Here is a 282,298-nt window from a genome sequence, read left to right as displayed (position 1 = left end):
CCCCATTTACATATTTGTCCATTGAATGCTGAACAACTAAATTCAACCAACACATAATTGACATTCTGCTCACATGTAAACATCTCCACCCGTCCTCCGTAATATTGTTGGTTGTGAAACAGTCGATCTCGGCACTCACATTCCCGCTGTAAACAATCACACCACCACTTACAATGTATAACTATGGTAGAATCGAATTTGTGGATTACTGGGTTGACGTGAGAATAATTTGAGTGTTCGCTTTGTAAATGCGCGTTTGGCCATCGAGCGTTTTCTGCGTTTCCAGCTGCTCGGGTTTACGCAGGTCGTTCTGTGCACTCGTAATGTTCAGGTTTCGTGTAAGCAAAAAAAACATTATGTTATCGTGTAAATAATGTATGTTAACGTACAATATAAAATAATATGTTTATAGGTTATATTTTTGATTAAATTTAAGTTGACAAAGGAGGTAGCAAGGTAAGGAAAGATAAAGCGACGATGAAAATACATTGTTAGACGTTTCTTTGGACTAGCCCTGAAAAAAACGTGTTACAACCTACATTGAAAACTTTCCGCAACCTGTTGGTTGTTTGGTCTCACAAAGACACTCATCACTCATATCAGGACAATCGATGACGTCATTGCACACACTTGACCTTGTAATCATCATGGGGTCATTTATGCATTGGAAGCACAAAGAGTGATTAAAGGAGTCAGATCGCAAGCGGCGGATGTTCCTGCAGGGGAAATATTGAATTTGAAAACTACGGTTGAAACATCAGGCATTGTGAGCGCTCATACCTGGGATCCGACTTTATCATTTCATCAACCGATGTGAAGCAGAGATCAGCGGAATCGTCGCAGTCTTGTATGGCGTCCCACAGCAACTGCTGGGGCAACGTGCAAGTTTTACCGTTTCTGATGCACTTGAAGCCGTGTCCGTTCGGTCGGGGCAGCGCAGGGCAGTTGTTGCAGGGATCGCCATCACACACTGATGAACGCTTCGAGCAAACCGATTCCGAACACCAGAAGTGGGAAGGGCAGAGATGTTCGCACGGGGAATTTCCATCACAAGGCGCATATGATTTGCAGACCTCATCTTTTGTTTTTGGACAGGAAGCGTTGGTTGGATCGATTATATTGCGACAAACTCCATGAATGTCGAAACAATCGCATCGTCCCGCTGAGCTGGGTTTAAAATAGTTACGCAATAATTGCCACAAAAACAATGGTTCCTAGAATGAACACCGGTGTCCCTTGACAAATCAAACAAGGCAAATTTGGTAATATCTGCACACGAGAGTACTGAGTAAATGTTTTTATAATTTAACATGAATTGCGATGTTACACTGTTGTCAGTTTGTCCACTCTTAACCATTATTGAGATTTGGCCATATTAAGGATCGCGTTTTTTAACCGTCAAGCTGTTAAAGCAGTAGAACAAAAGGTTTCAGAAACGCTTGTTTAAAAAATTACTTTGTTGCCACGATCGTTTATTCACAAAACAAAATCAAATAAACCTACCGACGATAACGTTTGGATTTGTCACACATTTCGGTCACTTTCCCAGTACAATTACATTCGTCGCTCATATCAGGACAATCGATGATGTCATCACGCACACTTGACCTTGAAACGATCATGGAGTCGTTTCTGCACTGGAAGCACAACTGATTGTTGAACGAGGCTTTGAAGGAACGACGGGTGTCCCTGAAAACGAAATAAAGGTCATTACGAAACTTATTACATCACCCATAGGCGCCGAGTTTTAACATAAACGCAAGGTGGCGAACGTAAAGTATGACGTCACTAATGCGTTCAACCAAAGTAGCTCAAACTCGAAGCCCGACAAACTTCTCACAGAATACAACATTAGTCAAAATTTCGAAAAAAAAACGAAATGTATGAAATAATATTTATTTTGGAACACGTCACTGTAACGTTTATTAAGGGTTTAGCAACGTTTAAAAAATGCTTCGTCAAGTTGTTGCTGCTTTGTATCACCTGAGATAATCATTTATTACACACATTCGCATTGTACACAATAAAGACCAAACATGCATTGGCAAACATTTATGTGTTTGACGTCAAAACAAGGCACTAACCGAAACATGTTGCAGTTTTTAGGAACGTTTTGCTGCCGTTTCGCCAGCACGCTAGTTTTAAAACATTTTTCCCTGAGTTTTTTTCAGATTTTGCGATGTTTCGTACGATACCGCTACAAATAAAATATCCACGGTGGCCGCCACCGTGCTTAAAAAACCGAAAGTGGCCCGCCACCGCCTATTCCACCCCGCCACCGCTTATTCGGCGCCTATGACCTCACCACAAATTAAGCAAAAATAACGCGTAAAATGATTTTAGCTTGTTGCGTTGTGAAAACGTTGCACGCCGAAAAACACTAATAATAGTTATACATTTTAGGCATAACCAAAGTGTGTACGCTTGCATTAGTGTTGCCATAACTTTTTTGTCGCCACGTTATCACTTTTTTCCACATTATATAGTCGCCTGTGTCTTGCAGTCCTTGTACTGTCTTTTATTTACAAGGTTAGTTTATCGTAAGTTGTTTTGTGTGCTTATTTGCCCGAAACGGGTTTATCTTAATTTCACGATGTGTCTTGAATATTTTTTACGTTAATTCCTCTTCACATCTTTTCGTTACGTTCACGTTTAGCTTTTTAACTGTTTGATTACTTCTTGATACATTGTTTTCCGCCTTACGGAAAAGTATCCCCCGGCTTTCTTTATGCTCACTGCACCTTTTTTAACTCCTCCCCTGTCGTTGCCTTTTGCAGCATTTTAGCTACAATATCAGGTGTAACCAACTAAAGAAAGCCGTTAGGGCAAAATTATTGGCCGGTTGGTTTTGGCCACGTGACTTGTGAGTTTACTTTATTCTTTATCAGTTACGTCGCGAACCTTTTTCGAGTATTTCAAACATTTTTGCGGGTCACGTGCTGTTGGGAGGAGTTCTTCCCCGGCTGTCATTGTCAACTTGTTTTCAATTTTGTGCTGCGCAGTGACCTTGCCACTATGGTTGAGTTTCATCCAGTGTTTTTAAATAAAGACAGCAGTGCTCGAACGCCTCTTAAGTTCTTTTCTTGGCTAGCCGTTAGGGTATTTTTCGAAGGCTTTTGACAACCATTAAAATGGGCGACACATTAGTATTCAAAACTCAGCTGATGTATGAAGCACAACCGACGTAAAAACATATACATACCTCACATCGCCATTTTCGGGCGTGTAGCATAAGTCAGAGCCATTATCGCAATCTTGTATGCCGTCCCACAGGAACATTTGCGGGAGTAAGCACGCCTGGTTGTTCTTGACACATTTGAAGCCGTAACCGTTACTCCAGTGTTGAAAGGCAGGACAGTCATTACAGGGATCGCCATCACACACAGTTGAACGCTTCCAACAAGTCGAATTCGGACACCGAAAGTGGGAGAGGCAACCGCCGTCACAAGGAGTTTTATCCCGACAAGTGATGTCTTCCTTGCAATATTCTCGTCTCCGTAGCGCACACACTTTTTTTGTTAAGGTAAAGTCTTGTGTGTTGTCGCAGCTGTGAAAGTGGAATCATTATAATTTTACATTTATAAACACAGATTTCTTTGTGTTCAACAACCAACATTCCGACGTTTGGCTGCGCTGGCATTTATCCAGACCCATCAGGGTATTTCCCAGGCTAAACGACCAAATTTAAGATGTTTGTACTATTAGGTTATAAAAGAAAATGTTTTACCAGTCAAGTAACAAACGACAAATCAACACAGAGCGTTAAATAAATAAGTCATGTGTGAAGAAAAATGTTAATTGTTGCGATGAAAAAGTGGTATTAGTTTCTCCCTTGTTTTTTTACGGTTTAGGCATGCTGTGGAATTTTGAGGCCAGATGCTGGTTCACAACAGCAATGACAATTTTCAATTTTGTCCACTATTAAATATTTAAAGCGGTAAAATATAGTAAATACAAACATAAAGATCATCAAACAACCTACAAAGTTTACCTGATATAGCTCGATGATGGGTTAGCAGGGTAGGTGAGAAATGTGACCCGTTTCTCGTCGCTTCCGTCTTTGCAGTCAGGATCATCATCGCAAAAGTAACTTGAGCCAACTATTCTCCCATCATCGCAAGTAAACTCTGCAATCAACAATCACAAACATATAATTGTGGGTCGTTTTTATTTGGGTCACAGTGACAGTTGACCATGCGCTACAATTGAACTACTTAAAAACACAGCAGAATTAAAAAGTATTAAAACCTTTAAATAATATAACTTATTTGTGTCACTAAATACACGTAGCTTCAAACAAACCGTTAGTTTGTTGTTTAATAATCAAACATTTAAACTTACTCCCTGCTTGGCATGGAGCCGGTGCGATGAACCAAATCAAGGTTGCAGCGAAAATCATCACGATGAGATTTCTGAAGAAACACAACAGCGGCGTTGTTACGTGAGTGACAAACTCGAACCTTCGTCTTCCCTGAGCGTGTTATCATAATATACTTTATGTGAAAGATAATTTGGTAGCTTACCCTTTCACGAAGTGGTGCATTATTCTTCCAAAATTTTATAGGCGAAGTTTTCTCAATGAACAACTAAAGTTTACAATGTTTCTAAATTGTGAATTATCTGAAAGAAGTAAAAAGGATCAACCAGGCTGTTTACTATAAATACTGAATTTCTACCTCTGCGGTCAGAAAGGTTTCCAAACGTATTTTCCGCTTTCAGCAAACCAGGCAGATGATTGTCACTTCCCAAGCCCCGCACATCAGCAAGACTTCCTGTTACGAATAAACAAACTGATTAAAATATTTGTTCCGCTGTTTGCATTATCGTGCGAAATTGTTACACAAATTTGTTTCTGTGCATAAAATATTTACGTAAAATGTCACAGAAGTGATGGCTAGTAGTTTTTGCTGCAAAAAAATATTTTATGGGGGGCGACTAGACTTAAAACTCAAAGCACAGCTTGCAAACCAATTGTTAATTGCAGTAAAAATGTTCGGAGCTTGAACTGACGTTGATCACAATAATAAATTCTCAGAAATTTCGCTAGTGGTGATTGACGTTTTCTTAGCAGTATTTGCACAACGAAAATTCTCAATCTTTTATTGGTGGTTTAATTTAAACGCATGTGGTAATAATAAAACATTGATCTAAAATTGCTGCAAAATACTATCTTTAAAATACGACCAGAATTCGACAATTTAAACGCAAATCATAAGATTTTTTTAGTTTAATGTAGACAATTTTAACAGCTTGTTATCTTATTTGGAACAGGTTCTCAATTTTGAACCGGTTACAACATTTGAAAACAATGTTTTGTTGCGCAATGCGAACACTTGTGACATCACAAATAGGTTTATGGAAACACGGCTTCGCTATTACCTGTTCAATGCTTTTGTCATCCCCACCCAAAAAATGCGGGAAAAGTATTTTTGTGGTGGTTCGTATAGCACAAATGTTTTTATAAAATGGCCCCGTTGCTTTGAAAGGTTGGGAACCATCGATCTAAAAACTGCTTCGCTCAAGGCAAAGGGTTTAAGCTCAGGGGCGAACTCGAGTGGCCCAGTATGGCATGTTCCTCTTATTAATTGCAGAATTTGCATAAACCGTGAAGCGGCTTTTACCATCGAAATCGAGCCACAAAATTACCAGAGTTTCTTTCGACTATGCCACCTTTTCATTACTTCTATACCCAACCATGTCCATGTAGATTAGAGACCCAATCATTCGTTATCGCGCTGTGTTTTGGTTGCGTTGTGACGTGCGTGCGTTTAATTCTTTTTCCTTTTGCTATTGTGCACTGTACTACGCACATCTACAGTGCCGTTTATTTATGGGGACCGCCGAAGCGTTTCTGCAAACATATTTTACAACACAGTAATGATTATTTAGGTGGAAATTAATGTGTGTGTTTTTTGTGGTTAAGTGTGGTAAATTGTTTAGGTGAAAAGAAGGTCTATTGTGCCGCGCAAAACTCAACCCTTGGCTAAATAAATTCCCAAACTGCAGGGTTGGGTAACGAGTCTCATCAGTCGAGTCTCAAGTCAAGTCAAGTCAGTAGGGGTTCGAGTCCCAAGTCAAGTCGAGTCAGAAGGGATTCGAGTCTCAAGTCGAGTCGAGTCATTAGCGGTTCGAGTCTCAAGTCGAGTCAAGTCATTAGCAGTTCGAGTCAAGGCAAGTCACAAAAAGTTTTTGAAAAAAGATAGTTAATCTATTTGAATGGTTCATCGCGCCCTTTTTAACTTAAAACGGACACCGCTTCATTACAATCAACAAATCCTATTAAGGTCCCTTTCTTAGAGTAGGGTTAACTTTAATAAAACCTGTTAATTGACACTTATTAAACAGTGTGGAAAAGAACGTTAACCTGTTCATAGGAGTTTTTGAAAACCGAAAATTCATATTTTACTGCATGCACTAGAGCGTTTGTTCAGTAATATAAGCGCTTAAAAGCGAATACTTGGCCTTGGCATGTACTGCATTCGATTACCCTAAAACCCAAGCAATTAGTACAACGCTTAATGTCAGCGTAAGAAAGTTTAGCAAAATGTAGCAGCGTCTTCGTACGTTAAAATTAAGCAAAAATAACTGCGCATCGCACAGTAAATTGCTGCTGTTGTTTGGTTGAAGCCAACTGAACAGGTTATCTATTAAGTTGTAAGAAATTTCCGTTTTGTTGATGAAATAACGAGTCCGAGTCGAGTCTCTACTAAGACGAGTCCAAGTCAAGTCGAGTCTTTTCACAACTAAGACTCGAGTCAAGTCGAGTCTTTTGAAAAGGTGACTCGAGTCTCCCCATCACTGCCAAACTGACGCCCCACTGTTTTAACAACAGCCCATGTAAATAAGTAGGAGAGACAGGGTCGAGTTTTGCCAACAACATTATTTTTACGTGAAATTCATTGTCAAAGTTGTATTTGCACGTGTGTTATGTGTTGAAAAGCGAGTGTAAAAAGATAACTTGCCTCCTCAAAATGTTTACGAGTACCAAAAACACGCATTAAGCAGACATGTGGGTTTTCTGAAATGTAAATAAGTCAAAACTATGTCTTAAATCCCGCTTATGTCGAACATATTATTTAACCTTCTCTGATTCGATTTTGTTGCTCAGGCAACCGCTTGGTTACGCATTGCTGAACATAGTACGCATGACTAACACCTGACGTCACGTTAACGTGTTATTTACAAAACAGCAAGTATCCGTTTTGCACTTTTTGTTTCGAGCAATTTTGTAGAATGCCGTATTTTGGAGGAATAGAAGGGTATGTTGATGCGAATGATGTCACTTATTGCGACTTCAATTTGTTATTTTTTGTCAAACAGAGGCGGGTCCCATTCAAAACTTGCAATAGTGAATGAACAGGGAAAAGTCGTGGCTTGGATTGATGGACCCGACACTAATGCTTGGGTAAAAGTTTGTTTTTAATAAATTTACAAATCCATGTTCGGTTACATGTGATTGAGGTTAACTCACAATGATACATTGACAAAGTTATTTTTCGACATGCTGCATTTATGCCATATATCTGGTGTCCATGACTTATTTACTAATAGTAAGTGAATGTGATAGTAACAGCGTAGCTACATGGATGAAGCAACTGAACGGATAGTGGTGTATCCACAATAAAATAACAGAAAGTTTCCAATTGTATACCAACTTATGGGTGCATCTCAATTTTGCAGGATAACTTGGTGCACCTTTAAATTGCTTGAGATACTTTGATTTAAATGCCTGTTACTACAACACTGTGTATATATAATGGTGCACAAAGCAGTATAAACATATATTAAGTGACATAAAGGTGTACAAAGTGCTTTTATTGTGTACCGAATAGTGTAAAGGTGCACTAAGCAATCCTGTATATTTTGTACTGCCAACTTTTAGCTACCTGCCTGTGCCCTTTTGTTTCACTGCTTGGTACACACATTTATGTTACCTGACTTTATTATTATGCTTTTGGCGCTGAAACAGATAAATTAACTTGATTGATTGATTTTTATACTGCATACAACTACTGATCTAACGGTATTGTATCCACAATTTAACAACCGAAGGTTTCCAATTACATTATTTATGCTGTTTTTTCATAATTTACTGCATTAATATTTGCAGCAAATTGGAGTTGAGGAAGTCTGCAAAAGAATCAATTCAATGGTTGTTGAGGGGAAGAAACTTGCTGGGATGAAACCTGAGGAAAAACTCAAAACATTGGTGACCGGGTTTTTATGACTTTACAAACTCACAAACACAATGTACTTGTTTCCGAGCACTAAAACTGTCTGCAGGAACAGTCTTTGTTTCCAAATCTTTCAACATAAACTTATGATGTTTTTTATATAACCAACAATTTTCACTGTAAGAAATGTTTACCTCACTTCTTAAATGTGTTTCAGGGCTTATGTTTAAGTGGCGGTGAACAAAAAGCACAAAATCAAAAAATGGTGGATTACTTTGCAAAAGAATTTACCGACATGTCTGAAAAAGTGACGATTCAAACCGACACATTTGGTTCCATATCAACTGCTTGCTCAAATGGTAACAATAGTTTAAGCATTTTTTATGTAAAACCTCTAGACAATATACAACAACCTATTGGTAACTGTTAAGTACGAGGGCAAAAACCCAACAAACTCCCAACAGTGCTGCTGGATGGGTACACTAGCCAATACAGCCGATATCTTGTCACCAGCTGCACTGATGATACTTTATAGGCCGAAACAGTGTGCACTGTCTGCAGCTTACTTGTCATTTTTTTGCTCGGTGCTTTTACTGTTGGTAACGATTTGTGAAAATGAGCCTTACCGAAAATCTTTATACAATGGAATGCCCAGATATAAATTATACCATGGATAGATTTGAAAACTTACTGAAAACTATGCAGGTGGCGTAGTTCTTATTGCTGGAACCGGTAGCAACTGCCAACTGGTGAACCCCGATGGTACTACGCACAGATGTGGAGGCTGGGGTCATATGCTCGGAGATGAAGCGTCGGCATTCTGGATCGCCAAACGAGCTGTTAAATATGTTTTTGATGAAGAAGACAATATGGAGAAAGCACCGTTTGATGTAACATTTGTCAAGAACGAAATGTACAAGTACTTCAAAGTAAGTAATAACAAAAATATTGTTGAACTTTCACATAAACTGTTGAAAATTATTTATTTTTTGTTTTTAGATTAATAACCAGTATGACCTTCTGGATCATTTGTACACCAACTTCAAAAAGTCTTTTTTTGCTGGATTTTGCAAAGTAATTGCCGTGGAAGGTATGGTGATTTTAACTTGTATGTAAAACAAAACATGGTTGAATTGTCTCTTTCAAAGTCACATAAGAAATTTCAGACTTGGTTACTCACACACAAATGTTTTCCCCATTAAAGTGTGCACTGTCAGCAGCCAACATTTTTTGGTCATTTTGAACCATGTTTAAACCGTGCATATAATATCAGGTGGGATCGTTCACAAGGACAAACTCTGTCTTCATTTGTTCGAAGAAGCCGGGATTGCTTTGGCAAAACATATCATAGCTGTGGCTCCATTCATACATAAGGTGACCCCGGTTTTCCCTCAGTAACCCAGCAACATTGATGTGTCTATTACAATTATATATAACACCAGCTCATGGGGCAGACTTTGTTTAAAGGTGGAGCAAGTTATTTTAGCGCTGAGGCTTTCCTGCATTTCATTTATAAGGAACCAATAAAAAACAGTTAAACACAAAATATATGAATCTGACTCTAAACATCAAAGCACAAAAGATATAAATCTAATTCTCATTAACTTAGGGAAATTTTTAAATACTATGTTTGTGTTGTCAAAAACGTGATGTTGTAATACTTTTTATTCCGAAAGTTTAAAATGTTTTAATCGGTTTTGTTTCAGTCATTACAAGACGGAGGTTTGCAGATTGTCTGTGTCGGGTCAGTATTTAAGAGTTGGAGTCTACTGAAAAATGGTAAGTTTACTTTTTCACAACAAATTTAACTGTTATGCTATTATAAAGGACATTATATGTTGAAAAGCACAAATCAAAAAAATCAGCGGACCTCCCAAAACATAAAACAAACTTTTTACTGATCTTCTGACTTACATGTTTAGGTTTCATCAAAACAATTCGGGCTTCGGACACACACCTCAAATCGTTGACTTTGGTTGAACTGAAGGAAAGCAGCGCTATTGGATCAGTGTTGATCGGTGCAAAAACTTTTCAGTTGCCGATTGACTTGACTAAAAATTACAAAGTACTCGAAAAAATTGATGTGTAAACATCTGTTGAAAACTTTCACGCTTTGGTTCCCCTGTTGATTTAAGCTGACTTCTTTTCAGATTGAGTAATTGGGTGTTTCATGTAATCAACCACTTGAATTAACCATGAACCCCAGTTAAAACCAGATTCTGTTAATCCAGATCTCTCGAACAAAACTTAAGGTACAAATGATTTGAAAAGTGGTAAGGCTTTAACTAATCCACATCGGTTAATCCAGATCTTTGCCAAGTCTCAAACAAGTTCAGATTTGCAAGGTTTACTGTATGTTTATCCTGATACCAATCATCGTGAATCAGCTCATATGTATCATTTTTACCCAATCCAAATCATTATTACAAACATATTGCTGTGTACAAAGTTTGTGCAATTTTTCATGCCACTTGCAATCAAGCTTATTTATCCGTCTGAGGGCGCCAAATAGCTTTACCCTTGCTGAGTTTCTAAATGAAAATGTTTTATCTACTGTCTTGGTCCCAGGCTCAATTGGTTGGTTAAGTTACCAACACAGGAACTCACACCACGGTTTGGGAATTTCCGGTAGGTGGCGCAACGGAGCGTATGCCTTTGCAATGGCAATAATTGATGAGTCAGCATGTTGCAATTTGCTGATTCAGCGTTTATTGTGATCGTATTCGCCTATGTTTCGTTACGCCATCTACCGGAAATTCCCAAACCTCTGGTGTGAGTTCCTGTGTTAGAAGCTCTACCGATTTGTTATTGAAACTGATTGCGAACCTGTGCTGGTCATATAAAGTTCTCTTTAGTGCAATTACTGTGCCAAGTTTGTTTTCTATTGTTTTGTTGAAATTTTGCGAATTTACTGCGAAAATAGTATTGAGATTCGCTTCCATGGACTGATTGAATTGAGCTTTAAGCCTAATGTGAGCCCGACTTGGGCGTTTCATAATAAATTGCTCGCCACTTGAAAACCCACCGTCATTGTGTGTCGGCTCCTGTTTGTCAAGTCTGGGCTGCAAATTGGCTCTAAGTTACAGTAAAATCAGTGATCCATGAACAATTGTCGGCAGTTTTCTGCTCCGCCAAACACAGGATTTGTGTCAAACCCCAACAGCCGTTAGATACGAGGGGGGATTGCGGGTATTTCAGTCCCCTATCATTTGTGTGAACCAAGATAGATCCCTGGTTCTGTTATCACTGAGCTGGCTGCTCGGGTCGGTAAAACTAAAGTTAGAACGCAAAAGGTCACTTCACCTGAAATATGAAAACTACAGCCGAGTCATCTGACGCAAAGGTCATTTTAAAACGGGCAAAAATTCCCCAAAACACGAAAAACGTTATGTTTTCAACAAAAAGTCAAATCCAGAACGTTGCAGATTGGAAAAATATATTTATCTTATGTTTGTTGTAACAGAAATGATAAGGTCACGTTTCGGGGGCGCCATACCACACATACGGTCCCACAAACCATTATTGGAACCAATGACACAGCTCTGCGGTTAATTGGGGGCGCAGGGAGACAAGAAACGACCTTGTTTCCAAAACATCCCAAAAACTGTTGCCCGTCACGGTTCATCGCCTTTTCATCTCCAACAAACCGAAATCAAAGCCGGATGAAGTAAAGCGTGACATGATGTAATCTGTGCGTGAAACGTGTAAGGGGTGAAGATTGTTGCCACAAGCAACATCGAATTTTCCGGCCTTTGTTTTGCAAACGACATCATGGCTGAATTCGATGCTTATGTCGTGCGAAGTGCGAAATGTCAGGGGAAGAAGTGGAGATCTGTTTTCCTATTTCAGCCGGTGCACATTTGTCGTTTCGAACAAAAGTGTTTGGATGTTGCACATTTTAGGTCGCAGGACATCGATGCAGTTTGCCGCGAAACCTCAGCGCGATATTTTATTGGAACATATCCAATAATACGTTTGACGTAAGGTTTATGATGCTTATAATAGCGAAATGCATTTGTTTCGCAAAACAAATAAATTACAGCGATCGATTTAGTGGTTTTCGCGCTGAATTTTCTCGTAACGTTTATGGTTGCAAATTTTGTAGCGATTTTATCATATTTCCCCTGCAGGTCGATGGTGTTTAATCGGTGAATAATAAGATAAAAAATGAAGGTTTTAGTTGCTTTTGTCAGTCTTTGCTTGTTCGGTCAAGTTTCGTCTCAGGAACTGCTTGGAATGGTGGACATTGCACCGTTCATTGACACAATCGTTAACCTGCACAACTCGTACAGAAGTTTCGAAAACGCGTCTGACATGCGGCACATCTCATGGAACCAAGGACTCGCCGATTTCGCCCAAAATCATGTTTCGTGAGTACAAACTCGGTGACAACCTAATATTGGGAAAGTAACGTCTGGTTGTTAAACTAATAATAATGGGTGGAAACTAATGCACCGAATCGGTCTAATTTGGATTCGGCCGAAAACGAATGTTCCAAAGTTTTGCCGGGTTTATGAAATCGTACGCTATGCGTTTGATATGAAAGTTTTTCTACCTGGAAAACAGAGGTGCTAGATAACAGGATAGTTGTGTTTCAATACAAGTATGTGCATTATAAGATTGGATTACCGACTTTTTGGCAGGAGTAGATAATGATTAAAACATCATAATAGTTGTCGCGATTTTAGTCATTGCGCAGTTCGAAAGATTGTGCATTTTTAAGCAGAAAAAGTCCGTCTTAAGCTTTAAATTTAAGTTCGTAAAAGATTTGGTTTCGGCCGAATAATTGGTTGCAAATCTTTGTAAACATGGCCGAATCGACCGAATAAATTCATCAAACCAAATATTCGGTAAACCACCAGTGGAAACGCAGCCAGTGTTTTGTGAAGCGATTAGATGAAGTACGACAAAGTGGTTTGAGGTTCAGAAACTTAACCCATCGAACACCTGACAACCTATCGACGTGTGACGTGAAAATAGCGGGTCCATTAGCTTTGTAACTTTGTGCAGTTTAACTGAACCATGTAAATACGCACGCTATCATTTTTATGACCATTTGTTTAAACCCGCGACGATAACAAAGTCGAAGCACAGATTTTTTTTTGTTAATAGTAACTTTTTTGTTTTTCACCAATCCAAACATCATCATTTGATTTCTGCACAGGAACTGTTTATTCGAGCACAGCCCTATCCTGCAGACGGAGGAATTCCCGCAAATTGGCGAAAATCTTGGATTCGCTGGTTTGCGAGAGGGCAGCAGAGAGACTACAGGCATACTTCTTACACTGAACCTGTGGCGAGGAGAGGTGGGAAAAAGTAGAAAGTGTTAGTTCAAATCGTTTTTAAACTTTTGCTAATTACAGCGCTCGTTGTACAACTACGAGGATTCGACTTGTAGCGGAGTGTGCGGGCATTATACCCAGCTAGTGTGGGCTCGAACTCACAAGGTCGGATGCGCTGCCGGCTTCTGCCGAGAGTAAGTCTTCACCAACCGGTGTGAAGTTTTTAGCTGATTGCGACAAGTTAATCACTATACTTCTTATCTTTAGTTCAACTAATAAACCAACTTAAATCCACGCAAACTGGCGTTAATGTTTAACAGGATTATTTAGAAGTATTTATGTATACCTCCCACATATGTACATGTATATGTGTGTACATGTGGGTCATACTATCCGAGACACTTTTTATGTTTGTTTACAGTCCTGCACTTGGTAGTGATTTTCTCCTGTTCACCTGCAACTACGGCCCCGCTGGGAAGTAAGTGAACGTTGTTTCCATATATGGACATACATGTGTGTGTGGTTTTGTGATGTACTTTTCTCTTTACCAGCTTTATCGACGCCGAACTGGGAAGAGTCGGCCAACCGTTCCAAAGAGCTGGTGGAGTTTGTTCCACCTGTGAGACGCTCGATGGTGACACTTGCGTTAATAATCTCTGCCTAAATGCTAATAGAGATGACGTGATACCAACCACAACCACCATGCCAACCACAACCACCATGCCAACCACAACCACCATGCCAACCACAACCACCATGCCAACCACAACCACCATGCCAACCACAACCACCATGCCAACCACAACTACCATGTCATCTACGACTCCGACCCAATCCACAACCACCATGTCATCTACGACTCCGACCCAATCCACAACCACCATGCCAACCACAACCACCATATCATCGACGACTCCGACCCAATCCACAACTACCATGTCATCTATGACTCCGACCCAATCCACAACCACCATGTCATCTACGACTCCGACCCAATCTACGACTACCATGTCATCTACGACTCCGACCCAATCCACAACCACCATGTCATCTACGACTCCGACCCAATCCACAACTACCATGTCATCTATGACTCCGACCCAATCCACAACCACCATGTCATCTACGACTCCGACCCAATCTACGACTACCATGTCATCTACGACTCCGACCCAATCCACAACCACCATGTCATCTACAACCCCAGCTTCGACCCCAACCCCAGGTTCAACCCCAACCCAAAGGACAACATCACCCAACAGCTCCAGTATGCCCCCGTTTTCAACATCAACACAAGGTACTGCAATTAAATTCACAGGTCCGGTAAAAAATTTGCCGGTAATTGGCGCTACTAACCAAAATATCAACCTCCCAGCAAACAATATTACGTTGTAATGTTAGAAAAACGAAACAAGGCAAAATGGTTTCTAGTCACCGCTTGTCTTAAAACCAAATATGGAGATAACCTAAAAACAATATGATGTAATAAACAAGCCAGTTGTTTAGACAAAGCTGTTTTTTAACAGAGCCAATATTCTCAACAACCGGCCCAACCAATCCCGAATGCCCAACAAACGCAGACTTGCAGTAAGAAAATGAATTTCAAATGTTTGATTTTTTTGCTTATCATGTTGCTTGTTTCCAGGAATTGGAGAAATTACTTTTACGAATGGGAATCCGAATATAAAAAGTGGAAGAATGCTGCACGCAACTGCCTGTGAACCTTTCCATAGACGCAACTTGTATTTAGCGAGCTTGCCTTATATAAACGCGTATTCCAATTTATATTCATTGCTTAACCAACCCTATATGTTATGCACCGAGCTTACCTACTAGATTAGTTTTTTTTTCACAAAGCACTTAGTTTATTTCACTATTTGGTCAGGAATGGCTGTTTTGCACTTCTTTCTAAATTTCCCCCACTTTTGCTGTCTCGGTATTTTTTCCCCAACTTTTGACTATTTGCAAATACCGTATTTACTCGATTGTAAGCCGCGGCTTATATTGTTTTTTAGCTGCCGTTTGTGCGGCTTATAATCGAGGGCGGCTTACAATCGAGGGCGGCTAATATTTTAATTTTATACCGAAATTATTTCATACACTCCAGCGTTTTAAATTATTTGGGGTTCAAAACATGTATGCGTGTACAGATTATACGTCGATATGCGTTCTGTCGGGTACAGTTATCAACGTAGCTAACAGATATGGGCAAATAGTCATACCATATAACAACAGAAAGATGTATTAAGAAACAAACGTATCTAAATTTCCAGCGTGCGGCTTACAATCGAGGACGGCTTACATTATTTTTTTAACACCTCAACATGCGGCTTACAATCGAGGGCGGCTTACAATCGGGTAAATACGGTATTCAATTTTTCCCGAGAATCTCACACACAAATTTTTCCCTGTTGCTTAATTTTAACCCCAGATAAACGGACTCTATTGTCTACAAATTAATTACCACAAAATAAAACTAATATAATTCTTGTATTAAAGCAGCCTACGCTTATAAGCATAGAGTTTATAAACACAAATATTGTGTTGCTGTCAAAATAAAATACCAAAATCCAATTGGGTGAATCGTTTAGTGTTTTGTGGTAATTTGTTTGTGTCTTTTGTTAAATCTCTTGCACCTGCCACAAGTTTATGTTTTCCACGTATTAGCAACGAACCGTAAATTACACCGAAAAACTGTTTTTGTTTAAATTCGCCTGAACCGCAACGAACCAAGCGAAACGTCAACATGAACCGAGGAGAAGTTAGCTAACAGTGGAAACAGTCGGATGTTATGACTTGCTAATTCCATTTCGTTGCTGTCGTGTGTTCACTGAGCGTGATATAAATTTCGTCGAAACATTTGAAAATAAAATGTCGATGCCTAAGCACAATTTTATTGAACAAAAAAAAAAGTTAGGTCAGAAAGTTGGCACAAATCAAACACGTTTTGCTAAAGTTTAATCCCGAAAATGGGCCGAAATCGTTAAAACTACAAATTTGTTTGCCATACTTGGCAAATATGTGACAACAAATGCCACATTGCAAACGTTCTTATTTCGATATTCTGGCTCAAAACAGTTCGTGTTCGGCTTATAATTATCTGCCCTTCATCGCCACCTACCAGATAAAGTTTTTTTCGCCACCCAGCGGTTGACTTACAAATCAAGCACACAAAATATAAAACGGAATAAGAATTACTCAAAACAATCTGGGGTGGTTTTATTTTGTTGTTGAAAGTTTTAAACCAATGTGATTGAATTGTGAGGTTTAAAGTTGATTGAATTGTGAGGGCTCGGGTTCAAAGAGGTGGAATCGCGAGGGTTAGACTTGAACAACATTAGAAATCCTTGTTTATCAGGGTTAGGTGTTTGTTTTTCGACATTCACGGTCTCCCCGAGACTTAATGCGGACATTCCAACATCGGGTGACGAGCGCTCCTAGTGTCTGACTTGGCACATTTAGTGCAGAAATGCAAGTAGAGGCAATTCACCCCCTGTGTGCAGACGCCCCTCTCGTTCCAAGTTTTGCAAAACAAAACGTCACATGTGACGTAATCAAAGTCTACGTCACTCTCGCAGACCAGTTTGGCGACTTCGTTTTCGCATTTGATCTTCGTTGAACTTGAAGCAAGGGACGGAGCTGCCTGAAAACGAAAAGTGAAAAAAGTTTTAGGAATTCTTTACATATATAGGCTGTTGCTGCCAAGCATAAATATCAACTTTATAAAGCTCTTCTAGCAATTGTATTTTTATTCCGACGTTTCGACGTCCTATACAGGTCGCATTCTTTAGGGTAAATAACACTGAATGTCTTGATGAAGACGACCTGTATAGGACGTCGAAACATCGGAATAAAAATACATTAGCCAAAAAAGCTCTATAAACTTAAGAATTCTTTACTTGACTACATTTTCAGTAAGGAGGCTTGATACCAGCTGTGAGCGAACAAGTCGTACAATTTACCAAACAAATTATGTTGAAAACTCCAGTAATGCAAAGCACTTACACAGCGCGTCATACAAGTATTACGAAGCCAACATACCGTAGATGGAGGCAAAACTTCGTTCACCATCATCTCCAACAATCTGGACGCCTGGCTCTCCTTCGCTGTAGCGGAATTACGACTACGTAATATCACGTCATACTTCGATGTGGCTGTTTCGTAAAACTGCAGGACATCGTTCCAATGCATAATAGGCGTGAGCTTCTGCAATCGCTGCATGACGTCACAACGAAACTTGTGATCTCTGTGCGAGAGTTGGGATTGGCGAAGCTCGCGAGAAAATTGGACAAGAAATTGACCATAAGTTGGTTGCTGGTTTCGTTGGCTTGGTGTTTGACCATAAGTTGGTTCGCGATTATGCTGGGATGGTGTTTGGTCATACGCTGGTCCACGGTTTCTTTGGGATGGTGTTTGACCATAAGCTGGTTCGCGGTTATGCTGGGATGGTGTTTGACCATAAGCTGGTCCACGGTTATCCTGACTTGGTGTTTGACCATAGGCTGGTCCACGGTTTCGAAGGGGTGGGATTTGACCATAAGCTGGTCCACGGTTATCCTGACTTGGTGTTTGACCATAAGCTGGTCCACGGTTATCCTGACTTGGTGTTTGACCATAGGCTGGTCCACGGTTTCGAAGGGGTGAAATTTGACCATAAGCTGGTTCGCGATTATGCTGGGATGGGGTTTGGCCATAAGCTGGTACATGGTTTCTCTGGGATGGTGTTTGACCATAAGCTGGTTCGCGATTATGCTGGAATGGTGTTTGACCATAAGCTGGTTCGCGATTTCGCTGGGGTAGTGTTTGGTCATAAGCTGGTTCGCGATTTCGCTGGGGTAGTGTTTGGTCATAAGCTGGTTCGCGAGTTTGCTGGAATGGTCTGTAACCATTTGGCTGGAGCGACGACTGGCTAAATACGGATTGGCGATTTCCATCAAATGGTGCATGGTTATGAGATGATGGAGCAGTTTGTTGTGAAGCACGTCGAACTCTTCGTTCGGTTTCATGGAAGTCTTGTGCAAATTCGTGGTGCGATGAAGTCTGTTCACGCAAAGGAACAGAAAATGACCGCTCGCTTCTGCGAAACGACGAGTATCCATTGTCACGGCGTGATTCGTTCATATGATGCTTTTCATTTCGTGATGAAAAGGTGTCCATGGTATGAAAATCGTCGACCAATGAACGTCCTCCATATCCGGGTCCTCTCTGGTCACGTGAGTCGGATTCGTCAGAATAATCATCGTAATCGTCGGAAGATGAATAACTATCATCAGCACTATCATAATCGTCATAGCAACCGCGATCACGAACAGACATATCACGATAATCCCACTCATGATCACGCAACATCCGGTTCGGCGGGGGTCGAGGGGAGAAAGAAAGGGGCTGGTATCGGGGGTAGATCGGGTACTGTTGGGGAAAAACACCGCCTTGGTGAAACGGGGAAAACCCGGGGGGAATCATATGACGCTGCGGGGGTAACATATGTCCACGCGGGGGCGCAAAACGTGGTGGTATCATTACTTGAACACCAGGGGGCACCATAGATCCGTTCGGGAATGATCCGTGAGGTGGGAAACCCCCCAATGCACCACGTTGTTGGGAAGCAAATTCGCGATCCAGCTTCTGAGAACATCGTGGTCGTGACGTAATTACTACGTCATCGTGACATGCACCACTGCTTTGGGTTGCATGTTGTTTATCGGTTTGTAATGTTCGGGGATTCGCCATACAATCACTAACTTCGGGTTTCGGTTTTTCAGGTGTCATTTTGTTCAATGTTGAATCGTCTTTGTTCGTATTTTGGTTCTTTTCACCTTGGCACATATTCTGCAGCGATTTGTGGTAAAGTTCAGCAGCTTCGTTCATTTCTTCGCTGTTTTTCTGTAGTCGTTTCATGTTATTTTCAACCAAAGCTTGGATGTCCATCGTCAGAATCTCATTCAAGGATTTCGGATCAAACTTGTTTGAAACTGGATTTTCACTTTCAAGTGGACTTTTGTGGTTATCTTCAGCAACTTTTAGTTCACTTACTTCTCCATTGTTGTCGCACTTCGAATTTTCCGATTCAACTTCAGACGCTCCGCTCTCGTTTGATTCACTTTCCGATTCGAATCCAGTGTCGCGCGCTGTTTCCTTTGTGACGTCATCACTTCCGTTCGAAGGTGACGTTGACCTCAAGTTGTTTTCGTCGCAGTTGAAATCATAAAAATAGCCGTTGGACTTGTGAGTTTGTAAAATGTCTTTGGGACTAGACGCGTCATTCATTATGACGTGATCAGTTGTTACGTCACAGTGATCAGTGTGATGTGTGAGGTCAGGTGAGCTTGTTTGAGTTTGAGATTCCCTGATTTGTGACGAATCAATGACGCGACGGAGTTTGAAGCGACGAAACGATTCCTTCTTACTTCGGTCAAAATGTTGGATCAGCGACGTAACTGTTTGCAGGAATTGCTCTCGTCCGCCACCTTCTGGTGATTTACAGTCGTCCGACAAACTGGACAAACTGGACAATGGCAAAGGGCTGACCGCGGACAAATCTTCGGCTTGGAGGGTTTGTCCTTTCAATAGAACTTTTAATATTTCATGTTCATCTACATGAAATGAAGTAGGATTAAAATCGTCGGCAATCGAAGCTGCCAGGAATGTTACAGCGTCCTCTGGTGGCAGAATGCGGCATGACGCCGTTGTCAGGGGAAACGCTTCGTCTTCGCTCGAACAATACAAATCGTCTCCACTTTCTGAGGACAAATCTTCACTCTCGTTAAAAAAAGTTACGTTAGAAGTGAAGTCACTGTTGTCTGCTTCTGTGACGTCACTTGTAGTTGTTTTAGTTACGTCACTGTTGTCTGCTTCTGTGACGTCACTTGTAGTTGTTTTAGTTACGTCACTGTTGTCTGCTTCTGTGACGTCACTTGTAGTTGTTTCAGTTACGTCACTGTTGTCTGCTTCTGTGACGTCACTTGTAGTTGTTTCAGTTACGTCACTGTTGTCTGCTTCTGTGATGTCACTTTCAGTTGTTTCAGTTACGTCACTGTTGTCTGCTTCTGTGACGTCAATTGTAGTTGTTTCAGTTACGTCACTGTTGTCTGCTTCTGTGATGTCACTTTCAGTTGTTTCAGTTACGTCACTGTTGTCTGCTTCTGTGACGTCAATTGTAGTTGTTTCAGTTACGTCACTGTTGTCTGCTTCTGTGATGTCACTTTCAGTTGTTTCAGTTACGTCACTGTTGTCTGCTTCTGTGATGTCACTTTCAGTTGTTTCAGTTACGTCACTGTTGTCTGCTTCTGTGATGTCACTTTCAGTTGTTTCAGTTACGTCATTGTTGTTTGTTTCAGTGACGTCTAATTTTGTGGCTTTTTTATTTCTTTCAGGAGTAATTTCATTCGAAATTCTGAAATAATAAAAAAGCTGAATGAAAATTTTACCTTGAAACCAAACCGGTTTGGTAACATTACATCATAAACAGTATCTTAAACCGTCTTTTGTTACATCATACAAGAGATGTGTTGCGCCGCAGAATTGTTTACATAGAACCACGGTATAATGTTAAGTAAATATAACAACCTAAAATTACACTAATGGCCGCCTTTCACAAAACTTTCAACAATTAAACGAGAGATGGCAGTTAAACTTGTAAGAATTTGTATTTTGAATCATATCCTATTCGCCCTAATCAGAAATCGATGCATAGTTGCGGCTAACATTTTGAAAAAGTTTTTCCACAACCATGTTAACAGCACAACAATACAAAAAAGTCTTTTTAAAACAACATTTTTTTTAAACGAAATATTGCACTTTTTTCACTACAACCGACCAACTAACAAAAATCTGTCCCAAGTACAAACAATTTCAGTGTTGAACTCAAGCCACTAAACATGAAAGTGTGCCTTGAATGCTCCGCGTTTTCATCGCAACATTGCCCCGGGCTGTAATGATACAATCTGTCAATTTATGGTGGTTACATCGCAATCCGGAAAAACAGCTTCCTATACTTAACTCAAGTTCGTTGATTTTTTCGATCAAAGTCAGTTCGATGCAACCACATTCATATTGCCGAAATATTTTACATTGCCTGAAGAATTACTGTAAAAATTCCTAGAAAATAGCAGACAATGTCGCTCATTGGATACAACGCTACATAAAAATCTTATCAAAGTCACGTGACATCCGCACAGTGATACGCTTCACTGAGTATACCAAACCTATGTGCCAGGTAGAGCTACTAACACGATACGTTTCTCCTGATCCAAAAGTGCTTAATTTTCGACAGGTGGCGCAAAGAGCACTTTTTTCATTTAAAACGGTATATCTCAAAAAATGCTAACGGTTAGGGCTATTAGGGTTGGGGTAAGGTATTAGCACTTAAAATTCAATAAAACTAACCCAAAAAATTAGTTACTAATGTAAAAATTTTATGTAAATATTTCCCAACCCAGCCCATTTATAGCCGCTAAATAAATAATTCAGCTTTTTACGCCACCTATCGAAAATTAAGCACTTTTGGATCAGGAGAAACGTATCGTGTTAGTAGCTCTACCTATGTGCCAAGCGTGAGTCGGCACTCGACACAAACAGCACTTTGCTTTCCAATTCCCTATTATAAGAGGGTTGAACCAAAATTTCCCGCAAAAGCTGAAGATCACTGATCTATACGGCGATCAGAAACGTTTGATGGCCCAAACTCCAGTCCGGATCAAAGTTAAAAATATTTCAAAACGTTAAGGAGACACAATCCATGTTTCTTCCCAAAATATTGCGACCTTAAAAGTTGAAATTATAAAACGTCTTCATACTCATAAGCAGTATAGCACTTTCAATAATTCACCCATAACAGTTTTTCGTACAGCCTAGGTGTTGTTTTCAGTGATTTGCTCAGGTCGAAAACTGACGACGACTCATGTTGGAAATTATTATTTCTGTTTGTTAATAAATTATACACTTACGTTGATCGACTGCCGTTATTTTTGAGTAATTTGCGTAATATACCTTTTAAATTCGTGCAGCCATTTGCTACGTGGTAGGTATTTTGAGCACCAATGCGCTAACAAACTTAAATCACCACAGGAATACATGCAAAACTCGTACTTACATTGGATTGCTGGGAATTAAATCCATTTCGTTTTCAGAAGACATACTTTGTTCAATAGGCCTACAGTTTTACATAATTCCTAATGACGTTCTGCACAATTGAAACACGTTGAACATTTACCCGACACCTGTAAGATTTTCCCGAGCAGCAGTTGGCTACAAGCGGCAGTTGGTGACATAATTATCAGTTGTGTCGACTTGACATCAGAACAACCACAGGCCCTTAGCCAGAGTGAAGGTTAAACCGGTTTATGTCAGCGATACACCAAAGTTTCAGTAGCCCTAAGTACTTGGCCCGAATACGTTATTTCTAAAATGTTTTGTTACGGCCAGGTTTTTTTTAAAGGTTTGGTTTGGGTGACCGCTAAGTAGTTTTAAGAGACCGCAAGTGTTTCATTTAAATACCAAAAAATAGCCATATTTGCTTAAACGAATTATTTATTAGGCTACTGGCAAATTTTGGGAAACCGCTGGAGAAATTTGGGGGACCGTTTCTGACACCTTAAAAAACTCTGGTTACGGAACTTTCTTATTCAAAATTTACGTCTAAAGTTAATTTAGCCATTAGCTAAAATAGGTGGTAAATGAACAGCTTATCGTCAACGGTTTCAAATGTTTTTTTGTTTTATTCTTACACACAAATACATTTCGTGCCAGAAAACTCACATGCATCGGTTTATCAACTTGGTTATCCCAAACTAAAACTTAACAAATCGAAGTTTCTACAACTCTACAAAAACTAGTCCCGTTAACTTGTGTTGAAACCTGCTGAACCAAGTAAACCCATTTTCTTCGGCTGCCACATCAGCATGTAAAGTTTGCACTTGAAACAAACCACAATTTAGGAGTAACATTTTTGTTTTCTTTTCAATAACAGCAAGATGTCGACTTTCCGCGGTCAAAACCTGAGTGGAAGTTTTCAAGCAGAAACTAAATCTCCGTCATCGCTAATTACAGCTATCATTTGACGTCAAGTCCAAACCGTTGATGTGTCTGACCGCACGACGAACGAAACGTTCTTGTTGTCAATTTGATTCTGTATGACGTAACAATTGCTTTTTGGGCACCGCCCAAATTAACGAGTGCCCCCAGCAACTTATTACGCGACAATCAGCTATTATTGCGTAGTTTACACGTCTCGTGTTGACTTGAATATCACGAGAGTTTGTTGGGGTAAATTGGTCAAAATTATTGTTGGAAAACATTGATGAAAGCGGATATTCAGCAAATATTTCGCCAAAGTAACCGAATCGCATGTTACGCAAACCCGTACGCAGCGCCTTTAACACAAAACATAACTGTTGCTTCCATTTACTGTAAAGGCTTTTAGTGTAGTACCGCAAGATTCGGTTTCAGGGGAACAATTTGTTGCGATTCGGTCGAAACTGAATCTTTTACTAACACAATTCAAAACGTGTCTTTTTCCTCAATGAAGTACCACACAATCTTTCACTAAACTCCACAGCTAAAGTCGCGTGAACTATTATGATTTTGAAAACATTACCGTTTTTTACCCACTTCAGACAAAAGTCAGTAATTAATTGGCAGGATAACAGCCGTGGCCGAGACGACCTTAAACTCACAGAAACAAACAGAATATACAATACATTACCAAAAATGTAAAATGTATATTTCGGTTTTGAAAGTTTACATTCGTCGACATTAGAAGTACAAATAAACAAGGACTTTTTTGGCTAAAACACAAGTGGCCACATTTGCTGTTCCTTGGATTATAGGAACCTGGGAGTTGGATCGTCACCAGAAATCCACCATTGAACTGAAGAGTTTGACCAATGCTCATTGCTCCACAAACAAACTGCAAAAAAATAGTTTGTCAACCATTGTAAAAATAGCTTTCAACAGTGGTGGAAAAACTGATTACCCAGTAATTAGCAATTCCTTAACACCAGGACTGACACCTTCAAAAATGACCATTAACAATAAATTCAATTGCTGGCTTTCATCAGTATTGTCCAAATATTCCCGAAAGTAAAATACTACTACAATAATTAATGCAGTGTGGGTGTGTAGTAAATTTGTCGTCAACAAAATTGTTCACCTGATGTTAGTCATTGTCCAATAGTTGTATGAAAACACGATTTATTTTTTATGCAATTCTGTTTGTTGCAGGCATGACATTCAGCAAGCTCAACAAACCTGAAATTCAACCGAACATGGTCAATTTTTCCCCGAGTATATTCGAAGATACATCAGGATTTTGAAAATCAACAGAAGGCTGGAAATTATTCCCTATTATTGTTTGTCAAAACCTTTTAAAACAAAATGAATTAAAACACTTTAACAAATACAAAAAGAAAATCAGCAAGTAAAACATGGTTTAAAAGGGTTCAAAAAGTTCTTTAAAAATAAGGCAGTAAAAAATGTGAAATAGCATTAAAATGCTAAATTGGTTGTTTGTGCTGAGAATTGTGCAATCTAAAAATGTCACATATTTTTGTAGATCAACAGCAGGTTACTGTCTGCAGCTGCCACAATATAATTTCCATCTGAGTTCACACTGACATCATTGTAGATTGTACCATTGCGTAATTCAGGTATTTTGATGCCATTTAATGTACAAGAAGGAAAAGGTATCACATTTACTGGGTCAGTAACCGACTCTGGCACAGGACAGCGGGCAATTTTATTTTGTAGCTGATTCTCAACCTTATACAACCAGATATTCCCCTTTTCATCGCCGGCCACAACTTGACTTTGTTTTTCACAGAAAGCCAAATTAAGATAACATTGTTTCGTGACTGACCACTTTAATTCAGCAAGGATTTTGACAGAAACTTTGGCTTTTCTGCTCTGAATTGCTTTCGAAATGTCATTTTTCAAAGACAGTAAATCCCACAGGAATATTACACCTTGTTGTGCACATTTTGAAACAATTACACCTGAGGAAATTTTTGCCAGTGCATCAACAACTCGAATATCGGGACTTACAAATGGAAAACTTATTTCACAAACAGATTTAATTACTTTCCCATAGTTTTTCATGAAACCATTTGTTTTCCAAACGTACAAACCGAATTCAGTTGCACAAAGTAAATGAAAACCTGAATCTGGCACCAGCAGTTTTAATGGAGTGGCTTGAATTCCTTCGAAGCTGATTAATTTCCTCCATGAAATTTTATAATCTGGAACAGTTGGTGTGTCAATATCCAAAAGATATATTTTACTTTTCCGATCAGCAGACAATAAATGTGTTGGACCCGTTGGTGCAAAAACCATCGTCTGAATTGGTGATGAATGGATTTTAATTCGGCCATAGCAAATATCTTGGTCAGGGTGAATGAGATGAATGAAGCCGAGACAACCGCCAGCTGCTAAAATATTACTTGAATGTCTGCCAAGTATCATTGTGGTCCAAGCAAGAGTAAAGAACTCCTCGTTGGGTTGATGGAACTTAGCTTGGACCTTAGTAGTATCGCAGTCAATTAGACATACATTTTCACCCCCACAAGTGGCAACAATGTTTGTCGTTGCAGTTGGGTTGTCTTTGTTTGGTTCAAATTCACAACACCAAACTTGTGTCGAAAAATCTTGACTCCCAGACTCTCCACTGTGGCATTGTAAGATGGCTGAAACATTATATGAAACATCTGGGGTCGGTGCAGACAGTTTTTGCAATTTGGGACTTGTTGTTACGTCGTTGCTACCAATTTTACGCTTCATGTTCTCACATTCAGAAGATTTTACATAAAAATCCAAAAAATTTTGCACAGGGCATTTAAGTTTGAATAAAACAAATTCTGGAGCAAGTTGATCAATTCTCCAGAGACGATAACCTTTCAATGAGTTTGGTCCATGTTTCACTTTTTCTTTTGCTTTTAATGTAAATTCTTTTACCAAGAGCTCTTTGTTTAAAGTTTCATGTAATTCCGCAAAGTTAAGGGATTGCCACAGACTTTCCATTTGAAGAACAAGGCCCTGAGTGTACTGATTTCCAAATTTTTCTCGATTGTCAATTCGTTTGCCATCAATAAACTGAAGGTCTTTGAGGAGATATGTAAGTTTGTAATTATCATCGATTGTAAGTGATGTGTTTCCCTCAATATCAAGTTCAATTAACTTTGGAAAGCGCTGAACCCAGTCAATGTCTTGAATGCAGTTTTGAGAAATATCCAAATACTGGAGATTAGGAATATTTATGTTTTGTGGCACGACTGTAAGTTTATTGTGTGATAAATCCAGTTCAATCAATGCAGTCAGCTTATTAAAAATGTCCTCATGCAAATCTGATTCTTCAAAACTTAAATGGCTCAGATCTAATTCCTCAATATCTCCAAGGTTTTCTTTTCCGCTTATTGCCAGAATATATTTTTCATCCAAATTTCCATTCCAGTGTTCAAGCTTAGACATGTTGAGCTACAGAGATTTTCCCTATGCCTAAAAAGAAGATTACCTTTTACATTTAAAAAAGTTTGTTTACTCAAGATTTGTCACTAAATGGAATTGTACAGATTAAGTTTGGTTTTAGTTATATTACATGTCATTTATTGTAAAGCTCGCAAAAAATTCTAATAAAAATAGCGGAATGAGCGTTTTTGCGCAGTTCTTTCATAAATTAAAAAATGCCTCCTAAAGTACCAACTAACACATTGCAAAAAAAATCACGACAAAAACGCTTCTTGTAATTGCATTTTTACAAAAACTCAAAACGTCACAAAATACAATAACAAGCCAAACTTCTATGACGTCACAATCACAACTCGCTCCCGCTTTTTCTTCGCATCATGATCACTCATGCGTGATAACGAAGTGCATGAGATGTCTATGACCAAAGTTTCCAAAAATATTATGAATGTAAAATTACTTATCATTAATTTTTTCTTATTTGCGAGGGTTGTCTTGTTTGAGAATTTGTTTGTTACCCTATTGGGCTTTTACCAACGTGTTTTACCGCTACAAGGCAACAGTTTTCAAGCCGGTGTCCGCAAAGTAGTATTTGAGAGGCAGCAAGTTTTCTTACTATCCTGATATTTCGAGCGACCGCTCAAACTTTTGTGGAATGAATGCAGCCCTTTACTGAACAATGCCCCTTTATTCCATCACAAAAGCTAAGATTGTGAGCACTTTTTAAGTTTGCACTGCGAATGCTGGAGAAAATTACAAAGAGACCAAAATAAACAAAAAATTCAGGAACCAGAACGCGGTCTATATGTCGAATGAGAAATGCTGTGGTACCGTGGTTTCATCTACAAAATAGTTTTCAACTTTTCACCCGTAGTATAGAGCATAAATCGGCCAAGACACACGATTGGACGACAAAAGCCGAAAACAGCAACTAATATAGGCTACTACAAGAAACAAGCGAGACAAGTTTTAACATAAGTGGACAATTGGACAATTATTAACATAAATGTGATATCGTTTGCGAGCAACGCAAACAACGATGATTTTGATAAAAAGCGCCCAAACCAAATCTCAAACAAGAGATTATCAGTTGCAGGTTGCAGAATTTTTACAGCAGGTTAGCTGTTTCAGGTTCAGGATATAAATGTCAAATTGCTAAACATTTCAAAAAATCAGAGCCAGTATATTTGTGTATAACATAACGACGTTTCGACAAGTGCTATTGTTATCATCAGGTCGTCAGAATTAAAGCGAACGTAGTCACACTAATATACTGGCTCTGATTTTTTGGCTCAGATTATTCAAAACCGTGAATAGTGTACCTAAAATTATTCTGTAACTTTTCAAGCTTGTAATTTCATGTTATTGCATTAACAAAACAAATATTTGTTGAAGACTTTTATTTATTTGTTTTGTGGTTTCAACCGAGCAATGTGGGAAGCAGCTTTAATATTGATGCTAGCTTTAAACTCGGTGTCAGGCGGCCGAGTCGAACATGTTTTACTCGATCTCCATCGGGAGAGTCGAGCTACTCTGACGTCGCTTCGTGCGAGTGGACCTGGACCGAGAGTTAACACGAGTAGTGGACTCGTCCAAGGAGTAACTCTGTCCGAATCTCACGCATTTTATAACATTCCCTACGGAGAAATAACCTCAAGGTAAACAACTTGCTTGTATTTTAGTTGTAAGCTAATGGAAGATTATAGTTCACAGCAGCCACTTAACAGTTTTGTCGCAAGGCGTGTGTATCTGCAGGTATATGTCGTCTATAGGCTACCTTCATAATATTTTTGCTACAATGTGTTTCTGCAGGTATATGTCGTCCATACCTTCATCATATCAGGGAGAGATCGACGCCAGCGCTCCGGATTACATCGCTTGTTACCAGCCTGCCATGTGGTGTCCCGGATGCAGACTTACTGTAAGATATTTTGCCGCAATGTCGACCAAAGTTAAACAAATCCCACTTTGAGGTTGAAAGGCATTTCACGCAACTCCAGTTTAAAATGTTTGGTTCGCAACACGTTCTGTCAAATTTGTCGCTTTTGAAAATTTCCCATTTTACTACAACAGTGGTTCTCAAACTGCGGTACGCGTACGGCGGAACTTTTCAGGTGGTACGCGAGTAGCTTTCCGTAGTACCTAAACCTTGGGTTTCCGGACTCCAAAGGGGTCGTTCAGGGGGTTCATGTAGGCAAATATGTTTAGTATCAAAGACCTGCGATAAATTCGAGGCCAGAAACCTACACAATTTATAAAAGGGGTCCGTGACTACAAAATGGCTGTAAGCCACTGGTTTAGGTGGAATGCGCAGCGATAGAAAAAGTTGTCAGGTGGTACGCGATCCGTACAAGTTTGAGAATCATTGTACTAAGAGAAAATACCTGGCGCGTAAATTTGATTCACAAATACCCACACAATTTCGCTATTCACGAAATACACTCGGGCCCTGCAGTTCTGGTGGGCGAAACGTCAGTAAAATACAAGTTTTTGAAAAAACAACTAGTATTTTGTTTAGCATTACACCAGTTGAACGACAAATGTGTTAAACATAAAACATCCACATTCACTTAGGAGGATTGCTTGATTCTGAATATCAACGTCCCTTCGCAAGTTAAACTGGATGAGCCCGATAAATTGCTCCCGGTTATGGTTTATATCCACGGAGGAAGCTTTCTTGGTGGATCCGCGAACAATCCCGAGCTGGAAGGAAGATGGTTCGCGAATTCCACCAACACGATTCTCGTTACTATCAACTACAGACTGGGTGAGTGCAGAAGCAAAAATCAAGGGGGAACGGAGGACAAAAGCACCCCTGAAAACCCACTAGCTGGAAATACAAAAATCTTTGCAAACAAACGAGGAGTTTAAAAATATACTTCGTTTGATCTCGTAGCACTATTTGTCCTTTTTTGTTTAGAAATGTCAACTTGTGCTGTCTTGACAAACGCGTTGGGCAAAAGATAATGTTATTCCACATGTCATCACTTATTTGTTTTATGTAAGCTATTGCTGCCAGGCATAATATCAAGTTTATAGAGCTCTTCTGGCAAATGTATTTTTATTCAGGGCCTGATGAAAGCGACCTGTATGGGACGTCGGAATAAAAATACAATTTCCAGAAAAGCTCTATAAACTTGACTTATTTTATGTGATAAAAGTTTTCATGTTTATCATCAATTCGCAGGTCCGTTAGGATTTTTGGTTTTTGAAGAATCCGGACAAAAATTTGAAGGAAATCAGGGATTCAAAGATCAACAACTTGCGATGAATTGGGTTTATGACAACATAATTGGATTCGGAGGGGACAACAATCAGGTCAATTCCACTTTCGTTGTTTAGTCATTATTGTCATTTTGACCTCTAAGTGGGGGGGTTTTGTTAAAAAAACAGCAATATCTACAACACACATAATATTCAAGATCCTACTAATGTTTTTATTTAGACGTTTTTTTTTTAATATTATGTGGAAATATTTTAGAAGACAAATTAACAGTTTGATACGTTTTTTTCAGGTGACACTATTTGGCGAAAGCGCCGGCGCTCAATCCGTGGTCCAACATTTAGTTTCAGCCAACAGCGCTCCACTGTTTAAGCGGGCAATAATACTCAGTACACCAGCCGCGATTCGTTTGCAAACTCGCAAGGAAGCAATGTCAGCTGCGCAACAACTTCTTGATCTGTTAAACTGCACAGCTCACAAAACTAAGCTTGACTGCCTGTTGTAAGTACTGATCGTTAAATTTTGACTTTAAAAACCAAGTAATTGTTTAAAAACTTGTTGAAATGTAATTTAAATTTGGGTGTTAAAGCCTGTTTGTAGCTTATAACTTATGCGGTTTAATAAAAAAACGAATACCAAGTGTGTAAAGTCAGACCCAAATCAATAGCGTTGCGTTTGAAGATAAAAACTCTCGCCAACTCACAAAAAACGCGTTTGAATCTAGCACTTCGGGCAACTATGTAAACGAGTGATTTTTTTCCAGGAATGAAAATGCAAGCAACATCGTGGATCCGATCCCAGTCATAACAGCTGATGCTTTCTTGAACGGAGATATGTTGACGTACGCTGAACCATTCCGTCCGGTCTTGGATGGGGTTGAGTTCCAGCAAAATTATCTTGATATGTTTCAAAGCGGGGAGTGGCAAAACGACAAAGAAGTTATGATTGGCAATATGTTAAAAGAAATGGGCCACATCACTGTAACTTATCAGGGTTATTTGAACGAAAGCAGCTTTAAGGTAATTTACATCAGCTATTGCTGCCAGGAATAATATCAAGTTTATATAAAGCTCTTCTGGCAATTGTAATTTTATTCCGACGTTTCGACGTCCTATACAGGTCGCCTTCATCAGGATAAATAACACTGAATGCGCGTAGTCATTTTGTATGGTTATATACCCTGATGAAGGCGACCTGTATAGGACGTCGAAACGTCGAAATAAAAATACATTTGCCAGAAGAGCTCTATAATCTTAAGATAATTTGTCTACAAGTAAATTCCATTCGTACAAGCTTAAGGCGCAACTGATTGAAACTTTTAGGCGGTCAACAATTTCGTCCTCGGTGAAAACTTCGGGCCTCCAAGTGCCGCTGAATATATCGAGTATTCTAAGGAACCGACAGGGGCACAGGTGAATTATACGGAGGTGCTGGAGGACGAAATGGCTGATGTTTTGTTTTATTGCCCTTCTCGAGCGCTAGCCAGGTAATACAGCTCATAATATTCATATTGGCATTCAAACCAGCTTTGTGTAACAAACAGTGAAAAAAATGCTTAACTGAAACAATAAGGTCAACTATAACACGCACTGGGATCAGCCCTGAAGCATTCATAGACCAGCCAGGCTAATTGAAAGCGTTACGCCGAATCGAGCAGGTCTACCAAGTATTCCCATAGCTTGAAGAAAAATGCTTAGCTCATGCTGTTGGTAGAGCGCGAATTCCGTAAAGATTCCAGTCGTGGGCTCGAAGTTAGGTTTTTCTAGCCTACGCCTTGCCATATGCTGGTGAATGCTTGGTGACCGACTGATTCGGTATAATGCCGTCAATAGGCGTACTGTGATTGAAACAATAATTAACATACGAACATTTCTTGGTTTTTGAAGGAGACGATAAAAATGTCATTATTATATTATCAGATTTATATCGGAGACGAGCAAGGTACAATCTCCGGTATATTTCTATATGAACGCGCACGCCCCCAGCGGTGAAACTTGCAGTGCGATCCAATCTCCTGAGTTTTGCGAAATTCCAATCCATGCTTCGGAGTTGCCTTTTGTCTTCAGAACAGCTGCTTCAATGGGGTTCGGAATTCAATGACAATAAACTACTTCGTGATACAAACACATAAACACACTTTCCACAGGTATGACCTCACCAGTGATGACGTCATGGTGATGAACATGTTCAGTTTGTGGTGGAGCAGTTTTGCTTATAATGGAATTCCATCAGATGGTGATGAATGGCCGCCATATGTTGCCCATCAACAGGTAAGCTACGTTTCAATTCCCGGGCTGAACCAGCTTCGCTCATATAGAAACCTTGACACTATTTTTGAATCTATTTGAATCTACGCTCTGGTCAAAATTACAGTTAGAAGTTTAAAAGTCGGCTCGGGTTCGGTTTTAGTAGAAGACGTTTTGATTCGGGTTTGACCTTACACTCGCCCCAATTTGTATCGAGATTGCAATTAGGTAAATCCAACTTATAGTAAAAATTCGGGCTTTATTTAGCTGTACGTCAGCGGTGGTTCTGAGCCTTTTTTGCCTTTGCGGACCCTTTTCGATACTATAATCTAATTGTGGAACGCTAGTTGAATCGCGATTTATCAATCTCGTCGTGCGCGAACTAGGAAGTTGTCGTGGACCCCCTGGAAACGCTTTTCGGACCCCCGGATCAGAACCACTGGTCTACAGAGTTATTTTTGTACTTTGTCTGGTTGGCCAAGGAGAATAGTCAGCATTAAAAAGCTCCAACAAGTCGAAAATAAAAAATATCTGCCAGACGTTTAAGATGAGTTGGGCACTTACTTAGCTTTAAGAAATATCAAAAAAGTTTAGCAACTGCACCTTCAAAACCGTTAAAGAACATTTATTTTATGATGCAAATCGCAAACAATAACTTTTCACGCAGACCTCAGCTGAACCGTGGACAAATATTCGGATCCAATCACCTAATCCAGTACTTGAATCCAGCTACAGAAGTGGTTTGTGTGACTACTGGGATTCCAGCGGCATTTACGTCAATATGATGTCACAGACCACGACAACAATGCCTTCTACTACGTCACAGGCACATCAATTGGTGGCTTCGTCAAAGGAGATTTTTACAATTGCTTTGTTGTGTTGGTGGCAGATTTGATGAATAATGGTCTTTGAATTTTATGGTTTTCTAGTTTGATCATCCCGTTTTTGTTTCATTTTGTAATCCGGGTTAAGTTTAAAATGGCAAGGGGGTGCATCACAGTCAAATATCGAAAAAAACATGGACAACTATATTTTAAACAGAGCAACCATTTTGTATTTGTCGTATTTCATTGAAACTTGTCAGATACAAGCAGAGCAGTTGTATGGTTTGTTTAAGGGATTCAGTCGGTTCGCGACTGACAAAAATTTGAATCCCACCACTGGACAGACCGTAATAAAATGCGTTTATTTGAGATGATCCTTATAGTGCAACGGGATTTTCCACGCGCCATTAAAATGTTGGTTGTTTTAGATGTGCAATCTTGGGGAAAAAGTTGAAGAAACATTGTTGTAGCCCGAGGCCGGGAACCTTTTAAGCGATGCGCGCCAGTTTTCTTGTTATTTTTTCCATGTAGTTTTTTGAGTGATAGTGGTTTGTACCAGCTGATATCAATAATAACCAAAAAGCAGAAAGATTTGTGCGTAGGCGGGATTTTAAGACTATTGAATGCCAAACAAGTGAAAACAAAGACGCTATACCACCAGGAGTATACTGACCATCTCACAAAGACGCACGCCGTGTCGGGTGTCCAGAGGCAAGAGGTTCGCAAATATTAGACAACGACGGCGCACCCCGGAGTGGAAAGGCAAGGTCAATCGCACGTCATTGCGTGAAGCCAACGTAAATATTTGGCGTGTCAGAGGATGCCGACCCCTGCTGTAAACAGGTAAACAAACCCAACACATACATAAAAACACATGTAGCGACGGTTTGCAAAATATAAACTTTTGGCGTTAGTACAGAAAAAGTTTAGTTTCCCTTTCTATAAATCGAAGGAAAAATGTGATTGTATTTTGAGAAAAAATCGATTTGAGTTCGAATCGGACGCATCCGATGCTGTTTGTTGTAAGTGTGACGTCACAATCAATAACCTTTCTTCGCTGCGCAAATAGTTTAACTATTCAAAAAAATAAAGCTTAGTAATATGTAGGAAAATATGTATTTTGGGGAAAGTAATTTCACAGTGAAATATGCGGTTGCTCTGGTTTGCATCAAATCAACGGAGGCACATCAGGATCGTCCACGAAGTCTGGAGAATTGGAAACTTCCACCTTTTTCACAGGTTTCCTTGCTGAATTAACTTTGTCACATTTTCTTGTAATGTTTGCAAGTTCGTTGAAAAAGGTTCGACCTTGTTTGACCTCCAAAGTTTCCCGCTCATATTTTGAATTTCGTTCAGTCGAAGTTTTTTCCGTAGCTTTCCCCAAAGTGTTTTCGCTGAAAAAATGAAGACAAATAAAAATGTAAGAAATGATAGCGCCGAGCTCGTGTAGTTCAGTTGACGTTACTCCTGCAGTCGTGGGTTCGAATCCCACCGCAGACTACTTTTTCGAATCCAGTTTATATGGCAGGAAACGACTTTAACTGTGGTTCCCAAATGGAGAGGAATTTAAAACTTGAGGGGAGAATTTTTTGTGGTTTAAAAATAGACATTTAAGCTCTCGTGTATAACTTGCGACCCAATTTTAAATGATCTTTGAATGGCTTAGCATCTACTATGTAGTTTATTGGGGAAGAATGAAAATGTTTCAAATTTGTAAGTGAGGAATTCGTCGTTTAAGATTGGAAACCATAGGGCTAAAACGAACCTATAGTTAACATAAGTCGCAATTATTCATAAGAGTAAATGCCTAAGCGAAGTAGCTGTGCTCTCAATTCATAATCAAACATCACAAAACAATAAAATTACTTGGGTTTCTTTGCTGGTACCGGGGGTGGGTACAGTTTTGGCATCGTAATAATCAAATGGCCGGTGGTCTGCGATCTCTGTGCGGTGGAACTGTCCGGTTTCACTTCATCCATCAGCACTAACTGGAGGATCGCCCCTTTCATGGTCACTCTCACGTACCAGGGTTGAACATCAGCATCTAAAACAAAAGTCCTTACTCTATTATGGGAACAGTGTTTGATGAGTAAAATAACGGTCTAAATATACGTAAAACGCGACATGGTTTATTAATCAAACGTTTCATCAAATGCTCATGCCATCATATGAAGGGCCACATCAGGTACAGCCCTTTATGTCCACTTGACACCCGTTATTTTCCCCATTAAAGTGACACCCAATACTTCTCCCATTAAACTTATGAACAGATCGATGTATAGTGTTTGGAAGAGTGTTTGGTTTCATGCAACAATAAACAGCAGCAGAAAGTTAGATGACATTTTTACAATATTTTCAAAACAAAAAAATTGTAAACAGTAAAAACATTTTTGAGTCTCTTTCTTTAATTAGGAAGATTGGAAAACTGATGTATGTTTTCCTCCTTTAAATCAAAAGATAACCTCAAGAAGTTAGGAATCACATTACTAAAAATCAAAGTCACATAAATAAAAGTAGCCACAGTATTTCTGACACTGCCACAGCATGAACTAATCTTTTGTAACTCATCCCAGAATCATATTATCAAATGTGTTTAGTTTTACCGATCAATGAAGTATCCAAGTATTTCCAACAAGCAACATCGAGTATTAACGAACAATCATCCTCAGTTTCAGTCAAAGTAAAATCAACTTTTGCTTCATTCACATTCATCGGATTTCCTTCGTCATTAAATAAGCGATGGCGTCGTCTAGTGGAGAAAATGTTTACATATATTTTGTTCCACAGTAAATCATCACATGTGCTTAAATCTGCTTTGCATAACTTTGACAAATTAGACAAAGTTATTATGTAAGTTTTACAGAAAGTAATCACATTAAGTTTAATGAGGATAATAACGGCTCAAATAGATAAAAAGCGACATGCTTCAGCAAATGCTCACGCCATCATCAGTGATATGAAGAGCCACATTTCCCTCATTAAACTTATGAACAGATCCGTGTTTAGTGTTTCTAACCAAATTAAGTTTTACTAAAAGTTCATATTTCAGAGAGGTTATTTCCAGTAACATACTTTTCGTTCGTCGGTTCCTTAAATTTTGTTTCTGCGGTTTTCTCTCGATTTTCCTGCAACTTATTTTGTATCAAAGTTCTACTCTCCGGGGTGTAGTCGACTTTTTCACTCCAAAATTCTTCTTCTTTTTTCTGTTTTGCATCTTCATCCAGTTCACCTGGTTTTAGTAAAAATGTAAATGTTATCAAACTATAAAACATTTTTCATCTATTTTCAAAAATTTATAGAACTTTGAAAACAAAAATATATTATTTTTGAAACATAAACAGTATTTTATAATATTGTCAATTGGTTTTAACTTGGAAATAAACATTTCCTAACTTGTGAAATATATAATGAAAAATGGGAATCGTTTGGTAAAAGAACAGGGAATGATTCCCAGAATCTATTTACCAGAATTTCTGTGAGTTTCACTTACTTTTGTCAGAATCTGAAATTTGATTTTTTTCTTTAGTTTCTTTTTCAAAATCCTCTTTCTGTTCCAACCGTTTTTGCAAATAACTTTGTTGTTGAGTTAAAATGGATTTTCTAAAAAAGTAATAGCCCTACATTATCCTAAAGATTAATACAAGCTTCTGTCTGATTTCAATGGGGATAATTATCCTATATAATAATTAGTACCTTTTTAAAGCATCTTATGTCAATATTATTTGTTCACACAACATCGAACTTCTCCTGCAAATTATGGCTTCAATATAACTAACAGAAAATTCTTCGTGTTTGGGATTATGGCGCACCTATTCATGTGATCAAATCCCTGTCTAGTTTTGCAATAATATAGCTATGTTGGTCAGTGAAAATAAGAATTTGATAAAACCGATCAAAACCACAACCTATTACCCGAACGTCTGTGTGTTAATAACTTGACATGCTTGATGCTTTGCAAAACAGAGTATTAGCAGATTTTTTTGTTCAAAATATGGCACTGATGCTTCTACATTACAACAATGCAAATGTGTTACACTTTTTCTTGTGATTAACCCAAATACAAAGTTAAAATGTCACGTTAAAGGTTTAGTACGCAATAAAGCAGAATTTGCTGTGAAAAGTATAAGAGTAATAAACCACAATTATCTCTATTTCCTCACCATTCCGAAAACAATGGATGTGCACACATTGCCATAAAATGTGAGGATTTAATACTGAGGATATTATTCAAAATAAAAAACAAAACTTCAATACCGAATTTCTTCAATTTCTTGCATTGCTTTAATTCTTTCTGATTTTTCAATTTCATGACCATCGATCCACTTCAACTGTGGCAGAGTCGCAATAACATATTCTTGATAGCCTGAGAGAAATAGAAACAAACTTTATGAAAGTAACAGGTCATACAATAGCTTGGAACGAAAGGTCACAGTGCTAAAATTTTTACCAACGTTTATGTGTGGCAGTAATAAATGCGGCATGTTATCACAAAATAGGAAGTTGTAAAGAAAGTAAATATGCTCTTGCAAAATTTAAATTTTGCGGACTTTTGAAAGCACTGACGGTTAGAGCTATGAGGGTTTAAAAACACTAGAATAAGGATTAATTTATCTGTTGGGGCTTGTATTGTCACATTTCACACACCATGTATTCTAAGCAGTATACCATGCAGTATCATATGGTAACATGGGGGATTGGGTATCACCCTGTTTATATGTCACATGTCGCCTACAGCTATCTCTGCCCCAAGAAGACTGAATTTATTACAAATTAATTTTTTACCATATAATTGCAGAAGTTGGAGGTACAAGTTTTTGTTTCATCTCTTTATAAGTTACATGGATTCATATCCAATTTCCATGTTATTCTTACCCCCAAATGTTACTAGCACAAAACACGCAACCCATACTCACCTTCAAACTGAGTACATGGATTTCCAGTGAGATATAAATCCTCAAGAAAAATATTTTTCTTTAAACTCTCAATACTTGTAAGTTCCCCGACAAAATTCACGGTCAAATCCAATTTCTTCAAAGACTCACAGTTCTAACAAAAATCAAAACTTGTAATTGACCACGATTTACAGAATCAGTGGAAACACAGTAAAAGCATAAAGCCAATAAATGATAAGCTGCAGAAAATGTACACTGTTTCACCAGCTGCACTGATGAGACCTTATAGTTTGAAACAGTGTGCGCTCTCTGCAGCTTAGTATAAACACAGTTATCATACAAATAAGATTTTACACAGGACGCTGGTTTGTCACACATCTACATTGCCAAGATTTTGTGTAATTATCCACAATATGTGAAAACAGGTTTCAGTATTAAACATTTCCATGCAACCATTGACAACAAGTTATATTCACCTGAAGATTTTCAACTTTTTCAATGTTGTTCAAGGCCAAATTAAGGTATTCCAATTTCTTCAACCTGCCAACATTTTCAATTCGACCTAATAAAAAAATGTGTGAAATAAAGTTTTGATGACAAAAGCAAGAGTGAAAACCACAAACTTAAACTATTGGTGTCAACCAATATTATGACAACAATTTCTTTCTTGCCAACTTTTCTTTGGACAATCTGTCACTTGCATTATGGTGAAAAACAAAATTCAAAAAAATAAATTAAAAGTTATTTATTTTACTTCACTTAGTGGTAGGATTGTATGAATATGCAAATGGACAAAACAGTTAAGATTGAAGCTACATGCAAAAGGACCTACCTATCAGGTTGTTTTGCAAATACAATATTTTAAGTTCCCTGCACCATTTTTCAATGTGTTCAATTTTCTCTATGTCTTGTTGATGAAGCGATAATTCTTCCAACGAAAATATTTCGCAGTTGTTATGTTCTGCTCGTTTCCGAATAACATTTTCAGTGATTTGGACCATTATATCATATAAAATAATCTTTAAATGAAAATGACAACTAATGTAGTTTTAAATTTACAGCACACACAGATTTTTCAACCTATAATAGGATTCTTGAAACAAGGGCTATGTTACAAATCTGCTTGATTGTCCTATAATCAACAACTCATAAAAAATAACGATGCCTAAATCTCATTTTTTTGGAAAACAACAGTTTTTGAAGTCATGATGAACAACATTAAATTTAGCTATCATCTCTTCACTTAAAACACGTTCGTTTTGACAGCAAACTGATTACTTGGATTTAGTCCAGTTGGGTACATATGGCTCGTTTTGTCTTTACGTTTATATGGTTACGAAAAATGAGTGGCCGTTGAGCGTGAGCTTTCAAAGTTACGTGAATACGTGGTGAGATTTTGTGCTGCAAATACCCGACCACAATGCTGTACTACTATTTATCTACACCGTTAGTAAGACGCACTCGTAAAGCTCGTTTATATTGACAATAACTAACTAACTAGTAATAACTCCGAAAAAATTGGCAAATATTGTTTTCATCAAAATTTCGGTTGCAACAATATGCGTCACACATCACTGAACACGTCGGTAGATATCAATTTTTGCGTTCGTAAAAAACTGTATAGAATGTCGTTTTCCACATTTAGTTTCCTTTTTTACGACGAAAAGTCATGCAGTGTAATATTTAATTTAGTATTGTTTACACAAAACATGCCTACAGAAAAACAGTGTTCGCATTCCAAAACCTTGTGTTCTGTGCATTATTATTTGAGAAATAAAAAACCTTCTGGAATTTTGGGTGCAAAGACAATTTGCTACGAGTTTTCTTCTTCTATTTTTACGACGAAAAGATATTCAGTATAATATTTATTTAGGGATCCTTTACTCAAATTCTGCAATAACTACCAGTGCGTGTATTTGTTAGTTAGGAATAAAGACCTCTGGGATTTTGCAATCACAAAAGATAAATTTCCAGTTACAAGTAAATCATGAGTGAGTCACTGTTCATTTTTAATTTCGCAAGCAATGCACATGGATGGTGGAAAGTTCTGTCTCTGTAACCATAACAAGATATGGAAGCACCAGGCCGGCTGCATATATAACAAGTTCTCCTTGCTGATTCACGTACAGATTGAAACAAACCAAACAGTTGCTCTCCAATGGCGTAAACGCCGGGTGTCCAAACCGCGCACATGGAATGGACCCAGATTTGGCTGGTGTCAAACTGGTGTCGGATTTGAATGGATGAACTATCACTGCACTGTGTTGAATAATTATTGTGTTCTATATCCACTGTTGGTTCAACAAACACCATTGTGTTAATTTTAGGTACATGTGGCTTATTGGAAACATTGTCTGCTTGTGATTTAAACCTAATGTCTCGGGTTACTCCAGGAATGTGGAACTTTTTTACACATGTTGAAGAGTGTCGCTTTTTATCGGATTCAAGTAAGATGTTATCAACAGTTTGCAACATGTGAAGACGCGGAGACAAGTTCTGGATGGATTGTGTGGCATTCTGAACTGTAGCAACATCTGAATTGCATAACATAAATCAGGTTTAAATGCTTTTAAAAGAAACCAAGCAATATTTACCTGACATGTGTGCGGGGTGATTAGATGATGGGTGCCTCGCTGTTATGTAACAAGTATTGTTGTCAAAGCAAACCTGTAAAACAGTAATTACGATGGAAATAAACAAACAATACCCACAACCTAAACAAAAAGCAATTGCTTATTTTAGAAGAAAATAAAAATGTTGATAATGTACCTCACAACCAGAATTTTTGTAATCTTTTTTCTTCCTGTTCAAATTTCCACCACAACCATCAAATAATTTAGCGGCTGCATCATATCTATCCATTACATCGTGGTAAGTGGGCCTGTATGGCCCATACAAGTCTCCAATTTGTGGAAACAAATTTCCCGGTAACCCACACAGTGCACATAACACTACATCAGATGGAAAAGTTTGCTTGAGTGTTTCCAAAAAGTTTTGTGCCCGACCTGTCTGCTTTGACCCTTTATTCTCCAAGCAAGAAATGTGATGTGGCATTGAAATTTGGTTACCATCACAACTTGAGTGGGATGAGATGTTCTGGGTGGATTTCTGCTTATTCATTTGTTTTGATTTTACTCGATGTGTTTCAATGCATTGTTTTGTTTTTTCTAGATTCTTTTTTTGAGAAGAATTTTGCTTGGACACTTTTCCAAAGTCTGATCCATTGTTGCTTTTCAGTTTTGATGCTGACTTTCTGTTTTTTTGCCTTGATCTTTTTTTGGTACATTTTTCTGATTTCTTTTCATTCCCACAGTTTGCTAACGAGGAAAAGGGTGTTACCACCGCAAGTTTTGCAGTGTCACCATCAGCATTTGCTATCTCAGTGTTGCTAGCTTCATCGGAACTTTGCATCATGCCTGAAAGCTGCAACTAAAAAATTAGTCTTTGTTACAAAAAGGTATTTACACAGAAAAAATATAGAGTATATGCATTTGTTATGTAGGCTGTTATATTTGCATCTCTCTCTACAACAAATTGAACAATACAATACATTCCCATTTACAGTTCACTTTACACTCAAGTATGTAAAGCTAGAACCAAACCATTCAACCGCGACCTGTTCATTGGTGCGGAACCATCCTTAAACAAACAACTTTATCCCTCATTTTATTGCTTTTGCCCTTGTTTGCGACAGTTTATAAAGTAGGTTCAGCTTGATAGATCTTTAATTCGTCGTGGAACGTATGAAACAAAAGTGGTGAAAACAATCTTCGCGACGTAACTAGGGTGGCCAGACCTCCAAAAATGTAGTATCCTAGCCGACAGTAGTTTTCGGAATTCTTTTCCTGGAGACTCGAAAGTTTACCTTGACCTGTTTTCTGTGCTGCTCTTGGTGCATGATGTAGCCTTAACTGATCAGGTCGACATGAAAGGTAGCTTTAAAAGCAAAACCCCTGTTAAATGACAGGATCGCCCCAAAACTATACATGTTCATCAGCTTTGGTGACCTGCCAAACTTCGTCATGTAACAAACTGCACTTTTTTAATCTGTGACAGTTATGCAATTAAAAAAAATGGGTCTATTTCAGTTGGTAACATGTTACAAAATGCTAAACAAATTATAAACCAAGGTTGGTGTCGTCAAAGATATTTATTGACGCCGTCAGGAAAGCTGATGATAACCGCTCGACATTTAATTTATAAAACAGGCTCAAGTTCAAAATTGTATTTACAAAATATCTCTTTGGAGGTAAAAATTTTGCACGATTTGATAAAACGTTCATTTGATTGATAGTAATAAGTTTAACAAAGCGTATCAAATTCGATTAAAATGTGAAAATGATAAAGTTTGAACAGAAAGAACCTGTAGTGAGATTCAAATTTTTATCAGCCGGTTCTGTTACAAAACATCCATTGACAGTAACCAGTAATGCTAACCGATTCGTTGATCTCATTAAATTTCGTGGGACGGTTCTATCGAACCGGTGCGAACCGGCTGAATCCCACCACTAGAAAGAACTGATTTCAAATTGACGACAAACAGCTTCAATCATCTCAAAGGCCGTCGAATGTTCATAGGAGGGCCCGGGGGTAAATCATGGCGAATTATGGGACCAGGGGGAATCCTGGGTCCCAACATGGGGGCTCTGTCATCGTGGGGGTATGGGAATCTCCCCATTTGCCCCCTAGGTGGGGAAAACCCTCTTCGGTTTGGAGGGGGTGAATGTGGGGGTCGCACGGGGTCAAATCCTGGACGCATCGGGGGGCGGTAAAAATCAAAAGTGGGGCTGAACCGGCGCAATGGGGGGCTATGTCCGTGGTACGGGGGTCTTGTAGAGTAGGGGGGTGAATAACGGGGGTGTTGTGGGAAATGTTGGCCCATGTATGGGTGCGGGGGTGAATATCGGGGTCGGTGAAATCCACGGTCGGGAGGGTTGTCGGTTTCACGCGGGCCTAGCGCGTACGGATCCCTAAACAAACAAAACGACGTCAACACAACAGGTTTATTGCAACAAAACAACAACATAACACAGTGGAACTTCAACGCTGGCTGTAAATCATATGAAATGTCTGTTATCCAAATGTTTTATGACCTGTATCTCGGCGGCATCTGCGGCATAAAAACCGGTTCAACTTTCACATTCCGCTTTTCAGGTCCGTCCACCTACAAAACAACGCACATGAAACCCGCAACAAACTTCAGCCAGCTTCAATCACTCACCCGTAACGAGTCTGGGGACGGCATAAAAGGTCTGCGCTGCGATTGATTCGGCGACAAACTCGTCCTGGAAGGAAAAAGTTACAAATCCTGGTAAAATGATTCTGGTAATCATTCCCTGCTCTATTGCCATTCTTGTAACGGTTTGTAAATCACAACTTTGGGAAATGTTCATTTTCAGATTTTCAGGGGAAATGTTCACCAGTTGACAATCTTATAAAGAGCTTACAAGAACTATATTTCGCTGAAAAGCATCTTCAGTGCGTGTAATGAATATGTCAAATCATATTGACAGTTTATTCCCAACCTGAAATAATCTGATGACGTCATTTGCCGCAGGTCACGTGACTCGGATGGAGAACCGTCGCGAAGTTTCGATTTTTGGCGTTTGTGTTTTTTGCTTCGTTTCTTTTTTCGCTTTTTACGGGATCTGAAACGGGATTAGCAAAGCTCGTTACAATTTCTCATCTACGATCTACAGAAGGGGTGGGCAAACTTTTCAGCGCAAGGGCCGCATTCAAAAGTTCTTAATCTTATGGGGCCGCATTGTATTTCACCAACGGCCCCCCAATTGCTTGCTTGTTTTTTTTTTAATAACTGGTGTAAAGAATTAGGTTTATATCATGTATATACGATTCAAAGTTGCTTAAAATGCTCATATTAATAATTTCTGACTTGGTGCATAAGTTTAACTGAACGGAGCTAACTGTTTATGACGTCATAATCGGTATTGTGACGATTGCGGTGCATGTTTATTCGCATTGTTTGCAGACAATAAGCGGATAAAAAGCCTGGCGCATGTGCTTCTTAGGATGGTAATCTTTTTTTCAGTCTCACGAAATCTGTTTTTAGCAGTTTGAAAATCAAAATATTTGGCAAAATAGTTTTAGTTACGTCACGGCAGCCAGTACATGTATTTTAACATACATGGTCACGGCCGCACAAACTCGTCTACGCGGCCGCATGTGGCTGTACGGCCGCAGGTTGTGTACCCCTGATTTAGCTCAAAATATTAACATAGTACATTTTCAGCTATGTGCAAATACGTTTGTTGTCACTTTGTTTGTACAAACATTGGTTGAAACGCTACAATTAAATAAAAAAAATAAAGCATTTGTTGTAAACAAACATTTGTTGCAACATAGGCTGCACCACGTTTTTTTGTTAATAAATTCCTTGCGCCAACATTAAACAAAGCGAGCCGCTTTTAGTATCCATCTTAAGTGTCGTGGTCTGTGTTAATGATTCTAAACCCGCGTTTAATGTCCGTTTGCAATGTACTGCAACAACCTAAACTTGATCCAAAGTGACCAAAGTTTTGGCGTCAACAGTACAAAGTGGGCTGTATTTGAAAACGTGAATGGCTTTTACTTTTATCGAACGAAGAAATTGTTTCAAGTGAATATTTGCATAATAACGTGGCAGAAACAGCAGACCAATTCACGTAAACACCCCCGGTATTTTTCAAAACTACGCCTGTGGTTATAATACTACTCAGCGTTGCTCGGAAACTTTCTCTTTAAAATTTCCCAACATTTGGCGGGCCGCATGAACTCCTTTGCCGGGCCGTAGTTTGCCCACCCCTGCTCTACAGCTTGTCAATCTGGGCGCGCTCAATATAGAGGTGGGGTTGTCCGTTAGGTGGGGTTGGTGAGCATTCCAACATCTGAACGATTACTTGCGCGCCTGAACCATATACAAATCTAAAAAAAAACTAAACGGGATTCGTCCCTTAGAGTGTCCTGGGTTCGAACCCCGTGAAAAAAGTTCAATTTATCCTCAACACCACAGTAAACCTGGAGCGGTGAACTTCTTCCTCGTCACTCTCGACCTCACGTTGCGATTCCACGCTTGACTGCACCTGACCACTGTCGTCACTGCTGTCCTCGCTACTGCTCCTGTGGCGCCTCTTGTGGTGACGTTTGTGGCGTTTTCTCCGCTCTGATGTAACTGTTACTTCCTGTGACACAAAGTTAGCTCACATGACACAAAGTTACCTCTAGTGGCACAAGGTTACCTCTCATGACACAAAGTTACTTCTAATGACACAAAGTTACCTCTAGTGACACAAAGTTACCACAGTGACACAAAGTTACCTCTAATGACACAAAGTTACCTCTTATGACACAAAGTTACCTTCGCATGACACTTAGTTACCTCTAATGACATAAGGTTACTTATCATGACACAAAGTCACCTTTTATTACACAAAGTTATCTATTTGCCTTTTAGGATTCCAGGTTACCTTTCATGTCACAGAGTTACCCCAACTATAAGTGCGTAGTTACTTTTGCAACTGAAAACCGGCAAATCAAGTTCACAGTGCAGTTTTCCAAAACAAAACATGAGCTACAAATTTCAGACTCAAGTTTCGAAAAGCTTGTCAGAAAAACTTTCCAACCTGGTTCAAGTTTTCATCCGGCTCTTCCCTCACTTCGTCCACGACAACAACTTCTTCGTATTCTTCCTCTTCTCCGCAAACCACAAAATAAAATTAGTTTTTCGTCCATTACCCCCCAACACACAATAATTTTTTACCCTGTTCTTGATTTTCAACGATGCATTCTTCAACAACAATACTCTCCTCTTCAACTTCGATGAATTCGACTTCGTGAATCTGTCAATACATAAGACCGCATAAGCGACGTGAAGCATCTTTGTAAAAACGAATTTTACGAACATAAATTAAAAAAAAAAAGTTATTTTACGAACATAAATTTAAAAGCCATCTGTTAAACTGCGCCATAACTAACAATACCATCTGTTAAACTGCGCCATAACTAAACCGCATCAACTATTAAATGTTTTTAGCATTACCGAGTACTCGGTACCGAGCATCGCTGTTTTTGATGCTCGGTGCTCGGCCAAGCAGTTGCACAAACTGACCCGAGCGTTAAATTTACATATTCATGCCCTGCTAACATACAAAACTAGTGTCCGAAAAGGCATCCAAGAACAAAAACGACTGTGTTTAAATGCGTTAGATCGTCGAAAACGTGTCCTGTGACATAAGGGACTTTGGAAAACTAAAAAACTAGCGTGGAATTGGGAATGTTTGTGATGTCACAATACACCGAGCACCGAGAAATTTTGCTAAAATGGGTCGCGATATGAAAACCACTTATTTAGCAGATTCGGTGCATCGCTATATATGTGTTTATTTTTAAATCCCAGTAATTATTATTTTGTTGTAATTACTAACATTTACTCACACTTTCATCGAAATCTTTGTTGACGTCGATGATCTGAGCGACTTCCTCCTCAAAATTGTTGCCGGATTCAATTTCAGATTCCAGCTTACCAGCGCCACTAGTGTCGGAACTGATATATTCAAGCTTTTCACTCCTGAACACAACAATTATTAAAATATTTTATTTGAAATAATTTCTTTATGTTCTCCTCTATTTAACCTTCGTTGACAATAATATTTGCGGTTTTTAGGAACGATGCTTGCAAAGGCGAAATATACATCTTTTTTTAACAACTGTGTGTTTACTGATTTTGAGTCAGAAGCATTTTCTTCTTTATTTTTTTATTACCAATTTCTTCATGATTAAGCAATGAAGCTACAAAATATCGACAACATTATTATTTTTATATTTGATGAAACTAAAACTTACTCAGCATTACTTTCAGCCGAACCTTCATCAGAATGACGAGCAATGTTTTCGGGATCGGACTCAAAACTCGAATCCTAAACCATAAAAAAGATTGGTGCAAGTTTAATGAGGAAAATAACAGCCCGTGATGTGGCCTTCATATCACTGATGATTGCATGAGGATTTGCGGTACGTTTTTAACAATAGAATGCCACTTTTTCTATCTATTTAAACGGCCCAAATAGACACAAAAAGCGAAATGACATAAAAAATAGACATATAAAAAGTATAGACATAAAAAGTTGCTTGCTATATTGTTCAAACGTTTTGGCAAACGCTCATGCAATCATCAGTGATTTGGGCCGTTATATTTGTCATTGAACTTATGAACATATTGGTGTATAATGTCCCAGATCAGTACAAGTTATAAGAAGTGTAAAACAATTTTACCCGTTTTATTAAACAGAGTTTAAACAGAATTTCTGACATTTCTAAAATGGCACTTATAACAGAAAATCTTAACAGGTAAAAAAATATTTCAGAAAGAACATTTCTCCAAATTTACCCTCATCACGACAAAACGTACAACAATACCCAACAATGTCCATTAACAGCCGGGATTTATTTGTTCCAATGTCAGTTTGTCATCACAGTTTTGCTGAAACTTACGTTTTTATCGGACTTGCAAATACTTTCTGAAGCCTCCGATTCTCCGCTCACGGCCACATTTTCACTTTTTTCTGGAGGAGTTCTAACACTGGATTCTTCATCAGGAGTTTTCGGACCTAATTCATCAATTTGCAACATTATGTTTGTCATGTATATTGAAAGCAAAGGTATAGCAACTAAATGGTTGATATGCTGATATAAAATGGAATTACTTTGATTAATATACAGTTGGGCAAAATATTTAGTTGAGTTGAGTTGACTTCACTTGGTAGAAGAGAAATAGTGACACAATTGCACTGAACAATCACCCAGCCAGAAATAGCTGGCAAAGTTAAAACACTATGGAGCGCAAAACAGTGAAGGGCACAATTGGTGGATGATGGCTGAACGTGCTGCAGCTACACCATGTTATAATGCGTTATGTGACTAGAGCTCACAAGAAAGTGAGGTTAGGGCATCACGGGTAAACTAAGCTGAGAGGGGGGTGTGTGTTAACAATGACAGTTGCAAGAACTTTTACTAGATTGGAAAATTTCATTTAAGATATATTAGTTTATCAACACGAAAACTTCCATTCCCCCAACCCACCTGCTTGTGTGTCGTTTTCATGGTCTGAATTTTCACTTTCCTTGTCAGAATTTTCACTTTCATCAGTGAAGGCTTCAATGTGTGCTGGGTCTATCGATGGGGATGTACCTGTCGTTAAATAAAAATGTTGTAATTCAGGTGTTTGAAATTCAGACAATATTTTCAGCTTATATAGTAATAATGTACTAGTAAGTTTAAAGATAAGGAAATTGTTACCTAACGTTAAAATGAATTGCCTCCAAAACACACACCTTAATTTTATCGGGAAAAGTTTAATTTTCTCTGATAATAAACAATATTAAAAATATGTTTTAAAGAATAAAAGTCTTGGTTGTTTGGTGATAATTATATTTTTTGTAATGTTTACATGAAAGTATATAAGCTATTTGACTTGAAAAAAAAATCGAAGTAAAAATGGCACAGAAGTTATTTGACCTGCATGGGGACTAGAATTGATTTCTTCTTCTTCTTCCTCTTCCTCTTTTTCTTCTGCTTCATGTTCTTCAACTTTTGTTTCACTGTCAGAAGCAAAAGTTACAACAAAAACGCACAGAATTATTTTTAAAGCAAGACATTAGGTCAAAATTATCAAAACTAAAAACAACCAAGAACATACGAAAGCAAGTTTGTGATGTTCGAACCCATCAAGGATTGGATCAAATTGCGAAGAGTGTTGGCTGCGCTCTCTGGTATAACTGGGGCCTGAGAAACATGAGAAACATGTAAAAAAATGAGGATTCTTGTGACGTTTATTGCAAATGAAACAATATACAAGCAGAATAACTTAAATTACTTTTCAAAACATTGAAACAACACACTACATGGTGCATTTTCAAATCAATCAAAAAACATTAAAAAATAAGTGAGGATTTTTGTAATGTTAATTCTGTTACATTTATTGTAAATGAAACAGTACATGCGATAACAAACAGAATCACTTCAAAAATTACTTTCCGAAACTCAAATTTATCAAACAACAAAAATTCCAACCTCTCCTTCTGTTGTTTCATCCTGATTCATCCCCATTAAATCGTTGCCACTCATTCCAGCAGTTTCTTCAGCCAGTTTTTCATCGTTCAAAACTTCCGGTATTTCTTCATCTTGGACCAGTGGCAGAGGGGGTGTAGGGGGTACGGGGGAATTCCCTTCCTCATTCTGAATTGTCTGAAAGATTTTACAAGAATCAACAAATGGCTTCTGACGACATTTACCACCTTTACCTCATCCATGTCTTCTGTATCTTGGTTTTCATCAACTTCTGGTAAGTATTCCTGGATTCAAGAAAACTTTTATTATCTCATAAAAAAAACGAGAATCACTGTCTTTTTCAAGTATAACTCTAAATATGGATCAGGTTTCTAAAGAAGCAGAACCAGTATTCTTAAGCATTATCGACTGATTCGGTTTCGTTGGAAACCTGTTTCCATATTTAGAGAAGAACTTATTATTGAGGTACACAAGACACAGACTTAACTAGAAGGGTGGCTTAGCACATATTGCCCTTGCATATACACTATAACACATATTTTCTACACTTATTTTATATTAGGTCCCATATCATCCATTGTCTTTTATAACCTTGGCTGTTTCTGCAAGCAAAAACTCATGGGTCCCCCACACATGCAAAGTTGTAAATAATACATTTCAAGAGATAACCATGAGAAAGTCGGGTGTTGTAAGGTAAAACACAGTGATTGGTACTGTGCACAAATAAATATGCTTTATGGAGTACAAACTATTTAAATTCAGTGCATTTATACATTTTTGAAGGTTTTTCTATTTTATGGTCTGTCTGAGAAAAACGTGTTAAACAGTGAGAAAAGAGGCTAAAACACAATAATCAGCTCCTATAACACAAATCAGCGCGAATTGCACATGACTGTTGGGGGCTAGTGGGGTAAATGTTGGGGCTACAGGGTTGAACACAAGAATCAACACCTATAAATGCACACTCTACAAGCTGTCCAAATTTCACTCAATTCTGACATTGTTAAAAAATTGACCGATTTTGGGGGGCTAGTGGGGTAAATGTTGGGGGCGACAAAGTTGAACATAACAAACAATAACTATAAGTAGCACATTCTATAAGCTGTCCAAATTTTATCCAATTCGGACAATGTTTAACAAATTCAGTCTTTAGGGGGCTAGAGGGGTAAATATTGGGGCTACAGGGTTAAACACAACAATTGAAACCTAAAAATGACAAATTATACAAGCTATCAAAATTTCATCTAATTCCGACACCGTTTAAAAAACTCACCCATTTTAGGGGTTAGTGGGGTAACTGATGGGGTTTAACACCCAAAAGTATAAAATATGAAATCACAATGACCCAATTAACAGTCATGTAAAATTTTATCCACTTCTGACAATGTTTAAAATTTTGACCACTAGAGGTGCTATGAGCAACATTCGTCAACGCTTCTGACGTCATAAGGCTGTCACCACCCCTCTAACTGTCAACTGCAAAAACATCCACCAAGCAACCCACAAACATAAGTAACATATGTCTGGTTGCCTTTATAACATCACACAAAACTAATGTTTGTGGTGCGCACCAACAACATTTTACATTTTGGGGGCTAGCGGGGTAAATACTGGGGTTGTCATGACAAACGAAGCAGATGGCACATCTACATAACTATATCTACCATCTGTGAAAGTTTCAGCCAAATCCAACAAACATTTCATGGCAAAAGAGGGTGGACAAACTTCAGGGAGGAAAGAAAAAAAAGAAAAAACAAACAAACAAATCGAGCAAAATCAAGATGTGTCCCCTTCAGGGAAGGGGACCCATAAATAGTAGCTTTACTAGAAAACAAATTACCAGCGTCTGATTAATAAAATGAATACGTTTTATTCTACTTCGCTGGCAATTTGTTTTCTAGTAAAACTTATTATTGTTTGGTGATTATTGTCTGTACCTTTTTCAAATCTTCCTGATTTTCAGCAATGAAGTCTGAAATTTTAGGCAGGAACTGTGTGTACATTTTTGCATCCACAACTTGATGAAGGATGTGTTCAATTCCAGTGTTTAACATTCCTGATCTGCCATAATAAAGTATTTTTGTTTTACACTAAACTGCAACAAATTCAACAGACAGAAGACAAGTGTGAGTTTAATGATTTGATTAACAAGATTTATTTTTTATATTTATATTACTTTGAATACTTGAATTTAAATGACCTTCAATATATGTTTTAAGAAGGTCTGATTTTAATCGTATTTGTGTGATAGCAAACTTACTGCATGACTGAGGCTCGAACTTTCGCCCTTAGTTGGTTTTTGTTTAGTGACGGAGTCCATACTTCCGTTGAAAGAAGAGCGTTCACATAATTTTCAACCCTTTGTTTCAGGTTTTGAAATGCAGGCTAAGGAAAAAAACATAAAATCGTAATTAACTAACAATTGATTGGGACATGGGCAGTGGCGTAGCCAGGGAGGGGCCAAAGGGGCCATGGCCCCTCCCAAATTTTCAAAGTTGTACATTGATAAACTTTTATTTAGTGTAGTTTCGTCCCTCATCATTGTGGTTTCGTCTCTCAACTATCAAAGGAATATATAAATTACCAAAAATGACTTTTGTCACCAAGTTGTAAGCCGAAATCCATGCTTTTTTAGTTTATGCATACATGGAATAAATCAATAAAGCGTTTGGCTGTCCCGTCGAATCACAGTTTGGCAAGTCATGTTTTTGGTAACAGCACGCCAAACGTTAGCAAAAAGTTATATTAGACAACAAATTATTTGGCCCCTCCCAAAATTTTTGGCTGCCTACGCCACTGGACATGGGACTTATGCTGAGCGGCACACTACAGAGAATAACACAACCTCCAAAACTAGATTAAAAGCTACTGAAACCTAAATCGAAAATCTAGTATATATGTTAAACAGAATAACCTGAAACGTTTCCGAGATTATTGTTAGGTTTTTTAAAACATCACAAAATGAAACACAGCAAAAACAGGATTATTTTTGACAGGATTTAAAAACAATAATTGCACGAAAAGTGTCACAGAATCAAGAATATTATAAGCATTACAGGACAGAACATCATACACACTAATTTGTACTCGAACAACTTTTTACAAAAAACAAATCACAATAATTGATTTTGTGTTAAATTTGTTAGTGATTTGGAATACCAATAAACACAACTTTATGATAAGGTGCACCTTGGTTACCTTAGTGTCAATGTCAGCCAAACAATCCCGCCTCATTTCATCAAACATTCCATTAGTTTTGATTTTTTGTACAATTCCTTCCACCAATTCAGGACTTGCGTCAATCATATTTAGTGTGTTTCGATCTCAATTTTGATTTGTATAAACTGGAAACATTTCCAACTTCTGCATACCAGGGCACTGGTATGTTTTATCAAATTTTTGCAAATATGAGATTTTTCTGCAAATATTCTACAAAAGTTACTTTTCATAAACGTTCCTTTTATAAATCTTAAAACTGTGTGTTTGAAGTTTCAATTACCCAAATATAATTTAATGCTTCGAAATTTCTGTGAAAACAGGGACGGCCCCTTACAATAAAACATTTTTCAAACGCGAAAATCTTCTCCACTGCATTGTCCAGTGTTTCTCCACATTTTTTCAACTAAATCTCTAAAAAGAGCAAAATTTCGACATAAACATGACTTTATTGTGATTTTCCTGTGTTTTGTGTACGATTTTGCATTGTTGTAAAATTCCCAGTGATTAAACGTGATTCCGAGAAAAATGGGCTGCAATATGACGAAGATTTGCAACATAAGCAAGGCTTGGAAATTCGGTAAAATATTCTGTTCAATACATATCAAACGCAATACATTAGGTCCATAGTTTTACATACAACTATGCTAGGTCTAATACGCGGCAAACGTCACCATGCAAAGATGAATATAAATTCTTAACTGGGATCAGTCCTGAGAAGCGTTTATATTTTTATCACCAAGTGAAGTTACATCGTAAACCTGCAAATTGAAATGTTAAACTGTTGCGCGTAATTGTTTTACATGTTTTTCTTATTTCAGGAAACCAATTGCTTTGCTGTGAACAGAGCAATCCTCAAGATGGACGAGTGGTAAGCGCATCCGCCTTGTGTTCGCAAGGTTGCGAGTTCTAATCTCGTCTCAACTATGCAAGTATACTTGTGTTCGCCGACGTTGCTCCCATCCCAGTGGAATCTAACAGATTAAAGATTGCTTAGCAGCTGACTTTTATCTGAGCATAATTAATACATTCAGGCATTGACCCTCGAACCGAAAGTAATATCCAAGTCACACTGAAACTGTCCGGCGGTAAACCGTTCCAACAAACGTCCTACCTTAAAACATAAATTAGAGGTTTTATCACGAAATAAACAAACTTATTTGCGAACTCATTGGACTCGATGCGTTGCTCGGTATTGAGTGTGGACAATAATAAACAATTTACATAGGGTTAAAAACTTGGTTAAATTTGTCACTGGATTTTGATAAAATATGTTTTTGAAACACTGCGCATGTTTTCTTCTCATCGATTGAACGTAAAAGCGACATGTGGTTCTGCAATTTCGATCCATTCAGTTCGTTCTACTGTTCTAGTCGTTCAGTTTGGCTTTGGCCTGTTAAGTGTTGAAGCTATGTGAGTTGAGTTGAGTTAAGCAAATCTATTAAATGGCTGAGCTAAGTTTGTTGGGCGTTATCTAGTTGATAAACAAGCCTTGACTTTTTTCTGTCTTAACTTTCAGATAAAAAAAGAAAACAAAAAAATGTGTCGGTATAACACAAATGTGTTGTGTTGAGAAAAGAAATATGAAAACATAAAAAAAAGATTGAGAAGCCACAAAAAACAGCTTGGTGTCTGCGTTGCAGGAAAGTCCTTTATAAGGTGCATGTTTTTAACTAAATATTTCAATTTTGAATTCATGTGTGAGAGAATTTAATTTTTAATGCATTTTATGTTTCAGAATGCTTCACTTGGCGAAATCCCCTGTTTTGTCTCAGGCTTCAAAAAGTTGGAAGCTTATGTTTAGCGAGGTAAAACATATCTACAAAACTGTTTTATGTTTAGCGAGGTAAAACATATCTACAAAACTGTTTTTATTGCAATTGTTACTTCTTTTTGTTGACAAATTTTGTTTTTTTATTTGTTTTGTCACCAACTTAGAAAATGTATTCTGTATATTTGACTTTCAGGTATTTTGTTGCCAAGTTCGACCTGACCCACTATTTGCTGCATCGCACAATCAAGGTTACCAAACTTTCGGAGCTAAACAACCGGACGAAACTCAAGGTTTTTGCATAATATTTTCTTGTGATGTGTGTTGTGTTGTGAACTCATTGTTTTGTAGGAAACGACAATGAATCTGTGATTGACAATCGGAAAGATAGCAGTGAGAGAGCTGTTGTCACGTCTCCGTCACGGCCCACTACGTTAGTGGGGATTTCATGTCACAGTCCAGCAACGCCACTCGCACAAGCAAAGCGTATGTATCTGCAACTAAGACTCAAATTTTTTGTCAGCCGGTTCTGTTACAAATATAGTTTATTGACAGTAACCGGTAATGCTAACCGGTTCGCTGATCTCATAAAATTTCGTGAGATGATTCTATAGAACTGGTGCGAACCGGCTGAATCCCACCACTGCAACTAATTATGCCTTAGCTATTTTTTTCAGAATTTTAAAGTTTTTGAACATCTTTTTCAGAAACAATTTTAAGCCAACCTTCAGCAGTTGATATCAGGTCACCGCTTCTTACTTCAAAATCACCACTAAAGACAACGGTTTGCAATTTGTCAAATTCACCAGTAAAGGAATCAACCAAATCAAAATCTCCGGAGGTTGAGGAAAAGACTAAAGTTGAAGATGATGCAATTACACCACCTAGTGAGCTGTTATCTCAGTGTTCAACAAGCGGAATATCGAGTGGAATTATGTCGGCACCATCATCGATGGAATTTAGTGAAGGTAACCGACTTGCGGCAACTTATGCATTTCCATAGAAATAAGTTTTTCTCTGCTTAGATACACTTGATGGCAAACAAGAGGAAAGTTACAAAAAAGATGACGTCGAGGTTGGAAAGGAAACTGAGGGTGGGTGAAATAATGTTAATTTCATAAAATGTGTGTGAACCAACCTTTTTCAGCATTAACAAAACTTTGTACTTTTCTTGTCACAGTTGAAACAAAGAAAATTGTAGAAGAACCCCCCAAACTCAAAAGGCCATCAGTATTGGGTAAAACTTGCAAAAAATGTAACAAAAAATGAAAAATACACTTTAAAAGTTTAAACTTAGGTCTTGACGTAAGTTTGTGAAATAACATTCAAAATATCAGTTAACAATAAAAAAATAAGACAACCTTTGCATGTATTTAAATATATTTGCACACTTGTTTGTAGGTCCCCTTAAAGTTGAGACTTACACTGAAGAAGAGCTCTTAAAGTCGGTGGTTGAGTGCGTCGAACCCACAGATGTGATGGTCCATATAAGTCTGTACCAAAACAGAGTGACCCCTCTACTTGCAGTTGCCTGCATTCACCAAATACTTTTAAAAGCTCTGGCAAAATTTCCTCGAAACTCTCCACAATACAACTCCGTGAGTTCCACTGACACAAAATATGCTGGCATGTTGTAATATTCAGGATAACAATTTTCTTACATAATAAACTGAAGCTTTCAGTACACTTAAATCAATCTGTGTTTTTCGTGTTGCAATGTATTGTAAATAATATTGATTTCGCCGATTTTATGGCATCCTTAGTTCTAAGCAAGAAATAAAAATAAAATTAAGTTATTTAGGCAATAAAAGATGTAAAATAATAATATAAGACTAACACAACAACAACACACTTTTCAATAACTAAATTAAACGTAAAAACCAAAAAATTTCTTACATGTGATACAGCTTTGTGGAGAGGTCTTAACGAACAGAATTTTCCGTGAACTAATCAGCCTAATCGAAGACAATGCAAAAACACTCAACAACTTTTCACTTCTAACAATTTCATCCGATCTGTTATACCTGAGACTAACTTTAAAGAAACCAACAATTTCCACACTTCTTTCTTATGTCGACTTTGAAAGCATGAACTTGGACGGTGAGGTTTTGTCATCATTTTGTTTTATTCCACTAAACCTTCTTTGTGTTAGAACTCCGTCTACTTGCGATGTGTCTCCACACACCAAACATCCCGCTTATCAACTCGGAGTATATGTACAACGTCTCCGCTTCAGTTGCAACGCGATATATTGACCACATTACCGACCTGTACACACTTCTAAACATCATGAAATGTTTTGGAAGGTATTTTACAGGTTTTATTTGAATGAAAAAGATACTGAAATTGTATTAATAAAGAAATATATTTGTTCTACATAATAAAGATAACTGACTTTAACGTGGAAAAAGTGAAAATTGTTACAAGAATGATAACATAATATAGTTGTGTCAGAGCAGCTGAAAAATAAATTACTGCTATATGTAACTTATATGATCATTTGGTTCTTAGCTAAAAGTACTCATTAAGATTTTAACATAAATATGAAATGTAACAAGTGTTTGCTGGATTTATCCAGTTTGCTCAAAATGGTGAAGATTATTATCCCTCTAATTATGTGTACGATGTTTAGATATTTCACGAAAGCAACCAAACGTCAGTGTGAGAGTAGGGTTGCCTGTTTCTGTGGAGATTTAAAGGAGAGATACCCTGATGGTCGTATAATGGCTGCCCACATGTTTGATGCGTTTTATCGGATGGAGCACGCCCCAATGAGACAACTGCTTCAACAGGGAAGCAATGCCATCGTGCACGGCGACATCCCTCTGCAACCACAGGTGTGAATTGCAAATAGAAAATATTGTGACACAAGTTTGCACGCTATATATTGCTCTTCCAGCAGTTTATATTATATCAGAGTTTATTTACGATAAAAACTGCTGGATGAGCTACATATGCCTGTTTATTAACCATTGTTATGTCACAAACAAAAAAGTTGCCAAAGAAACACACAATTCCAGTTTGTTCCAGACAACATAACAGGAAATTAGAGAGTGACACAGTTTAGGGAATTATTGATTGGGAAAGTCTGGTGCATGATTAAAATATTGATTGCCAAATGTCATGAAGAAATAAAAGGCTTGTTTGTTTCTTGTTGTTGTCATTATGTTTGTTTGTCATTTAAAATTACAGAAATATATAACATTTATATCAAAAACTTCAAATAATCCCAATTTCTTTGTTAAATGTTTTTAACATTTTTGGAAATCCCATATGATATAATAAAAAGAACGGAAAAAACTTTTGTTTAAAGTAGGTTGTTGTGTATATATTTTTTAACTGCAACTGTACTAGGGAATTTTGAGCCAGTGTTGTTTCCCATGCACACCAGATGTTGGGTGGTATGTTATGAATAATTTAGCGGACACAAGTCGATGCGATGACGTCAGCTTGCTTGCTTCTCTTAAGCTGTATTTTCCCCTTTTTTCTTTGTCTCATTTTATTGCAGAGAAGAATTGAATAATTTATTGCTAATGGTGACTCTTTCCTTAAAGTAAATTCCAAGCACTTTATTCTGTCCTAACATCAACTAAAATCAAAACATTTTGAAACTAAAAGTAACTTTACAACACTATGTACAGATCTGTTCATAAGTTTAATGACCGATGATGACATGAGTATTTGCCGAAATATTTGAAGAATAAAGCATGTCACTTTTTACGTTAAATAGACGTAATAAATAAAGACCCAAATACGTAATAAGCGACATGCTTAATTTTTACCATTAAAATTAACTTGTACTACAAAAATTATGAAATAATGGCTGAACTGAATATTTCTCTGGTTCCAATCGATATCTTACCGAACAAGTTTGAAACATTAAGTTTGTTTAAAAATAAACTTTAAAATATTTTATCAGGATGTTTCGGCAATTTTGCGCTACTTTGTCAAGTTTGGTTACACCATTGATGGGAATGAACTACTGGACAAACTCAGCAACGCAATATTTGAACGACTTCCACACGAACTCGCTTCACAATTCACAACAAACATCAAATGGCTGACCGTGTTTTATTATTACAATGAAGAACTTCTTGATGTTTTCGTGGACAAAGTTATGAAACATATTTCAGTTTTGGATTTTGTTGCACTGAGCGATGTACTCGATGCTTTGGCTCAGGTGAGGTTGACTGTTGAAAAATATCTGTCAGTTTATTCAAGGATTATTGCACATTTTGTTGGGGGTCATCTTGGGCTTGTGTGCTCAACAGCAAATTGTACAATAATGTACGCCCTACATTTTTACAGATTTTTTTTGCCTATTGGTTTTACATTACAAATGTTTAATACTAATGAGACCAAATGATTTGTCGAATGTAATTGGAAGTTGATCAAAAGGACGTTTTATGAATCATGCCTGGCAACATCACTGTATTCATTACAAATGCATTTTTCCAAAAAGTAAATAATTTTTTTATGTTCAAACTAAAAATAAACGATGTATATGGTAAAGTGGCATTGTGACATCACAATAGTTTGATCATGCCTGGCTGAAGTTTTTTTGCAAAGAAAACAAACTTATTTTAGCTTTTGTTTTTAGGTATATTATGTTCCTAAGAACGGCGATGAATTTTTTGATTGTATCTACTCGAATATGTTGGACAAATTGCCGACATTAAACACAAGCCATGTCCACAACGCTGGGAGGAAACTTGTTTTAACTGCGTACCACTTTGCCGTGTTTGGAAGATATCCCAAAGAACTACTGGAAATAGCTTTGAACAAGCAGGTAACTTGGCTGCCGCATTAAATATAATGATCAACATTGTTTGTTGGAAAGTGATCATTTTGGATGTTTATTTGTCAAAGCTTCTGTTTTTTCATTTACTAGCATCATTAAGTTTCTGGAGCTCTTCTGGCAAATATTTTGAAACCAACGTTTCTATGTCCTATACAGGTCGCCTTTGAAATGTCAGAATAAAATACATTTGCCAGAAGAGCTCTATAAACTTGATATTATGCCTGGCAGCAATAGCTTATATATTAGAATCATTAGCATAAAACTTCTGAGAATTTAATTTGTTCCAGTTTACCAACCCCAGAAGTGGCTCACGTTTTTTTATGCGAGATTTGTGTAAAGCCGTCAGCATCGAACGACCCGACTTATTGCCATCGTGGATACCAGAAGACTTTATAATGGACCTCACTGCACCAAAGACATATGCGTTTGAAAAGGTGGTGAACCAGGCAGAGTTTTTGTTTGTCATTTAGCATTGTGCAACATAGGGGGTTGCCCTTTTGGATGAAAGCTTTTAATGTTGACTAGACGAGGGGTGTCGAACTGGAGCAACTATTAAAACGTGGCATATATACCACTAATAGAGAATGATTGTATCACGTAAACTCACTGGTCTGACAGGATATTCTGCCTGAGTAAAATACATAGCTTTTAAAAGTTATTTCACAGACCGCAGAAAAACTCTTGAAGGGCCACATGTTTGACATCACCGATCTAGGCCTACCAGGATATTAAAATAAATATGGAATTTGTATTTACCAGCTGATATCATATAGGTTATCTATGTACAGCAGGGGCAGGCAACCTTTGTTACTGTGGGGCCAATTATAAATGTCAAAAGTGGATCGCGGGCTGCACCTGTGTATAACACAAAGTGATTTTGGTTTGTTTCTTGCCAAATATGCTTAACTACAAGCATAATTCGTATTTGATTCTAGCTTCATAATACCAGGTCGCAGAAAAATAGCATCGGGCGCATTAATCAGCTCAAAAATATTTAATAGTTGGACTCTTTGTCACTACTTTTGAAATCCAAGCGTCTCTGCTGGCCGCAGGTTGCCCACCCCTGATGTACAGCATTCCTTTATTTTTTATTCTAATAAACAGTAAACCACAGCTAATCTAGACCCATTTGGACTTGGATTAACTGATGTAGATTAGTAAAACATTGCCACAGCCCACATAACATAACAATAAGTTTTGTCTGAATTAGGTAAAGATCCGGTTTAACCGAGGCTTACTGTGTTCTCTTTCTAAACTTTAAATTATTTTGATTTGTATTCATATTCACAATTGCCATGCCTCACCTTTTTAATTTATACATGAAGAGCGTCCAAAATGTTCTGGAGACCGTGGCTGGTGGAAAACAATATTTTTCCTTCATTGCTTCACCACTTCGAAGTTTTCCTTTGTTTCTGCTGAGAGCAAGACTTGATGGCTCACTGCTTCCCACTCAACCTCACCCAACATTCATCCCACCACATATGCACCAGCAGGTAAAATAACTTAACCACCTTAAGCTATGTTTTTATTCTTAACATAAAAAAGTGGAAACCCACGGACCGAGTCAAATTTATATGTCGTGACACCATGAGTTGTGTGCCAACAATATGTATAAGCTATTGCTGCCAGGCATAATATCAAGTTTGTAGAGCTCTTCTGGCAATTTTTTTTTCTGATGTCCTATACAGGTCGCCTTTATCAGGGTTAATAACACTGAATTCGCGTAGTACAGTGCACAATATGTATTAACTATAAATAACAGTAATATCACTGATGAAAGCAAAAGCATTTGCCGAAACGTTTAAAAAATAAAGTTACTTTTTCCATCTATGTGAGCTGTTATTTTCACCATTACACTTGTTAATAGATATAGTGATTACTGTATTTTTGGGGAATAATTACACATATATTTTATTTTGTGGAATTAAGCGATTATTGCGTACCAGCCTAGTGATTGTACTGACAAGTGTTCATGTACCAATAACAGTTAGGTAGTTGTTTGTAACCATGAACTTTTGTTTTGAAAGGTGCAAAATATTGCTGTGGTTCCGCTGCCCCGTTCGAGGTTCTGTATCGGATCCCAACATGCTACGGGGAAAACAAGATTGGTTCTACGATTGCTCAGAGCCCAGGGAGCGCGGGTTGTCACAATTCCACATTTTAACTGGGACGGTCTCCCTAATAATAAACAAGCGAAAATTCTAAAATCTAAAATTTTTGACCAAAAAACTGATGATGTCATACAATAAAACTTGTTTCCGTGGTAACTAGTTGGTGCTGTTCGTGTTTCTTGCACAAAATTTGGTTGAAACTGAAACTTATATTAATGTCACAAATATTGCATGTTTGTGTTGTAATAAATCTATAAAAGGCAAAACTGGCCTCTGAGTTAAACTATCAAAGTTCAAACAAATGTTTCTCCTTGAAATTGTTGAATATGCACTAAACAGTGTTGTTACTGTGACCTTATAAATTGTGGAACTATTTAACTTATTCTTGATCTATTTGCGTGGTTGTTGTGTTTCGTTGTGATAGATGTCACATCTCTAATAAACCTTGTTGCAGCATGAAACGTCAGTCAGGTTACATTTGTCGATTTTATTCAAATAAGAAACCTTAATTTTTTGCAAAATAATGTGCTTTAATGGGAACAAACACTTTTTCACATGCAAATGTAACAACAGAAATACTCATGAGGTAAACCACCATGCATTTTACATGCGAAGTGTCAACAAAAATCTGGAAGCAATACTTGCAACACTGAACAGTATGATAGCAGGCCCACAGACCACACCCCTCTTGGTGCGGTGTCATATTTTGATGTTGCATATATTGCACAGGGGATGAAAGAATGAACCTTATGGTTTCAGGGTTATTCACGGGAGAATTTGCTTTAAATAAGTCTTTTGTTCTGATGTTAAATATTCAGGAAACATAATATCAAAGTTCACAATAAGGTCCCCACGTCTATGGGGTTGTTTGGGCAATGGCAGACCTTCTCCTTTTATTCTCTTTGATGAACCCGGTTTAATAATATCTGTCGACGGCAGAGACATTAGATGATTTTCCTCTATGTTTGGTATCATGGCTGTGAAACCTGTTAAGGCTTCCTTCAGCGTAATTTTTTTGGTGTAAATAACATTACTTCCATCTCTTTTGAATGAACTATGTGGGGCATCTTTGATGGTGAATATAATGTCCGCTGGTATTGCGTTCGGTCTCTCGTCACCTTCTTTGGGAAATGTTATTTTCGTTCCCTCTTTCCAACCCTTCTTGACATCAATTGTTAATATTTTATCTTCATTTCTCATTGAACCATCAGGATTTAGTCTTTTTCTTGTTATTTTAAGTCGCTTTGTTACACCATTTTTGATTTCTTGAAGTGTCACTTTAAGATCTCTATGGATTGGTGGGTCGTGGTGCATCTGGCGACCAGAATTCATGAAGTTCATCTGGTTGGTTTGACCCCGGAACGGTTGTTGAGAAAAGAAAGAATTTTGTCCAGAGTTGAACAGGTTGCTTCCCCCGGGATGAAATGAGTCGGAGTCCACAAACATCGCATCATCATCATCCATTCCACCACCAAAAAAGCTTGAAAATGGATTTGAGTTTCCAAAAAATGCCTCAAACGTTGCTTTTGGGTCGCCGTGGAAAGTGTAACTGAAGTTTCCATCTCCTCCATTGGTGGAACCTCCTCGTAAACCGGCTTCACCATGGACATCATATATCTTCCTCTTTTCAGGATCGCTTAAAATCTCATAAGCTTCAGCAACTTCTTTAAACTTTTCCTCTGCACCGGCGCTCTTGTTCTTATCAGGATGATATTTTAAAGCCATCTTACGATAAGCTTTCTTGATATCATCTTCACTGGCTGACTTGGTAAGTCCTAGAACTTTGTAATAATCCTTTCCCATCATTTGTACAGTTGGTGTGCAACAACAGACGTCGTTTTACAAACAAATTTGTTTCAAATCTGTATGAAAACAAAAATTAGGTTAAAAACCTTTCACCAATACGCACAAGTATTAACAATTATTTAAGATTGTAAAGATTTAAAGCACAGCGCTTACCTAATGTTCTTTAACTTAACGTCGAATCGAGCACAATAAGTTTAAAGCGCGTTCGAATGTTCGAGCTCTTTCAGCAAATTCGTCGAACCTTCGAGAAGCATCAATACGTCATCGAATAACATCTGTTCAACGTCATACCTGATACGGTTCGTTGCACGCAATTGTAAACAGCCGAACCATAGACAACTTGTTAGAAAATACTGAACAAGCGTTTCGTCCACCAGGTTGCATATTTAACACATTTGTCGTTCAACTGATGTAACGTTAAACAAAATACTAGTTGATTTTTCAAGAACTTGTATTTTTGCTATTTTTGCATGCAAGTTCTTGAAAAACCAACTAGTATTTTGTTTAGCATTACATCAGTTGAACGACAAATTTGTTAAAAAAGACAACTTATTACCAGCGAATATTTCGTCTAGTTGTATTAAAGAAGTTTTTCCCACAAATCTAGTTACGGTTTGGGTAGATTGTGTATTTTAGAGTATCCTATGTTAAGTGCGAACAATCCTACAGTTAAACAACGACGTCTAAAAGAAAACGATCATCATTAATTGTCGATGCCGACAGAAAACTTAAGTGACTTTTGCGCATGACAATTGTAAATCCTACAAATCGTTTAGTAACGTAGTTCATCATGTTTTGCGTTTTTAACCCTGCCTTACGAAACACATACGAACGTTTAGCAAGATTGCAGTTTAAAACAACATGTTCACGTGAGGAAAAGAAAATATTTTAAAAAAGCACAAAATTATTCTGTGCGACATGATTTTGCATGCTGTAGCAGACCCTGGTTATACCTACCAGTACCATTAATGTCATGTCACCAGCTGTTCTGATAAGACACGCAGAAACATGGTACACCTTCTGCACTTAACATATCATGTTATCCATGTACTTGGCTTATTAACTACAGTAAACTCGGTTAAATCTGATTCGGTTAATCCAGATCTTCACACAATCTGGACAAAATTTTGGTCCAAACCGGTCCTGATAATTGACCGAGGTTTTCCTGTATTTACAGTTAACATACCCTTGTATCCACACATTGGTTTGTAAAATATCAGAACTTCTACAATAAGCTGTAAATCTACCAGAACAATTTAACGTATATGTTAAATACACATTTTATTGCGAAATTAAAATGTGTAGGATGAAAAATAAAACTTAAAAACTCATCACAGATTTATCATTTATCAAACAAAAACAACATCATGTAGTTTGCAGAAGTTTTCAATTTTTGAAACAGTGGGATTTGTCACAATTTGGTAATAGTTCCTCGGTGGCAGACCTTGCATCAAACAAATCAATACGTTAACGAATTTGGGGGGTTGCTCACTGATGAGGGAATGAAAACAAGTGCGATGAAAATACAGGGAATGTTCTAGGGCTGATCATAACATGATGTTCAACAATTGTTATAAATGAAGTTCGACCAGGCCTATCTTGTACTTAAATTTATAAAATATGCCCAGAAACAAAACTATATTTATGTTTTAAATTATTAAACAGCACAAAACTTTTGAAATTAAACCGAAAGGAACACAGTGCTGCTTGGTCATTGTAAAAATTAAAATTGCGTTTCAAACCCACCAACTACTAAATGAAAAACCAACTAATCACTAAAACATGTAACTATTAAATGGATTTATACCCAATAACTTGTACATGTACACCCAGCACCAGAAAATAAAGAAACAATTATAAAAATAATACTTAAAAGGAAATTGGCTAAACAAATGTATTAATGAAGTAATTGCATTCTGATTTGCTGTTGCAACTAGCACTGTTATTTTGAGGCAGATAAGAAAATGTTAAACTCAGGTATTAAAATCATACAGGGTGTGAGTTAAATGTTGTTAATCAATGTCGAGATTCCTTGATGCCATTGCTAAAATGTCCATTTAACAAAATAGTTAACTCTGCCCAAAATGCAATAGAAGCACTGGTGGGATTCAGCCGGCTCCAAAGAACCTGTTATCACGAAATTTTATGAGATCAGCGAACCAGTTAGCATTACTGGTTACTATCAATGGACATTTTGTAATAGAACCGGCTGAAAAATATAACTTTTGTGATAGAACAAAAGATTTGAATCCCACCACTTAATAAAAGTTGATAGCTCTGATTAGTTGCCGAATCACATAAGTGCTAATTCACTAATTTAGCTGACAAATCGTGCAATCAATTCAAACAGCTGAAGTTTCAATGCATAGATTGTTGAAGTTTCGACGCACACTCTTGCAACCGAAGTTGTGCGGCTTGCATACGAAAGTGAAGTCTCGATTCCATTGAATAGTGAGTGTAGGTTTTCCTGCAACATTCAAACAACAACTCACTTTCTTTACAAACTAAAACACAACATATAGAGCTCTTCTGGCAATTGTATTTTGCACACTAGAAAACCAGTCTACTTTTACAACCCCAGTGTTTTTTTATCATAATGTAGTAATTTTAAAACACCCATTAGTTTTTATACTTATTAAATTTAATACAAACTTAGTAAATTTGAGTAGTTCTGCTGCTTCTCCAGTTTTTCCTTGTTCTATCCACATCCACACGAGGTCAGACAAACCAGCTGGAGCGAGGTAATGATCTTTTGCTATTCCCTTGAAACTAACAAGAGTTTTGTTATGTTAACTTCAAACTTGATTCAAACATTGTACAACATCTCCTGTTTTGAGGTTTCTTGCAAAAACCACATTCTATAATTTACAAGCATTTTTTATTGCAGCTAAATTGGTTGATCTGTAACAGCGTCTTGTCTCCTTCTTTTTCTGTTGTGCCAATTTTGTTGGTTTCGTTTTATGATGGCAACATTTAATATCAAAATTTTACAAAGTTCAAATATTACCTTGTATTTTCTTGATGGAAAATTTACCCCAACAACAAGAACTGCAACTAATTTTTGCTTTGTTTGCACAAGGCCTATGCAAATAGATTTTGGTTCAGTGGTGCGATTCAGCCGGTTTGCACCAGTTCTATAGAACCGTCTCACGAAGTTTTATGAGATCAGCGAACCCGTTAGCATTACTGGTTACTGTCAATGGACTTTTTGTAACAGAACCGGCTGAAAAATGTGACTTTTGTGATAGGACAGGCTGACAAAAAATTTGAATCCCACCACTGCATGCAGTTTTCGTCACAATAAACTGTCACTTACTTCTCCCTGATGTCGGTGTAGCAGAGTTCAGCTTGTAGAAACTGATTCCCGTATCGTAAACAAGCTCCCTTCAGAAGTTGTAAGAGACAATAGTCATCAAAATAATTCCCATTCATTTTTCCATCCTTGCTTTTCTTGGTTTTGTTCACATCGCTTGATGAGCCTGCCAAGTGTTTGTGGTTGAGTTAACATGGGTTAAAGTGAAATGAAAGTTTTGTTCAAACCACAAGGAAATGGCCTACTCTGCTTAAATAAAAATTAAGACATTTGAAAAAAATCAGTCAAGGACTTAAGTCAAATCCTTGACTTGAGGTTTTTGAAGGTCATGCGGTCAATTCGAAGGTCAAATCCACCATCATGCATCAACAGAAAACTTCAAGTTACAGTTTATTCAACTCTCGAAAAAGCACATTTAAAAAAAAAACTGTTTCAACCTTTTTCAGGAGACAAAGCCTTTCTCTTCTCCAGTGAATTTTGCTCTTGTTGGATGAGCTGAAGGAGTTTGTTCCGAAGTTCGCTGTTTTGTTTCAACATAACGAGACCATTCCATGCATAAGCCATTTCCTGTGCAACACACATTTTTGTGTTTGGCAAAAATCCTTCTCGGACCATTTTTGTTTTAGACCAAAGTTAGGTTTAACTGATTGTTTTACAAACAACTCAAACGAAACATGCAGGTATCTCCCCATTTAGGGATGGGCTGAGCTGAGCCAGAACCCGAGTACTCGGTACCGAGCATCGCTGTTTTTAATGCTTGATGCTCAGCCGAGCAGTTGCACAAACTGACCTGAGCATTAAATTTGCATGTACATGCCAAAATGACTGTTTTCTGTGTTAGATGATGGAAAAAAACATGTACTTCTGGGTCCTGCTCAATACACCACTGGCTACATCAGAAACCTTGGAAAGTTACAATACTAGTGTAAAATCGGAAACGTTTGTGTTGTCACAATACACTGAGCATGCTTGTCTGAGCACCGAGCATTAACATGAGATGATTGATGTTCGATGTAACAAAACATTTTCAGTTTAGTCCTGTCCCTTCGCTCCTGCCAAGAGTGATTTGATTTGGTGCAACTTACATGAACTGGCATAACTAAATGCTCTCCTTGTTCCAAAAACTTGCGGGCCTTCCGTGTAATGAACTTTTCCATCGGAATACTTTTCCCAGCAAACCTCTGTTTAAGCTCGGGGACTTCCCTGAAACAACAACAACTTTTCATGTTAAGAAAACATAAAGCCCAACATTAACGTGATGTATTACATCTATCATATGTCCTCTTGTAAATATTTGGTAAAAAGTTGCTTGCAATCTCTTTGGTACATAAACATATATGATAGGAATTAGGAATTTATGCCCGGCTAACATACGAAAAGTTTTCTAAAGGTCAACAAAGAACAAAAGTATCTGTCTTTTATATGCGCTAGATGGTGGAAAACACATACTTCTGAGGCCTGTAGAGTATAATACAGTTTTGGCCCATCCCTAATACATGGTAGACCGGTGTAAATCTAAACTAGTGGAAATGTATTTTGTGTCTCAGTGTTACATGCTGCAGTGGAATATTTCAGCTTGATAATAAAAACACAGATGGAAAAATGGTATAAAATCCCCTTAAATCTGTGCCTGTATAATATGTGCACACATATCATAATATCTAAAGTTATGGATCTCTATACACTGCAGCCTAAATATACCGATAAGTTTACATGAACTTTTAATGACCCCAACAAAATACCTCATAAGTTTCCGTATTTCCTCAGCATTTCCATCCTTGTCATCAACATAGAGGAAAACTGCACGTAGATATGAATAAACACATTTCGACCAGTTGCTCTCAGTCCTGAGTGTTAAGGAAAGTTCAATGAGTTCAACCATGATAAAATTGTTGGAAACAGAGCCATAAGTTGCAACAAGATTATTTAAATGTTTCATGAAAAATCTTTTACTTGACTCAAGTTAATATAAACGGGTGTAACTAATGTGCCCTTCATATCACTGATGTTGGCATGAGCATTTGCCGAAACATTAATAAAGCATGTCGTTTTTTACATCTATTTGGGCCGTTACATTTCGCATTAAACTTATGTATATGATGTCACAATAAATTATGTATGCACAGTCAGCCATTGATGTTAGAAACACTAGACAATGGATGCTTGTAGTTCTTTTTCAGCTTTTGAAACAAAATTTACAACAGAATATTTGGTATCAATACAAACGAACATTTTACCTCAATATTTCGGCATATTTTGCAGCCGACTTCCAGTTCATAGTGAAGGTATGACACCACATAATCTCCCAGTAACAAATGTGCGAGAACTGTTTCCACTCTGTCTGAATCTCAGCTGCTTGAATCAAATGATCGATTGCCTGAAACAGTGTGAAAAAATTACCGACAAATTTCTGTTGTTTATCAACCAAAATATGTTAAACTTGATAATGGGTCAAATTACATTTACTCAACTTTTTTATTTCTTGACACAAAACATGGACTTGAAGAAAAATTTAATCTGAAGTTTTTGATTTCATTTTAAAGCAACTATTGTAGAAAATTTAAACTATATCTGTTGGAAGATAAATATTCAGTGTTCCAGAAATTTCACAGCCAGTACAATGTTTTCAAAACTATGGAATTACACAAAAACATTTTGAACATCTCTATTTATTGCATTACCATAGTAACAGCCTAATTCCTCACCTCGGTAAAATTTCCCTGAAGTTGTTTGAGTCGGCCGGCAAATAAATGAAAGTAAACCCCCTTTGGATATTTTTGCAGCATTTCAGATAAAACTTTTTCGGTGTAAACGAGATCAGCATCGTGTGTTCCTGTAAATTATACTAAACACAATCAAACACAGCCTTTTCAACAACCCTTACCCATAAGCATTGCATGTAATTTACAACATACAATATTCAGCACAAACTTCTCTAGCATCAAAACATTTGCGGTAAATTGTTCAACAAACTCCAAGAATACAAGTCAAGCAAACCCCAATTTTACCCCAAGAGAAACTTTTATTGTGAGTCGGCAAAATTATTTTTATTTTGTGTCCCGACTTTGATATGGGTCAAACTCAACATGCCAAACAGCATTCAAATCTGTTGCAGCAAAGCTTCACAAAGTTGCAACACTGGGGCAGCAAAGAAGGCAACTAAAACATAATGTTTAATACAACTGCCCAACATAACATTTATGTACAAACTATCGCTGCCAGGCATAATATCAAGTTTATAGAGCTCTTCTGTTAAATGTATTTTTATTCCGACGTTTCGACGTCCTATACAACATTTATATACAAACATAAAATGGATTACATGTGTAAAATAAATGTTGTGGTAGCTCACCAAGATGCACAGAGACAAAAAGGTTGTAACCCAGGATAAAGAGAGATATTAACGAGCTTCGAAGATTCGGGCTCGTGTACCCGGTTTTAAGTTGATCCAATCCCGTTTGCTTGTCGGACGAGAATCCGATCCACTCGAGCAATGAGAGGATTCGTGGGGGAAGCAGAGACAAACCCTGAACAAAAAGTTGAAAGGTTGAAAAGAAACTGAATCACAGTTCCAGAAAAGTTGTTGTCAGAAAAAACACTGCATATTCGACTACCGCGTTTTGTGTGTGTGTTACTGCCCATGTTGGTTTATACTTTGTGTTTTCAATTTACGTCATTACCCTGATGAAGGTGTCTCGTATGGGACATCAAAACATTAGCATATTATTATAAAGACTGTTGGAAGAGCTAAAAAATTTTTGATACAAAACAGCAAGATTGAAAAGTACGAAGAAATTAAATGACAGGAGTTTTTAAAAAGTTGTTGGCAGAAAAAATCGTGTTAGCTTGGTACATTTTTCAAACTATTTGAAACACTTATTAAGGAAACCGTTTTTGTACTGAACGTTCACATTTCACACACTGATAATGCACAAGTGTTTGTTTGTCGTATGAACTACAAGTTTTAACATGTTGTGGTGAACAAACATAATGAACATGTCCCTAAACACACAACTGGTTATTGACACACAGTGCATGATTAGCTATGTCTGTTAATGCAAAGATATTCATTGCCAAAAACATAAGCCCTGCCATTCTGTTGGGCAAAACGTCATCAAAAATACAACCTGGTGGATGAAATGCTTGTTCAGTATTTTCTATTAGTGTGGGAAGTTGTATTGCATAAAGTTTACCTCTGCCGGTCTGTGGCAACACTTTGTCCAGATTGACAAAATATGTTATGAAGAAATAAGATATAAAAATCACACAACTTACAATGTTAAAAGCGCCGCATCCAAGCATTACACCACCATGAAAATGGTGACAGTTCTGTTTCAAGTTAAAACCCTCTGCTGCAACAATCTTGTAACAGTAGTTGTACGTCTGATAGCACAGACGAACTTTTAACGCTCCTCGGATAAAACTTAAAAGGTTTTCATCCTAAAAACAAATTAATAATAATACGTTTTTCAGTTGGCAAAGTTTGTCTTGACAATTTTCACTGGGAAAAGTGCACTTTACAAAAATTATCTACTAAAAATTTTACCACTACTACAAAAATGTAAACAAGGTTTCAAATATAAACTGGATTTCTGTGGCACAATTTAAGTAACTCAGGATTACCTGAATAAATGTGAGAGCTGAACGGTAAAGATTTAACTCGGCAAAAATCAATTCTGCATGAAGTTCACCTAAACAAGGTGGTTGAATAAAAAATTTACAATGTTTTTCACCCTAAAGTATTATTGCCGCAGCATTTTTCTTAAGTTTTTCCTACTGCAATTAAGTCACTGCCCAACCAGTTATTGTTACAAGATTAGGTTCACAATTTTCCAAGTCACTGACAGTTGTTGTTTGAATATCATGAAATCGGAAATGCTTACTGTCAGTAAGTTCCGTTGTTTCTGAAAGTCCCAACATTTTCTGAAATGAGGTCGTCAGGTTTTGCTTACGTCGATGTCTAAAAATCACAAACTAACATAAACATCTAATTATCAAAGATTTTCAAGCCTTCGAAATGTTACTGTGGCAATACTATGCTTTTTCACAAGAAGATATTTTTAAGTAGGTTTAATCGGCTCATGACAAATTGTTTTGAAACAAACATTTAAGGTGACCTGTTGCAAATCTGGATCGCAGATTTAATGCATGTCATCGCTTCGTTGATGTCTTTCTGTAACAAACATACATTAAAAAAATATTTCTATTACAAACACAAAAATTTAAAGTGATTAGGTTAACAATCTGAATTTAAGTTACTACCTACTCTAAACAAGCTTTTTGCAGCTTGCCATTAAAACACACCTTGTACAACAACATTAACTGAAAAGGATTTAGGTCACATCATCACCTCACAAATAAGTCACATTACAAAAACATGCTCTAGTCTTGATCAAGTCGAAACTGTTTGTGGTAATTAGTTGACATCCAAAAAAGTCTAAGAGTTTAATAAACATAGGATAGTTGCATGGGGTGTATAGACCAGTATGAATGAGGTAAGTAGGTTTTCACACAACATAAATATCAGTTAACAACAATTGATGAAATGCTACTTACGTTTTCAAATGTCATAACCGACTCCATAAATCGAAGGGTTGACACGCCGATTGCATGATACATGCTCGTTGATGACCTGCATATGAGTAACAGTTGTATTACATTGGAAAAATAACTTGCTTGTAAGGTATTCAACAACTCTTCTAAATGAAAAAAAACAAACAATACTTTCAAAGCAGAACACTTTTTGCACTGACCTTTTTACAAAAAGCCAACAAGGTTAGGAATTTGAAACGAATGTGCAAGATACTAGTTTCGCCCGAAACCAGGGGATTCATGCATTTGGGTCAGTTGAGTTGCATTTCATAATCTGGCTTGAATTAAGTATGACAGAAAACTATTCGCTTACCACCTTAAAATCTCTTGTATACCACTAGTGGTTCCTCTACACTAGATTGAGAACCACCAGTGTAAATTCAAATAAACATTAAATCATTTCAAAAGTTTAATTTAAAATTTTTAATTTGCTTTTTAATTTAAAACTTACTTTTCTGCCATTAATTTCCGTGCTTCATTGAATTCATTGTTGAAGAACAAACTAATTGCGATATTGACTTCGGCCATCGCGGAATCAAGATCAAGAATTTCATCTTTGGAAATCTGGCCGGAGGCGTCCTCAAACTAAAGCAGAAAAAAGTAATAAAACAAACCGCACACGATAAATTTTACTGATTAAAATTAAAGACACTGCAGCACATTCAGCCACCATCCACCAACTGTGCCCTTTACTAGTTTGCACTCCATAACAGTTTTACGTTGTGCAGCTATTTCCGGCTTGGTGATTGTTTCAGTGCAATTGTGGCGCTATGTTCACCGAGCGAAATAAGATCAACACCAAATAGAAACAACAGACACCTATGTTTATTTACCAGTTTTGTTAATCCTGACATTGTACGTTGCTTAGTTTAAGTCTTCAATACAATCATGACCACAAAACGGCTTAAACAATGGACAACGGCCATCAGTATTTGGACATCGTGATACATTGAACTAAACAGGCCTGTGCTACTAAACATTGATGGATGGTAAAACTTACACAAACGTGATCTATTGAACACTCAACATTAATCAGTGAAAGGAAGTTGTCAAAACCGACATTACTGGTTCTTGTGTTCTGTAATCAATTTATCAAAACCAAGGTTGGGGTAATTTACCACTTTCAATATTTTAAACCTGTTATGTTGGTCAAGAGACGTTCTCACATTAAATTTAATGTCAAATGCCAACAATATGTCTCTGTCTGTTTTCTGTATCTATCTCTGCCCATACCACTTGCAACAAAACATGTCCTTGAGAATGAGCTTTTCACCAGTACAAAGTCACAACGGATTATAGAGCAAACGTTGAAACACAAAATCAGTCCCCAGAGGTTTTTTGCTTTTACTTGGCAAAACATTCGTGGATCGATCAAATCAATACAGTAATTAGAAAACTTTACAGCCACCGTTTCCGGTCTTACCTCTTCGTCCGAGTCTTCCAGTGATTCTTGCGTCGACATTTTCGCACCAAACCACGTTTAAATCATCGACCTTCAATCGATCATTGATTGCGACAAAATTCTTCCACTTGCAAAAATGTAAACAATCAATCGCTCCGGTGCCTTCGAAAACTGCAGGTGCGCTAGGTGCGCTTGGTCCGCTAGGTACTTCGCTTGGTAAACTACAGGTAACTCGTTTTAATTCAACAAAGCCTGTAAATAGTGCAGGTAACCTTTTTTGAAACGAGTAAACTCGTAGTTACTGCGACGTAACGTAATAATGCTGTATGTACTGTTTTTAAGGTTGGGTTAGGGTTGAGGTTAGGGTTAGGGTTAGGGTTAGGGTTAGGGTTAGGGATCAGAGTTTAGGGTTTAGGGTTCAGAGTTTAGCGTTAAGAGTTTAGGGTTTTGGTTGTGTGTTGGGACTATCGTAACACTTTTCCAGCATTATTTGCGTGTTATAACGTTAACTACAGTATTTACGATTTGTCGCATAAAAACAGGACAGCTGTAGTATTTTCGAGTTACGTCGTACCTATTCTGAGTTTAATCGCACCAAAGAGAGTTACCTGCACTATTTTTAAGTTACGTTGCACGAAAAAAGGTTACCAAGCGAGGTACCAAGCGCACCTAGCGCACCTGTGGTATTCGAAGGCACCCCAATCGCTCTGGTTTTTGTGCGGATGAGCAAGCGTGTCACGATAGAAAACATAAATCACCAAAAAAAATGAACTTGAGTTGAGTTTATTTCGCTTGGTGAAAGACAACATAGCGACACGATTGCACTAAAACAATCACTAAGCTGGAAATAGCGGCGCAACGTTGAAACTTTATGGGGCGCAAAACTGTGGAGAGGTGTAGAGGGAGCCACAAACAAACGACACCTCAGAAAATCATCAAAGATTATTTCCTTGAAACCTAAAATAGCAATCTTTGGTGGTTTTCTGAGGTCTGGTGCGAGCCGCAAAATAAGGAGTTGGGAGCCGCATGCGGCCCTGAGAGCCGCGTTTAAGAATCACTGATCTAAACAGTATTAAAAAGCGTTATGTGGTGAAAACTTATAACTCGACTGGGGAAACGCGCTGGTGTAACGTTTGAGGGGTGCTAATTAAAACTAACCACCTGTGTTACGGAATGGGGGGTGCGACAGAAAAACAAACAAACAAGGGAAAGAAACCCTGTCGGATACTTTTATGCGCCGGAACGAAGAACAGAAATCCTTACGTCTGAGTGCGGTCACGTGATAAATTTTGCACATGCTGCTCGCGCGTCAACGCATTGAACGTGAAAACTGATGTTCTAGTGCTGATCAGCTATCGGTCGCTTTTACTAAACTAGTTTTTATCAAAGTTTCTGCCCTAATCTCTTTTTCATATGCACCTTTTCGGTGCCGTAAGGACGACTGTGTTTTGGGGCTGGCATTGCCCTGATGAAGACGGGATGTTTATATTATTTTCTGGGACTTGGCCGAATGGTCCGGCGCGCCTGACCCATATACAGACATAAAAAAACCCTGATCGGGATTCGTCCCCGGGAGTGTTCTGGGTCGAGCCTCGTGAAAAAAATATTTTCCGGTTAAACAAAATGGAAAGTTTATGAAATGCCATGTTTGTTTGCAACACGTAACAACGATTTAGATTCTTTTTTATTATTTCTCAACAAGGCAAATAATTTATGTTCCAAATTTCTTTTGGTACAAAGTCGGAGGCAGTAAATTCCAGATTTCTTGTAATGGCCGCTCAACAATCACAATTGTTTCGTCATTGATGACTTCACAAAACATAATTGGCTGCAAAAAAAACAAACACAAAACATTCAAGCTTTTTTTCTAAACCCACTTACTGTACAGCTCTAACATTTGTACTTACACTAAATTTGTGGAAAAATCGTTCTTTTCCTTTTATATGTTCCCCGTCCAGGGTCTGAAATAAAAAGCCTGAGTATTATGGCAACGATTATGTTATAATGAGCAGCTAATATTTAATCTGCAGGGCATTTTGTAACCAGCAAACATATTAACTTTGTTAAGGCATCCAAAATCAGCCTTTAAAATAAAGACAAAAAAACATTGCACCTCTACTTTTAGACCTAAACAATCAAATCCATAAGATTAGAAAGTAAGACAAAAATGAACAATAACCATTTAGCTTTAAATCAGAATGGAAAACACACTTCTGGGCAGTTTATTGTAGTTTATGCCCGGTTGTGGCATCGAACAGAATAGGTGAGGTATGGGTTCCCAACAAACTGGAGTGCTGTTGGATGGCTACGCAAGCCAACTCGGCCTATCACTTGTCACCAGCTGCACTGATAAAATGTTTTCGGTCAAAACAGTGTGGCTTGTTTGCAGCTTACTTTAAAAGCACTTTGTTTTCGTAAACCTGGTCACATATTTTTTGCTAGTGTGAAAACATTACTATTCAGGAGCTTGTTGTTTGTGTGCAACATGTTTAGCTTAGTTAATATATAAACAGATCTGTTTATGACATTCTAAATATTTACCCTTTCAAGAACATAAATTCCTGATCTGGAAACAAAATGTAATTCTTCCGATTCATCAGTTTGAATGCAGTTAATTTTGTTGATAATAGCTCTGTTTGAATGACCTCTCGACACAGGATGGATGGATTCAAGCAAAGGCAGCCGCTTCAACATGTGGATGTGTTTCGTCCAATTGCTGTAACCTTTCTTGGTTAAACAAAATTCAAAAACCTGAAAATTAAGAAATTTAAAAAGTCATTGTTGAGAACACTATACACGGACTTGAAAAGTAATTTAATCATAAACATAACTGCCAAAGTGTATGTAGAATACATCATGCAGGCATTTCAACAATCTCTGTTGTCATCATCAGTGCAGGTTGATGTATTCTATATACACCAGTTCTTTGGCAGTAATGTTTATGATTAAATAGTAGAGCTTATTACATTTTTGGCTATTTAAAAAATGTAGATAAATTGAAAACTCAAAACACATTTTATATATTTTTTAACAGTTACCGTAATTCCTGCATAAACGTTAGTAGTGAGTCTGGGCTGAGTTGAGTTCATTTAGCCGGGTGAAACAAATCGTAGCAGCACAAATTACACTCCAATACTCACCAGGCCAGGAATAACTGGTCATGTAACAAACCTGCATATCGTGGTATGTGACAAGTAACGTGTTAAGTGTTGGATGAAACATCATCGCTGTAGGAATGCACGTAGCTCGGGGAAGAGTACAGAATTCCTGGGAAATAAAAAAATACTTGTTAAGACTGTTAGTGACGTGTTGGTCATTCATACTAGTTGAACACCGGACAATCTAGAGTTTTTTATATCATTGTCAAAGTTATCGATACATGACTTCTATTTTATTCATTGGTTTTATCCCGTTTATATCTTGTTTTCAGACACTGATTATAAAAGCGAAATGCATTTGTTTTACAGAAAACAAATAAAATACAGCGACAGATTTAGTGGTTTTCACGCTGAATTTTCTTAACATGACTTCCTACTAATATTTAATAAGTGAAGACAGATCCATTGGTTACCACAAAGTCACACAGGCTGACTCCTGTAGTTTGTCATCACATTGCACTTTTAATTTATGATTTCTACCATCAATACTTGACCAAAATGCACAATTTGTTTTATGCTGTCAGCTATTTTGATTCATGAACAGGCAAACTGAAATTTAAACTGGAGAAAAATAAGTAAAATTTATTTCAAGGTCAACTGACTGTCATGTTTGTGAGGTCATAGACACATATTTCACTTTCAAGATTTCCAACAGCCAGAAACCGGGAGTCGATTGACGTGGCGAGTAAATGAGACAGACAAGTGTGTGCTGCAAAACAACAGAGAGTTATGAGCAAAACTGCCAAGAAATGGGCCGAGTCGAGACGAGCCAGAACCCAAGTACTCGGTACCGAGCATCGCTGTTTTAAATGCTCGGTACTCGGCCGAGCAGTTGCACAAACTGACCCGAGCGTTAAAATTGCATATTCATGCCCTGCTAAGATACGAAACTAGAACAAAAATGATTGATTTTTACAGCATTGGATGGTGGAAAAACGCATACTTCATGGGATGTACTGCTTAATGCACAGCTGGTGACATAAGGGGCCTTGAAATGCTACAAACTAGCGTAGAATTGGGAATATTATGTCACAATGCACCTAGAATTAACGTGAGATGCTCGTTGCTCGACTAAACAAAACATTTGCAGGTTTTGAACATCCCCATAAACTGTTATTACCAATTGTGATACTTACATTTTGTTGGTAATATCTGAACAAGTCTTGCTGCATCAGTTTCGCTATCAAGTTGAACTATCAGTAATTTGTGGGTGTTTGTGGAAATTATCAGCCGATTTGAATCACGAGTGAATAAAAGTGAATGAGCTGGCGTCAAACCAACACATTTGACCTAAACAACATAATATGGTGACATATTTATTTAACCAAACTGAGTTATATTGTAAATATTTTCAGCTCAATTGGTGGCAAAACCTTACTTTAAACCAGGATCTCAAAATTTTTTAAGCTTATAGCACACTAACCAATTTTGTTGTGCACTTTGCAGGATAAAACACAAAAATGATCTGAGATTGCTTTTTTATTTTTATATTCAACTGAAACCCTGAGGCATGGCGGGAAAAAGTGGGGAAATGGGGATGCCCCATCCCGGGAAATCGGTCACACTCGCGGGAAATTTTTAGCTCTTTGTGTAAAAGCGAACACAAAAGTCAAAAATAAGTTTTGCGGTGAAATAACGCAACAGCGCCAGTTTTTATTACTGGTTACATCCGGCGATGCAACGAAACGTGACGTAACTAAAACGCTGCGACACATAGGTCAACACACAGGGTGCTGAGTGTCTTTGTTCGCATTGCGTGTGTGTGCGCACGAGCACAACAATACACATTTGTTTCACAACAAGTATAGCAATGGCGCGATAAGCTGCGTTAGTTTAGTATTCCTGTTGCGTATAACAACTTGGGGGATTTACCGAAAAATGGCGGGAAATTTTGGTGGCTTCCCGGGAAATTTGCATTTTTTCTAGCCCTGCCCTGAGGTTACTTTTGCCAATGAATCAGATCAAAATGAGGTCTTAGCATTTTTAACCCTCTGCGACAGGGTTGGGCAACCTGCAGCCCATTGATTAAAGGTTGTGCGTCCCGCAGAGACACTTGGACTTCAAATGTACTAGTAAACGAGTACAATTATTATATATTTTTAAGCAGATTAGTGCGCCTGGTGCTAGTTTTCTGCGACCTGACAATATGCTATCAAATGCGAATTTTACTTGTAGTAAGGCATATTTGATATGCAACAAAGTAAATTCACCGTGTGTTATATAAAGGTGCGGCCTGCGATCTAATTATTGCAATTGTATTTGTCCCCACAGTGACAAAGGTTGCCCACCCATGCCCTACATTGCCTACAACATTAAATGAATGGTGAAAATTTGATAAATAAAGATGTACATTATACTTGGGAAACTTTCATGATACACAGTTTCACTATTTTGGTAAGTATTTCAATATTTGTATCAAACATTGAACACACCCTTTGAAGATTAATTGTGACATCATCATTGCTGATTGTGACATGATAAAATCTAATTGTCTTTGTGGTGGAATAAGCAATCCATCTCCCACATTTGGAAACACTGCTGCAAACTATTTGATCCAAATCCTAAATAAAGAAAAAAGGTTATTATGCCACAATTAACATAAAGTATAAACAGTACAGTTCAATATGTCTGTAAAATATTTTCTATTCTATCTATGTGCTGTCATCTTAAGGCATGTTGAAAATATGTGGAAAATTATAAAAGCAGCTAACATTTGCAATAAAGGGAAATAAATATGAAGACAAGATTTTAGCAGGGTTTGTGAAGCCAGAGTTGTAGAAATGAGAACCTTTAATAGAAATTCTAAACAAGTTATAACGCCATGTTAATGCTGAGTCTACTGTGACATCACAAAGTACTTGGAATGTTTGTGATGTCACAAGCATTAAAGTGAGATGCTCGGTGCTCCACCAAACAGAACATTTTCAGTTTTGGTCCATTTCTATCATAAATACATGAAAATTGTTACTACTTACAGATTTAGGTTTCCGTATCTCCAGAAGTTTTACTGGTTCTTCATCAATTTCAAAAGATCTGTTAAGATCTGTAAGCAACAAATTAGTTAACGTAAGTATGCAAGAAAATATTTCACATTAAAATTTTGCTCAGTATGTAACAGGCAAAACTTAGCAATTGCAAGCAAAACAATTGTCTCAACTATATGGTAATAAATCTGATATTTATTCAGACTTAAGAGCGACAACACAATTGAAACGCAAGATAATTTAGTTATGGTGCATTGGAATTTTTATGTTTCAATCCACATTATATTTTCACAAACCTTTACAATATGCAGAAGTTGCCAGACTCCATAATTCAAGTTTGTCCGAATACTGGAACAAAATCCCCCTTTTATCTGCAGCAAACGACACCAAAGATTTCTGTGGAAACATGCACAGTTGCCAGAAGAGCTTTATAAAGTTGATATTATGCCTGGCAGCAACAGCTTGTATTTAAAAACATTTACAACTTTGTCACAAAATGTCCGAAGCATCAAATTCAATTTTGAACTTACCGATGGAAAACTGTAAATTCGCTGAAACTTTCCATTTTGCTTGTCAAGGAAATTTGTCATTATGTTAGTGTCGACTCCTAAACATAAAGATCTTATATTAGCCATCTTCGACCAACCCAAGCACAAAAATTATAAGTGGCTGGTCATTTTGTTATGTTAAATATCTTAATCATGGAAGGCTACATTTTTTATATTAAGAATAAACCAATTACAAAAGTGTGAGGGAATAAGCTGTTATCTCAAAAACAAAGAATTTCTAAAATTAAACACTAATTGATAGAGATGGGCCAAGCCGAGCCAGAACCCGAGTACTCGGTACTGAGCATCGCTCTTTTTGAATCGGCCGATCAGTTGCATAAACCGACCCGAGCTTTGAAATTCAATTATTCATGCTGTGCAAACATACGAAAATAGTATTCGGGTGCCCAAGAACAAAATTGACAAACAAGCATGGAATAGGAAATGTTTCTGATGTCAAAATGCACCAGGCGTGCTCTACTGAGCATTAACATGAGATGCGTGTACGACCAAACAGAACATTCACAGTTTTGGCCCATCCCTAATAATTGGGTTATCTGTCAAATATAAGCAACAAATAAAACTTACCTCCAGAAACTAGTTTATCTCGAACGACTGCAAGCGCTCGGACATCGTGGGTGTGTTTCAGTTTCATGTTACCTTTCACCCAGCTCATCCTATCTTCATCTGGCACTAAACTAAACTGGATGACTCGAGGGTCTACTCCCGAAGCGTAAACAGAACGCTCATCCGGATGCGAACACAAACTTAGCACGTCGGCTCGGTGGACTTGAAATGACTAAACAGAAGATAAACCAACTACATTCCAACTAATATCAAATACACACCGTATGGAAACGGACATAAAGTGTTTAAACATCAGCAAAACCAAAGTTAGGTTTTTACGTAATTACAGTTACTAATAGCTGGTTACAACAGAATGAGGTAGATCAAAAAAAAAGTGATTATCTTATAATGAAGAACAAATGTTACTTGTAATTGTGAAGCATTTTTTCCGTCCCAGAACTGAACTCGTCCTGATGAATCGCCGCTGACGATCGTGAAATTGCTGAATGTATCGAGACAATGTGAGGAGTGAGTCGTGATTGGTCAAATACAAACTCACCTTAACACAAGAAGACACCAAACAATTGTTTCCACATTCTTCATTTGACGGTCGATTGTGATGCGTTGAATGGCACGACCTGTAGTTTGTTTCATATATTTGGTATCAATGTCAACTAGAAAGGTGCCTTTCTGATATACTACCATTTTATATATTCTATACGATATTTACCAATTTACTATACACATCATTTGATCTACACATATGATTGTTTTTGTAAACAAAAACTGATGGGTCCCCACACGCGTGTTTGTGCGGATTTACAGTAAACAAATGTTGCGGTGATTTTTAGATTTTTAAGAACAAATTTTTAGAATGCATTAACCCAACAATAAAAAAATTGTCTATTATTATCATATAATTACAAAAACTTTAAAAAAGAACAAAAAAATAATTTCAATTGATTCTTTTGATTTGGTCAGGTTTCAAACACATTATTTTTCTAGAAAGCTGTAACAGATGTGTTACAGGCACTTTAAATTAAAAAGCAATTTGCTACAAGTGTATACATAACAAATTGTTTTTTATTTAATTTTGTTTCGCAAAACGAGTACCATTGACCTGTAGTAACCTCACAGGGTGCACATGCCAAACGACTGTTTGACCTTTCGACACCGTTTTCAATAGCATGCAGTCCTTGGTGTTCAACAACACCGTTCAACCTAAATTATACATGCCTCTAGTATTGATTCATAAATCGACTGCAAAAAAACGTTATGTTATGACGAAAGAAAGTTCTGAACTGTGCTAGTGATACCTAGGCTACTAATTGACCTTAAGTAACCAGTGGTCATGCAGCGGCCTCACAACGAGCATTTAAAAAAACATTTATCTTGCAAAAATGTCAAGTTTATTTTTTCATCTTTATTTTTATAACAAAGTTTTGCTTGACATATACGAAACCGAAGCACGCTTAATAGGTTTAAATCACGTCATGGGTGTGAAACCTTTGCCAAAACTAAAAAAGTGAGTGATAACTTAATAAAACGAAATAGCATTGCAGTGCAAAACAGCTGATTTCTAATCACCGAAACGACAAGTCGTAAAACGTCTGTCCGACGTCAAGCTGAGCCCTCCTGCTATCTTAAACCAATGAGTTACTCTCTTGAGACTTCTGTCTACAGCGTCTTTCTTGACCAAACGAGCGTTAGACACATTTATGTTTCGGGGGCCTGTGGGTGAACCGCTGGGTAATTTGGGGTCAAACTTCTGGAGGATCAAGTTTGCACCAAGGGTGTTTGGCAGAGCACTGAGCATTACCGTGAGATGCTCAGTGCTCGCCCAAACAGAACACTTGCAGTTTGGGCTCATATGATTTAACTTTAAAAAGAAAGCAATAAACAAAATAATCACAATGAACATTAGACACAAGGTATTCCCCCAATAGCTAAGGCTGTGTTGGGTATCATTGCTATCCAAGCTACTATTACAAGCATATTATATCGTACCAGTTATGGTGCTCCACATTCTTATCACATCAACAGAACCTGTGACAAGAATGTCCCCTCCTGCGTGCCAAGCAATCGACAATATCCGACCTACAACATTATTTTACTTAAAACAAATACATTGTAACTAAAAACTTGAACTGCAATGACAAACCTTCTTGTTTGTCAAATGTTCTTTCGTATGAAACCGATTTGTCAGTAACATCAAAGATTTTGACACTTCCATCCTCGCAGCCAATCTGTGACAGTGTATTGTTAACATTAGGAAATCGATGAGCCAAATTGCTGGCAATGTGTCAGATGTTCAGTGCATGTGATATTGAGTCAACGCATAACTAATACATCAGTTCATGTGTAAAAACAAAGTCCAAGAATCAACAAATGGGTCTTTATTTGGCAAAGTAAAAGATCATTCATCCCATTCTAGTTCATTGATAGTTACAACCAGTGGTAGAATTCAGCCATTTTGCACCGGTTGTATAGAACCGTCTCAGGAAATTTTATGAGATCGGCAAACCGGTTAGCTTTACTGGTTACTGTCAATATATTTACTGTCAATGAGCCGACAGACAAAAAATTCAATCCCACCACTGGTTACAATACCTGGCATTTGTCACAGCATACAACAGGGATTTGGGATAAAAGTTTAAATGAGAAAACAAAGGATGTGGTAAAGTGAAATACAATCCAATACTTGTACATTGTTATAGTTTGTGCACTGCAACAAATCTTAAAATAAACTCACGGCAATTTGGTTTTCATCAGGTGATAGAGCCATGCACCACACAGCTCCTCCATAGCTATCCACTGAATTCTAAAACAATAATTCTCACAGAGTTATTGAAACAGGGTTGTGGAGTCATTGAAAAATCTCTTACTGAAACTAAACTTAAAATTTAGTGACTTGTACTCAAAGGCATTTGATAATTTTAGGGAACTTTTGATGTTTGCTTCCTGATCATTAAAGTAAAGCCTTTGTGTTACCTTTGCACAAACTAACTCTAACAAAGTTAGATGAAAGTCAGAGTCAATCAAAAATGTCATTACTCAGACTGTATAATATGTATAATATCTTCTTCAGAGTCTGATACAGCCTTGGTTTAAAGAAGTGCATTGAATCATATTGAGTTTTGAGTTAAATTATTCTTTTGTCCACATATTAATGATGGACTTTGTGTTATGGCCCAACCAAAATAAGTCATAGAAAATCATGTTTGACCTCAAACCAAAACAAGTCACAATTTTTGTGTTAAGGGGATGACCCACTGACCTTCGCAGATGCCGATGAAAGGTCATACTCTGATATATCGCCATGGAGACCACCAGAAATCAGTCGGTTACCGATCCAAACTAAACATTCAACCGATCTATCCTTCATCCCAGGGATAACCTTAAAATTCAACAACCTCATCTAGGGTTCCTCTATTTCTCGACTTTTTCGTTTCTCGAGAAACGAGAAATTAAAAATCCATTTCTCGAGAATCTCGAGAGTCTCGAAATTTTTATTTAAGCCGAGTTTCTAACAAAAACAAACAAAAAATTTCCGATTGTACGTTTTTTCGCTTCTAGTTGCGATCGCAAGTAGTGATTCGCTAAGCAAATCAGCCAAAAACGAAGCGACTGTTATAGATCTTACGCAACCAGGCGTGACTTCTGCCTGGGAAAGGTGAAAGTTTAGCGGCAACGCACGTTAAAAATCGCTATTTCGGAAGCAAAATAAGAAAGTTATGTGCCCAGTCCGCTCTAGAGGCGAGTTGAAACGAAAATTACACGTAATAAGAGGTGTCGCATTTACTTTTTGTATAAGATACGTGACGTAATTTTTCTCGAGAAATTTTTATTTATTTCTCGAGAATCGAGACTCGATTTTTTCGAGATTTCTCAAGAATTTCTCGAGAGGGAACTCTAACCTCATCTTCCACATAAAACTACGGTGAATGTCATTGTGGAGTGAAAATTTTACACAACAGAAAAACTAACATCGAACAACAGAAATCTACTTCATGTTTCTATTTATTCCCCGTTTAGGACTGCGGATGCCATATATTTGGGCAAAATCGAGACCAGTGTTTTGCAATAAGATATTCACGTCTGATTTAAGTGTGTGCTGAATTTGTCAGCTTAGTAATCAAATGACAGTTGGTTTAACTTAACGAACAATAATTGAAGGCGACCTGTATAGGATGTCGAAACACCGGGAAAAAAACACAGTTGCCAGAAGAGCTCTATAAGGTTGTTATTATGCCTGGCAGCAACAGCTGAATGAACAATTCTTACCATTTTTATAAACCAGTTTCCACAAGTGTTCCATATTTCAATACTTCCATCGGATCGAGCCACAGCTAAATCATGTGACAACTTGGAAACTGCCATACATTGCACAGCAGATGGGGTGAAGTCAAACAATCGACATCGATGCACAATTCGACTACTCATGCTTAAATCAAGTTCACAGCAAAAATTATCTGTGGAACATTTGCTGTCATTATGCAAGATGTAATTTATTTGGTGATGACAATTCCACACAAAAATATCTTGTTCTGTTTTAAAACTTTGCAAACATATTTTTGCAAAGCAGCCCTGTCTGATTTTTTGCCATGTGTAAAACCTGTCAAGCAAGTGATCCAAGCAGTCAGCATATAATCTAGATTCTACACTAACCGACAGCGACAATTTGAAACTTTCAAAACAAGATTTCAATTCTCCCGAAGTTTTATCTGTAAATTTTCTTACGCCTCTGCGAAAAATCAATTATTAAACTTGCAATACGAATTACGTAAACAGTATAAAGCGAAATTTCACTAAGCTTAACTATGCTTTTTCGCAAAATTACAAATTGGAAACTCAAAACCGAGTTATTGCGTTTGTGACTTTGTGGCATCTTTGTTGTCAAAAGACATTTGAGGGGCATGTGTTTTCCGGACAAATAATTTTCTGTCATACTTTGTCGTGGAAATAGCGTTACATTCTGTTGTGGGTACAAAGGTGTAGTAAATGGCCTTCGTAACCTGCTTAGCAACACCGTGCTTTCAGCACACGTTGTGCCAAGGTCTTCCTTGTAATTGCAACGTAAACCTAGCATGACCATAGGTAAATAGAAAAACCATCGGTCATCATGTAAATAGGTTTTTTTTCGCGTGGTTTGTCTGCATTAAATGCATCAACAATTGCTTTGTGGTCTGTATGCACGGTGAACTTTCCAAACCCTCAATGGTACACTTGGGGCAAAAAATTGGCACATGCCGATGAACCGTCTTAGTTGTCTGGTCGTGGCCGGTTGGGAGAATTTTTTGATTGCCACAATTTTATCTGGGTTTGGTTGTACACCCTCTGGCGTCACCAAGTGGCCTAAGAATTTGACTTGTTTGCGGCCAAAGCGGCACTTGTCAATGTTCAAATGTAACCCATATTCATTAAGTTTTTGGAAGACTTTGTTTAAATGCTCCATATGCTCAGTTTCGTTGCGACTGTATACGATTATGTCATCTAAATACGCATAGCAGAATTGCAATGAACCTAGGGCAAGGTCAATAAGGCGTTGAAACACCTGTGCGGAAGTTGATAATCCGAAAGGGGACCGTGTGTAACAAAAAGTGCCAAGAGGTGTTCGAATGGCAGTTTTCTTTTGGTCCTCTGGGCGAATTGGGACATGATGAAAAGCAGATTTAAGGTCAAGGGTCGAAAAAATGGTAGAGCCATGTAATAATTCATAGGCCGTTCGTAGTGACGGAAGTGCGTAATTATTTTTCTTTAATTGTTTATTGAGATCCCTAAAATCGCCGCAGAGCCTTAGGTCATTTCAATTTGGCTTCTTAACTATTTGTAATGGACTCGCGTATTCGGAATTATATCTTTTAATCAAACCTGAATTCAACATTTCTTGAATTTGTGTTTTCATTTGTTTGTAAAGCTCAGGATGAACTCTGCGTGCCCTACAGGTTGGGGGACGACCTGTTGTCGGTAAATGTTGTTCTACCGGATGTCGTACAGGTGCACGATAATCAGACGTTTTAGTCAATTCAGGATAATTAGCCAAAAGTTGTAAGTACTTTTGTTCGTTTAAAATAGGCATTTGTGACCCGCTGTCAGGTTTTATGATTAGGTCAACTTTTATGCCGGTTTTGCTACATTGCAGGGTTTTGGAATGTGGTTGAAGGTTAAGTTGTTTTTCTTGCAGGAAATCAAATCCTAAAAGCGGAAAGTCTATGTTGCAAATGTAAAACAGAGTTTTCATAGGGCCGAAATCGATATTAATTTCGATTTCTTTTGTTCCATAACATTTTACAGGGGTGCCACTGGCAGTTGCGAAAAGCTGTTGTGACTCATTATTCTTTTCATTTGGAGGAACAGGCATAAAACTTTTTGTGGCTCCTGAATCTATTAAAAACGTTTGATTGTTTATCGTGTCATAAACGTGAGGTAAATTTTCATTTCCTTGACTTATGTTTGACAAATTGGACATGTGGGTATGCATGTCTATTCCAACCGACTTAATTGCATTTATATTTTGGGTTTCTTCAAATTTGCAGGGTTGTGTGCATTTGTATGCATCTTTCCCATATCTATCATGATAGTAACAAAAATTAGGGTTTTTGTGACGGTATCCATAGAAGTTTGCACGGTTTTGAAACCGTGGAGGGAAGCGTTGGCTATTTTGAGGTTGGAAGTATCAGGGATGGGAATAAGAATTGGCGGGCGCTCGATGCCTGAATTGCCGCGGACCGTTAGCAAAACCTCTTGGGAAATTGCCGTTCTGTGAAATATTGTAATTTTTTTTTGGCGATTGCGCGATTTGTGATTGTAATTTTTGAATTGGTTATTTCGCTTTATTTGGGGTTGAAATTGCGCAGCCTGAGGTCGGGCATACATTTGTGACTGGTTTTGTTTGTATTGAGATATAGAAGTTAACACTTCAACCATTTTAGCGGTTAGCATTGCTATTTGTTCATTGTTCGAATCCCTGGGTGAGTTTACTTTATCAGGGTCAAAATATTTGTCTGAAAATTTTCCCAAATCTTTTAGGGTTTCAAAATTTTTAATGATATTTTGGACATCTGTTGGCATTAGCGAGGTGAAATGTTCTTCCAACAAATCACGCGTAACTGCGACACTTTTGAGATTGTATTTGCACGCTGCAATTAAACGTTGCATTAAAGCAGAAGGTCTTTCATCAGGCGACATGAACGAAATAAATTTTAATTGTTTTAACCAGTTTAGTTTCGACCCCCCATGTACTGAATCAATTATTTCTTGTTTAAGCGTACTGTAGGGTTCTGTTAATGAAGCGGTTGCTTCAGTTAAAGCATTTCTGTAATTGGCTGATTGCGTTGGGGATAAGTTAAAAACAAGCAATTGAAATTTAGTTCCTTTCAAACACAACCTTTTATTTGAAATGAGACATAGTTGCCTTCATTGAAAATAAGTTGTTAACCAATCAGGCTACTTCCGCCTGTCGAATATGCGTTGACTGCATGGCCTTAACCGACAAGGGGTAGTAAGTTCCCGGTCTTGCTAAACTAAATCGTCTAATGGATTTACTCACATACCGCCAAAAAGAATAATCAGGATATGTATGCACAAAAATCGACACAAAAAGTTCCACAGTTAAGTGATAAACATGGAAAATAGAATAATTAAACAAAAGCAAAAAAAAAACATTTGCACAATGACTGTATTGAGAAAGTGATTAACATAGATAGCTGTCTACGTTTCCATAGTTCATAGCCTCTCTTATATGTTTTTGAAATGAATCTCTACTTCAAGCGTCCCTATCCTCTCCTAACTAATACATTCGTTTGTGTCAGCATTGCATAAAAGCCTGTTACAAATTAATTGATTATAACGTATTTGTCTTATTTGTTTTGGTACATTGCAGCACAATATGACAACCATGGAAGCGAGAATTTTTGACGTTCAAGGTAAAACAAAGACGCAATTTACATTTTTACTTGACCACTTTTCCAAAAGTGTAATTCTATTCCTAATTTTAAGTTTTTATCTGGTTTCGGGCTTGTACTTTCAGATTCGGTCATGTAACAAACAAAATTGTCAGTGATGTGAGAGATAAAATATCGGTTCCTAATCTTAATTAAACACTTGTCGTGTATCCATATTATAACATTTTTTTCACCCAGCAATGAGTGCAAATTATTCGAGTCGTCTCATCGCAACAAACAACAGCATTGAATCTCTTCAAACAACATTGGCAGCTTTGGAAGGTAAAACGGGTTATACAACTGCCTGTTATTATGGTAGTGTTATTATGGTAGTGTATTAGTGTATTATATTTGTTGAATATAAGTGAAGACAAATGGTTTGGCAAACTAAAAGCCGCTATAAACACCGCCAAAAGGATTTTACCGCATTTTAAGTAGTCCACGAGGCACATTTCGCAAAGAGTAACTGATTTGTGTTGTTTTGTTTCCATTGCGTCCCTTTGCGAGTCCGATAGTAACGCTCTTATCATCTTTGCGTGGCTAAGTGTACTCTCTGCAAGCAAAACTACGTTGGCCAAACGTAAAACAAACAAAACGAATCTTTATAGGAAGGAATGCACGCAAGTCTATATATTAAAAGAAAAAAGAAAACGGGAATCGAAGAATGCTTTGAAGTGACGTTCTGTAAATAAACCCAAAATGTATTTCTAATGCCCCAACCTAATCCGTGTTATCTAAAATATTCTCCGACACTTCTCAGCGACAGAGAACCAAAATCACAAAACTCTCGGCCGATAAAGCAGAATGCGGAGTAACTAAGTCGGAATCGATGATTTATTTTGACATAGTCAGGCGTTGATAGGTACTGCGAGGTATTTTGTTTCAAAGGAAGCTTTGCACCCAGCTGCCCGAGATTTACAATGACACGCCTGGAATTTCGTTTTTTCCAAAACGGTAAGTAGCAGTTTTTTAATTCAATTTGCATGGAAGAGTAAATAACCTAGAAATGCCAGTCAAACCTCTTTGCATATTGCGAACTTTTCTTCGTTAATTTATCTGAAACGAATTTATACAATTTTAACTTGACTTAAATCAAATCATACACAAAAAATTAAAAATTGCGTCACAAAACTGAAAATTTATGGTGCTCGAAACAGCTTCCAAACAACTGGCTTTCCTTTGAACTATATTTGTTAGGGTCTTAAGTATTACTAAAAACGATAAAAAACGAGACCAATTGGTTTGCACAAACAAGTCTGCCGGATCACAGTTGTAACGCCCTCTCGTTATGGAGCCAGAAGGAAAAAAGCCACCAGTTATGCCACAAGGTAACTAACAAATATTCCAAAAGGAAAAGGTGAAAGTGTGTATAATTAGGGCAACGAGCTTGAATGCCAAGTGGGCGCGGTGGTTGCGTTTGAAACGGAGCAGATCGGGAATCCCAGTTAAAAACAATATAACAAAGATAAACAAACAGGGAGTAAATAACATAAAATGACGAAACAACATGCAGAAGCAGTGACGGAAAAGTTAATAAATAAAAAAGAAATATTATTCGCAGCAAAAAGAAAACGAATAATGTATAGTGACAAAGCAACAAACAAAAGCATTGATCGAACAGTGGAATGGCGGGCAGTGTTGAGTTTGGAATTAAATTTGAGCTGAACGGGTTAGATTTGGGCCCGAAGTTACAGTGAGGATTTTTTCACCGAGTTCAGGTTTGATGAGTATTCGGGCTTTTTCTTTTGGGTTTGGGCCGTGGTTTCAGACATTCCTACAACTTTGTGTACAACACCTACAACAATTAATTTTTCTGAACCACTTATAATAAGTTTAGTATTTTCTCAAAAATACTAAAAAAATATTAAAACTGAAATTTTAAACCCACATAAGCGCCGGAAGGAAGTGAAAACTTCTCATTTTTTGACTTCTCAACTAAGTACTCTCCTGGATTTTTGCATATTCTTATCTCCATGTGTCCGCGTTTAATTTAACAAAGAGTATTTCTGCTAAACAATTTCTAGAGCTCCTATTTTGAAATACTGACACCAGAGAGCAATAAAGAGTCATTGTCATTAAAAAGTAAGACAGCGTCATTCCATACGGCAGTGGGAAATCCCCTCCGGTGTAAAATAAAATGCTGACTAAGCATTTCTACGCGGAAGAAGAAAGACTCGTTAAGACACTGCCCGTATAGAAAGCAGAACGCGCTGTAACTATTCCAGGCCCAATTAAAGCATATAAAAGCACTGCTGAGTATCAAGAGTTATACGCTGTCTAAGTGATAAGCTTTACAAGTAACTGCGTAAGACAATGAGTACACAGAACCGTGACCAGCCTGGAATGGAAATGATTGAAAATGAATATGGTACGTAGGGTTGGTTTTGTTTAAGTTGCGGAAAGTTTGAGTTAAGTCTTAAATTTCAGTTAAAACTTTTTATTTTTGCGAAGCTAACTTTTGTTTTTGGTTGCCTTGACATAATGTTTTGCCGACCTAAATCATATCGAGGCCAGAATTATAAGCGATTAGGTAAACGAGTCAATTTTCGTAAAGAACTGCGAGTCGGACTGGGCATTTTGTCGGTTGTGGGTCAGTTTCTCGCTTATCTTTTGAAAAATCATAAAAATAAATGAATCAATGGCTAAATGATAATTGTGTGCACGCACATGGTGTATATTTAATTTTTTGTTGTGTATGTAATAAAATCTGCATATCTTTCGTGTAGGCTTATTGGCAAATTGGTTAACTTGATGGTAAACTATATATTCGGTCCTAATTTGGACTTTAAAAGCATCTTCGCATTAGGACTGAGTTTAAAATGTGGGACCGCATACAAATTTGAATCACTATAAAGGCCCTGTTCGGCGCCCATCATAGTTTTTATTTAAAGCTATTTTACGTTCAATTATATTTAGTAGGTTGAGAGCCACACTATTGGAACTTTTATGGACAAAAGTATTGCATAAATAGAAATATTGTGCATTCGCACCATTATCCACATAAAAATTCTGTAAATGTCGTAAATAACATAAAGATACAAAGGGCAGTGTAGTGAAAATACCAGCGGTGCTATATCAGTATGATTGAAAACAACGGCATACAAAGACACTACAATGGAAAAATTTGACGCAATAATCGCATTTTCCGATTATTAAGACTGTTTTGGTTTTTTTTTTGTTAAATAGTTTTACGAAAAACTTTCTCTACCCCTTCTCAAATCTTATAACAAAGCTAATTATATAGATACAGCAGTGTAATTGCAATATGTCTTTGTTTTTGTTGACTAGTTATATTGAAGTCGGTAGCGTAACGCATTTGCGCTGTATTGACCATGCTGAAAAGAACATAATTAGTTCGGGTTTTATAAGCTTTTAAACGTTACTTGTCGCATAAACTTCTTTGGTCATTCAAGTTACATATGCCGTGTGTAATATTCCTGCTGTCTTGTGCTTGTAGCAAATTGTCCACCACCGGAGCAAAGCACCTCCAGAGTGAGAAACAACGAAAAACTTGAAACCATGATAAGGGAGACGAAGAAAAGCGTCCAAAAACTGATGTGGTTGAGTCTAATCTTTCTACTGCTGAGTTTCATTGTCGGATTTGTCGCTCTTTATTTCTCGGTACGACTGTGCAAAAGTTGATTTGTTCAGCAATCAAAGTTCAGAAATGTAATTTTCCATTAGAAAACTTTTAGGCAAAATATCCCCAAAGACTCTTTTTTTAGCGATATATATATTGTTTATGAAACATTTTTAAAAACAGGAAGAATTGTCGACACATAAAAATTACATTTGTTTTTCACCAGATTTCTGCAAAAGTGGAAATGGAAACAAGACGTGGTAAGACTGGACCATTTCATTCATATACTGTGTTAGCGTCCGACATTTCTAAACTTTGTAAAAGTTGTTTGCTTCGAACTGAGAGGCACAAACGACCCAAAGGTCAACTTACAATGATAAAAAATAACAAGTCTTTAAAGTTATGCCTACTCAAAGTATGCCGATGTTTTGCTGTAGATAGTTTAGTTTAGTTTATTTGCACTTAAATCAAACAAAATAGATGACGGTAACACAAAGTTGTGCGTGCGAGGCAGCGAATAACCTCGTGGTCATTCTGTCAGTCAACCCTGTGAATCACCAGCATTTTAAACTACACGAAAAATTAGGGTCGTAAGTTAATGAAAAACTGTGTTTTGTAAGGATTTAACAAAATCCCCTCGTCTCACTTTTACACGATGGTTTTCGCAAAATGAATGATCTAAAGCTGTAACAGTATGAAAAGGTTGCGTAGAATGAATGATCCCGAAATAGCGACATGAAAAATTGCTATTGCACAAAACGAAACTAAAACTACAATGGTTCCTCGACGCAGATTGATTTGTTGAGTTTCGAATGGTGATAAAACTGTCATGAAGCGAATAATTGATTTAATGCTATACTTTTTTGTTGCAAAATTTGACAATATAGAAAGTCTTTGGAATGAATAAAAGTTTGAAACGTTCGACTACACTGTACATCTACCAAAGCAAATACGTAGTTTGCAAAAGCTGGTATTGCATGAAAATTCAACAGTGTTAAAGCATGAGACACGCGAATCAGTGTCACTGAGTCACTGCAAAACTGTTTCAAAATGACAATCAGCTTAATTTATACTTACGTATTTTTTCAGCTTTGCAAACAACCTTGTTGAAACAAATCAAAAGTTCAACTGAAGCAATTCAATCTGCTGAGAAAAGTTTAACTATGTGGAAAAGTAAGATTAAGGAAGCACGTCACCGAAAATGTCCCTTAAAATTTTCAAAATTAAATCGATCATAATCTATTTGGTACGTGGCCTTTAATATGACACATTATCAATAGCCTGTACTGAACACAGAACTTACCTCATATCTTGCAAACACTTTTATTGCGCACTCGTAACGGCGTGTACCAGACATTCAACTCGTAAGAAACCTTAGTTCCGTGTCAAGCGATTTGGAAACAATTAAACAGCAACATACAAACTATCAACATTAGCGAGCCCAACATTTGCTAGATGTCAAGATTTTCAACCCGGAAACATGCAATGCAATGTGTTTGTATTCTATACAAATATGCAATGGTGTCATTGCAAATCTTGAGCCAATAATGTATTTCAAGTGTTGCTCGGTGAGAATGTGTCTTCAAAAGCGGTGGTTTTTTTAAACATAGATAACCCTTTTTGCTAGTTGTTAGATAAAAAGTAATTCGATCATGTAATCGAATAAACTGCCTTCGTGGTTCGCCACAAATGACTGCAAACAATTTGTTTCAATTACAAAATTCAAAGCAGAGCTGGAGCGAAGCCAAAACATCTTGAACATCACGTGACCCCTGCACCAAATAAACTGCTTTACACAAAAACTTCCTCAAAATGATTGATCCCCATAATAACGACAAGATAGTTTTTGTGAAAAGAATGATTTTTAAATAGGGTTGAAATAACGACACGAAAAGTTTTAATTAGCGTTTCTTGTCAAAACAACCACATGAAAAATTGTACATTGTATTTAAGATACTTCCTTGAAGCAGGTTGCTGGTTACGTTTCGACTCCTAAATAAAGTACTAATAAGCGAATGGTCGGTTTAATATCACAATTTTGGCTTGTAATCTTGAACAAGTGTTGAACTCAAACAATCAAAGTTTTTTTCATGGTCCTGCATTGAGAACGTGATTAATATAGATACCTGTCTACGTTTCCATAGTTCATAGCCTCTCTTATAGGTCTTTGAAATAAATCTTAACTTCAAGCGCCCCTATAGAGATATATTTGTTGTTTTAATGGCTTTAGTTTAATTTAGCAAATATGTTTAAAGCAATGTACTTTAACTTTGTTGTTGTTGTTTTCTTGAAGGGAATAAAAAAAAATCTTGTTTTTCTAAAAATATCACAACGTAAACAGCTATGCGAGGGAAGCTTTTGGCTTTGCTCCTTACAAATATTTCCCGAAAATAATTAGGACCCCGAAAATATTTCTTGCGCAAGTTTATTATGGTGAAGACTCTGCAATGCACATTTCCGTGTTTGCTACACAATACTGTTTCACTTCTTACTTTCGATTTCTTTCAATCTATTAGAGTGAGTCACTACCCGATAGTTTTTTCATGGTCCTGCATTGAGAACGTGATTAATATAGAGAGCTGTCTACGTTTCCATAGTTCATAGCCTCTCTAATAGGTCTTTGAAATAAATCTTAACTTCAAGCGTCCCTATCCTCTCCTAACTAACACATTCGTTTGTGTCAGCATTGCATAAAAGCCTGTTACAAATTAATTGATTATAACGTATTTGTCTTATTTGTTTAGGTACATTGCAGCACAATATGACAACCATGGAAGCGAGAATTTTCGACGTTCAAGGTAAAACAAAGACGCAGTTTACGTTTTCACTTGACCACTTTTCGAAAAGTGTAATTTTATTCTTAATTTTAAGTTTTTATTAGGTTTCAGGCTTGTACTTTCAGATTGGGTCATGTAACAAACAAAATTGTCAGTGATGTGAGAGATAAAATATCGGTTTCTAATTATAATTAAACACTTGTCGTGTATCCACATTAAAACATTTTTTTCACCCAGCAATAAGTGCAAATTATTCGAGTCGTCTCATCGCAACAAACAACAGCATTGAATCTATTCAAACAACATTGGCAGCTTTGGAAGGTATAAAACTTTGTTATACAACTGCCTTATATTGTGGTAGTGTATTAGGCTCTGGTGTGCTACATGCAATCCTACGAATGCATAAGTTTATCTTGCTAAAACATTTATTGCACTTTCGTAACCACCTTTTTGAACCAAAATGCAGTTCAACTCGGGAGAAATCTGAGTTCCGTGTCAAGCGGTTTGGAAACACTTAAACAGGAACATATAAATTATGAAAGTTATTGACATATGCTTTAATTTAATCCATGCATGGTGGGAATGTGGTTAGAAAAACGGTCTTTTTCTAATCAAAACTAACCCTTATGGTTTTGATAATTGTTGGACAACAACAGTCGAATCATGCAGTCGAATGAATACCTGCATTCGTGGTTCGCTAAAAGTGGCTTCAAACTAGAGATGTACCGAATATTCGGTTTGTAAAAATTATTACTTTTGTGCTCCTTTGGGCTTATAGCCGGCCAAACTTTTGTGCTCCTTTGGGCTTATTAATAGTCCTAATGCTGCATGTATACTTGTATAAACAAACTCCCAAGCATTCCCATATGGCAAGGCAATTGGGCTTGTGATTTGAGCGCGAGTCCCGGAAAGACTCCTGTCGTGGGTTCGAATCCCACAGCAGGCTAGATTTTTCTAGCCTACGCCTTGCCATACGGTGGTGAATGCTTAGTGACCTGCTGATTCGGTATAGCGCCTTCAATGGGCCTGGCGTACTGTGATTTATATATGAGTGTGTCGTAATCGCTGGTCTGTATAGACGCTTCAGGGCTGATCCGAGTTATGAATTTATGTTCATCTTAACTGATACTGGTCCATCTGGCGATCCCCTAATACGAAGCTGACATGTGCAGCATACGAGGCAGGCAACGGTGCTTGTGATTCGAGTTTCGGCGGATTCTCCACTGAGCTTGTGTAGCTCAGGTGGTAGAGCGCGAGTCCCGGAAAAACTCCTGTCGTGGGTTCGAATCCCATTTTTTCTAGTCTATGCCTTGCCATATATGGGAATGCTTGGGAGACCAGCTGATTCGTTACAACGCCTTTAATAGGCCTGCCGTACAGTGATTTTGATAAAAAAAATTTACAAAACTAAATGACGCCAATTTATTAAAAAATGCAATAATCCTGTACTATTATACATTTAATATACATCGCTATAGTGATGTAATTTTCACGTTTGCACCAAAACCAAATTCCGTATTTATTGAATTGTAAGCCGCGCTTTACAAGAATTTTTACCCCTACAGTTTTTGCAAAATATAATCAAGGGCACCTATATATATGTTTTCATACGAATATTATTTCCACACCCATGGACAAAACACAGAAACTTTTTACGTGCACAAAGATACTTTAGCCTGTTGTTTCCTCCACGGTATTTTGCAAATAGTCACTTGACACAATTTCTTTGTTCTGTTTGGGACGTTTGCTGTGGGTCTTCAAGAACCCATGAACATAATTAATAGATGGACAATTTTAACGACGATTTAGTTTTTGGATAATTTGTTACAGCGAAGAAAAAAAGTAAGAGCGATTCACGTTATCAAATACAGCCCAACTTTGCACTGTTGACGCCAAAACTTGCAGTACTTTGCAGTACAGTACAGTACTTTGCAAACGGACATTACACATCGTTAGCACAGACCCGCACAACACTAAAAGTCGGATACTAATAGCGGCTAGTAGGGCTGCCACTTTTGTTCGATGGAAATATAAATATATCTAAACTTAAAATAATCTCATTTAATGCAATATATTAGCAAAAAAACAACACATATGAAGGTTTTTAGTATAAACTGCAGACTTGTACTATTCCTATATTGTAGACTTGTACTATTCCTATGGTCTTCACAAACGTTAAAAAACTATCTACATTTTAAAGCCATCATCTAGATTCCAATTTTTCCATCTAGCCTTAACCAAAACTATCTAGATCTAGCAACAAAATATCTGGAGTGGCAGCCCTGGCGGCGCGCATTGTTTAATCTTGGTGCAAAGAATTTATTAACAAAAATACGTAGTGTAGTCCATAGGCCCCGAGTTTTACAAATCCAAAATGGCGGTGCCATCTCGCTACCGCCCACTAGCGTATGTTGCGACAAATGCCAGTTTATTTTGAAACAATTACAATTGTTGCGTTTCAACCGTATGTACAACGTATGTACGATTAATGAAGTGACAACAAACGTATTTGTGTTTAGCTGGAAATACACTATGTTAATATTTTGAGTTAGATATACTGTGCCGTCATAACATTGAAAACATTTGAATGCGGCCCTTGCACTGAAAAGTTTGCCCATCCCTGACTTAAAGCATTTAAAAGCCATTGTAACATAATCGTATTGTGCGTAACAGTAAAAAGCATTCACTGAATAATAATTACATATGACGTCATAAACTATTAACAGTTGAAGTTAGTAACCAACATTGATCGTTTGGCGCAATATCGTGCGAATAAACTTCCTCTGAATCTCAAATTACCTCAAATTTAGCGCAGTTGCAACAACATTGACACAAACAGACCAATAAGTTCGCCATTCTAACAAAATAATTCTTTGTAAATGTGAAATTTCTTTCTATTGGCAGAACAAAGAATATGTGCGGGAGTCGTGTACAGAGATCATTGCTACTGGCTACCGTGGATTGTAGCAACATACGGTGGTCACGGTGGAAAGTCGGCAGCTGCAAATGTTTGTAGTTTGTACGGAACCACATTGGTTGACATAGAGACTGAAGAACAATACGACGTGTTATACAAATACATACAGAAAGCTTGGGTGAAATACGTTGATCGACCGACAACCGATTTTGTTGAAGTGTGGTTGGCATCAAGTTACACGGTGAGCGGCAATTTATTGTGAAGGATACAATGTTAATAAAAACAAACAAACAAATTTAAATTATTAAAATACTTAAAATCAGAGCAGCGTGAATGCGATAATTGTTTAACTTTGATAATCGTATAATTAGATGTTTAGTATCAACAAATTATTTAATTAAGCGTGTCGTGTATACATGGATTAGCTGGTTTCATGTTGTGGCTAATCAACGTTTATTTGTTTAGAATGGAAATGTTGTGAGCTCCACAGGTGGGAGTGTTTACACACGATGGTATAGCGGCTATCCTAACAACAGCCCTGGTATCGTGTGGGTTGTGGGGACCAAACCTACACGGACTGCGTCATACACCGGGATGTTCACATGGACCGAGAGTAATTCACACCCTGTGCCGTTCTGTCGCCTGTAAATCAACTTTCAAGTTGTTTTCTAGAAACAATCAAATAGTTACACGCTTTTATCTGTAAGAAATTGATTAAAACTGACATCATTGTTAAACTTATATGTGCTTGAAAGGATTGTTGCTTTCAGGCAAACCAAGATAAATAATCGCACCGAAATTATCAAAATCTAATTTTTTTGCCGGCTTATTGTTTATCTAATCCGAATGTTTATATGTTTGTTGATATTATACCTGTATAACCTTGTCACAAACACTATTTTGTAAATCTAAAAAAAAATCTTTTTGAAAATGTATAATCGCACCAAAAATATCACAATTTGTCTTTGTTCATTGAGTTTTCGTTTTAACCGACCTGAATGTACATAAGTTTGTTGACATGATAAAGGTATAACTTTGTCACAACTAAATTCATTTTCACAATGTATTGAAACCTGCGCTGTGTCGAATTTGGCGCTGGAGTAGAAAAATAGCGAGTTTGGGATGTGAGGAGAAATAATAGAGTTACGACCACCTTCTATCTAAATTACAATTCTCATTTATTTTGTGTGTTTGTTTAATTATTCTTCCACAGCGCGTTGTACAAAACTTGTTGTTATTTCATTGTTAATAAATTCATGTCATTGTTGCAAATATGTGTTTTATGCGGTTTAAAGTAAAACCAGTAGGATATTGGTTTGACAGCCACCAGAGCATGAAGGCCAACATCTTACGTTGAATGTGAACAAAAGTAGATCAATGTTTCAATTCTACATTAAATGCTGCGTTCAATTTCATCATCAAAAATACCAAACCGCTTGACCATTTATACGCCTTAAAAATGTTTACTAATATCACACCGGAATAAAACTCTAAATTTCACACTCTTTTTTTTTACACTCGATGGTATAAGAGCCCCTTTGATCGTGTTGTTAATTCTCACGAAAAATGTACTTAAAGCTTATTTGACAAATCACCAATTGTGTTATAGAAACCTTAGGTGTAATAAGCAAGTACAGGTAAACTGCTTTTTAAAATCACTGCTCTGAACCAAGTCTTCCACTGAGAATTTTAAGATCCCAAGGTTCACTCACCAAAAATCCTAAGGTTTGTCAAAAAATCCCAAGATAACCAAAAATTGGAAAATACACAGTTTAAATCCTAGCTGGCGCAAGCCACATAATCTTTATAGTTACAGCAGGTCCCAGCCATCATGTACCTTTGAAAAGACGCTAAGAAATACCAGAAAAATACAAAAACATTTTTTTACTGGCACATGATATATCGTATTACTGGCCTGACTCACTAGTTTTGACAGGGAATTTCAATCAATTTACACGGCTTCGAACACAAAATTGATGAACCACTGTAATGCAAATCGTTACAAAACAGATGATTTTTGCAAAATGATAACTTTTGTTCGCAACAACTATTAATTGAACCTTTAACGGATAATTTCGAAAAAACCCAAAGTTTAAATAGTTTTTCCCAAGACCCCAAGCTCAGCACTGAAATCCCAAGATCTTGTGAAAAAAGGAGTGGCAGCCTTGTTCATAAGGGTAATGACATGAATTGAAAACACAAAGTTATTATAAGGCAACAAGGGCGGTGAAAAAAAAACTTCTGTTTTCAATTTATGCCATTGCCCTGATAAAGGTGTCTCGTATGGGTCATCGAAACGTTGGCATATTATAATAAAAACTGCTGGAAGAACTAAACAAATTGGTTGATACATTATGCCTGGCAGCAACAGTTCATTCAAACTAAATCAAGCACTATTTAAAAACTCCATAGCAGAATTCCAGTGCCCGATTATTTATGTAAAAATTGAGGCAAAAAAAATGTCTTGCACGATTTGTACTTTATGAAAAAAAAGTTGTAAACTGCTTTGCAACTTCTCTTTGAGGTGGAAAATAACAAAATCAAAATGCGAATTTTTGAACAATGATCCAATTGTGGACTCATAAAGAGCGTTCTTTATTCAGGCGTAAAACATGGACAAAACGAACGAATAAACGAAATATTATAAATGTGCAATTATAAAACAAAAAAGATCATTACTGCGAACGGAAAAACGATAGAAACGTGACGTTTTGCATCTGGTTGTTGCCACAAATCGATCAATAAAATAAAAATACTTTGCTAACATAATAGCAACCCCTTATATTTTCATTCGACCAAAGATTCGTTCATCGTTATTTTTCAGCCGGTTCTGTTACAAAAGGTCCATTGACAGTAACCAGTAACGCTAACCGGTTCGGTGATCGCCATAAATTTGTGAGACAGTTCTATAGAACTGGTGCGAACCGGCTGAATCCCACCACTGGTTTTGTCTCTCGCACAAATAGATCAGGCTCGATTCGACCCAACAAAATCTACGGGAGAGGTATTGAAAGTCACAGAGTCTTATTTCAAATAATTTGTGTTGTGATGTATTGAGAAATGGTTTGGGTTTGAAATTACTAAATGTATGTTAAGGTCCCAATGTACATCACAGTAATAAACAGACTCGAAATCTCATCAGCTACTACTTGTGGTGGACGCGAATTCGTCATTCTCGTAATTGTCGTCAGCTTTCTCGTTTGTTACGTCACAGTTCTCTTTGTCTGTCGCGGTTCGGATGAATTCATCGAGGCGGTGACGTAATTGTTTGATTTCTTCCCGATATTCGTCTCTTTCAGCCAAAACAGATAGGTTTGTGACGTCTACAAAAGATGAAATACCTTATCACAATGTGTCTTTGTTGCTTCATAATATGGAACATTTATATAATCAGAGTTGCCATTCCGTCCCTATTTTAAAGGGCAATGTCTAAGAAAAATTTATCGTCCTTATTTTATTTATTTGAGTCCTTATTTTGTCTATTTTCTCAATAATTAGAAATCAAATCTCTGCAACAAGTAAAAGTAAACCTATAGACCTGAGCTGTTGTGAGATGCACAAAATATTTTCTACGAACGAGGAGTTGCTGAAACAAATTGTTCCTTGGCAAAAAAATATGGCACGTGATATGACGTGGTTCGTATAAATACAAAAGACTTGTTTGAAATGTTTTGGTTCGAAAAAAAATTAAAATTTTCGGTTGTCCTTATTATTGAGTCCATGTCGATGGCAACTCTGCTGATAATATATATCTATATTTAAGATGAACGCGTTGAGCAAAACCGTGACGTACTTGCACCAAATGACGTCATATCCTGGTTTACAGTGGATGAGAGGAGAGGTAATGTTTCGGATAATCCGATCGCGCGACGAAATTCATTGTGACGTTGTCGGTGTTCGCGCATGCGCCGTCGCATCTTGTTGTATTCTTCCATCGAAACTCCATGTCTGCAACACAATGTGACCTTGGTAGGACCTTCAAGGTCATTCAACTCGAGATTTGCTTTCTATAAGGTTGATTTGTTTTACTCAAAGCTGTAAGTTCACAAATCGGTAAAACTACTAAAACAGGAACTCACAACACGCAAGGTTTGGGAATTTCCGGTAAGTGGCGCAACGGAGCATAGGCGTTTATGCTGACAGTAATACAGCAATTTGCAACATGCTGACTCAGTTATTGTCGCCGTAAACGCCTATGCTCTGTTGCGCCACCTACCGGAAATTCCTAAACCGGGCGTCTTGTGAGTTCCTGCGTCAAGAGTTCTACCCACAAATCTAACAAAGCATCGATCAAATAAAAGTTTTGTGTTAAGCCGGTTTAAGTCAGCAATAATTCAAAAGTCAAGTACAGGACTATTGGAGTAGAGTTCGAAGGCTGGTCCACAAACAGACAACGCAGCCAGTTTCGCTCATAAAAGCAACATAGAAAACAGACTGCACTTTAGCCCCACCTGCCGGTCTTGAGCTGGATTTCAAACTGTTCCTTCTCAGCTTCCAACAATTCAACTTTGCTTCTTAAACCTCGAACTTTATCGATCAATGCGTGTTTGATTCTGGAAATTCAACAAGATTTAAAACATTACAGATTAGTTAATTAATAAACTTAACTATCTGTGTCAACTCCTTTAATAACAGCACTAACTACAGGCTTTAATTACGTCACAAACACGCATTATGACGCAACATACTTGCGTTGTTGTTTGCTGCTCCTCTCACTCTCCTCTCTGCTCCTCCTCACTTTATGTTCGAGTTGATCCAATTTACTTTGCATTCGATGTTTTTCCTCCATCCAAACAAGTTTATCATTTTCTTGCGACCTTTGTACAATGTTACATTTAATCATAGTCCTTTAAGGTATTTACCTTTTTGGAATATTTCTAATGACATTCTGCAGTGGGATGGGTCCACCATACAAGTTGGCATTGGGATGCACAATACAGTTTTAATATATAGTGGTTTCAATCGGGGATGAATTTTGAAATTTCGGGAGAGAAGTTGATAAAAGATCAAATTTTAAATGATCTTTGCATGGTTTCTTTGTATGGAACCAACAAGAGTAAACAACAGAAAAGAAAGTTTATGGTGGCCTGCTGAAACTGACTATGCAATCTATTAGGGAAGGAATGAAAATGTTTTGAGTTGTTAAGTGAGGAATTCGTCGATAAAGTTTAGGAACCACTTTAACTAGTGTCGCGTATTAACTCCCCCACAACAACATCGTAATAACGCACCTCTCAGCTTCAAGTTGAACCTAAAATCCTCAAATTTCTCCACACAATTATTTGCACTAGGAGTGAGCCAGCTTCCCCCCCGGTTAAGAACCACTGGTTTAGTTTCTACTATGTGGTCTATTGGGGAGGAATTAGAATGTTTTGAATTATTAAGTGAGGAATTCGTCGATAAAATTTGGGTAGCACTATTTTATCGTGTCGCATATTAACCCTGCAAATCTCCCACAACACCATGATAACAACTCGCCTCTCAGCTTCAAGTTGAATCCTCCCAGCTTGCTCCCGCGCATTCTCAACCTCTGCTCGCGCAACTCGAAGTGCGTCACGTGATCGTTCTGCTTCACTCAACACCTGCTGCTTCGATGACGTCACAGCTTGAAGTTGTTTCTCACAATCGGATAGTTTCTGACGTAACAATGCGCATTCTTCGCGGTCACGCTCGAGTTGTTGACGAGTTTCCTTTTCATGTTCGAGTCGAATTCTGCAAAAAAAAAATAAGTGGCGCAATAAAACCTGGTTGTAAGAATCGGGCAAAACTGAATCTATAATACATTAGGGATGTGTTGGAACGTCTGAAGCAAGTTGAACAAGTTTAACATCGTCCACAATAAATAAGTTGCACAAAATATTTTGCGAAACACTGGAACAATGCTTGGGAAAGAATCCTGTTTAATATATTTTCCAAACAAGGTTTATGTTTGTGAATTATTAAAGCCGGGTTTGTCCAGAATCCGTGAACATTCCTAAAAGTTTTCTTCAACGAATAAAATGTAAACAAGAAGCGGAAATATGAGGCAATATTATGTTTAGGAATCTTCTTACTGTAGTTTTGAGATTTCCGATTTCATCGCAGATTCGGTTGCATCGAACTGTTTTTGTCTTTCTTCGATTTCTTGTCTCTCAGCATCACGTGATTCACGGTCCGCTTGGAGGCGCTGTTCAAGTTCGCGACATTTTTCCTCCATTTGAACTCTTTTTATCAGAAGAATAAATAAAAATCATAAATTTGCTAGAAAACATTTTTCACAAAACAATAAAGATTTCCGACAAACTATTACTATGAAAACTTTCAATGACATGTGCCAAATAGTAGAAACAGGCTGAGGTTAAAATTAGTCAGCATACTTTGTATTGATGATAATATTAAGGCAAAATGTAAATGTAAAATATACTGTCTATGTACATGCTGGTCAAATATTTCATCTATGACAGTCTTACCATTACTTTCATTAACATCAATTGGCACAGTCATTAGGCAAAAGAAAGTCATTTACTGAAAGAGTTGCTGCCTAAAATGCTAGAAATACCTGAAACCTTTCCAATGTTATGCTAAACACATGAAAGATTTCATTGCAATTGTTTCATATTTACTTGTCATTTTGCATTTGGTTATTTTTCGTCCATTCCGCTTCTCTTGTTTCCTGCAACCTTCGAGAAAAATCTCTTTCCATTTCCTCTACCTCCCTCTGGTGGTTGTTAATCGATATTTTTGCGACGTCGAGTTCAGCTTCCAATCCTGCACACAGAAAAGTTTTGGCTGCAAATTTTGTACTTTGCCAATATTTTTGCACAACTCTCATTAATCCTGTGTTATTTACCCTGATGAAGGCAGCCTGTATAGGACGTCGAAACGTCGAAAGAAAATTACATTTGCCGGAATAGCTGTATAAACTTAATATTACGCCTGCAACAGCTTATATACTTTGCATTAAACGTTGTTCGGAAATGTTTTGCAAAATAATAATTAAAATCTTAACATTTATGTTTTAAACAAAATTTAAACAAAAGTTTTAACAAAAATTTTCCAAAAACGTGTTTCAATTGTTTGGTAGTCAAATTTACCCATTGATGGTAATATACATTTTTGAACAGACTTAAATGCAAGCAGTAAATGCTGCTAACATATATCATACCCTGCATTTTGTTTGAGAGAGATTCTTTTTCCCGTTCCAGTTCACCTCTACTTTGCAAAAACTCAAGTTTCTGATTCGTCAACGCAACTTTATGACGGTGGCTTTCCTCATCTGCTATATTTCTAAAAATATATTGTTTAAATCAGAAAGACCAGCTAATAAAAACGTTTTACACTTGATTTATAATTTATGTTTTTCACTTAAAAATATGACAATATTGAACAAAAAGCACAGACATTTAAATCACAGCAAATATGGTGATTTTTTGGGAATGCTACATTTTTTTACATTGAGTTACATGATTTCAGCAGTAGAAAACATTTTCACATTTAGCTGAATTAAATTCCTAATATGGCTACAGGTTTTCTATCCCTAATAAACAGTATTCCTTAAAAAAAGTTTGTTGTTGCCATAACAACATGAGCAAAACTATGTAGTTTGGTTTAATGCAATGGTTCTCAGGGTCGCAAACCACCTGATAACTTTCTCTATTGCTGCATACCACCTAGCCTAAACCCTGTTTGAACAGACCAAGAAATAGGCCCAATTTCTCAACCTGGCTAGCATATTTAGCAATTTCAAAGAATGTCAAAAACACGAGTTTCGCTTAAACCAGTGCTAATCAGTTGGGTCAGTTGAATTGCAATTTTAGATTGGACTTAAATTAGGGAACACAAAAGCTCCGCGTACAACCAGAAAAGTTCAGGCGTACCACAGTTTGAGAACCACTGGTTTAATGTGACTAAATAGTTTGTTTGTTGTTTGAGTGGGAAACCATATTTCCTGCCAACCCAGTCTTACTTCAATGAAGCAGCTTCTTTGCTCAAATCTTGGATCTGTTGGTTCAGCCTCAAGTTTTGTTCACTTTTATCTCTCAGTTCTTTGCTGAGTCGTTCACATTGCATCGCCGTGGAACGCTTCTCGCTCTGAACAAAGTTTCCACAAATTAATTATATTTCATAAACATCATAAAAGATCTGCCAATTATTATTGAATTTGCACAATTTGATTAAAATTCGCAAACATCATAAAAAGTAATCTGAACCTTTAAAATTAAACTTGGCCTGAAATTCAATAAAAGTTGGTTCGCAAAAAACAAGATATGTGGTGATCAGTGACATGTATTCCATCTAGGGATGTTCAAAGTAGAATAACGAATCCTTTGGATTCGAATCCAGTTAGATTCGAATCCATTTTTGCCGTTTATATCGGGTAATTGGAACCGATATAAATGTGTGCTCTCGTCGTTGGCAAAAATGTAAACACATGTGTTACGTTTTTACGTTGACGCCCGGTTATTGTACCAGTTGCAAAACGGCAAGTGTATCGTCGCCGTCAAATCAGTGAGCGCTATACAACGTTATAACGCCAAGCACGAGTCGCTATAACAACGCCATAGCGACGGTTGTGCGTTAGAGGCATATATAACGATTAGCGCACTTGTTACGCATCTGATCACGTGATTATGCTTATGCCATTAAATGACATACCGGCGACTTTTTGCAACGTCTTACTAGCATCGTTTTTCCGACACAACAAAAATTTAACGGTCATGGCGTTAGACAGCGATTGGAAGTGTTGGATTGTCTGTTAATATCGCAAAAACATTGACATAATCCCATAACATATGACGTTTGCATCATTTTTTAACCCCATACAAACATAAGAATGCAGTCAGTACACGCGCAAAGTTCACATTTTGTGTTGCAAGATCGCTGGGAGAATTTAAAATCACCCAATGTCCCAGCTTTACATCACCAAATGTTTTAACTTTGCTAGGGTGCCTGTTTTTGCAGTTGTTTTAGGTTAACAAACGTTATATATTAGTACACTAGGGAGTCTATGTCAGTCCTCTACCATCAACAAATCAAATTACCACAGCATGCTTACAACACAGTTACTTCTACTGAAGGAAATAATAATCACTAAATAAAATTGTAAAAGTTATTTTTAACCTTGTGTTAATTTTTCTGGCTTAGTGGATTTTGGGTCATTTAGTTTCAATGCAGTTGTGCAAAGTTTTTTTTTCCAGTGTTTTCTTTGTTTTGTATGGTTCTTTTTTTACATTATAAATGAAAACTATGTTTTATAATGTATTAAACTGGTCTGATTTAGTTGTTAAATGCTTGCTCAGTCAAAAATAATATAAGAATTAGATTCGATATACTAGATTCGCATCAACTATTCTAGAATACCCAATTATTCTACTTTGAACATCCCTAATTCCATCAATTAAAGAATGTTAATGCCCATATGTGTGGTAAGCGATACAAACTTGCCCATGCATTACATCTAATTATATTCGTCGCAAAAACTTTTCACCATGTGTGAGCAATAAATATGTTGGAAGCCCTATTTTAAACAAACGCTTTTCCCGGCACTTACCTCAATTTGCTTGATGCTTTCGTGAAGCCGAGAAAGATCTTTTGCTTGAGATCTTTGAATTAAATCGGCCTCCGAAGCCAAATGTTCTTTCTGTTTACCAACCTCCTTCATCTCATCCAACAGATTTTTCACCTGTTACAGAAAAAAGACAGAACTAATGCCAACTAAAGAGTAAAAATGCCGATAACTTATCGGTCGCTTTTGCACCATTGAGCCAGGTGATATCACTCGACCATTGGTGCGCACTGCATTTTTTCTACCGCCTTTTTTTTGTGTGTGTTTCGCCGCCCTTTTCGCTTTATAATAACTTGTGTTTGCAATGTGTGTCATTACCCTGATGATGGTGTTTCGTATGGGACATCGAAACGTTGGCATATAAAAATAAAAAAACTGCCGGAAGAGCTAAAAATTGTGTTGATAAAGAGTAAAAAGTTTAAACTGAAAACTGGGTGAATACAAACACTAAAATTATTGGTTGGTTGTAACTTACTACAGACAGCTTGTATGACTTTGTTGATGCGACATTTAAAAGTTCTCAAATTTGTTGCCAAATACGATAAAGATAAATAAGTATTGATGAAGCAAAGTTAGCAACCTAATAATTGCAAACTAGCTGATACAATCAACTATACAATCAAGTATGTCTTTTGTTGCATATTTGTTTCTATACTACAGTGTACAGTTAAGATGAACATAACTTCATAACTGGGACCAGCACTGAAGCGTATATGCAGACATGCTTGGTGATCGGCTGGTTTCGGTAAACACCTTCAAAGGGCCCAGCATACTATGATTTCGGTGTTGCGAGCTTAAAGTTTAAGCACTGGCACAAACGCTTACAAATGACATCATACTCACAGTCACGAGTTTGATTACAAAACAGTTTTTTTATATTGGTGTTACTGAGAGCAATCCGGTCTTAAATATTGTCACTATGGTTAACAGAAAAAGAAATAAAACACTACTAAGTTAAACAAGAAAAAATTTTTAAGTTCTACTATACCAAACAAAATCTTTATTCTCATCGCATCAACTTGTATTACTTGATAACTCCAACCAACCTACCCTTTGTTCCAGTTGATTTTTCTGCCTCTGAAGATTAAGGATTTTTTGTGCATCAACATCCGGTGCAGATTTTTGCATTTTCAACAAATTATGTCTCTCGTGTTGTAGAGAAGCCACCTGTGCTTGGTGTCTGTAACAAAAAAATTAATGTAACAACATGATTTAAAAGTATGTTGATTGTTATTCGCATCAAACACAGGATTTAACACAAGTACGGAGAACTGATGGCCCTGTGATAAATATTATTAGTAATATTTACAACTTTCAAACACACTGTTCACAAATATCACACATAAGTAGTCCAGTTATTCTTGTTTTAACCAAGCAAAAAAATAAGTTTTACAAAATCATATAAATGCTATACAGTATTTATTATAAAACATCTCCAAAATCTTGTTCTTTGAATACATTTGTTTTAATGTGCACGATTTCTATGGCCATGCAATTACCCTTGCAAAAATTTTCCCTGAAAAAAGCGCTGTTGTTTTTAGATCATTTTCAAGAACATTTTTATTTACCTTAATCCAAGTTCTTCCAGATTTCTTTTGTGTTCAGCTTTTGCTTGCTCGTACTCTGCTTTCAAAAATGTGTGTTCGTATCGAACTTTGTTGTACTCACTTCTATATTTCTCTACTTACTGAAAAAAAAAGAAACAAAGCATAGTGGAATTTGCAAACCAAAATTCAGTGAAGCTAGCTGCAGAATTTCAAAGTGTGTAAAGTTTATATCAGGGGTCGACATGCCCTGGTACACATGCCAAGGTTAGAACGAGAGGTGTTTTTTATGGCACGCCAACCAAGTTTTTATCATGCCATTGTTCTAAAATTCAGCCTTACATGCACAAAACACTTTACTTTCTCTTTATTATTGATATCTGCTAGCACGAACCACTATTATTTAGAAAAATATTGGCATGCGAGGTCATTAACACATGGAAACAACAAGTAAATTGGCATATGTCACCTCAAAGGTTGCCAACCCCTGGTTTATACCTTTTCTGAACAAAAATTTATGGTAGAAAGGTTTATGTCGGCAAAACTATATCTTTCACAAACAATATTCATCTACCTTATCCATCGTCACCATGTGGGCTTTTAACGGCTCTTCCAGTTCTTTGGCAATTTCAGCTTTTATTATTTCCAGTTTGTTTGGATGTAAAACTTGCATGCGGACTTCTTCAAGCTTTTAAAACATAATGTCACTTAGATACAGAAAACACATGTAGATTGAATACAAAAACAAATCTATGTCACCACAAAATGTCATGAATATTTTGAAACCTCTCTGTTTCTGTGAACAAGTTGGTTTTGTAGATCTGAGTTGAGCGCTTGGAGTTGTTCAGTTGATTCAATTCCATTGTTGTGCATTTTCGACAATTCATTGTGAACTTTAATGTGCTCATCCTGTAATCTAATACACAACAAAGGTTGCTTATAGAAATACTACAAGGTGTTCAAAAAGTCACTATGAACTGTCCTTTATAGTTAAAAAAATAAAAATAAGAAGGGTTCAAGCCTGTATTGATGCTAACGTAGGTCACTTTTAACATAATTTAAAATTGTCATTCATATTTATCGCTTGGATTTTATAGTGAAACAGTCTGTTAATAAATTTGTAATAACACAATGACTTTCCGAGCAGTGAGCACCCTGTATTTCCCACATATAAAATATAGTGCATTTAAAAAATGGCTTGCTTTACTTAACCACATGAAAGTTTATCTTATTAATGTTCATTACTTTTTATGTTCTTCCTTTAAAGTTTGATAGTTCGTTCTGTGAGTTTCACATCTCATTCGTTCATCTATCAGAAGATTTTGAAGATCCACGACACTTTTCGGTTGACCTGGTCCGCCTGGAGAAGCAGGTGCCTCACCAAATTGTACATTTCCTCGCAAATGTGCCAAAGAATCCGCCAAAGATCGGCCAGAATCCATCATATACAGCAATTTCCAAAACCTAATCTTGAAATGTTTTATTATTTTACAAACCAACGTACATTTAAAATATCCGCTGGTAGCGCTATAGAAACAATAATAGTGCAAATTTGAAACAATGAAACGCAATAAAAAGATTATTGCTGTTAACATATTTAAGAATGTCAGAAATAAAAATGTCAGTTACATAATTTAAGATCAAAATGTTCAAAAATCAGTTAATTAGACTCTTTGAAAGCAAAATGTATTTGTTATGGTTCAATAAGCTTTTCACTTGCAACTAGGGACGCCTCAGTACACATCCAATGAGGGCAGTGAATATTTTTAATTTTACTTTTGTTTACATTTTTAATGTCACCATCACCACACAATATAAACTTACGTCGCACTCGTTTAACGTACTTTCTGTTTAATGTATTGGAGGTGAATTTGGAGAAAAACTACTTTAATTCCCAAACTGGCCTTAATTTTAAGAAAAAATACTAAGGAAAGTCATATTTTGTGGTGGAACAATGGAGCAGTATCACATTTTGGGAAGAATCGGGGAAGGTGCTCATGGAATTGTTTTTAAAGCAAAACACATAGAGGTAACGGTTTTAATTATTCAGTTGTAAAAAAATTACTAAATTATATGTAACTTAAGGATGGCAATGTCCAGCCATGTGGTAAGCAATAAAAACTTGCCCACACACATACATCAGATTATATTTGTGGCAAAGAGTTTTCACCAGTTTTCAAAATGTGAGTGATAAAAAAGTGGAAAGCCCGGTTTGAAACGGCACTTACCTCGATTTGCTTAATGTTTTCATGAAGTCGGGAAAGATCTTTCGCTTGAGATCTTTGAAGGCCTCAGAAGCTAAATGTTCTTTCTGTTTACCAACCTCCTTCATCTCATCCAACAGATTTTTCACCTGTTATGACAAATTACAAAACTAATATCAACTAAAGAGTAAAAAGTTAAAATGAAAACTAGGTGGTAAAACATTGAATTATTGGTTAGTTGCAAATTACTACAGACAGCTTATGTGACTTCATTGATGTGACATTTAAAAGTCATTCTCAAATTTGTTGACAAATACGATCAAGATAAATAAGTATTAAAGAAGCAAAGTTGGCCACCTAAATTAGTTTAATGAAAACAACTTTGAGTATTTTGTTGTATATTCGTTATACCAACATCAGTGATATGAAAGCCATATCAGTTGTACCAGTTTATATACACTTGAGTGTAACTGCCTCACATAAAGAAAAACCTGAACAAATGTGGCCTTCATATCACTGATGATGGCATGAGAATTTGCTGAAACGTTTGAACAATAAAGCATGTCACTTTTTACATCTATTTTGGTTGTTATTTTCATCATTAAACTTATGAACAGATCCGTATGTAGTGTTCCAAACTATAATATCATGTAAAAATTGGTGAATTGATCACATTCCAGGGCTTATATGACTTAAATTTAAAACGACAACATACAAAATATTCACAATGAATATTTCACACCAAATATTTACCCAATAGTTATGTCTGTGTTGGGTATTATTGCTATCAAAGCTAGTGAAGTTACTATTATAAGCGAATCATATCTCACCACTTTTGTTTTGGTACATGTTATTGCTATCCAAGCTGCTACTACAAGTATATTATATGTTACAAGTTTTTGGCCATCCCTAAGCATAAGCATAGCTGTATTTTACCAGTTTTGGTGCTCCATATTCTGATCACATCAACAGAGCCTGTGACGAGGACATCTGCTCCTGCGTGCCAAGCAATGGACAATATCCGACCTATAAACATACTTTTACTTAAAACAAATACATTGCAACTAAAAGCATCATACAAAATACAACAATTTTTATGGGAGAACATTTATTGTCTAAAATATGTGTTTTGCTGGAAAATTTCTACATTGCAACTACAGGTTGTCTCTTCAGATGTGCCGCCTGCAATCTGATCAAAACATTGCAAGAACAAACATGAAAGTGTTGCTTTCAACATGTCACAGGCATCGAACAAAATGCAACAACGTCATGAGAAAACAATAAGTGGCATAAATATGTTTAAAAGCTTGGACTATTATTACCAACCTTCTTGTTTGTCAAATGTTCTTTCATATGAAACCGATTTGTCAGTGACATCCAAGATTTTCACACTTCCATCCTCGCAGCCAATCTGTGACAATGTATTGTTAACATTAGGAAATCGATGAGCCAAATTGCTGGGAATGAGTGGATTTAATATTCAGTCTACCCACATCTACTGAACACCATCAGTTGATGAGTAAAAACAAAGTCAACAATTGCTGTTTCTAGTTCATATGAGACAAATACAATACCTGGCATTTTTCACAGCATACAAGAGGGTTGGGGATAAAAGTTTAAATGAGAAAACAAAGGATGTGGTAAAGTGAAATACAATCCAATACTTGTACATTGTTATAGTTTGTGCACTGCAACAAATCTTAAAATAAACTCACGGCAATTTGGTTTTCATCAGGTGATAGAGCCATGCACCACACAGCTCCTCCATAGCTATCCACTGAATTCTAAAACAATAATTCTCAGGGTGAGTGTTATTGAAACCAGGACCGTGAAGTCAGATACAATTTTTGCTCTGATCCCTTAAATTATTATGCAGATCTACTAACACCATAACTCATGGCACATTTAGCTAATTTTTGGTAGATCGATTTGAGTATTATTGTTAGTGATGGGACGATGCCAGGTTTTGAAGCAAGTACTGATACCGAGTTCGAGTACCACCTTCGACACAGAGTACCGAGTACTTAAACACAGTGTTGTACTTAGTTGTACCTGCTAATTTATCTGACGTGCAGAAAAAAGTAATCTCCAAACGATAGCGAAAAAAATTCGTAACCTGATGGAACTTTTTCCTAAATTTGTACTGTCCGAAGCATATATTGGCACAAAGTTTTCAGTGTTCTTGTAGTGAAAAGTAGGTTTCGGTAGTCGCATGTTGGTAACGAGTACCGGGTACCCGTCCCATCACTAACTATTGTTTAACTCAAAGAAGTCACAGGAAATCATGTTTGGCCTCAAACCAAAACAGGTCACCATGCTTCATGTTTGAGTGAATGACCCACTGACCTTCACAGATGCCGATGAAAGGTCATACTCTGATATGTCGCCATGGAGACCACCAGAAATCAGTCGGTTACTGATCCAAACCAAACATTCAACCGATCTATCCTTCATCCCAGGGATAACCTTAAAATTCAACAACCTCATCTTCCACATAAAATTACGGTGAATGTCATTGTGGAGTTGAAATTTTACACAACAGAAAAACTAACATCGAACAACAGAAATCTACTTCATGTTTCTATTTATTTCCTGTTTAGAACTGATGATGCCATATATTCGGGCAAAGTCGAGACCAGTGTTTTGCAATAAGAAATTCAAGTCTGATTTGAGTGTATGCTGAATTTGTCAGATTAGTAATCAAATGACAGTTGGTTTAACTTAACGAACAATTAAAGGCGACCTGTATAGGATGTTGAAACACCGGGAAAAATTACATTTGCTAGAAGAGCTCTATAATGTTGTTATTATACCTGGCATCAATAACTTAACGATCAATTCTTACCATTTTAATAAACCAGTTTCCACAAGTGTTCCATATTTCAACACTTTCATCGGATCAAGCCACAGCTATATCATGTGACAGCTTGGAAACTGCCATACATTGCACAGCAGATGGGGTGAAGTCAAACAATCGACATCGATGCACAATTCGACTACTCATGCTTAAATCAAGTTCACAGCAAAAATTACCAGTGGAACATTTGCTGTCATTATGCAAGACGTAATTTGTTTGGTGATGACAATTCCACACAAAAATATCTTGTTCTGTTTTAAAACTTTGCAAACAAATTTTTGCAAAGTAGCCCTGATTGTTTTTTGCCATGTGTAAAACCTGTTAAGCAAGTGATCCAAGCAGTCAGCATATAAATTATAATCTACACTAACCGACAACGACAATTTGAAACTTTCAAAACAAGATTTCAATTCTCCCGAAGTTTTATCTGTAAATTTTCTTACGCCTCTGCAAAAAATCAATTATTAAACTTGCAATACGAATTACGTAAACAGTACAAAGCGAAAATTCACTAAGCTTAACTATGCTTTTTCGCAAAATTACAAATTGGAAACTCAAAACCGAGTTATTGCGTTTGTGGCATCTTTGTTGTCAAAATATATTTGAGGCGCATGTGTTTTCCGGACAAATAACTTTTCGTCATACATTGTCGTGGAAATAGCGTTCTGTCATTATGCAACAAATCAGCAAATTTTGGTACTTCACAAAAGCCGAACAAACTAAATCAAGAAGTTTCTTAGCTCTTCCTACAGTCTTTATTACAATATGCCGACGTTACGACGTCCCATACGAGACAACTTCATAACTGCCACTGAAAGTTTTAAGATATCCCAAGGTTCACTCACCAAAAATGTATGGCAACCCTAGATTTGATCATTTCTGGCTTATTTTCTGTTTGCCTGATGAAACCAAGAAATGGATTTTGCTTCATTAAATAACAGTCGATATAACATAAACTGCATGCGGGGCTCAAATGCAACTTTGTTTTTTCACAAATCCAGTCAGCAGTCGATCTGGTGAATTTTACAAATGTCTTTTTTCAACATTATACTGCCAATGGTGCGGTCTAAAAAAACAATAATAATGACATAATACACGGGCACTTGTTCGGATGAGGCAAGAGGAAAGCTTGTCCCTTGAAATTCTGAATAAGTACATTTTTAGTGAAAACCCCTGAGAAGACGGAACTGATGTAAGTTATCACATTTTTCCAAGATATTTAATAACGCTCTTCCAACAAACCCAGTACAATCGTGGCAATGCTTCAAATGTGGTTTATTGATCAGCTTTTCATGTTTAAGCCACTTTTCCACAGTTTAGGAAATACTGGATTATTTTTCCATCATTCCAACAACATTACAAAACCACCAATTGTTTTTATTGCAAACATTTATGACATTTTAAATTGCAGTAGTATTAGCTTTCGAAATACTCAGAAACACAACCAAATTTAGTGGAATTCGTGGAAAGACACAAAGTTATTTACAAGCTCTCCCTCCACACGCACTGACGTCATGGAACACAAACACCGACAATGCGAGTAGTCGAAGGAAAAGGCGATTTCTTCTGCATCGGATGCCATGGTGACAGCACGAGAGACGTTTTAGAAAAAGGAGCTTTTTTTGCTCAAAGCACATTTGCCCATTATATATACCTTGAAGCCACACAAACAAATCAGTTGCTTTTAGTCTTCGGGCAGAATGTACTTGTTAACTAAGCTTGTTTTCCTCTTGACAATCATTGGTGCGTCATATTCATGTCGTGACAACCACCAGCAACAATGTTCGGTTTGTCCGTCCGTCGACAATCGTATACGTGAAATAATTAATGGTAAGACTTTCAGCTAATGTTTTCTGTTATTGATAACATAAAAAGTGTAAACTGTAGTCCGGATTCTAATTATGAAACAGACAATAAAAATATAGCTTATATTAAAAAGCATTTCAAAAATGTATTTCCAAAACTTTATGATGTTAATTTTTTTCATAATCGCTACTACAAAATGCGCTAAAATTGTTAGTGGAAATGCTTTCAATGCAATAATTCTTTTAGTGTCACTGGCAAGTTTCCCAGAAAAAGACGGTAGCAGAATTACATCTTTGGTGAATTGGACCCGAATCGACAATCGTATACATGAAATATTTAATGGTAAGACTTTCAGCTAATGTTTTCTGTTATTGATAACATAAAAAGGTGTAAACTGTAGTCAGGATTCTAATTACATAATTGTGGACAAAACAACTAAATATTTGCTTAAATAAAAATCTTATGAACAAAACTAAATAACTCCAATTTATTTAACAAGTGAAATTTAACAAAATGCACCTAAATAAGTTGGCAGCGGAAAATTAAATTGAAAGTAACAAAGTATGCAATAATTTTTTAAGTTTTACTGTCATACTACACTGGAGCGCTTAAATGGACCCAAATTTGTTGTGCCAAAGACCCAAGCATATAGTGATGTAATTTTCACGTTTGCACCAAAACCAAATGTCGTATTTGTTGGATTGTAAGCCGCGCTTCATAAAGATTTTACCCTACAGTTTGTGCGACATATAATCAAGGGCCTCATACATATCTTTCACACCGGTATTATTTCCAAACCCCTGCTTAAAGTTTTCTTTTTCATTTTAAAAAATCTACTAACACAAGAACTCAAAGACAGGCCTGACTTGCAAAAAGATTGACTTTGTAAACCATTTTGACAATTTTTGACCTATTCTAAATTTTTTGACAATTTTTGACCTATTCTAAAATTTTTGACAATTTTTGCATTTTTTTGAGTAGTCCAAAAATAATCGCCCTTATTATCATTAAAGCACTCAACGGTCATTGTGACGTAATCGAATTGTGCGTAACAAAAAACCTTTTTAATGTTAAAATCTGTCCAAATTCAATTTGTAGGTCACAAATTTTCGTTTTTTTAGGGCAGAAAATAATTGCCCTAGTTATAACATTATAACGTTGGGGCTTTTGTGGTTATCGGGGTGGAACGTTTGTAGACTTGTACTATTCCTATGGTCTTTGCAAACGTTAAAAAAACTATCTAGATTTTATAGCCATCATATACATTCCAAATTTTACATCTAGCCTTAACCAAAACTATCTAGATCTAGCTACAAAATATCTAGAGTGGCAGCCCTGGCGGCTTGTTTAATCTTGGTGCATAGAATTTGTTAACGAAAATGCGTAGTGTAGCCCATAGGCCCCGAGTTTTACAAAACCAAAGTGCCGGCGCCAGCTCGCTACCGCCCACTAGCGTATGTTGCGACAAATGCCAGTTTTTTTTGAAACAATTACAATTGTTGCGTTTCAACCAATGTTTGTCCGATTAATGAAGTGACAACAAACGTATTTGTGTTTAGCTGGAAATACACTATGTTAATATTTTGAGTTAGATATACTGTGCCGTCATAATATTGAAAACATTTGAATGCGACACTAAAAAGTTTGCCCATCCCTGACTTAAAGCATTTAAAAGCCATTGTAACATAATCGTATTGTGCGTAACAGTAAAAAGCATTCACTGAATAACAATTACATGTTTGACGTCATAAACTATTAACAATTGAAGCTAGTAACCATCATTAATCGTTTGGCGCAATATCGTGCGAATAAACTTCCTCTAAATCTCAAATTACCTCAAATTTAGCAACAACATTGACACAAACAGACCAATAAGTTCGCCACTCTAACAAAATAATTATTTGTAAAGGTGAAATTTCTTTCTATTGGCAGAACAAAGAAAGTGTACAGGAGTCGTGTACAGAGATCATTGCTACTGGCTACCGTGGATTGTTGCAACATACGGTGGTCACGGTGGAAAGTCGGCAGCTGCAAATGTTTGTAGTTCATACGGAGCAACATTGGTTGACATAGAGACTGAAGAACAATATGATGTTCTATACAAATACATACAGAAAGCTTGGGTGAAATACGTTGATCGACCGACAGCCGATCATGTTTTCGTGTGGTTGGCATCAAGTTACACGGTGAGCGGCAATTTATTGTGAAGGATACAATGTTAACAAAAACAAACAAAAAAATTAAATTATTAAAATGTGTAAAATCAGAGCAGCGTGAATGCGATAATTGTTTAACTTTGATAATCGTATAATTAGATGTTTAGTACAAACAAATTACCTCAAATTTAGCCTGTCGTGAATACATAGATTAGCCGGTTTCATGTTGTGGCTAATCAACGTTAATTTGTTTTGAATGGAAATGCTGTGAGCTCCACAGGTGGTAATGTTTATACACGATGGCGTAGCGGTGAGCCTGGCAGCAACCCTGGTATCGCATGGCTTGTGGGGAAACCTACACGGTCTGCATCAAACACCGGGATGTTGACAACTACCGAGAGTCATCCATACCCTCTGCCGTTCTGTCGCCTGTAAATTAACTTTCAAGTTGTTTTCTAGAAACAATAAAATATTTACACGCTTTTATCTGCAAGAAATTGATTAAAACCGACATCATTGTTAAACTTATATGTGCTTGAAAGGATTGTTGCTTTCAGGCAAACCAAGTTAAATAATCGCACCGAAATTATCAAAATCTAATTTTTTTGCCGGGTTATTGTTTATCTAATCAGAATGTTTATATGTGTGTTGATATTATACCTGTATAACCTTGTCACAAACACTATTTAGTAAATCTAAAAAAAATCTTTTTGAAAATGTATATCGCACCAAAAATATCACAATTTTTCTTTGTTCATCGAGTTTTCGTTTTAACCGACCTGAATGTACATAAGTTTGTTGACATGATAAAGGTATAACTTTGTCACAACTAAATACTTTTTCAAAATGCATTGAAACCTGCGCTGTGTCGGGTTTGGCGCTGGAGTAGAAAAATTACGAGTTTGGGATGTGAGGAGAAATAATAGAGTAACGAACAGTTTCCATCTAAATCACAATTCTCATTATATTGTGTGTGTGTTTGTTTAATTATTCTTCCACAGCGCGTTGTACAAAACTTGTTGTTATTTCATTGTTAAGTAATAAATTCAAGTCATTGCTGCAAATATTTGTTTTATGCGGTTTAAGTGAGACCAGTAGGATATTGTTTGACAGCAGCAAGAGCATAAAGGCCTGTTGAATGTGAACAAAAAGTAGATCAATGTTTCAATTCTACATTAAATGCTGCGTTTAATTTCATCATCAAAAGTACCAAACCGCTTGACCATTTATACGCCTTAAAAATGGTTATTAATATCACACCGGAATAAAACTCTAAATTTCACATTCTTTTTTACACTCGATGGTATAAGAGCCCCTTTGATCGTGTTGTTAATTCTCACGAAAAATGTACTTAAAGATTATTTGACAAACCACCAAATGTGTTATAGAAACCTTAGGTGTAATAAGCAAGTACAGTTAAACTGATTTTTAAAATCACTGCTCTGAACCAAGTCTTCCACTGAGAATTTTAAGATATCCCAAGGTTCACTCACCAAAAATCCTAAGGTTTGTCAAAAAATGGCAAATACAAAGTTTAAATCCTAGCTGGCGCAGGCCACATCATTTTCGTAGTTACACCAGGTCCAAGCCACCACGTACCTTGTCCATAAGGGTAATGAAATAAATTGAAAACACAAAGTTATTATAAGGCAACAAGGGCGATGAAAAAAACTTTATGTCATTGCCCTAATAAAGGTGTCTGGTATGGGACATCGAAACGTTGGCATATTATAATAAAGACTGCTGGAAGAACTAAACAAATTGGTTGATACATTATGCCTGGCAGCAACAGTTCATTCAAACTAAATCAAGCACTATTTAAAAACTTCATAGCAGAATTCCAGTGCCCGATTATTTATGTAACAATTGAGGCAAGAAAATGTCTTGCACGATATGTACTTTATGAAAAAAAAGTTGTAAACTGCTTTGCAACTTCTCTTTGAGGTGGAAAATAACAAACTCAGAATGCCAATTTTTAAACAATGACCCAATTGTGGACTCATAAAGAGCATTCTTTATTCAGGCGTAAAACATGGATAAAATGAACGAATAAACGAAATATTATAAATGTGCAAGTATAAAACAAAAAAGATCATTACTGCGAACGTAAAAACGATAGAAACGTGATGTTTTGCATCTGGTTGTTGCCACAAATCGATCAATAAAATAAAAATGCTTTGCTAACATAATAGCAACCCCTTATATTTTCATTCGACCAAAGATTCGTTCATCGTTATTTTTCAGCTTGTTCTGTTACAAAAAGTCCATTGACAGTAACCAGTAATGCTAACCGGTTCGCTGATCGCCATAAAGTTGTGAGACAGTTCTATAGAACCGGTGCGAACCGGCTGAATCCCACCACTGGTTTTGTCTCTCGCACAAATATATCAGGCTCGATTCGACCCAACAAAATCTACGGGAGAGGTATTGAAAGTCACAGAGTCTTATTTCAAAAGATTTGTGTTGTGATGTATTGAGAAATGGTTTGGGTTTGAAATTACTAAATGTATGTTAAGGCCCCAATGCACATCACAGTAATAAACAGACATGAAATCTCATCAGCTACTACTTGTGGTGGACGCGAATTCGTCATTCTCGTAATTGTCGTCAGCTTTCTCGTCTGTTACGTCACAGTTCTCTTTGTCTGTCGCGGTTCGGATGAATTCATCGAGTCGGCGACGTAATTGTTTGATTTCTTCCACATATTCGTCTCTTTCAGCCAAAACAGATAGGTTTGTGACGTCTACAAAAGATGAAATACCTTATCACAATGTGCCTTTGTTGCTTCATAATATGGAACATTTATATAATCAGAGTTGCCATTCCGTCCCTATTTTAAAGGGCAATGTCTAAGAAAAATTTATCGTCCTTATTTCTAAGAAATGTCCTTGTTTTATTTATTTGAGTCCTTATTTTGTCTTTTTTCTCAATAATTAGAAATCAAATCTCTGCAACAAGTAAAAGTAAACCTAGACCTGAGCTGTGTGAGATGCACAAAATATTTTCTACGAACAAGGAGTTGCTGGAACAAATTGTTCCTTGGCAAAAAAATATGGCACGTGATATGACATGGTTCGTATAAATACAAAAGACTTGTTTGAAATGTTTTGGTTCGAAAAAAATAAAAATTTTCGGTTGTCCGTATTATATGTCGATGGCAACTCTGCTGATAATATATATCTATATTTAAGATGAACGCGTTGAGCAAAACCGTGACGTACTTGCACCAAATGACGTCATATCCTGGTTTACAGTGGATGAGAGGAGAGGTAATGTTTCGGATAATCCGATCGCGCGACGAAATTCATTGTGACGTTGGCGGTGTTCGCGCATGCGCCGTCGCATCTTGTTGTATTCTTCCATCGAAACTCCATGCCTGCAACACAATGTGACCTTGGTAGGACCTTCAAGGTCATTCAACTCGAGATTTGCTTTCAATAAGGTTGATTTGTTTTACTCAAAGCTGTAAGTTCACAAATCGGTAAAACTACTAAAACAGGAACTCACAACACGCAAGGTTTGGGAATTTCCGGTAAGTGGCGCAACGGAGCATAGGCGTTTATGCTGACAGTAATACAGCAATTTGCAACATGCTGACTCGGTTATTGTCGCCGTAAACGCCTATGCTCTATTCCTATCGGAAATTCCGCCTATCGGAAAATTCCTAAACCGGGCGTCTTGTGAGTTCCTGTGTCAAGAGTTCTACCCATAAATCTAACAAAGCATCGATCAAACAAAAGTTTTGTGTTAAGCCGGTTTAAGTCAGCAATAATTCCAAAGTCAAGTACAGGACTATTTCAGTCGAGTCCTAAGGCTTGTCCACAAACAGACAGCACTTTAGCCCCACCTGCCGGTCTTGAGCTGGATTTCAAACTGTTCCTTTTCAGCTTCCAACAATTCAACTTTGCTTCTTAAACCTCGAACTTTATCGATCAACGCGTGTTTGAGTCTGGAAATTCAACAAGATTTGAAACATTACAGATTAGTTAATTAATAAACTTAACTGTCTGTGTCAACTCCTTCAATAACAGCACTAACTACAGGCTTTAATTACGTCACAAACACTCATTATGACGCAACATACTTGCGTTGTTGTTTGCTGCTCCTCTCACTCTCCTCTCTGCTCCTCCTCACTTTATGTTCGAGTTGATCCAATTTACTTTGCATCCGATGTTTTTCCTCCATCCAAACCAGTTTATCATTTTCTTGCGACCTTTTTACAATGTTACTTTATATTCCAGTTGTTTTTACGAAGGTTTTCTGCAACGTTTAGTCCCAAACATCTTTGCTTTGTTGCGAAGTGGGATTATCGCTCAGTTTACGGAGATTATTAAATATATGACGTTGGAATACGTCATTGAAAGTTACGTAACATTGGTGAGCATGGTTACCACATGAATAATGAGGAAACCGTTACGACTTAAACTTTATTAAATCCTCAAATTTCTCCACACAAGTATTTGCACTAGGAGTGAGCCAGCTTTCCCCCCGGTTAAGAACCACTGGTTTAGTTTCTACTATGTGGTCTATTGGGGAGGAATTAGAATGTTTTGAATTATTAAGTGAGGAATTCGTCGATAAAATTTGGGTAGCACTATTTTATCGTGTCGCATATTAACCCTGCAAATCTCCCACAACACCATGATAACAACTCGCCTCTCAGCTTCAAGTTGAATCCTCCCAACTTGTTCCCGCGCATTTTCAACCTCTGCGCGCGCAATTCGAAGTGCGTCACGTGATCGTTCCGCTTCACTCAACACCTGCTGCTTCGATGACGTCACAGCTTGAAGTTGTTTCTCACAATCGGATAGTTTCTGACGTAACAATGCGCATTCTTCGCGGTCACGCTCGAGTTGTTGACGAGTTTCCTTTTCATGTTCGAGTCGGATTCTACAAAAAAAAAATAAGTGGCGCAATAAAACCTGGTTGTAAGAATCGGGCAAAACTGAATCTATAATACATTAGGGATGTGTTGGAATGTCTGAAGCAAGTTAAACAAGTTTAACATCGTCCAAAATATATAAGTTGCACAAAATATTTTGCGAAACACTGGAACAATGCTTGGGAAAGAATCCTGTTTAATATATTCTCCAAACAAGGTTTATGTTTGTGAATTATTAAAGCCGGGTTTGTCCAGAATCCGTGAACATTCCTAAAAGTTTTCTTCAACGAATAAAATGTAAACAAGAAGCGGAAATATGAGGCAATATTATGTTTAGGAATCTTCTCACCGTAGTTTGGATATTTCCGATTTCAGCGCCGATTCGGTTGCATCGAAATGTTTTTGTCTTTCTTCTATTTCTTGTCTCTCAGCATCACGTGATTCACGGTCCGCTTGGAGGCGCTGTTCAAGTTCGCGACATTTTTCCTCCATTTGAACTCTTTTTATCAGAAGAATAAATAAAAATCATAAATTTGCTAGAAAACATTTTTCACAAAAAAATAAAGATTTCCGACAAACTATTACTATGAAAACTTTCAATGACATGTGCCAAATAGTAGAAACAGGTTAAAGTGAAAATTAGCCAGCATACTTTGTATTGATGACAATATTAAGGCAAAATGTAAATGTAAAATATACTGTCTATGTACATGCTGGTCAAATATTTCATCTATGACAGTTTTACGATTACTTTCATTAACATCAATTGGCACATTCATTAGGCAAAAGAAAGTCATTTACTGAAAGAGTTGCTGCCTAAAATACTAGAAATACCTGAAACCTTTCCAATGTTATGCTAAACACATGAAAGATTTCATTGCAATTGTTTCATATTTACTTGTCGTTTTGCATTTGGTTATTTTTCGTCCATTCTGCTTCCCTTGTTTCCTGCAACCTTCGAGAAAAATCTCTTTCGATTTCCTCTACTTCCCTCTGGTGGTTGTTAATTGATATTTTAGCGACGTCGAGTTCAGCTTCTAATCCTGCACACAAAAAAATCATATTTTAAACAACATCGTATTCCAAAAACGATTTTCAAATGTTTTTTTGAAGGAAGTGAAAATTTAACCGTTGGTGGAAAACACATTTTTTTAAACAAACTGAAAAGCAAAGTTGCTGCAAATGTTCAAAGTTGAATTTTTCCAATACACATCATACCTTGTAATTTGTTTGAGAGAGATTCTTTTTCCCGTTCCAGTTCACCTCTACTTTGCAAAAACTCAAGTTTTTGATTCGTTATCGCAACTTTATGACGGTGGCTTTCCTCATCTGCAATATTTCTAAAAATAGATTGTTTAAACCAGAAAGACCAGCTAACAAAACTGTTTACACTTGATTTAAAATTTCCTGTCTTAAAAATATCAATGACAACATTGAGCAAAAATCACATTTTTAACCAAAGTATTCACAGCAAATATGGTGAAGTAAAATAGTTGTGATTTGTTCATAACGGCCACCAAACAAGTTGTTGACTGTAACAAGCAACAACCACCATAACTTTTCACGGGATGATACTTTGTTTTTACATTGAGTTAAGTGATTTTGTCTAAAACATTTTAACATTTAATTTAAATAGCTTATATGGCTACAGGTTTTCTATCACTTAAGAAGAGAATCCCTAAAAAATCTTTGTTTGCAGCCATAACAGCATGAGCAAAACTATGTAGATTACTTTGCAGTGACTAAATAGTTTCTTTGTTTTTTGAGTGGGAAACCATATTTCCTGCCATCCCAGTCTTACTTCAATGAAGCAGCTTCTTTACTCAAATCTTGTATCTGTTGGTTCAGCCTCAAGTTTTGTTCACTTTTGTCTCTCAGTTCTTTGCTGAGTCGTTCACATTGCATCTCCGTGGAACGCTTCTCGCTCTGAAGAAAGTTTGCACAAATTAATTACAATTCATAAACATCATAAAAAATCGACACCACCATTTGAATGACAATATTTAATTTGGTCTAAAAACCAATAAAAAGTTGGTTTGCAGTTGCAAGATTAAAACAAAGATCTGTGGTGATCAGTAATATACGTTCCATCAATTCCAGTGATGTGACTTAAGGATGGCAATGCCCAACAATAAAAACTTGCCCACACTATAAAAAATGTGAGCAATAAAAATGTTTAAAGCCCTGTTTGAAACGGCACATACCTCGATTTGCTTGATGCTTTCATGAAGTCGAGAAAGATCTTTCGCTTGAGATCTCTGAATTAAGTCGGCCTCAGAAGCCAAATGTTCTTTCTGTTTACCAACCTCCTTCATCTCATCCAACAGATTTTTCACCTGTTGCAACAAATTACAAAACTAATATCATCTGAAGAGTAAAAAGTTAAAATGAAAACTTAAAACCATTGGTTGATTGCAAAGAAATACAGACAGCTTGTTTGACTTCATTGATGCGATATTTAAAAGTCGTTCTCAAATTTGTTACCAAATACGATAAAGATAAATAAGTATTGAAGAAGCAAAGTTGGCCACCTAAATTAGTTTAATGAAATCAACTTTAAGTATTTTGTTGTATATTCGTTTCTGTACTACAGCTAAGAAGAACATAAATTCATAACTGGGATCGGACCAGATGGTTCAGTAAACACATCCAATGAGCCTGACATGCTATAATTTCTGTGCTACCAATTTTAAGTTTGAGAACAGACAAACACTTGCAAATGATATCATGTTCACCGTTAAGAGTTTTTATTACTAAACATGATTGTATATTGGTGTTACTGATACGACTCTGGACTTAAATCTTGTCACTATGGCTACCAGAAAAAGAAATAAAACACTGTTGAGTTAAACAGACATCTTTTTCAAGCTCTACTGAACCGAACAAAATCACGATCCTCAGCACATTAACTTGCTCAGCTTGATAATTCCAACCTACCCTTTGCTCAAGTTGATTTTTCTGCCTCTGGAGATTCAGGATTTTTTGTGCATCGACGTCTGGTGTAGATTTCTGCATTTTCAGTAAATTATCCCTCTCATGCTGCAGAGAAGCAACCTGTGCTTGGTGTCTGTGACAACCAATTCATGCAAGCAACACGATTAAAAGTAAATTGATTGTTATTCACTTCAATGCATGCACTAAGATCTGATAGTTCAGCTCTGTTGTAAATGCATATTTAGTAAACATTTACAATTTTCAAACACAGTGTATCAAACATAAATATCACACATAAGCAGTTTAATTGTTTTAGTTTCAACCAAGGGGAGAAATAACATTATAACACCATACAAATGCTATGTCTACAGTATTTATTATGAAATATCCCAAAATCTTGTTCTTTGAATAAATTTGTTTAAATGTGTATGATTTCTATGTCCATGCAATTATCCGAGAATTGCTTTTACCTTAACCCAAGTTCTTCCAGATTTCTTTTGTGTTCAGCTTTTGCATGTTCATACTCTGCTTTCAAAAATGTGTGTTCGTATCGAACTTTGTTGTACTCACTTCGATATTTCTCTACTTCCTGGAAAAAAAAAACAAGGTAGAATTTGCAAACCAAAATTATATGAAGCTAGCTGCACAATTTCAAACTGTGTAAAGTTTTGTCAGAGGGTAGCAACCCCTGGCAAATGCAAGGTGGCTTTTCGTGGCACGCCAACCGATTTACGTGTTTATAATAAAGTATTAACTTAGCCTGTTACCCTGCTTGTTTATAGTTTTATCATGCCATTGTCTTAAAATTCAGCCTTACATGCACAAAACACTCTGCTATCTTATTATTATTAATACTTGTTGGCATTAATACTCGTTGGCCACTATTATGTAGAAAAACGTTGGCACGCGAGTTCATTAACACATGAAAATAACAAGTGAATTGGCACGCGTCGACTAAAAGGTTGCCGACCCCTGGTTTACACCCTTTCTGAACAAAAGTTTATGGTAGAAACTTTTGGTAGAAAAGTATATCTTTTTCAAACAATAATCTACCAACAATATTCATCTACCTTGTCCATCGTCACCATGTGAGCTTTTAACGGCTCTTCCAGCTCTTTGGCAATTTCAGCTTTTATTATTTCCAGTTTGTTTGGATGTAAAACTTGCATGCGGAGTTCTTCAAGCTTTTAAAACATAATGTCACTTAGATACAGAAAACATATGTAGATCACATACATCAGCAACATTAGATTAATTATGAAAAATATAACTGACAGATAAATTTACCCAGTAATAGCAACAGACTGCCCAAGCATATGTACAAAACTCAACATAGATATTTGTACAATTATCCTCAACTTAAATTATCTATGCTGAGCAACATGGTTCAGGGCAATTTCTGTACCAACCCAGTTTTGTTTACACATTTGGTTCATACAAAACCAAAAGCAGAAACTTTTCCACAAATAATTAAAACCCAACATGAATCTATGTCACCACAAAATGTCATTAATATTTGAAACCTCTCTGTTTCTGTGAACAAGTTGGTTTTGTAGGTCAGAATTGAGAGCTTGGAGTTGTTCAGTTGATTCAATTCCATTGTTGTGCATTTTCGACAATTCATTCTGAACTTTGATGTGCTCATCTTGTAATCTAATACATTGTACAAAAAAGGTTACTTAAAGAAAAAGTACACGGTGTTTGGAAAGTCACTATGCATTGTTCTTATAAATGTTTTTTAAACAAAATAAGAAGGGTCCAAGAAAGGGGTCACTTTCAACATAATTTAAAATTTTCATTCATGTTTACCTCCTGCATTTTATACTGATACAGTCTGTTAATAAATTGGTAAGTGCACACTGCAATGGGACTTTCCGAACAGTCCGAACACCCTGTATTTCCCACATGAAAATATATATAGTACATTTAAAAAGTGGCTTGCGTTACTTAACCACGTAAATAGCTTTTTTCTTATCTATGTTCATTACTTTTTATGTTCTTCCTTCAAAGTTTGATAGTTTGTTCTGTGAGTTTCGCATCTCATTCGTTCATCAATTAGAAGATTTTGCAGATCAACGACGCTTTTCGGTTGACCTGGTCCGCCTGGAGAAGCAGGTGCCTCGCCAAATTGAACATTTCCTCGCAAATGTGCCAAAGAATCCGCCAAAGATCGGCCAGAATCCATCATACACAGTAATTTCCAAAACCTAATCTTCAAACGTTTTTATTATTTTACATTCCAACGTACTTTAAAAAAATCTGCTTGTAGCGCTATAGAAACAATAATAGAGCAAATTTGAAAAAATGAAACGCATTTAAACACTTATTGCTGTTAAAATCTTTGAGAATATCAGAAATTAAAATGTCAAATACATAATTAAATATGAAAAAGTTTGAAAAACAGTTAATTAAACGCTTTAAAAGCAAAATAAGCTTTTCTCTTGCAACTAGGGACGCCTCAGTACACATCCAATGAGGGCAGTGAACATTTTTAATTTTACTTTTGTTTACATTTTTAATGTCACCACACAATATAAACTTACGTCGCAATTGTTTAACATACTTTTCTGTTTAATGTGTTGGAGGTGAATTTGGAGAAAAACTACTTTAATTCCCAAACTGGCCTTAATTTTAAGAAAAGATACCAAGGAAAGTCATATTTTGTTGTGGAACAATGGAGCAGTACCACATTTTGGGAAGAATTGGAGAAGGAGCTCATGGAATTGTTTTTAAAGCAAAACACATAGAGGTAACGGTTTTAAACATTCAGTTGTAAAAAATTACTAAATTATAAGATTATATATCAACAAAATGTTTAGCTCTTTTATCTGTTTTTATTATAATATTTAGACGTTCCCATGTCCCATGCGAGACACCTCAATCAGGGTAATGACATAAATTGAAAACACAAAGTTATCATAAAGCGTAAAGGGCAGTAAAACACACACACAGAGATTGCAGTTGTAAAAAATGTAGTGTGCACAAATGATCAAGTGATAACGTTGGCAGATTATAATAAAGGCTGCTGAAAGAGCTAATAATCACAATTCATTAACATCATAAAAAAAATCTGAAACACTAATTGGATGACGGTATAAATTTCATCGAAAAATCAATAAAAATTGGTTTGCGGTTGCAAGATTAAAACAAAGATCTGTGCTGATCAGTAATATATGTTCCATCAATTCCAGTGATGTGACTTAAGGATGGCAATGTCCAGCCATGTGGCAAGCAATAAAAACTTGCCAACACACATACATCAGATTATATTTGTGGCAAAGAGTTTAACCTAGTTTTCAAAATGTGAGTGATAAAAAAGTGGAAAGCTGTGTTTGAAACGGCACATACCTCGATTTGCTTAATGCTTTCATGAAGTCGAGAAAGATTTTTCGCTTGAGATCTTTGGATTAAATCGGCCTCCGAAGCCAAATGTTCTTTCTGTTTACCAACCTCCTTCATTTCATCCAACAGATTTTTCACCTGTTACAGAAAAAAGACAGAACTAATGTCAACTGAAGAGTGAAAAGTTAAAATGAAAGCTTAAAATCATTGGTTGGTTGCAAAGAAATACAGACAGCTTGTTTGACTTAATAGATATGATATTCAAAAGTTGTTCTCAAATTTGTTAATAAATACGATCAAGATAAATAAGTATTCAAAAAGCAAAGTTGGCCACTTAAATTAGTTTAATGAAATCAACTTTAAGTATTTTGTTGTATATTCGTTATACCAACATCAGTGATATGAAGGCCATATCAGTTATACCCGTTTATATACACTTGAGTGTAACTGCCTCACATAAAGAAAAGCCTGAACCAATGTGGCCTTCATATCACTGATGATGGCATGAGCATTTGCCGAAACGTTTGAAAAATAAACATGTTGCTTTTTACATCTATTTGGGGCCGTTATTTTCATCATTAAACTTATGAACAGATCCGTATGTAGTATTCCAAACTATAATATCATTTAAACATTGGTGAATTGATCACATTCCAGGGCTTATATGACTTAAATTTAAAACGACAACATACAAAGTATTCACAATGAATATTTCACACAAAATGTTCACCCAATAGTTATGCCTGTGTTGGGTATTATTGCTATCAAAGCTAGTGAAGCTACTATTATGAGCAAATCATATCTCACTACTTTTGTTTTGGTACATGTTATTGCTATCCAAGCTGCTACTACAAGTATATTATATGTTACAAGTTTTTGGCCATCCCTAAGCATAAGCATAGCTGTATTTTACCACTTTTGGTGCTCCATATTCTAATCACATCAACAGAGCCTGTGACAAGGACATGCCCTCCAGCGTGCCAAGCAATGGACAAAATCTGACCTATAAACATACTTTTATTAAAACAAATACATTGCAACTAAAAGCATCATACAAAATACAACAACGTCTTGAGAAAACAATAAGTGGCAAAAATATGTTTAAAGGCTTGGACTATTATTACCGACCTTCTTGTTTGTCAAATGTTCTTTCATATGAAACCGATTTGTCCGTAACATCAAAGATTTTCACACTTCCATCCTCGCAGCCAATCTGTGACAATGTATTGTTAACATTAGGAAATCGATGAGCCAAATTGCTGGCAATGAGTGGATTAAGTCTACCCACATCTACTGAACACCATCAGTTGATGAGTAAAAACAAAGAGTCAACAATTGCTGTTTCTAGTTCATATGAGCCAAATACAATACCTGGCATTTATCACAGCATACAACAGGGGTTGGAGATAAAAGTTTAAATGAGAAAACAAAGGATGTGGTAAAGTGAAATACAATCCAATACTTGTACATTGTTATAGTTTGTGCACTGCAACAAATCTTAAAATAAACTCACGGCAATTTGGTTTTCATCAGGTGATAAAGCCATGCACCACACAGCTCCTCCATAGCTATCCACTGAATTCTAAAACAATAATTCACACCGTTAAAGAAGATTGATTGACACTAGGGTCGTAAAGTCATTAAAAATTCTCTTACTCAAACTACAGTTAGTTTTACCGGCTCATACTCCACTGAAAAACAAATGACAATTTTAGGGCAATTTTGTTGTTTGATTGCTAATCAGTGAACGGAAGCCTTTATGTTAGTCTTTGTACAAATTATTGCAAATTTTAACAATAACATGAGAGTTTATAAAATAAGATGAGAGTTCCTAGAAATGTCATTACTCAAAATCAATAATATTAAAAAAAACTGACTCTATCTTATTCTTTAGAGTCTGAACATCGTTGGTTTGATGAAGTGCATTGACTCTAATTCTGTTTTAAGGTAAATTATTCTTTTGTCCACAGATTAAGAATGGACTTAGTATTAGGGCCTAACCAAAAGAACTTACAGAATAACATGTTTGGCCCCCAAACCAAAAACATGTTTCGTGTGGGGACGACCCACTGAACTTCACAGATGCCGATAAAAGGTCATACTCTGATATATCGCCATGGAGACCACCAGAAATCAGTCGGTTACCGATCCAAACTAAACATTCAACCGATCCATCCTTCATCCCAGGGATAACCTTAAAATACAACAACCTCATCTTTCACGTAGATTGATAACCGACAAAACAATTCCAAGATAGCCAAACTACGGTCAATGTCATTGTGGAGTTGAAATTTTACACATCAGAAAAACTAACATCGAACAACAGAAACCTATTTCATGTTTCTATTTATTTCCCATATAGGACTGATGATGCCATATTTTTGGGCAAAATCGAGACCAGTGTTTTGCAATAAGAAATTCACGTCTGATTTGAGTGTGCTGAATTTGTCAGGTAACTAATCAAATGACAGTTGGTTTAACTTATTGAACAATTGAAGATGACCTGCATAGGACATCGAAACGTTGGTATAAAAAACACAGTTGCCAGAAGATCTCTATAAGGTTGTTATTATGCCTGGCATCAACAGCTTAACGAACAACTCTTACCATTTTTATAAACCAGTTTCCACAAGTGTTCCATATTTCAATACTTCCATCAGATCAAGCCACAGCTAAATCATGTGACAGCTTGGAAACTGCCATACATTGCACAGCAGATGGGGTGTAGTCAAACAATCGACATCGATGCACAATTCGACTACATGCTAAATCAAGTTCACAGCAAAAATTACCTGTGGAACATTTGCTGTCATTATGCAAGACGTAATTTATTTGGTGATGACAATTCCACACAAAAATATCTTGTTCTGTTTTAAAACTTTGCAAACATATTTTTGCAAAGCAGCCCTGTCTGTTTTTTTGCCATGTGTAAAACATGTTAAGCAAGTGATCCAAGCAGTCAGCATATAAATTATAATCTACACTAACCGACAGCGACAATTTGAAACTTTCAAAACAAGATTTCAATTCTCCCGAAGTTTTATCTGTAAATTTTCTTACGCCTCTGCGAAAAATCAATTATTAAACTTGCAATACGAATTACGTAAACAGTATAAAGCGAAAATTCACTAAGCTTAACTATGCTTTTTCGCAAAATTACAAATTGGAAACTCAAAACCGAGTTATTGCGTTTGTGGCATCTTTGTTGTCAAAATATATTTGAGGCGCAGGTGTTTTCCGGACAAATAATTTTCTGTCGTACATTGTCGTGGAAATAGCGTTACATTCTGTCATTATGCAACGATTTAGCAAATTTTGGTATTTCACAAAAGCCGAACAAACTAAATCAAGAAATTTCTTAGCTCTTTCAGCAGTCTTTATTATAATATGCCGACGTTACGACGTCCCATACGAGACACCTTCATAACTTCCACTGAAAGTTTTAAGATATCCCAAGGTTCACTCACCAAAAATGTATGGCAACCCTAGATTTGATCATTTCTGGCTTATTTTCTGTTTGCCTGATGAAACCAAGAAATGGATTTTGCTATATTAAATAACAGTCGATATAACACAAACTGCATGCGGGGCTCAAATGCAACTTTGTTTTTTTCACAAATTCAGTCAGCAGTCGATCTTGTTGAATTTTACAAATGTTCTTATTTCCAACATTATACTGCCAATAGTACGTTCGAAAAAACAATTATAATGACATAATACACGGGCACTGGTTCGGATGAGGCAAGAGGAAAGCTTGTCCCTTGAAATTCTGAAGTAAGTACATTTTTAGTGAAAACCCCTGAGAAGACGGAACTGATGTAAGTTATCACATTTTTCCAAAATATTTAATAATGCTCTTCCAACCAACCCAGTGCAATCGTGGAAATGCTTCGAATATGGTTTATTGATCAGCTTTTAATGTTTAAGCCACTTTTCTGCAGTTTAGGAAATACTGGATTATTTTTCCATCATTCCAACAACATTACAAAACCACCAATTGTTTTTATTGCAAACATTTATGACATTTTAAATTGCAGTAGTATTAGGTTTCAAAATACCCAGAAACACAACCAAATTTAGTGGAATTCGTGGAAAGACACAAAGTTATTTACAAGCTCTCCCTCCACACGCACTGACGTCATGGAACACAAACACCGACAATGCGAGTAGTCGAAGGAAAAGGCGATTTCTTCAGCATCGATTGCCATGGTGACAGCACGAGAGACGTTTTAGAAACAGGAGCCTTTTTTGCTCAAGGCACATTTGCCCATTACATATACCTTGAAGTCACACAAACAAATCAGTTGCTTTTAGTCTTCGGGCAGAATGAACTTGTTACCTAAGCTTGTTTTCCTCTTGACAACCATTGGTGCGTCATATTCATGTCGTGACAACCACCAGCAACAATGTTCGGTTTGTCCGTCAGTCGACAATCGTATACGTGAAATAATTAATGGTAAGACTTTCAGCTAATGTTTTCTGTTATTGATAACATAAAAAGTGTAAACTGTAGTCCGAATTCTCATTATGGAATGCACAATAAAATAAAACCTAATATCAACAAGCATTTCCAAAATGTATTTCCAAAACTTTATAATGTTAATTTCTTTCATAATCGCTACTGCAAAATGCGCTAAAATTGTTAGTGAAAATGCTTTCAATGCAATAATTCTTTTAGTGTCACTGGCAAGTTTCCCTGAAAAAGACGGTAGCAGAATTACAGCTTTGGTGAATTGGACCCGAATCGACAATCGTATACATGAAATATTTAATGGTAAGACCTTCAGCTAATATTTTCTGTTATTGATGACATAAAAAGTGTAAACTGTAGTCCGGATTCTAATTACATAATTGTGGACAAAACAATTAAATAATTGCTCAAATAAAACTCTTATCAACAAAACTAAATAACTCCAATTTATTTAACAAGTGAAATATAACAAAATGCACCTAAATAAGTTGGTAGCGGAAAATTAAATTGAAAGTAACGAACTATGCAATAATTTTTTAAGTTTTACTGTCATACTACACTGGAGCGCTTAAATGGACCCAAATTTGTTGTGCTAAAAACCCAAGCATATAGTGATGTAATTTTCACGTTTGCACCAAAACCAAATGTCGTATTTATTGGATTGTAAGCCGCGCTTCATAAAGATTTTTACCCTACAGTCTGTGCGACATATAATCAAGGGCCTCATACATATTTTTTCACATCGGTATTATTTCCAAACCCCTGCTTTTTGTTTTATTTTACTTTCAAAAGTTTCCTTTTCATTTTAAAAAATCTACTAAGACAGGAACACAAAGACAGGCTTGACTTGGCAAAAAGATTGACTTTGTAAACAATTTTGACAATTTTTGACCTATTCTAAAAATTTCGACAAATTTTTGATTTTTTTTGACAAGTCAAAAAATAATCGCCCTTATTATCATTAAAGCACCCAACGGTGATTGTGACGTAATCGAATTGTGCGTAACAAAAAAAACTTTTTAATGTTAAAATCTGTCCAAATTCAATTTGTAGGTCAAAATTTTTCTTTTTTTAGGGCAGAAAATAATTGCCCTAGTTATAACATTATAACGTTGAGGCTTTTGTGGTTATCGGGGTGGAACGTTTGTAGACTTGTACTATTCCTATGGTCTTTACAAACGTTAAAAAAAGTATCTAGATTTATTGCCATGATATAGATTCCAAATTTTACATCTAGCCTTAACCAAAACTATCTAGATCTAGCTACAAAATATGTAGAGTGGCAGCCCTGGCAGCTCGCATTGTTTAATCTTGGTGCAAAGAATTTATTAACAAAAATACGTAGTGTAGCCCATAGGCCCCGAGTTTTACAAAACCAAAGTGGCGGCGCCAGCTCGCTACCGCCCACTAGCGTATGTTTCGACAAATGCCAGTTGATTTAAAACAATTACAATTGTTGCGTTTCAACCAGTGTTTGTACGATTAATGAAGTGACAACAAACGTATTTGTGTTTAGCTGGAAATACACTATGTTAATATTTTGAGTTAGATATACTGTGCCGTCATAACATTGAAAACATTTGAATGCGGCCCTTGCACTGAAAAGTTTGCCCACCCCTGATTTAAAGCATTTAAAAGCCATTGTAACATAATCGTATTGTGCGTAACAGTAAAAAGCATTCACTGAATAACAATTACATGTTTGACGTCATAAACAATTAACAGTTGAAGTTAGTAACCAACATTGATCGTTTGGCGCAATATCGTGCAAATAAACTTGCTCTAAATCTCAAATTACCTCAAATTTAGCGCAGTCGCAACAACATTGACACAAACAGACCAATAAGTTCGCCACTCAAAATAATTTTTGTAAAGGTGAAATTTCTTTCTATTTGCAGAACAAAGAAACTGTACAGGAATCGTGTACAGAGATCATTGCTACTGGCTACCGTGGATTGTTGCAACACACGATGGTCACGGTGGAAAGTCGGCAGCTGCAAATGTTTGTAGTGCATACGGAGCCACATTGGTTGACATAGAGACTGAAGAACAATATGATGTTCTTTACAAATACATACAGAAAGCTTGGCAGATATACGTTGATCGACCGACATACGATTATGTTTACGTGTGGTTGGCATCAAGTTACACGGTGAGCGGCAATTTATTGTGAAGGATGCAATGTTAATAAAAACAAACAAACAAATTTAAATTATTAAAATACGTAAAATCAGAGCAGCGTGAATGCGATAATTGTTTAACTTTGATAATCGTATAATTAGATGTTTAGTATAAACAAATTATTCAATTAAGCCTGTCGTGAATACATAGATTAGCTGGTTTCATGTTGTGGCTAATCAACGTTTATTTGTTTAGAATGGAAATGCGGTGAGCTCCACAGGCGGAAGTGTTTATACACGATGGCATCGCGGCCATCCCAACAACAACCCTGGTATCGCATGGGTTGTGGGCAAACCTACACCGACACGGACTGCATCATACACCGGGATGTGGACAACTACCGAGAGTTATCAATACCCTCTGCCGTTCTGTCGCCTGTAAATTACCTTTCAAAATGTTTTGTAGAAACAATAAAATATTTACACGCTTTTATCTGTAAGAAATTAAATAAATCTGACATCATTGTTAAACTTATATGAGCTTGAAAGGATTGTTGCTTTCAGGCAAACCAAGTTAAATAATCGCACCGAAATTATCAAAATCAATTTTTTGGCCGGGTCATTGTTTATCTAATCTGAATGTTTATATGTTTGTTGATATTATACCTGTATAACATTGTCACAAACACTATTTTGTAAATCTAAAAAAAAATCTTTTTGAAAATGTATAATCGCACCAAAAATATCACAATTTTTTTTTGTTCATCGAGTTTTTGTTTTAACCGACCTGAATGTACATATGTGTGTTGACATGATAAAGGTATAACTTTGTCACAACTAAATTCATTTTCACAATGTATAGAAACCTGCGCTGTGTCGGGTTTGGCGCTGGAGTAGAAAAATAGCGAGTTTGGGATGTGAAGAGAAATAATAGAGTAACGACCGGTTTCTATCTAAACGACAATTCACATTTATTTTGTGTGTTTGTTTAATTATTCTTCCACAGCGCGTTGTACAAAACTTGTTGTTATTTCATGGTTAAGTAATAAATTCATGTCATTGTTGCAAATATGTGTTTTATGCGGTTTAAAGTGAAACCAGTAGGATATTGGATTGACAGCAGCAAGAGCATGAATGCCAACATTTCATGTTGAATGTGAACAAAAAGTAGATCAATGTTTCAATTCTACATTAAATGCTGCGTTTAATTTCATCATCAAAAATATCAAACCGCTTGACCATTTATATGCCTTAAAAATGGTTACTAATATTACACCGGAATAAAACTCTAAATTTCACATTCTTATTTACACCCGATGGTATAAGAGCCCCTTTGATCGTGTTGTTAATTCTCACGAAAAATGTACTTAAAGCTTATTTGACGAACCACCAAATGTGTTATAGAAACCTTAGGTGTAATAAGCAAGTACAGGTAAACTGCTTCTTAAAATCACTGCTTTGAACCAAGTCTTCCACTGAAAATTTTAAAATATCCATAGGTTCACTCACCAAAAATCCCCAAGGTTTGTCCAAAAATTCCAAGATAACCAAAAATCCCCAAGGTTTGTCCAAAAATTCCAAGATAACCAAAAATGGCAAATAAATAGTTTAAATTCTAGCTGGCGCAGGCAACATAATCTTTATAGTTACAGCAGGTCCCAGCCATCATGTACCTTGTTCATACGGGTAATGACATAAATTGAAAACACAAAGTTATTATAAGGCAACAAAGGGTGAAAAAAACTTTATGTCATTGCCCTGATAAAGGTGTCTCGTATGTGAAATTGTACGCTATTTATGCATATTTGTGAAGAATGCGTAACAAGTTACTTTGAAATACACATTCCAGCTTAAGGACCGCGAGCCATTAAAATAATGGCAAAGGGACCGTTTCGAAAAAATAATGAGAACCACTGATATAAACCAATAGTTTTTTAGGCAATAGAACTTGTATTTGCAACATACAATCGTCAGACGAGCTACGTTAAGTTTGAAAAAATGGCACGGTAGCGTGTACGAGTAGGACACCCCTGGTTTAAAACAGGGCTACTCAAACTTTCTTGCTCTGCGACCTTATTTTAAAACAGAAATTTTTCGCGACCCCTTGATGGGTATAGCCCAGTGGTGCACAACCTTCTCACTATGACGGCTTCACATACCTTTATTTTACCAACGGCCGCCTGTTTGCTTCTTTGCACATAATAGACATAAAGAGCCTGGCGCATATGGCTACTAGGCTGGTAATATTCTTAAAAGTTCCACAAAATGTGTTTAGAGCAGTTTGAAAATCAAAATATTTGGCAAAATAGTTTTCATTACATCACGGCCGCCAGTGCGTATATTCTAATAAACATGTTCCGCAGCTTGTGCACCCCTGATGATAGCCTATACACGGGAATGATGTTTAAACAATAAATGTACGCACGTATACCATTTATTGTGACAATGACATAAAACGCACGATGTTTCGCGACCCGAAAAATTATATTTCGACCGCAATTGGGGTCGCGACCCACAGTTTGAGAAGCCCTGGTTTAAGGCATGTTTAATACAATAAAGGGCATTTTTTCAGATTTTTATGCGATCTTCTAGCTAACTAAACTATTATTGGTGGACTGCTAATAATTCACATCTGTATTGTGGGGCATCTAGAACTTAATAACGCAAAAGTTTTTTTGCGGCGACAAATCCTAAAAATCAGGTTTTGATTAAAAAAGTACGTGGTGACTGAGATGTGAATAATTGCATAGATCAGAAAATATTTGTTGTTTTGCTTGTGCGTTGCTCGTGCCAGATGCTGTGCCCGCAGTTCACGTAAGTTTATAAGACTGAGAACGACTGTATTGCAAAATATAATTCTGAACATTTTTTTTGAAAAATAAGAGCAGATAAGATGCCCGCAGGGGGGCGCTGCAGTTCCAAATGTGAAACTCTGTTTTATTCGTTTAAAGTTTGTGCTCAAAAAACTTTTACCCAACGCTCTTTGTTTTATTAGGCATAAAAATACAGACAAATGATTGAAATGAATTGTTTTCAGAAAAATAATTGGGCCACTGTGCGTTAGATTATTTTCATGTAAGTGGAAATTTTAGTCTAATAAACATGTTGGGACAAAAATAATTACAAATTAGGTTGTAAAGTCAGGTTGGTTTACAGTTTGGTTGGTGGTTTGTTAAAAGGTAGTTGCATGTTGAAAAAAAGCTATTTCGGTGGTTATGCATTGTTGTTGGTAAACAATTAAAAATAAATTTCGTTTATTTTGTATTTCCGTGTTTTTATATTAAAGATATCCATCTATTTTGCCCGAGATTAATGTTGCTTTGTAGAAAGTGTGGTTAAGTTCGGTGGAGACATGTCTTGTTGTTGTTTATTAGTTTAAGTGGGTCCACTGCGTATGTACTAGGATGAAAGATGTGTGGTTTGTTAATTAACAAGTTGTTAGTTTACTCGCATTTCTGATATTGTTTAGTGGCAGGACTGAAGTAGCATGTTGCTTCATATAATTTCTTGATAGTTTTCCTTGAAGCTGAAGTTTAAGCCGACATGATGTTTAACCTGGTTTTCATTTCACCTAACGCATTACGCAAATTGCAATGAAAATTTAATCCTTGTGTAGATTTAGATAAGCAGTGTTTGCGATATCAAATTCTTCTAATTGCCCAGATCCGTTATAGATAGCTTTAAAAACGTTTTATTTGCCAAAAGTCATAAATACCGTTGCCTGTCTTTTCGGGGAGGGTTCACCACCGAGCCTGTGTAGCTCAGTTGGTATAGCGGGAGCTTCAGATTTTGTCACAAAATAAACTCAACGCTTTAGATTGCCTCGTGACTTCGAAAAAAAAACATCGCAAATTTTTCTGTGTCTTACCGCATTGGAACTTTTGAGATTACACAATTTCGATCGGTATAACGTCTAAAACGCGCCTGCTGTTGGACTGTGATCAAGGCTGATATGTTTACACCGATATACTGGCTTGCGTGGTTTTCTTTTAAACAGTGCGTCCCAACATTTTTAGGTCTCAAACCATTTTCGTGTATGCCGTCTGCAGACTCAACAAACAGTTTACATTTAATAATATTAATATTAGTTGTGAGTCGGCAACCACCGGCCGTTAGGAGTTCGTTACCGGGTCGTTTAAACCAAACACAATGTTCTCATTGAATCAAAGTTGTAATAACTTATGAGCTGCTACAATTCATTGCTGAACATTCCTTGTTTGTTGAAGCCGATGTGCAAAAAAACCAGTTTCAAATCAGTCCGAAGTACAAAAAAGGTTTTTGAACCTCGGCAAAAACCGGCGAACTTGAAGCTGAGAAACAAGGCTCGAAAATAAAGCGGGGAAATGTTGACACGTAAATATTAGAAATTAGTTAAAAATTTATTTGATAGAAAATTCTTTTTCTCGCTTCTTTTAATGGACATTGTAAAGTTTTTTTATACTCCAGAAGTTGCTTGTGAGAATGATTGACGTGTTTCCTTATTGCGTATGTGCGGCCTTTAAATAAAGCGATAATAGAGTTCATTTCACAAGTTGAAACGCTTCATCAAATTTCATGAAGATCAAAGTTTTGCAAATGGTTTGTTTCAATCTCAAAAACAAATGTTTGTTTCAATGGTGTTACCTTCAGCTGGTTTTGTCCGCATGACGATAGTGAATGTCGTTGTGACGTTGTAATGCTTTACACCGGGGCAGTGGCTTAAATAGTTTTGCCTAAAAGTAAGATAATGTATAAATGTAAATATTATATCCCTAAAATGAAGCATTGCTTGTAAAATAATTATGCAAAGGTTCAACTTAATCCGCAGCATATGTTATGTGCATTGTTTAACTTTTGTCCTGGTTGAGTTGACAATTTCGGCCAAGAAATGTCAGATACGTGAGGATAGTAGCGTTTGATTGTCGTGTATGTTCATAACCTGGCCGCGACAACTCATTAGATGTGGTAAAAAAGTTTATTCCAGTAGCTTGACAGTTTAACTAAATTTCACGAGTGTTTGTAGGGCTATGGTTGGCAAGAAATTGGATGTTTAACCTAAATTCCCACACACAGGATATCTGCTTTAAAGTAAATAATATGAAGCAACAATCTCCTTCAACTTTTAAAGTTGATGACAAAGATCGCTGGTTGGAACAAAAAGTCGAAGCCCTTACGGCTTTGAGAGCGTTTGATTGACGTGTCTGCTCGTAAAGTGTCGGTGCAAAATCAACATTTTTAAAAGCGCCTTTGCTACCCCTTTAAAAGTCGAAGCCCTTACGGCTTTGTGAGCGTTTGATTGACGTGTCTGCTCGTAAAGTGTCGGTGCAAAATCAACATTTCTAAAAGCGCCTTTGCTACCCCTCAAAAGTCGAAGCCCTTACGGCTTTGAGAGCGTTTGATTGACGTGTCTGCTCGTAAAGTGTCGGTGCAAAATCAACATTTCTAAAAGCGCCTTTGCTACCCCTCAAAAGTCGAAGCCCTTACGGCTTTGTGAGCGTCTGATCGTTAAGTGTCGGCGCAAAATCAACAATTCTTAAAGGGCCTTTGCTATTCTCAATGGCACGAAGTAAGTGATATATTCCAGGTTTATATACAGGTTACCAATTTTGAACAGGTTACACGTAAACAAAACTAATTGTAACCCAGCTTTAACGCAACAATACCTGTGAAAGGACGTGTTTGGTTGGTCATATACTGGTAAATTGTGCGTTTCGCTTATTTAAGGGTCCCCTACCCTGAAGTCCGCATTTTTTTCTGTCTAAAGCTGGTTTCATAAACGCGTTTGGTTAAGAAAAAGTGCTTTAAATTTGCACAGATCTTAGTTATTGATTCAATTTTTATCCGTTCGACGTTTGACCCCGATTGACCCAGCTGTTCACCTACAGGCCCCTTAAACGTAGTTTTTTATGCGGCTGTAAAGTACATAATCTAGGAGTTTTATGCTTTGTTGGTTGGTGCAATGTAAAGTGTTCTAATGAATTCTGTAACTTGGGGATTCACCCATTTTCACCCCTTACCCCGAAATATTCGGTTTTAGCTCATTTATTTAAGTCATAAAAACAATATTTTCAACATCTTACTCGTATTTAAAATTTTGGCTCATTCTGTCAAAAGATTGCCTCTACAGCCTATATACACTGAAAAGCCTAAGGGAGTAATCATTGGTTTATTTAAAGAGCTGTTTCAAAATCCAAATATTTGGCAAATGAGTTTTGGTTGCATCACGGCCGCCAGTACATATATTTCAAAGAACACGTTTACGGCCGCAGGTTGTACAACCTTCACTGAAACTTAACGCTTTGATGAACGGTTTAATTACTATCGTTTCATAACATATAAATATTTGTTTTAGATAAAAAAATTATTGTATTTAGATAAAAATCTGACAAAATATTACAATGGTTGTTGAGTGTTCGTGGGTTGCATTGGAGGGCTTCGCGAGTTTGACACCCCTGCTATAAAGCATCCATGAAATGGAGATGTAAATGTAATGTCCTAAACAAATTCGTGTATGTCCAAGTTGTTTTTAATCTTCAGACAGGATGTACTTGTTAACAAAGCTAGTTTTCCTCTTGACAATTATTGGTGCGTCATATTGTCATGACAACCACCAGCAAAAATATTTGGTTTGTCGGCCGCTTGACAGTTTGTTTGAGCAACAACCTTCAATTTCTTTGAACCAGTCAACACTAAGAGGACCTCCAGGTCGGCCAGGTAAACGCGGACCTCCCGGAGATAAAGGTGACCAGGGACAACCTGGGGGCCCAGGAATGCAAGGGGTCAAAGGTGGAAGGGGTAAACGTGGTTTGCAGGGCCCAGAAGGACCTCCCGGTTTTAAAGGTGAGCAAGGTCAACCTGGAGGCCCAGGAATGCAAGGGGTCAAAGGTGGAAGAGGTGAACGTGGTTTGCAGGGCCCACGGGGATCACCCGGGCCGGTTGGACTCCAGCCATCGGCGAATTGGACCAGAATCGACAATCGTATACATGAAATAATTAATGGTAAGACTTTCAGCTAATGTTTTCTGTTATTGATAACATAAAAAGTGTAAACTGTAGTCCGAATTCTAATTACATAATTGTGTAAAAAACCACTAAATAATTGCTCAAATAAAAATCTTATGAACAAAACTAAATAACTCCAATTTATTTAACAAGTGAAATTTAACAAAATGCACCTAAATAAGCTGGTAGCGGAAAATTAAATTGAAAGTAACGAAGTAAGCAATAATTTTTTAAGTTTTACTGTCATACTACACTGGAGCGCTTTAATGGACCAAAATTTATTGTGCCAAAGACCCAAGCATATAGTGATGTAATTTTCACGTTTGCACCAAAACCAAATGTCGTATGGATTGTAAGCCGCGCTTCATAAAGATTTTTACCCTACAGTTTGTGCGACATATAATCAAGGGCCGCATACATATTTTTTCACACCGATATATTATTTCCAAACCCCTGCTTTTTGTTTTATTTCACATTTAAAAATTTTCTTTTTCATTTTGAAAAATCTACTAACACAGGAACTCAACGACAGGACTGACTTGTAAAAAAAATTTACTTTGTAAAAAAAATGACTTTGTAAACAATTTTGACATTTTTTGACCTATTCCAAAATATTTGACAATTTTTGACCTATTCTAAAAATTTCGACAAATTTTTGATTTTTTTTGACAAGTCAAAAAATAATCGCCCTTATTATCATTAAAGCACTCAACGGTGATTGTGACGTAATCGAATTGTGCGTAACAAAAAACCTTTTTAATGTTAAAATCTGTTAAAATTCAATTTGTAGGTCAAAATTTTCGCTTTTTAGGGCAGAAAATAATTTCCCTAGTTATAACATTATAATGTTGAGGCTTTTGTGGTTATCGGGGTGGAACGTTTGTAGACTTGTACTATTCCTATGATCTTTACAAACGTTAAAAAAACTATCTAGATTTTACAGCCATGATATAGATCCCAAATTTTACATTTAGTCTTAACCAAAACTATCTAGATCTAGCTACAAAATATCTAGAGTGGCAGCCCTGGCGACTCGCATTGTTTAATCTTGGTGCAAAGAATTTATTAACAAAAATACGTAGTGTAGCCCATAGGCCCCGAGTTTGACAAAACCAAAGTGGCGGCGCCAGCTCGCTACCGCCCACTAGTGTATGTTGCGGCAAATGCCAGTTTATTTTGAAACAATTACAATTGTTGCGTTTCAACCAATGTTTGTACGATTAATGAAGTGACAACAATCGTATTTGTGTTTAGCTGGAAATACACTATGTTAATATTTTGAGTTAGATATACTGTGCCGTCATGACATTGAAAACATTTGAATGCGACCCTTGTACTGAAAAGTTTGCCCACCCCTGACTTAAAGCATTTAAAAGCCATTGTAACATAATCGTATTGTGCGTAACAGTAAAAAGCATTCACTGAATAACAATTACATGTTTGACGTCATAAAGAATTAACAATTGAAGCTAGTAACCATCATTGATCGTTTGGCGCAATATCGTGCGAATAAACTTCCTCTAAACCTCAAATTACCTCAAATTTAGCGCAGTTGCAACAACATTGACACAAACAGACCAATAAGTTCGCCATTCTAACAAAATAATTATTTGAAAAGGTGAAATTTCTTTCTATTGGCAGAACAAAGAATATGTACAGGAGTCGTGTACAGAGATCATTGCTACTGGCTACCGTGGATTGTTGCAACATACAGGGATCACGGTGGAAAGTCGGCAGCTGCAAATGTTTGTCGTTCATACGGAGCCACATTGGTTGACATAGAGACTGAAGAACAATACGATGTTCTATACAAATACATACAGAAAGCTTGGCTGATGTACGTGGATGAACCGACACTCGATTATGTTTACGTGTGGTTGGCATCAAGTTACACGGTGAGCGGCAATTTATTGTGAAGGATACAATGTTAAGAAAAACAAACAAACAAATTTAAATTATTAAACTACATAAAATCAGAGCAGCGTAAATGTGATAATTGTTTAACTTTGATAATCGTATAATTAGATGTTTAGTATAAACAAATTATTCAATTAGGTCTGTCGTGAATACATAGATTAGCTGGTTTCATGTTGTGGCTAATCAACGTTTGTTTGTTTAGAATGGAAATGCTGTGAGCTCCACAGGTGGCAGTGTTTTCACACGATGGTATAGCGGCTATCCTGACAGCAGCCCTGGTATGGGATGGATTGTGGGGAAACCTACGCGGTCAAACACCGGGATGTACACATCTCCCGAGAGTTATTCAAACCCTCTGCCGTTCTGTCGCCTGTAAATTAACTTTCAAGTTGTTTTGTAGAAACAATAAAATATTTACACGATTTTATCTGTAAGAAATGATTAAAACTGACATCATTGTTAAACTTATATGTGCTTGGAAGGATTGTTGCTTTCAGGCAAACCAAGTTAAATAATCGCACCGAAATTATCAAAATCTAATTTGTTTGCCGGTTATTGTTTATCTAATCCGAATGTTCATATGTTTGTTGATATTATACCTGTATAACCTTGTCACAAACACTATTTTGTAAATTCAAAAAAAACTTTTTGAAAATGTATCATCGCACCAAAAATATCACAATTTTCTTTGTTCATCGAGTTTTCGTTTTAACCGACCTGAATGTACATATGTTTGTTGACATGATAAAGGTATAACTTTGTCACAACTAAATTCTTTTTCACAATCTATTGAAACCTGCGCTTTGTCGGGTTTGGCGCTGGAGTAGAAAAATAGCGAGTTTGGGATGTGAGGAGAAAAAATAGAGAAACAAACAGTTTCCATCTAAACGACAATTCTCATGTGTTTGTTTAATTATTCTTCCATAGCGCGTTGTACAAAACTTGTTGTTATTTCATTGTTAAGTAATAAATACAAGCCATTGTTGCAAATGTGTGTTTTATGCGGTTTAAAGTGAAACCAGTAGGATATTGGTTTGACAACAGCAAGAGCATGAAGGCAAACATCTTACGTTGAATGTGAACAAAAAATAGATCAATGTTTCAATTCTACATTAAATGCTGCGTTTAATTTTATCATCAAAACTATCAAACCGCTTGACCATTTATACGCCTTAAAAATGGTTACTAATATTACACCGGAATAAAACTCTAAATTTCACACTCTTTTTTACACTCGATGGTATATGAGCCCCTTTGATCGTGTTGTTAATTCTCACGAAAAATGTACTTAAAGCTTATTTGACAAACCACCAAATGTGTTATAGAAACCTTAGGTGTAATAAACAAGTACAGGTAAACTGCTTTTTAAAATCGCTGCTCTGAACCAAGACTTCCACTGAGAATTTTAAGATATCCCAAGGTTCCCTCACCAAAAATCCTAAGGTTTGTCCAAAAATCCCAATATAACCAAAAAATGGCAAATACATAGTTTAAATCCTAGCTGGCGCAGGCCACATAATCTTTATAGTTACGCCAGGTCCCAGCCATCATGTACCTTTGAAAAGACGCTAAGAAATACCAGAAAAATACAAAAGAAAATATACTTTTTGTACATTTTTGCTGGCACATGATACATCGTAGTACTGGCCTGACTCACTAGTTTTGACAGGGAATTTCAATCAACTTACACGGCTTCGAACACAAAATTGATGAACCACTGAAATGCAAATCGTTACATAAAAAGATGATTTTGCAAAATGATAATTTTTGTTCGCAACAACTATTAATTGAACCTTTAACGGATAATTTCAAAAAAATCCCAAGGTTTAAATAGTTTTTCCCAAGATCCCAAGCTCAGCACTGAAATCCCAAGATCTTGTAAAAAAAGGCGTGGCAGCCCTGAATACAGGAGGCAAATTAATGGGGACTTTCCAACGGATGACGAATTGTTCACTCTTACAAAATACAACCCACTAATATTAGATAAATTAAAATATTTGTAACAAAACCAACTGATACAGGAACAAGCAACAGTGTTTTAGGGTTTAAATAACCAAACAATAACTTAATGCCATGCACAACGTCCTCATGAAAGTGATGTGTAACTTATAAGGTACCATGTGGCTCCAAAATAAAATGGACAGACAATGCAATAATTACTGACCTATAATTACTTCTGCTGATTCTATTTCGTCTTCACACAAACTTCAAATAAATTTTGAAACGCAAACGTGCACAACAGAATGTTCGCAACCCGCAATAACAAACTCCCGACTCCTCTAGTTTAGAGTGATACGATGCAAATCAGTTGTTAACAGGTTTTACGTGCTCGTGTGCGACACCTTGCGTATGCTTTCAGATCGCCATGCTTCTGTTTATTCCAATTTGTGTTTCTGCCAATGCAACTTCTTGTAAGTTTCGTTTTAGAAGTGAAAAACTGTTGGAAAATACGTTTGGTAGCATTGTCCATTTTTAAATGTTGTTTGACCACGTGCGCTCTCAAAAAAGGTGTGGCAGTGGGTGGGGCAAGTGATTGTTACGACACAAATGTGCCGAAACAACTTTCCGTCAGCGAAGGAACTCGAGTGATTTGTTTCTTTGCGAAACCGCTTCTCTCTTGGAACAAGACTCGAATTTCGTGAGTTCAGGAACTCGCTACAACAACGAGAAGCGTTAAAATCGGGCAGCGTTTGTCGTTGTCAAGTAAAAACCCATGTTTGAGTATTTTGGGGAAACAACAAACATAAAAAAGATTTTACGCTGCCCGCTAGATGGCACCGAGAGCACAAGTTTGAATTCGCTATTTTTACATGAAATGACAGATATTACGTTGGATTAGTTCGGCGTAAAAAGTCGCATATTATCACCAAATTAACAAAACCCAACGTTTTTACAAATGTTTTTGTATGCTTTAAATATGAAGAGGCCTTCCAAAACAGGGCTTTTCAATCTTTTTTGCTCTGCGAACCCATTTTAGGAAATAAATTTCTACGTGACCCATTGATGGGTATAGCCTATACACGTGAATGATGTTTAAAGAATAAATTTACTTCTCTGTATACCATTTATTGTGATGCTGACATAATAATACATGATATTTTGCAACCTCAAAACAATATTTTGCGACCCACAGTTTGAGAAGCCCTGCTTTAAACAACCCTGACTTTGTTTGTTACTCTGTTATGTTTTGCTACATCTGTAGTAAAATTTGTCTTTTACTGCTCGATCATAGTAAGGTTTGTGCTTTATGCTTTGTTGCAAGATATGCTGGTCTGAGATAAGTAACACTTGCATCAAGTTCAATTGAGCTTGGAGGGTGCATGGTCTGAAATGCAAACACCAATGTTAAAACAAAACAGTAAAAACTGCTAGAAATATACCAAAATCATATCCTAGAAGAATTCAGGTTCAAAATTTGTAATGTGATAAAATAAATGTATGACAAATATGGTTAATTGCATACTGGTTGAATGCATAATCTGTTTATTTGCATGGAAATAAAACAACAGCTTATGACTAAATCGGTGATCCAATTGACCAGATTTGCCTGTATTAACCATGAGACTAGTCACTAGTGGTTTTCATGGTGTTCATCGGCATATCCGGAATAGAGGCGCTAGCATTTATATTCCTTGAAATGCTGAGCATAAGCACTTTGAACAATTGTTTCCAAAACTTTCAAAATGAAACCGATGACAAAATGTTAGAGCTATGGTAGTGGTACAGAAAAAAAGTTGGAAACACTGCTTTAAACAAGGGGTTCAAAGACACTTTTTGTCACACCCCACAATGCCATAAATCAGTTTGGTCTTTAGCTTTTTCTCAATGCCCACTCTTAGTTTTTGATCCAGGCCTTCACACGCATTACGTTTTTACAAAATCATCCAAACTGTTTATGGTTGTTTCACTAGTTTCAGATCTAATTTGTTGACAATCAACACAATATTTTGGTGATCTGCGAAAAAAAATGATAAAAATTTGTATGTGACAAAAAACAACAACAACAACAACAACAACACAGTAAAACACAGTAAAACTAGTAAAATCAAGTAGACAATAAATTTTCATGGCCAAAAAAACTGTACAAAAGTTTGTTGTAAAAATGAAACATAAAAAAAAAACTATTTTGTAAAACAGGTTGATACTAATGATAAAGTGACGTTGACCTAAATCATTCAGCCTTGTGACTGTTTATTCGATTTTGGCCCATGCCTTTTAATGTGGGTAATATACTGTTTGCTTACATCTACACTTAAATACTCCTAACATGGAAAACAACAAATCAAATTGAGTACCTTGTAAATTATTGGTGTTGTTTCTTTGTTAATTAGTCATCAGGATCACTGGAGTACTCTTTTGATTGAATGAAGTAATACTGTTATCTGAATCAAAAGAGGAAATATAATTAATAATGGCAAAAAAATTGTTCTATATATATATATTATATATATTTAATGCATCCTTAAGTATAACACCAGCAATAAACAGTAAACTTGTAAAACAAAACCCACTAAAACGAAAAACCAAAACACATTTGTGATTGTAATAGCTGCAAAACTAAACAACAAAAGATATTGCCAAATACAAACAAATGGCAATATTCTTCTGCAATAAATATTAGGTTGGAACAAAAAATATATTGGTTTCAAAACTAAGAAATTGTTATTGCTGCAAAGAAATTCACTGAAAATTCTACACTAAGCATAGAAAAATCTTTTACGTTTAATCACACAAATGGTAAGCAATAAATACCTTTCAAAGTTGCAGCAAGGCACAAATTTGAGTCATGGCAAATTCATACAAGACAATAACATCAAGTAATAGAGGGCCTGCAAAAACAAAATGGTTTTCAATTTCGATCAGTAAATCAGCATCTAACACAAACAATACACACCTGAGATGAAGTAAGAAATAGCTGGCAGCAAACACAAAACCTGAGTAAGGTTTCTTGACTACATTCCTAAAATTTAACGATAGAAGTTCACATGGTTAGAGTGGTAACTAATATATCATTAAATATAATATATAATAATAGGAACCTGTTGAACGGATGTAAAAGGCAAAACCTGACCCCAACTGGGTTTACTTTGAGAAATGTGGACTCTGTCCATGAAGTTGTTGACGAAAGAAGGAAAGTATAATTTGCCACATAACATCGATGAAAGCTCGCCTCCCCAGCATCAATCAGTTTTTTACCTCAGCAGAAGACAATTCTGTAAAAAGGTTTGAACCATCATCTCTACTTTCACGGCTGGACCAAAGTATAGAGCTTACTTGCACTTAAATATATATAGCCTAGTCTGTCATGTTTTACAATTAACCTTGAAAAGTAAAATCCAGGATTTAACTAATGTAAGCAAACAGAATATAAGCAAGGACAAAAACCTTAAAACTAAACCACAACACTTATCATTACCATTGTTATAAGTGCAATACTTTGCTTAAAAGAACCAGTGATAGTTAGAGCGTTTAGTTAATCAACATGGTATCACTGTGTTCTGCCCTTTGAGTCCACCCATAAAGACTCAACTGTTTGTTCCATGACAGGGTGGTTCATGAAACTTTTAAAGCAAAATGCAATCCTATCTGTTTTGTGCTTAAACGCCTTCATGTAGAGTAGCGGTGTCATTGGTAAAATTCCCCCTGCAACGCAGCCAGTGTAATGTGGTGAAGTGGGCAATTTTTCTTAGCACACTTTATTTTAGGTAAAGATCATTTAGCAATTTTAGCTTGGGCCATTACGCAAACGCTAAATCTCCTAAGCTGACAAAGTAGCACTCCTGCGTATTAATAAATGAAAAACAAATTATCAAATCCGTTTTAGAAGTTTTGGCTGATTTTCGGCAACAAACACAAAAGTCAATCAAAATTACATGCGGCATTCTTAATCCAATGCACCACAGGCTAAACCATAAAAATGCTTAATAACTTTGACAAAATAAGATTTTTCTGCAAAACAATGCGGTTTAATTTCCTAAATCCGTTCGCGCTGAAAATTAAATGTTTAACCATTCTATGACATGAAGAAATAATTTTGCAACTAAGATGCTTTTCCGCTAATTTGGTGGTTTCCCCACAAAACTTGGGGGATTTCCCAGATAAATACCCTTACAACAGCTCGCCAATAACAAACTTCTAAGAAGTCTGTGTAATGCTTTTGCGTTTATATTTTTAAGCCAGGTAATGCAAGATTTTTGTTGTTATCGTTAAGTACAGTGAAAGTGCAGCCAATGAGCGAGAATTGACGTAACCGCAATAACAGGCAAAGCCATAATTAGTGATTTTTCTGCGTGTCAATGATTCCTGGTTTAGTACAATGGCATAGTAGCAACCTTGTTTCAAGCTAATAAATTAAACTTGGTATTGTTTTTATCAATCTTGCAGTTTTTCAAACTCGCAAAAACGTTTCCGAACCACGGGTTGAGAGTTTGGACTGTGTTAATTGCAACGGTCCTATTAGTTTTATTAAAATACTTTTGAAAGCAAATTCCACATTCTTTAGCAGAAAAATTTGAGTCTGTTTGCATCAGCAACTTGCAAAATACCAAAAGTGTTTTGTCGACACGGGCATGGGAACAACCATTAACATTCACCACATATTTCTGTACCAGATAACATGACGTTTTCGGATGCAGCATTGGGACTATTAATGAGCCCAAAGCGGCACAAAACTTTGGCCTGCATTTGCAATGTGGGAGACTGGCGCCGTTTTGTCGACATGGACATGGGAATACAGATCAACATTGTTTCCGTACCAGATAACATGGCGTTTTCGGATGCAGCATTGGGACTATTAATGAGCCAAAAGGAGCACAAAAGTTTGGCCGGCATTTGCAATGTGGGAGCCTGGCGCCGTTTTGTCGACATGGACATGGGAATACAGATCAACATTGTTTCCGTACCAGATAACATGGCGTTTTCGGATGCAGCATTGGGACTATTAATGAGCCCAAAGCGGCACAAAACTTTGGCCGGCATTTGCAATGTGGGAGCCTGACGCCGTTTTGTCGACATGGATATTGGGACACAGATCAACATTGTTTCCGTACCAGATAACATGGCGTTTTCGGATGCAGCATTGGGACTATTAATGAGCCAAAAGGAGCACAAAAGTTTGGCCGACATTTGCAATGTGGGAGACTGGCGCCGTTTTGTCGACATGGACATGGGGACACAGATCAACATTGTTTCCGTACCAGATAACATGGCGTTTTCGGATGCAGCATTGGGACTATTAATGAGCCCAAAGCCGCACAAAAGTTTGGCCGACATTTGCAATGTGGGAAACTGACGCCGTTTTGTCGACATGGACATGGGGACACAGATCAACATTGTTTCCGTACCAGATAACATGACGTTCTCGGATGCAGCATTGGGACTATTAATGAGCCCAAAGGAGCACAAAAGTTTGGCTGGCATTTGCAATGTGAAAGACTGGCGCCGTTTTGTCGACACTTTCAGGGTCAACATTTCCCACTGGGTTCCTGGGAACGAAGCGGATCTTGCAATAAATAAGTTTTTCTCCGAACAAACAATCGGTTCTCACGTGTCAGTTTGACATGAAGCAAGCCACTGTTTGTTACCGCGTCCTTTGCAACTCATGTTTACTCCTTAAAGGTGGTGCAACAATTCCTGGTTTGTTAGTGGTTGACCTGTTGATTGGATCATTTCTGGCTTATTTTCAGTTTGCCTGATGAAACCAAGAAATGGATTTTGCTTCATTAAATAACAATCGATATAAAATGTACTGCATGCGGGCCCAAATGCAACTTTGTTTGTTTAACTTTGTTTTTTCAACAAAAGTGTAACGCAGTTCAATCGTGGCAATGTTTCTAATTTGGTTTATTATTTAGCTGTTTACGTGTATGTTATATTTCCGCAGTTTACGACACACAGGATTATTTTCCCATAATTCACACAACTTTAAAATGTCACAAATTGCTTTTGTTGCAAACATTTATGACGTTTTAAATTGCAAAAGTGTTACTAGGAAAATACATAGAAACACAATGTATTTGGACATTTTTTGCGGTTTTGAAGAGTCAGGGATGGGGAACCTTTTTGTTTATAAAGGCCACCAAAAGGTTTATCGACACTCGTTTAGGCCGGATGGACTATTTCTCAGGCCAAGGTCAGTGGTGTTCAAACTTTTTGACTTTACACAATGGTCGTTTCGCTATTCCCTTGTAGAGTTGTAGGACCTGCGGCCCAAGCTAAATAAAATTCCTTGTTACATTTCCACCTTAACTGCAACATTCAGGATTTATTTAACCCAGAAACTCGCTTGTTGCAAATATCAATAATCTAAGAGCAGCTTGTGACATCACAGACGAGTTTAAGATATTCGATTATGGCGCAAACAATTGTTCTTTTGCAACACAATTAAGATTGCAGAGCCTTGGTCGTTCGTAGTTCTACAGGAAATCGCTATGTGTACCACTACGGGACCATTTGGGTCTAGTTTAAAAACCGCTGGCCCAGCACTGATCAAATAGTAATGAGGAATAAAGATAAAAAATACGTTTCTGTCTACTTTTCAGCGCTTGGTGCAATTCCTAATATCAACATCCTAAAATGTCTTTTGATATCGAAGGCCGCACTTAATGCCTTAAAAGGCCGCATGTGGCCTTCAGGCCGCAGGTTCCCCGCCTCTGGTCTAAGTTATTTACAGGCTCCCCCAGAAATGCACTGACGTCATGCAACAAACACCGACAATGCTAGTAGTCAAAAAAAATAAGCGATTTCTTCAGCATCGGTTGCCATAGTGACAGCACGAGAGCTGTTTTAGAAAAAGGAGCCTTTTTTGCTCAAGGCACATTTGCCCATTATATATACCTTGAAGTCACACAAACAAATCAGTTCAAATCAGTTTCAATATTTGGTTTGTCGGCAGCTTAACAGTTTGGTTGCAAGTTATTTAAATCAGTCAAAACTAAGAGGATTTAAAAAAAAATGTATTGAAACCTGCGCTTTGTCGGGTTTGAAATAATATAGAATAACGACTAGTTTCTATCTAAATGACAATTCTCATTTATTTTGTGGTTGTTTGATATTTTGTTTCCACAGCGCGTTGTACAAAACTTGTTGTTATTTCATTGTTAAGTATTAAATTCAATAGGGTGTTGCAAATATGTGTTTTATGCGGTTTAAAGTGAAACCAGTAGGTCATTGGTTTGACAACATCAAGAGCATGAAGGCCAAAATCTTACGTTGAATGTGAACAAAAAGACTTTGATTACTATCGCCGAATGGTTAGTGTTTCATCAAATCTAAATCATATAGAAGTCGTTTATGGCTTATACTACGTTGCATTAAACCAGTGGTTCTCAAACCTTTTTAATTTTTTGTCTAAACGGTCTCTTAACATGTTTTTTCGACCACTTTGCGATGAAATTTAAAATACCTGGGCAAAACAAAACTGTCCAGTTACCAACTAAAAGGTAATTTATTCCTTTCGAAAGCATTCCCACAACAACATACAGAATAAATTTAGCTTCGTAAGATCACTTTGCGTGGGAATGTTTCAAAGGCATTTTATTACGTCACAAACAAGACTAAATCAACATTGACATAGTGCGCGAACAATCGCCTTTGTTTGTTACTTGAAAATGAAGTGAATAACCACTTCTTGTCATATAAAACTCGTTTGTCTATCTAATTTTTGCTTAATATTCGCAAGATCTCATATTACATAAGTTTGCAGAAATACTTTAATCTCCTCGCGGTCCCCCTGAAATCGCGCGGACTCCAAAGGTACCGCGGAACGCAGTTTGAGAACCGCTGCATTAAACCAAATCATGTGTACTGTTTGGGGCCGAATAAAACGACGGGCTGTAGGTTGGTGAACCCTGGTATAAACAGTAATACGTAAAAATTAAACGAAATCGCTGTCTCTACAAATCATTAGCACCATCGGTGTGAAATTTTTTTAAAGTAATTTAGTAGAAAAGAATTAAGTGCACTTCTACGCATAATATAAACCAGCGGTTCTCAAACTGGGGTCGCAGTCCTTTTGGGGTCCGTGAGGCAATTTTGGGGGGACCGCGAAGCGTTTGAAGCAATTCTATAATCTTATTTGGCGTCAGTTTGTGGCACCGGAAAAGTTTGAATCAAAGTAGAATTGAGAATTGTCTGTCTCGATTGCTAAACGATAGCCTTTATTGCATGATAACTGACGAAAATGCAATTGTTCGCGCACAATTGTAATGTTTTTTCTCTTGTCTGTGATTTCACAAGCTGTCTTTGCATTATTGTTAAGCGCAATTTTGCATAACTAGGTAAAATCCTGCAATTAAATTTCGTTTTTCTGAAATACACATTCCAGCTTAAGGGCCGCGAACCCTTAAAATAATGACAAAGGGACCGTTTTGAAAAAATAATGAGAACCACTGATATAAACCAATAGCTTTTTAGGCAACAGAACTTGTATTTGCAACATACGATCGCCAGACGAGCTACGTTAAGTTTAAAAAAAATGACACGGTAGCGTGTACGAGTAGGACACCCCTGGTTTAAAGCAGGGCTACTCAAACATTCTTGCTCTGCGACCCCATTTTAAAACTGAATTTTTTCGCGACCCCTTGGCCAGTGGTGCACAACCTTCTCACTATGACGGCTTCACAGATCTTTATTTTACCAACGGCCGCCTGTTTGCTTGTGTTTTAAAGTTACTGATGGAAAGAAATACTTATATTTTAAATATATACCATCTAATTGCGCCTAAAAAGCCTAAATTAATTTCTAACTTGATGCACAAATTGACAGTCTTAGCTTTTATGACGTCATAATCTATATTGTGACGTTTGTGGCATCTGCTTTTTCGCATTGTTTGCACATAATAGACATAAAGAGCCTGGCGCATATGGCTACTAGGCTGGTAATATTCTTAAAAGTTCCACAAAATGTGTTTACAGCAGTTTGAAAATCAAAATATTTGGCAAAAGAGTTTTCATTTACATCACGGCCGCCAGTGCGTATATGCTAATAAACATGTCCCGCAGCTTGTGCACCCCCGATGATAGCCTATACACGGAAATAATTTTTAAACAATAAATGTACGCACGTATATCATTTATTGTGACAATGACATAAAACGCACGATGTTTCGCGACCCGAAAAATTATATTGCAATTGGGGTCGCGACCCACAGTTTGAGAAGCCCTGGTTTAAGGCATGTTTAATACAATAAAGGGCATTTTTTCAGATTTTCATGCGCTAGCTTACTAAACTATTACTGGTGAACCGCTAATAATTCACATCTGTATTGTGGGGCATCTAGAACTTAATAACGCAAAAGTTTTTTTTTTGTGGCGACAAATCCTAAAAATCAGGTTTTGATTAAAAAAGTACGTGGCGACTGAGATGTGAATACTTGCATAGATCAGAAGATATTTATTGTTTTGCTTGTGCGTTGGTCGTGCCAGATGCTGTGCCCGCAGTTCACGTAAGTTTATAAGACTGAGAACGACTGTATTGCGAAATATAATTCTGAAACATTTTTTTAAAAAAGTAAGAGCAAATAAGATGCCCGCGAGAGGGCGCTGCAGTTCCAAATGTGAAGCTCTGTTTTATTCGTTTAAAGTTTGTGCTTAAAAAACTTTTACCCAACACTCTTTGTTTTATTAGGCATAAAATGAAACAGAAAAATGAGTGAAATGAATTGTTTTCAGAAAAATAATTGGGCCACTGTGCGTTAGATTGTTTTCATATATTCGGGACAAAAATAATTATAAATTAGGTTGTAAAGTCAGGTTGGTTTACAGTTTGGTTGGTGGTTTGTTAAAAGGTACATGCATGTTGAATAAAAGCTATTTCGGTGGTTGTGCATTGTTGTTGGTAAACAATTGAAAATGAATTTTGTTTATTTTGTATTTCCGTGTTTTTATATTAAAGATATCCATCTATTTTGCCAGAGATTAATGTTGCTTTGTAGAAATTGTGGTTAAGTTCGGTGGAGACATGTCTTGTTGTTGTTTATTAGTTTAAGTGGGTCCACTGCGTATGTACTAGGATGAAAAATGTGTGGTTTGTTAATTAACAAGTTGTTAGTTTACTCGCATTTCTGATATTGTTTAGTGGCAGGACTGAAGTAGCATGTTGCTTCATATAATTTCTTGATAGATTTTCTTGAAACTGAAGTTTAAGCCGACATGATATTTAACCTGGTTTTCATTTCACCTAACGCATTACGCAAATTGTAATGAAAATTTAATCCTTGTGTAGGTTTAGATAAGCAGTGTTTGCGATATCAAATTCTTCTAATTGCCCAGATCCGTTGTGGATAGCTCGTTTCATTTGCCAAAAGTCATAAATACCGTTGCGTGTCTTTTCGGGGAGGGTTCACCACCGAGCCTGTGTAGCTCAGTTGGTATAGCGGGAACTTCAGATTTTGTCACAAAATAAACTCAACGCTTCAGATTGCCTCGTGATTTCGAAAAAAAAACATCGCAAATTTTTCTGTGTCTTACCGCATTGGAACTTTTGAGATTACACAATTTCGATCGGTATAACGTCTAAAACGCGCCTGCTGTTGGACTGTGATAAAAGCTGATATGTTTACACCGATATACTGGCTTGCGTGGTTTTCTCTCAAACAGTGCGTCCCAACATTTTTAGGTCTCAAACTATTTTCGTGTATGCCGTCTGCAGACTCAACAAACAGTTTACAGTTAAACATATTAATATTAGTTGTGAGTCGGCAACCACCGGTCGTTAGGAGTTCGTTACCGGGTCGTTTAAACCAAACTCAATGTTCTCATCGATTCAAAGTTGTAATCATTTATAAGCTGCTATAATTTATTGCTGAAAATTCCTTGTTTGTTGAAGCCGGGGTGCAAAAAAAAATCAGTTGTAAATCAGTCCTCGGTGCAAAAAAGGTTGTCGAACCTCGGCGAAAACCAGCGAACTTGAAGCTGAGAAACAAAGTAAGAAAATAAAGCGGGGAAATGTTGACACATAAATATTAGAAATTAGTTAAAAATTTATTTTTTAGAAAATTCCTTTTCTCGCTTCTTTTAATGGACATTGTAAAGTTTTTTTATACTCCAGAAGTCGCTTGTATGAATGATTGACGTGTTTCCTTATTGCGTATGTGTGGCCTTTTAATAAAGCGAGGATAGAGTTTATTTCACAAGTTCAAACGCTTCATCAAATTTCATGAAGTCCAAAGCGGTTCTACAGAAAACACATTCCCTAGTATGGTAATGAAGCAATAGGATTTTAAGATTTGGTCGCTGGCAAAACATTTTTCGAACCGAAAAGGTAAATTTTATTTGCATATACATTAAGTTAGTTTTTGCAAATGGTTTGTTTTAATATCAAAAACAAATGTTTGTTTCAATGGTGTTACCTTCAGCTGGTTTTGTCCGCATGACGATAGTAATTGTGACGTTGTAATGCTTTACACCGGGACAGTGGCTTAAATAGTTTTGCCTAAAAGTAAGATCATGTAAATGTAAATATTATATCCCTAAAATGAAGCATTGCTTGCAAAAATAGTTATGCAAAGGTTCAACTTAATCCGCAGCATATGTTATGTGCATTGTTTAACTTTTGTCCTGGTTGAGTTGACAATTTCGGCCAAGAAATGTCAGATAGGTGACGATTCAAGCATTTGATTGACGTGTTTGTTCGTAACCTGGCCGCGACAATTCATTAGATGTGGTAAAAAAGTTTATTCCAGTAGCTTGACAGTTTAACTAAATTTCACGAGTGTTTGTAGGGCTATGGTTGGCAAGAAATTGGATGTTTAACCTAAATTCCCACTCACAGGATATCTGCTTTAAAGTAAATAATATAAATTAACAATCTCCTTCAACTTTTAAAGTTGATGACAAAGATCGCTGGTTGGAATAAAAAGTCGAAGCCCGTTCAGCTTTGAGAGCGTTTGATTGACGTGTCTGCTCGTAAAATGTCGGTGCAAAGTCAACATTTTTAAAAGCGCCTTTGCTAACCCTCAAAAGTCGAAGCCCTTACGGCTTTGTGAGCGTTTGATTGACGTGTCTGCTTGTAAAGTGTCGGTGCAAAATCAACAATTCTTAAAGGGCCTTTGCTATTCTCGATGGCACGAAGTAAGTGAAATATTCCAGGCTTATATACAGGTTACCATTTTTGAACAGGTAACACGTAAACAAAACTAATTGTAACCCAGCTTTAACGCAACAATACCTGTGACGTGTTTGGTTGGTCATATACTGGTAAATTGTGCGTTTCGCTTATTTAAGGGTCCCCTACCCTGAAGTCCGCATTTTTTTCTGTCTAAAGCTGGTTTCATAAACGCGTTTGGTTAAGAAAAAGTGCTTTAAATTTGCACAGATCTTAGTTATTGATTCAAATTTTTATCCGTTCCACGTTTGACCCCGATTGACCCAGCTGTTCACCTACAGGCCCCTAAAACGTAGTGTTTTTATGCGGCTGTAAAGTACATAATCTAGGAGTTTTATGCTTTGTTGGTTGGTGCAATGTAAAGTGTTCTAATGAATTCTGTAACTTTTGATGGGATTCACCCATATTCACCCCTTAACCCCGAAATATTCGGTTTTAGCTAATTTATTTAAGTCAGAAAAACAATATTTTCAACATCTTACTAGTATTTAAAATTTTGGCTCATTCGGTCAAAAGATTGCCTCTACAGCCCATATACACTGAAAAGCCTAAGGGAGTAATCATTGGTTTATTCAAAGAGCTGTTTCAAAATCCAAATATTTGGCAAATGAGTTTTGATTACATCACGGCCGCCAGTACATATATTTCAAAGAACACGTTTACGGCCGCAGGTTGTACACCCTTGACTGAAACTTTACGCTTTGATGAACGGTTTAATTACTATCGTTTCATAACATATAAATTTTTGTTCATCAATTAAATTTATTTAAATGTCTGTTTAAATAATAAATTTCACTTGTGAGAAACTTTTATTATATTTGGATAAAAATCTGACAAAATATTACAATTGTTGTTGAGTGTTCGTTGGTTGCATTGAAGGGCTTCGCGAGTTTGACATCCCAGCTCTAAAACATCCATGAAATGGAGATGTAAAAGTAATGTCCCAGACAAATTCGTGTATGTCCAAGTAGGACACCCCTGGTTTAGGGCATGTTTAATACAATAAAGAGCTTTCTTGCAGGTTTTGATGCGCTAGCTTACTAAACTATTACCGATGGACTGCTAAAATTTTAAATCTGTACTGTGGGGCATCTAGAACTTAATGACGCATAAGTTTTTTTTTTGTGGCGACAAATCCCAAAAATCAGGTTTTAATTTTAGGCTGAAATGTCTCGATTTTTGTTAAATAAAAAAAAAACGTGGTGACTGAGATGTGAATAATTGCATAGATCAGAAAATATTTATTGTTTTGCTTGTGCGTTGGTCGTGCCAGATGCTGTGCCCGCAGTTCACGTAAGTGTATATGACTGAGAACGACTGTATTGCGTAATATAATTCTGAACATTTTCTAAAAAAATAAGAGCTGACAAGACGCCCGCAGGATGGCGCTGCAGTTCCAAATGTGAAGCTCTGTTATATTCGTTTGAAGTTTGTGCTTAAATAACTTTTACCCAACGCTCTTTGTTTTATTAAGCATACAATGAAACAGACAAATAAGTGAAATGAATTGTTTTCAGCAAGATATTTAGGCCACTGTGCGTTAGATTCTTTTCATATAATCATAGTGGAAATTTTATTCTAATAAACATGTTGGGACAAAAATAAATAAAAATTAGGTTGTAAAGTCAGGTTGGTTTACAGTTTGGTTGGTGGTTTGTTAAAAGGTAGTTGCATGCTTTTTTTATTTTTAAGAAACTCATCTATTTTACCCGAGATTAATGTTGCTTTGCAGAAATTGTGGTTAAGTTCGGTGGAGACATGTCTTGTTGTTGTTTATTAGTTTATGTGGGTCCACTGCGTATGTACTAGGATGGAAGATGTGTGGTTTGTTAATTAACAAGTTGTTAGTTTTATCGCATTTCTGATATTGTTTAGTGGCAGGACTGAAGTAGCATGTTTCTTCATATAATTTTTTGATACCGACATGACATTAACCTGTTTTTTATTTCACCTAACGCATTATGCAAATTGTTAGGAAAATTTAATCCTTGTGCCAGTTTAGATAAGCAGTGTTTGCGATATCAAATTCTTCTAATTGCCCAGATCCGTTGTGGATATCTTAACAAACGTTTTATTTGCTAAAAGTCATAAATACCGTTGCCTGTTTTTTCGGGGAGGGTTCACCACCGAGCCTGTGTAGCTCAGTTGGTAAAGCGGGACCTTCAGATTTTGTCACAAAATAAACTCAACGCTTTAGATTGCCTCGTGATTTCGAAAACGCCATCGCAAATTTTTCTGTGTCTTACCGCATTGGAACTTTTGAGATTACACAATTTCGATCGGTTTAACGTCTAAAATGCGCCTGCTGTTGGACTGTGATAAAAGCTGATATGTTTACACCGATATACTGGCTTGTGTGGTTTTCTCTCAAACAGCGCGTCCCAGCATTTTTAGGTCTCAAACTATTTTCGTGTATGCCGCCTGCAGACTCAACAAACAGTTTGCTGTTAATAATATTAATATTCGTTGTGAGTCGGCTACCACCGGCCGTTAGGAGTTCGTTACCGAATCGTTTAAACCAAACTGAAGGTTCGCATCGAATCAAAGTTGTAATAATTTATGAGCTGTTGTAATATATTGCTGAACGTTCCTTGTTTGTTGAAGCCGATGTGCAAAAAAATCAGTTTCAAATCAGTCCGCAGTGCAAAAAAGGTTGTCGAACCTCGGCAAAAACCGGCGAACTTGAAGCTGAGAAACAAAGTAAGAAAATAAAGCGGGGAAACGTTGACACGTAAATATTAGAAATTAGTTGAAAATTTGTTTTTTAAAAAATTCAGTTTCTCGCTTCTTTTAATGGACATTGTAAAGTTTGTTTATACTCCAGAAGTTGCTTGTATGAATGATTGACGTGTTTCGTTATTGCGTATGTGTGGCCTTTTAATAAAGCGATAATAGAAGTTATTTCACAAGTTCAAACGCTTCATTAAATTTCATGAAGTCCAAAGCGGTTCTCCAGAAAACACATTCCCTAGTATAGTAATGAAGCAATATAGGATTTTAAGATTTGGTCGCTGGCAAAACATTTTTCGAACCGAAAAGGTAAATTTTATTTGCATATACATTAAGTTAGTTTTTGCAAATGGTTTGTTTTAATATCAAAAACAAATGTTTGTTTCAATGGTGTTACCTTCAGCTGGTTTTGTCCGCACAACAATAGTGAATGTCGTTGTGACGTTGTAATGCTTTACACCGGGGCAGTGGCTTAAATAGTTTTGCCTAAAAGTAAGATAATGTAAATGTATATATTATATCCCTAAATTAAAGCATTTCTTGCAGAAATAATTATGCAAAGGTTCAACTTAATGCGCACTAAACTTATGTGCATTGTCTAACTTTTGTCCTGATTGAGTTGACAATTTCGGCCAAGAAATGTCAGATACGTGACGATAGAAGCATTTGATTGGCGTGTATGTTCATAACCTGACCGCGGCCTTTCATTAAAAGTGATAAAAGAGTTCATTCCAGCAGCTTGACAGTTTAATTAAATTTCACGAGTGTTTGTAGGGCTATGGCTGGCAGGAAATTGGAGGTTTAACCTAAATTCCCACACAAAGGATATCTACTTTAAGGTAAATAATATGAAGCAACAATCTCCTTCAACTTTCAAAGTTGATGACAAAGATCGCTTGTTGGAATAAAAAGTCGAAGCCCGTTCAGCGTTTTGATTGACGTGTCTGGTCGTAAAATGTCGGTGCAAAATCAACATTTGTAAAAGCGCCTTTGCCACCCCTCTAAAGTCGAAGCCCTTACGGCTTTGTGAGCGTTTGATTGACGTGTCTGATCGTAAAGTGTCGGCGCAAAATCAACAATTCTTAAAGGGCCTCTGCTATTCTCAATGGCACGAAGTAAGTGAAATATTCCAGGCTTATATACAGGTTACCATTTTTGAACAGGTAACACGTAAACAAAACTAATTGTAACCCAGCTTTAACGCAACAATACCTGTGAAAGGACGTGTTTGGTTGGTCTATTACTGGTAAATTGTGCGTTTCGCTTATTTATGGGTCCCCTACCCTGAGGTCCGCATTTTTTTCACCCCTCAACCCCGAAATATTCGGTTTTAGCTGATTTATTTAAGTCAGAAAAACAATATTTGCAACATCTTACTCGTATTTGAAATTTTGGCTCATTCGGTCAAAAGATTGCCTCTACAGCCCATATACATTGAAAAGCCTAAGGGAGTAATCATTGGTTTATTTAAAGAGCTGTTTCAAAATCCAAAATATTTGGCAAATGAGTTTTGATTACATCACGGCCGCCAGTACATATATTTCAAAGAACACGTTTACGGGCGCAGGTTGTCCACCCTTGACTGAAACTTAACGCTTTGAGGAACGGTTTAATTACCATCGTTTCATAACATATAAATATTTGTTTTAGATAAAAAATTTATGATATTTAGATAAAAATCTGACAAAATATTACAATTGTTGTTGAATGTTCGTGGGTTGCATTGGAGGGCTTCGCGAGTTTGACACCCCTGCCATAAAGCATCCCTGAAATGGAGATGTAAATGTAATGTCCTAAACAAATTCGTGTATGTCCAAGTTGTGTTTAATCTTCAGACAGGATGTACTTGTTAACTAAGCTTGTTTTCCTCTTGACAATCATTGGTGCGTCATATTGTCATGACCACCATCAAAAATATTTGGTTTGTCGGCCGCTTGACAGTTTGTTTGAGCAACAACCTTCAAGTTATTTGAATCAGTCAACACTAAGAGGACCTCCAGGTCGGCCAGGTAAACGCGGACCTCCTGGCGATAAAGGTGACCAGGGACAACCTGGAGGCCCAGGAATGCAAGGGGTCAAAGGTGGAAGGGGTAAACGTGGTTTGCAGGGCCCACGGGGACCACCCGGGCCGGTTGGACTCCAGCCATCGGCGAATTGGACCCGAATTGACAATCGTATACATGAAATAATTAATGGTAAGACTTTCAGCTAATGTTTTCTGTTATTGATAACATAAAAAGTGTAAACTGTAGTCCGAATTCTAATTACATAATTGTGGACAAAACAATTAAATAATTGCTCAAATAAAAATCTTATGAACAAAACTAAATAACTCCAATTTATTTAACAAGTGAAATTTAACCAAATGCACCTAAATAAGTTGGTAGCGGAAAATTAAATTGAAAGTAACCAAGTAAGCAATAATTTTTTAAGTTTTACTGTCATACTACACTGGAGCGCTTAAATGGACCCAAATTTATTGTGCCAAAGACCCAAAGCATATAGTGATGTAATTTTCACGTTTGCACCAAAACCAAATGTCGTATTTATTGGATTATTTATTGGATTGTAAACAGTTTGTGCGACATATTATTTACCGCATACATATTTTTTCACACCGATATTATTTCCAAACCCCTGCTTTAAATTTTCTTTTTCATTTAAAAAAATCTATTAACACAGGAACTCAAAAGCAGGCCTGACTTGTAAAAACAATTGATTTTCTGAAAAAATTGACTTTGCAAAAAAAATTGGCTTTGTAAACCATTTTGACATTTTTCGACGTATTGTAAAATTTTTGACAATTTTTGACCTATGTTAAAATTTTGACAATTTTTGGATTTTTTTTGAGTAGTCAAAAAATAATCGCCCTAATTATCATTAAAGCACTCAACGGTGATTGTGACGTAATCGAATTGTGCGTAACAAAAAACCTTTTTAATGTTAAAATCTGTCGAAATTCAATTTGTAGGTCACAAATTTTTGTTTTTTAGGGCAGAAAATAATTGCCCTAGTTATAACATTATAACGTTGAGGCTTTTGTGGTTATCGGGGTGGAACGTTTGTAGACTTGTACTATTCCTATGGTCTTTGCAAACGTTAAAAAAACTATCTAGATTTATAGCCATCATCTAGATTCCAAATTTTACATCTAGCCTTAACCAAAACTGTCTAGATCTAGCTACAAAATATCTAGAGTGGCAGCCCTGGTGGCTTGGTGCATAGAATTTATTAACAAAAATACGTAGTGTAGCCCATAGGCCCCGAGTGTTACAAACCCAAAGTGGCGGCCCAGCTCGCTACCGCTCACTAGCGTATGTTGCGACAAATGCCAGTTTATTTTGAAACAATTACAATTGTTGCGTTTTAACCAATGTTTGTACGATTAATGAAGTGACAACAAACGTATTTGTGTTTAGCTGGAAATACACTATGTTAATATTTTGATTTATATATACTGTGCCGTCATAACATTGAAAACATTTAAATGCGGCCCTTGTACTGAAAAGTTTGCCCATCCCTGACTTAAAGCATTTAAAAGCCATTGTAACATAATCGTATTGTGCGTAACAGTAAAAAGCATTCACTGAATAACAATTACATGTTTGACGTCATAAACTTTTAACTATTGAAGCTAGTAACCATCATTGATAGTTTGGCGCAATATCGTGCGAATAAACTTCCTCTAAATCTCAAATTACCTCAAATTTAGCGCAGTTGCAACAACATTGACACAAACAGACCAATAAGTTCGCCACTCTAACAAAATAATTATTTGTAAAGGTGAAATTTCTTTCTATTGGCAGAACAAAGAATATGTGCAGGAGTCGTGTACAGAAATCATTGCTACTGGCTACCATGGATTGTTGCAACACACGGTGGTCACGGTGGAAAGTCGGCAGCTGCAAATGTTTGTCGTTCATACGGAGCCACATTGGTTGACATAGAGACTGAAGAACAATATAATGTTCTATACAAATACATACAGAAAGCTTGGCTGATGTACGTTGATCGACCGACCATCGATTATGTTGAAGTGTGGTTGGCATCAAGTTACACGGTGAGCGGCAATTTATTGTGAAGGATACAATGTTAATAAAAACAAACAAAAAAATTTAAATTATTAAAATACTTAAAATCAGAGCAGCGTGAATGCGATAATTGTTTAACTTTGGTAATCGTATAATTAGATGTTTAGTATAAACAAATTATTCAATTAAGCCTGTCGTGAATACATAGATTAGCCGCGTTCATGTTGTGGCTAATCAACGTTTATTTGTTTAGAATGGAAATGTTGTGAGCTCCACAGGCGGAAGTGTTTATACACGATGGTTTCCCGGCCAACCTCACAACAAACCTGGTATCAAATGGCTTGTGGGGACCAAACCTACACGGTCTGCAAAATACACCGGGATGCACACAAATACCGAGAGTTGGTCAGGCCCTCTGCCGTTCTGTCGCCTGTAAATTAACTTTCAAGCTGTTTTGAAGAAACAATAAAATATTTACACGCTTTTATCTGTAAGAAATTGATTAAAACCGACATCATTGTTAAACTTATATGTGCTTGAAAGGATTGTTGCTTTCAGGCAAACCAAGTTAAATAATCGCACCGAAATTATCAAATCCAAATTTTTTGCCGGGTTATTGTTTATCTAATCCGAATGTTTATATGTGTGTTGATATTATACCTGTATAACCTTGTCACAAACACTATTTTGTAAATCTAAAAAAAAATTTTGAAAATGTATAATCGCACCAAAAATATCACAATTTTCTCTTGTTCATCGAGTTTTCGTTTTAACCGACCTGAATGTACATAAGTTTGTTGACATGATAAAGGTATAACTTTGTCACAACTAAATCTTTTTCAAAATGTATTGCAACCTGCGCTGTATCGGGTTTGGCGCTGGAGTAGAAAAATAACGAGTTTGGGATGTGAGGAGAAATAATGGAGTAACGACAAGCTTCTATCTAAACGACAATTCACATTTATATTGTGTGTTTGTTTAATTCTTCTTCCACAGCGCGTTATACAAAACTTGTTGGTATTTCATTGTTAAGCAATAAATTCAAGTCATTGTTGCAAATATGTGTTTTATGCGGTTTAAAGTAAAACCAGTAGGATATTGGTTTGACAGCAGCAAGAGCATGAAGGCCAACATCTTACGTTGAATGTGAACAAAAAGTAGATCAATGTTTCAATTCTACATTAAATGCTGCGTTTAAATTCATCATCAAAAATACTAAACCTCTTGACCATTTATACGCCTTAAAAACGGTTATTAATATCACACCGGAATAAAACTCTAAATTTCACATTCTTTTTTACACTCGATGGTATAAGAGCCCCTTTGATCGTGTTGTTAATTCTCACGAAAAATGTACTTAAAGATTATTTGGCAAACCACCAAATGTGTTATAGAAACCTTAGGTGTAATAAGCAAGTACAGGTAAACTGCTTTTTAAAATCACTGCTCTGAACCAAGTCTTCCACTGAGAATTTTAAGATATCCCAAGGTTCACTGACCAAAAATCCTAAGGTTAGGCCAAAAATCCCAAGATAACCGAAAAATGGCAAATACACAGTTTAAATCCTAGCTGGCGCAGGCCACATAATCTTTATAGTTAAACCAGGTCCCAGCCATCATGTACCTTTGAAAAGACGCTAAGAAATACCGGAAAAATACAAAAACATTTTTTTACTGGCACATGATATATCGTAGTACTGGCCTGACTCACTAGTTTTGACAGGGAATTGCAATCAACTTACACGGCTTCGAACACAAAATTGATGAACCACTGTAATGCAAATAGTTACATAAAAAGATGATTTTTGCAAAATGATAATTTTTGTTCGCAACAACTATTAATTGAACCTTTAACGGATAATTTCAAAAAATCCCAAGGTTCGAATAGTTTTTCCCAAGATCCCGAGCTCAGCACTGAAATCCCAAGATCTTGAGAAAAAAGGAGTGGCAGCCCTGAATACAGGAGGCAAATTAATGGGGACTTTCCAATGGATGACGAATTGTTCACTCTTACAAAATACACCCTCTAATATTAGATAAATTAAAATATTTGTAACAAAACCAACTGATACAGGAATAAGCAACAGTGTTTTAAATAACCAAAAAAACAACTAAATGCCTTGCACAAAGTCCTTATGAATGTGATGTGTAACTTATAAGGTACCATGTGGCTCCAAAATAAAATGGACAGACAATACCTTAATTACTGACCTATAATTACTTCTGCTGATTCTATTTCGTCTTCACACAAACTTCAAATAAATTTTGAAACGCAAACGTGCACAACAGAATGTTCGCGACCCGCAATAACAAACTCCCGGCTTCTCTAGTTTAGAATGATACGATGCAAATCAGTTGTTAACAGGTTTTACGTGCTCGCGTACGACACCTTGCGTATGCTTTCAGATGCCATGCTTCTATTTCTTCCAATTTGTGTTTCTGCTAATGCAGGGGTGTCCAACACGTGGCACGCGTGCCAAAAGTGGCACGCAGAGCATTTGAAAATGGCACGCAAGCTTTTGCACTTTCAAGTGGTATACAGAAGGATTTGTCAGGCAAATAATTTTTTTTCTATTGGTTCTTCTTGGCCTTTATTCTAAATTAAGTAAAGATATCAGTATCAATGTTACACAAACCCACTAATTAAATTGTTCTTTTTGGACCCCCGTTGCAAACTATTTGTATCTTGTGTCGCATAAACGGAATGAAAGGTTTCTGGTGCATCATAAACAAGTTTACTCGCATTGGACGACATATTTTTTTTCTAATTAATTAAAAGGGCTTCACATGTTTTCGGATTGAATCCATACCGTTAAGATGTTTAAGACATGATTTGGAAAAAGTACCAAACGTTGCGGCACGCGAGCATATTTCAAAACCAAAATCGGCACGGCGGTGTTTTCGAGATGGACACGCCTGTGCTAATGCAACTACTTGTAAGTTTCGTTTTAGAAGTGAAAAACTGTTGGGAAATACGTTTGGTAGCATTGTCCATGTTTAAATGTTGTTTGATCACGTGCGCTCTCAAAAAGGTGTGGCAGTGGGTGGGGCAAGTGATTGTTACGACACAAATCTGCCGAAACAACTTTCGGTCAGCGAAGGAACTCGAGTGATTTGTTTCTCTGCGAAACCGCTTCTCTCTTGGAACAAGACTCGAATTTCGTGAGTTCATGAACTCGCTACAACAACGAGAAGCGTTAAAATTGGGCAGCGTTTTTCGTTGTCAGGTAAAAACTCATTTTTGAGTATTTTGGGGGAAAACAACAAACATAAAAAAGATTTTACGCTCCCCGCTAGATGGCCCCGAGAGCTCAAGTTGAATTCGCTATTTTTACATGAAATAACAGATATTACGTGGGATTAGTTTGGCGTAAAAAAGTCGCATATGATCAACAAATTAACAATACCCAACGTTTTTACAAATGCTTTTGTATGCTTTAAATATGAAGAGGTCTTCCAAACCAGGGCTCCTGAAACTTTTTTGCTCTGCGAACCCATTTTAGAAAAGCAAATTCTACGTGACCCATTGGGTATAGCCTATACACGTGAATGATGTTTAAAGAATAAATTTACTCCCCTGTATACCATTTATTGTGACACTGACATAATAACACATGATGTTTTGTAACCTCAAAACTATATTTTGCGACCCACAGTTTGAGAAGCCCTGTTATGTTTTGCTACATCTGTAGTAAAATTTGTCTTTTACTGCTCGACCATAGTAAGGTTTGTGCTTTATACTTTGTTGCAAGATATGCTGGTCTGAGATGAGTAACACTTGCATCAAGTTCAATTGAGTTTGGAGGGTGCATGGTCTGAAATGCAAAGGCCAATGTTAAAACAAAACAGTAAAAACTGATAGAACTAGAAGAGTGGCTTTCTGATATACTTCCATTTTATATATTCTATACGATATTTACCAATTAACTATACACATCATTTGATCTACACATATGATTGTTTTTGTAAACAAAAACTGATGGGTCCCCACATGCACGTTTGTGCGGATTTACAGTAAACAAATGTTGCGGTGATTTTTACATTCTTAAGGACAAATTTTTAGAAAGCATAAAAAAAAATTGTTCGTATTCTTTTTGCACTATTATTGTCATGTAATTACAAAATTAAAAAAACGTAACAAAGACTTAAATCTAATCTCTTGCTTTGACCCAGATATAGTCCTCCAAGGTCAGGTTTTGAACACAATTTTTTTAGAAAGCTGTAACAGTTGTGTTACAGACACTTTAAATTAAAAAGCAATTTGCTACAAGTGTATACATAACAAATTGTTTTTCATTTAACTTTGTTTCGCAAAACGAGTACCATTGACCAGTAGTAACCTCTCAGGGTGCACACGCCAAACGACTGTTTGACCTTTTGACACCGTTTTCAATAGCACGCCGTCATTCGTGTTCAACAATACTGTTAAGCCTAATTTATAAATGCCTTGAGTATTGACTCCTTAATTGATTGTCAAAAAACGCTACGTTATGAAGAAAGTTCTGAGCTGTGTTTGTAATACCGACTAGTTGACCTTAAGTAACCCGTGATCATGCGGCAGCCAACCTGACAACGAGCATTTAAAAAAACATTTATTTGGCAAAACTCAAGTTAATTTTTTCATCTTAACTTTTATTAACAAAGTTTTTTCTTGACATATACAAAACCGAAGCACGGTTATTAGGTTTAAATCACGTCATAGGTGTAAAACCTTCGCCAAAACTGAAAATGTGAGTGACCACTTAATAAAACGACATAGCATTGCTGTGCAAAACAGCTGATTTCTAATCACTGAAACGACGTCTCGTAAAACGTCTGTCCGACGTCAAGCTGAGCCCTCCCGCTATCGTAAACCAGTGAGTTACTCTCTTGGTACTTCTGCCTACAGTGTCTTTCTTGACCAAAACGGGCGTTAGACACATTTATGTTTCGGGGGCCTATGGGTGAACCTCTGGGTCATACGGGGTCAAAATTCACATGGACCATCTTTAGACCAATATCTGCAAGGTGTGAAAATTTGAAAAAGTTTGAACCATTCTTTCTTGACCAAAACGTGGGAACAATAGCCGCGCTAAAAATTTCACGTTTTGGGGGCCTGTGGGTGAACCGGGCGATCAAACGGGGTCAAAATTTACATGGACCATCTTTAGACCAATATCTTTAATGTGTGTAAATTTGAAAAAGTTTGAACCATTCTTTCTTGACCAAAACGTGGGAACAAATCTGCGTTAGAAAGAAAAAAAGAAAAAAGAAAAAAAAAAGAAAAAAAGAAAAAAAAAATATAGACAAAAACAATATGTGTCCCCTTCAGGGAAGGGGACCCATAAATACCAAAAACATATCCTAGAAGAACTTCAGCTCAAAAATTCGTAAATGTGATATAATAAATGTATGACAAATATGGTTAATTGCATACTAGTTGAATGCAAAATCTGTTTATTTGCATGAAAATAAAACAGCAGCTTATGACTAAATTGGTCATCCAATGAACCAGATTTGCCTGTATAAACCATTAGACTAGTCACTAGTGGTTTTCATGGTGTTCATCGGCATATCCGGAATAGAGGCACTAGCATTTATATTCCTTTAAATGCTGAACATAAGCACTTTGAACAATTGTTTTCACAACAATGGCTACTTTTAACGTGAAACGGATGACAAAATATTAGGGATCTATGATAGTGGTACAGAAACACTGCTTTAAACAAGGGGTTCAAGGATATTTTTTGTCACACCCAACAATGCAATAAATCAGTTTGGTCTTTTGCTTTTTCTTAATGCCCACCTTAGTTTTTGATCCAGGCCTTCACACCCATTACGTTTTTACAAAATCATCCAAACTGTAAATGGTTGTTTCACTGGTTCCAGATCTAATTCGTTGACATCAACACAATATTTTTGTGATCTGCGTAAAAAATAATAATAAAAATTTGTATGTGAAAAAAACAACACAGTACAACTAGTAAAATCAAGTAGACAATAAATTTTCATGGCCAAAAAAAATTGTACAAAAATTTGTTGTAAAATGAAACATAAAAAAAACTATTTTAGAAAACAGGTTGATACTAATGATATAGTGACGTTTTTGTTGGCCTAAATGATTCAGCCTTGTGACTATTGGTTCGGTTTTGGCACAAGCCTTTTAATGTGGGTAAATATACTGTTTGTTTACATCTACACTTGAATACTCCTAACATGGAAAACAACAAATCAAATTCAGTACCTTGTAAATTATTGGTGTTGTTTCTTTGTTAATTAGTCATCAGGATCACTGGAGTACTTTTTTGATTGAATGATGTAATACTGTTATCTGGATCAAAAGAGGAAATATAGTCAATTAATAATGGCAAAAAAATTGTTCTATACATACATATTGTTCTATACATATATTTAATGCATCCTTAAGTCTAACACCAGCAATAAACAGTAAACTTGTAAAACAAAACCCACTAAAACGAAAAACCAAAACACATTTATGATTGTAATAACTGCAAAACTAAACAACAACTGATATTGCCAAATACAAACTAATGACAATATTCTGCTGCAATAAATATTAGGTTGGAACAAAAATGCTATTAGTTTCAAAGCTAAGAAATTGTTATTGCTGCAAAGAAGTTCACTGAAAATTCTACACTAAGCAGAGAAAAATCTTTTATGTTTGATCACACAAATGGTAAGCGATAAATACCTTTCAAAGTTGCAGCAAGGCACAGATTTACTGAGTCATGGCAAATTGATACAAGACAATAACATCAAGTAATAGAGAGGCCTGCAAAAACAAAATGGTTTTAAATTTCGATCAGCAAATCAGCTTAAAAGAAACAGTGATGGTTAGAGCGTTTAGCTAATCAACATGGTATCACTGTGTTCTGTCCTTTGAGTCCATCCATAAAGACGCAACTGTTTGTTCCATGACAGGGTGGTTCATGAAACTTTTAAAGCAAAATGCAATCCTATCTGTTTTGTGCTTAAACGCCTTCATGTAGAGTAGCGGTGTCATTGATAAAATTCCCCCTGCAACGCAGCCTGTGTAATGTGGTGAAGTGGGCCATTTTTCTTAGCACACTTTATTTTAGGTAAAGATCATTTAGCAATTTTATCTTGGGCCATTACGCAAACGCTAAATCTCCTAAGCTGACAAAGTAGCACTCCTGCGTATTAATAAATAAAAAACAAATTATCAAATCCGTTTTAGAAGTTTTGGCTGATTTTTATGGGGCGCCGTTGTCGAATAAATTAAGTTGCCGCAAGATAGCTAAGTTGCAGCAAGATAGCTAACCTGCAACGAAACATAGCTAACTTGCAGCAAGTTAGCTAACTTGCAACGCTAAGTTGCGGCAAGATAGCTAACTTGCGACGCTAAGTTGCGGCAAGATAGCTAACTTGCGACGCTAAGTTGCCGCAACTTAGCTAACTTGCGACGCTAAGTTGCCGCAACTTAGCTAACTTGCGACGCTAAGTTGCCGCAACTTAGCTAACTTGCGACGCTAAGTTGCCGCAAGATAGCTTTCTTGCGTCGCAAGTTACCCGGTGCATTGTGGGACATCTCCATACATTTAGATATGAATTTCCCACAATACACCGGGTAACTTGCGACGCTAAGTTGCCGCAACTTAGCTTTCTTGCGTCGCAAGTTACCCGGTGCATTGTGGGACATCTCCATACATTTAGATATGAATTTCCCACAATACACCGGGTAACTTGCGACGCTAAGTTGCCGCAACTTAGCTTTCTTGCGTCGCAAGTTACCCGGTGCATTGTGGGACATCTCCATACATTTAGATATGAATTTCCCACAATACACCGGGTAACTTGCGACGCTAAGTTGCCGCAAGATAGCTTTCTTGCGTCGCAAGTTACCCGGTGCATTGTGGGACATCTCCATACATTTAGATATGAATTTCCCACAATACACCGGGTAACTTGCGACGCTAAGTTGCCGCAACTTAGCTTTCTTGCGTCGCAAGTTACCCGGTGCATTGTGGGACATCTCCATACATTTAGATATGAATTTCCCACAATACACCGGGTAACTTGCGACGCTAAGTTGCCGCAACTTAGCTTTCTTGCGTCGCAAGTTACCCGGTGCATTGTGGGACATCTCCATACATTTAGATATGAATTTCCCACAATACACCGGGTAACTTGCGACGCTAAGTTGCCGCAAGATAGCTTTCTTGCGTCGCAAGTTACCCGGTGCATTGTGGGACATCTCCATACATTTAGATATGAATTTCCCACAATACACCGGGTAACTTGCGACGCTAAGTTGCCGCAACTTAGCTATCTTGCGACGCAAGTTACCCGGTGCATTGTGGGAAACTGAAACTGGTTCCAGCAACGTGGTTGTAATACCCGCGAAATATGATGTTTAATCCTTTTGCTCATTCATATCCTTTCATTGCACTTGAGTGCGTATGTATTCTGCTATAATACATAATAATAGCGGTTTGGATTGTATGATGGAATCCAACGATAAATACGCGCAATTAGACTTGCAAGAAGTTGTAAATCAGTTGACTTCAGTTGTTACTACACTATCAAGGCAACAAACCGGACGCGTTAGTGCTAAAAGTGGACAGGTGCATCACCAGGGGACAAGGCAGACAAATAATGTATGTAAAATCACATGCTATAGATTGCTAAGCATGTTTGTATCTGTTTATACCTGGGGTTCCTGCGCCAAAATGCTTTTGCTTTATATGATATTTGTGATGTATTGGCAGAATCCAACTTTGGATAATGACAAAAATGAACCAAGTCATTCCACTCTAACAGATAGTGATGATGAATTTCAACCTGTAAGCTTGCATGTTTACATTTGTATTTGGATACATGTAAAAAATATTATACATGGTTTTTGCCTGTTTCAATAGGAGCGAAAGAAAGTTTTCCGTCCATTTAATTCATACACAGGAAAAAGATACACACCAACTGCAATCAAAGGAGGTCGTAAACTATCTCTTAAAAATAAACAAAAACAACGGCACTGTTCAAGGACTGTGGTGTGCATACCACTTCAAGAGTTTTCCCAAACAATACAAATAATGAATGGTGAATGGTTTATGGCTATACCAAGATGCCAAAACAAATTAAAAACAATGGGTTTGCACCATGTTTTGCAAATTAACAATGCATGGAACATGACTGAAATGAAAACAGCAATCATCAACGCTTTTGGAGAATGCTTTTCACATTTTTCTGCTTTTGACTTCTTGGTGCACAAACCAGGCCTTAATTTACTGACAAAAGCAGCAGTGGATGATAACTTTATGTGGAATGCCAGAGCAGTGCTTGCATTAAATACTAAAAATATATATCTGCACAAAGGATCATCTTGCAATCAAAACTGTGGAAATTGCAATTAACCATTGTGACATAGTATGTTAGTTTTACAATTGCCATTTATTCTTTTGTACATTAACCTAATATATTAAACTTCATTCTTTAGGAATGCAATGATACTTCCAACAGTTCAAAAGGCAATGTTTTAGAAGATACATCAAATGAATGTTCTGAAACCACTGCAGAATCTTCAATTTACAAGTAGAAAAAATACAGAAATACATAACAAATTTGCAAGTTAAATCTTTTTTCTGTAGTGAGTATGTCAATCTCATTGCGAGTTGCAATGAAGAATTTAATTGTTCGAGTGATGACAGTGATGGGGACATCCAGCAGGCCATTCAAGAATCTTTGCTTGGAGAACCATCCATATCAGAGTCAGTTACATATGTATTTATATTTCCTTTAATTTTTGTCAATAATGTACACTGCCACCAACGAATATTTACATTGCAGGAAATCCGAAAACAATGTCATCGCAGAACAGTGCCTACAAACTTTGCAAGAACAAATTGATGAATCAGCTGTCAACAAGTTTCATGTTATTAGGTCAAACATATTAGATGGGGCTGTGCGAACTGTCAAACGCAAATTTTTTAAACCAATGGCCAGTATTAGTGTTGAGTTCAGTGATGAAAATGGCCAATTTGAAGGAGCAGTGGATGCTGGAGGTCCAACTGGAGAATTTTTGCGCCTGGTAATGCATGCAATTACGAACAGTATAATTTTCGAAGGAAAAGAAAATAAAAGATTTCTTACTCACAATCCGATAGGTAATACTTTAAATACTTAAACATTTTTTACAACATAGCATTTTCATGTGTATTCTTTTATCTAGCTGTTGCTAAAGATTTGTATTACATCTACGGAACTCTCATATCTCTCACACTACTGCATGGTGGCCCAGGTCCAAAATGTTTTTCTAAGCTTTTGTACAGTCAAATTCTAAATCTCCCGAGGGACTATATGGAGGCTCTAACGGATATGACTGATATTGGTTGTGAATATATTTCTCAGGTTCAGAAGGTAAAGCAATTTTCATCATTTCCTGTTTGTATATATGTGTGTATTTGTTACATAGTTAACTTGTTTTGCTTATGCAGATACAAGATGCAATATCCCTTGATGAACCGAATGATTGCTTGATGGATTCATTTAACTTTTTGAAATTAGCTGGTTGCCACACACATTGCACAAATTTAACGGGTAAAAATGAAACTATAAAGACTGCAATGAAGTTTTACACAGAAGGCAAGTCAGAACCACTTCACAGGTTTGTTACAATCAAAATTGTCATTTGCAAGTTCAATAAGGTTTGTTTATTTTTAGGTTTAGTTTAGGCCTAAACCAAACTGGCCTCTTGGAGCAAATGAAAAATACACCAAATGCATTTAAAATGCTTTTTATTGCAAATGACTGCAGTGATCCGCTTTCAGGAAATAAAATTATAGCAATGTTTTCCCCAAAATTATCTGAATCTGGAAGCAACAAAAGACATAGGGAAAACCTGGTGCTAAGCTGGTGGAGACACTTTGTAGATGAAGTGGGAGGTACTTTGACTAATATTTTGTTATATTGATTGTTGTGTGTATTATCTTAAAATATTTTTCATTACAGAAAATGATTCTGAATGCTCGCTTCAAGGTATCCTAATTTTTGCCACTGGGGCAGATGAAATACCCCCATTAGGATTTTCACCACCACCTACTCTTCAATTTACTGAATTGTCTCATTTTCCCCTTGCAAATACATGTTCCAATATTTTAAGCATTCCATTGCAGCATGATGATTATGAAGCTTTTAAAAGTAAAATGGAATTTGGCATATGCAATTCACCTGGGTTTGGCCGAGTTTAAAGCATGAAAAAAAGTATACCATTGTACTGAACCGTATATTGTATCTCATATGTGTCAATGAAAATGTACATGACCAAGCAATTTTAAAATTCTGCTACATTTATTTTTATATGAAGTTGCTTTACCTCTTGATTGTGATTATTTTAGCTACATGTAAGTGATTGTCCTTTTTTATCCACTACAAAACATATTTACACAACTTATTTTAATTGGATGTTGTGTCAATATTTCATTGTGAATTTCATGTCCTTTTGAATAACCAGGTTTTTAGTTTATTGCTGTTAAAAGTCACTGTAAAAAACCATGGCATTAGTATTTGTGTATCCTTAAACAAATGTATAATATACCTCTTCACTGTTCTGCTTGCAATGCCACACACTGTCACCTCATGTGCCACTGTCCCTATTGTCATATTGCTTGCCACTCTCATATTCCACCTGCTGCAGTATCAGTTCCAAGCTCAAAGTATTATCCGATTTATTTCTTTTCACATTGCCATAATAAAAGCATTAAAAATCAGCACATGTGACAAAAATGAGCAGAAAAGAAAAAGCAGCATTTATTGTTCTGCAAGATAGTTGTTGACAAATCGAACAGCACATTTATATTTATCAATGTTGTCACTTTCTTGGGTTATTGCTTCACTCAGGCTTTGTTTCACATCTTCTGGCAACTGTAACCAATCAGTATCCACATCAACATTGTTAGTACTGGGATATGTTATGTCATCAACTTCAATCTCATCACATGGGTTTAAGGTTTGAAGCTGCAATAGGTGACGGTTCATGTGAAAAAGTTGTAAAGGGGAATAATAGTTCTCAGTGGAGAGTAAATGATGGTTGGCACCTTCTACAAACTCTGCCAGCCTTTTATTTATGACATCTTTATATACAAAATGAACACAAAAAAGCTCTATCAAACTTGTAACATCCAAAAAGTTTGAATCCTCAAGGTATGTAAATTCATTGTGAAATCGATTTACAACTTGTGAATTGATGTCTCTGTTAAGTCTTTCAATTCGTTGGTTATGCACTGAACTTCCTGCAATCACACATTTACTGTTAAGTCTTCTTTCATACATATACCTCCAGACTTGAACATTTTCACCACCATAATCACTTCTTACTTTTAGTGGCAGGCCAAATTTTGCCACAGCATCTTCAAACAATTTCAATACAGTCCCTGACCTATTATTGTCAGCGCGGTGACAGTATGTAATTAACCTGCTGTACCCATCAATTGCAGCATGAATCACAAACTTCCATCGAATCAACTTGTGGGTACCATCTATATGCCAAATGTAATTCGGACAGGGAACAGAATATTTCCTTCTAGCAATTGTAGTCAGTTGCCGCGCTCTTATTCCCTCTTCATGAACTCTGTGCAAACTTTGCCGAAGCCTTTTTCTTTGAATGAAAATGCCCTGTGCTTTAAGATGTCCATTTACCATCACTTCACCAGATGAGGGATGTTTTTCTTTTAAATTTCTTAGTGTAGTGTCAAGTTCTTGATCCGAAATTGAGCTGGAAAAAATAGATATAAGTAGTCCTTCACATAAGGGTAACCTTACTTAAGTTTTAAAAAACAATACCTGTAAGTAGGTATGGACAGATTAGATTCATTTATCACTTTTTTCAGTGTTGGTCTTGAAATGTCAAGCAAGCGACAAATCACACTGGGTTTTATTCTCAGAGTTAAAAATTCTCTTAGGTGTTCCACATCAACATTCTTACGATGGCGTCCCTACATGCATAAAAAGTAAATAGTTTAAAAAGCTAATAAATTAAAATAGTTCAAAAACTACAAATAACTGCCTACCTTTTCAGATGTTCTTTTAAGTCTTCGTACAAGCCAAAAATGTGTGGGTATCGAAATTCCATTAAGCAGTCCATCGTATGACCACATGTACATGTGTTGCCGAAAATAAATGTACAACCACAATGCACCGGGTAACTTGCGACGCTAAGTTGCCGCAAGATAGCCATCTTGCGACGCTAAGTTGCCGCAAGATAGCCATCTTGCGACGCTAAGTTGCCGCAAGATAGCTAATTCATATCTAAATGTATGGAGATTTCCCACAATGCACCGGGTAACTTGCGACGCAAGTTAGCTATCTTGCAAGTTTTTTGTTTGTTTTCAAAACGGCCTTAAGGCGCCGTTGTCGAAAAAATTAAGTTGCGGCAACTTAATTTTTTCGACAACGGCGCCCCATAGATTTTCGGCAACAAACACAAAAGTCAATCAAAATTACATGCGGCATTCTTAATCCAATGCACCACAGGCTAAACCATAAAAATGCTTAATAACTTTGACAAAATAAGATTTTTCTGCAAAACAATGCGGTTTAATTTTCTAAATCCGTTCGAGCTGAAAATTAAATGTTTAAACATTCTATGATATGAAGAAATAATTTTGCAACTAAGATGCTTTTCCGCTAATTTGGTGGTTTCCCCACAAAACTTGGGGGATTTCCCAGATAAATACCCTTACAACAGCTCGCCAATAACAAACTTCTAAGAAGTCTGTGTAATGCTTTTGTGTTTATATTTTTAAGCCAGGTAATGTAGGATTTTTGTTGTTACCGTTAAGTACAGTGTAACTGCAGCCAATGAGCGAGAATTGACGTAACCGCAAGGACAGGTAAAGCCATAATTATAAATTTTTCTGCGTGCCAATGATTCCTGGTTTAGTACTATGGCATAGTAGCAACCTTGTTTCAAGCTAATAAATTAAACTTGGTATTGTTTTTATTAATCTTGCAGTCTTTCAAACTCGCAAAAACGTTTCTGAACCACGGGTTGAGAGTTTGGACTGTGTTAATTGCAACGGTCCTATTAGTTTTATTAAAATACTTTTGAAAGCAAATTCCACATTCTTTAGCAGAAAAATTTGAGTCTGTTTGCATCAGCAACTTGAAAAATACCAAAAGTGTTTTGTCGACACGGGCATGGAAACACAGATCGACATTCACCACATATTTCAGTATCAGATAACATGACGTTTTCGGATGCAACATTGGGACTATTAATGAGCCCAAAGCAGCACAAAACTTTGGCCGACATTTGCAATGTGGGAGACTGACGCCGTTTTGGCGTCATGGACATGGGCCCGAATCAACATTGTTTCCGTACCAGATGTTATGACGTTTTCGGATGCAGCAGTTAAACTATTAATGAGCCCAAAGGAGCACAAAAGTTTGGCCGGCATTTTCTATGTGGAAAACTGGCGCCGTTTTGTCGACATGGACATGGGGACACAGATCAACATTGTTTCCGTACCAGATGTTATGACGTTTTCGGATGCAGCAGTTAAACTATTAATGAGCCCAAAGCCGCACAAAAGTTTGGCCGACATTTGCAATGTGGGAGACTGGCGTCGCTTTGGCGTCATGGGCATGGGACACAGATCAACATTGTTTCCGTACCAGGTGTTATGACGTTTTCGGATGCAGCATTGGGACTACTAATGAGCCCAAAGCAGCACAAAACTTTGGCCGACATTTTCAATGTGGAAAACTGGCGCCGTTTTGTCGACACAAGCTATTTACAAGGCCAACATTTCCCACTGGGTTCCTGGGAACGAAGCGGTTCTTGCAATAAATAAGTTTTTCTCCAAACAAACAATCGGTTCTCACGTGCCAGTTCGACATGAAGCAAGCCACTGTTTGTTACCGCGTCCTTTGCAACTCATGTTTACTCCTTAAAGGTGGTGCAAGAATTCCTGGTTTGTTAGTGGTTGACTTGTTGATTAGATCATTTCTGGCTTATTTTCAGTTTGCCTGATGAAACCAAGAAATGGATTTTGCTTCATTAAATAACAATCGATATAAAATGTACTGCATGCGGGGTTCAAGTGCAACTTTGTTTGTTTAACTTTGTTTTTTCAACAAAAGTGTAACGCAGTTCAATCGAGGCAATGTTTCTAATTTGGTTTATTATTTAGCTGTTTACGTTAATGTTATATTTCCGCAATTTACGACACACTGGATTATTTTCCCATAATTCACACAAACTTTAAAATGTCACAAATTGCTTTTGTTGCAAACATTTATGACGTTTAAAATTGCAAAAGTGTTACTAGGAAAATACATAGAAACACAATGTATTTGGACATTTTTTACGGTTTTGAAGATTGTCAGGGGGTGGGGAACCTTTTTGTTTATAAAGGCCACCAAACTGTTTATCGACACTCGTTTAGGCTGCATGGACTATTTCTCAGGCCAAGGTCAGTGGTGTTCAAACTTTTTGACTTTACAGAATGGTGGTTTCGCTATTCCCTTGTAGAGTTGTGGGACTTGCGGCCCAAGCTAAATAAAATTCCTTGTTACATTTCCACCTTAACTGCAACATTCAGGATTTATTTAACCCAGAAACTCGCTTGTTACAAATATCAATAATCTAAGAGCAGCTTGTGACATCACAGACGAGTTTAAGATATTCGATTATGGCGCAAACAATTGTTCTTTTGCAACACAATTAAGATTGCAGAGCCTTGGTCGTTCGTAGTTCTACAGGAAATCGCTATGTGTACCACTATGTGTACACCAAAAACCGCTGGCCCAGAACTGATCAAATAGTAATGAGGAATAAAGATACAAACAACGTTTCTGTCTACTTTTCAGCGCTTGGTGCAATTCCTAATATCAACATCCTAAAATGTCTTTTGATATCGAAGGCCGCACTTAATGCCTTAAAAGGCCGCATGTGGCCTTTAGGCCGCAGGTTCCCCGCCTCTGGTCTAAGTTTTTTACAAGCTCTCCCTCCAAATGCACTGACGTCATGCAACAAACACCGACAATGCTAGTAGTCAAAAGAAAAGGCGATTTCTTCAGCATCGGTTGCCATGGTGACAGCACGAGAGCTGTTTTAGAAAAAGGAACCTTTTTTGCTCAAGGCACATTTGACCATTATATATATCTTGAAGTCACACAAACAAATCAGTTCAAATCAGTTTTAATATTTGGTTTGTCGGCAGCTTAACAGTTTGGTTGCAAGTTCTTTGAATTAGTCAAAACTAAGAGGATTTTTAAAAAAATGTATTGAAACCTGCGCTTTGTCGGGTTTGAAATAATATAGAATAACGACTAGTTTCTATCTAAATGACAATTCTCATTTATTTTGTGGTTGTTTGATATTTTGTTTCCACAGCGCGTTGTACAAAACTTGTTATTTCATTGTTAATAAATTCAAGTAGGTGTTGCAAATATGTGTTTTATGCGGTTTAAAGTAAAACCAGTAGGATATTGGTTTGACAGCAGCAAGAGCATGAAGGCCAACATCTTACGTTGAATGTGAACAAAAAGACTTTGATTACTATCGCCGAATGGTTAATGTTTCATCAAATCTAAATTATATAGAAGTCGTTTATGGCTTATACTACGTTGCATTAAACCAGTGGTTCTCAAACTTTTTTAATTTTTTGTCTAAACGGTCTCTTAACATTTTTTCGAGCACTTTGCGATGAAATTTAAAATACCTGGGCAAAACAAAACTTTCCAGTTACCAACTAAAAGTTAATTTATTCCTTTCGAAAGCATTCCCACAACAACATACAGAATAAATTTAGCTTCGTAAGATCATTTTGCGTGGGAATGTTTCAAAGGCATTTTATTACGTCACAAACAAGACTAAATCAATATTAACATAGTGCGCGAAAAATCGCCTTTGTTTGTTACGTGAAAATGAAGTAAATAACCACTTTTTGTCATATAAAACTCCTTTGTCCATCTAATTTTTGCTTAACACTCGCAAGATCTCATATTACATCAGACTGTAGAAATACTTTAAGCTCCTCGCGGTCCCCCATGAAATCGCGTGGCGGACCCCTAAGGTACCGCGGAGCGCAGTTTGAGAACCGCTGCATTCAATTAACTCATGTGTACTGTTTGGGGCTGAATAAAACGACGGGCTGTAGGTTGGTTAACCCTGGTATAAACAGTAATACGTAATAATTAAAGAAAATCGCTGTCTCCAGAAATCATTGGCACCATCGGTGTGAAATTTTTTTAAAGCAATTTAGTAGAAAAGAATTAAGTACACTTATACGCATAAGATAAACCAGCGGTTCTCAAACTGGGGTCCGCGGTCCTTTTGGGGTCCGTGAGGCAATTTTGGGAGACCGCGAAGCGTTTGAATCAATTCTATAATCTTATTTGGCGTCAGTTTGTAGCACCGGATAAGTTTGAATCAAAGTAGAATTGAGAATTGTCTGTCTCGATTGCTAAACGATAGCCTTTATTGCATGATAACTGGCGAAAATGCAATTGTTCGCGCACAATTGTAATGTTTTTTTTCTTGTCTGTGATGTCACAAGCTGTCTTTGCATTATTGTTAAGCGCAATTTTGCATAACTAGCTAAAATCCTTCAATCAAATTTCGTTTTTCTGAAATACACATTCCAGCTAGGACCGCGAACGCTCAAAATAATGACAAAGAGACCGTTTTGAAAAAATAATGAGAACCACTGATATAAACCAATAGTTTTTTAGGCAAGAGAACCTGTATTTGCAACATACAATCGCCAGACGAGCTACGTTAAGTTTAAAAAAAATGGCACGGTAGCGTGTACAGTAGGACACCCTGGTTCAAAGCAAGGCTACTCAAACTTTCTTGCTCTGCGACCCCATTTTAAAACAGAAATTTTTACGCGACCCCTTGATGGGTAAAGCCCAGTGGTGCACAACCTTCTCACTATGACCGCATCACATACCTTTATTTTACCAACGGCCGCCTGTTTGCTTGTGTTTTAAAGTTGCTGATGGAAAGAAATACTTATACATTTTAAATATATACCATCTAATTGCGCCTAAAAAGCCTAAATTAATTTCTAACTTGATGCACAGATTGACAGTCTTAGCTTTTATGACGTCATAATCTATATTGTGACGTTTGTGGCAACTGCTTTTTCGCATTGTTTGCACATAATAGACATAAAGAGCCTGGCGCATATGGCTACTAGGCTGGTAATATTCTTAAAAGTTCCACAAAATGTGTTTACAGCAGTTTGAAAATCAAAATATTTGGCAAAAGAGTTTTCATTTACATCACGGCCGCCGGTGCGTATATGCTAATAAACATGTTCCGCAGCTTGTGCACCCCTGATGATAGCCTATACACGGGAATAATTTTAAACAATAAATATACGCACGTATACCGTTTATTGTGACAATGACATAAAACGCACGATGTTTCGCGACCCGAAAAATTATATTCTGACCGCAATTGGGGTCGCGACCCACAGTTTGAGAAACCTGGTTTAAGGCATGTTTAATACAATAAAGGGCATTTTTTCAGATTTTTATGCGATCTTCTATCTTACTAAACTATTACAGGTGGACCGCTAAAAATTCACATCGTAGTTTTATTCACGTAGTGTTTTTATGCGGCTGTAAACTACATAATCTAGGAGTTTTATGCTTTGTCGGTTGGTGCAATAAAAACTATTCTCATGAATTCTGTAACTTTTGATGGGATTGACCAATTTTCACCCCTCAACCCCGAAATATTCGGTTTTAGCTAATTTATTTAAGTCAGAAAAACAATATTTTCAACATCTTACTCGTATTTGAAATTTTGGCTCATTCGGTCAAAAGGTCACCTCTACAGCCCATATACACTGAAAAGCCTAAGGGAGTAATCATTGGTTTATTCAAAGAGCTGTTTCAAAATCAAAATATTTGGCAAATGAGTTTTGATTACATCACGGCCGCCAGTACATATATTTCAAAGAACACATTTACGCCCGCAGGTTGTACACCCTTGACTGAAACTTAACGATTTGAGGAACGGTTTAATTACTATCGTTTCATAACATATAAATATTTGTTTTAGATAAAAAATTTATAATATTTAGATAAAAATCTGACAAAATATTACAATGGTTGTTGAGTGTTCGTGGGTTGCATTGGAGGGCTTCGCGAGTTTGACACCCCTGCTATAAAGCATCCATTAAATGGAGATGTGAATGTAATGTCATAAACAAATTCGTGTATGTCCAAGTTGTTTTTAATCTTCAGACAGGATGTACTTGTTAACTAAGCTTGTTCTCCTCTTGACAATTATTGGTGCGTCATATTGTCATGACAACCACCAGCAAAAATATTTGGTTTGTCGGCCGCTTGACAGTTTGTTTGAGCAACAACCTTCAATTTCTTTGAATCAGTCAACACTAAGAGGACCTCCAGGTCGGCCAGGTAAACGCGGACCTCCCGGTTTTAAAGGTGACCAGGGTCAACCTGGAGGCCCAGGAATGAAAGGGGTCAAAGGTGGAAGGGGTAAACGTGGTTTGCAGGGCCCAGAAGGACCTCCTGGTTTTAAAGGTGACCAAGGTCAACCAGGGGACCCAGGAATGCAAGGGGTCATAGGTGGAAGGGGTGCACGTGGTTTTCGGGGCCAAAGTGGACCGCCCGGCGCGGTTGGACCCCAACCATTGCTTAATTGGACCCGAATCGACAATCGAATACATGAAATAATTAATGGTAAGGCTTTCAGCTAATGTTTTCTGTTATTGATAACATAAAAAGTGTAAACTGTAGTCCGGATTCTAATTACATAATTGTGGACAAAACAATTAAATAATTGCTGAAATAAAAATCTTATGAACAAAACTAAATAACTCCAATTTATTTAACAAGTGAAATTTAACCAAATGCACCTGAATAAGTTGGTAGCGGAAAAATAAATTGAAAGTAACGAAGTAAGCAATAATTTTTTAACGTTTTACTGTCATACTACACTGGAGCGCTTAATCGCCCTTATTATCATTAAAGCACTCAACGGTGATTGTAACGCAATCGAATTGTGCGTAACAAAAAAAGCTTTTTAATGTTAAAATCTGTCAAAATTCAATTTGTAGGTCAAAATTTTTCGATTTTTAGGGCAAAAAATAATTGCCCTAGTTATAACATTATAACGTTGAGGCTTTTGTGGTTATCGGGGTGGAACGTTTGTAGACTTGTACTATTCCTATGGTCTTTAAAAACGTTAAAAAAACTATCTGAATTTTATAGCCATGATATAGATTCCAAATTTTACATCTAGCCTTAACCAAAACTATCTAGATCTAGCTACAAAATATCTAGAGTGGCAGCCCTGGCGGCTCGCATTGTTTAATCTTGGTGCAAAGAATTTATTAACAAAAGTACGTAGTGTAGCCCATAGGCTCCGAGTTTTACAAACCCAACGTGGCGGCGCCAGCTCGCTACCGCCCACTAGCGTATGTTGCGACAAATGCCAGTTTATTTTGAAACAATTACAATTGTTGCGTTTCAACCGATGTTTGTACGATTAATGAAGTGACAACAAACGTATTTGTGTTTAGCTGGAAATACACTATGTTAATATTTTGAGTTAGATATACTGTGCCGTCATAACATTGAAAACATTTGAATGCGGCCCTTGCACTGAAAAGTTTGCCCATCCCTGACTTAAAGCATTCAAAAGCCATTGTAACATAATCGTATTGTGGGTAACAGTAAAAAGCATTCACTGAATAACAATTACATGTTTGACGTCATAAACTATTAACAATTGAAGCTAGTAACCATCATTAATCGTTTGGCGCAATATCGTGCGAATAAACTTCCTCTAAATCTCAAATTACCTCAAATTTAGCGCAGTTGCAACAACATTGACACAAAAATTTGTAAAGGTGAAATTTCTTTCTATTTGCAGAACAAAGAAAATGTACAGGAGTCGTGTACAGAGATCATTGCTACTGGCTACCGTGGATTGTTGCAACATTCAGTGGTCACGGTGGAAAGTCGGCAGCTGCAAATGTTTGTCGTTCCTACGGAGCCACATTGGTTGACATAGAAACTGAAGAACAATACGATGTACTTTACAAATACATACAGAAAGCTTGGCAGATATACGTTGATAAACCGACACTCGATTATGTTTACGTGTGGTTGGCATCAAGTTACACGGTGAGCGGCAATTTATTGTGAAGGATACAATGTTAATAAAAACAAACAAACAAATTTAAATTAATACAATACGTAAAACCAGAGCAGCGTGAATGCGATAATTGTTTAACTTTGATAATCGTATAATTAGATGTTTAGTAACAAATTATTTAATTTAACCTGTCGTGAATACATAGATTAGCTGGTTTCATGTTGTGGCTAATCAACGTTTATTTTGTTTAGAATGGAAATGCTGTGAGCTCCACAGGTGCTAGTGTTTACACACGATGGCGTAGCGGCCATCCTTACAACGACCCTGTTATCGCATGGACTGTGGGGAAACCTACACGGACTGCATCAAACACCGGGATGGACACAAATAGCGAAAGTTGGCCATTCCCTCTGCCGTTCTGTCGCCTGTAAATTAACTTTCAAGTTGTTTTGTAGAAACAATAAAATATTTACACGCTTTTATCTGTAAGAAATTGATTAAAACTGACATCATTGTTAAACTTATATGTGCTTGAAAAGATTGTTGCTTTCAGGCAAACCAAGTTAAATAATCACACCGAAATTATCAAAATCTAATTTTTTTGCCGAATTATTGTTTATCTAATCTGAATGTATATATGTTTGTTGATATTATACCTGTATAACCTTGTCACAAACACTTTTTAGCAAATCTTAAAAACATCTTATTGAAAATGTATAATCGCACCAAAAATATCACAATTTTTCTTTGTTCATTGAGTTTTTGTTTTAACCGACCTGAATGTACATATGTTTGTTGAAATGATAAAGGTATAACTTTGTCACAACTAAATTCTTTTTAAAAATGTATTGGAACCTGCGCTTTGTCGGTTTTGGCGCTGGAGTAGAAAAAATCGAGTTTGGGATGTGAAGAGAAATAATAAAGTAACGACCGGTTTCTATCTAAATGACAGTTCTCATTTATTTTGTGTGTTTGTTTAATTTGTTTCCACAGCGCGTTGTACAAAACTTGTTGTTATTTCATTGTTAAGTAATAAAGTCATGTCATTGTTGCAAATATGTGTTTTATGCGGTTTAAGTAAAACCAGTAGGATATTGGTTTGAGAGCAGCAAGAGTATGAAGGCCAACATTTTATGTTGAATGTGAACAAAAAGTAGATCAATGTTTCAATTCTACATTAAATGCTGCGTTTAATTTCATCATCAAAAATATCAAACCGCTTGACCATTTATACGCGTTAAAAATGGTTATTAATATCACACCGGAATAAAACTCTAAATTTCACATTCTTTTTACACTCGATGGTATAAGAGTCCCTTTGATCGTGTCGTTAATTCTCACGAAAAATGTACTTAAAGCTTATTTGGCAAACCACCAAATATGTTATAGAAACCTTAGGTGTAATAAGCAAGTACAGGTAAACTGCTTTTCAAAATCACTGCTCTGAACCAAGATATCCCAAGGTTCACTCACCCAAAATCCTAAGGTTTGCCAAAAAAAAAACAAGATAACCAAAAAAATGGCAAATAACAAGGTTTAAATTGTTTTTCCCAAGATCCCAAGCTCAGTACTGAAATCCCAAGATCTTGTGAAAAAAATCCCAAGGAGTGGCAGCCCTGTTCATAAGGGTAATAACATAAATTGAAAACACAAGTTTTTTTTTCACCGCACTTGTTGCCTTATAATAACTTTGTGTTTTCAAGTCATTGCCCTGATAAAGGTGTCTCGTATGGGACATCGAAACGTTGGCATATTATAATAAAGACTGCTGGAAGAACTAAACAAATTGGTTGATACATTATGCCTGGCAGCAACAGTTCATTCAAACTAAATCAAGCACTATTTAAACACTCCATAGCAGAATTCCAGTGCCCGATTATTTATGTAACAATTGAGGCAAAAAAATGTCTTGCACGATTTGTACTTTATGAAAAAAAGTTGTAAACTGCTTTGCAATTTCTCTTTGAGGTGGAAAATGACAAAATAAAAATGCGAATTTTAAAAAAAATACACGTAATTGTGGACTCATAAAGAGCGTTCTTTATTCAGGCGTAAAACATGGATAAAATGAACGAATAAACGAAATATTATAAATGTGCAATTATAAAACAAAAAAGATCAGTACTGCGAACGGAAAAACGATAGAAACGTGATGTTTTGCATCTGGTTGTTGCCACAAATCGATCAATAAAATAAAAATGCTTTGCTAACATAATAGCAACCCAAGTTTAAAGAGCTCTTCTGGCAAATGTGATTTTTATTCCGACGTTTCGACGTCCTATACAGGTCGTCTTCATCAGGGTAAATAACACTGAATGCGAATAGTACAGTGCACGATAAACAAGGAAAAAAGGAAAATGGAATATTCACCAACGGGTCAACACAATGAACATCAAAACAGACGTGATGCTTCCAGCGTGCTACAGGCACCTGCTTAAAGATTAGAGGGTCAATCATTTGTTATCGCGCGGTGTTTTCGTTGCGTTGTTACGTGCTTGCGTTCTATTCTTTTTTTCCTTTTTTTTCCTTTTTTCCTTGTTTATCGTGCACTGTACTATTCGCATTCAGTGTTATTTACCCTGATGAAGACGACCTGTATAGGACGTCGAAACGTCGGAATAAAAATCACATTTGCCAGAAGAGCTCTTTAAACTTGATACTATGCCTGGCAGCAATAGCTTATATAATAGCAACCCCTTATATTTTCATTCGACCAAAGATTCGTTCATGGTTATTTTTTGTAAATTCGTCAAATCGCAGCCAATGTTGCATAGATTTGTTGGAGTGTCCGAATTTGCAAACAGTTTCAAGTCCTGATCGCTCGCTACAATGTTATAAATGTCCGTGGAAATATCTTAAACAAATTTCACCCGAAAAATCATGGAATGTGCAACATTTGCATTTGTGTCAAATCAGGACGGAGTTTCTGGGGAAAAACTGGCGGAAAGCACAAATTCACCATAAAATGCATAAAGATCGAACACACTGTTGACCAACTATGCTAAATGTCCTCCTTTCATGTTTAATCCTCCTGCACAAATGGATCAGACTATGTTTAAAACGCAACATCTAAGGAAGATAAGTGAGAGTCTTGTTTCTAGAGATCTGCGTTGTGTAAAGCAGTGGTCGGCAACCGCCGCTCCGCGACGAGTTCGTTACCGGGCCGTATAATTTTTCAGGTTAATGCTTTGAAAACTTTTTGCCCATGTATCCCGGGGATGATAAACTAATTGATGTGTTTTCATTGCTAAACATTTGTAAGTTTTTGAAAGTCGGTCCGCGACAAAATTTCAGTTTTAAGAACGGACCGCAGCAGATAAAATGTTGCCGATCCCTGGTGTAAAGGACTGGAAATGGTTTAGGTGTGAAATTACTAAAATATGTTTAGATCCCAATTCACAGTGGAACGCAGACTCGAAATCTCATCAGCTACTACTTGTGGTGGAAGCGAATTCGTCATCCTCGTAATTGTCGTCAGCTTTCTCGTCTGTTACGTCACAGTTCTCTTTGTCTGTCGCGGTTCGGATGAATTCATCGAGCCGGTGACGTAATTGTTTGATTTCTTCTCGATATTCTTCTCTTTCAGCCAAAACAGATAGGTTTGTGACGTCTGCAAAAGAGAAACCGCCTTTACACAATGTGTCTCTGTTGCGTCATAATATGGACGATTATATGAATATAACGTTTAGACCAGTGGTCCCAACCGGGGCCCTCGGCACCCCAGGGAGTCCACGATCTGTGTTCCAGGAGGCAAAGGGTGTAGCCTCACCAGAAACACCCACTAAAAATCAGCGAGTCATTTTCTTGTACAATGCGCGGAATTGAGTAAATGCTGCAAATATATTTGTTCCCTAACACTCATTGTCTACATTGAGGTTTGTCACGATTACAGTTTGTTGTTTACTCTATTCGACTTGTTTAAACCCTACATTAATACCGAATTCCAACACTGGTTGCAATTTTATTTTTTGCAGGGGGGCACAGATGTTACATTGTTATTTAAAGGGGGTAACGAAATATACTTTTAGGTGGCCACGGTCCATGAAAGGTTGAGAACCACTGGTTTAGAAAATAAACGCGTTGAGCAAAACAGTCTCTTACGCCATAATAGAAGCAAAACAGTGACGTACTTGCACCAAATGACGTCATATCCTGGTTTACAGTGGATGAGAGGAGAGGTAATGTTTCGGACAAACCGATAGCGCGACGAAATTCATTGTGACGTTGGCGGTGTTCGCGCATGCGCCGTCGCATCTTGTTGTATTCTTCCATCGAAACTCCATGTCTGGAACACAATGTGACCTTGGTAGGACCTTCAAGGTCATTCAACTCGAGATTTGTTTTCAATAAAGTTGTTTCGTTTTACTCAAAGCCAGGGGTTCTTAACCAGGGGTACGACATGAAGTGTGAAATTATACGCTATTTATGCATATTTGTGAAGAATGCGTAACAAGTTACTTTGTTATATATCTAGAACGGGTTAGTTTTGTACTACTTACAATACTGTTTTAATGCATGCATTCAACACCCAAATTATAAATACACTGAGTTTCCTATTATTACAATTTTATTTACTTCCGTCGGCCATTGTAGACAGGAGGTACGAGGAAATTCCATGAACGCTCAAAGGGTACGAGTGCTAAAAAGGTTAAGAAACACTGCTATAAGCTATAAATCCACAAATCTGACGAAGACTCAACCAGATAGAAGTTTTGTGTTAAGTCAGCAATAATTCCAAAGTCAAGTACAGGACTATTTGAGTCGAGTCCCAAGGCTTGTCCACAAACAGATAGCACTTTAGCCCCACCTGACGGCCTTGAGCTGGATTTCAAACTGTTCCTTCTCAGCTTCCAACAATTCAACTTTGCTTCTTAAACCTCGAACTTTATCGATCAACGCGTGTTTGATTCTGGAAATTTAACAAGATTTAAAACATTACAGATTAGTTAATTAATAAACTTAACTATCTGTGTCAACTCCTTTAATAACAGCACTAACTACAGGCTTTAATTACGTCACAAACAAGCATTATGACGCAACATACTTGCGTTGTTGTTTGCTGCTCCTCTCACTCTCCTCTCTGCTCCTCCTCACTTTATGTTCGAGTTGATCCAATTTACTTTGCATCCGATGTTTTTCTTCCATCCAAACAAGTTTATCTTTTCCTTGCGACCTTTTTTACAATGTTACTTTAGATGAGTGATTCTCAAACTGTGTGCCGTGAGAAATTTCCAACCGTGTCGCGAATTTTTTGCGGCCAACTTTCCAAAGTCCCTTACCTCACAAGTGCATGGTGTATTAAGCTGTACATGCCCCTGGAGCATACGTTTTTGCATCATTTAACGAATTAAAAATGCCATTTTTGTTCTTGTATAACCTTCCGAACACTAGTTTCGAATGTTAGTAGGGCATGAATATGCAAATTTAATGCTTGGATCAGTTTGTCCAACTGCTCGTCTATGCAGATCTTATATAACTGAAAGGGTATGCTGTCCCATTAACTCGGCAAATACCCCAAACTACCACAACACCATGATAACAACGCACCTCTCAGCTTCAAGTTGAGCCCTCCCAGCTTGTTCCCGCGCATTCTCAACCTCGGCGCGCGCGACTCGAAGTGCGTCACGTGACCGTTCCGCTTTACTCAACACCTGCTGCTTCGATGACGCCACAGCTTGAAGTTGTTTCTCACAATCAGATAGTTTCTGACGTAACATTGCGCATTCTTCACGGTCACGCTCGAGTTGTTGACGACTTTCCTTTTCATGTTCGAGTCGAATTCTGAGGGAAATTTTGTTTAAGTTGGAACGAATCTGACATTGTTAGTTCAACACCGTCCACAACAAATAGGTTCCACAAAATATTTTGCGAAACACTGGAACGGTGCTGTTGTTTTTATAATAAAAAAATCGACAGCTTATTTGTGGAAAACAAGTATGCAGTGAGATAAAGCAACATAAAATGGCGTTGAAAGAAATGTTTTACGACTCGGTATGTTTACATTGGTGGCAGGAAATCCGTTTATATTATATTTTCCGAACTCGGTTTTGTGCTTTGTCTAGAATTCGCGAACTTACCAAAAATTTTCTCAAACGAGTCGTAAACAAGAAGCGGAAAAATAAGAAATATTATGCAAGCTGTTGCTTCCAGCCATAATATCAAGTTTAAAGAGCTCTTCTGGCAAATGCATTTTTATTCCGACGTTTCGACGTCCTATACAGGTCGCTTTCTGCAGGGTAAATAACACTGAATGCGCGTAGTACAGTGCACGATAAACAAAAGAAATACAACGCAATTCTTGCGGAAAATATAAAGTTTATGTAAATTAAACTCAGTAATAGAAAATATTAAACTTAAAAAATTTCTCACCGTAGTTTTGAGATTTCCGATTTCAGCGCCGATTCGGTTGCATCGAAATGTTTTTGTCTTTCTTCGTTTTCTTCTCTCTCAGCATCACGTGACTCGCGGTCCGCTTGGAGGCGCTGTTCGAGTTCGCGACATTTTTCCTCCATTTGAACTCTGATTCAACAAAACAATACAAATTTTTATGAAAAGATTAAATCTAGGCACACAATTCAAGGTTTGTAAAATCCTAACCAGAAACAAACAAGCCAGTATATACGTGTAAAGCATAACGTTTCGAACGCAACCCAACACACAAGGTGAATTACCACGACCCATATGTACTGGCGTCGTCTAAAGATCTTACTCGGCTGTTGTATTTGGAATCCATTAACATTCAGGATCACAGCACCGAGCAAAATGTCGACCAAAATTCGACCCCCTTTTACCTTTTTAACACGTGACCTTTTATTATCTACAAGTTTGGGGTTACGAAACATTATGGGTTAATGGTTAATATGTCAGTCACAATAAATGGTATACGTGCGTATATTTATTGTTAAAACATCATTCCCGTGTTTTCAAACTGCTCTAAACACATTTTGTAGAACTTAAAAGAGTATTACTAGCCTAGTAGCCATATGCGCCAGACTTTTTTATGCCTATTGTGTGCAAACAATGCGAAAAAGCAGATACCACAAGCGTCACAATATAGATTATGACGTCATAAAAACTATGACTGTCAATCTGTGCATCAAGTTAGAAATTAATTTAGGCTTTTTAGTCGCCATTAAAAGGTATATATAAAATATATGTATTTCTTTGCATCATACCCACCAAGGGGTCGCGTAGATATTTCTGTATTAAAATGGGGTCGCAGAGCAAGAAAGTTTGAGTAGCCCTGGTCTAAACCACGTGATCTACTTATAAAACGTGTATTTTTTTGTCCATTCCACTTCTCTCGTTTCCTGCAACCTTCGAGAAAAATCTCTTTCCATTTCCTCTACCTCCCTCTGGTGGTTGTTAATCGATATTTTGGCGACGTCGAGTTCGGCTTCCAATCTTGCACACAGAAAAGTTTTGCTACATTTCCAAAAGTTTTGACTGCAAACTTGGGATTAAAGTATGTTAAAAAAATGTTTTGCAAAACACAGATATTTAAAATCTTAACTTTATATTTTGAACAACATTATTTTCCAAAAAATATTTTTCAATTGTCCTTAAATGTAATCAGTTAAGACATAGGTGAATGGGTGGGATCAGCCCGCTTCATGAAGCGTTCATGCACACCAGCGATCACGGTACACTCATGTATGAATCACAGTACGCCAGGCCCATGTAAGGCGCTATACCGAATCAGCCGGTCACCAAGCATTACCATATGGCAAGGCGTAGGCTAGAAAAATCTAGCCTGCGGTGGGATTCGAACCCACGCCAGGAGTCTTTCCGGGCGTTCGAACTCTACCAACTGAGCAACACCTTCAATAGGCGTACTATGGTGTCCTTAATTGTAGTGAAAATTTTACCATTGGTGGCAATACACAATTTTTTGAATAAACTTAAATACAAAGTTGCAGCAAATGTTCAAAGTTAAATTTCCAATATATATCATACCCTGTATTCTGTTTGAGAGAGATTCTTTTTCCCGTTCCAGTTCACCTCTACTTTGCAAAAACTCAAGTTTCTGATTCGTCAACGCAACTTTATGACGGTGGCTTTCCTCATCTGCTATATTTCTAAAAATAGATTGTTCAAGTTAGAAATACCGGTAACATAAACTTGAAAAACAAATCTGACAACATTGAGTGGAAACCACCGACATTTAAATCAAAGTGTTCACAGCAAATTTACGACATATACAATCTGTGGTCTGGCAGCAAGTAGAGTTAATTTAAGGCAGACTCTTTCAAATAAATGTATTAATTGGGAACAATTGTTTGTTTGCAAAAGTTGTGTTATTGCAACAGATTTTGTGACCTTTTTAAAATAATACCAACTACATTTCATAATTAATAACTTATATTTGACATTTCTTGGAAAAAAGCAAAAAAATAAAAAAGATAATAAAACAAAAAAATTATTTAAAATAAAAACAAAGCAGAAATGTCTTAGAAAGCGTGTCCATAAAGGTGAAGTAAAATAGTTGTGATTTGTTCATAACGGCCACCAAACAAGTTGTTGACTGTAACAAGCAACAACGACCATGACTTTTTGGGAATGCTTCTTTGTTTGTACATTGAGTTGAATAATTTTTAGCAGTCCAAAACATTTTAACATTTAGCTAATTTAAATAGCTTATATGGCTACAGGTTTTCTATCCCTAAAAAAAAGTATCCCCAAAGACATCTTATTTATTTGTTGCCATAACAACATGAGCAAAACTATGTAGCTCAGTTTGATGTGACTAAATAGCAGGGATGGGCCGAGTCAAGCCAGAATCTAAATACTCAGTACCGAGCAAGCATCGCTGTTTGTAATGCTAACCCGTATTTTATGTTAACTCAGACATCGACCAAACAGAACATTTGCAGTTTTGGCCCATCCCTACTAAACAGTTTCTTTTATATCAAATTATATCAACCACTTGTGTTTCCTGCCAACCCAGTCTTACTTCAATGAAGCAGCTTCTTTGCTCAAATCTTGGATCTGTTGGTTCAGCCTCAAGTTTTGTTCACTTTTATCTCTCAGTTCTTTGCCGAGTCGTTCACATTGCATCTCTGTCGAACGCTTCTCGCTCTGAACAAAGTTTTGCACAACTTAATTACAATTCATAAACATCATAAAAATTCTATCACACATTTTTGGATGACAGTATGAAATTTCATCGAAAAATCAATAAAAGTTGGTTTGCAGTTGCAAGATTAAAACAAGGATCTGTGGTGATCAGTGACATTTCCATGAATTACAGTGATATGACTAAAGGTTGGTAATCCCAACTCTGTGCTAGGACCCAAATGTGTGGTAAGCAATAAAAACTTGCCCACACAATACATCAGATTATATTTGTGGCAAAGAGTTTTCACTAGTTTTCAAAATGTGAGTGATAAAAATGTTGAAAGCCATGTTTGAAACGGCACATACCTCGATTTGCTTAATGCTTTCATGAAGTCAAGAAAGATCTTTCGCTTGAGATCTTTGAATTAAGTCGGCCTCCGAAGCCAAATGTTCTTTCTGTTTACCAACCTCCTTCATCTCATCCAACAGATTTTTCACCTGTTATGACAAATTACAAAACTAATGTCAACTAATACGTAAAAAGTTAAAATGAAAGCTAGGTGGGAAAACATTGAAATCATTGGTTGGTTGTAAATTACTACAGACAGCTTGTATGACTTAATTGATACGATATTTAAAAGTCGTTCTCAAATTTGTTACCAAATACGATCAAGATAAATAAATATTGAAGAAGCAAAGTTGGCCACTTAAATTAGTGTAATGAAATCAACTTTAAGTATTTTGTTGTATATTCGTTATACCAACATCAGTGATATGAAGGCCATATCAGTTGTACCCGTTTATATGCACTTGAGTGTAACTGCCTCACATAAAGAAAAACCTGAACAAATGTAGCCTTCATATCACTGATGTTGGCATGAGCATTTGCTGAAACGTTTGAAAAATAAAGTATGTCGCTTTTTACATCTATTTGGGCCGTTATTTCCAGCATTAAACTTATAAACAGATCCGTATATAGTGTTCCAAATCACAATATCATTTAAACATTGGTGAATTGATCACATTCCAAGGCTTATATGACTTAAATTTAAAACGACAACATACAAAGTATTCACAATGAATATTTCACACAAAATATTCACCCAATAGTTATGTCTGTGTTGGGAATTATTGCGATCAAAGCTAGTGAAGTTACTATTATAAGCAAATCATATCTCACCACTTTTGTTTTGGTACATGTTATTGCTATCCAAGCTGCTACTACAAGTATATTATATGTTACAAGTTTTTGGCCTTCCCCAAGCATAAGCATAGCAGTATTTCACCAGTTTTGGTGCTCCATATGCTGATCACATCAACAGAACCTGTGACGAGGACATCCCCTCCTGCATGCCAAGCAATAGACAATATCCGACCTATAAACATACTTTTACTTAAAACAAATACATTGCAACTAAAAGCATCATATAAAATATAACAATTTTTATGGGAGAACATTTATTGTCTAAAATATGTGTTTTGCTTGAAAAATTTCTACATTGCAACTACAGGTTGTCTCTTCAGATGTGCCACCTGCAATCTGATCAAAACATTGCAAGAACAAACATGAAAGTGTTGCTTTCAACATGTCACAGGCATCGAACAAAGTACAACAACGTCATGAGAAAACAATAAGTGGCAGAAATATGTTTAAAAGCTTGGGCTATTATTACCGACCTTCTTGTTTGTCAAATGTTCTTTCATATGAAACTGATTTGTCCGTAACATCAAAGATTTTCACACTTCCATCCTCGCAGCCAATCTGTGACAATGTATTGTTAACATTAGGAAATCGATGAGCCAAATTGCTGGCAATGAGTGGATTAAGTCTACCCACATCTACTGAACACCATCAGTTGAAGAGTAAAAACAAAGAGCCAAAAATTGCTGTTTTACCCCACCCTAGATTGCATGAGACAAATACAATACCTGGCATTTGTCACAGCATACAACAGGGGTTGGGGATAAAAGTTTAAATGAGAAAATAAAGGATGTGGTAAAGTGAAATATAATCCAATACTTGTACATTGTTATAGTTTGTGCACTGCAACAAATCTTAAAATAAACTCACGGCAATTTGGTCCTCATCAGGCGATAGAGCCATGCACCACACAGCTCCTCCATAACTATCCACTGAATTCTAAAACAATAATTCTCAATGTTAAAGTGAACCAGAACTGTGAAGTCAGATACCATTTTTGCTCTGATCCCTTAAATTATTTGGCAGAGCCACCAAAATCATAACTCATGTCAACCGCACATTTGGATAGTTTTTGATAGGTTGACTTGAGTGGACTTGAGTATTATTGTTTAACTAAAAGAAGTCAAAGAAAATCATGTTCGGCCAAAAACCATTTTCTGTGTTGAGGGGACGACCCACTGACCTTCACAGATGCTGATGAAAGGTCGTACTCTGATACATCGCCATGGAGACCACCAGAAATCAGTCGGTTACCGATCCAAACCAAACATTCAACCGATCTATCCTTCATCCCAGGGATAACCTTAAAATACAACAACCTCATCTTTCACGTAGATTGATAACCGACAAAACAATTCCAAGATAGCCAAACTACGGTCAATGTCATTGTGGAGTTGAAATTTTAAACATCAGAAAAACTAACTTCAAACAACAGAAATCTATTTCATGTTTCTATTTATTTCCTGTTTAGGACTGATGATGCCATATTTCGGGCAAAATCGATACTAGTGTTTTGCAATAAGAAATTCACGTCTTGAGTGTGCTGAATTTGTCAGCTTAGTAATCAAATGACAGTTGTTTGAAGTTAATGAAAAACTGAAGGCGACCTGTATAGGATGTCGAAACACCGGGAAAAAATACAGTTGCCAGAAGAGCTCTATAATGCTGATATTATGCCTGGCATCAATAGCTTAACGAACAATTCTTACCATTTTATGAACCAGTTTCCACAAGTGTTCCATATTTCAACACTTCCATCAGATCGAGCCACAGCTAAATCATGTGACAGCTTGGAAACTGCCACACATTGTACAGCAGATGGAGTGTAGTCAAACAATCGACATAGATGGACAATTCGACTACTCATGCTTAAATTAAGTTCACAGCAAAAATTACCTGTGGAACATTTGCTGTCATTATGCAAGACGTAATTTATTTGGTGATGACAATTCCACACAAAAATATCCTGTTCTGTTTTAAAACTTTGCAAACATATTTTTGCAAAGTAGCCCTGTCTGTTTTTTTGCCATGTGTAAAACCTGTTAAGCAAGTGATCCAAGCAGTCAGCATATAAATTATAATCTACACTAACCGACATCGACAATTTGAAACTTTCAAAACAAGATTTCAATTCTCCCGAAGTTTTATCTGTAAATTTTCTTACGCCTCTGCGAAAATCGAAAAAATACGTAAATAGTATAAAGCGAAATATCACTAAGCTTAACTATGCTTTTTCGCAAAATTACAAATTGGAAACTCAAAACCGAGTTATTGCGTTTGTAGCATCTTTGTTGTCAAAAGACATTTGAGGCGCATGTGTTTTCCGGACAAATAATTTTCCGTCATACATTGTCGTGGAAATAGCGTTCTGTCATTATGCAACGAATCAGCAACTTTAGGTACTTCACAAAAGCCGAACAAACGAAATCAAGAAATTTCTTAGTTCTTCCTGCAGTCTTTATTACAATATGCCGACGTTACGACATCCCATACGAGACACCTTCATAACTGCCACTGAATGTTTTAAGATATCCCAAAGTTCACTCACTAAAAATCCTAAGGTTAGTCCAAAAATCCCAAGATAACCTAAAAAATGGCAAATACATAGTTTAAATCCTAGCTGGCGCAGGCCAAAAAATTTTTGTAGATACGCCAGGTCCCAGCCACCACGTACCTACGCTAAGAAAAACCAGAAAAATACATGTTTGTACATTTTTTTTTACTGGCACATGATATATCGTAGTACTGGCCTGACTCACTAGTTTTGACAGGCAATTTCAATCAACTTACACGGCTTCGAAAACAAAATCGATGAACCACTGTTATGCAAATCGTTACATAAAAAGATGATTTTTGCAAAATGATAATTTTTGTTCGCAACAACTCTTAATTGAACCTTTAACGAATAATTTTTAAAAAATCCCTAAGTTTAAAAAGTTTTTCCCAAGATCCCAAGCTCAGCACTGAAATCCCAAAGAACTTGTGAAAAAAGGAGTGGCAGCCCTGAATACAGGAGGCAAATTAATGGGGACTTTCCAACGGATGACGAATTGTTCACTCTTACAAAATACAACTCACTAATATTAGATAAATTAAAATATTTGTAACAAAACCAACTGATACAGGAATAAGCAACAGTGTTTTAAGCTTTAAATAACCAAAAAATAACTTAATAACATGCACAAAGTCCTTATGAATGTGATGTGTAACTTATAAGGTACCATGTGGCTCCAAAATAAAATGGACAGACAATGCCTTAATTACTGACCTATAATTACTTCTGCTGATTCTATTTCGTCTTCACACAAACTTCAAATAAATTTTGAAACGCAAACGTGCACAACAGAATGTTCGCGACCCGCAATAACAAACTCCCGACTTCTCTAGTTTAGAGTGATACGAATACGATGCAAATCAGTCGTTAACAGGTTTTACGTGCTCGCGTACGACACCTTGCGCATGCTTTCATATCGACATGCTTCTGTTTATTCCAATTTGTATTTCTGCTAATGCAGGGGTGTCCAACACGTGGCACGCGTGCCAAAAGTAGCACGCAGAGCATTTGAAAATGGCACGCAAGCTTTTGCACATTTAAGCGTAAACAGTAGGATTTTTTGCAGGCAAGTAATTTTTTTTATGATTCTTCTTGGCCTTCATTCTAAATTAAGTAAAGATATCAGTATCAATGTTACACAAACCCAATAATTAAATTGTTCTTTTTTGGGCCCCGTTGCAAACTATTTGTATCTTGTGTCGCATAAACGGAGTGAAAGGTTTCTGGAGTATCATAAACAAGTTTACTCGCATTTGGCGACATATTTTTTTTTCTAATTAATTAAAAGGGCTTCACATGTTTTCGGATCGAGTCCATACCGTTAAGATGTTTAAGACATGATTTGGAAAAAGTAGCAAACGTTGCGGCACGCGAGCATATTTCAAAACCAAAATTGGCATGGCGATGTTTTCGAGTTGGAGACGCCTGTGCCAATGCAACTACTTGTAAGTTTTGTTTTAGAAGTGAAAAACTGTTAGGAAATACGTTTGGTAGCATTGTCCATGTTTAAATATTGTTTGATCACGTGCGCTCTCAAAAAGGTGTGGCAGTGGGTGGGGCAAGTGATTGTTACGACACAAATCTGCCGAAACAACTTTCGGTCAGGGAAGGAACTCGAGTGATTTGTTTCTTTGCGAAACCGCTTCTCTCTTGGAACAAGACTCGAATTTCGTGAGTTCATGAACTCGCTACAACAACGAGAAGCGTTGAAATCGGGCAGCGTTTGTCGTTGTCAAGTAAAAACTCATGTTTGAGTATTTGGGGGAAAACAACAAACATAAAAAGAGTTTTACGCTGCCCGCTAGATGGCACCGAGAGCACAAGTTTGAATTCGCTATTTTTACATGAAATGACAGATATTACGTGAGATTAGTTCGGCGTAAAAAAGTCGCATATGATCACCAAATTAACAAAACCCAACGTTTTTACAAATGTTTTTGTATGCTGTAAATATGAAGAGGCCCTCCAAACCAGGGCTTCTCAAACTTTTTTGCTCTGCGACCCCATTTTAGAGAAGCAAATTCTACGTGATCCATTGATGGGTATAGCACATACACGTGAATGTGATGGTTTGCAACATGATGTATAATACATGATGTTTTGCAACCTCAAAACTATATTTTGCGACCCACAGTTTGAGAAGCCCTGCTCTAAACAACCCTGACTTTGTTTGTTACTCTGTTATGTTTTGCTACATCTGTAGTAAAATTTGTCTTTTACTGCTCGATCATAGTAAGGTTTGTGCTTTATGCTTTGTTGCAAGATATGCTGGTCTGAGATGAGTAACGCTTGCATCAAGATCAATTGAGCTTGGAGGGTGCATGGTCTGAAATGCAAACACCAATGTTAAAACAAAACAGTAAAAACTGCTAGAAATATACCAAAAACATATCCTAGATGAACTTCAGTTCAAAAATTTGTAAATGTGACATAATAAATGTATGACAAATATGGTTAATTGCATACTGGTTGAATGCAAAATCTGTTTATTTGCATGAAAATAAAACAGCAGCTTATGACTAAATTGGTCATCCAATGAACCAGATTTGCCTGTATAAACCATTAGACTAGTCACTAGTGGTTTTCATGGTGGTCATCAGCATATGCAGAATATAGGCGCTAGCATTTATATTTCTTTAAATGCTGAACATAAGCACTTTGAACAATTGTTTCCACAACTTTCAACATGAAACCGATGACAAAATATTAGGGCTCCATGATAGTGGTACAGAAAAATAGTGGGAAACACTGCTTTGAACAAGGGGTTGGAAAATATTTTTTGCCACCCCACAATGCAATAAATCAGTTTGGTCTTTTGAAAAAATGATAAAAATTTGCTCATGACAAAAAAAAAGTAAAACTAGTAAAGTCAAGTAGACAATACATTTTCATGGCCAAAAAAATTGTACAAAAAATTGTTGTAAAAATGAAACATAAAAAAACAGTATTTTGTAAAACAGGTTGATACTAATGATAAAGTGACGTTTTCGTTGGCCTAAATTATTCAGCCTTGTGACTGTTTATTCAGTTTTGGCCCAAGCCTTTTAATGTGGGTAATATACTGTTTGTTTACATCTACCCTTGAATACTCCTAACATGGAAAACAACAAATCAAATTCAGTACCTTGTAAATTATTGGTGTTGTTTCTTTGTTAATTAGTCATCAGGATCACTGTAGCACTCTTTTGATTGAATGATGTAATACTGTTATCTGAATCAAGAGGAAATATAGTAAATTAATAATGGCAAAAAAATTGTTCTATACATATACATATATATATATTATATATTTAATGCATCCTCTAACACCAGCAATAAACAGTAAACTTGTAAAACAAAACCCACTAAAACGAAAAACCGAAACACATTTATGATAGTAATAGCTGCAAAACTAATTGTTAGAGGATTTAAATTTCGATCAGCAAATCAGCATCTAACACAAACAATACACACCTGAGATGAAGTAAGAAATAGCTGGCAGCAAACACAAAACCTGAGTAAGGTTTCTTGACTACATTCCTAAAATTTAACGATAGAAGTTCACATGGTTAGAGTGGTAACTAATATATCATTAAATGTGACATATAATAATAGGAACCTGTTTTATTTGAAAAAAGTTTTTGTTTCACACCCATTAGGTTTTTACAAAATCATCCAAACTGTTTATGGTTGTTTTACTGGTGTCTGACCACCAGACACTTTGTAATAAGAACCTGTTTGACGGATGTAAAAGGCAAAACCTGACCCCAACTGGGTTTACATTGAGAAATGTGGACTCTGTACATGAAGTTGTTGATGGAAGAAGTGAAATATAAATTGCCACATAACATCGATGATAGCTCGCCTCCCCAGCATCAATCAGTTTTTTGCATCAGCAGAAGACAATTCTGCAAAAAAAAGGTTTGAACCATCATCTCCACTTTCATGACTGGACCAAAGTATAGAGCTTACTTGCACTTAAATATATATAGCCTAGTCTGTCATGTTTTACAATTAACCTTGAAAAGTAAAATCCAGGATTTAACCAAAGTAAGCATACAGAATATAAGCAAGGACAAAAATCTTAAAACTAAACCACAAACCTTATCATTACCATATTGTTATAAGTGCAATACTTTGCTTAAAAGAAACAGTGATGGTTAGAGCGTTTAGCTAATCAACATGGTATCACTGTGTTCTGTCCTTTGAGTCCATCCATAAAGACGCAACTGTTTGTTCCATGACAGGGTGGTTCATGAAACTTTTAAAGCAAAATGCAATCCTATCTGTTTTGTGCTTAAACGCCTTCATGTAGAGTAGCGGGTCATTGATAAAATTCCCCCTGCAACGCAGCCAGTGTAATGTGGTGAAGTGGGCCATTTTTCTTAGCACACTTTATTTTAGGTAAAGATCATTTAGCAATTTTAGCTTGGGCCATTACGCAAACGCTAAATCTCCTAAGCTGACAAAAGTAGCACTCCTGAGTATTAATAAATTAAAAACAAATTATCAAATCCGTTTTTAGAAGTTTTGGCTGATTTTCGGTAACAAACACAAATGTCAATCGAAATTACATGCGGCATTCTTAATCCAATGCACCACAGGCTAAATCATAAAAATGCTTAATAACTTTGACAAAATAAGATTTTTCTGCAAAACAATGCGGTTTAATTTCCTAAATCCGTTCGAACTGAAAATTAAATGTTTAAACATTCTATGATATGAAGAAATAATTTTGCAACTAAGATGCTTTTCCGCTAATTTGGTGGTTTCCCCACAAAACTTGGGGGATTTCCCAGATAAAACCCTTACAACAGCTCGCCAACAACAAACTTCTAAGAAGTCTGTGTAATGCTTTTGCGTTTATATTTTTGAGCCATGTAATGCAGGATTTTTGTTGTTAACGTTAAGTACAGTGTAACTGCAGCCAATGAGGGAAAATTGACGTAACCGCAATGACAGGCAAAGCCATAATTAGTGATTTTTCTGCGTGTCAATGATTCCTGGTTTAGTACAATGGCATAGTAGCAACCTTGTTTCAAGCTAATAAATTAAACTTGGTATTGTTTTCATCAATGTCGCAGTTTTTTCAAACTCGCAAAAACGTTTCCGAACCACGGGTTGAGAGTTTGGACTGTGTTAATTGCAACGGTCCTATAAGTTTTATTAAAATACTTTTGAAAGCAAATTCCACATTCTTTAGCAGAAAAATTTGAGTCTGTTTGCATCAGCAACTTGCAAAATACCAAAAGTGTTTTGTCGACACGGGCATGGAAACACAGATCGACATTCACCACATATTTCTGTACCAGATAACATGACGTTCTCGGATGCAGCATTGGGACTATTAATGAGCCCAAAGCAGCACAAAACTTTGGCCGACATTTGCAATGTGGGAGACTGACGCCGTTTTGTCGACATGGATATTGGGACACAGATCAACATTGTTTCCGTACCAAATGTTATGACGTTCTCGGATGCAGCATTGGGACTATTAATGAGCCCAAAGTAGCTCAAAAGTTTGGCCGGCATTTGCAATGTGGAAAATTGGCGGCGCTTTGACGTCATGGGCATTGGAACACAGATCAACAGTGTTTCCGTACCAGATGTTATGACGTTTTTGGATGCAGCATTGGGACTATCAATGAGCCCAAAGCAGCACATAAGTTTATCAGACATTTGCAATGTGGAAAACTGGCGTTGCGTTGACGTCACGGACATGGGGACACAGATCAACATTGTTTCCGTACCAGGTATTGTGACGTTTTCGGACGCAGCATTGGGACTATTAATGAACCCAAAGGAGCATAAAACTTTGGCCGACATTTGCAATGTGGGAAACTGACGCCGTTTTGTCGACATGGATATTGGGACACAGATCAACAGTGTTTCCGTACCAGGTATTGTGACGTTTTCGGACGCAGCATTGGGACTATTAATGAACCCAAAGGAGCATAAAACTTTGGCCGACATTTGCAATGTGGGAAACTGACGCCGTTTTGTCGACATGGATATTGGGACACAGATCAACAGTGTTTCCGTACCAGGTATTGTGACGTTTTCGGACGCAGCATTGGGACTATTAATGAACCCAAAGGAGCATAAAAGTTTGTGTGACATTTTCAATGTGGAAGACTGGCGCCGTTTTGTCGACACTTTCAGGATCAACATTTCCCATTGGGTTCATGAGAACGAAGCGGTTTTGCAATAAATAAGTTTTTCTCCAAACAAACAATCGGTTCTCACGTGTCAGTTTGGCATGAAGCAAGCCACTGTTTGTTACCGCGTCCTTTGCAACTCATGTTTTCACCTTAAAGGTGGTGCAAGAATTCCTGGTTTGTTAGTGGTTGACTTGTTGATTGGATCATTTCTTACTTATTTTCAGTTTGCCTGATGAAACCAAGAAACCAAGAAATGGATTTTGCTTCATTAAATAACAGTCGATATAACATAAACTGCATGCGGGGCTCAAATGCAAGTTTGTTTGTTTACAAATTCAGTCAGCAGTTGATCATGTTTAATTTTACAAAAGTTTTTTAACTGTAAGCTACCAATACTGCGGTCTAAAAAATTATTTAGCTTTGGTTTATTATTTAGCTGTTTACGTTAATGTTATATTTCCGCAATTTACGACACACTGGATTATTTTCCCATAATTCACACAAACTTTAAAATGTCACAAATTGCTTTTGTTGCAAACATTTATGACGTTTTAAATTGCAAAAGTGTTACTAGGAAAATACATAGAAACACAATGTATTTGGAAATTTTTTGCGGTTTTGAAGATTGTCAGGGGGTGGGGAACCTTTTTGTTTATAAAGGCCACCAAAATGTTTATCGACACTCGTTTAGGCCGCATGGACTATTTCTCAGGCCAAGGTCAGTGGTGTTCAAACTTTTTGACTTTACAAAATGGTGGTTTCGCTATTCCCTTGTAGAGTTGTAGGACTTGCGGCCCAAGCTAAACAAAATTCCTTGTTACATTTCCACCTTAACTAAAACATTCAGGATTTATTTAACCCAGAAACTCGCTTGTTACAAATATCAATAATCTAAGAGCAGCTTGTGACATCACAGACGAGTTTAAGATATTCGATTATGCGCAAACAATTGTTCTTTTGCAACACAATTAAGATTGCAGAGCCTTGGTCGTTCGTAGTTCTACAGGAAATCGCTATGTGTACCACTACGGGACCATTTGGCTCTAGTTTGAAAACCGCTGGCCCAGAACTGATCAAATAGTAATGAGGAATAAAGATAAAAAATACGTTTCTGTCTACTTTTCAGCGCTTGGTGCAATTCCTAATATCAACATCCTAAAATGTATTTTGATATCGAAGGCCGCACTTAATGTCTTAAAAGACCGCATGTGGCCTTTGGGCCGCAGGTTCCCCGCTTCTGGTCTAAGTTATTTACAAGCTCTCCCTCCAAATGCACTGACGTCATGGAACACAAACACCGACAATGCGAGTAGTCGAAGGAAAAGGCGATTTCTTCAGCATCGGTTGCCATGGTGACAGCACGAGAGACGTTTTAGAAAAAGGAGCCTTTTTTGCTCAAACCACATTTGCCCATTATATATACCTTGAAGTCACACAAACAAATCAGTTCAAATCAGTTTTAATAATTGGTTTGTCGGCAGCTTAACAGTTTGGTTGCAAGTTCTTTGAAATAGTCAAAACTAAGAGGATTTAAAAAAAATGTATTTAAACCTGCGCTTTGTCGGGTTTGCAATAATAATAGAGTACTTATTTATTTTGTTGTTTTTTGATATTTTTCCACAGCACGTTGTACAAAACTTGTTGTTATTTCATTGTTAAGTATTAAATTCAATAGGGTGTTGCAAATATGTGTTTTATGCGGTTTAAAGTGAAACCAGTAGGATATTGGTTTGACAGCAGCAAGAGCATGAAGGCCAACATCTTACGTTGAATGTGAACAAAAAGACTTTGATTACTATCGCCGAATGGTTAGTGTTTCATCAAATCTAAGTCATGTAGAAGTCGTTTATGGCTTATACTACGTTGCATTAAACCAGTGGTTCTCAAACTTTTTTAATTTTTTGTCTAAACGGTCTCTTAACATTTTTTCGAGCACTTTGCGATGAAATTTAAAATACCTGGGCAAAACAAAACTTTCCAGTTACCAACTAAAAGTTAATTTATTCCTTTCGAAAGCATTCCCACAACAACATACAGAATGAATTTAGCTTCGTAAGATCGCTTTGCGTGGGAATGTTTCAAAGGCATTTTATTACGTCACAAACAAGACTAAATCAATATTAACTTAGTGCGCGAACAATCGCCTTTGTTTGTTACTTGAAAATGAAGTAATGAACCACTTCTTGTCATATAAAACTCGTTTGTCTCTCTAATTTTTGCTTAACACTCGCAAGATCTCATATTACATAAGACTGTAGACATACTTTTAACTCCTCGCGGTCCCCCTGAAATCGCGTGGCGGACCCCTAAGGTACCGCGGAGCGCAGTTTGAGAACCGCTGCATTAAATTAACTCATGTGTACTGTTTGGGGCCGAATAAAACGACGGGCTGTAGGTTGGCGAACCCTGGTATGATTGGTAATACGTAACAATTAAACGAAATCGCTGTCTCTACAAATCATTAGCACCATCGGTGTGAAATTTGTTGAAAGCAATTTAGTAGAAAAGAATTAAGTACACTTCTACGCATAATATAAACCAGCGGTTCCCAAACTGGGGTCCGCGGTCCTTTCGGGGTCCGTGAGGCAATTTTGGGGGGACCGCGAAGCGTTTGAAGCAATTCTATAATCTTATTTGGCGTCAGTTTGTGGCACCGGATAAGTTTGAATCAAAGTAGAATTGAGAATTGTCTGTCTCGATTGCTAAACGATAGCCTTTATTGCATGATAACTGACGAAAATGCAATTGTTCGCGCACAATTGTGATGTTTTTTCTCTTGTCTGTGATGTCACAAGCTGTCTTTGCATTATTGTTAAGCGCAATTTTGCATAACTAGCTAAAATCCTGCAATAAATTTCGTTTTTCTGAAATACACATTCCAGCTTAAGGACCGCGAGCCATTAAAATAATGACAAAGGGACCGTTTTGAAAAAATAATGAGAACCACTGATATAAACCAATAGCTTTTTAGGCAACAGAACTTGTATTTGCAACATACAATCGTCAGACGAGCTACGTTAAGTTTAAAAAAATGGGACGGTAGCGTGTACGAGTAGGACACCCCTGGTTTAAAGCAAGGCTACTCAAACTTTCTTGCTCTGCGACCCCATTTTAAAACAGAAATTTTACGCGACCCCTTGATGGGTATAGCCCAGTGGTGCACAACCGTTACGCTATGACGGCATCACAGATCTTTATTTTACCAACGGCCGCCTGTTTTCTTGTGTTTTTACTGATGGAAAGAAATACTTATATATTTTAAATATATACCATCTAATTGCGCCTAAAAAGCCTAAATTAATTTCTAACTTGATGCACAGATTGACAGTCTTAGCTTTTATGACGTCATAATCTATATTGTGACGTTTGTGGCATCTGCTTTTCCGCATTGTTTGCACGTAATAGACATAAAGAGCCTGGCGCATATGGCTACTAGGCTGGTAATACTCTTAAAAGTTCCACAAAATGTGTTTACAGCAGTTTGAAAATCAAAATATTTGGCAAAAGAGTTTTCATTTACATCACGGCCGCCAGTACGTATATGCTAATAAACATGTCCCGCAGCTTGTGCACCCCTGATGATAGCCTATACACGGGAATAATTTTTAAACAATAAATGTACGCACGTATACCATTTATTGTGACAATGACATAAAACGCACGATATTTCGCGACCCGAAAAATTATATTTCGACCGCAATTGGGGTCGCGACCCACAGTTTGAGAAGCCCTGGTTTAAGGCATGTTTAACACAATAAAGGGCATTTTTTCAGATTTTCATGCGTTAGCTTACTAAACTATTATTGGTGGACTGCTAAAAATTCACATCTGTATTGTGAGGCATCTAGAACTTAATAATTCAAAAGTTTTTTTTTGTGGCGACAAATCCTAAAAATCAGGTTTTGATTAAAAAAGTACGTGGTGACTGAGATGTGAAAATTGCATAGATCAGAAGATATTCATTGTTTTGCTTGTGCGTTGGTCGTGCCAGATGGTGTGCCCGCCGTTCACGTAAGTTTATAAGACTGAGAACGACTGTATTGCGAAATTTAATTCTGAACATTTTCTAAAAAATAAGAGCTTATAAGATGCCCGCAGGAGGGCGCTGCAGTTCCAAATGTGAAGCTCTGATATATTCGTTTAAAGTTTGTGCTTAAAAACTTTTACCCAACGCTCTTTGCTTTATTAGGCCTACAATGAAACGGACAAATGAGTGAAATAATTTGTTTTCAGCAAAATATTTAGGCCACTGTGCGTTAGAATCTTTTCATATATTCATAGTGGAAATTTTATTCTAATAAACATGTTGGGACAAAAATAATTAAAAATTAGGTTGTAAAGTCAGGTTGGTTTACAGTTTGGTTGGTGGTTTGTTAAAAGGTACATGCATGCTGAATAAAAGCTATTTCGGTGGTTATGCATTGTTGTTGGTAAACAATTGAAAATGAATTTCGTTTATTTTGTATTTCCGTGTTTTTATATTAAAGATACCCATCTATTTTGCCCGAGATTGATGTTGCTTTGTAGAAATTGTGGTTAAGTTCGGTGGAGACATGTCTTGTTGTTGTTTATTAGTTTAAGTGGGTCCACTGCGTATGTACTAGGATGAAAGATGTGTGGTTTGTTAATTAACAAGTTGTTAGTTTACTCGCATTTCTGATATTGTTTAGTGGCAGGACTGAAGTAGCATGTTGCTTCATATAATTTCTTGATAGTTTTCATTTCACCTAACGCATTACGCAAATTGTTAGGAAAATTTAATCCTTGTGCCAGTTTAGATAAGCAGTGTTTGCGATATCAAATTCTTCTTATTGCCCAGATCCGTTGTGGATAGCTTTAAAAACGTTTTATTTGCCAAAAGTCATAAATACCGTTCCCTTTTTTTCGGGGAGGGTTCACCACCGAGCCTGTGTTTCTCAGTTGGTATAGCGGGAGCTTCAGATTTTGTCACAAAATAAACTCAACGCTTCAGATTGCCTCGTGACTTCGAAAAAAACGCAAATTTTTCTGTGTCTTACCGCATTGGAATTTTTGAGAATATACGATTTGATTCGGCATAACGTCTCAAATGCGCCTGAAGTTTTTGTTGAAGTCACTGGCACCAGTACATACATTTTAATGAACATGTTCACGGCCGCACAAACTCGTCTCTGTTGCCGCACTTGTGCACCCCTGGTAGAGCCTATACACGGGAATGATGTTTAAACAATAAATATACGAACGTATACCATTTATTGTAACAATGACATAAAACGCACGATATTTCGCGACCCCAAAATTATATTTTGCGACCCACAGTTTGAGAAGGCCTGGACTAAAGTACATGATCTAAGACATGATCTAAGAGAATTACATTTACATCCCATACACTGTATCTCTGAAAAGCCCAAGGGAGTAATCATTGGTTTATTCACTTAATAAAACTTAAGTTAGCACGCGCATTTATAGTTTTTAGGGAAGGCTGTAATAGAAGTGCACTTAATCATGATTAAAACGATACTTCGGTTTCATACATGTCAGGCAAACGTTGTTGATTAACATGAAGGTAAAAAACCAGAAGTTTTAAGACGCAATAAAGAGTCATTAAATGGTTATTGTCAGCTTGGCTGCCGTACGACGAGAGGTCACTGAAGGTCAGCTTGTAGGTATCTTTTGTCAAAACGTAGCATTTTCTCTGTCTTTTTCTCCCTTAAAGTTTGTCCATGCACTTTTGGCTTAAAATCTTTGAAAGATTTGGATGAAACTTTCACAGGTGGTAGATATAGTCATGTAGATGTGCCACTTGTTTTGTTTGACTTGTTAGCCACACTATTTACCCTGCTAGCTCCCTAAACTGGGTTAATTTGTCCGATTGTCCGATTGTCCGATAAACAATGTCCGATTTTAAAAAAAAATCTGAATAGCTTTTATACTTTTCCATTTATAGGTGTCGATTGTTGTGTTTAGCCTGTAGCCCCTATATTTACCCCGCCATCCCCCTAAAATGCTTGTAAAGTTTGCTATTTATACATGTGTCAGTTGTTGTGTTTACCCTGTAGCCCCACTACTTACTCTGCTAGCTCCTTAAATCAGGTAAATTTTAGAGCAATGTCCGAACTGGATTAAATTTGGACAGTTTGTAAATTTTGTCATTTTTAGGTGTTGATTATTGTGTTTCAGCATGTAGCTCCAATATTTACCCTTCTGTCTTTTAAAATACGGCAGACTTATAACAGTGTCTAAATTGCATAGTAGTAAACATGTAACGCATTATCTACAAGCTTGCATGTGTGGGAAACCATAAGTTTCTGCCTGCAGAAACAACTAAGGTTATAAAAGACGTTGGCTAATATGGGATCCAATATAAAATAAGCATATCAAATGTATTTACATTTTGAAATACAAGTTATATTGTATGTGCAATGGAAAACATGCTAAGCCACCCTTTTGGTTTATTTTTGACAGTAACTAATCATTAGGCAGGATGTACTTGTTAACTAAGCTTGTTTTCATCTTGACAATCATTGGTGCGTCATATTGTCATGACAACCACCAGCAAAAATATTTGGTTTGTCGGCCGCTAGACAGTTTGTTTGAGCAACAACCTTTAAGTTCTTTGAATCAGTCAACACTAAGAGGACCTCCAGGTCGGCCAGGAAAACGCGGACCTCCTGGCGATAAAGGTGACCAGGGTCAACCTGGTCCGGTTGGACCCCAGCCATTGGTGAATTGGACCCAAATCGACAATCGTATACATGAAATAATTAACGGTAAGACTTTCAGCTACATTTTTGTTGTTAACGTATTAAATGAACTATAGTCCGTATTTTAACTATGGAACAGACAATAAAAAATAGCTTATATTAAAAAGCATTTCCAAAATTTTTCCAAAACTTTAAAATATTAATTTCTTTCATAATCGCTAGAAACAGTAGTCCGGATTCTAATTACATAATTGTGGACAAAACAACTAAATAATTGCTCAAATAAAAATCTTATGAACAAAACTAAATAACTCCAATTTATTTAACAAGTGAAATTTAACAAAATGCACCTAAATAAGTTGGTAGCGGAAAATTAAATTGAAAGTAACGAAGTAAGCAATAATTTTTTAAGTTTTACTGTCATGCTACACTGGAGCGCTTAAATGGACCCAAATTTATTGTGCCAAAGACCCAAGCATATAGTGATGTAATTTTCAGGTTTGCACCAAAACCAAATGTCGTATTCATTGGATTGTAAGCCGCGCTTCATAAAGATTTTACCCTACAGTTGTGCGACATATAATCAAGGGCCGCATACATACTTTTTCACACCGGTACAATTTTGACAATTTTTTGATTTTTTTTGACAAGTCAAAAAATAATCGCCCTTATTATCATTAAAGCACCCAACGGTGATTGTAACGCGATCGAATTGTGCGTAACAAAAAAAGCTTTTAAATGTTAAAATCTGTCAAAATTCAATTTGCAGGTCAAATTTTTTCGATTTTTAGGGCAGAAAATAATTGCCCTAGTTATAACATTATAACGTTGAGGCTTTTGTGGTTATCGAGGTGGAGCGTTTGTAGACTTGTACTATTCCTATGGTCTTTACAAACGTTAAAAAAACTATCTAGATTTTATAGCCAACCTTAACCAAAACTGTCTAGATCTAGCTGCAAAATATCTAGAGTGGCAGCCCTGGCGGATCGCATTGTTTAATCTTGGTGCAAAGAATTTATTAACAAAAATACGTAGTGTAGCCCACAGGCCCCGAGTTTTTTTTTTCACGGGCTTCGAACCCAGGACACTCCCGGGGACGAATCCCGATCAGGGTTTTTTAAGTCTGTATATGGGTCAGGCGCGCCAGACCATTCGGCCAAGTTCCTGCCTCGAGTTTTACAAACCCAAAGTGGCGGCGCCAGCTCGCTACCGCCCACTAGCGTATGTTGCGACAAATGCCAGTTTATTTTGAAACAATTACAATTGTTGCGTTTCAACCAATGTTTGTCCGATTAATGAAGTGACAACAAACGTATTTGTGTTTAGCTGGAAATACACTATGTTAATATTTTGAGTTAGATATACTGTGCCGTCATAACATTGAAAACATTTCAATGCGGCCCTTGCACTGAAAAGTTTGCCCACCCCTGACTTAAAGCATTTAAAAGCCATTGTAACATAATCGTATTGTGCGTAACAGTAAAAAGCATTCACTGAATAACAATTACATGTTTGACGTCATAAACTATTAACAATTGAAGCTAGTAACCATCATTGATCGTTTGGCGCAATTTCGTGCGAATAAACTTCCTCTAAATCTCAAATTACCTCAAATTTAGCGCAGTTGCAACAACATTGACACAAACAGACCAATAAGTTCGCCACTCTAACAAAATAATTATTTGAAAAGGTGAAATTTCTTTCTATTGGCAGAACAAAGAATATGTACAGGAGTCGTGTACAGAGATCATTGCTACTGGCTACCGTGGATTGTTGCAACATTGCATGGTCACGGTGGAAAGTCGGCAGCTGCAAATGTTTGTAATTCCTACGGAGCCACATTGGTTGACATAGAGACTGAAGAACAATATGATGTTCTTTACAAATACATACAGAAAGCTTGGCTGATGTACGTTGATCAACCTTCAGCCTATTATGTTTGGGTGTGGTTGGCATCAAGTTACACGGTGAGCGGCAATTTATTGTGAAGGATACAATGTTAATAAAAACAAACAAACAAATTTAAATTATTAAAATACTTAAAATCAGAGCAGCGTGAATGCGATAATTGTTTAACTTTGATAATCGTATAATTAGATGTTTAGTATAAACAAATTATTCAATTAGCCTGTCGTGAATATATAGATTAGCTGGTTTCATGTTGTGGCTAATCAACGTTTATTTGTTTAGAATGGAAATGCGGTGAGCTCCACAGGTGGGAGTGTTTACACACGATGGTATAGCGGCCATCCTGTCAACAGGCCTGGTATCGTATGGACTTTGAGTCAACCTTCACGGCCTGCGTCAGACACCGGGATGTGGACAACTACCGAGAGTGATTTCCGCCCTCTGCCGTTCTGTCGCCTGTAAATTAACTTTCAAGTTGTTTTATAGAAACAATCAAATATTTACACGCTTTTATCTGTAAGAAATTGATTAAAACCGACATCATTGTTAAACTTATATGTGCTTGAAAAGATTGTTGCTTTCAGCAAACCAAGTTAAACAATCGCACCGAAATTATCAAAATCCAATTTTTTTGCCGGGTTATTGTTTATCTAATCCGAATGTTTATATGTTTGATGATATTATACCTGTATAACCTTGTCACAAACACTATTTTGTAAATCTAAAAAAAAATATTTTTGAAAATGTATAATCGCACCAAAAATATCACAATTTTTCTTTGTTCATCGAGTTTTCGTTTTAACCGACCTGAATGTACATAAGTTTGTTGACATGATAAAGCTATAACTTTGTCACAACTAGGCTAAATACTTTTTCAAAACGTATTGAAACCTGCGCTGTGTCGAATTTGACGGTGGAGAAGAAAAATAGCGAGTTTGGGATGTGAGGAGAAATAATAGAGTAACGACCAGTTTCTATCTAAATGACAATTCACATTTATTTTGTTTGTTTGTTTAATTATTCTTCCACAGCGCGTTGTACAAAACTTGTTGTTATTTCATTGTTAAGTAATAAATTCAAGTCATTGTTGCAAATATGTGGTTTATGCGGTTAAAGTGAAACCAGTAGGATATTGGTTTGACAGCAGCAAGAGCATGAAGGCCAACATCTTACGTTGAATGTGCACAAAAAGTAGATTAATGTTTCAATTCTACATTAAATGCTGCGTTCAAATCCATCATAAAAAATACCAAACCGCTTGACCATTTATACGCTTTAAAAATGTTCTTTAATATCACACCGGAATAAAACTCTAAATTTCACATTCTTTTTTACACTCGATGGTATAATTGAGCCCCTTTGATCGTGTTGTTAATTCTCACGAAAAATGTTCTTAAAGCTTATTTGACAAACCACCAAATGTGTTATAGAAACCTTAGGTGTAATAAGCAAGTACAGGTAAACTGCTTTTTAAATTCACTGCTCTGAACCAAGTCTTCCACTGAGAATTTTAAGATATCCCAAGGTTCACTCACCAAAAATCCTAAGGTTTGTCCAAAAATCCCAAGATAACCAAAAAATGGCAAATACACAGTTTAAATCCTAGCTGGCAGGCAACAAAATTTTTATAGTTACAGCAGGTCCCAGCCATCATGTACCTTTGAAAAGACGCTAAGAAATACCAGAAAAATACAAAAAAATATATTTTTTGTACATTTTTTTACTGGCACATGATACATCGTGGTACTGACCTGACTCACTTGTTTTGACAGGGAATTTCAATCAACTTACACGGCTTCGAACACATAATTGATGAACCACTGTAATGCAAATCGTTACATAAAAAGATGATTTTTGCAAAATGATAATTTTTGTTCGCAACAACTATTAATTGAACTTTAACGGATAATTTTAAAAAATTCCTAAGTTTAAAAAGTTTTTCCCAAGATCCCAAGCTCAGCACTGAAATCCCAAGATCTTGTGAAAAAAGGAGTGGCAGCCCTGTTCATCAGGGTAATGACATAAATTGAAAACACAAAGTGATTATAAGGCAACAAGGGCGGTGAAAAAAAACTTGTGTTTTCAATTTATGTCATTGCCCTGATAAAGGTATCTCTTATGGGACATCGAAACGTTGGCATATTATAATAAAAACTGCTGGAAGAACTAAACAAATTGGTTGATACATTATGCCTGGCAGCAACAGTTCATTCAAACTAAATCAAGCACTATTTAAAAACTCCATAGCAGAATTCCAGTGCCCGATTATTTATGTAACAATTGAGGCAAAAAAATGTCTTGCACGATTTGTACTTTATGAAAAAAAGTTGTAAACTGCTTCGCAACTTCTCTTTGAGGTGGAAAATAACAAACTCAAAATGCGAATTTTTTAAACAATACACCCAATTGTGAACTCATAAAGAGCATTCTTTATTCAGGCGTAAAACATGGATAAAATGAACGAATAAACGAAATATTATAAATGTGTAATTATAAAACAAAAAAGATTAGTACTGCGAACGTAAAAACGATAGAAACGTGATGTTTTGCATCTGGTTGTTGCCACAAATCGATCAATAAAATAAAAATGCTTTGCTAACATAATAGCAACCCCTTATATTTTCATTCGACCAAAGATTCGTTCATCGTTATTTTTTTTTTCAGTCGGTTTTATCACAAAAGTCATATTTTTCAGCAGGTTCTATCACAAAAGTCATATTTTTCAGCCGGTTTTATAGAGGTATTGAAAGTCACAGAGTCTTATTTCAAAAGATTTGTGTTGTGATGTATTGGGAAATGGTTTGGGTTTGAAATTACTAAATGTATGTTAAGGTCCCAATGTACATCACAGTAATAAACAGACACGGAATCTCATCAGCTACTACTTGTGGTGGACGCGAATTCGTCATTCTCGTATTTGTCGTCAGCTTTCTCGTCTGTTACGTCACAGTTCTCTTTGTCTGTCGCGGTTCGGATAAATTCATCGAGTCGGTGACGTAATTGTTTGATTTCTTCCCGATATTCTTCTCTTTCAGCCAAAACAGATAGGTTTGTGACGTCTACAAAAGAAAATCCGCCTTTACACAATGTGTCTCTGTTTCGTCATAATATGGACGATTATATGAATATAACGTTTAAACCAGTGGTCCCAACCGGGGCCCTCGGCACCCCAGGGGGTCCACGATCTGTGTTCCAGGAGGCAATGGATGTAGCCTCACCAGAAACACCCACTAAAAATCAGCGAGTCATTTTCTTGTATAATGCGCGGAATTGAGTAAATGCTGCAAATATATTTGTTCCCTAACACTCTTTGTCTACATTGAGGTTTGTCACGATTACAGTTTGTTGTTTACTCTATTCGACTTGTTTAAACCCTACATTAATACCGAATTCCAACACTGGTTGCAATTTTATTTTTTGCAGGGGGGGGCACAGATGTTACATTGTTATTTAAAGGGGGTAACGAAATATACTTTTAGGTGGCCACGGTCCATGAAAGGTTGAGAACCACGGGTTTAGAAAATAAACGCGTTGAGCAAAACAGTCTGTTACGCCATAATAGACGCAAAACAGTGACGTACTTGCACCAAATGACGTCATATCCTGATTTACAGTGGATGAGAGGAGAGGTTATGTTTCGGACAAACCGATCGCGCGACGAAATTCATTGTGACGTTGGCGGTGTTCGCGCATGCGCCGTCGCATCTTGTTGTATTCTTCCATCGAAACTCCATGTCTGGAACACAATGTGACCTTGGTAGGAATTTTCAAGGTCATTCAACTCGAGATTTGTTTTCAATAAAGTTGTTTCGTTTTACTCAAAGCCAGGGGTTCTTAACCAGCGGTACGACATGAAGTGTGAAATTGTACGCTATTTATGCATATTTGTGAAGAATGCGTAACAAGTTACTTTGTTATATGTCTAGAACGGGTTGGTTTGTACTACTTACAATACTGTTTTAATGCATGCATTCAACACCCAAATTATAAATACACTGAGTTTCCTATCATCACAATTTTATTTACTTCCGTCGGCCATTGTAGACGGGGGTACGAGAAAATTCCATGTAGCTCAAAGGGTACGAGTGCTAAAAAGGTTAAGAAACACTGCTATAAGCTATAAATCCACAAATCTGACGAAGACTCAACCAGATAGAAGTTTTGTGTTAAGTCAGCAATAATTCCAAAGTCAAGTTCAGGACTATTTGAGTCGAGTCCCAAGGCTTGTCCACAAACAAATAGCACTTTAGCCCCACCTGCCGGCCTTGAGCTGGATTTCAAACTGTTCCTTCTCAGCTTCCAACAATTCAACTTTGCTTCTTAAACCTCGAACTTTATCGATCAATGCGTGTTTGATTCTGGAAATTCAACAAGATTTAAAACATTACAGATTAGTTAATTAATAAACTTAACTATCTGTGTCAACTCCTTTAATAACAGCACTAACTAGAGGCTTTAATTACGTCACAAACACGCATTATGACGCAACATACTTGCGTTGTTGTTTGCTGCTCCTCTCACTCTCCTCTCTGCTCCTCCTCACTTTATGTTCGAGTTGATCCAATTTACTTTGCATCCGATGTTTTTCCTCCATCCAAACAAGCTGATCATTTTCTTGTGACCTTTTTACAATGTTACTTTATATTCCAATTGTTTTTACGAAGGTTTTCTGCAACGTTTACTTCCCAAACATATTCGCTTTGTTGCGAATTAAGTGGGATACGTTGGAATACGTCATTGAAAGTTACGTAACAATGGTGAGCATGGTTACCACATGAATAATGAGGAAACCGTTACGACTTAAACTTTATTAAATCCTCAAATTTCTCCACATAAGTATTTGCACTAGGAGTGAGCCAGCGTAACAAAATTTCTGACGTAACAATGCGCATTCTTCGCGGTCACGCTCGAGTTGTTGTCGAGTTTCCTTTTCATGTTCGAGTCGAATTCTACAAAAAAAAATAAGTGGCGCAATAAAACCTGGTTGTAAGAATCGGGCAAAACTGAATCTATAATACATTAGGGATGTGTTGGAACGTCTGAAGCAAGTTAAACAAGTTTAACACCGTCCAAAATATATAAGTTGCACAAAATATTTTGCGAAACACTGGAACAATGCTTGGGAAAGAATCCTGTTTAATATATTTTCCAAACAAGGTTTGTGTTTGTGAATTATTAAAGCCGGGTTTGTCCAGAATCCGTAAACTTCGCAAATCCGTAAGTTTTCTTCAACGAGTCGGCGAAGAAGTTGAAAACAAGACACGAAAAATTAGGCAATATTATATTTATGAAATTTTTTACTGTAGTTTTGAGATTTCCGATTTCAGCGCCGATTCGGTTGCATCGAAATGTTTTTGTCTTTCTTCATTTTCTTGTCTCTCAGCATCACGTGATTCACGGTCCGCTTGGAGGCGCTGTTCAACTTCGCGACATTTTTCCTCCATTTGAACTCTTTTTATCAGAAGAATAAATAAAAATCATAAATTTGTTAGAAAACATTTTTCACAAAACAATAAAGATTTCCGACAAACTATTACTATGAAAACTTTCAATGACATGTGCCAAATAGTAGAAACAGGCTGAGGTGAAAATTAGCCAGCATACTTTGTATTGATGATAATATTAAAGCAAAATGTAAATGTAAAATATACTGTCTATGTACATGCTGGTCAAATATTTTATCTATGACAGTTTTACGGTTACTTTCATTAACATCAATTGGCAGAGTCATTAGGCAAAAGAAAGTCATTTACTGAAAGAGTTGCTGCCTAAAATACTAGAAATACCTGAAACCTTTCCAATGTTATGCTGAACACATGAAAGATTTCGTTGCAATTGTTTCATATTTACTTGTCATTTTGCATTTGATTATTTTTCGTCCATTCCGCTTCCCTTGTTTCCTGCAACCTTCGAGAAAAATCTCTTTTCATTTCCTCTACCTCCCTCTGGTGGTTGTTGATTGATATTTTAGCGACGTCGAGTTCAGCTTCCAATCCTGCGCAAAAAAAAATTATATTTGAAACAACATCGTATTCCAAAAAACGATTTTCAATTGTTTTTTTAAAGGTAGTGAAAATTTAACCGTTGGTCGAAAATACGTTTTTTGAACAAACTTAAATGCAAGCAGCAAATGTTTAATCACAGTACGCCAGGCCCATTGAAGCCGCTATACCGAATCAGCCTGTTACCAAGCATTCACCACCATATGGTCAGAGCTGATCCCAGTTATGAATTTATCTTCATCTTAACTGATACTGGTCAATCTGGTGATCCCCTACTACGAAGCTGACATGTGCAGCATACGAGGCAGGCAACGGTGCTTGTGATTCGACTTTCGGCGGATTCTCCACTGAGCCTGTGTAGCTCAGTTGGTAGAGCGCGAGTCCCGGAAAGACTCCTGGCGTGGGTTCGAATCCCACCGCAGGCTAGATTTTTCTAGCCTACGCCTTGCCATATGGTGGTGAATGCTTGGTGACCGGCTTATTCGGTATAGCGCCTTCAATGGGCCTGGCGTACTGTGATTTACATGAGTGTGCCGTGATCGCTGGTCTGCATAGACCAGTGGTTCTCAAACTGTGGTACGTCAGCACTTTTCAACTGGTACGCGAGTAGGTTTTTGTGATTTTTTTGGTGAAACTCGTGGTTTGAACATTCTTTTGAAATTGTTAAATATGCTAACCAGGTTAGGAAAATGGACCTATTTCTTGGTTTATCTATTCAAACAGGGTTTGGGTGGTACGCAGCAATAAAAAAAAGTTGTCAGGTGGTACGCGATCCGTAAAAGATTGAGAACCACTGGCATAGACGCTTCAGGGCTGATCCCAGTTATGAATTTATGTTCATCTTAACAGCAAATGTTCAAAGTTGAATTTTTCCAATATACTCATCATACCCTGCATTCTGTTTGAGAGAGATTCTTTTTCCCGTTCCAGTTCACCTCTACTTTGCAAAAACTCAAGTTTCTGATTCGTCAACGCAACTTTATGACGATGGCTTTCCTCATCTGCAATATTTCTAAAAATATATTGTTTAAATCAGAAAGACCAGCTAATAAGACTGTTCAGACTTGATTTATAATTTCTTGTTTTAACTTAAAAATAGGACAACATTGAGCAAAAATCACATTTTTAACCAAAGTGTTCACAGCAAATATGGTAAAGTAAAATAGTTGTGATTTGTTCATAACGGCCACCAAACAAGTTGTTGACTGTAACAAGCAACAACCACCATGAATTTTCACGGGATGATACTTTGTTTTTACATTGAGTTAAATGATTTTTTCTAAAACATTTTAACATTCAATTCAAATACCTTATATGGCTACAGGTTTTTTATCACTAAAGAAGAGAATCCCTAAAAAATCTTTGTTTGTTGCCATAACAACATGAGCAAAACTATGTAGTTTACTTTGATGTGACTAAATAGTTTGTTTGTTGTTTGGGTGGGAAACCATATTTCCTGCCAACCCAGTCTTACTTCAATGAAGCAGCTTCTTTGCTCAAATCTTGGATCTGTTGGTTCAGCCTCAAGTTTTGTTCACTTTTATCTCTCAGTTCTTTGCCGAGTCGTTCACATTGCATCTCCGTGGAACGCTTCTCGGTCTGAACAAAGTTTTGCACAACTTACTTACAATTCATCAACATCATAAAAAATCGACACCACCATTTGAATGACAATATTTAATTTGGTCTAAAAACCAATAAAAAGTTGGTTTGTAGTTGCAAGATTAAAACAAAGATCTGTGGTGATCAGTAAGGATGGCAATGCCCAACAATAAAAACTTGCCCACACTATAAAAAATGTGAGCAATAAAAATGTTTAAAGCCCTGTTTGAAACATCACATACCTCGATTTGCTTGATACTTTCATGAAGTCGAGAAAGATCTTTCGCTTGAGATCTTTGAATTAAGTCGGCCTCAGAAGCCAAATGTTCTTTCTGTTTACCAACCTCCTTCATCTCATCCAACAGATTTTTCACCTGTTACGACAAATTACAAAACTAATGTCATCTGAAGAGTAAAAAGTTAAAATGAAAGCTTAAAATCATTGGTTGGTTGTAAATTACTACAGACAGCTTGTTTGACTTCATTGATGCGATATTTAAAAGTCATTCTCAAATTTGTTACCAAATACGATCAAGATAAATAAGTATTGAAGAAGCAAAGTTGGCCACCTAAATTAGTTTAATGAAATCAACTTTAAGTATTTTGTTGTATATTCGTTTCTGTACTACAGTTAAGAAGAACATAAATTCATAACTGGGATCGGGCCAGATGGTTCAGTAAACACATCCAATGAGCCTGACATGCTATAATTTCTGTGCTACCAGTTTTAAGTTTGAGAACAGGCAAACACTTGCAAATGATATCATGTTCACCGTTAAGAGTTTTTATTACTAAACATGATTGTATATTGGTGTTACTGATACGACTCTGGACTTAAATCTTGTCACTATGGCTACCAGAAAAAGAAATAAAACACTGTTAAGTTAAACAGACATCTTTTTCAAGCTCTACTGAACCGAACAAAATCACGATCCTCAGCACATTAACTTGCTCAGCTTGATAATTCCAACCTACCCTTTGCTCAAGTTGATTTTTCTGCCTCTGGAGATTCAGGACTTTTTGTGCATCGACGTCTGGTGTAGATTTCTGCATTTTGAGTAAATTATCCCTCTCATGCTGCAGAGAAGCAACCTGTGCTTGGTGTCTGTGACAACCAATTCATGCAAGCAACACGATTAAAAGTAAATTGATTGTATTCACTTCAATGCATGCACTAAGATCTGATAGTTCAGCTCTGTTGTAAATGCATATTTAGTAAACATTTACAATTTTCAAACACAGTGTATCAAACATAAATATCACACTCACACATAAGCAGTTTAATTGTTTTAGTTTCAACCAAGGAGAGAAATAACATTATAACACCATACAAATGCTATGTCTACAGTATTTATTATGAAATATCCCAAAATCTTGTTCTTTCAATAAATTTGTTTAAATGTGTATGATTTCTATGTCCATGCAATTATCCAAGAATTGCTTTTACCTTAATCCAAGTTCTTCCAGATTTCTTTTGTGTTCAGCTTTTGCTTGCTCGTACTCTGCTTTCAAAAATGTGTGTTCGTATCGAACTTTGTTGTACTCACTTCTATATTTCTCCACTTCCTGAAAAAAAAGAAACAAAGCATAGTGGAATTTGCAAACCAAAATTCAGTGAAGCTAGCTGCACAATTTCAAAGTGTGTAAAGTTTTGTCAGAGGGTAGCAACCCCTGGCAAATGCAAGGTGGCTTTTCGTGGCACGCCAACCGATTTACGTGTTTATAATAAAGTATTAACTTAGCCTGTTACCCTGCTTGTTTATAGTTTTATCATGCCATTGCCTTAAAATTCAGCCTTACATGCACAAAACACTCTGCTTTCTTATTATTATTAATACTTGTTGGCATTAATACTCGTTGGCCACTATTATGTAGAAAAACGTTGGCACGCGAGGTCATTAACACATGAAAATAACAAGTGAATTGGCACGCGTCGCCTAAAAGGTCGCTGACTTCTGGTTTACACCCTTTCTGAACAAAAGTTTATGGTAGAAAGTTTTGGTAGAAAAGTATATCTTTTTCAAACAATAATCTACCAACAATATTCATCTACCTTGTCCATCGTCACCATGTGGGCTTTTAACGGCTCTTCCAGCTCTTTGGCAATTTCAGCTTTTATTATTTCCAGTTTGTTTGGATGTAAAACTTGCATGCGGACTTCTTCAAGCTTTTAAAACATAATGTCACTTCGATACAGAAAACACATGTAGATTGAATACATAAGCAACATTAGATTAATTATGAAAAATATAACTGACAGATAAATTTACCCAGTAATAGCAACAGACTGCCCAAGCATATGTACAAAACTCAACATATATATTTGTACAATTATCCTCAACTTAAATTATCTATGCTGAGCAACATGGTTCAGGGCAATTTCTGTACCAACCCAGTTTTGTTTACACATTTGGTTCATACAAAACCAGTTGGCCACCTAAATTAGTTTAATGAAATCAACTTTAAGTATTTTGTTGTATATTCGTTATAGCAACATCAGTGATATGAAGGCCATATCAGTTGTACCCGTTTATATACACTTGAGTGTAACTGCCTCACATAAAGAAAAACCTGAACAAATGTGGCCTTCATATCACTGATGTTGGCATGAGCATTTGCTGAAACGTTTGAAAAATAAAGCATATCAGTCTTTTACATCTATTTGGGCTATTATTTTCATCATTAAACTTATGAACAGATCCGTATGTAGTGTTCCAAACTATAATATCATTTAAACAATTGGTAAATGGATCACATTCCAGGGCTTATATGACTTAAATTTAAAACGACAACATACAAAATATTCACAATGAATATTCCACACAAAATATTCACCCAATAGTTATGTCTGTGTTGGGTATTATTGCTATCAAAGCTAGTGAAGTTACTATTATGAGCAAATCATATCTCACCACTTTTGTTTTGGTAGATGTTATTGCTATCCAAGCTGCTACCACAAGTATATTATATGTTACAAGTTTTTGGCCATCCTTAAGCATAAGCATAGCTGTATTTTACCAGTTTTGGTGCTCCATAATCTGATCACATCAACAGAACCTGTGACGAGGACATCCCCTCCAGCATGCCAAGCAATGGACAATATACGGCCTATAAACACACTTTTACTTAAAACAAATACATTGCAACTGAAAGCATCATACAAAATATAACAATTTTTATGGGAAAACATTTATTGTCTAAAATATGTGTTTTGCTTGAAAAATTTCTACATTGCAATTACAGGTTGTCTCTTCAGATGTGCCACCTGCAATCTGATCAAAACATTGCAAGAACAAACATGAAAGTGTTGCTTTCAACATGTCACAGGCATCGAACAAAGTACAACAACATCATGAGAAAACAATAAGTGGCAGAAATATGTTTAAAAGCTTGGACTATTATTACCGACCTTCTTGTTTGTCAAATGTTCTTTCATATGAAACCGATTTGTCCGTGACATCAAAGATTTTCACACTTCCATCCTCGCAGCCAATCTGTGACAATGTATTGTTAACATTAGGAAATCGATGAGCCAAATTGCTGGCAATGAGTGGATTAAGTCTACTCACATCTACTGAACACCATCAGTTGAGGAGTAAAAACAAAAGCCAAGAGTCAACAATTGCTTTTCTAGTTCGTATGAGACAAATACAATACCTGGCATTTATCACAGCATGCAACAGGGTTTGGGATAAAAGTTTAAATGAGAAAACAAAGGATGTGGTAAAGTGAAATACAATCCAATACTTGTACATTGTTATAGTTTGTGCACTGCAACAAATCTTAAAATAAACTCACAGCAATTTGGTTCTCATCAGGTGATAGAGCCATGCACCACACAGCTCCTCCATAACTATCCACTGAATTCTAAAACAATAATTCACACCGTTAAAGAAGATTGATTGACAGTAGGGTTGTAAAGTCATTGAAAATTCTCTTACTCAAAGTACAGTTAGTTTTTCCGGCTCATACTCCACTAAAAACAAATGAAAATTTTAGGGCAATTTTGTTGTTTGTGAACGGAGCCTTTGTGTTAGTCTTTGCACAAATTATTGCAAATTCTAACAATAATACGAGAGTTTATAAAATAAGATGAGTTCCTAGAAATGTCATTACTCAAAATCAATAATATTAAAAAACTGACTCTATCTTATTCTTTAGAGTTTGCACATCGTTGGTTTAAAGAAGTGCATTGACTCTAATTCTGTTTCAAGGTAAATTATTCTTTTGTCCACAGATTAAGAATGGACTTAGTATTAGGGCCTAAACAAAAGAACGACCCACTGACCTTCACAGATGCCGATGAAAGGTCATACTCTGATATATTGCCATGGAGACCTCCAGAAATCAGTCGGTTACCGATCCAAACTAAACATTCAACCGATCTATCCTTCATTCCAGGGATAACCTTAAAATACGACAACCTCATCTTTCACGTGGATTGATGACCGACAAAACAATTCCAAGATAGCCAAACTGCGGTCAATGCGATTGTGGAGTTGAAATTTTACACATCAGAAAAACTTACTTCAAACAACAGAAATCTATTTCATGTTTCTATTTATTTCCTGTTTAGAACTGATGATGCCATACATTTGGGCAAAATCGAGACCAGTGTTTTGCAATAAGAAATTCACGTCTGATTTGAGTGTATGCTGAATTTGTCAGCTTAGTAATCAAATGACAGTTGTTTGAACTTAATGAAAAACTGAAGGCGACCTGTATAGGATGTCGAAACACCGGGGAAAAATACAGTTGCCAGAAGCGCTCTATAATACTGATATTATACCTGGCAGCAACAACTTAACGAACAATTCTTACCATTTTTATAAACCAGTTTCCATGAGTGTTCCATATTTCAACACTTCCATCAGATCGAGCCACAGCTAAATCATGTGACAGCTTGGAAACTGCCATACATTGTACAGCAGATGGCGTGAAGTCAAACAGTCGACATCGATGCACAATTCGACTACTCATGCTTAAATCAAGTTCACAGCAAAAATTATCTGTGGAACATTTGCTGTCATTATGCAAGACATAATTTATTTGGTGATGACAATTCCACACAAAAATATCTTGTTCTGTTTTAAAACTTTGCAAACATATTTTTGCAAAGTAGCACTGTCTGTTTTTTTTGCCATGTGTAAAACCTGTTAAGCAAGTGATCCAAGCAGTCAGCAGATAAATTATAATCTACACTAACCGACAGCGACAATTTGAAACTTTCAAACAAGATTTCAATTCTCCCGAAGTTTTTTCTGTAAATTTTCTTACGCCTCTGCGAAAAATCAATTATTAAACTTGCAATACGAATTACGTAAACAGTATAATACAAAAATTTACTAAGCTTAACTATGCTTTTTCGCAAAATTACAAATTGGAAACTCAAAACCGAGTTATTGCGTTTGTGGCATCTTTGTTGTCAAAATATATTTGAGGCGCATGTGTTTTCCGGACAAATAACTTCTCGTCATACATTGTCGTGGAAATAGCGTTACATTCTGTCATTATGCAACGAATCAGCAAATTTTGGTACTTCACAAAAGCCGAACAAACTAAATCAAGAAATTTCTTAGCTCTTCCTGCAGTCTTTATTACAATATGCCGACGTTACGACGTCCCATACGAGACAACTTCATAACTTCCACTGAAAGTTTTAAGATATCCCAAAGTTCACTCACCAAAAATCCCACGATAACCAAAAAATCCCAAGATAACCAAAAAATGGCAAATACATGGTTTAAATCCTAGCTGGCGCAGGCAACATAATCTTTATAGTTACAGCAGGCAGGTCCCAGCTACAAGTAGCCTACCTTTAAAAAAACGCTAAAAAATACCAGAAAAATACAAAACAATATATTTTTTGTACATTTTTTACTGGCACATGATACATCGTAGTACTGACCTGACTCACTAGTTTTGACAGGCAATTTCAATCAACTTACACGGCTTCGAACACAAAATTGATGAACCACCTTGCGCATGCTTTCAGATCGTTTATTCTGTTTATTCCAATTTGTATTTCTGCTAATGCAACCACTTGTAAGTTTCGTTTTAGAAGTGAAAAACTGTTAGGAAATACGTTTGGTAGCATTGTCCATGTTTAAATGTTGTTTGATCACGTGCGCTCTCAAAAAGGTGTGGCAGTGGGTGGGGCAAGTGATTGTTACGACACAAATCTGCCGAAACAACTTTCGGTCAGCGAAGAAACTCGAGTGATTTGTTTCTTTGCGAAACCGCTTCTCTCTTGGAACAAGACTTGAATTTCGTGAGTTCATGAACTCGCCACAACAACGAGAAGCGTTAAAATCGGGCAGCGTTTTTCGTTGTCAAGTAAAAACTCATGTTTGAGTATTTGGGGGAAGCAACAAACATAAAACAGATTTTACGCTGCCCGCTAGATGGCACCGAGAGCACAAGTTTGAATTCGCTATTTTTACATGAAATGACAGATATTACGAGGGATTAGTTCGGCGTAAAAAAGTCGCATATGATCACCAGATTAACAAAACCCAACGTTTTTACAAATGTTTTTGTATGCTGTAAATATGAAGAGGCCCTCCAAACCAGGGCTTCTCAAACTTTTTTGCTCTGCGAACCCATTTTAGAAAAGCAAATTCTACGTGACCCATTGATGGGTATAGCCTATACACGTGAATGATGTTTCAACAATAAATTTACTCCTCTGTATACCATTTATTGTGACACTGACATAATAATACATGATGTTTTGCAACCTCAAAACTATATTTTGCGACCCACAGTTTGAGAAGACCTGCTTTAAACAACCCTGACTTTGTTTGTTACTCTGTTATGTTTTGCTACATCTGTAGTGAAATTTGTCTTTTACTGCTCGATCATAGTAAGGTTTGTGCTTTATGCTTTGTTGCAAGATATGCTGGTCTGAGATGAGTAACGCTTGCATCAAGTTCAATTGAGTTTGGAGGGTGCATGGTCTGAAATGCAAAGGTTACAATATTCAATAAAAACAATGAAAAGTAATCGGAAATTTACCAAAACATATCCTATAAGAAAGTCAGTTCAAAAATTCGTAAATGTGATATAATAAATGTATGACAAATATGGTTAATTGCATACTGGTTGAATGCAAAATCTGTTTATTTGCATGGAAATAAAACAGCAGCTTATGACTAAATTGTTCATCCAATCACCAGATTTGCCTGTATTAACCATTAGACTAGTCACTAGTGGTTTTCATGGTGGTCATCAGCATATGCGGAATAGAGGCGCTAGCATTTATATCCCTTTAAATGCTGAACATAAGCACTTTGTACAATTGTTTCCACAACTTTCAACATGAAACCGATGACAAAATGTTAGGGCTCTATGATAGCGGTAAAGAAAAAAAGTGGGAAACACTGCTTTGAACAAGGGGTTGGAAAATATTTTTTGCCACCCCACAATGCAATAAATCAGTTTGGTCTTTTGCTTTTTCTTAATGCCCACCTTAGTTTTTGATCCAGACCTTCACACCCATTATGTTTTTACAAAATCATCCAAACTGTTTATGGTTGTTTCACTAGTTCCAGATCTAATTTGTTCACAGTCAACACAATATTTTTGTCATCTGCGAAAAAAAATGATAAAAATTTGTATGTGACAAAAAAAAAACAACACAGTAAAACAAGTAAAATCAAGTAGACAATAAATTTTCATGGCCAAAAAAAATTGTACAAAAATTTGTTGTAAAAATGAAACATAAAAAAAACAGTATTTTGTAAAACAGGTTGATACTAATGATAAAGTGACGTTTTTGTTTGCCTAAATTATTCAGCCTTGTGACTGTTTATTCGGTTTTGGCCCAAGCCTTTTAATGTGGGTAATATACTGTTTGTTTACATCTACACTTGAATACTCCTAACATGGAAAACAACAAATCAAATTCAGTACCTTGTAAATTATTGGCGTTGTTTCTTTGTTAATTAGTCATCAGGATCACTGGAGTACTCTTTTGATTGAATGATGTAATACTGTTATCTGGATCAAAAGAGGAAATATAGTCAATTAATAATGACAAAAAAATTGTTATATATATATATATATATATTGTATATATTTAACGCATCCTTAAGTCTAACACCAGCAATAAACAGTAAACTTGTAAAACAAAACCCACTAAAACAAAAAAACAAAACACATTTATGATTGTAATAGCTGCTAAACTAAACAACAAAAGATATTGCCAAATACAAACCAATGACAATATTCTGCTGCAATAAATATTAGGTTGGAACAAAAATGCTATTGGTCAGAAAACTAAGAAATTGTTATTGCTGCAAAGAAATTCACTGAAAATTCTACACTAAGCGTAGACAAATCTTTTATGTTTAATCACACAAATGGTAAGCAATAAATACCTTTTGAAGTTGCAGCAAGACACAAATTTGAGTCATGGCAAATTAATACAAGACAATGACAACAAGTAATAGAGAGGCCTGCAAAAACAAAATGGTTTTAAATTTCGATCAGCAAATCAGCATCTAACACAAACAATACATACCTGAGATGAAGTAAGAAATAGCTGGCAGCAAACACAAAACCTGAGTATGGTTTCTTGACTACATTCCTAAAATTTAACGATAGAAGTTCACATGGTTAGAGTGGTAACTAATATATCATTAAATGTGACATATAATAATAGGAACCTGTTTTATTTAAAAAAAGTTTTTGTTTCACACCCATTAGGTTTTTACAAAATCATCCAAACTGTTTATGGTTGTTTCACTGGTTCCAGATCTAATTTGTTGACAGTCAACAAAACGTGACCATCAGACACTTTGTAATAAGAACCTATTTGACGGATGTAAAAGGCAAAACCTGACCCCAACTGGGTTTACTTTGAGAAATGTGGACTCTGTACATGAAGTTCTTGATGAAAGAAGGAAAATATTAATTGCCACATAACATCGATGGAAGCTCGCCTCCCCAGCATCAATCAGTTTTTTGCATCAGCAGAAGACAATTCTGTAAAAAAACATTTGAATCATCATCTCCACTTTCACGACTGGACCAAAGTATAGAACTTACTTGCATTTAAATATATATAGCCTAGTCTGTCTTGTTTTACAATTAACCTTGAAAAGTAAAATCCAGCATTTAACTAAAATAAGCATACAGAATATAAGCAAGGACAAAAACCTTAAAACTAAACCACACACTTATCATTGATATAAGTGCAATACTTTGCTTAAAAGAAACAGTAAAGGTTAGAGTATAGTTAATCAACAAGGTATCACTGTGTCCGGCCCTTTGAGTCCACCCATAAAGACTCAACTGTTTGTTCCATGACAGGGTGGTTCATGAAACTTTTAAAGCAAAATGCAATCCTATCTGTTTTGTGCTTAAACGCCTTCATGTAGAGTAGCGGTGTCATTGATAAAATTCCCCCTGCAACGCAGCCAGTGTAATGTGGTGAAGTGGGCCATTTTTCTTAGGACACTTTATTTTAGGTAAAGATCATTTAGCAATTTTATCTTGGGCCATTACGCAAACGCTAAATCTCCTAAGCTGACAAAAGTAGCACTCCTGCGTATTAATAAATTAAAAACAAATTATCAAATCCGTTTTTAGAAGTTTTGGCTGATTTTCGGGAACAAACACAAATGTCAATCGAAATTACATGCGGCATTCTTAATCCAATGCACCACAGGCTAAACCATAAAAATGCTCAATAACTTTGACAAAAATAAGATTTTTCTGCAAAACAATGCGGTTTAATTTCCTAAATCCGTTCGAGTTTAAAATTAAATGTTTAACCATTCTATGATATGAAGAAATAATTTTGCAACTAAGATATTTCTCCGCTAATTATGGGGTTTCCCCCAAAAAACCTGGGGGTTTCCCAAATAAAAACCTTACAACAGCTCGCCCATAACAAACTTCTAAGAAGTCTGTGTAATGCTTTTGCGCTTATATTTTTAAGCCAGGTAATGTAGATTTTTGTTGTTATCGTTAAGTACAGTGTAACTGCAGCCAATGAGCGAGAATCGACGTAACCGCAATGACAGGCAAAGCCATAATTAGAGATTTTTCTGCGTGTCAATGATTCCTGGTTTAGTACAATGGCGTTGTAGCAACCTTGTTTCAAGCTACTAAATTAAACTTGGTGTTGTTTTTATCAATCTGGCAGTCTTTCAAACTCGCAAAAACGTTTCCGAACCACGGGTTGAGAGTTTGGACTGTCTCAATTGCAACGGTCCTATTAGTTTTATTAAAATACTTTTGAAAGCAAATTCCACATTCTTTAGCAGAAAAATTTGAGTCTGTTTGCAGCAGCAACTTGCAAAATACCAAAAGCAGCGAAGTGTTTTGACGTCATGGGCATGGGAACACAGATCAACATTGTTTCCGTACTAGATGTTATGACGTCCTCGGATGCAACATTGGGACTATTAATGAGCCCAAAGCAGCCCAAAAGTTTGGCCGACATTTGCAATGTGGGAGCCTGACGCCGTTTTGTCGACATGGACATGGGGACACAGATCAACATTGTTTCCGTACCAGATGTTATGACGTCCTCGGATGCAGCATTGGGACTATTAATGAGCCCAAAGCCGCACAAAAGTTTGGCCGACATTTGCAATGTGGAAAATTGGCGTCGCTTTGACGTCATGGGCATGGGAACACAGATCAACATTGTTTCCGTACCAGGTGTTATGACGTTCTCGGATGCAGCATTGGGACTTTTAATGAGCCCAAAGCAGCACAAAAGTTTAACCGACATTTGCAATGTGGGAGACTGGCGCCGTTTTGTCGACATGGACATTGGAACACAGATCAACAGTGTTTCCGTACCAGATGTTATGACGTTTTTGGATGCAACATTTGGACTATTAATGAGCCCAAAGGAGCATAAACGTTTGGCCGACATTTGCAATGTGGAAAACTGGCGCCGTTTTGTCGACATGGACATGGGAACACAGATCAACAATGTTTCCGTACCAGATGTTATGACGTTTTCGGATGCAACATTGGGACTATTAATGAACCCAAAGCAGCATAAGGTGGAAGACTGGCGCCGTTTTGTCGACACTTTCAGGGTCAACATTTCCTACTGGGTTCCTGAGAACGAAGCGGATCTTGCAATCAATAAGTTTTTCTCCGAACAAACAATCGGTTCTCACGTGTCAGTTTGACATGAAGCAAGTCACTGTTTGTTACCGCGTCCTTTGCAACTCATGTTTACTCCTTAAAGGAGGTGCAACAATTCCTGGTTTGTTAGTGGTTGACTTGTTGATTGGATCATTTCTGGCTTATTTTCAGTTTGCCTGATGAAACCAAGAAATGGATTTTGCTTCATTAAATAACAATCGATATAAAATGTACTGCATGCGGGCCCAAATGCAACTTTGTTTGTTTAACTTTGTTTTTTCAACAAAAGTGTAACGCAGTTCAATCGTGGCAATGTTTCTAATTTGGTTTATTATTTAGCTGTTTACGTTTATGTTATATTTCCGCAGTTTACGACACACTGGATTATTTTCCCATCATTCACACAACTTTAAAATGTCACAAATTGCTTTTGTTGCAAACATTTATGACGTTTTAAATTGCAAAAGTGTTACTAGGAAAATACATAGAAACACAATGTATTTGGACATTTTTTGCGGTTTTGAAGATTGTCAGGGGGTGGGGAACCTTTTTGTTTCTAAAGCCACCAAAAGGTTTATCGACACTCGTTTAGGCCGCATGGACTATTTCTCAGGCCAAGGACAGGGGTGTTCAAACTTTTTGACTTTACAGAATGGTCATTTTGCTATTCCCTTGTAGAGTTGTGTGACTTGCTACCCAAGCTAAATAAAATTCCTTATCACATTTCCACCTTAACCACAACATTCAGGATTTATTTAACCCAGAAACTCGCTTGTTACAAATATCAATAATCTAAGAGCAGCTTGTGACATCACAGACGAGTTTAAGATATTCGATTATGCGCAAACAATTGTTCTTTTGCAACACAATTAAGATTGCAGAGCCTTGGTCGTTCGTAGTTCTACAGGAAATTGCTATGTGTACCACTACAAGACCATTTGGCTCTAGTTTGAAAACCGCTGGCCCAGAACTGATCAAATAGTAATGAGGAATAAAGATAAAAAATACGTTTCTGTCTACTTTTCAGCGCTTGGTGCAATTGCTAATATCAACATCCTAAAATGTATTTTGATATCGAAGGCCGCACTTAATGCCTTAAAAGACCGCATGTGGCCTTTGGGCCGCAGGTTCCCCGCCTCTGGTCTAAGTTATTTACAAGCTCTCCCTCCACACGCACTGACGTCATGGAACAAACACCGACAATGCGAGTAGTCGAAGGAAAAGGCGATTTCTTCAGCATCGGTTGCCATGGTGACGGCACGAGACACGTTTTAGAAAAAGGAGCCTTTTTTGCTCAAACCACATTTGCCCATTATATATACCTTGAAGTCACACAAACAAATCAGTTCAAATCAGTTTTAATAATTGGTTTGTCGGCAGCTTAACAGTTTGGTTGCAAGTTCTTTGAAATAGTCTAAACTAAGAGGATTTAAAAAAAATGTATTTAAACCTGCGCTTTGTCGGGTTTGCAATAATAATAGAGTACTCATTTATTTTGTTGTTTTTTGATATTTTTTCCACAGCACGTTGTACAAAACTTGTTGTTATTTCATTGTTAAGTATTAAATTCAATAGGGTGTTGCAAATATGTGTTTTATGCGGTTTAAAGTGAAAACAGTAGGATATTGGTTTGACAGCAGCAAGAGCATGAAGGCCAACATCTTACGTTGAATGTGAACAAAAAGACATTGATTACTATCGCCGAATGGTTAGTGTTTCATCAAATCTAAGTCATGTAGAAGTCGTTTATGGCTTATACTACGTTGCATTAAACCAGTGGTTCTCAAACTTTTTTAATTTTTTGTCTAAACGGTCTCTTAACATTTTTTCGAGCACTTTGCGATGAAATTTAAAATACCTGGGCAAAACAAAACTTTCCGGTTACCAACTAAAAGTTAATTTATTACTTTCGAAAGCATTCCCACAACAACATACAGAATGAATTTAGCTTCGTAAGATCACTTTGCGTGGGAATGTTTCAAAGGCATTTTATTACGTCACAAACAAGACTAAATCAATATTAACTTAGTGCGCGAACAATCGCCTTTGTTTGTTACTTGAAAATGAAGTAATGAACCACTTCTTGTCATATAAAACTCGTTTGTCTCTCTAATTTTTGCTTGACATTCGCAAGATCTCATATTACATAAGACTGTAGAAATGCTTTAAGCTCCTCGCGGTCCCCCTGAAATCGCGCGGACCCCTAAGGTACCGCGGAGCGCAGTTTGAGAACCGCTGCAATAAATCAACTCGTGTATACTGCTTGGGGTCGAATAAAACGACGGGCTGTAGGTTGGTGAACCCTGGTATAAACTGTAATACGTAAAAATTAAACGAAATCGCTGTCTCTACAAATCATTAGCACCATCGGTGTGAAATTTTTTTAAAGCAATTTAGTAGAAAAGAATTAAGTACACTTCTACGCATAATATAAACCAGCGGTTCTCAAACTGGGGTCCGCGGTCCTTTAGGGGTCCGTGAGGCAATTTTAGGGGGGACCGCGAAACGTTTGAAGCAATTCTATCATCTTATTTGGCGTCAGTTTGTGGCACCGGATAAGTTTGGATCAAAGTAGAATTGAGAATTGTCTGTCTCGATTGCTAAACGATAGCCTTTATTGCATGATAACTGGCGAAAATGCAATTGTTCGCGCACAATTGTAATGTTTTTCTCTTGTCTGTGATGTCACAAGCTGTCTTTGCATTATTGTTAAGCGCAATTTTGCATAACTAGCTAGCTTGTATTTGCAACATACAATCGCCAGACGAGCTACGTTAAGTTTGAAAAAATGGCACGGTAGCGTGCACGAGTAGGACACCCCTGGTTTAAAGCAGGGCTACTCAAACTTTCTTGCTCTGCGACACCATTTTAAAACAGAAAGTTTTCGCGACCCCTTGATGGGTATAGCCCAGTGGTGCACAACCTTCTCACTATGACGGCATAACAGATCTTTATTTTACCAACGGCCGCCTGTTTGCTTGTGTTTTAAAGTTACTGATGGAAAGAAATACTTATATATTTTAAATATATACCATCTAATTGCGCCTAAAAAGCCTAAATTAATTTCTAACTTGATGCACAGATTGACAGTCTTAGCTTTTATGACGTCATAATCTATATTGTGACGTTTGTGGCATCTGCTTTTTCGCATTGTTTGCACATAATCGACATAAAGAGCCTGGCGCATATGGCTACTAGGCTGGTAATATTCTTAAAAGTTCCACAAAATGTGTTTAGAGCAGTTTGAAAATCAAAATATTTGGCAAAAGAGTTTTCATTTACATCACGGCCGCCAGTGCGTATATGCTAATAAACATGTCCCGCAGCTTGTGCACCCCTGATGATAGCCTATACACGGGAATAATTTTTAAACAACAAATGTACGCACGTATACCATTTATTGTGACAATGACATAAAACGCACGATGTTTCGCGACCCGAAAAATTATATTGCAATTGGGGTCGCGACCCACAGTTTGAGAAGCCCTGGTTTAAGGCATGTTTAACACAATAAAGGGCATTTTTTCAGATTTTCATGCGCTAGCTTACTAAACTATTACTGGTGGACCGCTAAAAATTCACATCTGTATTGTGGGGCATCTAGAACTAAATAATGCAAAAGTTTTTGTTTGTGGCGACAAATCCTAAAAATCAGGTTTTAATTAAAAAAGTACGTGGTGACTGAGATGTGAATAATTGCATAGAACAGAAGATATTTATTGTTTTGCTTGTGCGTTGGTCGTGCCAGATGCTGTGCCCGCGGTTCACGTAAGTTTATAAGACTGAGAACGACTGTATTGCAAAATATAATTCTGAACATTTTTTTTGAAAAATAAGAGCAGATAAGATGCCCGCAGGGGGGCGCTGCAGTTCCAAATGTGAAGCTCTGTTATATTCGTTTGAAGTTTGTGCTTAAAAAAACTTTTACCCAACGCTCTTTGCTTTATTAAGCATACAATGAAACAGACAAATGATTGAAATGAATTGTTTTCAGAAAAATAATTGGGCCACTGTGCGTTAGATTATTTTCATGTATTCATAGTGGAAATTTTAGTCTGATAAACATGTTGGGACAAAAATAATTACAAATTAGGTTGTAAAGTCAGGTTGGTTTACAGTTTGGTTGGTGGTTTGTTAAAAGGTACATGAATGCTGAAAAAAGCTATTTCGGTGGTTATACATTGTTATTGGTAAACAATTAAAAATAAATTTCGTTTATTTTGTATTTCCGTTTTTTTTTATATGAAAGATATCCATCTATTTTGCCCGAGATTAATGTTGCTTTGTAGAAATTGTGGTTAAGTTCGGTGGAGACATGTCTTGTTGTTGTTTATTAGTTTAAGTGGGTCCACTGCGTATGTACTAGGATGAAAGATGTGTGGTTTGTTAATTAACAAGTTGTTAGTTTACTCGCATTTCTGATATTGTTTAGTGGCAGGACTGAAGTAGCATGTTGCTTCATATAATTTCTTGATAGTTTTTCTTGAAGCTGAATTTTAAGCCGACATGATATTTAACCTGGTTTTCATTTCACCTAACGCACTACGCAAATTGTAATGAAAATTTAATCCTTGTGTAGGTTTAGACAAGCAGTGTTTGCGATATCAAATTCTTCTAATCGCCCAAATCCGTTGTGGATAGCTCGTTTTATTTGCCAAAAGTCATAAATAGCGTTGCCTGTCTTTTCGGGGAGGGTTCACCACCGAGCCTGTGTTGCTCAGTTGGTATAGCGGGAGCTTCAGATTTTGTCACAAAATCAATTCAACGCTTTAGATTGCCTCGTGACTTCGAAAAAAACATTGCAATTTTTCTCTGTCTTACCGCATTGGAATTTTGGAGAATATACGCTTTGATTCGGCATATAACGTCTAAAATGCGCCTGAAGTTTTTATTGAAGTCACTGGCACCAGTACATACATTTTAAAAAACATGTTCACGGCCGCACAAACTCGTCTCTGTTGCCGCACTTGTGCCCCCTTGGTAGAACCTATACACGGAAATGACGTTTAAACAATAAATATACGCACGTATACCATTTATTGTGACAATGACATAAAACGCACGGTACTTCGCGACCCCTAAATTATATTTAAAGTACATGATCTAAGACATGATCTAAGAGAATTACATTTACATCCCATACACTGTATCTCTGAAAAGCCCAAGGGAGTAATCATTGGTTTATTCACTTAATAAAACTTAAGTTAGCACGCGCATTTTCAGTTTTTAGCGAAGGCTGTATATCTTAGAAGTGCACTTAATCATGATTAAAACGATACTTCGGTTTCGTACATGTCAGGCAAACGTCGTTGATTAACATGAAGGTAAAAAAACAGAAGTTTTAAGACGCAATAAAGAGTCATTAAATGGTCATTGTCAGCTTAGCTGCCGTACGACGAGAGGTCACTGAAGGTCAACTTGTAGGTATCTTTTGTCAAAACGTAGCTTTTTCTGTGTCTTTTTCTCCCTTAAAGTTTGTCCATGCACTTTTGGCTTAAAATCTTTGAAAGATTTGGATGAAACTTTCACAGGTGGTAGATATAGTCATGTACATGTGCCACTTGTTTTGTTTGACTTGTTAGCCACACTATTTACCCTGCTAGCTCCCTAAACTGGGTTAATTTTTAAACAATGTCCGATTTTTTTTAAAAATCTGAATAGCTTTTATACTTTTCTATTTATAGGTGTCGATTGTTGTGTTTAGCCTGTAGCCCCTATATTTACAACGCCAGCCCCCTAAAATGCTTGTGGAGTTTGCTATTTATACATGTGTCAGTTGTTGTGTTACCCTGTAGCCCCACTACTTACTCTGCTGCTCCTTAAAATGGGTAAACTTTTAAGTAATGTCCGAATTGGGATAAATTTGGACAGTTTGTTAATTTTGTCATTTTAGGTGTTGATTATTGTGTTTTAGACTGTAGCTCCTATATTTACCCTTCTGCCTTTTAATATACGGCAGACTTATAGAGCAGACATAATAATAAACCATGTAACGCATCAGAGTTGCAAGTCGGGCCGGGCTTTTCGGGCCGGGTTCGGGTTCGGGTTCGGGTTCGGGTTCGGGTTCGGGTTCGGGCCGGGTTCGGGCTTAGGTATTTGTGAGAAAACGGGCTTAAAACGGGCCTGACTTTAAGTTCCGTGTCCGCCATTTTTTTTTAATAAAATCACTCAGCTAAGTAACAAGTCTCTAGCTTTGACCTAATGCCCACTCTACTCTAAAACGTGTTGTTTACCCCATTGTCTACTATTATTTATTGTGTTTGTTGTCTTTCTCTTTTTCTTTCTCATCCTTTGTTGCAAGGCTTTTTTGGATAGGCCTGTCAATCAAAATTTCGGGCCTAAACGGGCTTCTCAAAAACGTTTCGGGTTCGGGCCGGGCTTCGGGCTTATACTTTCGGGTTCGGGCCGGGTTCGGGCTCAGATTTCGGGCCCGCTTGCAACTCTGTAACGCATTATCTACAAGCTTGCATATGTAGGGAACCATAAGTTTCTGCCTACAGAAACAACTAAGGTTATAAAAGACGGCGGCTAATATGTGACCCAATATAAAATAAGCATATCAAATGTATTTACATTTTGAAATAAGTTATATTGTATGTGCAATGGCAAAATGTGCTAAGCCACCATTTTGGTTTATTTTCGACAGAAACTAATCATTAGGCAGGATGTACTTGTTAACTAAGCTTGTTTTCCTCTTTACAATCATTGGTGCGTCATATTGTCATGACAACCACCATGAAAAATATTTGGTTTGTCGGCCGCTTGACAGTTTGTTTGAGCAACAACCTTTAAGTTCTTTGAATCAGTCAACACTAAGAGGACCTCCAGGTCGGCCAGGTGAACGCGGATCTCCCGGTTTTAAAGGTGACCAAGGTCAACCTGGCTGCACAGGAATGCAAGGGGTCAAAGGTGGAAGGGGTGAACATGGTTTGCAGGGCCCAGAAGGTCCTCCTGGCGATAAAGGTGAGCAAGGTCAACCTGGTCCGGTCGGAGACCAGCCATCGGTGAATTGGACCCGAATCGACAACCGTATACTTGAAAAAATTAACGGTAAGACTTTCAGCTACATTTTTGTTGTTGTTAATAACGTAATAAATGAATTATAGTCCGTATTTTAATTATGGAACAGACAATAAAAAAATAACTTATATTAAAAAGCATTTCCAAAATGTATTTCCAAAACTTTATAATGTTAATTTCTTTCATAATCGCTACTGCAAAATGCGCTAAAATTGTTAGTGGAAATGCTTTCAATGCAATAATTCTTTTAGTGTCACTGGCAAGTTTCCCAGAAAAAGACGGTAGCAGAAATACAGCTTTGGTAAATTGGACCCGAATCGACAATCGTATACATGAAATAATTAATGGTAAGACTTTCAGCTAATGTTTTCTGTTATTGATAACATAAAAAGTGTAAACTGTAGTCCGGTTTCTAATTACATAATTGTGGACAAAACAACTAAATAATTGCTGAAATAAAAATCTTATGAACAAAACTAAATAACTCCAATTTATTTAACAAGTGAAATTTAACAAAATGCACCTAAATTAGTTGGCAGCGGAAAATTAAATTGAAAGTAACAAAGTAAGCAATAATTTTTTAAGTTTTACTGTCATACTACACTGGAGCGCTTAAATGGACCCAAATTTATTGTGCCAAAGACCCAAGCATATAGTGATGTAATTTCCACGTTTGCACCAAAACCAAAAGTCGTATTTATTGGATTGTAAGCCGCGCTTCATAAAGATTTTTACCCTACAGTTTGTGCAACATATAATCAAGGGCCTCACACATATTTTTTCATGCCGATATTATTTCCAAACCCCTGCTTTTTGTTTTATTTCACATTCAAAAATTTTCTTTTTCATTTTGAAAAATCTACTAACACAGGAACTCAATGACAGGCCTGACTTGTAAAAAAAATTAACTTTGTAAACAATTTTGACAATTTTTGACCTATTCTAAAATTTTTGACAAATTTTTGATTTTTTTGACAAGTCAAAACACAATCGCCCTTATTATCATTAAAGCACCCAACGGTGATTGTGACGTAATCGAATTGTGCGTAACAAAAAACCTTTTTAATGTTAAAATCTGTTCAAATTCAATTAGTAGGTCAAAATTTTTCGATTTTTAGGGCAGAAAATAATTGCCCTAGTTATAACACTATAACGTTGAGGCTTTTGTGGTTATCGGGGTGGAGCGTTTGTAGACTTGTACTATTCCTATGGTCTTTACAAACGTGAAAAAATCTATCTAGATTTTATAGCCATCATATACATTCCAAATTTTACATCTAGCCTTAACCAAAACTATCTAGATCTAGCTACAAAATATCTAGAGTGGCAGCCCTGGCGGATCGCATTGTTTAATCTTGGTGCAAAGAATTTATTAACAAAAATACGTAGTGTAGCCCATAGGCTCCGAGTTTTACAAACCCAACGTGGCGGCGCCAGCTCGCTACCGCCCACTAGCGTATGTTGCGACAAATGCCAGTTTATTTGAAACAATTACAATTGTTGCGTTTCAACCAATGTTTGTACGATTAATGAAGTGACAACAAACGTATTTGTGTTTAGCTGGAAATACACTATGTTAATATTTTGAGTTAGATATACTGTGCCGTCATAACATTGAAAACATTTGAATGCGACCCTTGCACTGGAAAGTTTGCCCATCCCTGACTTAAAGCATTCAAAAGCCATTGTAACATAATCGCATTGTGCGTAACAGTAAAAAGCATTCACTAAATAACAATTACATGTTTGACGTCATAAACTATTAACAATTGAAGCTAGTAACCATCATTGATCGTTTGGCGCAATATCGTGCGAATAAACTTCCTCTAAATCTCAAATTACCTCAAATTTAGCGCAGTTGCAACAACATTGACACAAACAGACCAATAAGTTCGCCACTCTAACAAAATAATTATTTGTAAAGGTGAAATTTCTTTCTGTTTGCAGAACAAAGAAAATGTACAGGAGTCGTGTACAGAGATCATTGCTACTGGCTACCGTGGATTGTTGCAACATGGGATGGTCACGGTGGAAAGTCGGCAGCTGCAAATGTTTGTAGTGCATACGGAGCCACATTGGTTGACATAGAGACTGAAGAACAATATGATGTTCTTTACAACTACATACAGAAAGCTTGGCAGATGTACGTTGATGTACCGACATACGATTTTGTTGAAGTGTGGTTGGCATCAAGTTACACGGTGAGGCGGCAATTTATTGTGAAGGATACAATGTTAATAAAAACAAACAAAAAAATTTAAATTAATAGAAGATGTAAAATCAAAGCAGCGTGAATGCGATAATTGTTTAACTTTGACAATCGTATAATTAGATGTTTAGTATAAACAAAATTATTCAATTAAGCCTGTCGTGAATAAATAGATTAGCTGGTTTCATGTTGTGGCTAATCAACGTTTATTTGTTTAGAATGGAAATGTTGTGAGCTCCACAGGCGGAAGTGTTTACACACGATGGTATTACAGCCAACCTACCAACAACCCTGGTATCGCATGGTGTGTGGGGAAACCTACACGGTATGCGTCATACACCGGGATGGAGACAACTTACGAGAGTAATCAATACCTTCTGCCGTTCTGTCGCCTGTAAATTAACTTTAAAGTTGTTTTCTAGAAACAATAAAATATTTACACGCTTTTATCTGTAAGAAATTGATTAAAACCGACATCATTGTTAAACTTATATGTGCTTGAAAGGATTGTTGCTTTCAGGCAAACCAAGTTAAATAATCGCACCGAAATTATCAAAATCCAATTTTTAGCCGGGTTACTGTTTATCTAATCCGAATGTTTATATGTTTGTTGACATTATACCTGTATAACCTTGTCACAAACACTATTTTGTAAATCTAAAAAAAAATGTTTTTGAAAATGTATAATCGCACCAAAAATATCACAATTTTTCTTTGTTCATCGAGTTTTCGTTTTAACCGACTTGAATGTACATATGTGTGTTGACATGATAAAGGTATAACTTTGTCACAACTAAATACTTTTTCAAAATGTATTGAAACCTGCGCTTTGTCGGGTTTGGCGCTGGAGTAGAAAAATAGCGAGTTTGGGATGTGAGGAGAAATAATGGAGTAACGACAAGCTTCTATCTAAATTACAATTCTCATTTATTTTGTCTGTTTGTTTAATTATTCTTCCACAGCGCGTTGTACAAAACTTGTTGTTATTTCATTGTTAAGTAATAAATTCAAGTCGTTGTTGCAAATATGTGTTTTATGCGGTTTAAAGTAAAACCAGTAGGATATTGGTTTGACAGCAGCAAGAGCATGAAGACCAACATCTTACGTTGAATGTGAACAAAAATAGATCAATGTTTCAATTCTACATTAAATGCTGCGTTTAATTTCATCAACAAAAATACCAAACCGCTTGACCATTTATACGCCTTAAAAATAGTTACTAATATTACACCGGAATAAAACTCTAAATTTCACACTCTTTTTTACACTCTATGGCATAAGGGCCCCTTTGATCGTGTTGTTAATTCTCACGAAAAATGTACTTAAAGTTTATTTGACAAACCACCAAATGTGTTATAGAAACCTTAGGTGTAATAAGCAAGTACAGGTAAACTGATTTTTAAAATCACTGCTCTGAACCAGGTTTTCCACTGAGAATTTTAAGATATCCCAAGGTTCACTCACCAAAAATCCTAAGGTTTGTCCAAAAATCCCAAGATAACCAAAAAATGGCAAATACACAGTTTAAATCCTAGCTGGCGCAGGCAACATAATCTTTATAGTTACAGCAGGTCCCAGCCATCATGTACCTTTGAAAAGACGCTAAGAAATACCAGAAAAATACAAAAGAAAAAAAAAATTTTTTGTACATTTTTTTTACTGGCACATGATACATCGTAGTACTGGCCTGACTCACTAGTTTTGACAGGGAATTTCAATCAACTTACACGGCTTCGAACACAAAATTGATGAACCACTGTAATGCAAATCGTTACATAAAAAGATGATTTTTGCAAAATTATAATTTTTGTTCGCAACAACTATTAATTGAACTTTAACGGATAATTTTAAAAAATTCCAAGGTTTAAATAGTTTTTCCCAAGATCCCAAGCTCAGCACTGAAATCCCAAGATCTTGTGAAAAAAGGAGTGGCAGCTCAGTTCATAAGGGTAATGACATCAATTGAAAACACAAAGTTATTATAAGGCAACAAGGGCGGTGAAAAAAAACTTGTGTTTTCAATTGATGTCATTGCCCTGATAAAGGTGTCTCGTATGGGACATCGAAACGTCGGCATATTATAATAAAGACTGTTGGAAGAACTAAACTAATTGGTTGATACATTATGCCTGGCAGCAACAGTTCATTCAAACTAAATCAAGCACTATTTAAAAAACACTATTTAAAAAAATTTGTATGTGACAAAAAAAAAACACAGTAAAACTAGTAAAATCAAGTAGACAATAAATTTTCATGGCCAAAAAAACTGTAAAAATTTGTTGTAAAACTGAAACATAAAAAAAAAACTTATTTTGTAAAACAGGTTGATACTAATGATAAAGTGACGTTTTGTTGGCCTAAATGATTCAGCCTTGTGACTGAACACAGATCAACATTGTTTCCGTACCAGATATTGTGACGTTTTCGGATGCAGCATTGGGACTATTAATGAGCCCAAAGGAGCACAAAAGTTTAACCGACATTTTCATTGTAGAAGACTAGCGCCGTTTTGTCGACACGAGCTATTATTTCAGGGTCAACATTTCCCACTGGGTTCCTGGGAACGAAGCAGATCTTGCAATAAATAAGTTTTTCTCCCAACAAACAAACGGTTCTCACGTGTCAGTTTGACATGAAGCAAGCCACTGTTTGTTACCGCGTCCTTTGCAACTCATGTTTCTCCTTAAAGGTGGTGCAACAATTCCTGGTTTGTTAGTGGTTGACCTGTTGATTAAATCATTTCTGGCTTATTTTCAGTTTGCCTGATGAAACCAAGAAATGGATTTTGCTTCATTAAATAACAGTCGTTATAACTTGAACTGCATGCGGGGCTCAAATGCAACTTTGTTTGTTTACAAATCCAGTCGGCAGTCGATCTTGTTGAATTTTACAAATGTTTTTTTTTCAACATCATACTGCTAATAGTGCAGGTATAAAAGAAACAATAATAATGACATAATACACGGGCACTGGTTCGGATGAGGCAAGAGGAAAGCTTGTCCCTTGAAATTCTGAAGTAAGTATATTTTTAGTGAAAACCCCTGAGAAGACGGAACTTATGTAAGTTATCACATTTTTCAAGATATTTAATAATGCTCTTCCAACAAACCCAGTACAATCGTGGAAATGCTTCAAATGTGGTTTATTGATCAGCTTTAAATGTTTAAGCCACTTTTCTGCAGTTTAGGAAATACTGGATTATTTTTCCATAATTCCAATAACTTTACAAAATCACCAATTGTTTTTATTGTAAACATTTATGACATTTTAAATTGCAGTAGTATTAGCTTTCAAAATACCCAGAAACGCAACCAAATTTAGTGGAATTTCTGGAAAGACACAAACTTATTTACAAGCTCTCCGTTACATCTCCATGTTCAGTTACGCATGATTAATTTGTCCCACTGCTACCCTTCTATGACGTTACAATGGCCTTGTGCGTAACAGTAAAATTGGAAGGGCTTTGTCTGTATGTTGCAATGATTAGTTCATTTTTCTGTACAACGTGGTCGAGTAAGGTGATTTATTACTGCATTAAGTAAATTCGTTTGTGTTGCATTTTTAGAGACGAATAAGGCTAAATTAAATATTGTGCCGACTGAATAATTAATCTTCAAGTGAAGGCTGTTTACCGCGATTGTCGGTGAGTGTTTAATTCGATTTGTGATCTAAATTAATTCATGGCTTTTATGTGTGACTTATGGCATGCTGTATTTTTTTTATAGTGCTTGCAGCTATTGTTTCATCGTTTTGCAACTGTTGATACGTGTACTGTACCTGTTGACCTGTGTCGCAAAATAGTTGGTAAGTAGTCATTGGCATTTTTGTGCGTTGACATATGTCAATGTGTTTTGTTTTCTTGTTTAGAAAACCGTTCCCGTTTTCGTTCTCAACCCTGTTTCTGTCCGTTCCGGATTGTGTACGACGTTGTGGTTGTTGCCGCTGTTGTCGTTGTGGATTATTACACGTGATTCGGGAAGTGTGATTTGTGTGGGAAAGGGCGGGGCGTGTTTCAACGTGACAAACCCCTTTGTGAGGCTCAGCCTTGCAGGTCGGCCGTTCAGAGTCTACACTCTCCCTCCACACGCACTGACGTCATGGAACACAAACACCGACAATGCGAGTAGTCGAAGAAAAGGCGATTTCTTCAGCATCGATTGCCATGGTGACAGCACGAGAGACGTTTTAGAAAAAGGAGCCTTTTTTGCTCAAGGCACATTTGCCCATTATATATACCTTGAAGTCACCAAAATTAATCAGTTGCTTTTAGTCTTCGGGCAGAATGTACTTGTTAACTAAGCTTGTTTTCCTCTTGACAATCATTGGTGCGTCATATTGTCATGACAACCACCAGCAAAAGTATTTGGTTTGTCGGCCGCTTGACAGTTTGTTTGAGCAACAACCTTTAAGTTCTTTAAATCAGTCAACACTAAGAGGACCTCCAGGTCGGCCAGGTAAACGTGGACTTCCTGGCGATAAAGGTGACCAGGGTAAGCCTGGTCCGGTCGGAGCCCAACCATTGCTGAATTGGACCCGAATCGACAATCGTATACATGAAATAATTAATGGTAAGGCTTTCAGCTACATTTTTGTTGTTGTTGATTTTTTTGACAAGTCCAAAAATAATCGCCCGTATTATCATTAAAGCACCCAACGGTGATTGTAACGCAATCGAATTGTGCGTAACAAAAAAAGCTTTTTAATGTTAAAATCTGTCAAAATTCAATTTGTAAGTCCAAATTTTTCGATTTTTAGGTCAGAAAATAATTGCCCTAGTTATAACATTATAACGTTGAGGCTTTTGTGGTTATCTGGGTGAAAAGTTTGTAGACTTGTACTATTCCTATGATCTTTACAAACGTTAAAAAAGCTATTTAGATTTTATAGCCATCATATAGATCCCAAATTTTGCATCTAGCCTTAACCAAAACTGTCTAGATCTAGCTACAAAATATCTAGAGTGGCAGCCCTGGCGGCTCGCATTGTTTAATCTTGGTGCAAAGAATTCATCAACAAAAATCACAGTGTATAGGCCCCGAGTTTTACAAATCCAAAGTGGCGGCCCCAGCTCGCTACCGCCCACTAGCGTATGTTGCGACAAATGCCAGTTTATTTTGAAACAATTACAATTGTTGCGTTTCAACCAATGTTTGTACGATAATGAAGTGACAACAAACGTATTTGTGTTTAGCTGGAAATACACTATGTTAATATTTTGAGTTAGATATACTGTGCCGTCATAATATTGAAAAAATTTGAATGCGGCCCTTGCACTGAAAAGTTTGCCCATCCCTGACTTAAAGCATTTAAAAGCCATTATAACATAATCGTATTGTGCGTAACAGTGAAAAGCATTCACTGAATAACAATTACATGTTTGACGTCATTAACTATTAACAATTGAAGCTAGTAACCATCATTGATCGTTTGGCGCAATATCGTGCGAATAAACTTCCTCTAAATCTCAAATTACCTCAAATTTAGCGCAGTTGCAACAACATTGACACAAACAGACCAATAAGTTCGCCACTCTAACAAAATAATTGTTTGTAAAGGTGAAATTTCTTTCTTTTGGCAGAACAAAGAATATGTACAGGAGTCGTGTACAGAGATCATTGCTACTGGCTACCGTGGATTGTTGCAAGATTGCATGGTCACGGTGGAAAGTCGGCAGCTGCAAATGTTTGTCGTTCTTACGGAGCCACATTGGTTGACATAGAGACTGAAGAACAATATGATGTACTTTACAAATACATACAGAAAGCTTGGCTGATGTACGTTGATCAACCGACACGCGATTATGTTTACGTGTGGTTGGCATCAAGTTACACGGTGAGCGGCAATTTATTGTGAAGGATACAATGTTAATAAAAACAAACAAACAAATTTAAATTATTAAAATTCGCAAAATTAGAGCAGCGTGAATGCGATAATTGTTTAACTTTGATAATCGCATAATTAGATGTTTAGTATAAACAAATTATTTAATTTAGCCTGTCGTGAATAAATAGATTAGCTGGTTTCATGTTGTGGCTAATCAACGTTTATTTTGTTTAGAATGGAAATGCTGTGAGCTCCACAGGTGCTAGTGTTTACACACGATGGCGTAGCGGCTATCCTAACAACAACCCTGGTATCTTATGGATGGTGGGGAAACCTACATATTCTTGGACTACCGGGATGTGGACACATACCGAGAATAATTCAGACACTCTACCGTTCTGTCGCCTGTAAATTAACTTTCAAGTTGTTTTCTAGAAACAATAAAATATTTACACGCTTTTATCTGTGAGAAATTGATTAAAACCGACATCATTGTTAAACTTATATGTGCTTGAAAGGATTGTTGCTTTCAGGCAAACCAAGTTAAATAATCGCACCGAAATTATCAAAATCCAATTTTTAGCCGGGTTACTGTTTATCTAATCCGAATGTATATATGTTAGATGATATTATACCTGTATAACCTTGTCACAAACACTATTTTGTAAATCTAAAAAAAATCTTTTTGAAAATGTATAATCGCACCAAAAATATCACAATTTTTCTTTGTTCATCGAGTTTTCGTTTTAACCGACCTGAATGTACATATGTTTGTTGACATGATAAAGGTATAACTTTGTCACAACTAAATTCTTTTTCAAAATGTATTGAAACCTGCGCTGTGTCGGGTTTGGCGCTGGAGTAGAAAAATAGCGAGTTTGGGATGTGAGGAGAAATAATAGAGAAACGAACAGTTTTCATCCAAATGACAATTCTCATTTATTTTGTGTGTTGGTTTAATTATTCTTCCACAGTGCGTTGTACAAAACTTGTTGTTATTTCATTGTTAAGTAATAAATTCATGTCATTGTTGCTAATATGTGTTTTATGCGGGGAAGTAAAACCAGTAGGATATTGTTTGACAGCAGCAAGAGCATAAAGGCCTGTTGAATGTGAACAAAAAGTGAATCAATGTTTCAATTCTACATTAAATGCTGCGTTTAACTTCATCATCAAAAATACCAAACCGCTTGACCATTTATACGCCTAAAAATGGTTACTAATATTACACCGGAATAAATCTCTCAAATTTCACACTCTTTTTAATCAACTTACACGGCTTCAAACACAAAATTGATGAACCACTGTAATCTAAATCGTTACATAAAAAGATGATTTTTGCAAAATGATAATTTTTGTTCGCAACAACTATTAATTGAACCTTTAACGGATAATTTTAAAAAATCCCAAGGTTTAAATAGTTTTCCCCAAGGTCCCAAGCTCAGCACTGAAATCCCAAGATCTTGTGAAAAAAGGAGTGGCAGCCCTGTTCATAAGGGTAATGACATAAATTGAAAACACAAAGTCATTATAAGGCAACAAGGGCGGTGAAAAAAAAAACTGTTTTCAATTTATGTCATTGCCCTGATAAAGGTGTCTCGTATGGGACATCGAAACGTTGGCATATTATAATAAAGACTGCTGGAAGAACTAAACAAATTGGTTGATACATTATGCCTGGCAGCAACAGTTCATTCAAACTAAATCAAGCACTATTTAAAAACTCCATAGCAGAATTCCAGTGCCCGATTATTTATGTAACAATTGAGGCAAAAAAATGTCTTGCACGATTTGCACGTTATGAAAAAAAGTTGTAAACTGCTTCGCAACTTCTCTTTGAGGTGGAAAATAACAAAATCAAAATGGGAATTTTTGAACAATGACCCAATTGTGGACTCATAAAGAGCGTTCTTTATTCAGGCGTAAAACATGGATAAAATGAACGAATAAACGAAATATTATAAATGTGCAATTATAAAACAAAAAAGATTAGTACTGCGAACATAAAAACGATAGAAACGTGATGTTTTGCATCTGGTTGTTGCCACAAATCGATCAATAAAATAAAAATACTTTGCTAACATAATAGCAACCCCTTATATTTTCATTCGACCAAAGATTCGTTCATCGTCATTGTTTGTAAAGTCGTCAAATCGCAGCCAATGTTGCATAAATTTGTTGGAGTTTCCGAATTTGCAAACAGTTTCAAGTCCTGATCGCTCGCTACAATGTTATAAATGTCCGTGGAAATATCTTAAACAAGATTTCGCCCGAAAAATCATCAAATGTGCAACATTTGCATTTGTGTCAAATCAGGACGGAGTTTCTGGGGGAAAAACTTGCGGAATGCACAAATTTACCATAAAATGCATAAAGATCAAACACACTGTTGACCAACTATGTTAAATGCCCTCCTTTCATGTTTAATCCTCCTGCACAAATAGATCAGACTATGTTTAAAACGCAACATCTAAGGAAGATAAGTCAGAGTCTTGTTTCTAAAGATCTGCGTTGTGTAAAGCAGTGATTGGCAACCGCCGGTCCGCGACGAGTTCGTTACCGGGCCGTATACTTTTTCAGGTTAAATGCTATAAAACATTTTGCCCATGTATCCCGGGGATGATAAACTAATTTATGTGTTTTCATTGCTAAACATTTGTAAGTTTTTGAAAGCCGGTCCGCGACAAAATTTCAGTTTTAAGAACGGACCGCAGCAGATAAAATGTTGCCGACCCCTGGTGTAAAGGACTGGAAAAAAGGTTTAGGTGTGAAATTACTAAAATATGTTTAGATCCCAATGCACAGTGGAACGCAGACTCGAAATCTCATCAGCTACTACTTGTGGTGGAAGCGAATTCGTCATTCTCGTAATTGTCGTCAGCTTTCTCGTCTGTTACGTCACAGTTCTCTTTGTCTGTCGCGGTTCGGATGAATTCATCGAGTCGGTGACGTAATTGTTTGATTTCTTCTCGATATTCTTCTCTTTCAGCCAAAACAGATAGGTTTGTGACGTCTACAAAAGAAAATCCGCCTTTACACAATGTGTCTCTGTTTCGTCATAATATGGACGATTATATGAATATAACGTTTAGACCAGTGGTCCCAACCGGGGCCCTCGGCACCCCAGGGGGTCCACGATCTGTGTTCCAGGAGGCCATGGGTGTAGCCTCACCAGAAACACCCATTAAAAATCAGCGAGTCATTTTCTTGTATAATGCGCGGAATTGAGTAAATGCTGCAAACATATTTGTTCCCTAACACTCTTTGTCTACATTGAGGTTTGTCACGATTACAGTTTGTTGTTTACTCTATTCGACTTGTTTAAACCCTACATTAATACCGAATTCCAACACTGGTTGCAATTTTATTTTTTGCAGGGGGGGCACAGATGTTACATTGTCATTTAAAGGGGGTAACGAAATATACTTTTAGGTGGCCAACGTCCATGAAAGGTTGAGAACCACGGGTTTAGAAAATAAACGCGTTGAGCAAAACAGTCTGTTACGCCATAATAGAAGCAAAACAGTGACGTACTTGCACCAAATGACGTCATATCCTGGTTTACAGTGGATGAGAGGAGAGGTAATGTTTCGGACAAACCGATCGCGCGACGAAATTCATTGTGACGTTGGCGGTGTTCGCGCATGCGCCGTCGCATCTTGTTGTATTCTTCCATCGAAACACCATGTCTGAAACACAATGTGACCTTGGTAGGAATTTTCAAGGTCATTCAACTCGAGATTTGTTTTCAATAAAGTTGTTTCGTTTTACTCAAAGCCAGGGGTTCTTAACCAGGGGTACGACATGAAGTGTGAAATTGTACGCTATTTATGCATATTTGTGAAGAATGCGTAACAAGTTACTTTGTTATGTGTCTAGAACGGGTTGGTTTGTACTACTTACAATACTGTTTCAATGCATGCATTCAACACCCAAATTATAAATACACTGAGTTTAATTCCTATTATTACAATTTTATTTACTTCCGTCGGCCATTGAAGACAGGGGGTACGAGAAAATTCCATGTAGCTCAAAGGGTACGAGTGCTAAAAAGGTTAAGAAACACTGCTATAAGCTATAAATCCACAAATCTGACGAAGACTCAACCAGATAGAAGTTTTGTGTTAAGTCAGCAATAATTCCAAAGTCAAGTACAGGACTATTTCAGTCGAGTCCCAAGGCTTGTCCACAAACAGATAGCACTTTAGCCCCACCTGCCGGTCTTGAGCTGGATTTCAAACTGTTCCTTTTCAGCTTCCAACAATTCAACTTTGCTTCTTAAACCTCGAACTTTATCGATCAATGCGTGTTTGATTCTGGAAATTCAACAAGATTTAAAACATTACAGATTAGTTAATTAATAAACTTAACTATCTGTGTCAACTCCTTTAATAACAGCACTAACTACAGGCTTTAATTACGTCACAAACAAGCATTATGACGCAACATACTTGCGTTGTTGTTTGCTGCTCCTCTCACTCTCCTCTCTGCTCCTCCTCACTTTATGTTCGAGTTGATCCAATTTACTTTGCATTCGATGTTTTTCCTCCATCCAAACAAGCTTATCATTTTCTTGCGACCTTTTTACAATGTTACGTTATATTCCAGTTGTTTTTACGAAGGTTTTCTGCAACGTTTAGTCCCAAACATCTTCGCTTTGTTGCGAATTAAGTGGGATTATCGCTCAGTTTACGGAGATTATTAAATATATGACGTTGGAATACGTCATTGAAAGTTACGTAACAATGGTGAGCATGGTTACCACATGAATAATGAGGAAACCGTTACGACTTAAACTTTATTAAATCCTCAAATTTCTCCACACAAGCATTTGCACTGGGAGTGAGCCAGCTTCCCCCCCTCAAGTTTCTGATTCGTCAACGTAACTTTATGACGATGGCTTTCCTCATCTGCAATATTTCTAAAAATAGATTGTTAAGAGAACTGTACATGGATCTGTTCATAAGTTAAATGGTGAAAATAACAGCCCAAATAGATGTATATTATTTAAATCAGAAACACCATGTAACAAAAACTTTTTACACTTGATTGATAATTTATGTTTTTTACTTAAAAATATGACAATATTGAACAAAAAGCACAGACATTTAAATCACAGCAAATATGGTGATTTTTTGGGAATGCTACATTTTTTTACATTGAGTTGCATAATTTCAGCAGTAGAAAACATTTTGACATTTAGCTAATTTAAATACCTAATATGGATACAGGTTTTCTATCCCTAATAAAGAGTATCTCTTAAAAAAAGTTTGTTTGTTGCCATAACAACATGAGCAAAACTATGTAGTTTGGTTTAATGCAATGGTTCTCAATCTTTCTCGGGTCGCAAACCACCTGATAACTTTCTCTATCGCTGCATACCACCTAGCCTAAACCCTGTTTGAACAGACCAAGAAATAGGCCCAATTTCTCAACCTGGCTAGCATATTTAGCAATTTCAAAGAATGTCAAAAACACGAGTTTCGCCCAAACCAGGGCTGATCAGTTGGGTCAGTTGAATTGCAATTTTAGATTGGACTTAAATTAGGGAACACAAAAGCTCCGCGTACAACCAGAAAAGTTCAGGCGTACCACAGTTTGAGAACCACTGGTTTAATGTGACTAAATAGTTTGTTGGTTGTTTGAGTGAGAAACCATATTTCCTGCCAACCCAGTCTTACTTCAATGAAGCAGCTTCTTTGCTCAAATCTTGTATCTGTTGGTTCAGCCTCAAGTTTTGTTCACTTTTATCTCTCAGTTCTTTGCCGAGTCGTTCACATTGCATCTCAGTGGAACGCTTCTCGCTCTGAAGAAAGTTTTGTACAACTTACTTACAATTCATAAACATCATAAAAGATCTGCCAATTATTATTGAATTTGCACAATTTAATTAAAATTCACAAACATCATAAAAAGTAATCTGAACCTTTAAAATTAAACTTGGCCTGAAATTCAATAAAAGTTGGTTCGCAAAAAAACAAGATTAAAAGCAAGATATGTGCTGATCAGTGACATATATTCCATCAATTCCAGTGATGTGAATTAAGAATGGTAATGCCCATATGTGTGGTAAGCGATACAAACTTGCCCATGCATTACATCTAATTATATTCGTCGCAAAAACTTTTCACCATGTGTGAGCAATAAATATGTTGGAAGCCCTATTTTAAACAAACGCTTTTCCCGGCACTTACCTCAATTTGCTTGATGTTTTCGTGAAGCCGAGAAAGATCTTTTGCTTGAGATCTTTGAATTAAATCGGCCTCCGAAGCCAAATGTTCTTTCTGTTTACCAACCTCCTTCATCTCATCCAACAGATTTTTCACCTGTTACAGAAAAAAGACAGAACTAATGTCAAGTAAAGAGTAAAAATGCCGATAACTTATCGGTCGCTTTTGCACCATTGAGCCAGGTGATATCACTCGACTATTGGTGCGCACTGCGTTTTTTCTACCGCCTTTTTTGTGTGTGTGTTTCGCCGCCCTTTTTGCTTTATAATAACTTGTGTTTGCAATGTATGTAATTACCCTGATGATGGTGTTTCGTATGGGACATCGAAACGTTGGCATATTAAAATAAAAAAACTGCCGGAAGAGCTAAAAATTGTGTTGATAAAGAGTAAAAAGTTTAAACTGAAAACTGGGTGAATACAAAGACTAAAATTATTGGTTGGTTGTAAATTACTACAGACAGCTTGTAGGACTTCATTGATGCGATATTTAAAAGTCATTTCCAAATTTGTTGCCAAATACGATAATGATAAATAAGTATTGATGAAGCAAAGTTAGCTACCTAATAATTGCAAACTAGTTGATACAATCAACTATACAATCAAGTATGTCTTTTGTTGCATATTCGTTTCTATACTACAGTGTACAGTTAAGATGAACATAACTTCATAACTGGGACCAGCACTGAAGCGTATATGCAGGCATGCTTGGTGACCGGCTGGTTTCCGTAAACACCTTCAAAGGGCCCAGCATACTATGATTTCTGTGTTGCGAACTTAAAGTTTAAGCACAGGCACAAACGCTTACAAATGACATCATACTCACAGTCACGAGTTTGATTATAAAACAGTTTTATGTTTATATATTGGTGTTACTGAGAGCAATCCGGTCTTAAATATTGTCACTATGGTTACCAGAAAAAGAAATAAAACACTACTAAGTTAAACGAGAAAAATTTTTTAATTTCTACTTTACCAAACAAAGTCTTTATTTTCATCGCATCAACTTGTATTACTTGATAACTCCAACCAACCTACCCTTTGTTCCAGTTGATTTTTCTGTCTCTGAAGATTAAGGATTTTTTGTGCATCAACATCTGGTGACGATTTCTGCATTTTCAACAAATTATCTCTCTCGTGTTGTAGAGAAGCCACCTGTGCTTGGTGTCTGTAACAACCAATCCATGCAAGCAACATGATTTAAAAGTATGTTGATTGTTATTCGCGTCAATGACAGGGTTTAATGCATGTATGGAGACCTGATGGCCCTGCTATAAACATTTAGTAATATTAACAACTTTCAAGCACATTGTGTATAAATATCATTGTTTTAACCAAGCAAAGAAATAAGTTTTTGTTTTAACCAAGCAAAGAAATAAGTTTTACAACACCATACAAAAGCTATGCCTCAATGCTATACAGTCTTTATTACAAAACATCCCAAAATCTTGTTCTTTGAAAAATTTGTTTTAATGTGTATGCTTTCTATGGCCATGCAATTATCTTATTTTAGATAATTTTCAAGAACATTTTTACCTTAATCCAAGTTCTTCAAGATTTCTTTTGTGTTCAGCTTTTGCTTGCTCGTACTCTGCTTTCAAAAATGTGTGTTCGTATCGAACTTTGTTGTACTCACTTCTATATTTCTCTACTTCCTGGAAAAAGAAACAAGGTAGAATTTGCAAACCAAAATTATATGAAGCTAGCTGCACAATTTCAAAGTGTGTAAAGTTTATATCAGGGATCGGCAACCCCTGCCATGCATGCCAAGGTTGGCACGCAAGGTGGTTTTTCATGTCATTCCAACCGATTTACGTGTTTGTATTGAAGTAACAATTTAACCTGTTACACTGCTTGTTTTCAGTTTTTATCATGCCATTGTCTTAAAATTCAGCCTTACATGCACAAAACACTCTGCTTTCTCTTTGTTATTGATATCTTTTTACACAAAAAAACATTCAGTTGCAAAAAATTACAAAATTATAGGATTATATATCAACAAAATGTTTAGTTCTTTTATCTGTTTCTATTATAATATTTAGACGTTCCCATGTCCCATACTAGACACCTCAATCAGGGTAATGACATAAATTGAAAACACAAAGTTATCATCAAGCGTAAAGGGCAGTAAAAAACACACACAGTGATTTCAGTTGTAAAAAACGTAGTGCGCACAAATGATCAAGTGATAACTGTGCCGATTATAACAAAGACTGCTGGAAGAGCTAAAAATCACAACTCATAAACATCATAAAAAAAATCTGAAACACTAATTGGATGACGGTATGAAATTTCATCGAAAAATCAATAAAAGTTGGTTTGCAGTTGCAAGATTAAAACAAAGATCTGTGGTGATCAGCAATATAATTTATGTTCCATCAATTCCAGTGATGTGACTTAAGGATGGCAATGTCCAGCCATGTGGTAAGCAATAAAAACTTGCCAACACACATACATCAGATTATATTTGTGGCAAAGAGTTTTCACTAGTTTTCAAAATGTGAGTGATAAAAAAGGAAAGCCCGGTTTGAAACGCCACATACCTCGATTTGCTTGATGTTTTCATGAAGTCGAGAAAGATCTTTCGTTTGAGATCTTTGCATTAAGTCGGCCTCAGAAGCCAAATGTTCTTTCTGTTTACCAACCTCCTTCATCTCATCCAACAGATTTTTCACCTGTTATGACAAATTACAAAATTAATGTCAACTGAGAGTAAAAAGTGAAAATGAAAGCTAGGTGGGAAAACATTGAAATCATTGGTTGGTTGCAAATTACTACAGACAGCTTATGTGACTTCATTGATGTGACATTTAAAAGTCATTCTCAAATTTGTTGACAAATACAATCAAGATAAATAAGTATTGAAGAAGCAAAGTTGGCCACCTAAATTAGTTTAATGAAAACAACTTTAAGTATTTTGTTGTATATTCGTTATACCAACATCAGTGATATGAAGGCCATATCAGTTACACCCGTTTATATGCACTTGAGTGTAACTGCCTCACATAAAGAAAAACCTAAACAAATGTGGCCTTCATATAACTGATGATGGCATGAGCATTTGCTGAAATGTTTGAAAAATAAAGCATGTCGCCTTCCGTATGTAATGTTCCAAACTATAATATCATTTAAACATTGGTGAATTGATCACATTCCAGGGCTTAAATGACTTAAATTTAAAACGACAACATACGAAGTATTCACAATGAATATTCCACACAAAATATTCACCCAATAGTTATGTCTGTGTTGGGTATTATTGCTATCAAAGCTAGTGAAGTTACTATTATAAGCAAATCATATCTCACCACTTTTGTTTTGGTACATGTTATTGCTATCCAAGCTGCTACTACAAGTATATTATATGTTACAAGTTTTTGGCCATCCCTAAGCATAAGCATAGCTGTATTTTACCAGTTTTGATGCTCCATATTCTGATCACATCAACAGAGCCTGTGACGAGGACATCCCCTCCAGCATGCCAAGCAATGGACAATATACGACCTATAAACATACTTTTACTTAAAACAAATACATTGCTAAAAGCATCATCCAAAATACAACAATTTTTTATAAGAGAATAATTATTGTCTAAAATATGTGTTTTGATTGAAAATTTTCTACATTGCAACTACAGGTTGTCTCTTCAGATGTGCCACCTGCAATCTGATCAAAACATTGCAAGAAAAACATGAAAGTGTTGCTTTCAAGATGTCACAGGCATCAAACAAAGTACAACAACATCATAAGAAAACAATAAGTGGCAGAAATATGTTTAAAAGTTTGGACTATTATTACCGACCTTCTTGTTTGTCAAATGTTCTTTCATATGAAACTGATTTGTCCGTGACATCAAAGATTTTAACACTTCCATCCTCGCAGCCAATCTGTGACAATGTATTGTTAACATTAGGAAATCGAGCCAAATTGCTGGCAATGAGTGGATTAAGTCTACCCACATCTACTGAACACCATCAGTTGATGAGTAAAAACAAAGTCCAAAATTCAACAATTGCTGTTTCTAGTTCATATGAGACAAATACTATACCTGGCATTTATCACAGCATACAACAGGGGTTGGGGATAAAAGTTTAAATGAGAAAATAAAGGATGTGGTAAAGTGAAATACAATCCAATACTTGTACATTGTTATAGTTTGTGCACTGCAACAAATCTTAGAATAAACTCACGGCAATTTGGTTTTCATCAGGTGATAGAGCCATGCACCACACAGCTCCTCCGTAACTATCCACTGAATTCTAAAACAATAATTCTCACTGTTAAAGAAGATTGATTGACACTAGGGTCGTAAAGTCATTGAAAATTCTCTTACTAAGATGATGAGAGTTCCTAGAAATGTCATTACTCAAAATCAATAATATAAAAAAAACTGACTCTATCTTATTCTTTAGAGTCTGCACATCGTTGGTTTGAAGAAGTGCATTGACTCTAATTCTGTTTCAAGGTAAATTATTCTTTTGTCCACAGATTAAGAATGGACTTAGTATTAGGGCCTAACCAAAAGAACTTACAGAATATCATGTTTGGCCCCCAAACCATAAAGCCACCCACTGACCTTCACAGATGCCGATGAAAGGTCATACTCTGATATATCGCCATGGAGACCACCAGAAATCAGTCGGTTACCGATCCAAACCAAACATTCAACCGATCTGTCCTTCATCCCAGGGATAACCTTAAAATACGACAACCTCATCTTTCATGTGGATTGATAACCGACAAAACAATTCCAAGATAGCCAAACTACGGTCAATGTCATTGTGGAGTTGAAATTTTACACATCAGAAAAACTAACATCGAACAACAGAAACCTATTTCATGTTTCTATTTATTTCCCATATAGGACTGATGATGCCAAATTTTTGGGCAAAATCGAGACCAGTGTTTTGCAATAAGAAATTCACGTTGTTGAGCTTAATGAAAAACTGAAGGCGACCTGTATAGGATGTCGAAACACCGGGAAAAAATACAGTTGCCAGAAGAGCTCTATAATGCTGATATTATACCTGGCATCAATAGCTTAACGAACAATTCTTACCATTTTATGAACCAGTTTCCACAAGTGTTCCATATTTCAACACTTCCATCAGATCGAGCCACAGCTAAATCATGTGACAGCTTGGAAACTGCCACACATTGCACAGCAGATGGGGTGTAGTCAAACAATCGACATCGATGCACAATTCGACTACTCATGCTTAAATCAAGTTCACAGCAAAAATTACCTGTGGAACATTTGCTGTCATTATGCAAGACATAATTTATTTGGTGATGACAATTCCACACAAAAATATCTTGTTCTGTTTTAAAACTTTGCAAACATATTTTTGCAAAGCAGCCCTGTCTGTTTTTTTGCCATGTGTATGAAAGTATACCAGGTGCCGACATAGGCTTTTCCGTTGTTAACTCGGCCGCTTGAAGCGGATCGAGCTTCGTCGAGGTGCACCCCTTTGTCGGCCTCTCATCCGAAATGTACTTAATCTGTCGATTTGAAACTTGGCACGAATATTCACAAGGCATTTAACTTTCCACTCACTTTGACCCCACCGACCTAACCCCAGGCATTGTGACGTCACACTTTTGCGAAAACTACCTTTATTCAAACAATCGCTAGATGACGCACTTCCATGGGGGTGGAACGCGGGGGGGGGGGGGGGGTGCAAGCTGGAGAGGAAGGATAGGCCTTTCCAACAATTTATCGATCGCCCTTCTGCGATCTCAACTTTGGCTGCAGCGAGGTCGAGAATTTGTGGTCATGAAAGTATACCAGGTGCCGACATAGGCTTTTCCGTTCTTAACTCGGCCGCTTGAAGCGGGTCGAGCTTCGTCGAGGTGCACCCCTTTGTCGGCCTCTAATCCGAAATGTACTTGAGCTTTCAATTTGAAACTCGGCACGAATATTCACAAGGCATTTAACTTAAACATAGAAATCAGCATTCTGAATACGTTTTCTTCAATGTTTTAAACATTTTCGGGCGTTCTAAATTAACAGAATATTAAAAAACGTTAGGTTATTGCAAGAACAACGCCAACAACCAGTGTAAAAATGATTGTGATTGATTTTCTCAAATGATTTAGCCTTTCTACAAACTAAAAATTGTTTGTCATTGTACTTAAGTGAGAAAGCGCAGGTCATCGGCGAGCGAGAGGTGTTTTGCATTAGCGAGTAAGTTTAGACGTTGAATAGATGTAGTTAGCGTGACCCGATTGACGTAATTTTTTGCATGACGTCATCCAAAGCCTTGATGACGTCACACACCAATTTTCAGCTTTCTGCGATGTGCATTTCGTAAAGTGTGAAATTTTCGTCGGGCGATAGGGAAAATGTGTGACGTCACAGTGACGTCATTATGTGCGTGACGTATCCGTACTATGACGTAGTTGATCATATGTAAAGGTCATTGGTGTATGTACAGGCATGACGTAGTTATGACGTTGGGTCATGAAAGTATACCAGACCCAAACTTTGTGCCATCTTTGTTGTCAAAATATATTTAAGGCGCAGGTGTTTTCCGGACAAATAATTTTCTGTCATACATTGTCGTGGAAATAGCGTTCTGTCATTATGCAACGAATCAGCAAATTTTGGTACTTCACAAAAGCCGAACAAACTAAATCAAGAAATTTCTTAGCTCTTCCAGCAGTCTTTATTACAATATGCCGACGTTACGACGTCCCATACGAGACACCTTCATAACTGCCACTGAAAGTTTTAAGATATCCCAAGGTTCACTCAACTTACACGGCTTCGAACACAAAATTGATGAACCACTGATGCAAATCGTTACATTAAAAGATACTTTTTCCAAAATGATAATTTTTGTTCGCAACAACTATTAATTGAACCTTTAACGGATAATTTCAAAAAATCTCAAGATTTAAATAGTTTTTCCCAAGATCCCAAGCTTAGCACTGAAATCCCAAGATCTTGTGAAAAAGGAGTGGCAGCCCTGAATACAGGAGGCAAATTAATGGGGACTTTCCAACGGATGACGAATTGTTCACTCTTACAAAATACAACTCACTAATATTAGATAAATTAAAATACTTGTAACAAACCAACTGATACAGGAATAAGCAACAGTGTTTTAAGGTTTAAATAACCAAACAATAACTTAATAACATGCACAACGTTCTTATGAATGTGATGTGTGACTTATAAGGTACCATGGGGCTCCAAAATAAAATGGACAGACAATGCAATAATTACTGACCTATAATTACTTCTGCTGATTCTATTTCGTCTTCACACAAACTTCAAATAAATTTTGAAACGCAAACGTGCACAACAGAATGTTCGCGACCCGCAATAACAAACTCCCGGCTTCTCTAGTTTAGAGTGATACGATGCAAATCAGTTGTTAACAGGTTTTACGTGCTCGCGTACGACACCTTGCGTATGCCTTCAGATCGATATGCTCCTGTTTCTGCTAATGCAAAGATTTGCAAGTTTCGTTTTAGAAGTGAAAAACTGTTGGAAAATACGTTTGGTAGCATTGTCCAAGTTTAAATGTTGTTTGATCACGTGCGATCTCAAAAAGGTGTGGCAGTGGGTGGGGCAAGTGATTGTTACGACACAAATCTGCCGAAACAACTTTCCGTCAGCGAAGGAACTCGAGTGATTTGTTTCTTTGCGAAACCGCTTCTCTCTTGGAACAAGACTCGAATTTCGTGAGTTCATGAACTCGCTACAACAACGAGAAGCGTTAAAATCGGGCAGCGTTTTTCGTTGTCAGGTAAAAACTCATGTTTGAGTATTTTGGGGCGAAACAACAAACATAAAAAAGATTTTACACTGCCCGCTAGATGGCCCCGAGAGCACAAGTTTGAATTCGCTATTTTTACATGAAATGACAGATATTACGTTGGATTAGTTTGGCGTAAAAAAGTCGCACATGATCACAAAATTAACAAAACCCAACGTTTTTACAAATGTTTTTGTATGCTGTAAATATGAAGAGGCCCTCCAAAACAGGGCTTTTCAATCTTTTTTGCTCTGCGAACTCATTTTAGGAAAGCAAATTCTACGTGACCCATTGAGGGTATAGCCTATACACGTGAATGATGTTTAAACAATAAATTTACTCCCGTGTATACCATTTATTGTGACACTGACATAATAATACATGATGTTTTGTAACCTCAAAACTATATTTTGCGACCCACAGTTTGAGAAGCCCTGCTCTAAACAACCCTGGCTTTGTTTGTTACTCTGTTATGTTTTGCTACATCTGTAGTAGAATTTGTCTTTTACTGCTCGATCATAGTAAGGTATGTGCTTTATGCTTTGTTGCAAGATATGCTGGTCTGAGATGAGTAACACTTGCATCAAGTTCAATTGAGTTTGGAGGGTGCATGGTCTGAAATGCAAAGGTTAAGGTTAAAACAAAACAATAAACACTGATAGAAATATACCAAAAACATATCCTAGAAGAACTTCAGCTCAAAAATTTGTAAATGTGACAAAATAAATGTACGACAAATACGATTCATTTCATACTGGTTGAATGCATAATCTGTTTATTTGCATGGAAATAAAACAGCAGTATATGACTAAATTGGTCATCCAATTGACCAGATTTGCCAGTATTAACCAATAGACTAGTCGCTAGTGGTTTTCATGGTGTTCATCGGCGCATTAGGAATAGAGGCATTAGCAATTAAAATCCCTTTAAATGTCAGGCACATTTAAAAACTGTTCCCACAACGGCTACTCTTAACATGAAACCGAAATATTAGGGCTCTATGATAGTGGTACAGAAAAAAAGTGAGAAACACTGCTTTGAACATGGTGTTCTATAATATTTTTTGCCACGCCCCACAATGCAATACATCAGTTTGGTCTTTAGCCTTTTCTTAATACCCACCTTAGTTTTTGATCCAGGCCTTCACACCTATTAGGTTTTTACAAAATCATCCAAACTGTTTATGGTTGTTTCACTAGTTCCAGATCTAATTTGTTGACAATCAACACAATGTTTTTGTGATCTGCAAAAAAATGATAAAAATTTGTATGTGACAAAAAAAAAACACAGTAAAACTCGTAAAATCAAGTAGACAATAAATTTTCATGGCCAAAAAAAATTGTACAAAAATTTGTTGTAAAAATGAAACATTAAAAAAAAAACTATTTCAGAAAACAGGTTGATACTAATGATATAGTGATGTTTTTGTTGGCCTAAATCATTCAGCATTGTGACTGTTTATTCGGTTTTGGCCCAAGCCTTTTAATGTGGGGAATATACTGTTTGTTTACATCTACACTTAAATACTCCTAACATGGAAAACAACAAATCAAATTCAGTACCTTGTAAATTATTGGTGTTGTTTCTTGTTAATTAGTCATCAGGATCACTGGAGTAGTTTTTTGATTGAATGATGTAATACCGTTATCTGAATCAAAAGAGGAAATATAGTCAATTAATAATGGCAAAAAATTTGTTCGATATATATATATATATATATTATATATATATATAATATATAGTCAAATGGGGTAAAAAAAAATTTTGCTGAAGTTGGGGTAAAAAAAACAATGCCCTCACAGCTTATCCAAATTTTTTTTTTAAATGCTTTCTTTTTCATATGATGTATTTATTCTCTACCTATAAAATAAGCCACAAAACATTATCAGATTTTGTTTGTAGGCAATGTTCTGCAGGCTGAAACAACAGTATAAAATTCGTATGCTAAAAAGTCTTCAACAACCTTCAGAAACTTTCCTGCAGATTTTTTACTACAAGTTTGGTGTCAATGACCTTTGTTCTGTGTTGTGTCATAACTATGACCTATTAAACAAAAAAGACTCCACTTGGCTAACTTCTAAATTTTTTTAGATATCTTGTTGTTTGTTTTTACCCCAAACTGTTCTATAGGAATGGGGTAATAAAAAACTATGTATTTTTGGCACCCCAAAAATTTTTTTTGTCCAAACATTTTTATTTGTCACCTGGAAGTTTAGAAAATAAAAAAGAAAGCCTATAAAACATGTACTTAAACCAAAGTTGTATAAAATTGTTTTGGGGCCCAGTTTTGGAGGAATTTTTACCAAAAAGTATACCTGCATGGCTAAAAGTACAAATTGGAATCCAGGCCTAAAGAAAAATGCTACAAAGTAAGAAAAAGATGTTATCAAATCATTATGTGGTAATTCAAGCAGTTTGGGGTAGAAAATTAAACTTTATTTCAAAAAGGTTTTAGGTTACATGATCGGTCAGCAAGTGGGTGAGCTCTATTTAAACCTAGTTGCATACCAACAAAAGACTGGTAAATGACAAAAAAGACCAAATCAAAGGCAATAAATGCAGTGCAATAAAGGTACAAAGCCATGGAAAGTCTTAGCACCAATTTGAAAGTGTTTTATTAATTTACAAACAGTTTACTAACTGCTGTAAGTTTGGTTTGTAAATTTTCGAAAACAAAGAATTTTATGTGGCTCATGTTTTTTTGGCTTATTTATTGTAACAGAGTTATTAATGAAATTTCTGTCTTATCTTTGACTTTAAGATGGTTTATTAAGTTCATATAATTGAATTGAAGTTCCAGCTGCAACTTAATTTTTTTTTTAAATGGCCCTAATGTCCACTTGTTTTTTTTTACCCCGACATTGTTTTTTTTTTGTACCTTTTTCGGGTTAAAAAAGAACAACAGTTTTTGTCAAATATTTTTTTTGTTTTTTAGTAAAATTAAAAACTTTTCACATAACTATAAAGGTAGTCCTATCAGCTTTGTTGGGAAGAAAAACTAACTTTTTGTTGCCTAAAATAAAAGTTTGGCAACAAAGTTTCAAAAAATTGTTTTTTTTTACCCCACTTGACTATATATATTTGATGCATCCTTAAGTATAACACCAGCAATAAACAGTAAACATGTAAAACAAAACCCACTAAAATGAAAAACCAAAACACATTTATGATAGTAATAGCTGCAAAACTAAACAACAACAAATATTGCCAAATACAAACAAAAGGCAATATTCTGCTACAATAAATATTAAATGGAACAAAAATGTTATTGGTTTCAAAACTAAGAAATTGTTATTGCTGCAAAGAAATTCAGTGAAAATTCTGCACTAAGCGTAGAAAAATCTTTTATGTTTGATCACACAAATGGTAAGCAATAAATACCTTTTAAAGTTGCAGCAAGGCACAAATTGGCTGAGTCATGGCAAATTCATACAAGACAATGACATCAAGTAATAGAGAGGCCTGCAAACGTAAAATGCTCTTAGATTTCGATCAGCAAATCAGCATCTAACACAAACAATACACACCTGAGATGAAGTAAGAAATAGCTGGCAGCAAACACAAAACCTGAGTAAGGTTTCTTGACTACATTCCTAAAATTTAACGATAGAAGTTCACATGGTTAGAGTGGTAACTAATATATCATTAAATGTGATATATAATAATAGGAACCTGTTTGACGGATGTAAAAGGAAAAACCTGACCCCAACTGGGTTTACTTTGAGAAATGTGGACTCATGAAGTTGTTGATGAAAGAAGGAAAAATATAATTACATGAAGTTGTTGATGAAAGAAGGAAAATATAATTTGCCACATAACATCGATGAAAGCTCGCCTCCCCAGCATTAATCAGTTTTTTGGATCAGCAGAAGACAATTCTGTAAAAAACATTTGAACCATCATCTCCACTTTCACGACTGGAACAAAGTATAGAGCTTACTTGCACTTAAATATATAGCCTAGTGTGTCATGTTTTACAATTAACCTTGAAAAGTAAAATCCAGGATTTAACCAAAGTAAGCATAGAGAACATAAGCAATTGTTGTTGATGAAAAAGTAAAATAACAATAAAATAACAAAAAAGTAGACTAAACCACAACACTTATCATTACCATTGGTATAAGTGCAATACTTTGCTTGAAAGAAACAGTGATGGTTAGAGCGTTTAGCTAATCAACATGGTATCACTGTGTTCTGTCCTTTGAGTCCACCCATAAAGACTCAACTGTTTGTTCCATGACAGGGTGGTTCATGAAACTTTGAAAGCAAAATGCAATCCTATCTGTTTTGTGCTTAAACGCCTTCATGTAGAGTAGCGGTGTCATTGATAAAATTCCCCCTGCAACGCAGCCAGTGTAATGTGATTAAGTGGGCCATTTTTATTAGCACACTTTATTTTAGCTAAAGATCATTTTGCAATTTTATCTTGGGCCATTAGGCAAACGCTAAATCTCCTAAGTTGACAAAAGTAGCACTCCTGCGTATTAATAAATAAAAAACAAATTATCAAATCCGTTTTAGAAGTTTTGGCTGATTTTCGGCAACAAACACAAATGTCAATCAAAATTACGAGCGGCATTCTTAATCCAATGCACCACAGGGTAAACCCTAAAAATACTTTTGACAAAAATAAGTGTTTTCTGCAAAACAATGCGGTTTAATTTCCTAAATCCGTTCGAGCAGAAAATTAATGTTTAAACATTCTATGATATGAAGAAATAATTTTGCAACTAAGATGCTTTTCCGCTAATTTGGTGGTTTCCCCACAAAACTTGGGGGATTTCCCAGATAAATACCCTTACAACAGCTCGCCAATAACAAACTTCTAAGAAGTCTGTGTAATGCTTTTGTGTTGATATTTTTGGGCCAGGTAATGCAGGATTTTTGTTGTTATTGTTAAGTACAATGTAACTGCAGCCAATGAGCGAGAATCGACGTAACCGCAATGACAGGCAAAGCCATAATCAGTGATTTTTCTGCGTGTCAATGATTCCTGGTTTACTACAATGACATTGTAGCAACCTTGTTTCAAGCTAATAAATTAAACTTGGTGTTGTTTTTATCAATGTTGCAGTTTTTTCAAACTCGCAAAAACGTTTCCGAACCACGGGTTGAGAGTTTGGACTGTGTTAATTGCAACGGTCCTATAAGTTTTATCAAAATACTTTTGAAAGCAAATTCCACATTCTTTAGCAGAAAAATTTGAGTCTGTTTGCATCAGCAACTTGCAAAATACCAAAAGCGTTTTTTTGACACGGGCATGGAAACACAGATCGACATTCACCACATATTTCTGTACCAGATATTATGACGTTTTCGGATGTAGCATTGGGACTATTAATGAGCCCAAAGCAGCACAAAACTTTGGCCGACATTTGCAATGTGGGAGCCTGACGCCGTTTTGTCGACATGGACATGGGGACACAGATCAACATTGTTTCCGTACTAGATGTTATGACGTTTTCGGATGCAACATTGGGACTATTAATGAGCCCAAAGCAGCACAAAAGTTTGGCCGGCATTTGCAATGTGGGAGCCTGACGCCGTTTTGTCGACATGGACATGGGGACACAGATCAACATTGTTTCCGTACCAGATGTTATGACGTTCTCGGATGCAGCATTGGGACTATTAATGAGCCCAAAGGAGCATAAAAGTTTGTGTGACATTTTCAATGTGGAAGTCTGGCGCCGTTTTGTCGACACTTTCAGGGTCAACATTTCCCATTGGGTTCATGAGAACGAAGCAGATCTTGCAATAAATAAGTTTTTCTCCGAACAAACAATCGGTTCTCACGTGTCAGTTTGACATGAAGCAAGCCACTGTTTGTTACCGCGTCCTATGCAACTCATGTTTTCCCCGTAAGGTGGTGCAACAATTCCTGGTTTGTTAGTGGTTGACTTGTTGATTAGATCATTTCTGGCTTATTTTCAGTTTGCCTGATGAAACCAAGAAATGGATTTTGCTTCATTAAATAACAATCGATATAAAATGTACTGCATGCGGGGTTCAAGTGCAACTTTGTTTGTTTAACTTTGTTTTTTCAACAAAAGTGTAACGCAGTTCAATCGAGGCAATGTTTCTAATTTGGTTTATTATTTAGCTGTTTACGTTTATGTTATATTTCCGCAGTTTACGACACACTGGATTATTTTCCCATAATTCACACAACTTTAAAATGTCACAAATTGCTTTTGTTGCAAACATTTATGACGTTTTAAATTGCAAAAGTGTTACTAGGAAAATACATAGAAACACAATGTATTTGGACATTTTTTGCGGTTTTGAAGATTGTCAGGGGGTGGGGAACCTTTTTGTTTATAAAGGCCACCAAACGGTTTATCGACACTCGTTTAGGCCGCATGGACTATTTCTCAGGCCAAGGTCAGTGGTGTTCAAACTTTTTGACTTTACAGAATGGTGGTTTCGCTATTCCCTTGTAGAGTGGTAGCCCAAGCTAAATAAAATTCCTTGTTACATTTCCACCTTAACTGCAACATTCAGGATTTATTTAACCCAGAAACTCGCTTGTTACAAATATCAATAATCTAAGAGCAGCTTGTGACATCACAGACGAGTTTAAGATATTCCATTATGCGCAAACAATTGTTCTTTTGCAACACAGTTAAGATTGCAGAGCCTTGGTCGTTCGTAGTTCTACAGGAAATTGCTATGTGTACCACTACGGGACCATTTGGGTCTAGTTTGAAAACCGCTGGCCTAAAACTGATCAAATAGTAATGAGGAATAAAGATAAAAAATACATTTCTGTCTACTTTTCAGCGCTTGGTGCAATTCCTAATATCAACATCCTAAAATATATTTTGATATCGAAGGCCGCACTTAATGCCTTAAAAGACCGCATGTGGCCTTTAGGTCGCAGGTTCCCCGCCTCTGGTCTAAGTTATTTACAGGCTCTCCCTCCAAATGTACTGACGTCATGCAACAAACACCGACAATGCTAGTAGTCGAAAAAAATAAGCGATTTCTTCAGCATCGGTTGCCATGGTGACAGCACGAGAGCTGTAATAGAAAAAGGAGCCTTTTTTGCTCAAGGCCCATTTGACCATTATATATACCTTGAAGTTACACAAACAAATCAGTTCAAATCAGTTTTAATATTTGGTTTGTCGGCAGCTTAACAGTTTGGTTGCAAGTTCTTTGAAATAGTCAAAACTAAGAGGATTTAAAAAAAATGTATTTAAACCTGCGCTTTGTCGGGTTTGCAATAATAATAATAGAGTACTCATTTATTTTGTTGTTTTTTGATATTTTTTCCACAGCGCGTTGTACAAAACTTGTTGTTATTTCATTGTTAAGTATTAAATTCAATAGGGTGTTGCAAATATGTGTTTTATGCGGTTTAAAGTGAAACCAGTAGGTCATTGGTTTGACAACAACAAGAGCATGAAGGCCAACATCTTACGTTGAATGTGAACAAAAAGACTTTGATTACTATCGCCAAATGGTTAGTGTTTCATCAAATCTAAATCATATAGAAGTCGTCTATGGCTTATACTACGTTGCATTAAACCAGTGGTTCTCAAACCTTTTTAATTTTTTGTCTAAACGGTCTCTTAACATTTTTTCGAGCACTTTGCGATGAAATTTAAAATACCTGGGCAAAACAAAACTGTCCAGTTACCAACTAAAAGGTAATTTATTCCTTTCGAAACCATTCCCACAACAACATAACGAATGAATTTAGCTTCGTAAGATCACTTTGCGTGGGAATGTTTCAAAGGCATTTTATTACGTCACAAACAAGACTAAATTAATATTAACAAAGTGCGCGAACAATCGCCTTTGTTTGTTACTTGAAAATGAAGTAAATAACCACTTCTTGTCATAAAAAACTCGTTTGACTATCTAATTTTTGCTTAACACTCGCAAGATCTCATATTACATAAGATTGTAGAAATACTTTTAACTCCTCGCGGTCCCCCTGAAATCGTGTGGCGGACCCCTAAGGTACCGCGGAGCGCAGTTTGAGAACCGCTGCATTAAATCAACTAATGTATACTGTTTGGGGTCGAATAAAACGACGGGCTGTAGGTTGGCGAACCCTGGTTTGACAAGTAATACGTAACAATTAAACGAAATCGCTGTCTCTACAAATTGGCACTACATTGGCACTATCGGTGTGAAATTTGTTTAAAGCAATTTAGTAGAAAAGAATTAAGTACACTTCTACGCATAATATAAACCAGTGGTTCTCAAACTGGGGTCCGCGGTCCTTTTGGGGTCCGTGAGGCAATTTTGGGGGGACCGCGAAGCGTTTGAAGCAATTCTATAATCTTATTTGGCGTCAGATTGTGGCACCGGATAAGTTTGAATCAAAGTAGAATTGAGAATTGTCTGTACTCGATTGCTAAACGATAGCCTTGATTGCATGATAACTGGCGAAAATGCAATTGTTCGCGCACAATTGTGATGTTTTTTCTCTTGTCTGTGATGTCACAAGCTGTCTTTGCATTATTGTTAAGCGCAATTTTGCATAACTAGCTAAAATCCTGCCGTAAAATTTCGTTTCTCTGAAATACACATTCCAGCTTAAGGACCGCGAGCCCTCAAAATAATGGCAAAGGGACCGTTTTGAAAAAATAATGAGAACCACTGATATAAACCAATAGCTTTTTAGGCAACAGAACTTGTATTTGCAACATACAATCGTCAGACGAGCTACGTTAAGTTTAAAAAAATGGCACGGTAGCGTGTACGAGTAGGACACCTCTGGTTTAAAGCAAGGCTACTCAAACTTTCTTGCTCTGCGACCCCATTTTAAAACAGAAATTTTTACGTGACCCCTTGATTGGTATAGCCCAGTGGTGCACAACCTTCTCACTATGACGGCATCACAGATCTTTATTTAACCAACGGCCGCCTGTTTGCTTGTGTTTTGAAATTACTGATGGAAAGAAATACTTATATATTTTAAATATATACCATCTAATTGCGCCTAAAAAGCCTAAATTAATTTCTAACTTGATGCACAGATTGACAGTCTTAGCTTTTATGACGTCATAATCTATATTGTGACGTTTGTGGCATCTGCTTTTCCGCATTGTTTGCACGTAATAGACATAAAGAGCCTGGCGCATATGGCTACTAGGCTGGTAATATTCTTAAAAGTTCCACAAAATGTGTTTAGAGCAGTTTGAAAATCAAAATATTTGGCAAATAAGTTTTCATTTACATCACGGCCGCCAGTGCGTATATGCTAATAAACATGTTCCGCAGCTTGTGCACCCCTGATGATAGCCTATACACGGAAATAATTTTTAAACAACAAATGTACGCACGTATACCATTTATTGTGACAATGACATAAAACGCACGATGTTTCGCGACCCCAAAAATTATATTTCGACCGCAATTGGGGTCGCGACCCACAGTTTGAGAAGCCCTGGTTTAAGGCATGTTTAATACAATAAAGGGCATTTTTTCAGATTTTCATGCGCTAGCTTACTAAACTATTACCGCTAAAAATTCACATCATTGTGCGGCATCTAGAACTTAATAACGCAAAAGTTTTTTTTTGTGGCGACAAATCCCCAAAATCAGGTTTTGATTAAAAAAGTACGTGGTGATTGAGATGTGAATAATCGCATAGATCAGAAGTTTTTCATTGTTTTGCTTGTGCGTTGGTCGTGCCAGAGGCTGTGCCGGCGGGTCACGTAAGTTTATAAGACTGAGAACGACTGTATTGCGAAACTTAATTCTGAAACATTTTTTTTGAAAAATAAGAGCAAATAAGATGCCCGCAGCGGGCGCTACAGTTCCAAATGTGAAGCTCTGTTATATTCGTTTGAAGTTTGTGCTTAAAAAACTTTTACCCAACGCTCTTTGCTTTATTAGGCCTACAATAAAACAGACAAATAATTGAAATGAATTGTTTTCAGAAAAATAATTGGGCCACTGTGCGATAGATTCTTTTCATATATTCATAGTAGAAATTGTAGTCTAATAAACATGTCGGGACAAAAATAATTACAAATTAGGATGTAAAGTCAGATTGGTTTACAATTTGGTTGGTGGTTTGTTAAAAGGTACATGCATGCTTTTTTATTTTTAAGAAACTCATCTATTTTGCCCGAGATTAATGTTGCTTTGTAGAAATTGTGGTTAAGTTCGGTGGAGACATGTCTTGTTGTTGTTTATAACTTTAAGTGGGTCCACTGCGTATGTACTAGGATGAAAGATGTGTGGTTTGTTAATTAACAAGTTGTTAGTTTACTCGCATTTCTGATATTGTTTAGTAGCAGGACTGAAGTAGCATGTTGCTTCATATAATTTCTTGATAGTTTTTCTTAAAGCTGAATTTTAAGCCGACAAGATATTTAACCTGGTTTTCATTTCGCCAAACGCATTACGCAAATTGTAATGAAAATTTAATCCTTGTGTCGATTTAGATAAGCAGTGTTTGCGATATCAAATTCTTCTAATTGCCCAGATCCGTTATAGATAGCTTTAAAAACGTTTTATTTGCCAAAAGTCATAAATACCGTTGCCTGTCTTTTCGGGAAGGGTTCACCACCGAGCCTGTGTAGCTCAGTTGGTATAGCGGGAGCTTCAGATTTTGTCACAAAATAAACTCAACGCTTTAGATTGCCTCGTTACTTCGAAAAAAACATCGCAAATTTTTCTGTGTCTTACCGCATTGGAACTTTTGAGAATATACGCTTTGATTCGGCATAACGTCTAAAATGCGCCTGAAGTTTTTATTGAAGTCACTGGCACCAGTACATACATTTTAAAAAACATGTTCACGGCCGCACAAACTCGTCTCTGTTGCCGCACTTGTGCCCCCTTGGTAGAACCTATACACGGAAATGACGTTTAAACAATAAATATACGCACGTATACCATTTATTGTGACAATGACATAAAACGCACGATATTTCGCGACCCCAAAATTATATTTTGCGACCCACAGTTTGAGAAGGCCTGGACTAAAGTACATGATCTAAGACATGATCTAAGAGAATTACATTTACATCCCATACACTGTATCTCTGAAAAACCCAAGGGAGTAATTATTGGTTTATTCACTTAATAAAACTTACGGTAGCACGCGCATTTATAGTTTTTAGCGAAGGCTGTATATCTTGGAAGTGCACTTAATCATGAATAAAGGCAACGTTGTTGAATAACATGAAGACAAAAAACAGTTTTAAAACGCAATAAAGAGTCATTAAATGGTCATTGTCAGCATGGGTACGACGAGAGGTCACTGAAGGTCAACTTGTAGGTATCTTTCGCACAACGTAGCATTTTCTGTGTTTTTTTCTCCCTTGAATTTTGTCCATGCACTTTTGGCTTAAAATCTTTGAAAGATTTGGATGAAACTTTCACAGGTGGTAGATACAGTCATGTAGATGTGCCACTTGTTTTGTTTGACTTGTTAGCCCCACTATTTACCCTGCTAGCTCCCTAAAATGGGTTAATTTTTAAACAATTAAACAATAAGCTTGTAGAGTTTGTTATTACGATCAGTCTCCAAATTTAGCCAAAATTTGGGCAGTTTGTCGAATTTAGCATTTGAAGGTGTCGATTGTTGTGTTTAGCCTGTAGCCCCACTACTTACCCCACTTGCCCCTCAAATGGGTTAATTTTTAAACAATGTCCGATTTTTAAAAAAATCTGAATAGCTTTTATACTTTTCCATTTATAGGTGTCGATTGTTGTGTTTAGCCTGTAGCCCCTATATTTACCCCGCCAGCCCCCTAAAATGCTTGTAGAGTTTGCTATTTATACATGTGTCATTTGTTGTATTTACCCTGTAGTCCCACTACTTACTCTGCTAGCTCCTTAAAATGGGTAAATTTGTAAGTAATGTCCGAACTGGATTAAATTTGGACAGTTTGTAAATTTTTTCATTTTTAGGTGTTGATTATTGTGTTTCAGCATGTAGCTCCTATATTTACCCTTCTGTCTTTTAAAATACGGCAGACTTTTAGGCAGACATAATAATAAACCGTGTAACGCATTATCTACAAGCTTGCATATGTGGGAAACCATAAGTTTCTGCCTGCAGAAACAACTAAGGTTATAGAAGACGTTGGCTAATATGGGATCCAATATAAAATAAGCATATCAAATGTATTTACATTTTGAAATAAGTTATATGGTATGTGCAATGGCAAAATGTGCTAAGCCACCCTTTTGGTTTATTTTCTACAGTAACTAGTCATTAGGCAGGATGTACTTGTTAACTAAGCTAGTTTTCCTCTTGACAATCATTGGTGCGTCATATTGTCATGTCAACCACCAACAAAAATATTTGGTTTGTCGGCCGCTTGACAGTTTGTTTGAGCAACAACCTTTAAGTTCTTTGAATCAGTCAACACTAAGAGGACCTCCAGGTCGGCCAGGAAAACGCGGACCTCCCGGTTTTAAAGGTGACCAGGGACAACCTGGCCCGGTTGGACCCCAACCAATGGAGAATTGGACCCGAATCGACAATCGTATACATGAAAAAATTAACGGTAAGACTTCCAGCTACATTTTTGTTGTTGTTAATAACGTAATAAATGAATTATAGTCCGTATTTTAATTATGGAACAGACAATAAAAAAATAGCTTATATTAAAAAGCATTTCCAAAATGTATTTCCAAAACTTTATAATGTTAATTTCTTTCATAATCGCTACTGCAAAATGCGCTAAAATTGTTAGTGGAAATGCTTTCAATGCAATAATTCTTTTAGTGTCACTGGCAAGTTTCCCAGAAATACACGGTAGCAGAATTACAGCTTTGGTGAATTGGACCCGAATCGACAATCGTATACGTGAAATAATTAATGGTAAGACTTTCAGCTAATGTTTTCTAAACTGTAGTCCGGATTCTAATTACATAATTGTGGACAAAACAAATAAATAATTGCTGAAATAAAAATCTTATGAACAAAACTAAATAACTCCAATTTATTTAACAAGTGAAATTTAACAAAATGCACCTAAATTAGTTGATAGCGGAAAATTAAATTGAAAGTAACAAAGTAAGCAATAATTTTATAAGTTTTACTGTCATACTACACTGGAGCGCTTAAATGGACCCAAATTTATTGTGCCAAAGACCCAAGCATAAGATGATGCAATTTTCACGTTTGCATCAAAACCAAATGTCGTATTTATTGGATTGTAAGCCGCGCTTCATAAAGATTTTTACCCTACAGTCTGTGCGACATATTATCAAGGGCCGCATACACATTTTTTCACACCGATATTATTTCCAAAACCCTGCTTTTTGTTTTATTTTACTTTCAAAAGTTTCCTTTTCATTTTAAAAAATCTACTAACACAGGAACACAATAACAGGCCTGACTTGGCAAAAAGATTGACTTTGTAAACAATTTTGACAGTTTTTGACCTATTCTAAAATTTTTGACAATTTTTGACCTATTCTAAAATTTTTGACAAATTTTTGATTTTTTTTGACAAGTCAAAAAATAATCGCCCTTATTATCATTAAAGCACCCAACGGTGATTGTGACATAATCGAATTGTGCGTAACAAAAAAAGCTTTTTAATGTTAAAATCTGTCCAAATTCAATTTGTAGGTCCAAATTTTTCGCTTTTTAGGGCAGAAAATAATTGCCCTAGTTATAACATTATAACGTTGAGGCTTTTGTGGTTATCGGGGTGGAACGTCTGTAGACTTGTACTATTCCTATGGTCTTTACAAACGTTAAAAAAACTATCTAGATTTTATAGCCATGATATACATTCCAAATTTTACATCTAGCCTTAACCAAAACTATCTAGATCTAGCTACAAAATATCTAGAGTGGCAGCCCTGGCGGCTCGCATTGTTTAATCTTGGTGCAAAGAATTTATTAACAAAAATGCGTAGTGTAGTCCATAGGCCCCGAGTTTGACAAATCCAAAGTGGCAGCGCCAGCTCGCTACCGCCCACTAGCGTATGTTGCCACAAATGCCAGTTTATTTTGAAACAATTACAATTGTTGCGTTTCAACCAATGTTTGTACGATTAATGAAGTGACAACAAACGTATTTGTGTTTAGCTGGAAATACACTATGTTAATATTTTGAGTTAGATATACTATGCCGTCATAACATTGAAAACATTTGAATGCGGCCCTTGCACTGAAAAGTTTGCCCATCCCTGACTTAAAGCATTTAAAAGCCATTGTAACATAATCGTATTGTGCGTAACAGTAAAAAGCATTCACTGAATAACAATTACATGTTTGACGTCATAAAGAATTAACAATTGAAGCTAGTAACCATCATTGATCGTTTGGCGCAATATCGTGCAAATAAACTTCCTCTAAATCTCAAATTACCTCAAATTTAGCGCAGTTGCAACAACATTGACACAAACAGACCAATAATTTCGCCACTCTAACAAAATCATTATTTGTAAAGGTGAAATTTCTTTCTATTTGCAGAACAAAGAATATGTACAGGAGTCGTGTACCGAGATCATTGCTACTGGCTACCGTGGATTGTTGCAAAATACGGTGGTCACGGTGGAAAGTCGGCAGCTGCAGATGTTTGTAGTTTGTACGGAGCCACGTTGGTTGACATAGAGACTGAAGAACAATATGACGTACTTTACAAATACATACAGAAAGCTTGGCTGATGTACGTTGATCAACCGACACGCGATTATGTTCACGTGTGGTTGGCATCAAGTTACACGGTGAGCGGCAATTTATTGTGAAGGATACAATGTTAACAAATACAAACAACCAAATTTAAATTAATAGTATGTGTAAAATCAGAGCAGCGTAAATGCGATAATTGTTTAATTTTGATAATCGTATAATTAGATGTTTAGTAACAAATTATTCAATTAAGCCTGTCGTGAATACATAGATTAGCTGGTTTCATATTGTGGCTAATCAACGTTTATTTGTTTAGAATGGAAATGCAGTGAGCTCCACAGGTGCTAGTGTTTATACCCGATGGATGAGCGGCAATCCTGGCAGAAGCCGTGTTATCGGATGGGTTGTGGGGAAACCTACACGGACTGGGTCTACCGGGATGTTCACAACTAGCCAGAGTTATGCATACCCTCTGCCGTTCTGTCGCCTGTAAATTAACTTTCAAGTTGTTTTCTGGAAACAATAAAATATTTACACGCTTTTATCTGTAAGAAATTAACTAAAACTGACATCATTGTTAAACTTATATGTGCTTGAAAGGATTGTTGCTTTCAGGCAAACCAAGTTAAATAATCACACCGAAATTATCACAATCTAATTTGTTTGCCGGGTTATTGTTTATCTAATCCGAATGTATATATGTTTGTTGATATTATACCTGTATAACCTTGTCACAAACACTATTTTGTAAATCTAAAAAAATCTTTTTGAAAATTTATAATCGCACCAAAAATATCACAATTTTTCTTTGTTCATTGAGTTTTCGTTTTAACCGACCTGAATGTACATAAGTTTGTTGACATGATAAACGTATAACTTTGTCACAACTAAATTCTTTTTTGAAATGTTTTGAAACTTGCGCTGCGTGGGGTTTGGCGCTGGAGTAGAAAAATTACGAGTTTGGGATGTGAGGAGAAATAACAGAGTAACGACCAGTTTCCATCTAAATGATAATTCACATTTATTTTGTGTGTTTTTTAATTATTCTTCCACAGTGCGTTGTACAAAACTTGTTGTTATTTCATTGTTAAGTAATAAATTCAAGTCATTGTTGCAAATATGTGTTGTATGCGGTTTAAAGTAAAACCAGTAGGATATTGGTTTGACAACAGCAAGAGCATGAAGGCCAACATCTTACGTTGAAAGTGAACAAAAAATAGATCACTGTTTCTATTCTACATTAAATGCTGCGTTTAATTTCATCATCAAAAATATCAAACCGCTTGACCGTTTGTACGCCTTAAAATAGTTACTAATATTACACCGGAATAAAACTCTAAATTTCACATTCTTTTTTGCACTCGATGATATAAGAGCCCCTTTGATCGTGTTGTTAATTCTCACGAAAAATGTACTTAAAGCTTATTTGGCAAACCACCAAATGTGTTATAGAAACCTTAGGTGTAATAAGCAAGTGCAGGCAAACTGCTTTTTAAAATCACTGCTCTGAACCAAGACTTCCACTGAGAATTTTAAGATATCCCAAGGTTCACTCACCAAAAAGGCTAAGGTTTGTCAAAAAATCCCAAGATAACCAAAAAATGGCAAAAACACAGTTTAAATCCTAGCTGGCGCAGGCCACATAATCTTTATAGTTACAGCAGGTCCCAGCCACCACGTACCTTTAAAAAGACGCTAAGAAATACCACAAAAATACAAAACAATATATTTTTTGTACATTTTTTTACTGGCTCATGATATATCGTAGTACTGGCCTGACTAACTAGTTTTGACAGGGAATTTCAATCAACTTACACGGCTTCGAACACAAAATTGATGAACCACTGTTATGCAAATCCTTACATGAAAAGATGATTTTTGCAAAATGATAATTTTTGTTCGCAACAACTATTAATTGAACCTTTAACGGATAATTTTAAAAAATCCCGAAGTTTAAATAGTTTTTCCCAAGATCCCAAGCTCAGCACTGAAATCCCAAGATCTTGTGGAAAAAATCCCAAGGAGTGGCAGCCCTGTTCATAAGGGTAATGACATAAATTGAAAACACAAAGTTATTATAAGGCAACAAGGGCGGTGAAAAAAAACTTGTGTTTGCAATTTATATCATTGCCCTGATAAAGGTGTCTCGTATGGGACATCGAAACGTTGGCATATTATAATAAAGACTGCTGGAAGAACTAAACAAATTGGTTGATACATTATGCTTGGCAGCAACAGTTCATTCAAACTAAATCAAGCACTATTTAAAAACTCCATAGCAGAATTCCAGTGCCCGATTATTTATGTAACAATTGAGGCAAAAAAATGTCTTGCACGATTTGTACTTTATGAAAAAAAAGTTGTAAACTGCTTTGCAACTTCTCTTTGAGGTGGAAAATAACAAACTCAAAATGCCAATTTTTGAACAATGACCCAATTGTGGTCTCATAAAGAGCATTCTTTATTCAGGCGTAAAACATGGATAAAATGAACGAATAAACGAAATATTATAAATGTGCAATTATAAAACAAAAAAGATTAGTACTGCGAACCTAAAAACGATAGAAACGTGATGTTTTGCATCTGGTTGTTGCCACAAATCGATCAATAAAATAAAAATACTTTGCTAACATAATAGCAACCCCTTATATTTTCATTCGACCAAATATAAGTTCATCGTTATTGTTTGTAAATTAGTCAAATCGCAGCCAATGTTGCATAAATTTGTTGGAGTGTCCGACTTTGCAAACAGTTTCAAGTCCTGATCGCTCGCTACAATGTTATAAATGTCCGTGGAAATATCTTAAACAAGATTTCACCCGAAAAATCATCGAATGTGCAACATTTGCATTTGTGTCAAATCAGGACGGAGTTTCTGGGGAAAAACTTGCGGAAAGCACAAATTCACCATAAAATGCATAAAGATCGAATACACGACCAACTGTGTGAAATATCCTTTTCACATGTTTTGTCCAGTGGTGGGTTTCAAATTTTTTATCAGCCGGTTCTATTACAAAATTCATATTTTTCAGCTGGTTCTGTTACAAAAAGTCATATTTTTCAGCCGGTTCTATCACAAAATTCATATTTTTCAGCCGGTTCTGTTACAAAAGTCATATTTTTCAGCCGGTTCTATCACAAAAGTCATATTTTTCAGCCGGTTCTACCACAAAAGTCATATTTTTCAGCCGGTTCTGTTGCAAAAAGTCATAATTTTCAGCCGGTTCTATCACAAAAGTCATATTTTATAGCCGGTTCTGTTACAAAAGTCATATTTTTCAGCCGGTTCTGTTACAAAAAGTCATAATTTTCAGCCGGTTCTGTTACAAAAAGTCATATTTTTCAGCCGGTTCTGTTACAAAAAGTCATAATTTTCAGCCGGTTCTGTTACAAAAAGTCATAATTTTTAGCCGGTTCTGTTACAAAAAGTCATAATTTTCAACCGGTTCTGTTACAAAAAGTCATAATTTTCAACCGGTTCTGTTACAAAAAGTCATAATTTTCAACCGGTTCTGTTACAAAAAGTCATAATTTTTAGCCGGTTCTATCACAAAAGTCATATTTTATAGCCGGTTCTATCACAAAAGTCATATTTTATAGCCGGTTCTATCACAAAAGTCATAATTTTCAGCCGGTTCTATCACAAAAGTCATAATTTTCAACCGGTTCTGTTACAAAAAGTCATAATTTTCAGCCGGTTCTATCACAAAAGTCATATTTTTCAGCCGGTTCTTTTACAAAAAGTCATAATTTTCAGCCGGTTCTGTTACAAAAAGTCATAATTTTCAGCCGGTTCTGTTACAAAAGTCATATTTTATAGCCGGTTCTATCACAAAAGTCATATTTTTCAGCCGGTTCTTTTACAAAAAGTCATAATTTTCAACCGGTTCTGTTACAAAAAGTCATAATTTTCAGCCGGTTCTGTTACAAAAGTCATATTTTTCAGCCGGTTCTTTTACAAAAAGTCATAATTTTCAGCCGGTTCTGTTACAAAAAGTCATAATTTTCAGCCGGTTCTGTCACAAAAGTCATATTTTTCAGCCGGTTCTTTTACAAAAAGTCATAATTTTCAGCCGGTTCTGTTACAAAAAGTCATAATTTTCAACCGGTTCTGTTACAAAAAGTCATAATTTTCAGCCGGTTCTGTTACAAAAAGTCATAATTTTCAGCCGGTTCTGTTACAAAAAGTCATATTTTTCAGCCGGTTCTGTTACAAAAAGTCATAATTTTCAGCCGGTTCTGTTACAAAAAGTCATAATTTTCAGCCGGTTCTGTTACAAAAAGTCATATTTTTCAGCCGGTTCTATCACAAAAGTCATAATTTTCAGCCGGTTCTTTTACAAAAAGTCATAATTTTCAACCGGTTCTGTTACAAAAAGTCATAATTTTCAGCCGGTTCTGTTACAAAAGTCATATTTTTCAGCCGGTTCTTTTACAAAAAGTCATAATTTTCAGCCGGTTCTGTTACAAAAAGTCATAATTTTCAGCCGGTTCTGTCACAAAAGTCATATTTTTCAGCCGGTTCTTTTACAAAAAGTCATAATTTTCAGCCGGTTCTGTTACAAAAAGTCATAATTTTCAACCGGTTCTGTTACAAAAAGTCATAATTTTCAGCCGGTTCTGTTACAAAAAGTCATAATTTTCAGCCGGTTCTGTTACAAAAAGTCATATTTTTCAGCCGGTTCTGTTACAAAAAGTCATAATTTTCAGCCGGTTCTGTTACAAAAAGTCATAATTTTCAGCCGGTTCTGTTACAAAAAGTCATATTTTTCAGCCGGTTCTGTTACAAAAAGTCATAATTTTCAGCCGGTTCTGTTAGAAAAAGTCATAATTTTCAGCCGGTTCTTTTACAAAAAGTCATAATTTTCAGCCGGTTCTGTTACAAAAAGTCATAATTTTCAGCCGGTTCTATCACAAAAGTCATATTTTATAGCCGGTTCTATCACAAAAGTCATATTTTTCAGCCGGTTCTGTTACAAAAAGTCATAATTTTCAGCCGGTTCTATCACAAAAGTCATATTTTATAGCCGGTTCTTTTACAAAAAGTCATAATTTTCAGCCGGTTCTATCACAAAAGTCATATTTTATAGCCGGTTCTTTTACAAAAAGTCATAATTTTCAGCCGGTTCTATCACAAAAGTCATATTTTATAGCCGGTTCTATCACAAAAGTCATATTTTTCAGCTGGTTCTATCACAAAAGTCATAATTTTCAGCCGGTTCTGTTACAAAAAGTCATATTTTTTAGCCGGTTCTTTTACAAAAAGTCATAATTTTCAGCCGGTTCTGTTACAAAAAGTCATAATTTTCAGCCGGTTCTGTTACAAAAAGTCATAATTTTCAGCCGGTTCTATCACAAAAGTCATAATTTTCAGCCGGTTCTGTTACAAAAAGTCATAATTTTCAGCCGGTTCTATCACAAAAGTCATAATTTTCAGCCGGTTCTGTCACAAAAGTCATAATTTTCAGCCGGTTCTGTTACAAAAAGTCATAATTTTCAGCCGGTTCTTTTACAAAAAGTCATAATTTTCAGCCGGTTCTGTTACAAAAAGTCATAATTTTCAGCCGGTTCTTTTACAAAAAGTCATAATTTTCAACCGGTTCTATCACAAAAGTCATAATTTTCAGCCGGTTCTGTTACAAAAAGTCATAATTTTCAGCCGGTTCTATCACAAAAGTCATAATTTTCAGCCGGTTCTGTTACAAAAAGTCATAATTTTCAGCCGGTTCTGTTACAAAAAGTCATATTTTATAGCCGGTTCTATCACAAAAGTCATATTTTTCAGCTGGTTCTATCACAAAAGTCATAATTTTCAGCCGGTTCTGTTACAAAAAGTCATATTTTATAGCCGGTTCTTTTACAAAAAGTCATAATTTTCAGCCGGTTCTATCACAAAAGTCATATTTTTCAGCCGGTTCTGTTACAAAAAGTCATAATTTTCAGCCGGTTCTGTTACAAAAAGTCATATTTTATAGCCGGTTCTATCACAAAAGTCATATTTTATAGCCGGTTCTTTTACAAAAAGTCATAATTTTCAGCCAGTTCTATCACAAAA

The 282,298-nt window shown here is 36.7% G+C and overlaps 27 protein-coding genes, 4 long non-coding RNA genes, 1 other non-coding gene and 2 pseudogenes across 49 annotated transcripts; 18 read left to right on the top strand and 16 right to left on the bottom strand.

Moving 5' to 3' along the window:
- Positions 1-7,140: 7,140 nt before the first annotated feature.
- LOC145224837 (N-acetyl-D-glucosamine kinase-like) lies at positions 7,141-11,204 on the top strand. Its single transcript, XM_080091424.1, has 9 exons — positions 7,141-7,259; positions 7,321-7,405; positions 8,111-8,209; positions 8,392-8,533; positions 8,880-9,103; positions 9,174-9,264; positions 9,448-9,548; positions 9,881-9,953; positions 10,097-11,204. Exons 1-9 carry the CDS (start codon positions 7,234-7,236, stop codon positions 10,261-10,263), a joined length of 1,008 nt encoding a protein of 335 aa, XP_079947550.1. The 5' UTR covers positions 7,141-7,233; the 3' UTR covers positions 10,264-11,204.
- A 1,101-nt stretch (positions 11,205-12,305) lies between these two features.
- On the top strand, positions 12,306-15,177 carry LOC145223782 (uncharacterized). Its single transcript, XM_080090167.1, has 7 exons — positions 12,306-12,544; positions 13,339-13,480; positions 13,538-13,650; positions 13,878-13,934; positions 14,008-14,753; positions 14,983-15,043; positions 15,102-15,177. The coding sequence occupies exons 1-7, from the start codon at positions 12,342-12,344 to the stop codon at positions 15,175-15,177; spliced, it is 1,398 nt and encodes a 465-aa protein (XP_079946293.1). The 5' UTR covers positions 12,306-12,341.
- Positions 15,178-16,323: 1,146 nt separating this feature from the next.
- LOC145223266 (uncharacterized) lies at positions 16,324-22,979 on the bottom strand. Its single transcript, XM_080089660.1, has 3 exons — positions 22,548-22,979; positions 17,498-20,849; positions 16,324-17,099 (listed from the first exon to the last, which is right to left on the bottom strand). The coding sequence occupies exons 1-3, from the start codon at positions 22,589-22,591 to the stop codon at positions 16,857-16,859; spliced, it is 3,639 nt and encodes a 1,212-aa protein (XP_079945786.1). The 5' UTR covers positions 22,592-22,979; the 3' UTR covers positions 16,324-16,856.
- Positions 22,980-24,145: 1,166 nt separating this feature from the next.
- LOC145223267 (leucine-rich repeat and WD repeat-containing protein 1-like) lies at positions 24,146-27,023 on the bottom strand. The gene is made up of 2 exons (XM_080089661.1): positions 24,704-27,023; positions 24,146-24,362 (listed from the first exon to the last, which is right to left on the bottom strand). The coding sequence occupies exon 1, from the start codon at positions 26,912-26,914 to the stop codon at positions 24,992-24,994; it is 1,923 nt and encodes a 640-aa protein (XP_079945787.1). The 5' UTR covers positions 26,915-27,023; the 3' UTR covers positions 24,146-24,362; positions 24,704-24,991.
- Positions 27,024-28,235: 1,212 nt separating this feature from the next.
- LOC145222878 (crystal protein-like) lies at positions 28,236-34,634 on the top strand. Its single transcript, XM_080089109.1, has 10 exons — positions 28,236-28,566; positions 28,721-28,829; positions 29,483-29,675; positions 30,096-30,226; positions 30,424-30,632; positions 30,895-31,150; positions 31,454-31,617; positions 32,051-32,215; positions 32,278-32,401; positions 33,045-34,634. The coding sequence occupies exons 1-10, from the start codon at positions 28,340-28,342 to the stop codon at positions 33,270-33,272; spliced, it is 1,806 nt and encodes a 601-aa protein (XP_079945235.1). The 5' UTR covers positions 28,236-28,339; the 3' UTR covers positions 33,273-34,634.
- On the bottom strand, positions 34,299-39,496 carry LOC145222879 (dynein axonemal assembly factor 11-like). The gene is made up of 9 exons (XM_080089111.1): positions 38,926-39,496; positions 38,570-38,655; positions 38,115-38,247; positions 37,456-37,564; positions 36,692-36,801; positions 36,274-36,430; positions 35,805-35,950; positions 35,068-35,245; positions 34,299-34,595 (listed from the first exon to the last, which is right to left on the bottom strand). Exons 1-9 carry the CDS (start codon positions 39,092-39,094, stop codon positions 34,370-34,372), a joined length of 1,314 nt encoding a protein of 437 aa, XP_079945237.1. The 5' UTR covers positions 39,095-39,496; the 3' UTR covers positions 34,299-34,369.
- A 61-nt stretch (positions 39,497-39,557) lies between these two features.
- On the bottom strand, positions 39,558-41,560 carry LOC145222880 (uncharacterized). Its single transcript, XM_080089112.1, has 3 exons — positions 40,863-41,560; positions 40,688-40,760; positions 39,558-40,627 (listed from the first exon to the last, which is right to left on the bottom strand). The coding sequence occupies exons 1-3, from the start codon at positions 41,505-41,507 to the stop codon at positions 40,068-40,070; spliced, it is 1,278 nt and encodes a 425-aa protein (XP_079945238.1). The 5' UTR covers positions 41,508-41,560; the 3' UTR covers positions 39,558-40,067.
- A 743-nt stretch (positions 41,561-42,303) lies between these two features.
- LOC145222877 (uncharacterized) lies at positions 42,304-52,623 on the bottom strand. The gene is made up of 18 exons (XM_080089108.1): positions 52,353-52,623; positions 51,415-51,539; positions 51,092-51,215; positions 49,388-49,438; positions 49,158-49,331; positions 48,784-48,869; positions 48,603-48,685; positions 48,168-48,275; positions 47,580-47,695; positions 46,932-47,005; positions 46,524-46,656; positions 45,850-45,928; positions 45,713-45,780; positions 45,108-45,271; positions 43,619-43,741; positions 43,315-43,378; positions 43,187-43,257; positions 42,304-43,063 (listed from the first exon to the last, which is right to left on the bottom strand). Exons 1-18 carry the CDS (start codon positions 52,458-52,460, stop codon positions 42,643-42,645), a joined length of 2,172 nt encoding a protein of 723 aa, XP_079945234.1. The 5' UTR covers positions 52,461-52,623; the 3' UTR covers positions 42,304-42,642.
- Positions 46,999-48,304, top strand: LOC145222881 (uncharacterized). The gene is made up of 2 exons (XR_013859394.1): positions 46,999-47,099; positions 47,453-48,304. It is a non-coding gene; the product is annotated as an uncharacterized LOC145222881 (long non-coding RNA).
- A 1,091-nt stretch (positions 52,624-53,714) lies between the features above and the next one.
- LOC145223912 (uncharacterized) lies at positions 53,715-61,514 on the top strand. 2 transcript variants are annotated; one of them, XM_080090323.1, is made up of 17 exons: positions 53,715-53,783; positions 53,890-54,029; positions 54,109-54,178; positions 54,338-54,434; positions 54,493-54,627; positions 54,849-55,109; positions 55,167-55,235; positions 55,322-55,378; positions 55,543-55,739; positions 56,049-56,241; positions 56,294-56,447; positions 56,774-56,978; positions 58,061-58,321; positions 58,742-58,930; positions 59,230-59,376; positions 60,268-60,435; positions 60,970-61,514. In XM_080090323.1, the coding sequence occupies exons 3-17, from the start codon at positions 54,110-54,112 to the stop codon at positions 61,189-61,191; spliced, it is 2,424 nt and encodes an 807-aa protein (XP_079946449.1). In that variant the 5' UTR covers positions 53,715-53,783; positions 53,890-54,029; position 54,109; the 3' UTR covers positions 61,192-61,514. The 2 variants fall into 2 exon arrangements, with proteins under 2 accessions (XP_079946449.1, XP_079946450.1); XM_080090324.1 differs by lacking the exons at positions 53,715-53,783; positions 53,890-54,029 and having other exon boundaries at positions 54,154-54,216.
- Positions 61,515-61,520: 6 nt separating this feature from the next.
- Positions 61,521-63,137, bottom strand: LOC145223914 (dnaJ homolog subfamily B member 4 pseudogene; annotated as a pseudogene). Its single transcript, XR_013859520.1, has 2 exons — positions 63,013-63,137; positions 61,521-62,915 (listed from the first exon to the last, which is right to left on the bottom strand). The product of XR_013859520.1 is annotated as a dnaJ homolog subfamily B member 4 pseudogene (transcript).
- Positions 63,138-64,123: 986 nt separating this feature from the next.
- Positions 64,124-73,503, bottom strand: LOC145224036 (tetratricopeptide repeat protein 39B-like). 2 transcript variants are annotated; one of them, XM_080090460.1, is made up of 16 exons: positions 73,188-73,503; positions 72,216-72,349; positions 71,729-71,804; positions 71,290-71,345; positions 71,056-71,132; positions 70,796-70,863; positions 70,448-70,612; positions 69,525-69,699; positions 68,878-69,005; positions 68,410-68,549; positions 67,915-68,019; positions 67,258-67,375; positions 66,610-66,739; positions 66,176-66,338; positions 65,512-65,628; positions 64,124-65,326 (listed from the first exon to the last, which is right to left on the bottom strand). In XM_080090460.1, the coding sequence occupies exons 1-16, from the start codon at positions 73,224-73,226 to the stop codon at positions 65,218-65,220; spliced, it is 1,800 nt and encodes a 599-aa protein (XP_079946586.1). In that variant the 5' UTR covers positions 73,227-73,503; the 3' UTR covers positions 64,124-65,217. The 2 variants fall into 2 exon arrangements, with proteins under 2 accessions (XP_079946586.1, XP_079946587.1); XM_080090461.1 differs by lacking the exon at positions 73,188-73,503 and adding an exon at positions 72,598-72,717.
- Positions 73,504-74,832: 1,329 nt separating this feature from the next.
- Positions 74,833-114,000, bottom strand: LOC145224033 (U3 small nucleolar RNA-associated protein 4 homolog). 5 transcript variants are annotated; one of them, XM_080090455.1, is made up of 18 exons: positions 113,778-114,000; positions 83,701-83,820; positions 83,176-83,244; positions 82,585-82,669; positions 82,431-82,520; positions 80,983-81,061; positions 80,850-80,925; positions 80,445-80,655; positions 79,839-79,915; positions 79,605-79,704; positions 79,300-79,367; positions 78,757-78,885; positions 77,461-77,614; positions 76,927-77,033; positions 76,338-76,433; positions 75,708-75,917; positions 75,074-75,127; positions 74,833-74,994 (listed from the first exon to the last, which is right to left on the bottom strand). In XM_080090455.1, exons 1-18 carry the CDS (start codon positions 113,778-113,780, stop codon positions 74,878-74,880), a joined length of 1,845 nt encoding a protein of 614 aa, XP_079946581.1. In that variant the 5' UTR covers positions 113,781-114,000; the 3' UTR covers positions 74,833-74,877. The 5 variants fall into 5 exon arrangements, with proteins under 5 accessions (XP_079946581.1, XP_079946578.1, XP_079946580.1 ...); XM_080090452.1 differs by lacking the exon at positions 113,778-114,000 and adding an exon at positions 84,708-84,934; XM_080090454.1 differs by lacking the exon at positions 113,778-114,000 and adding an exon at positions 84,341-84,488 and having other exon boundaries at positions 83,701-83,836.
- On the top strand, positions 90,680-98,912 carry LOC145222313 (uncharacterized). The gene is made up of 9 exons (XM_080088409.1): positions 90,680-90,734; positions 91,824-91,987; positions 92,173-92,206; positions 93,036-93,119; positions 94,691-94,744; positions 94,961-95,044; positions 95,190-95,264; positions 97,628-97,881; positions 98,106-98,912. Exons 1-9 carry the CDS (start codon positions 90,680-90,682, stop codon positions 98,286-98,288), a joined length of 987 nt encoding a protein of 328 aa, XP_079944535.1. The 3' UTR covers positions 98,289-98,912.
- On the bottom strand, positions 100,212-129,028 carry LOC145224031 (centrosomal protein of 83 kDa-like). Of its 2 annotated transcripts, XM_080090449.1 has the most exons (20): positions 128,916-129,028; positions 127,556-127,779; positions 127,091-127,220; positions 126,638-126,751; positions 126,038-126,156; positions 125,571-125,700; positions 124,838-124,969; positions 109,974-110,197; positions 109,515-109,644; positions 109,303-109,416; positions 107,170-107,301; positions 105,586-105,710; positions 104,785-104,906; positions 104,243-104,387; positions 103,694-103,843; positions 103,119-103,352; positions 102,329-102,457; positions 102,092-102,193; positions 101,434-101,588; positions 100,212-100,963 (listed from the first exon to the last, which is right to left on the bottom strand). In XM_080090449.1, exons 1-20 carry the CDS (start codon positions 129,024-129,026, stop codon positions 100,779-100,781), a joined length of 2,907 nt encoding a protein of 968 aa, XP_079946575.1. In that variant the 5' UTR covers positions 129,027-129,028; the 3' UTR covers positions 100,212-100,778. The 2 variants fall into 2 exon arrangements, with proteins under 2 accessions (XP_079946575.1, XP_079946576.1); XM_080090450.1 differs by lacking the exons at positions 100,212-100,963; positions 101,434-101,588; positions 102,092-102,193; ... (8 more) ...; positions 109,515-109,644; positions 109,974-110,197 and adding exons at positions 119,743-120,494; positions 120,973-121,127; positions 121,599-121,700; ... (4 more) ...; positions 123,852-123,973; positions 124,435-124,559.
- Positions 115,108-117,802, top strand: LOC145222312 (uncharacterized). The gene is made up of 3 exons (XM_080088408.1): positions 115,108-115,619; positions 115,842-115,937; positions 117,528-117,802. Exons 1-3 carry the CDS (start codon positions 115,490-115,492, stop codon positions 117,800-117,802), a joined length of 501 nt encoding a protein of 166 aa, XP_079944534.1. The 5' UTR covers positions 115,108-115,489.
- Positions 129,029-133,235: 4,207 nt separating the features above from the next.
- Positions 133,236-136,128, top strand: LOC145222311 (uncharacterized). Its single transcript, XM_080088407.1, has 4 exons — positions 133,236-133,365; positions 133,588-133,683; positions 135,279-135,532; positions 135,757-136,128. The coding sequence occupies exons 1-4, from the start codon at positions 133,236-133,238 to the stop codon at positions 135,940-135,942; spliced, it is 666 nt and encodes a 221-aa protein (XP_079944533.1). The 3' UTR covers positions 135,943-136,128.
- A 5,731-nt stretch (positions 136,129-141,859) lies between these two features.
- LOC145224045 (uncharacterized) lies at positions 141,860-145,369 on the top strand. Its single transcript, XM_080090474.1, has 3 exons — positions 141,860-142,478; positions 144,123-144,376; positions 144,601-145,369. Exons 1-3 carry the CDS (start codon positions 142,022-142,024, stop codon positions 144,772-144,774), a joined length of 885 nt encoding a protein of 294 aa, XP_079946600.1. The 5' UTR covers positions 141,860-142,021; the 3' UTR covers positions 144,775-145,369.
- Positions 145,370-148,093: 2,724 nt separating this feature from the next.
- On the bottom strand, positions 148,094-149,431 carry LOC145224055 (uncharacterized). Its single transcript, XR_013859551.1, has 3 exons — positions 149,151-149,431; positions 148,694-148,780; positions 148,094-148,353 (listed from the first exon to the last, which is right to left on the bottom strand). It is a non-coding gene; the product is annotated as an uncharacterized LOC145224055 (long non-coding RNA).
- An 11,888-nt stretch (positions 149,432-161,319) lies between these two features.
- LOC145224047 (uncharacterized) lies at positions 161,320-166,397 on the top strand. The gene is made up of 3 exons (XM_080090477.1): positions 161,320-163,426; positions 165,038-165,291; positions 165,516-166,397. The coding sequence occupies exons 1-3, from the start codon at positions 163,072-163,074 to the stop codon at positions 165,696-165,698; spliced, it is 792 nt and encodes a 263-aa protein (XP_079946603.1). The 5' UTR covers positions 161,320-163,071; the 3' UTR covers positions 165,699-166,397.
- A 7,270-nt stretch (positions 166,398-173,667) lies between these two features.
- On the top strand, positions 173,668-174,933 carry LOC145224050 (uncharacterized). Its single transcript, XM_080090479.1, has 5 exons — positions 173,668-173,880; positions 173,992-174,066; positions 174,142-174,646; positions 174,717-174,811; positions 174,868-174,933. The coding sequence occupies exons 1-3, from the start codon at positions 173,683-173,685 to the stop codon at positions 174,631-174,633; spliced, it is 765 nt and encodes a 254-aa protein (XP_079946605.1). The 5' UTR covers positions 173,668-173,682; the 3' UTR covers positions 174,634-174,646; positions 174,717-174,811; positions 174,868-174,933.
- On the top strand, positions 174,820-176,222 carry LOC145224048 (G2/M phase-specific E3 ubiquitin-protein ligase-like). Its single transcript, XM_080090478.1, has 5 exons — positions 174,820-174,987; positions 175,067-175,383; positions 175,449-175,636; positions 175,714-175,883; positions 175,940-176,222. The coding sequence occupies exons 2-5, from the start codon at positions 175,215-175,217 to the stop codon at positions 176,187-176,189; spliced, it is 777 nt and encodes a 258-aa protein (XP_079946604.1). The 5' UTR covers positions 174,820-174,987; positions 175,067-175,214; the 3' UTR covers positions 176,190-176,222.
- Positions 176,223-176,926: 704 nt separating this feature from the next.
- On the bottom strand, positions 176,927-178,464 carry LOC145224041 (uncharacterized). Its single transcript, XM_080090469.1, has 3 exons — positions 178,285-178,464; positions 178,058-178,209; positions 176,927-177,989 (listed from the first exon to the last, which is right to left on the bottom strand). Exons 1-3 carry the CDS (start codon positions 178,375-178,377, stop codon positions 177,026-177,028), a joined length of 1,209 nt encoding a protein of 402 aa, XP_079946595.1. The 5' UTR covers positions 178,378-178,464; the 3' UTR covers positions 176,927-177,025.
- A 5,972-nt stretch (positions 178,465-184,436) lies between these two features.
- On the top strand, positions 184,437-187,418 carry LOC145224044 (uncharacterized). The gene is made up of 3 exons (XM_080090473.1): positions 184,437-184,942; positions 186,138-186,391; positions 186,614-187,418. Exons 1-3 carry the CDS (start codon positions 184,486-184,488, stop codon positions 186,791-186,793), a joined length of 891 nt encoding a protein of 296 aa, XP_079946599.1. The 5' UTR covers positions 184,437-184,485; the 3' UTR covers positions 186,794-187,418.
- A 961-nt stretch (positions 187,419-188,379) lies between these two features.
- Positions 188,380-223,932, bottom strand: LOC145224035 (uncharacterized). 2 transcript variants are annotated; one of them, XM_080090457.1, is made up of 13 exons: positions 223,563-223,932; positions 222,957-223,075; positions 222,485-222,614; positions 221,752-221,883; positions 221,382-221,506; positions 220,798-220,919; positions 219,756-219,900; positions 192,732-192,881; positions 191,910-192,143; positions 191,407-191,535; positions 191,170-191,271; positions 190,493-190,647; positions 188,380-189,972 (listed from the first exon to the last, which is right to left on the bottom strand). In XM_080090457.1, exons 1-13 carry the CDS (start codon positions 223,659-223,661, stop codon positions 189,788-189,790), a joined length of 1,827 nt encoding a protein of 608 aa, XP_079946583.1. In that variant the 5' UTR covers positions 223,662-223,932; the 3' UTR covers positions 188,380-189,787. The 2 variants fall into 2 exon arrangements, with proteins under 2 accessions (XP_079946583.1, XP_079946585.1); XM_080090459.1 differs by lacking the exons at positions 191,170-191,271; positions 191,407-191,535.
- LOC145224053 (uncharacterized) lies at positions 199,651-203,743 on the bottom strand. Its single transcript, XR_013859545.1, has 5 exons — positions 203,268-203,743; positions 202,888-203,061; positions 202,628-202,693; positions 202,299-202,385; positions 199,651-201,500 (listed from the first exon to the last, which is right to left on the bottom strand). It is a non-coding gene; the product is annotated as an uncharacterized LOC145224053 (long non-coding RNA).
- Positions 211,743-214,503, top strand: LOC145224051 (uncharacterized). Its single transcript, XM_080090480.1, has 3 exons — positions 211,743-212,063; positions 213,711-213,964; positions 214,188-214,503. Exons 1-3 carry the CDS (start codon positions 211,778-211,780, stop codon positions 214,365-214,367), a joined length of 720 nt encoding a protein of 239 aa, XP_079946606.1. The 5' UTR covers positions 211,743-211,777; the 3' UTR covers positions 214,368-214,503.
- Positions 216,323-219,349, bottom strand: LOC145222310 (uncharacterized; annotated as a pseudogene). The gene is made up of 6 exons (XR_013859310.1): positions 219,207-219,349; positions 218,752-218,854; positions 218,399-218,574; positions 218,162-218,263; positions 217,487-217,641; positions 216,323-216,964 (listed from the first exon to the last, which is right to left on the bottom strand). The product of XR_013859310.1 is annotated as an uncharacterized LOC145222310 (transcript).
- Trnas-gga (transfer RNA serine (anticodon GGA)) lies at positions 220,259-220,332 on the top strand. Its single transcript has one exon. It is a non-coding gene; the product is annotated as a tRNA-Ser (tRNA).
- A 3,663-nt stretch (positions 223,933-227,595) lies between the features above and the next one.
- On the bottom strand, positions 227,596-266,069 carry LOC145224054 (uncharacterized). Of its 5 annotated transcripts, none has more exons than XR_013859547.1 (7): positions 265,784-266,069; positions 230,371-230,497; positions 230,034-230,099; positions 229,891-229,968; positions 229,424-229,510; positions 228,980-229,100; positions 227,596-228,468 (listed from the first exon to the last, which is right to left on the bottom strand). It is a non-coding gene; the product is annotated as an uncharacterized LOC145224054 (long non-coding RNA). The 5 variants fall into 5 exon arrangements; XR_013859546.1 differs by lacking the exon at positions 265,784-266,069 and adding an exon at positions 230,808-231,130; XR_013859548.1 differs by lacking the exons at positions 227,596-228,468; positions 228,980-229,100; positions 229,424-229,510; ... (2 more) ...; positions 230,371-230,497; positions 265,784-266,069 and adding exons at positions 260,904-262,286; positions 262,794-262,914; positions 263,234-263,319; positions 265,053-265,133; positions 265,199-265,335.
- Positions 238,697-242,937, top strand: LOC145224043 (uncharacterized). Its single transcript, XM_080090472.1, has 4 exons — positions 238,697-239,674; positions 239,896-239,991; positions 241,592-241,845; positions 242,072-242,937. Exons 1-4 carry the CDS (start codon positions 239,290-239,292, stop codon positions 242,249-242,251), a joined length of 915 nt encoding a protein of 304 aa, XP_079946598.1. The 5' UTR covers positions 238,697-239,289; the 3' UTR covers positions 242,252-242,937.
- LOC145224052 (uncharacterized) lies at positions 244,939-248,708 on the top strand. 2 transcript variants are annotated; one of them, XM_080090481.1, is made up of 4 exons: positions 244,939-245,657; positions 245,721-246,421; positions 247,432-247,685; positions 247,911-248,708. In XM_080090481.1, exons 2-4 carry the CDS (start codon positions 246,136-246,138, stop codon positions 248,085-248,087), a joined length of 717 nt encoding a protein of 238 aa, XP_079946607.1. In that variant the 5' UTR covers positions 244,939-245,657; positions 245,721-246,135; the 3' UTR covers positions 248,088-248,708. The 2 variants fall into 2 exon arrangements, with proteins under 2 accessions (XP_079946607.1, XP_079946609.1); XM_080090483.1 differs by lacking the exon at positions 244,939-245,657 and having other exon boundaries at positions 245,711-246,421.
- On the bottom strand, positions 249,565-259,151 carry LOC145224037 (uncharacterized). Of its 2 annotated transcripts, XM_080090462.1 has the most exons (12): positions 258,965-259,151; positions 258,482-258,601; positions 258,096-258,164; positions 256,449-256,580; positions 255,442-255,560; positions 254,944-255,073; positions 253,871-254,002; positions 253,358-253,482; positions 252,128-252,256; positions 251,891-251,992; positions 251,211-251,365; positions 249,565-250,689 (listed from the first exon to the last, which is right to left on the bottom strand). In XM_080090462.1, exons 1-12 carry the CDS (start codon positions 258,995-258,997, stop codon positions 250,505-250,507), a joined length of 1,431 nt encoding a protein of 476 aa, XP_079946588.1. In that variant the 5' UTR covers positions 258,998-259,151; the 3' UTR covers positions 249,565-250,504. The 2 variants fall into 2 exon arrangements, with proteins under 2 accessions (XP_079946588.1, XP_079946589.1); XM_080090463.1 differs by lacking the exons at positions 258,096-258,164; positions 258,482-258,601; positions 258,965-259,151 and adding an exon at positions 257,320-257,383.
- Positions 266,070-273,835: 7,766 nt separating the features above from the next.
- Positions 273,836-277,361, top strand: LOC145224046 (uncharacterized). 2 transcript variants are annotated; one of them, XM_080090475.1, is made up of 4 exons: positions 273,836-274,159; positions 274,381-274,476; positions 276,085-276,338; positions 276,560-277,361. In XM_080090475.1, the coding sequence occupies exons 1-4, from the start codon at positions 273,874-273,876 to the stop codon at positions 276,734-276,736; spliced, it is 813 nt and encodes a 270-aa protein (XP_079946601.1). In that variant the 5' UTR covers positions 273,836-273,873; the 3' UTR covers positions 276,737-277,361. The 2 variants fall into 2 exon arrangements, with proteins under 2 accessions (XP_079946601.1, XP_079946602.1); XM_080090476.1 differs by lacking the exon at positions 274,381-274,476.
- The last annotated feature ends 4,937 nt before the right edge of the window (positions 277,362-282,298 follow it).

Source organism: Phallusia mammillata, chromosome 4, assembly GCF_965637545.1.
Source record: "Phallusia mammillata chromosome 4, kaPhaMamm4.hap1.1, whole genome shotgun sequence".
Classification (NCBI taxonomy): domain Eukaryota; kingdom Metazoa; phylum Chordata; class Ascidiacea; order Phlebobranchia; family Ascidiidae; genus Phallusia; species Phallusia mammillata.
The sequence above is the reverse complement of the archived record's forward strand: the minus strand, read 5'-3'. Positions and strand labels throughout refer to the sequence as shown.

Coding starts and splice junctions, on each gene's coding strand:
- LOC145224837 (XM_080091424.1), top strand. CDS start 7,234: ATGCCGTATTTTGGAGGAATAGAAGG. Junction 9,104..9,173: donor AAATGTACAAGTACTTCAAA/GTAAGTAATAAC, acceptor TTTTGTTTTTAG/ATTAATAACCAGTATGACCT. Junction 9,549..9,880: donor TGGCTCCATTCATACATAAG/GTGACCCCGGTT, acceptor GTTTTGTTTCAG/TCATTACAAGACGGAGGTTT.
- LOC145223782 (XM_080090167.1), top strand. CDS start 12,342: ATGAAGGTTTTAGTTGCTTTTGTCAGTCTTTGCTTGTTCGGTCAAGTT. Junction 12,545..13,338: donor TTCGCCCAAAATCATGTTTC/GTGAGTACAAAC, acceptor ATTTCTGCACAG/GAACTGTTTATTCGAGCACA. Junction 15,044..15,101: donor CCAACAAACGCAGACTTGCA/GTAAGAAAATGA, acceptor GCTTGTTTCCAG/GAATTGGAGAAATTACTTTT.
- LOC145223266 (XM_080089660.1), bottom strand. CDS start 22,591: ATGTCTTCTGAAAACGAAATGGATTTAATTCCCAGCAATCCAAT. Junction 20,850..22,547: donor TTAATTCCCAGCAATCCAAT/GTAAGTACGAGT, acceptor TTATTATTTCAG/AATTTCGAATGAAATTACTC. Junction 17,100..17,497: donor AAGTTTTGCCTCCATCTACG/GTATGTTGGCTT, acceptor TTTCGTTTTCAG/GCAGCTCCGTCCCTTGCTTC.
- LOC145223267 (XM_080089661.1), bottom strand. CDS start 26,914: ATGTCTAAGCTTGAACACTGGAATGGAAATTTGGATGAAAAATATATT.
- LOC145222878 (XM_080089109.1), top strand. CDS start 28,340: ATGTGGGAAGCAGCTTTAATATTGATGCTAGCTTTAAACTCGGTGTCA. Junction 28,830..29,482: donor GTCCCGGATGCAGACTTACT/GTAAGATATTTT, acceptor ACATTCACTTAG/GAGGATTGCTTGATTCTGAA. Junction 31,151..31,453: donor TGAACGAAAGCAGCTTTAAG/GTAATTTACATC, acceptor TGAAACTTTTAG/GCGGTCAACAATTTCGTCCT.
- LOC145222879 (XM_080089111.1), bottom strand. CDS start 39,094: ATGGTCCAAATCACTGAAAATGTTATTCGGAAACGAGCAGAACATAAC. Junction 38,656..38,925: donor TTTGCAAAACAACCTGATAG/GTAGGTCCTTTT, acceptor TTTTTTTATTAG/GTCGAATTGAAAATGTTGGC. Junction 35,951..36,273: donor AAGGAACCGACGAACGAAAA/GTATGTTACTGG, acceptor TTTCTCCACTAG/ACGACGCCATCGCTTATTTA.
- LOC145222880 (XM_080089112.1), bottom strand. CDS start 41,507: ATGATGCAAAGTTCCGATGAAGCTAGCAACACTGAGATAGCAAATGCT. Junction 40,761..40,862: donor ACAAAAATTCTGGTTGTGAG/GTACATTATCAA, acceptor ACTGTTTTACAG/GTTTGCTTTGACAACAATAC. Junction 40,628..40,687: donor TCACCCCGCACACATGTCAG/GTAAATATTGCT, acceptor TATGCAATTCAG/ATGTTGCTACAGTTCAGAAT.
- LOC145222877 (XM_080089108.1), bottom strand. CDS start 52,460: ATGATTGACGCAAGTCCTGAATTGGTGGAAGGAATTGTACAAAAAATC. Junction 45,272..45,712: donor CGGATGAAAACTTGAACCAG/GTTGGAAAGTTT, acceptor TTTGTGTCACAG/GAAGTAACAGTTACATCAGA. Junction 43,379..43,618: donor ACGTCATCAGATTATTTCAG/GTTGGGAATAAA, acceptor TTTTCCTTCCAG/GACGAGTTTGTCGCCGAATC.
- LOC145223912 (XM_080090323.1), top strand. CDS start 54,110: ATGCTTCACTTGGCGAAATCCCCTGTTTTGTCTCAGGCTTCAAAAAGT. Junction 54,179..54,337: donor GGAAGCTTATGTTTAGCGAG/GTAAAACATATC, acceptor TTTGACTTTCAG/GTATTTTGTTGCCAAGTTCG. Junction 55,110..55,166: donor ATCGATGGAATTTAGTGAAG/GTAACCGACTTG, acceptor TTCTCTGCTTAG/ATACACTTGATGGCAAACAA.
- LOC145224036 (XM_080090460.1), bottom strand. CDS start 73,226: ATGTCGACGCAAGAATCACTGGAAGACTCGGACGAAGAG. Junction 70,613..70,795: donor CAGCTCTCACATTTATTCAG/GTAATCCTGAGT, acceptor ATTTGTTTTTAG/GATGAAAACCTTTTAAGTTT. Junction 66,740..67,257: donor ATTTAGTTATGCCAGTTCAT/GTAAGTTGCACC, acceptor TGTGTTGCACAG/GAAATGGCTTATGCATGGAA.
- LOC145224033 (XM_080090452.1), bottom strand. CDS start 84,866: ATGAGTAGTCGAATTGTGCATCGATGTCGATTGTTTGACTTCACCCCA. Junction 80,926..80,982: donor TGGTGTCTTCTTGTGTTAAG/GTGAGTTTGTAT, acceptor CGATACATTCAG/CAATTTCACGATCGTCAGCG. Junction 80,656..80,849: donor AAAATGCTTCACAATTACAA/GTAACATTTGTT, acceptor TCTTCTGTTTAG/TCATTTCAAGTCCACCGAGC.
- LOC145222313 (XM_080088409.1), top strand. CDS start 90,680: ATGAGTACACAGAACCGTGACCAGCCTGGAATGGAAATGATTGAAAAT. Junction 91,988..92,172: donor TTGTCGCTCTTTATTTCTCG/GTACGACTGTGC, acceptor GTTTTTCACCAG/ATTTCTGCAAAAGTGGAAAT. Junction 95,265..97,627: donor GGAACATATAAATTATGAAA/GTTATTGACATA, acceptor TTCTATTGGCAG/AACAAAGAATATGTGCGGGA.
- LOC145222312 (XM_080088408.1), top strand. CDS start 115,490: ATGTACTTGTTAACTAAGCTTGTTTTCCTCTTGACAATCATTGGTGCG. Junction 115,620..115,841: donor TATACGTGAAATAATTAATG/GTAAGACTTTCA, acceptor TAATTCTTTTAG/TGTCACTGGCAAGTTTCCCA. Junction 115,938..117,527: donor TATACATGAAATATTTAATG/GTAAGACTTTCA, acceptor TTCTATTGGCAG/AACAAAGAAAGTGTACAGGA.
- LOC145224031 (XM_080090449.1), bottom strand. CDS start 129,026: ATGAAGGAGGTTGGTAAACAGAAAGAACATTTGGCTTCGGAGGCCGAT. Junction 110,198..124,837: donor AAAGCATCAAGCAAATCGAG/GTATGTGCCGTT, acceptor AAACATTTCAAG/ATTAGGTTTTGGAAATTGCT. Junction 109,417..109,514: donor TTGTTCACAGAAACAGAGAG/GTTTCAAAATAT, acceptor ATGTTTTAAAAG/CTTGAAGAAGTCCGCATGCA.
- LOC145222311 (XM_080088407.1), top strand. CDS start 133,236: ATGAACTTGTTACCTAAGCTTGTTTTCCTCTTGACAACCATTGGTGCG. Junction 133,366..133,587: donor TATACGTGAAATAATTAATG/GTAAGACTTTCA, acceptor TAATTCTTTTAG/TGTCACTGGCAAGTTTCCCT. Junction 133,684..135,278: donor TATACATGAAATATTTAATG/GTAAGACCTTCA, acceptor TTCTATTTGCAG/AACAAAGAAACTGTACAGGA.
- LOC145224045 (XM_080090474.1), top strand. CDS start 142,022: ATGTACTTGTTAACAAAGCTAGTTTTCCTCTTGACAATTATTGGTGCG. Junction 142,479..144,122: donor TATACATGAAATAATTAATG/GTAAGACTTTCA, acceptor TTCTATTGGCAG/AACAAAGAATATGTACAGGA. Junction 144,377..144,600: donor GGTTGGCATCAAGTTACACG/GTGAGCGGCAAT, acceptor TTGTTTGTTTAG/AATGGAAATGCTGTGAGCTC.
- LOC145224047 (XM_080090477.1), top strand. CDS start 163,072: ATGTACTTGTTAACTAAGCTTGTTTTCCTCTTGACAATCATTGGTGCG. Junction 163,427..165,037: donor TATACATGAAATAATTAATG/GTAAGACTTTCA, acceptor TTCTATTGGCAG/AACAAAGAATATGTGCAGGA. Junction 165,292..165,515: donor GGTTGGCATCAAGTTACACG/GTGAGCGGCAAT, acceptor TTATTTGTTTAG/AATGGAAATGTTGTGAGCTC.
- LOC145224050 (XM_080090479.1), top strand. CDS start 173,683: ATGTATTCTGCTATAATACATAATAATAGCGGTTTGGATTGTATGATG. Junction 173,881..173,991: donor GGACAAGGCAGACAAATAAT/GTATGTAAAATC, acceptor ATGTATTGGCAG/AATCCAACTTTGGATAATGA. Junction 174,067..174,141: donor GTGATGATGAATTTCAACCT/GTAAGCTTGCAT, acceptor CTGTTTCAATAG/GAGCGAAAGAAAGTTTTCCG.
- LOC145224048 (XM_080090478.1), top strand. CDS start 175,215: ATGGCCAGTATTAGTGTTGAGTTCAGTGATGAAAATGGCCAATTTGAA. Junction 175,384..175,448: donor TCTTACTCACAATCCGATAG/GTAATACTTTAA, acceptor TCTTTTATCTAG/CTGTTGCTAAAGATTTGTAT. Junction 175,637..175,713: donor ATATTTCTCAGGTTCAGAAG/GTAAAGCAATTT, acceptor TTGCTTATGCAG/ATACAAGATGCAATATCCCT.
- LOC145224041 (XM_080090469.1), bottom strand. CDS start 178,377: ATGTACATGTGGTCATACGATGGACTGCTTAATGGAATTTCGATACCC. Junction 178,210..178,284: donor TTAAAAGAACATCTGAAAAG/GTAGGCAGTTAT, acceptor TTATGCATGTAG/GGACGCCATCGTAAGAATGT. Junction 177,990..178,057: donor CTGTCCATACCTACTTACAG/GTATTGTTTTTT, acceptor TATTTTTTCCAG/CTCAATTTCGGATCAAGAAC.
- LOC145224044 (XM_080090473.1), top strand. CDS start 184,486: ATGTACTTGTTAACTAAGCTTGTTCTCCTCTTGACAATTATTGGTGCG. Junction 184,943..186,137: donor AATACATGAAATAATTAATG/GTAAGGCTTTCA, acceptor TTCTATTTGCAG/AACAAAGAAAATGTACAGGA. Junction 186,392..186,613: donor GGTTGGCATCAAGTTACACG/GTGAGCGGCAAT, acceptor TATTTTGTTTAG/AATGGAAATGCTGTGAGCTC.
- LOC145224051 (XM_080090480.1), top strand. CDS start 211,778: ATGTACTTGTTAACTAAGCTTGTTTTCATCTTGACAATCATTGGTGCG. Junction 212,064..213,710: donor TATACATGAAATAATTAACG/GTAAGACTTTCA, acceptor TTCTATTGGCAG/AACAAAGAATATGTACAGGA. Junction 213,965..214,187: donor GGTTGGCATCAAGTTACACG/GTGAGCGGCAAT, acceptor TTATTTGTTTAG/AATGGAAATGCGGTGAGCTC.
- LOC145224035 (XM_080090457.1), bottom strand. CDS start 223,661: ATGCAAGTTTTACATCCAAACAAACTGGAAATAATAAAAGCTGAAATT. Junction 223,076..223,562: donor ACATGGTGACGATGGACAAG/GTAGATGAATAT, acceptor CTTTTTTTTCAG/GAAGTGGAGAAATATAGAAG. Junction 192,144..192,731: donor TCGGAAATCTCAAAACTACG/GTGAGAAATTTT, acceptor AATTTCCCTCAG/AATTCGACTCGAACATGAAA.
- LOC145224043 (XM_080090472.1), top strand. CDS start 239,290: ATGTACTTGTTAACTAAGCTTGTTTTCCTCTTTACAATCATTGGTGCG. Junction 239,992..241,591: donor TATACATGAAATAATTAATG/GTAAGACTTTCA, acceptor TTCTGTTTGCAG/AACAAAGAAAATGTACAGGA. Junction 241,846..242,071: donor GGTTGGCATCAAGTTACACG/GTGAGGCGGCAA, acceptor TTATTTGTTTAG/AATGGAAATGTTGTGAGCTC.
- LOC145224052 (XM_080090481.1), top strand. CDS start 246,136: ATGTACTTGTTAACTAAGCTTGTTTTCCTCTTGACAATCATTGGTGCG. Junction 246,422..247,431: donor TATACATGAAATAATTAATG/GTAAGGCTTTCA, acceptor TTCTTTTGGCAG/AACAAAGAATATGTACAGGA. Junction 247,686..247,910: donor GGTTGGCATCAAGTTACACG/GTGAGCGGCAAT, acceptor TATTTTGTTTAG/AATGGAAATGCTGTGAGCTC.
- LOC145224037 (XM_080090462.1), bottom strand. CDS start 258,997: ATGGAACACTTGTGGAAACTGGTTCATAAAATG. Junction 255,074..255,441: donor CTTGAAGAACTTGGATTAAG/GTAAAAATGTTC, acceptor TGGTTGTTACAG/ACACCAAGCACAGGTGGCTT. Junction 251,366..251,890: donor ATCCAGCTCAAGACCGGCAG/GTGGGGCTAAAG, acceptor ATTGTGTTTCAG/ACATGGTGTTTCGATGGAAG.
- LOC145224046 (XM_080090475.1), top strand. CDS start 273,874: ATGTACTTGTTAACTAAGCTAGTTTTCCTCTTGACAATCATTGGTGCG. Junction 274,160..274,380: donor TATACATGAAAAAATTAACG/GTAAGACTTCCA, acceptor TAATTCTTTTAG/TGTCACTGGCAAGTTTCCCA. Junction 276,339..276,559: donor GGTTGGCATCAAGTTACACG/GTGAGCGGCAAT, acceptor TTATTTGTTTAG/AATGGAAATGCAGTGAGCTC.